The sequence below is a fragment of the Callithrix jacchus genome, chromosome 15 (assembly GCF_049354715.1).
Source record: "Callithrix jacchus isolate 240 chromosome 15, calJac240_pri, whole genome shotgun sequence".
Lineage (NCBI taxonomy): Eukaryota > Metazoa > Chordata > Mammalia > Primates > Cebidae > Callithrix > Callithrix jacchus.
In genome coordinates, this window is record NC_133516.1 from 80,455,554 (window position 1) to 80,710,519 (window position 254,966).

Below are 254,966 nucleotides of genomic sequence, written 5' to 3' on the forward strand. Positions count from 1 at the left end.
GTCTGGGTAATTCAGCACCAATGTTGGAGAGGTGAAACAGAACCTCTAGAAGCAAGGAGGGGGCACGTATAGTTTGATCGGGTATTACATATGCTTTCTCTAGAAGAGAAGAGAAGAAATCTGCAGCCTACTTTTATCTTTATAACCTATGTGTTTTAAGGAAAAAATATTGAGAAATGTGATTTTTCACAGCCAAAAGTAACAGCAGTGAAGTCAAGAGTAGTTAAGTTGTACTGTGGTAATATTTAGGAAGCAGCTACACACAAAATCAACCAAAGACCTCCATGCACATGTTATACAACTGTATCCCGTATGTTTTGTAAGAAACACCCAGAATCTCAACCTAAGGGGCAAAAAAAAAAGAAGTGAGGGAAAGAACACAATTTTTTCCAAATCTTTAACTTTATTTAAAGCAGATACAGATGATAACACCTTCCAAAGAGTAAAAGCAGTAACCCGAATGCTCTCCAATCACCCACACCATGAAGCCTGCACGTCATACACAGTGCAATCTCCCATCCGGAACTTAGCAGAAACCAAACTTTTGCTTCTTTGGAACAAATTTAGCTGAAAGATGAATAGCTAGAAAATAACCATAATGGTAAAGAATTTAATGAATCACCAAAAACTACATTTATTATCTAATTTTTTAAAAAGACATGTATCATTTAGCTTAAGCTTCATCAACTCTCTGGACAAAGAAAAAGATTCAGAGTTTTTACGTTCTTCAAATAGGATTTCCTCTGGGGAGATTTGCTTCGAGTACTGTGTGGGAATCCATTTCTCAGAGAGCCCAGAGCAAAGGGATCGCCTCAGCCTGCTCCATGGAGAAGTACCCTCATGGGAGACAGTACAGCTCTGGGTGGCAGAGCTATGGTGGGGAGACTACCTGGTTCATATCCCAGCATTTCCACTTATTAACTGTGTGACCTTTGGCAAGTTGCTTATCCTCTCTGTGCACCAGTTTTCTCAGTTATAAAGTAAGAATTTGAATGGTATCAATCACATGGATATAAAGCTCTTTTAAAGGGGACAAAATAAGTACTCACTAAATATTAGCTATTTAAGACAGGGTAAATTTATCTGACAAAAAAACTTGTACATGTGTATGTGTATCTTTGGGAAAAGAAGAAGACATCTTGTTTACCGTTTTTGGAGAGAGGCTGGGCCATGGATAATCACATAATTTGCTTTTATTACTTTAATCTGACTTGAAGAACCGTTTAAAAATAAAATTTGATAAGTCATATATTCATTATAGTAGGCTTATTTCACCTTTTTTCTGTCCAGAGAGAGTATCAGCGAGAAAGATTTTAAGGGGGAAAACATGAATTGGTGGGACTTAGTAAAGGGATAAAAAATTACCAGAATGTGGGCTACAGTTATTATAAAAATGATAGAGATGGAAACTAGAGCAAGTTTATTTTCTCTGTTAAGCTTGGAAGTAAGCTGGGCATGGTTATTCATGTCTGTAATCCCAACACTTTGGGAGCTCAAGGCAGGAGGATCCCTTGAGCCCAGGAGTTTTAGACCAGCCTGGACAACACAGGGAGACCCCATCTCTAGCAAAAAAAAAAAGCCAGGCATGGTGGTGCGTGCCTGTGGTCCCAGCTACTTGAGAGGCTAAGATGGGAGCATCACTGGGCCCCATGAGGTTGAGGCTGCAGTGAGCTGGGATTGTGCCACTGCACTCCATCCTGGGGGACACAGTGAGACCCTGTCTCAGAACAACAACAAAATAAACAAAAAACACTTGGAAGTGGAGTATACTCAAAAGTACAAAAATATCTAGAGAAAAACAATGTTCAGAAATTTGTACTATTACTGTGGCAGGGCAAGGAACAGAAAGCAAAGGCTCAAGTGAAGGGCCTGGTCAGAGTCCAGGCTCAAGCCAGGCACGGTGGCACGTGCCTATAATCCCAGCTGTTCGAGAGGCTGAGGTGGGAGGATGACAAGCCCAGGTGTTCAAGTCCGGTCTTGATGTTTTCCCTTAAGAGACAGGGCAATATAAGTAAGGCCTTGTTTCTTAAGGAAAAAAGCAATGAAAGAAAGAAGCTCAGTTTTCCAAATTAGTAGTGAGGACTCTAGAAACGATTTCCTTACTCCTGCCTCTGCCAGAGAGTTAGGAGGCAAATATCCCTCTGCTGGTTTACTAGTTGCCTGAGTCAGGCAACACAACTTTATGAAACACTGCTGTAGTTTGCTTTGTTTGACCTCTTCCAAATCCCATGTTGAAATCTGATCCTCAGTGTTGGAGGTGAAGCCTAATGGGAGGGGTCTGGGTCTTGGGGGCAGATCCGCGTGAATGATTTGGTGCTATTCTCAGGGGTGTGACTGAGTTCTCACTCTTAGTTCCTGAAGAACTGGTTGTTTAAAAAAAGCCTGGCACCTCGCTTGCACCTCTCTCTCACTTCCTCTCTGCCACGTGATTTCTGCACATACTGGCTGCCCTTTGCCTTTGCTGTGAATGGAAGCAGCCTGAGGCTTTCACCAGATGCCCAACTTTCTAGCCAGCAGAATTGAGAGCCAAATAAATCCTTTTCCTTTATAAATTACCCAGTCTTGGGGGTTCTTTTATAGCAACACAAACAGACTAAGACAGGCACCAACTATAGACTAGGCTCTTTGTCATTAAAAATGATAGTCTTGGGTGAGTGTGGTGGCTTATGCCTATAATCCCAGTACTTTGGGAGGCCGAGGCAGGAGGATCATTTGAGTTCGAGAGTTTGAAATCAGCCTGATCAACATGGCAAATCCTGTCTCTACTAAAAATACAAAAAACTAGCCAGGTGTGGTGGCACACATCTGTAATCCTAGATACTCGAGAGGCTGAGGCGGGAGAATTGCTTGAACCCAGGAAGCAGAGGTTGCAGTGAGTCAAGATCACAGCACTGCACTCCAGCCTGGGTGACAGAGCGAGACTCCATCTCGAAAAAATAATAATTATAATGGCCTTATTCCATTTATTACCAGTGCTTTCCCAGTCTCTACTCATGGCCACTTTTCTTGCCATGAGGAAGAAAGGGGAATATGGGTCTTTGATTTTCTGCAACCAAACATTTCCCCCTGCCACCATTTATAATAGAATTTCACTTTCACAGGTATGAAGGGGAAAACAAACAAAAAAAAAACTAAAGGAGCACCCCAGAGATGGCAATGAAAAAGGGATCAATTGGCATGTGATACTCCAACTGAAGGACATAGAAGATTATTTCGGACCCACCTCTAACCCCAGTGATGACACAAGAGGCATGACACCTGTGCAGCAGATTTTACACAGATTTGGGGGGGGCTTTTGTCTTCCATAAAAAGTATCATTCCCAAAATGACAAACTAGCAGATTCTTATTCTCATACGAATCATTTCTTGAAAATTTCAAAGTTTTTTCTGCATAAGGATTTAGATCGGCATTAAATCAGCCTCCTAAAACAGATATTTTTTGAAAGGCTGATTTAAGACATCTTCCACCAGTTTTCTTACTCAATTCCTTTGGCTTTCAGCTCCTCTTGGACGCGTTTCAGGTAAGAAGGATCAGGATAGCCATATCTGGAGAAAGAAAAATTCCTTTAGTGTCACCACAAATGGTTCTGATATGTGCAATAGATATTCAGCATTTAAGGATTTAATATAAAGTGTCGCAAACATGCACAAGTAATCCTGAAGGTGGATGACGTATCATGACTTTGAAGTTTGTACATGTGAGTCATTTAGCTGGCAAGTGAGTCTAGCTGTCTGGCCAACATCTGCCTTTCAACCTGGCTTCTACCCTGACAACTACTAAGCATTAATGTGATGTAGCTACTACATTTCGCATCAAAGGGCAAAGGGGTTTAGAATCCAAGATGAATGGTAAATGTGTTGATTTAATTTGAGGCTTCATGTCTGTGTTAATTCTGAAAATTTTTCAGTTTGGCCGGGCCCAGTGGCTCACGCCTATAATCGCAGCACTTTGGGAGGCTGAGGCAGGTGGATCATGAGGTCAAGAGATCGAGGCCATCCTGGTCAACAAGGTGAAACCCCGTCTCTACTAAAAATACAAAAATTAGCTGGGCATGGTGGTGCATGCCTGTAGTCCCAGCTACTCAGGAGGCTGAGGCAGGAGAATTGCTTGAACCCAGGAGGCAGAGGTTGTGGTGAGCCGAGATCCTGCCATTGCACTCCAGTCTGGGTAACAACAGCAAAACTCTGTCTCAAAAAAAAAAAAAAAATTCAGTTTATGGCAAGTAGTGACTCTCATAAAGATATAATAATATACTGTGTTTCATGGGGCATTGTAATCACATGCTAGTAGGATTTTCAAATTTAAAGTTTTGAAAAAGTCTCAGGGTGTATATATATATTTTTTCTTTAGTACCAAGGATCGGAGGAATACTATTTGGGTTTCATAAAGAACAACTGGATTTCCTATAACACAGTTTCTACTAATAGTCTCCTCAAAACTTAGACTTTTTCCTAGAATATTATTACCAAGTGATTTCAGGTTCTCTGTGGACTGGTGGAGGAACAGGGGAAAAAGAAAGGTGACCTTAAAAGAAAGCTAAGTAACATTCCTAGGAGCTAGTCTTCAAATGGACATGAAGCCTCAAATTAAATCAGCATATATACTATTCAACTTGGATTTTAAACCCCCCTGCCCTTTGGTGCAAAATTTAAATAACTCCATAATACTTTATAGTTGGCAGGGTGAAAATCAATGGGGACCAATCTTTCTGTCTTTGAAATTATCATCCCCAATTAGCATCTCTCAAAATACTTTACTATACCCAATATCACTGCTATAGATTCTCCTTATATCCACATCCAGAAATTGTCATATTTCATAATCCCTATACTCTGTTGAGCAGCTGTTACATCCCAGAAGGCTCTCACCTTTCTGGTCCTCCAAACTTGGATGTTTTGTGGTGAATATCATTCCAAGTGATGACATCTGAGATTCCTAATGCTCGAGAGTTCCCCACTGTAAAAATCAGCTTTTGCTCAAAGGCCCTACGAAGCAGTTCCAAAACCTTCCTCCCTTCCTTATTATCAGGCAAGTATGCAGTTCGATGTACTCCAGGGTAGATCTTTCCTGGGTTTGGGTGCTCCTTCTGTGTGAGAACAAGAAAATGTCATGTGAAAATAGCACGCTGTCTAACTTTTTCTGTATGTGTAGATGTGTTCATTTGTAGATAAAGCAAATCAAAAGCAAGAAAAGTATTGAAGTTTTGCTCATATTCCCAATAACTCATATTTCTCCTCTTTCCTTGAATTCATGCTGGGAACACTGTCCACCTTCCTCACCCCCGCGCCAACTCAAGATATAATCTCCACCCACCCTTTCTTGTCTTCAGAAACAGACAAAAAGCTATTTGAGTCATCAGCAAACTCTGTGACCTTTAACTATTTCAGTCCCTTGTGTATGACCGTGGAGATAATTCCTTGGGAAATCTACTGTCTGATAGGCAATAGGACAGTCTCTTTTGCTCTAGTAATCGTAACATAGTGGCAAGAAACCATGGAGCTCAGAAATACTTACTGTTTGTTTGCCTCCTTTCATGTTATAATTAATCTCAATGGTGCCGCAGGAATCATAACCTGGAAGTGACTCTCTTGAGACACGGACAACCATGCTTCCATCTGGCTGATTTCCTTTCTGAACACCATAGGAAGTCTGACATGTGGGACAGATTGGCTTATATTCCATGGCTTTGTCGATACAAGGAGTGCAGAATTCATGCTTGCACTTTGGTAGCACTTTTTTGTTACTAATGGTGTCCATACAGATGACACAGAAGCCATTTTCCTTCTTGTCCACTTCAAAGGCCTCAGAACTCACAGAGCCCTTGAGTGGCAGAGAAGCTGCTTTGGAATCATCACTATCAATGTCCATCGGTGTTACACGATCCTCATTCAGTTTCTCTCCAGACAATGAAGCCGTTCCTCCTCCTCTTAGAACATACTGCTTCACCTCTGCAAGGTGATTTGGCAAACCAATCAAAGTCATTGACTCCTTATTTAGCACAAAGTGTACATTTGGATGTCTTTTTCTAAAGTCATCAGCAAACTCGGTCTGATGTAAGTGCTTTCTCTCCTTGCCCAAAGACTTCAGTAAAAGAACTTCTCTCATCAGCTGACATGAGGCATGCTGAAAGGCATCGATGAAACTTGCATAAGCATGCACAGATAGATCTACCTGCTTGTCCTTGGGTTCAAACAGAATGCAGGTTTTTTGACCTTTCTCAAAAACCTTGATGCAAGTGTCATACCTTTTTTCGATCTCTGTTATCTCCTGTAGTAATTCAGCTTCTAAAAGCTTATAGCGAGCACTATCGACTTCAATTCCATTCGTCATCCAACTGGCAGTCAATAGTTTCACAGGTGCCTTGACAAGAACTTCAGAGATCTTTTGTTTGGCAGCTGAAATGTCATCTTGGGTCCCAAGGAGAGTTAATTCTCTTCCTTTCTCCTTTATAAGGAGCTTTGTAAACAGGTGATTCAATTTCTGTTTGATTTGATTTGCCTGCTTACTGTCTGCTAAAGAGACACATTCTTGCTTCAGAGGTTCTGTATTCTTCTGAAATTCACTAGCAAAAGACTCACGGGCTGCTTCTAGGTCATCTGATTGATCTGTGGTGAAATCTAAACAGACCATATTTGGAGAACTCTCCTGGATTTTAATGTTTACACCAAATTTTATCTTTATTGAGTTGATTTTATCGGGACAGATAAATTTGAAGTATTCAAAGTAAGGCAAGGGAACTTCAAAACAGTTGCTTTTTTCTTCTGCCTTGGTTTTGGGTTCGGAAGGAGAACTGCAGCTGTCCCTGTCCTGCTGACTGAGTGGCTTCCTCTCTGTCACTGTAGGGGAAAATTCCTGTTTCCACTCACTTTCCAGGAACTGCTCACTCAAAAATTGATGTATTTTTTCAATGTCTTGAAAGTCACCATATACCTTCTCAATTCCATTAGGACCTTCCATTTTTTTGACATTAGGGCACAGTGTGGTTATGTATGCCCTCTGCTCTTTGGAGAACAGGTTACAGTTCAGGTCAGCTGTTACAGTAAGAAAGATCTGAAATTTTAAAAGGAACAAGAACAAATAAAACCTCTCAGCATGCAGGCCTACAGTCTTTTCTTCAGAAGAATGCCTAGAGACTAGAGAAACAACCACTACATCTTCCCTAAGCAGGGGGCAACTTCTTTCAAATCCATTTAATTAATTAATTAATTTATTTATTTATTTAGTTTATTTTTTGAGTTTCGCTCGTGTTGCCAGGCTAGAGTGCAATGGCATGATCTCAGCTCACTGCAACTTTCACCTCCTGGCTTTAAGCAATTCTCCTGCCTCGGCTTCCTATGTATCTGGGATTACAGGCATGCGCCACCATACCTGTCTACTTTTTGTACTTTTAGTAGAGACGAATTTTCTCCATGTTGGTCAGGCTGTTCTCAAACTCCCAACCTCAGTTGATCCACTCACCTCGGCCTCCCAAAGTGCTGGGATTACAGGCGTGAGCCACTGCATCTGGCCTCAATCCTTTTTAGAGGATGCAGCATGCTACATCCCAGAGGTTCTAAGCCCTGTCTGGATATAATAATCACCTGGCGAGTTCAGGGAAAAACAAAACAGCCAAAGCCCAAGTGCATCCCTAGAGATTCTGATGTTAACTGTCTGCAGCGGGGCCTGGGCATGAGCATTTCTAAAAGCTCCATGGCCAAGATATCTGTGTTCTACAACTTCCACTATCTGTTTGATCTTGGGAACAGCAGTCGAGGGAAGGCATCTGTGCTTGCTGGGTAAGTTGTTGTGGCCCTGAAAAAAGTCTTTGAGCTTGGAAGGGAGCCATAAAAGTGAGGAAAGGGCTTTCTTATTACTGTTTTTTCTCTTCTTAACTCTTCCTTTTTTCTTTTTTCAACTAAACACCCACCTGCATGCAAAGTTGCTGGGCCCTTCTAAACCCTGGCCTTTAGATGCTCAAATATAAGACATGCCAGATTAAGATAAAAAGGACAGAGACAAATTGAGCGTAATATAAAAAATAAAATTTCTAATGTTTTGTTCCCCCTTAAGGACTTGGCATGTAAGATCCTTCCTCCAGATCTTCAAAATTTTTCCTTAATCCAGCCATTTCTCACACCTCCATTAGGACCACCCAGAGTCCACACCATTGTCATCTTTCACCTGGCGCACTGCAACCCCTCCTGACTGGGCTCTAACTTTCCATTCTAGCTCGTTCCTACTTTCAGATTTCCAACAGCAGCCAGAGTGACCCTTTAGAAATATAAACCAGATCGCCCTCTCTCCTGGCTCAAAACTATCTGATGAATCCCCTAACATTTTAAGTTAAAAAGCCAAAGTCCTTACCCTCAGCCCCAAAGGCCTGTATGTCTTCCAGGTAACTTGCCGAATCCTAGGACCTCTCTCCCTTGCTCCTCGCCCTCCCTGCCACTGGCTTCCTTCAAGTTTCTGGGCCTCAGAATGTTGGCTCTTGGGGCCTTTGCACCTGTGCTTATCTATAGGACACTTCCCCCTGAGAAATCTGCTTAGGTAGAGATGTCACCTCACTTGAGGTTTTTCCAGACATCCTATTTTAAATGGTGGTTCTGTCACTTCTGTCACTTATTCTTCTTATTCGTCTTCCTAGCAGGTATGACTGGCAGACGTTTCATTATATGTCTATTTGGTTACTAATATTGTCTGTTTCTCTCACTAGAAGGTGCTGTCCCTGGAAGCAGAGTCTGCCATGTTCCTGGCTGCCTCCCCAGCTCCTGTAACAGTGCCCGAAACACAGTAGGCAGTCGATATCTATTTTTGAATGAATCTTGTCTTCATTTAAGTTTCAGGCCAAATGTCACCTCCTCAGTCAAGTTGTCTCTGACTTCTGGTTAGAAGTAGCACTGGCCACGCACGGTAATTCATGACTGTAATCCCAGCACTTTGGAAGGCCAAAGTGGGCAGATTGCTTGAGCCCAGGAGGTCAGGGATGCAGTGGACCATGATTGTGCCACTGTACTCCAGCCTGGGTGACAAAGTGAGACTCTGTCTCGGGGGAAAAAAACAATAAGTAACACTACCCCCATCTTCCCCTTACTTGCCCTGGCCCTGTTTCTCTCCAAATAAATAAAATGGGGATTTTTTATTTTATTTTATTTTTTTTTGAATCAGAGTCGCACTGTTGCTCAGGCTGTAGTGCAGTGGGGCAATGTCAGCTCTTGAACCCTCCTGGGTTCAAGCAATTCTCCTGCCTCAGCCTCCCAAGTAGCTGGGACTACAGGTGTGTGCCACTACACCCAGCTAATATTTTTGTATTTTTAGTAGAGACAGAGTTTCACCATATTGGCCAGGATGAAATAAAATGGTTTTATTTACTTGCCTACTGTCTTTCTTTGCATGCCCTCCCCCTAACATAAGCTGCCTGAGAGCAGGGATCTTGTCTGTTGTCTTCATCTCTGTGTCCAGTGCCTAAAACAATGCCTGGCTCCCATGTATGTGCCCATGTGGGTGTTGGACCAATAACACATGAGGCTGGTGACTGGAGAGGAAGCGCAGGGACAGTCAGCTCCTTCTTTCAATACTCACCTTTTGGAGACAGGAATCCACAGCTTTAGAAGTCCGTCCTTCATTTTGATGTGTATCACCAGACAGTGTTTCTGCTTGTGACTGTGGCAGCGAAGAAATTTGGGGTCTTGTGTTCTTCTTTATTGAGTTTTCAGTGAGTACCAGCAAAATGGGCATAGGTTTGTCATCAACAAGCATTTGGTGCTCTCCTTTTTTCAATACTCTCTCCTTAGCTTCAGCGGAGACATTAAACACACACATATACACACATAAAAATTGAAGAGATTTCAAGTAATCCCCTCATTCCTGTGTCTGTATCCTGTCCCAGCACCTCCCAGTAAGGCTGCTACCTGCATCCTGGAGTGGTGGGTTGGCGATGGAGGAAGTGGAGGAACTATTCAGAGCTCAAAAGTGTGCCGACTAAGCTTGGCTTAATGACAATGGAACATTGTCCACTCATTAAAAGTCATGTTTCTGAATCCTATCTCCAGTCTCTCCTTTCCTCCCTCCCTCCCTCCCCCCCCTTCCTTTCCTTCTTTCCTTCCTTCCTTCCTGAGATGGAGTCCCACTCTGTCACCCAGGCTGGAGTGCAATGTTGTCATCTCATCTCACCGCAACCTCTGCCTCCTGATTTCAAGCAATTCTCCTGCCTCAGCCTCCGGAGTAGCTGTGGCTACAGGTGAGCACCACCACATCCAGCTAATTTTTGTATTATGAGTAGAGACAGAGTTTCGCCATATTGGCCAGGTTGGTCTGGAACTCCTGGCCTCAGGTGATCCACCAACCTTAGCCTCCCAAAGTGCTGAGATTACAGGCGTGAGCCACCCTACCTGGCCCAGCCTCCTATTTCAATACTCATTATACAGGAAAGTGACAACAGCAGGAATCAAGAGTGCAGACTCCGAATTTTATAAATACACGTGTTTGCTGACATTTGTAATAAAGGGCAAGAGGGAAATACACCAAATGGTCACACTGTTTATCTCCTGGTTTCTTTCTTTTTTTTTTTTTTTATTCTTTTCCCTTTTCTGTAGTGAGCATATATCACTTTTGTAATCCTCAAAAATACAAAATGGAACATCCTTTTGTTCATGGATGGAACAATGGGACCCATTATTTAAAACATAAAAGTGGAATCCCTGGCAAGTACTAGAGCCCCCCCAAAAAAAATATGAAATAAAATAAAAGTGGAATCCCTGAATGACAAGGACAGCGGCTGGCAGGCATCTGGGGGAAGGAAGATGCCAGCTGAGAAATTAAGTTAGGTTGAGGATATGGAAAGCATCCACACTAAGGCGCGATCAGCCAGACCCGCACCGGGCACACGTGAGGCCCTATCCTCCACCGAGCGTCCACAGTCTCAGTGAGTCTCTTGGCAGCGGGGCCCGTCCCTGTCCCCCACCGCACAGTGCCACCATACTTTCTCCCGCCCTCTCCCCTAGATCAGCTAGAACTGGGCCCGCCTGGAGACCCGGGCCTGGCCCCCAGAGACGGCTTTCGCAGCCCGGCCTCCCGCAGCTCACCTGCCCTTTCACTGAACTCCACCTGGAAGGTGCCCGGGGCGGCGTGTTCCCGGGGCCGAACGTTGCACTCCCCGCCGTCCGAGTGCCGCTGGCTCTGGAAGTAGCTCTCCAGCTTCCTTCGTACCCGGGGGCCGGACTCGGACACCCGCACGAGGAGCGGGGACGGCGGGCGCAGGTTGAAGGCCATGGTTCTGCACGTCGGGAGGGCGCGGGGGCTCCCGGACGCAGCTGGGCCCCGACTGAGGTAAAGGCGCCGCCCGCACCGCGGACTGGACGCAAAGTTTCAGTTTCGCTTCCCTGGAGGTCCCTCCCTGTTCCCGGCAGAGCCGCTTCCCCCTCCTCCCTGTGAAGTCCGCGCCGCGGCGAGTGAGCCGTCTGCCCGGTAAGTGGGTCCGGTGCCCCTGGCCCCTCGGGGTCCCCTCTCCTGCAGGCTCGGGGGCGGGGTGGGGGAGAAGGGAGCGCAGACCGGGGTCCCGGGGCCAGGCCTCCCTTGTGAGTAGACTATGCAAAGAAAGTAAGTTCCTCCTCTGGTTCTTATTCTTCGTAACTCTTACTGCTGTTATCACTGTTACTTGATGCTGAAAAGTAATTCACATTCTGAATCCAAGCTAAACTTACCCATTTTTGAAAATGTAAATGTGTTCATATGGTAATTGTGACCTGTTAACCATTCCCTCCCTCCAGCTCTACGCTTTAGACGCGCTCCTGGGCGCTTTTCTCCTCCATTCCTTGATTTAACCCACAGCACTGAATTGTTTCTTGCTGCCCAAAGAGCAGAGCAAGGCCCTGATGTCAAGGGCTGGTGAGGGGAGGCGGGCCTGTGAACCAAGAAGCAAAACCTCTTCAAGGTCTCCAACAGGAAGTTTCAAGCAGAATCTTAATAAGAGTGTGGGGGTGAAAGCACCCCAGGATTGGCGGGGAAAGCACCCCAGGCTCAGGGACCACTGTGGTCTGAAGCACAGAAGGGGCCTGGGGCCTGGGAGGAGAGGAGATGGGTGAGGGGATGAGGGACAGAGGGCCTTCCTAGGTGGCCACTGTCCAACAGAAACACAATGGGAGCCAGTATGTGCATTCTAACCTTTTTGCAGCCATATTTTTTAAAGGGTAAACAGATAAAATTAATTTTAATTATGTTATTTAACTTGATTTATCCAAAACTTAATCATTTCAGCATGTAATGAGATTTTTACATTCTTTTTATCATAGTGTGTCTTTGCAACCCAGTGTTTTTCTTACCCTTACATCACATCTCGATTCAGACTGGTCACATGTAGCCTCAGTAGCTTCATGAGGCTGATAGTATACCTTGGACAACACAGGTTTAGATGGGTGAAAGGCCTTGAAGAGCAGTGAAGACTAATTGTAGGGTTGTAAGCAGGGGAAGCAAGAGAATGACATGCCAGATTTGCATTTTACAAATGTGGTGCTGACGAGGGTGTGGAGGACACATTTAAAAACAGGGATGAGTGGCGGCAGACAGGCCTGAGATAAGGTTTTTGCACATGGCTGGTAAGACTGGAAACGGGTCAGTTGGTACTGTGAACAATTTGGCAGTACTGTCAGAATTACAACTGCATATACTTTTTGGTTCTGGAGTTCCACTTCTAGGAATTTGTCCCATTGATATATTAGCCCCTGTGTGAAGTGATCCGTGTACAAAGATGTTCTTTGCAGCCTTGTTTACAATAGCAAAAGATAGGGAACTCTTTGATGTCCACAAAGAGGGGGACTAGCAGTTTAATAATAGTATATCTACACAGCAGAATACAATGAGCAGTGGGAAAAATGAAGAAGCTCTCTATGTGCTAACATGAAAAGATCTCTAGGATGCATTAAGTGGGAAAGATAAGATGCAGAAGTGTGTGCATAAGCTGCTACCTTTTGTGTGAAAATGACTCTGGAAGAATACAGGAGAAGCACTGATTGACTCTGGACAGGGAATTTAGTGAGAGAGATAGGAGGAAACCTTTTACACTTTCTAAATTTGAATCGTCTACATGTAATACCTATTCAAACAATAAAATGTAAAATTAGGTACATTTAAATGTTTTCAAAGAGTATATTGCCACACCTCAGGCAAAAGGTGCTGAGACCCTGAAGTGAAGCAGTGTCAGTGGGTAAGGAAGGTAGGGGCATATTTGAAAGTGATTTAGGTTGTCAGGTCCCAGAGATGAGTTAGATATGAAACAAAAAAGACTTGGGAAAAGTTCCTAGATTTCTGATTTGAGTGCATAAATGGTATATCATGTACCGAGCTGCAGAATCCAGGAGATAAAGTATGGATTTGGTGGGGGTGGGATGGAGAATTGGGGACCAGGAGATAAGAGGTGCCCTTTTGCAGGTGTTTTTTGAGGGGACTGTGGGACCTTCAGGTGGAGTTGAAAAATGAGGTTCAGGAGAGCCATGGCCTAGAAATACAGATACAAGAGTCATATTTGCAGTTGGTGAGTTGAAGCCATGGGAGTGGATGAGATCAATCCTGGAGAGTATGTAGAATGAGATGAAAAATGTCTTAGACAGAATCCTGGGGCAAACAATTAAGGGGTGGATGGTGGAAGTGAACACAAGGAAAAAGCCTGTAAATGCAAAGTGAAGAGTAATAAAAGAACCAAGGGACGAAGGCATAGGAGAAGCCAAGAAAGCAGAATTTCAGGAATGAAAAAGTGAGATTCTATAGAAAGTGGTTCAGTAAAGATGGACAAAGATAGTCCACTGGTGTTAACCACATGGGGAATTCTGCTGAGCAGTTTCTCTCTGTTTTCTTGAGATAGGGTCTCATTCCTGTTGCCCAGGCTGGAGTGCAGTGGCGTGACCACAGCTCACTGCAGCCTGAACTTTCCACCAAGTGATCCTCCCACCTCAGCCTCCCAAGTAGCTGGGACTATAGGCATGTGCTAACATGCGCAGCTAACTTTCTGGATTTTTAGTAGAGATGAGGTCTTGCCATGTTGCTCAGGCTGGTCTCGAACTCCTGAGCTCAAGCAATCCTTCTGCCTCTGCCTCCCAAAGTGTTGGGATTACAGGTGTGAGCCACCATGGCTGGCCACTGGCAGTTTCAAAAGAGTGCTAGGGATGAGGCGGGGAACCAGGTTCTAGGAGGCTGAGTGGGCAGGCAGGCAGGAGGAGAGTCCACTACTCATTCCAGAAGTTTGGCTGCTTTTGAAGAGAAGGAGACACAGTAGGAAGCAGTGATGGAAAGCTGGCAAGGCTTTTGTGGTTATCGCCATTTTTAAAATGCAAGAGACGGAATGTTTGGGCACTATGCTCCTTGTTTGGCTATCCATAGGCCTGTAAAACCTGGCCTGAAAACAGAAACAGGTGCAGCATTTAAAGCAAAAGCCCATGGTCAAAGCAGATGAAGTCATCCTTCTTTTTTGAAAACAGCAGTGCCCTCTGGAGGCAGAAAATGCATCTCGTCTTTGCATTTTAGGATCGTACTGGATCTGCTGCTTTCCCTAGATGAGTAAGAATAGTATACTCTGATGCTTATCTTTCTGTTGCAAAGACATTAGAAATTATTTAGAGGCCTAAGGATAGCAACAAGTGTGGGCCACTTTTATCTTTGTGCATTTTCATCATTACTCTTCTAAAAATTCATAATATTTAATTCCTACCTAGTAGATGGAAACCCATTAAAAAGTATTTTTTTTCCTGGAGTTTCTAACTTTTAACCAGATTTGCCCCATCACTAGGTCAAGGATATTTATCACAAATTCAAAATACACACCCCTCACAGGCACAAGTGGAATTTCCTCTTTCTTCAAACCCTCGCCAGGGTGCTTCACTCACTCATAACCCCGGGTCTTCCTCACTGTGCTGTTCTCAGTCTCACCACTCTGTTATCATCCTATTTTTGTTCTTGTTGTTTTGGGGTTTGTTTTTGTTTTCTTTTTGTTTCTTTTGAGATGGAGTTTCCCTCTTGTTGCCCAGGCAACAAGAGTGCAATGGTGCCATCTTGGCTCACCGCAACCTCCGCCTCCCAGTTTCAAGCAATTCTCCTGCCTCAGCCTCCTGAGTAGTTAGGATTACAGGCATGCGCCACCACACCAGGGTAATTTTTTGTATTTTTAGTAGAGACAGGGTTTCTCCATATTGGTCAGGCTGGTCTTGAACTCCTGACCTCAAGTGATCGGCCCACCTCAGCCTCCCAAAGTGCTAGGATTACAGATGTGAGCTACCACGCCCGGCTCATCCTCTTCTGCTAAATATGTAAAATCTTACTGCATCCTTTAAGGCTGTGCTCTAGTCTCACCTCCTCCATAAAGCTTTCCCTATTCCAGGCCATAGAGCATTTTCCCTTCTCTGAACTGCCATTGTGATTTCAATTGGAACCTCTCTTGGACAGGATAAAAGGCAAGCAGTAACAACAACAGCAAAACAACGTGTACATGGTTATCAAGGAAATGAAGAACTGTCCAAGATCAGAGATCATGTTCAGTCCCCTGCCGTATATTCTTACCAAATTGCCTAAGATTCTGGCTAATGCCTATTGTACCAAATTGCCTAAGATTCTGGCTAATGCCTATTGCATCTTTTCTAATTCATTCCTAGAAGTGGACCACCATTATCTGGAAACTACAGTCTATGCTTTGAAGCGCAAAAGAGAATAAACACTTAAAGACTCTCCCGGGGACCTGAAGGATGGACTTTTCCATGGTAAAAAGCATAAATGTGTATACATCATGAACTTTGATCGGTACATGAATAATTATTTCTATAACAGCAATAAATCTGGGGTGTTCACTAACACCTGACATCCTCACCTGCTTTTAATAGCCCAATAAAGTTTTCTCCTTTCTCCCTTCTTGGGAAATGGGGAATCAAGAATATGCTAATCTAATCAATAGTGTCAACTTGAGGCTGGATAATTTTTCAGAATCATTTTAATTATCTTAGCTCATTCAGTGATTCTTCCTTTTCAGGTTGGGGTAACGAGAGTAATAGATTATGAATGAAAATAATAGAGAAAGGTACCTCACTTGCTAAACTTGAAAATTCCACATTAAGGCTTGTGCCATGACAAAGGCAATTGAAAGTGGATCCTTGCTGGTTGATGAGAGACAGAGCTAATGAGGCTCATGTCCCCAGATCTTCTGGGGAGATGAAGAAAACCCATGAGCCTTTGGAGATTGGAGTCTATCTGAGAGTTTGGGGTCATTTTGGTTTTTGACTTTTGAGTCTTTTAAGGTATTAATCTCTAACCCTTATCTCATTCTGAATTAGAATGAGATGCACTGACAGTGGCTGGTGCCTATAATCCCAGTTACTACGGAAGCTGAAGCCAGAAGGATGGATTACTTGAAGCCAGTAGTTCGAGACCAGCCTTGGCAACACAGCAAGACTCCTCTCATCTCTAAAAAAGTAAAAACAATTAGCTGGGCATGGTGGTGCATGCCTGTAGTCCCAGCTGTTCAGGAGGCTGAGGTGGGAGGATCACTTCAGCCCAGGAGTTCAAGGCTGCAGAGTGAGCTGTGATTGCACCACAGCTCTCCACCCTGGGTGACAGAGTGAGACCTTGTCTCAAAAAAAAATTAAATTAAAAAAAAAGAAATGCATCGGCCTCTAGGGAAATGGCATAGAGTCCATGTTTGCTGGCACATTTAGTATTTTAAGTGTTTCAAGCATACAGATTAAAAAAAAAAAAAAATGCTCCTTCCCCCTCCCTCCCAAACCCAGTGCTTTGAGCAGGATTTCTGTTGCACTGTGTTTACTGCAGTGTATCTGTTACCAGTAAGCTATAGTCATGCCACCTTTATTCCACTTCCATTTTTAAGAAAGCCATTCTCATTTTTCACAGGGTGCCGGAGCAGCAGCTTACAATGAAAAATCAGGTAGGATTACCTCATTCTCACTCTTGTTTCAGAAAGTCTGCTCAGATCTTTCCTCAGTGGAGAAAGGGGAATACAAAAAGAGAATATCTCCCCCACAAGTGCTCAGGTGCATCACTGCAGACCCTCGTGGGGACCCCCACACATGTTTCAGAGTTGGTGTGACACCAGCAGGCATTTCTCTCAGGGCCCACACCATTCCTCTCCTCTGCCCATAAATGTGAGACTCTTTTGAGGACAGCCTGCAACTGAAATTGGCCAGATGACCTGGCCAGCTGATTGTCTCCTTGCTCAACAAGGGCTATACGAGCTAAATAGTTCTTGCCTATTCCCAGGGGTGACCCGTTGGAGATTTTTCAACCAAAGCTTAGGCCAATAGAGCCTGACTACTCGATTGCAGCTTTGTTTGGGTAATTGAGGCCACAAGAGGTCTTTCTAGGAGACTCAGATTAGAAATGAAAGTTGAAGCAAAATAAAAGTAATTATCACATTTTATCTATTTGAGGATGCATTTTTTTTCACATTTTAACATCACTGAAATAAGGTGGTGTACCTTCTATCATTTGACGGTAGTCCCCAGTTTAGTTGGCATTGTTTTCCCTTTCTCAGAGGCATTGTAACAACAATGTCTTAGACATGAAATACAGTGTCCCAAGATGTGTCCTCCAGAAAGCAGAAGCTGAGATGGAATTAGGAGTGCAAAAAATTCACTGTGAAAGGTAAAGAGAAGAAATTGGCCTGGGCAGACTAGCCATCAGACTGTAATAAAAACCTGACAGTCTCTGCAAGCCTGAGATTGACCGTTAGAGATGTCCCATGCTGGGCATGAATGGCCTTTCTCAGCCACTTATGGAGGCTGCCCTGAGAATAGTATGACCTTGGCTGAATGCTGAGATGAACCCTGAGGGGCTCACAGCTGGAGGCTGTCAGCTAACTGTGTTTTCCACTTCGTAGCCAATTGCAGGGAGATCTGAGTAGCACATCTTCTTGTCTGCCACATACAGGAAATAATTTTTAGTCAATTAGTTTTAATTTCACCAAAATTGTGCCATGAAACTGGAATATCATGAAGAATTATTTACTATAGCAGACATTTTCAGTGCTCCACTCATTCACTGGTCCAATGTCTCTCCTACTTCTACCCACCAGGGAACTGCCTCAGTCAGTGACCAATAGAAGTTAAGTAGGCCAGGCATGGTGGCCTTTTTGGAGCCACCTAGGTGGGCAGATTGCTTGAAATCAGGAGTTTGAGACCAGCCTAAGCAATATGGTGAAACCCCTTCACTACAAAAAAAAAATAATAAATATATATATATATATATATATGGAAATTAGCTGGGATCGGTGGTGTGGGTGTAGTGCTGTGGGCCTGTAGTCCCAGCTACTCAGGAGGCTGAGGTGGGAGGATGGCTTGAGCCTAGAAGGCAGAGGAGGAGGAGGAGAAGGAGGAGGAGGAAGACAAATATCCCAGTTCCTGTGATTACTACCCCTCCAACTATATAACCCTGTGGCACAAGATCTGCACTGTTTCCCAGTGAAGTGAAGAGGAGGAGGAGGAGGAGGAGGAGGATAAATATCCCAGCTTCTGTAATTGCTACTCCTCCAGTGATATAACCCTGAGGCACAAGACCTGTACTGTTCCTAGTGGAGTTGAGTTCCATCTGCCTAGTTAGTTATACGTGCTTTTTTCATTTCGTTTGTCTTACTTTCCTACCCTGCTGTTCCCACCCAAGGCCCTAGGATCAACTCCCAAATAAACTACTTATATTCAAATCTTTGTCTCAGGGTCTGCTCTTAAGAAAATACAAACTTAGATGCTGACAAAAGCAAAAAAGTTATAAAACCTCCACATATTTTGGCTTATAATTAAGTCCCTTCCAACACTTGTGCCTTAAGCATGGGTCTTTTTTTTTTTTTAATGTGTTTATGTCACTGAATGAGGACATTCTTTTTTTTTTTTTTGGAGAAAAGGAAAGAAAAAAAGGGAGTGAAGGAGAGGAAGAAAAAGAGGGATAGAGAACGGAAATGTTGCTTTATTCTAAAAAATGGGTATTAATAATGGCCAATCAATATTTCATTTAAACCTATGAGTAGGTGTGATGTGGTATTGACAAGAATTTATATTTTGTGTATTTAAAGTGGAGAGCTCTATAAATATTTATTAAGTTTACTTGTTCTGGATCTGAGTTCGAGTCTGGATATCCTTATTAATTTTCTGTCTCATTGAGTCTAAGTTTCTATGTATCTGGGTGTTAGGATCATTAGCTCTTATTGTTGCATTGATCCTTTTACCACTATATCTTTGTTGCTTTCAAATCTATTTTATCAGATGCGAGAATTGCAACTCCTGCTTTTTATTTATTTATTTTTGCTCTCCATTTGGTTGGTAAATCTTTCTCCGTCCCTTTGTTTTGAGTCTTTGTGTATCCTTGCATGTGAAATGGGTCTGGATGTAGCATACCGTTGGGTTTTGGCTGCATCTTTTGATTGCGGGATTTAGTCGATTTAAATTTAGAATTACTGCCATTTGATGTTAACTGGCTGTTGTATCCATTCATTGATGTAAATTCTTCTTTACTTTTTGGTATATTTTTAGAAAGGCTAATACTGGTTGTTTCTTTCTATGTGTAATGCTTCTTTCAGAAGCTCTTGTAAAGCAGGCCTGGTGGTAATAAAATCTCTGAGTACTTGCTTGTTCATAAAAGATTTTATTTTTCCTTCAGTTGTGAAGCTTAGTTTGGCTGGATATGAAATTCTGGGCTGAAGGTTCTGTTCTTTGAGGATGTTGAATATTGGCCCCCACTCTCTTCTGGCTTGTAGAGTTTCTGCTGAGAGATCTGCTGTAAGTCTGATAGGCTTCCCTTTGTGAGTAACCTGACCTTTCTCTCTGGGTGCCCTTAGTATTTTCTCCTTTGTTTCAACCCTGGTGAATCTAACAATTATGTGCCTTGGGGTTGCTCTTCTGGAGGAATATCTTTGTGGTGTTCTCTGTATTACCTGGGGTTGAATATTGTCCTGCTTTGCTAGGTTAGGAAAATTTTCCTGAATAATATCCTGAAGAATAGTTTCCAGCTTGGATTCATTCTCTCCGTCGCATTCAGGTACACCTATCAAACATAAATTAGGTCTTTTCACATAGTCCCACATTTCTTGAAGACTTTGCTCATTCCTTTTTATCCTTTTTTCTCTAATCTTGTCTTCTCGTTTTATTTCATTAAGTTGGTCTTTGATCTCTGATATCCTTTCTTTTGCTTGATCAATTCGAGTGTTTAAACCTGTGCATACTTCTCGGAGTTCCCATATTGTATTCTTCAGTTCCATTAATTCACTTATATTCCTCTCTAAATTGTCTATTCTCATTAGGATTTGGTCAAACCTTTTTTCAAAGTTCTTAGTTTCTTTGCATTGGGCTACAACATGTTCTTTTAACTCACAGAAGTTTCTTATTATCCATCTTCTGAAGCCTGATTCTGTTAATGGGATGCACTCGTTCTCCATCAAGCCTGTTTCCTTGTTGATGAGGAACTGTGATCCTCTTTAGAGGGAGAGGCATTCTGATTTTGAGTATTCTCAGCCTTTTTACACTGGTTTCTTCCCATGATTGTAAATTTATCCACCTTCGTTTTTGTGATTACCAACTTTCAAATTAGGTCTCTGAGTGGACGTCCAAGTTGTTAATTCCCAGGGCTGAAATATGAGCAACCCACTGCACCGGCCAAAACAGCAGCGTTAAAACTGATGGTGCTTTTCTGCCTGGGAATCTCCAGTCTGGCTTCCTTCTTGAGTCCGTAATAGGCGACTCTGCCTTCCTGGAGCTCCAAACGTCGGTCAGAAGGGGAACCAGTCCCGTTTACTCTGCACCAAGAGCTGCTGCACTGAGGTGCCGGCAAAACCGCTGTGCCAGCCACAAGAGTCGTGCTGGCAACCCGTGGGGCTCCTCCACTGGGAATCTTCTGGTCCATGAGCGACAAAAATTTGTCTGAAAGTGTGGCGTCCTCTCGTTCTCTGCGCTTTCACTGGGAGTTGCAATCCCGAGATGTTAGCGATCAGCCATCTTGGATCGTTCTTCAAGCATGGGTCTTTTCAAGCTCACCACTTTCATATATATATTTAAAAATTCATGAGCCCTCATATACATAGTTTTCCTACCATCCTCAATGTATCATAGTAACTACCACTTATGGAGTACTTACTATGTGCTAAGCACAAGACTATGCACTTTATGGGTGACCTACTATTGAAAACTCTTAGATGTCCTTGGTCTGATTATATGTTTAGTTGAGAAGAAGAATCACGAAGGGTGCTAGATGAAGATCATCTCTCTTTGGCAAATAGGAAACACAGTCTCCTGGTATGAAGTGGAATTACAACCTTTTCAAAGGAACCCTGCTCTTTTTATTTATTTATTTATTATTATTTTTTTTAATCTTCTCTTCTTTTCCAGAGACAGATGCTCTTGAAGAAAACTATAGTTGGCACATTCCCATTAACCATGACCAATTCAAAATTCTAAAACCTAATGAGAGTCAGCTGTGTGAAGTCCTCCAGAGTAAGTTTGGCTGCATCTCTACCCTGGTGTCTCCAGTTCAGGAAGGCAACAGCAAATCTCTGCAAGTGTTTAAAAAAATGCTGGCTCCTGGGCTAGAGTTATCGGTCTGGAAAGATGACCTCACCAGACATGCTGTTGATGCTGTGGTGAATGCAGCCAATGAAGATCTTCTACATGGAGGAGGCCTGGCCCTGGCCCTGGTGACAGCTGGTGGACTTGAAATCCAAGAAGAGAGCAACGAGTTCATTGCCAGACATGGTAAAGTACCAACTGGTAAGATAGCTGTCACAAGAGCAGGGAGGCTTCCCTGCAAAGAGATCATCCATGCTGTTGGCCCTCGGTGGACGCTATGGGATACACAGGGATGTGTTGAAAAGCTGAAGAAGGCCATTGGAAGTATTCTGAATTATGTCATCTACGAAAATACTCACATTAAGACAGTAGCAATTCCAGCCCTGAGCTCTGGGATTTTTCAGTTTCCTCTGAATTTGTGTACGAATATTATTGTAGAGACTATCCGGGTTAATTTGCAAGGGATGCTGGTGATGAGTAATTTGAAAGAAATTCACCTAGTGAGCAATGAGGACCCTACTGTTGCTGCCTTTAAAGCTGCTTCAGAACACATCCTAGGGAAGAGTGAGCTGGGACAAGAAACCACTCCTTCTTTCAATACAATGGTTGTGAACAACCTCACCCTCGAGATTGTCCTGGGCCACATTGAACAGCAGACGGTAAGACTTTGTTTCTATTCTCTTGCACTGGCACAGGTGATCCCTGAGGATTAAATAATTTTTGAGTATACACAGTGCAACACCATGTAGAAACCATGTTGTTAGGGTTAAGAATATGAGCCAGGTGTAGTGGCATATGCCTGTAATCCAGCTGCTATTTGATCCCAGGAGTTGAAGGCCAGCCTGGGCAACATAGCCAGACCCCATCTCTTTAAAAATTTTTAATTTAAGTTTTTTTTTTTAATGCTGGTCATGGTAGCTCATGCCTGTAATAACCAGCACTTGGGGAGGCCAAGGCAGACATATTACTTGAGGTCAGGCATTTAAGACCAGCCTGAGGAACATAGCAAGACCATGTCTCTCAAAAAAAAAAATTATCAGGGCACGATGATGCACATCTGTAATCCCAGCTGCTTTGGGAGGCTAAGGTGGGAGGATCACTTGAGTCCATGAGTTCAAAGCTGCAGTGATTCCTGCCAGGACAACAGAGCAAGACTTTGACTTTGTCTCTTAAAAAAAAAAAAAAAAAGAATAAAAATATAACATTGAGGGCTAGGCCATCTGGATCTGAATACCAGCTTTGCTGTTTATTAAGTGGGCAACCCAGAGCAAGTTACTTTATCTTTTGGTCTTCAGTTTCCTCATTTGTACAATGAGGATAATTATAGTGCTTATGTCTTAAAGCTGCAATCAATACACATAAAATGCTTAGAGCAGTGCTTGGTATGTAGTATTTATCATCATTATTGCCATTGCTATTATCTTAGGCTCATGAGGAATTAGAACAATCTTTGATCCCAAGGAACCTAAAATCAATTATATTCTTTATTGTAAAAATATTCTTTATTTTAAAAAATCCTTCTGGGGAGGAAAACCATCTCAACGTTTCTGAAGCAACCTATCAATAGTAAACAAAAATAATACTTAAGAGTATTATGACAAGAGTGGACTGGAGTGCACTAAGAAAGATTGCTTCAGAAGGTATGAGTTTTGAATCTGATCTCAAGTTTTGATGGGTATGATTGGCAGGAGGGGAAGCTTTCTGGGTGGTCATAGTGACTTGATCAGAGAGATACAGAGGAATTACAGAAAACACTGAGCTTGACTGGAGTCAGGAGACACAGGTGGAGCTCTAAGTCATAGTCTGTGTGTTTATACACAGAATATAACTCTGCCAGGGGCTGTGGAGAATACAAGGTGCAACTAAGCATTTAGCTGGGGTCACTGGGCACAAAGGCAAGGATGCTGGCAGGGACGGGGAAGGAACCAGGGTAGCAGTGAACCTAGGTATTTCTGAGTTAGTGCAGCTCCCCTGCTAGACAGAGTACTTTGAAGATGGAGATCTTGGCTTATTCATCCCTATAGCCCCAAGGCCTGTTCTGGGCATGCATCTATGTGTTCAGCAAATTAATGATGAATAAGTGGAGCGGGCAGAAGGGAGAAGGCACCACAACAGAGGGGGAGAACGAATATAAGGCTATATTTTCTTTTCTTCTGGATCAGTGATGTCCCACTTAAGACTCCTGTGACTACAATCAAATAGACTTAGACACTGGAAAAAAAACACTTATTGCCTATAAGACAATTAGAAGAATGAGGGGAGTTCATAAAATTAAATATTTGAGAAGTCATTAGCATGCAAATTTAAAATTAAAATGAAAGCATCCTAGTTGAGTAACTTACCCCTTTAACTGAATTTTTAATATATATTTATTGCCAGCAACATTAGAAACATTACAATTTTTAAAGGCTGTCAGAGCCCCAAACTGCAAATGCTAACTGTGCTTTCAAAGTGAAGGATTCATTAACATCAGTGAAGAAGTACCTGAGTTGCCCTGAAAGGGAGCCAAAGTCAATAGAATGATTAGGGGAATTTTAGTACGAGGGAAGGAAGGACCCTATAGTTTTTAGCACAGCTCTGAGGGTTAACTAGAAGATGATATTATCTAAAGGTTAACTAGGGTTAACTACGAGATGATATTATCTAAAGGGTTAACTAGGAGATGATATTATCTAAAATATAGTTCATGTATGTATACAGTCTATTTCTGAAGAGAGAGATAAAGAACTTGGTTGCCCATAGGATGGGTGGGTGAGTAGGGGGTCTTGGGGACCTGACCAAGAAGGAGGCCTACTTTTTATTGAAGACCTTTTTGTCTCATTTGGAGTTTCTTTAACCATGTTAAGTTTCTTATGCCTTAAGCCATAAAAAACATTAGGAGGTGGAAATTTCCCAATAAGCTTTATTTCCTCTCTATTGAAAAGAGACAAAACAAATCACACACTAAAATATCAAAAAGTCATGGTGGTGGGGCAGAGATAAAACCATTTATCAACGGAGCTTTAAACAAATCACAGGGAATACTCAGAATTTAGACATCTGGAAAGTGTAATCCAGTAAGGGGCAAACAGATGTTTGCAATGGAAATTATATCATCCATATATTTACATAATTTCTGGTGCTCTACACATTCAGAGAAACTTCTCTAGTAACACACTATAAAAATGATCCCTGAAAGTATAGTCTTTATTTACATAATTTCTGAATAGGACCAACAGCTACATTCTGGCAGCCAAATAATTGCTCTTTAGAAATATGAGTTTCTATTCATTATTAAATGAATTTTTTTAGAATTTAGAATCTTCAAAGAGTATTTTGCAAAGCTCTTCACGGAAGTAAAGATGTAAATTAGTCATTTAAGAAGAAGGAATTTAACAATGAATCCTATCCTTTCTTCCCTTTTCAGGCAGAAGTAATTGTTAATTCTGTAAACCCACGTGATATTACAAGTGGACCTGTGGCAAAGTCAATTCTACAACAAGCAGGAGTTGAAATGCAATTGGAGTTCCTTGACACAAGAGCTAAACAGTCACAGTTGCAGTTGGTACTGGACACAAGAGGATTTAACTTGTCCTGTCGATATGTATACCATGTACTGTGGTATTCAGAATTTGAAAAACATTTTGTAAGTTTAAAATAAATGTGTCTTTCTGTAGCTCCATAGTCTATACAGTCCTTTTTTTTCTTTTTTACAAATTTCCATCATTTCATTACATTCATGAGATATTTTGTCAAGTGATACAGTTACCAATTTTTTTAGCACGCCTGTGAATACCTGAAATACTGAACAAGTACAGTAGCCACATGTTATCTTAAGAAATTTGATTTAGGTCCGGTGCAGTGGCTCACACCTATGAGTCCAGCACTTTGAGAGGCCAAGGTGGGAGAATCACTTGAGCCCAGGAGTTTGAGACCAGCCTGGACAACATAGCAAGACCTTCATCTCCACAAAAAAAAAAAAAAAAATTAGCCAGGTGTGGTGATGCATGCCTGTAGTCCCAGCTACTCAAGAGGTTGAAGTAGAAGGATCACTTGAGTCCAGGAGATTGAGTCTGCAGTGAGCTGTGATCACACCACTGCTCTCTAGCCTGAGTGACAGAGGGAGACTATCTCAAAAAACCAACAAACCAAACAACAAAGAAGTTTAATTTAAAATGTTATTTAACCTATATCTAAATTTTAAGTAAACGTACTACAGATAGACACTGAAACTAATACTCCCTCAGTCTGAACAAACACTGGTTCACATCAACATACCCAGTGACCTCGTAGGCCTTTTCCTAAGTAGGCAAGGGATTCAGCCTCTCATGTCCCTCATGTGTTGTATTCCCAGCTGGGGTTTCCCCTCCAGCATAATTCCAATTAAATCTATTACCTGGGGTCTCTTTCCACCCGTGCTTGTAGTGGAGCCTGGCTCTCTAGCCCACTCTCCACTGAGGAACATAAAATACGAGCATAAACAATAGGAGTAACCCACTCAGAGGATGAAAAGAGGGAAATTAATCCCCCACTCTACTTTTATCTTTTTTCTTCACCATTTCTGGTCCTCTCTTAACTCGAGAGCTCTCTAATCCCAAATTGGTCCTCTAGTCTCCCTCTATCCCTCAGTTTTCCAAAGTCCTTCCATGGCCAACATTCCTGTATTAGTTTTGATGTTAGCAGTTGGTAGGAGTTTAAATCTGCCAAAAATATTAGCATTTCTCCAAGAGAAATTACATGGTAGATCTTAATGACATTGAATAAGGGCTACTTTCTTATTTTAATCTCAAATCTTTTTTATGAAACTTCAAGAGTTCTTTATGTTGACTTGGAAGGGGCAGGTGAGTGGGGTAAAATGATGGTTGGCTCTCTGATCTGGGGAGATGGGCAAGGGTACACAAACTGGGCCACTTTGTGTACCCTTGCCCATAGCACAACATGGGCCACTCTATTGCTTCAGTTTCTCACCATTTAACCTTTTAGCTGTAGTGGCTCCTTGTGGAGTGGGATCTTTCCTGTCATCTGAGGAGGCAGGGCCATGAACCCTGAGGGAGAGTGGAGGTGGGCATTGTAAAATATGGGCAGGATCAAGGGGTAAGTGGAATCTTGTTCTTGACTCAAATGCTGATCTTAAATTTGTGTTTTCCTACAGAACTTAAGACATGCAATGAAGACGTGTTTGGAAAAATGCGTTGAGCAAAATATAACATCCATTTCCTTTCCTGCCCTTGGGACTGGACACATGGAAATAAAGAAGGAAACAGCAGCAGAGATTTTATTTGATGAAGTTTTAACATTTGCCAAAGACCATTTAAAACACCAGTTAACTGTAAAGTTTGTGATCTTACCAACAGACTTAGAGACATGTAAGGTAAGTTAATGTCTTAGAAATGTCCTACAGTTAATTTTTATTCATTCAACCACATCTGTTTAGTATCTACAGTGTAGGATGCAGGGCTAGGTGCTGTACAGTCTGGTGGTGTTCTAGCTTGGTGAAGTTTAATTTTTATATATTGTCTACCTCTGACCTAGTAAAACATCTCATTATAGAAGCCATGTTTACCCCACTACCTAGCTTCTGTCTTTTCCTTTATTGGCACCTATTCTTCCCTCTGCTTCTTAAAGGTAAGAAACCGGCCAGGCACTGTGGCTCGTGCCTGTAATCCCAGCACTTTGGGAGGCCGAGGCAGGTGGATCACATGGTCAGGAGTTCAAGATCAGCCTGGCCAAGATGGTGAAACCCCATCTACTAAAAACACAAAAATTAGCTGGGCATGATGGCAGGGGCCTGTAATCCCAGCTACTCCGGAGGCTGAGGCAGATAATTGCTTGAACCTAGGAGATGGAGGCTGTGGTGACCTGAGATCACTGTACTCCAGCCTAGGTGATGGTGCGAGACTGTCTCAAGAAAAGAGAAAAAGAGAGAAAAGGTAAGCAACCTTCTAGTTTCAGTGTGGGGTTCTCTGCTCCTCTCTCATCTCTCTCCCTTCAAGAACACAACTATTCTTACAACTTCTCTAAAGTCCTGTCTTCTTAGCCATCCCTCTCTCATTTCCACTTGGATCTCTGATCATTCATCTCAAATCCAGTTTATTTAAGACAAATTATCTGTCTTCTCTCCCCCACACTTTTTTTTTTTAAACAGATGAGGTCTTGCTTGTTGCCCAGGCTGGAGTGCAGTGGCACAATCATAGCTCACTGCAGCCTCGAATTCCTGGGCTCAAATGATCCCCCCATACCAGCCTCTTGAGTAGCAGGCACTACAGGCACATGCTACCATGCCTGGCTAATTTTTAAATTTTTTTGTAGAAAAGCAATCTCACTATGTTGCCCAGTCTGGTATCTTGAGTTCCTGGGCTCAAGTGATCTTCCCATCTCAGCCACCCAAAGCTCTGGGATAGTAGGTGTGAGCCACTATGCCTGGCCTGTCTTCTTTTCATTAAATCAATTTTCCCTCTAAAATCCCCATCAGTCTCAGCTTTGCCTCTTACTGGCTATATGACCATGGGCAAGTTAATTTACTTATCTATGCCTCAGTTTCCTCAACCTTAAAAGAGGGATATTAATTACTCTCTTATGGAGCTGTTGTGAAGATGAAATGAGTTAATACATGTAAAACACTTAGAATAGTACCTAGCACAGAGTAGACAGTTAGCTATTATTACATCAACTGTAATGAGCTGTAGTTCACTCAGCGCTGAATTATTACTAAATTCAGTAAATTGTTTTTCTTTTCTTTTCTTTCTTTCTTTTTTTTTTTTTTTGAGATGGATTCTGGCTCTGTCACCACGCTGGAGTGCAGTGGCACAATCTCAGCTCACTGCAACCTCCGCCTTCTGGGTTCATGCAATTCTCCTGCCTCAGTCTCCCGAGTCGCTGGGACTACAGATGCGTGACACCACGCCCAACTAATTTTTGTATTTTTAGTAGAGACAGGGTTTCACTATGTTGGCCAGGATGCTCGATCTCTTGACCTCGTCATCCGCCCACCTCAGCCATCCGGCCACCGCACCCGGCCTCTTTCCAATTTCTTTAACAGCAGCGGTATGCCTGGCTAGTTTTGCCATGTCTCCAGTACTGCCCTCAAATTCAAACTATTCTCTTTTAGCTCATCTGTAAATGACCTTGGAAGGAAATCAGCTGTGGTCTAACACGTTTGGGGGCCATGTGTTGGAGGGAAGTGTGTCTTATGCATCTGAGTGCACTTCATCTCAGCTTTTTGTATGGGTGGACAGAGCAAGATGAGTTTCTAACATATGAATAAACCATGATATATTCCACATAATTAGTATCTATTGCGGTGCTGTTCTGCCTTTAAAGTACCGACCATCTCTGCTTTATTCTCACTTAACTGGCATTTTCGAGAAAGATTTTAATGATGTTAGGGAAGAATAAAAAGGAAAGGAAATTAGATACAGCAGCCTAAAATAGGTTTTCAAGATATAGGTTTCTGATTCTGCCAACAGCAAAATCCAAGTTTTAGTGAGACTTTCCGGCACATGTCTGGATTTTGGATATAAAGGGCCTCGCTTGGTGCCTGGCAGAGGGTGGCTGCAAACACTAGTTCTCTGACTGCTCATATTCCCACCTCCTGGCCTGCTCTATGCGCATGGTTGCCATTTTCTCTCTCCCTGTAAGGAAATCATTTATACTTGTTCCAGCTTGCTCTTTCTTGGAGCAAGTGTAAAGGTTCTTATTCCTTCTGCTGCCCAATTAGACACAGGAGATTCGTAGCATTTGCTGATTTCTGTGGCTACTTTCAAGCTGTTGATACAACATCACTGAAAGCCGAGTTGGAAGAGATGTTCACAGCAGGCTTTCTTGAGTCATTGTATGCCAGCTCCAGTGTCCCACTGTGCCTCACCCACAGCTAACTGGTGAGATGGTGGTGCATAACCCAAGGAAATAGCTCACTTTCTGATAAAATGAGTCATCCTGTCCTTCAGATGAAGTTCATCAGTTTCCCCCATTCAGAGGATTATCTGTAAGCCCAGATAGGTGTTCTGATCACATCCCTGAACTATTTCTTTTTTTAATTTCCTTTTTTTGTTTTTTTTTTGTTTTTTTGAGACAGGATGTTGCTCTGTTGCCCAGGCTGGAGTGCAATGGTATGATCATAACTCCCTGCACCTCAACCTCTCAGGCTCAAGTGATCCTTCCATCTCAGCCTCCTGAGTAGCTGGGACTACAGGCATGCACCACCATGACTGGCTGATACTTTTATTTTTTGTGGAAGTGGGATCTCACTATGTTGCCCAGACTGGTTTCAAATCCTGGACTCAAGCTATACTCCCACCTCAGACTCCCAAAGTTCTGGGATTACAGGCATGAGCCACTGTGCCCAGCCCCTGAACTGTTTATGAAGTGCCATTTTCATACAAGAGGAATTAACCACATCTAGAAAAGAAGGTTCATTCTCTCCAACATAAAAACAAAAATGTGTATGGCAGTTTAAGAAAAATGGAAAGATCAACCACACTCTGAGCGCTCCCCCAGGTACTAATAATAAAAATAGTGCCATAGGGGGCCAGGCACAGTGGCACTTTGGGAGGCTGAGCTGGGTAGAACACCTGAGGTCAGGAGTTCGAGAGCAGCCTGGCCAACGTGGTGAAACCCCAGCTCTCTAAAAATACAAAACTAAGCTGGGCATCATGGTGTGTGCCTATAATCCCAGCTATCTGGGAGACTGAGGCAGGCAAATCACTTGAACCCAGGAGACGGAGGTTGCAGTGACCCAAGATTGTACCACTGCACTCCAGCCTGGGTCATCTCAAAAAAAAAAAAAAAAGGACCATGTATTGTGTCTATCAGGCACTGCGCTAAGGTGTCTCATTTCCTTCTCCCCTCAATCTTTTGATTAAGCCACTGTTGTCATCTCCGTTTCACAAATCTGAAAACAAAACCCAGAGGTTAATGTGCACACAGCTAGTCACATGGCCAAACCAAGAACCTTGGTGTCTGTCTGCCCCCAAAGCCTTGTTCTGAACCACTAAACAGAAACACAGAGAATGACACGTCTTTCAGTTTTGTAACTCAAATGAGGATTTTCTTACACAGTAATTTACATTAAAAGTAAATGTTGACCATTCCTGCAGGCTCTTTTCAGCATTAACGCTATATTATATCCACATGGAGGTATGATGTGTGTGCAGACATATGTGTACATCTTCTAATAAGCCTTGTAATAAGCATGTATTTTCTTCCTAAATAAGTCTTGCAATGAGATAAATGCATTTAATACACCGAACCTACCAAACATTACAGCTTAGCCTATCCTACTTTAAACATGTTCAGAATACTTAACATTTGCCTGTAGTTGGCCAAAATCATCTAACACAAGCCTATTTTGTAATAAAGTGTTGAATATCTCATGTAACTTATTGAATACAGTGTTTACTCTTGTGATCACATGGCTGACTGGGAGCTTGGCTTACTGCCGCTGCCCAGCATCACGAGAGAGCATCTTACTACGTATCACCAGCCTGGGAAATGCTCAAAATTAAAAATTCCAAGTACAGTTACCACTGAATGTGTATCACTTTTGCACCATCAATAAAGCCAAAACATCCTAAATCGAACCATCATAAGTCAGGACCATTTGGATGCCAATTGTACCTACTTTGAACAAGGAAGGCCAGGCGTTGTGGCTCATGCCTGTAATCCCAGCACTTTGGGAGGCCAAGGCGGATAGGTCTCCTGAGGTTGGGAGTTCTAGGCCAGACTGATCAACTTGGAGAAACCCCATCTCTACTAAAAATACAAAATCAGCCTGGCGTGGTGGTGTATGCCTGAAATCCCAGCTACTTGGAAGGCTGAGGAAGGAGACTCACTTGAACCTGGGAGGCAGAGGATGTGGTGAGCCAAGATTGCACCATTGTACTCCAACCTGGGCAACAAGAACAAAACCTTGTCTTAAAAAAAAAGCGGGGGAGGGACAAGGAAGACAGTGAACACCATGGCTCCAAAAGCTAAGTGAGATGTGTTATTTCAAATACACATTATGTTCATGGATCTGCATTGCAATATGCACAAATCTTTGTCTATAGTCTCTCATATAATAACAATTACAATAGCTACTATGTACTGAATATTTACTATATGCTAGGAACACTTTTAAGCACTCTATCAGAATTAACTCATATAAAACAGGTTATTATTCAATTTACAGACCAAGTTTGGTGTATATCCCATTTTTGAAATGGCTTTGTGTTTTATTAGTTACAAGAGCACCTACCAATAGTTTTCTTCTTCAGTGACATATCCACAGCTTTAGTTTAGTGCAAGCAGGGCATCAATATCTGTTGAATGAATGCATGGTTATATTTTGTCTTGGGATATATATTCTTCTTTATTTATACCAGATTTTGATTTCCTCTCAGTGGAATAGCTTGTTCTCTCAGTGTTCTCATAGATTGTGGTCCTTTTAGGACTTTCCTAAAAGCCGCTTTAGATTTGTGGTAGTAGGAATGGGACTGACAGAGTGAATGAAGTCAAGTGCTGTGGGTGCAGAGGGAGATTTTGATGATGATGGCTATCACCCCTGCCTATGACTCTTTGCTCCATTTTGCTTCTTATAGGTTTTCAGTGCTGAAATGGCAAAGAGGTCCAAGATGCTGAATTTGAACAGTGGTAAGTATGAAATTCACAGGCCAGTAAGTAGTGTTGGCCACCATTGGCTCATTCTATTCTTGATCATCTGAACTAATGGAGGGGAGAAGAAGAATAAATAAGCCAAATGTATTCCATTGTGGTCCCGCTTGGATACCTGCCTACTCTATACCATGACCATGATTCTATTCTTTCTTGGTCCAGTTTCATGTTATGAACACAGGGAGGTTGAGTTTCAGTGGATAATCCAAGGTGTGGGTGCTTCATTCATAAATAGATATCTATGATTTTTCCCAAGAAAAAGTTCTGGCTTCCATAAACTGGCATTCAGTCACTCTTTCTGCTCTGAACATCTAAATAGGGTTATTTATTGTAATTCCAGAAAACAGATCTCAGTAATACCAGATAAGTGGGTTAACTCAATGCTTCTCAAACCCGAGTAATCACTGGGATCATGATGGAAACTTTAAAACATAAACAAACAGAAAACCCCAAAATATGTATTTGTCCTAACTCTACAGATGCTAATTCAGGAACTCTGGATCTAGAACAAGCATATCTATTTTGAATACTCCCTAAACAATTTTGATGCCAAACAGTTTTTTTTTTTTTTTTTCCTTTTCTTTTTGAGACAAAGTCTGGCTCTGTCACTCTGGCTGGAGTACAGTGGCATGATCTCAGCTCACTGCAACCTCTGCCTCCCAGACTCAAGCCATCTTCCCACCTGAGTCTCCCAAGTAGCTGGGAGTACACGCACAGGCCACCACACCCAGCTAATTTATTTTATTTTTATTTTTTGGTAGAGAGGGTGTTTTGCCATGTTGCTCAGACTTGACTAAACTCAGGGGCTCTAGTGATCTGCCTGCCTCAAGGTCCCAAAATGCTGGGATTACAGGAATATAATGTCATTCTTTTAGTGGAGTTTGGGTGGACTGAGATGGAATGTTCAGTGGCCTAGTAGTGCTAGAAGTAAGAAGAGAGCATTAACAGTTCTGGCCTGGAACTGTGCCTTTTATGATCCTGTTTATTTATCTGTATAATGATGCTAATAACAGTCTGTTGTGAGGATAATAAAAGATTATGTATGTAAAAATGTTCTATAAGTTGAAAGCATTAAACAAATGCCAGGGAATAAATAATGACTAAGAAGATAGACAAACTCCCCAGGTAGCTCAGAGGAGAAAGAGATTCCTTTTGACTGGAAAAGATCAAGAATGGCTTCATGAATGAGATGGTTGTAAGCTGGACTTTAAGCATGGCAAAATTTCCAATGTCCAGAGATGGTAGGGTGGGGCACCCAAGCTAGAGAAAACCCACAGGAGCAAAGAAATCCAGTGCATGTTTGGGGAACCACAGGGAATTCACAGGGGGTACATAAGAGGAGTTTTAGGTGAGGATTAACATAGAAAAGGAATATGAAAAGGTCTGTATGTCATTAATCTGAATAATGAGGGCAAATGTCACCATTTAATTCAGTAATTCTTGAGGACATCTATAAAGGAATTATATAGCACAGGACAATAATTGACATAAAAATGACTAATGATGGGGCACAGTGGCTCAAGCCTGTAATCCCAGCACTTTGGGAGTCCAAGGCAGGTGGATAACTTGAGGTCAGGAGTTTGAAACCAGCCTGGGCAACATTGTAAAATCCCATCTCTACAAAAAATACAAAAATTAGCCAGGCATGGTGTTGCATGCCTGTAGTCCCAAGTACTTGGGAGGCTGAGGGGGGAGGATCACCTGAGCCCAGAGAGGTTAAGGCTGCAGTGAGTCATGATCATTCCATTGTACTCAAGCCTGGGTGACAGAGTGAGACTCTGTCTCAAAACAAACAAACAAATAAACAAAATGATTCATGATGATGATCTCAGATTTTGAAGGAAAGGTTAAACTATTTAGGAAAGGTGGAGTGCAGTGGCTCACACCTGTAATCCCAGCACTTTGGGAGGCTGGGGTGGGCAGATCACCTGAGGTCGGGAGTTTGAGACTAGCCTAACCAACGTGGATAAACCCCGTCTCTATTACAAATACAGAATTAGCTGGGCATGGTGGCGCGTGCCTGTAATCCCAGCTACACAAGAGGCTGAAGCAGGAGAATTGCTTGAACCTGGAAGGCACAGGTTGTGATGAGCTGAGAACGGGCAACAAGAGTGAAACTCCATCTTTAAAAAAAACGAAACAAAACAAAACAAAAAACTATTTAAGAAGGCAGAGAGATGGTACATTACCATTAGAAATATTAAACTCAGCCGGGCACAGTGGCTCATGCCTGTAATTCCAGCACTTTGGGAGGCCAAGGCGAGTAGATCACCTGAGGTCAGGAGTTTAAGACCAGTTTGGCCTACATGGCAAAACTCCATCTCTACTAAAAATACAAAAAAGAATTAAACAGGCATGGTGGTGCATGCCTATAACCCCAACTACTTGGGAGGCTGAGGCAGGAGAATTGCTTGAACCCAGGAGGTGGAGATTGCAGTGAGCTAAGATTGTACCACTATACCCCAGCTTGGGCAACAGAGAGACTTGGTCTCAAAAAAAAATTTTTTTTTTAAATAAAAAATTCAATGTATTTTGGTGCTCATAGTTAAAAATTCAATGTATTTCGGTGCTAGAAGACTTATCCTTTAGTGATTTGAACAATTTGCTTATCTAGAAGAATAGTATTCACTTTGCCAACACATATGCTAAAGTTAGAAAAATAATTGTTAGCCAGGCATGGTGACTCATGCCTATAGTCCCAGTGCTTTGGGGGGGCCAAGGTGGGTGTATTGCTTGAGGCCAGGAGGTCAAAACCAGCTTGGGCAACATAGCAGCACCCTGTCTCTAAAGCAAAATAATAATAAGAAGAATTTTCTCTTGGAAATAATGGATAAATGAAATATCACCATGCATTGTTCACATTTTCTCCTAAAAAATAATATAATCTCCCAGACAGAGCAAGGGTTTAAAAAAAAAGTATGCCTCCAATTAAAAACCTGGGTTACTTCTTTCTGTTGTCTAAAACCTTGGCTTTTATCTTTTTATCTTTACTCAGAGGAAGGCCATCCTCCCCATCTTACTTCTAGGTCTGTCCTTATACTTTTTGTAGCTCTTATACCACACAGCTGAAATCTCAGGAGAAAGATGCTAACTAATTTCCACTGCTGTCCAGAATTTTGACTCTTCAAGTTCTGTGTCTTTCAGAGAAGTTTGATTTTAAAACTAGTAGTAGCAAGAGGTTAAGGAAAATCCTATTCAGCAAGAAATAAGTTAACATACAGGGTGAGATCACAAAGTGAATTCATCTGTGAACTGACAAATGCAACATAGCAGAGGCAGGCGATGATAAAGCCAATCTGTTACAAGCTAAACTCTGTGTTCCCAAGGAGGCTGTAAATGATAGATGTAGATTTCCTTCATACCCAATGCAGCTTTCAGAGATAGGTACTTAGTTGAAGCTGCTACTGCTGACAATGGTGGCAATATCACAGGGGTAAAACACTGGCCATGGTGTTTTGTTCTGCACTGTTGTAAAACCCACTAGTCTTCCATGGTTGCTTATGATAGTCATTTCAGTCCCCCAGTCATCCAGAGAGAAGAAAAGAGAAAATGGACCTGAAGCTACATCTCCTGCCATCAATCTGATGGGATTCAACATAGAAGAAATGTGTGAGGCCCAAGCCTGGATCCAGAGAATTCTGAGTCTCCATCACAATCACATCATTGAGAATAACCATATTCTGTACCTTGGGAAAAAGGAGCATGATATTTTGTCTCAGCTTCAGAAAACTTCAAGGGTCACCATCACAGAAATGACCAGCCCAGAAAGCACAAAATTAGAGATTGCAGGAGCCCAGGCTGACCTCATTGAAGTGGTTATGAACATTGAAGATATGCTTTGTAAAGTACAGGAAGAAATGGCAAGGAAAAAGGAGCAAAGCCTTTGGAACTTCTTAGGTGAGTAACTTTCTATTAAGTTAGAAAGTAAACTCTCCCCATTACTCCTTCTTTCAGTGTGAGTGTGTACATGGATGTGGGTAAGAGACAAGGAGAGAGAAGGGAGCAAACATTTTGGTTCTGTGTTAGATCATAAACTTTTGTGAGCCACTTTTTGGGTCTCTTTTTAGCAATCAGGGTTATTTGTGAACACACACATAAACACAGTTTGATTTACTTGTAATAACTTTGATTGTCTAAGAGGCAATTACATGGAAGTTTGGTAAAACTCAAGCCCAACCAATGGTGAAAAATGTACATCTCTAATTCTTCAAATGCAGCACTCAGATGCCGACACATTCCATCTGATTGACTTATTTCTTTTATCGGGTTTTATTGCATTTATTTGTTACTGACAGCATTAGGAACCCTGAAATCACTTACCTCGAGCCCTCTCACCACTGAAATTATACATTGGTGATGGCAGGTACACTCAGGTATCTCCCATTCAGTGGCTAAACACATCAGAATACATGTGGGAATTTGGATCTGAAGAGATCCTTTTAACGGAGCCCTAGAGCTAACTAGGAAATTATACTATTGAAATGCCATCTGAGGATATAGAGATAGAGATAGATTTCATTCAACTAATGCAAATTGCACCCATCATCTGCCAAGCATTGTGTTAAGTGCAAGGACTACAGCAATAAACAAGATGGACATTGTTCCTGCTCAAAGTCTAATGGTGCTGTCACCTGACAGCACACAGGTGATGATCAAGGAGAGCAAAAGTGTTCTGGGAGCACTGTGGAGAGGCACCTAACCCAGACTCGGGAAGTCAGGGGAGGGTTTATCACCGGTGTCATAAATGGAGAACTGGATAATAGGTAGAAGTTAGTCAGACAACGAAAGAAAATTTCAAGACATAAGACTGTCACAGGGCCTGGATTATGCCAAACCTTATAAATCACATAAGAGTTCAGATATTTTCTTGAAACAAATAGGGAAACTTAAAGAATGTTAAGCAAAGTTAAGATCAGACTTGTGTTTTTAGAAATATCACTGGTTATAATGTGGAGAATGGATTTAGTAAGAGGTGCAAAAATTCAGAGACAAAATTTCAAAGGATGCCTTATTTTCACCATGTGTTTGTAAAAATAATGCAGGAATAAATGGTTAGAGTGAGAGTTTGTCATAAATGTTGTATCCACATTCCACAGAAAACACAGTGACAAAAAAATGGACGAAAAGAATACACAAGCATAAGAACCAAGATTATTTTTAAACATAAAGAATTAAGTATGTGTGTAGGTATTGAAACTGACACCAGTGTCAGCTCAGAACAGGAAACAAACATGAATCTCCTATAAAACTTGCGGCATTACTCCTGTGTGTGTGTGTGTGTGTGGCATTGCTTTAAATTAACTGAAATCATAAGGTGGGCCAATTCGCCCAGCTATTGACAATTTTCAGTCATGTAAGTCCCTTGTTCTGCCACAAGATGGCACTTTTGGTAGTTGATGACTAAGTATATTACTCCACAGAAACAGATTCAGGCAAACCTACCCTCTCTTAATCAGATTAAGATCTTAATTATGAGATGAGTTATCATTATAAGGAATATCAAATATCCATCAGAAAAATAATTTTATTTTTAAAATCAAAGTTACACATCGCCTTTCTTTTATGCCACCCTTTTAATCCTTCATGGTAGGTGATTCCAATCACAGAAGTTTGTGATCTTTGGGTCTCCAGTGCCCAGACCAATGCCTGGCATGTAGGAGAAGCTTGGCAAATGTTTGGTGAACTTTAAGTAAACTGAACTCTAATATTACACCTTATAAGTATGAGCTATTGCTCTCCAAAGTTAATTTACAGTCTTCCCTTTAAGTTTCCAGGCTTTGCAGCTCCTCTGCTGTGGGAGTTTTGTCCTTCCTACTTTCTCAGATTTACAACTTGGCTCTCTAGTGAGTTTCCTTTTATTCATCACCTGCTTTTTGTGGTTAAATCGAGCCCATTCAATTAGTTAATGAACCAGGGATTAGGTCATTTTAGCATACTTGGTCTTAAGTCAAACTAAAAATAAACCAAGAGAAAACAAGTCTTTTTTTGGTTTTCATTTGTCCACCTGTATATTTAGTCCAGTTAGGAGCTTCCTTGGACAAAAACAGGTTGCCTCTTGAAAAAAAGAATGGAAGGAATAAAGGAAGGAAGGAAGGAAAGAAGGGAAGGAAGGAAGGAAAGAAGAGAAGGAAGGAAGGGAAGGAAGGAAGGGAGAGAAGAAGGGCGGGAGGGAGGGAGGGAAATGGGAGAAGGAGAAAAGAGGAAGGGAGGTAAAACAAAACACTACAGACTCTTAATCTCCAAATTTTGCTCTTCTTCATTGGGTGGTATATGAGTGATGCATGTTCCAAGTATTTTGCCTTGTCCACTTGCAAAAACATTGATGAAATCCAGGTTTGTAATCTTAGCTCTTTACTCCCTAGGTGTGTGATATGGGGCAAGTTATTTGAACTTCAGTTTCTTTATTTGCAAAATTGTGTTAATTATTTCTTGGTGGTGCTGTAATGATCAAATAAGGAAGGATACTGAAATTTTTGAAGTGTTATACAAATGTCATATCATTTCCCATCATTCCTTAATTAATGTTTTTTAATGCCTGCCTCTTTTTGCTGATAGGCGTTGGGGCTAGAAATAAAAACATTTCCTATGAGCAACACAATTATTTCTCATCATTACAGCATTGATTGTGTAGAAACAAATATATATTAATGCTCCTTATACTCACAGCTCCTTAGCCTCATGATCCAGATCGTCCAAAGGCAAGTGTATTGCCCCTTTATTTTATCCTGACTGCTCATAGTATTAAAGCTCTCCTTGCATGTCTTAAACACATGAGGCATACAATTTAAACTGGCTAATCCCTTCCTCTAAATTTCTAGATTTTGTTTCATTAAATTTCTCTTTTCCTCTCTCAGAACATTGAAACAAAGTTCTTGTGTTACCCATTTTTAGGACAGTGGACTAATCAGCAGCAAAAAACCCAAGACAAAATGAAAGAAAATATCTTATTTCTGAAATCTCCTGTGCCTTTAACTCAAGAGTTTCTGGATCAGAAGAAGCAGTTTGAAAAATGTGGTTTGCAGGTTTTAAAGGTATACCTAACAAAGGGGAAGATTTGGCTCATCCTGTTATTAACCTGCATCTGTAGCCAAAAGAAAAGCTCACCTGCTGATGATGCTAAGCTGATTGCTGATGGACTTGGAATCCTAGGTCAATCTCTCTGGAAAGAGAGCAGGGCAGGGCAGGCACAAGGGGTATAATTGGAATCAGGTGGTAGAAATGACATCAGGACACACAGAAGGAAAAGATTCCAGATCCAGGAAGCCCATCTTTGAGCAAAATAAAAGAAGCAGAATAGCATTTATCACAATGTGTTAAAATTGTTTACCTATTTTCTATCTCACTAAACTATGAGCTTAAGAGGGCAGAAACTATATCTACATCAGCGAATTTTTGTTAAAGGAATTTATTAGGGATGGGGCAGGGAATTTTGAAGAGATAGAATCAAAATAGGAGAGGATTAGAGGGAGGATAGACTCTTTTGCAACTTTATATGAAAAACAAATTGCATGCAAAGTAATAGTACACACATAAGCTCCTTTATTTTTGAAGCAGTATAACAGGCAATTTAAAAAGCAGTTCTCTAGCCTCTTGTTCAGTCTTTCTTTACCATGGTTCTAGGTGGAGAAGATAGACAATAAAGTTCTTATGGCTGCCTTTCAACTAAAAAAGAAAATGATGGAAGGAAAACCCCACAGGCAACCTGTGAGCCACAGACTGTTTCAGCAAGTCCCACACCAGTTCTGCAAAGTGGTATGCAGAGTTGGTTTTCAAAGGACGTACTCGGTGCCCTGCGGTAAGTGTCAATGCCTCATCATTGGGGCTGCTCTGTGGGATTTGGTGAGCTGACATCAGTAGATGATTCCACTAATAGCATTTATTGCTGTGGGGAATGGATCGTTTGTGACTACAATTTAGAGGTCACAAATGATGACCCAGGCCACAAAGTATTTTAGAAAGGGTGGTATTTTTTACTTTTCCTTCTTACCTTTTGTTGCGGATGGATTCTACATTGATGAAAAGTGTAAGCAGTAAGAACTACAGTTCACCGTTTTTCTCATTTGTATGTTTCTGTGTCGTATCTGCAGAGAGCACCTTGGAACTTTTTTTTCTCTACTATCTCAACAAAATTATCACCACCAGCACTGAACCATCCTCATTCCTTAATTCAAAGGGCATTTTCCTAAGTTTAAAAAAGTTGGTCTTTTCTCTTTCATCCCCTTATTTCCTATATCCTGCTAGTGAATGAATTAGGTATCATTTGGCAGGTGAAGTGCATAATATCTGAACATCCTTTTCAGCCATAGGCGTTCTATGTGTAACTCCCATGTCTCTTTTCAGAAATACACTAAGATTGAATATATAATTCTTATATTGTCCCCTCTACTCCTCAGTCACTAATGAAGATTTCTGGCTTTAGGGCTCTTCAAAGGAGGAAAAGAGGTTTAGTTATACTTATGGATAGGTATTTAACAGGATGGCTTGATTTCGCTTGGTCCATTAAATATGTGGCTCTTGATCTTTATCTTTCAAAATATGTAGCCTGATCCTTGGCTGAGGAGTCAATTCCAGTAGCCTTGGTTTCTAGGATCCAAAGACTCTAGAAATCATCTTTTCTTTGTTCTGGAAGAACATAGGCAAAACTTGAGGTAAATATTGAACATACACAATTCCTGGGGATAAAAATAGAGAAATGAATCCCCACCAAGAAGCCTTTAGGGGCAACCCCCCAGGAAAGTGATGATCAGTATAGTCTCTTCATTAGCAAAGTCTTTTTTTTTTTTTTTTGAGACAGTGTTTCGCTCTTGTTGCCCAGGCTGGATTGCAATGGCGTGATCTCAGCTCACGGCAACCTCTGCCTCCTGGGTTCCAGAGATTCTCCTGCCTCAGCCTCCCAAGTAGCTGGGATTATAGGCATCAGATGAGCTACCACACTCAGCTAATTTTATATTTTTAATAGAGACAGGGTTTCACCATGTTGGTCAGGCTGGTCTCAAACTCCCTACCTTAGGTGATCTGCCCACCTCAGACTCCCAAAGTGCTGGGATTACAGATATGAGCCACACGCCCAGCCAGCAAAGTCTTAAAAAAGCTACAACTTCCATTTGCTCCTAAAGCTGGCTTCTCTGCATTCCCCACCCACTACTTCTACTTAAATTACTTTCATTAAGATCATCGCTGTGCTCCTATTTTCCAAATCTAGTGAGTATTCTCTTTTCAGTCCTGTGGCAGACCCTGCTACTTGCCTACCCAACATCTGTACACATCTTTCTTACCAAAACATCTAAGATACCCACTATCCTCCCAAGGAAGACAGTCCCAAGCTCTTACCAGACTCATCATCGGCCTCAAGTTCAGGCAGTTCTCCATTTTTTTTTTTTCTGAGATAGAGTCTTGCTGTGTCACCCAGGCTGGAGTGCAGTGGCATGATCTCAGCTGACTGCAACCTCCATCTCCCAGGTTCAAACAGTTCTCCTGCCTCAACCTCCCAAGTAGCTGGGTTACAGGTGTGCACCACTATGCGCAGCTAACTTTTGTATTTTTTTAGTAGAGACGAGGTTTTACCATGTTGACCAGGCTGGTCTCCAACTCCTGACTTCGTGATCCGCCCACCTTGGCCTCCCAAAGTGCTGGGATTATAGGCGTGAGTTAGCAAACCCCGCAGGCCGTTCTCTCTTAAAGCTTAAAGGCAAGATATTGCCCCCAACATACTGATCGTATAGTGATATGAAAAGGAGCAGGAAAACTGCAATGAAAACTCCCATGCTGAAAGGGGAGAAGCAAAACACACAACAGTCACTTGCTCACACCACTTATCTACATGCTGCTGCATGGGTATAAGGAGGACTCCCTATTCTGTGTTATAAAACCCTTATTTTGCACTCTGGGAAAATCTGCTTATATAATGTGGCCCTTGGCTATTTCCAGGCTCATTGCCTATCAGGGAGCCATGGATTGTCTCACAGGGTAGAATGTGCTCAGGCTGTTGCTCAGACTTGTGGTTTCTTCAAAAATATGCTTCCTTTAAAAATTAAGTGGGCATGAGGCCTAATTGCTTCTGGTTAACTTGATGTCTTTATAACCAAACCATAGATCTTGTCTCCATATAGTCTTCAGACTCAAGATTTTGGTCTTTTGCCTGATGTCTGTGTACTCTGCCCTCCTCCCTATCTCTTAGCTTAATAGCCACTGCCTTGAGGCAATTCATACATGACCCATAATGTGAGACTGTACCAATTGACTCATCTCTGTAGGCTGGTGAGAACTCTTAACAGAGGGTGATAGACAAGCCCAGGAGATACCAATCTTGCTACCACTGAAGCTGTTGTTATTTGGAGTACAAAAGCTCTTAGCTTTTTTAGCCCTACAATGTTCCAAATTATAGGACTCTCAATCAGTTTAAATGACCACAGACAGAGGAGAGGGAACTTCTGTTAACAAAGCTTTATTTTCTTTTTTCTATTTATGTTTGCATTCCAGCCAGTTCTGAATAAATCTCTTGCTTGTAGGACTTGGTTGAATGCAGCAAGAAAGCATCTACACATGTAGTTTCTTATTGGGTTGATTCATTTGTTCCACAGGTATTTATTAAGCACATTCTATGAATCAGGCCCTGTGCTAGGGGTACTAGAAATAGAGCGTAAACAAAAAACTAGAGTTCTTGCTCTTACAATTTATAATCTCATGAGTTTATCTGCTGCCCATTCTTTATCTTCTTTCTTTTTCCTCTACAATGTCCCCCTTGGTGATGGCACCTATTCCCATGGTCTCAACTCCTATCTCAATGATGCTGGCTTATGAATTTCTAACTCTAACTCCCTACCTCTCTTCTGACCTACAGGTTCATATATCTGACTCTGCTTTAGACATCTTTACCCAGATGTCCCATGGGTACCTCAAATTGATCTCTTTCCTTGGCCATGATTTTCCCTAAGAAATATGCCCTTTGTTTTCTGGTTCGCCCAGGTTTCCTAAGCCTGAAACATTATCATCCTCCATTTCTCCTTTTCCCTCACCCTTATATCCAGGCATTCACCCAGTCCTAGTGATTCAATCTCTTGAAGATCTCAGCCCACTTTTACTTTCTATTCCCACTGCCTTAGTTCATCTGCCTTTAGGCCTCAACTATTACCAGGGCCTTTCCTTGCTGCAAAACACACTCCTGCCTAATCTATCCTTTACCACCAGAATTATCACGCTAAAAATTACATTCTTGCTTAAATATCTGTATTCCCAGTTGCCTACAAGATGGAAACCCAAACTCCTTAGCAGAGAATATAAGGCCCTCGCTGCCACATTATTTCAGCAGTCATCACCCACTACATTCCTCAAGACTCCAGCCATTAACTTTTTAGAGTGCCCTAAACATGCTGTATGCTTTCATGCCTCTATACTGCTGTCTGTGGAGAGACTTCCCTCCTTGTCCTTTTCAGTGCTTACAAACCCCTATTCTTTCTTCAAGACAGTGCAAATGGCATCTCCTGGTTGGCACCTTTCCTGCAGGCCTGCAGGCCTAGTAAGTGGCTTCCTCTTCTGTGCTCCTGCATTCCTCCATTCCTTTGATATGACATCTATAACTTTAATAAGTAACAAAATCTATAGTCCTACAAAGCTCAGGCATAGAACGAATTTCCTTTGTGGCTCTATAACAGAACTTTACCCAGCTCTCATGTTCCCCACGTCCACAGATGTGGAGAATTTGAATCTCGACAGTTCAAGGTGAACTCAGTCATTTTAAGAGTTTTCATAGTCCCTTCAAGATTAAAAATCAGTTCTTGCAATGTTGCCCCTTTTCTCCTCTTTTCTCTTTGCTGGGAGAAGCATGGCGGGGAGAGTTGTCTGACTAGTGGCTCCCATTGCCCTCTGCTTGATAAAGCACTCAGGCTTTGGTCATCAGCTCTCTCCTGTGCCCTTTGCACTCAGGCAGTGTCTGCACATGCTGCTCTGTGACTTTTTCATGCTGAAGAAATTCCTTTCCAGGCCATGTCTGTGTTCCTTCTGCAGCACAGGAAATTTTTGAGCATGTGTATCCTCCAAGCTGAATGCAGACGAGGCTGGATGAGGAACTGTACCCACCAGAGTCAGGCCAGGGTCCTGTCTGCTCTGCGAGTCCCTCCAGTTGTTCTTCTCTGAGATTTCTTTTTTTTTTTTTTTTTAGATGGAGTTTCGCTCTTGTTACCCAGGCTGGAGTGCAATGGCACGATCTCGGCTCACCGCAACCTCCGCCTCCTGGGTTCAGGCAATTCTCCTGCCTCAGCCTCCTGAGTAGCTGGGATTACAGGCTCATGCCACCATGCCCAGCTAATTTTTTGTATTTTTAGTAGAGACGGGGTTTCACCATGTTGACCAGGATGGTCTCGATCTCTTGACCTCATGATCCACCCGCCTCGGCCTCCCAAAGTGCTGGGATTATAGGCGTGAGCCACCGCGCCCGGCCTCTCTGAGATTTCTATTGTTCTGCCCCATCTTGACTCCCAGGACTCTCAAGGGAGTTGGGAAAGTGAAGGCAGCCCTTTCTCAAGCTCCCCCAAGAGCTCTAGTCATATCACTTATACTTCTCTTCCTACTAGCTAGAAGAAAGAACTTTCATTTGTCCTGAAATGAGAGAAATGTTCTTAGAATATCTTATGTTACTCTCTGCTCTGTCATTTATGGTAAAAACCCCATGCTCTGAATTCTTCTGGTTTTTAGCTGTTAGTTCAAAAAGCCCTCTTCCTCTCAGAAAAGCTAACTCTGAGAGCCAGAATTTCAAGACCATATTCTCCTCTGTGAATTAATAATAATTATATTATTATATATATAAATATGCACTCATAAATACAAATGTATAGATACATACAGTTATATATTTATTTATTTATATTTATATTTATGTATAGACTTTGTTCTTGACTTTATCCTTTTTGACCTTAATAAGAAATAGCAAGGGGCTGGGTGTGGTGGCTCACACCTGTAATCCCAAGCACTTTGGGAGGCTGAGGCAGGTGGATCACGAGGTCAGGAGTTCATGACCAATCTGATCAGTATAGCGAAACCCTGCCTATACTAAAAATACAAAAAAATTACCCGGGTGTAGTGGTGTGCACCTGTAATCCCAGCTACTCAGGAGCCTGAGGCGGAGAATTGTGTGAACCCGGGAGGCAGAGGTTATAGTGAGCACCATTGCACTCCTGCCTGGACGACAGTGCAAGACTCTGTCTCAAAAAAAAAAAAAAAAAAAAGTAGCAAGTACTCAAGTCGAAGAACAAAGAACAAGAAGAAACTCCCTGGAAAGGTAATATTTTGAGATAAAAATATTTTCTTGCCACATAAGTTGTGCTATATTTTATCTGAGTTCCCTTTGTGAAATGTTGAGAACAGGGATCATATCTTACTCACTTTTGAATTTCCAGAGCTGCGCTGTTCAATATGGTAGCTGCTAGCCAAATGTGACTATTGAGCACTGGAAATGTGCCTGGTCTGAATCAAAAGATGCTGTAAATATAAAATACACACCTGATTTCAAAGACCTACAAAAGAAAAGAATGTAAAATATCTAATACTTTTTAAAATATGGATTACATGTTAAAATAACATCTTGAATGGCTTAAATAAAAATGTTAATTTCACCTGTTTTATTTTTATTTTTTTAACTGTTTAAAATGTGGTAGGCGAGCCATGGTGTCTCACGCCTGTAATCCCAGTACTTTCTGAGGCCAGGGAGCAGGGGCGTGGATCACTTGAGGTCAGGAGTTTGAGCCCAGCTTGTCCAACATGGAGAAACTGTCTCTACTAAAAATGTAAGATTAGCCAGGCATGGTGGCACATGCTTATAATCCCAGCTACTCAGGAGGCTGAGGCAGGAGAATTGCTTGAATCCGGGAAGTAGAGGTTGCAGTGAACCGAGATCATGCCATTGCACTCCAGCCTGGGCAACAAGAGCGAAACTCTGTCTCAAAAAATAAATAAATAAATAAATAAATATGTGGCTACTAGAGTAGCTGGGACTCTAGGTGAGTGCCACAGCACCTGACTAATTTTTTTATTTCTGGTAGAGATTGGGTCTCACTGTGTTGCCCAGGTTGGTCTCAAACTCCTGGCCTCCACCGACCCTCCTGCCTTGGTCTCTCAAAGCACTGGGATTACAGACATGAACCACTCAGCCTGGAAATTTTAAATGACATGTGCGACTTGTAATATGTTTTTATTGTTCAGTGCTGCTCTAGAGCCTAAAAGTGTTTGGTTAAGACCCACATAAAGAAAGAGAGGGAGAGGCTGGATGCGGTGCCTCACACCTGTAATCCCAGCACTTTGGGAGGCTGAGGTGGGTGGATCACCTGAGGTCAGGAGTTCAAGACCAGCCTGGCCAACAGGGTGAAACGCCATCTCTACTGAAAATACAAAAATTGGCCAGGCCTGGTGGCGTGTCGCTGTAGTCCCAGCTACTCAGGAGGCTGAGGCAGGAGATTCACTAGAACCAGGAGGCGGAGGCTGCAGTGAGCCAAGATCATGCTACTGCACTCCAGCCTGGGCAACAGAGCGAGACTCTGTCTCAAAAAAAAAAAGAAGAAGAAAGAGAGGGAGGAAATGAAAAGAAAAAAGGAAAGTAAGGAAAGATAATATGGCATCAAAGAAGATATAATTTTTTTTCCTCTAAGTGAGGTCAGAAAGGGCATTGAACAGGGATTACTTTGAGGTCCAGAATTTGGCCCTCAACCTCCTGAGTGTTTTTAATACTCCAAAGAAGATAATACAGATCACAGGCAATGTGTCAGCACGTGTGCTCATTTCTAGTGGTGGGAATAGGGCACATCCTCCTTAGTATCATAGTCTCCAGATGCCTGATGGGTGGAAAATATTCTGGTAAGCACGGACCTAGATAAAATGCACATGGAGATTCTTCATGAGGTATTGTGCCAATCCATGCAGAGTACACAATACCCTCCTGCTGACTAGAATGCCTCTGTCCTTCCAAATTCAGGAGTGCTTTTCCTAAACAATGAAGTATGCGCACTGACATTTTATATACTCCACATTCCCCTTGACATATTTTTTTCTTTTTCTTTTTTTTTTTGAGACAGGGTCTTGCTTTGTCACCCAGGCTGGAGTGCCATGGCCCAATCACAGATCACTACAGCCTCAACCTCCTAAGTTCAATTGATCTTCCCATCTCAGCCTCCTGAGTAGCTAGGATTAATTTTTGTATTTTTTGCAGAGATGGGGTTTTGCCATGTTGCCTAGGCTGGGCTCAAGCAATCCACCCACCTCGGCCTCCCAAAGTGCTGGGATTACAGGCATGTGCCACCAAGACTGGATTACATATTTTTCTTGTAATGCTGTTCATGAGGTTAGGAGGCACTCTCTTATTAGCTGCTATTTTTAAACCATCTTCTTGAGAGTTCCAGAAATATCCCTATGTGTAGTGTATAGAAGTCACATGATGTTCTAAGGGAAGCAGAACCTTCCTTCTATTATCCTCTGTCACTTACTTAGTCCATAATATTAACTTGAATCTAAGTTCTTTGAATCTCAGATCTTTTGTCTTTTAAGTGGAGTTACTATCCGTGTCACAGATAATTTAATCTAATCAATGTGCAATACTTGGAAAATCATTGACTTCTCTATGAACACTAACTGTATTTTTTTTTTCGGGATGGAGTTTTGCTCCATCTGGAGTGCAGTGGCATGATCGGCTCACTGCAACCTTCATTTCCTGAGTGCAAGCGATTATCCTGCCTCAGCCTCTTGAGTAGCTGGGATTACAGGTGCCCACTACCACGCCTGGCTAATTTTTTGTATTTTTAGCAGAGATGAGGTTTCATCATGTTGGCCGGGTTCCTGACCTCAGGTGATCCACCTACCGCGGCATCCCAAAGTGCAGGGATTACAGGCATAAGCTATCGCAGCCAGCCCTAATGGTATATTTGAATGTAAGTTAATATTATGTTGATGGTGTCAGTGATAATTTGTTTCAAGGAACAATTTTGATTGCCTTTGCTATAGAAACAGGGAGTCAGAACCAGTGGAAAGTGATTATTTGGAAGACTAAAGAGAGAATAGATATTAGTATCCAAATTGGCAATATCACTCACCAGATCATAATAATCTTTTAATTTTTTTCTTTCATCAGATCCAAAATATGGAGTTGGCATATACTTCACCAAGAACCTCAAAAGCCTGGCAGAGAAGGCCAAGAAAACCTCTACTGCAGATAAGCTGATCTGTGTATTCGAGGCTGAAGTACTTACAGGCTCCTTCTGCCAGGGACATCAGTTAAATATTGGTCCCCCACCACTGAGTCCTGGAGCTGTAGATGGTCATGACAGTGTGGTTGACAGTGTCTCCAGCCCTGAAACCTTTGTTATTTTTAGTAGCATGCAGGCTATACCCCAGTATTTGTGGACATGCACCAAGGGTTATGTACAGTCACAAGATTACTCCTCAGGACCAATGAGATCCTTTGCACAGTATCCTTGGAAGGGATTAACAAGTGGCAGCCCTGTCGATTAATCTCCACATCATTTTAACAGCTGATATGGCCTTACCTTAGGTGAACTAACCAAATAATGACCATCGATGGCTTACAGAGAGGCTTGAATATAGTCCATGGGTTATCTGTATGGACTGACTGGAATATTGAAAGGACTAGCCACATACTAGCATCTTAGTGCCTTTATCTGTCTTTATATCTTGGGATTGGGGTAAGTAGATACCAAATGAAACACTTTGAGGACCTTCTTTCCTCTTACAGATGTTCTTTAATCTCCTTTACTAGTGGAGATAAATATTTTGCATATAATGAAGAACTTTTTCTAGTATATAATCCAAGTCTTTTATTTTCTAAAATGATGATAGTATAAAACATTAGGATAACAGAATTATTTTAGATTTTCCAGAGAATATTATAAAGTGTTTTAGATATGAAAATAAATCACCTATATCTGATTAACTGGCTCTGAAAAAATATGTATAAAATGAAACAATTTGAAGTGGAAGGACATCAAATAGCTGATATTCTGTTTGGATTCAGCTATATCAAGCAATGCCACTCAAACACTATGAGGACATATTATCAGCTCACCAAATGTATATTGACCACCAGATGTACACTTTGTGAGTCCAGGGATATGATGCTGGGTAAGAAAAATGTCTTCACAAACCTTTTAGCCTGAATAATCAAAAAGGCAACCATGGACAATTTAACAAGTGTGATTAGATATAACAAAAACATTACTACAGACTCTATGGAAAAATTTAAGAGGGAGAAGGATAGATTAATCAGGGGCTTGAGGCAAGGTCTCCTAAAGCAAGTAAAATTCAAGCTGAGACTATAAGGGATGTAGAAAATCAGGAGCAGTCAGAAGAGTTGTTTAGGAGGAGAGAATAGCCCTTTTAAGGGCTGAATCCACTATAACTATGCCCAAAGTTGACTACAATGTTCTACTTGCAATGTAGAGGCCAGCTAATCTCACCATACATCTCTTGCCTACTTTCAAATTCATATTTTTCTGTACTTCCAAACTTTCCTGACCTCACATCCTCAACCTCTTGCATAGAACACTTCTATGATTGGGGAGGGATAGCTTTACCTTACCAGCATTCTTCCTCTTGAAAGAAGTATGTTTGTCATCTCATGTGATGCTGCCCTTGGATCTGAGCAAGAGGGGATCTGCCTTGGACCCCTGGATTGAGAGGCTCCTGCCTTAGGCTCCTTACTTAGGAGGGTCTTATTCTAGCACTCCTTCAGTTGTGCCCATGGCTCACAAGGTGAGGAGTCCACAAGGCCAAGAGATTGGATTCATCTGGAGCCAGCACTCCTTATTCCTTAATCACCCACTAGAAGTGTGGAGCCCTCAAATTTCCTGCTTGAACAGCTCTGAGTCTACTTTCAGGGCCTGATCGGATCTCTCTTGGATCCCTCCTCCTGAGGGCAGATTGTGCCAGAGTGTGCATCAAGAATAGCCAGTGGATAATCATTTGTAGGTATGAGGCTTGGACATGGGTGCTAAAGTGTCCCCACACACTTGCTTGAGGCCTGTGGTACAGAGCTGAGCTGAGAGTGAGAGGACAGATTTGAAAGATCTAGCTGGCCCAGCAAAGTGGCTCACTCCTATAATCCCAACACTTTGGGAGGCCAAGGTGAGAGGATCACTTGAGGTCAGGAGTTTAAGACCAGCCTGGGCAACACAGTGAGACCCTCATCTACACAGACACACACACACACGCATGCACACACACAATTACCTGAAGGATTGCTTGACCCCAGGCATTTGAGGCTGCAGTGAGCCATGATGGAGCAACTGCACTCCAGCCTGGGTGACAGAGCAAGACCCAGTTAAGAAGAGGAGGAGAGAAAGAAAGAGTGAAGGAAGATCTAGTTTATGCTTAATAAGAATTTTAAAAGAGAATGGAGGAGAGCCAATGTTCACAAGGATAAATAAGAAGAAATACTAAAGTAACAGCCAGATCTTAAAAGCAGCTAGAGAGAACAGCCAAATCATCTACAAAGGAAAGGCAGTTAGACTGATAGCCCATTTCTTTGGTTGGCAGAATAATATCCTCCCCACACTCTGCAAAAATGTTTACACCTTAATACCCTGAATTTATTAATATGTTACCTCACATGGCAAAAAGGACTCTGCAGAAGTAATTAAGGTTACCCTTCTGATGGGAAGATTATCTAATCTAATCACTAAAGGTGGGTCCAATCTAATCACTAAAGTCTTTAAAAGTAGAGAATGCCAGCAAATTGACACAAGAACAGAAAACCAAACACCGCATGTTTTCACTCATAAGTGATGTGGAACAATGAGAACACATGGACACAGGGAGGGGAACATCACACACCGAGGCCTGTTGGGGGATGGGGGGGCTAGGGGAGGGATAGCAGGGGGTGGGAGGATTGGGAAGGATAGCTTTAGGAGAAATACCTAGTGTAGATGACGGAGTGATGGATGCAGCAAACCACCATAGCACATGTATACCTATGTAACAAACCTGCACCTTCTGCACATGTACCCCAGAACTTAAAGTATAATAAACTGAAAAAAAAAAGTAGAGAATGCTTACTAGCTGGGTCAAAGATATGGCAGTATGGGAAGAATTTGATCCTGAGATGTAGGAGGCTGTGTGAAAGGATCAGAGAGGAGCTTATATGAGTAAAAGGTAGCCGCCAGTTGACATCCAGTGAGGAAACAGACCTCAGTCCCTTAACTGGTTGGAACTGAATTATTCCAATACTTGTATGAGCAAGGAAACAAACTCAAGAGGCTTCAGAAAGGAATAAAAGCCTGCTGACCAACACCTTGATTTTAGCCCAGTGAGATTCCTGACTTTTGACCTACCGAGCTTTGAAACAATAAATTTGTGCTCTTTTAATTCAATAAAGTCATGGTATTTATTTGTATTTTAATTCAATAAAGTCATGGCAGCCATAAAAAAATGAATATACTTTTCAGTAGCAACAATGAAAGTCTGAAGATTTCAGTATAGTATTTTCAAAGGGCTGAGAGAAGGCTGGGTGCAGTAACTCACACCTCTAATCCCAGCACTTTGGGAGGTCAAGGTGGGCGGATCACCTTACGTCGGGAGTTGGAGACCAGCCTGACCAACATTGAGAAACCCCGTCTCTACTAAAAATACAAAAAATTAGCCAGGCATGGTGGTGCATGCCTATAAATCCCAGCTACTCGGGAGGCTGAGGCAGGAGAACCATTTGAACCTGGAAGGCGGAGATTGCAGTGCACTCTATCCTGGGCAACAAAAGCAAAACTCCATCTAAAAAGAAAAGGCAGGGGGGCTGAGAGAAATTAACTGTCAGCCTAGAATTCTCCAATTAGCTGAACTTTTATTTTGCCATAATTTTTGAATAAAGACACTATCAGATTGTGTTAGTCCATTCTCACACTGCTATAAAAAACTACCTGACACTGGGTAATTTATAAAGAAAAGAGGTTTAATTGACTCACAGTTCCACAGGCTGTAAAGGAGGCATGGCCAGGGAGGCTTATAATTATTGCAAAAGAGTAAGGGGAAAGCAAGCATGTCTTCACATAGCACCGAGAGAGAGAGAGAGAGAGAGAGAGAGAGAGAGAGAGAGAGAGAGAGAGAGAGAGAGAGAGAGAGAGAGAGAGAGAGAGAGAGAGAAGGGAGAAGTAAGTGCTACACACTTTCCCTGAGAGAGAGAGGAGAGACAGAGAGAGAGAGAGAGAGAGAGAGAGAAGGGAGAAGTGCTACACACTTTCCCTGAGAGAGAGAGAGAGAGAGAGAGAGAGAGAGAGAGAGAGAGAGAGGAGAGACAGAGAGAGAGAGAGAGAGAGAGAGAGAGAGAGAGAGAGAGAGAGAGAGAGAGAGAGAAGGGAGAAGTGCTACACACTTTCCCTCCCCGAGCATTGGGGATTACAATTCAACATGAGATTTGGGTGCAGATACAGAGCCAAACTATATCACAGATCATCAAAAACCTGAGTTTACCAACAATGGGCTCTCACTTGTAGAACCTAAAATTTAAAAGATGTATTAATACTTCAGGATAAGGAAAGAAATCAAAGAAAAATCTAAGCTGCAAGAAGGCATTTTGAGCAAAGAAATGGTAAACGTGGACGCATCATGACAACCATTGTCTTTATTAAACAACAAATAGAAATATAAATGTCTAACTTTGGCTGGTCCAAGTGCAGTAGTGTTTACAACTAATTGATCACAACCAGTTACAGATTTCTTTGTTCCTTCTCCACGCCCACTGCTTCACTTGACCAGCCTTAAAAAAAAAAAAAAAAGAAGTGTCTAATTTTGGCAATAGGACTGAAATAAAATATTGAAAAGTGAACTATGTAAAATGATAGAGTGGTGACTACAGTTACAATGTTTCATATTGGGCCAGGTGCTATGGTAAGCACTTGTAGTCACAGCTACTGTGGAGGCTGGGGCAAGAGGATCCCTTGAGGTCAGGAGCTCAAGACTGTAGTGTGCTATAATTGCACCTGTGAATAGCCACTGCACTCCAGCCTAGACAACATGGCAAGACTTCATCTCTAAAGAAATAAGTAAGTCCTTGCAAGAGGAGATTGGAGATATTAAGTTTATTAAGCACATTGAAATTTAACAGCAGCCATTAAAATAAGATAAATAAAGCATGCAACTTCCAAGTAGTAGGCAAAAAAAATGGAGTTTAAAAAGTCAGGGCTGGGCATAGTAGTGTGTGCCTGTAGTCGCAGCTACACAGCAGGCTAAGGTGGGAGGATTGCATGAACCCAGGAGTTTGAGACTGCAGTGAGCCATGATTGTATTACTTCAGTCTAGCCTGGGTGACAGACAGATACCCCAACTCAAGAAAAAAAAAAGAAAAAGGAAAAGTAGGGAAAGAGGAAAAATGAAGCAAAAAAGAAAAGAAAGAAGGAAAGAAGAAAAAGAAAGAAACGGAAAGAAAGAGAGGGAAAGAAAGAAAAAGATTAACACAAAATAGTAGAAATAATTCCATTTATATGTGATCACAATATGTAAAATTTGAATTAAACTTGATAGTTAAGGCATGGATTGAGAGATTGTATTTTAAAAAACTAACTACATATTGTTTGTAGTAGACATAACAGAAATGATCATACTACAGAAAGATCGAAAATAAAAAGATGGAAAAAATGTAATTAGCAAAAACAAACCAAAAGAAAGCTTGTGTAACTATATTAAAATTGGACAAAATAGGCTGGATGCAGTGGCTCATGCCTTTAATCCCAGTACTTTGGGAGGTGGAGGAGAGCAGATCACTTGAGCCCAGGAGTTAAAGACCAGCCTTGGCAATAAAGTGAGTCCTGCTCTCTACAAAAAATACAAAAATTAGCCAGATGTGGTGGCATGCACCTGTAATCCCAGCTACTTGGGAGGCTGAGGCAAGAGGAACACTTGAGCCCAGAAGGTGGAGGCTGCAGTGAGCTGAAATCACACCACTGCACTCCAGCCTGGGCAACAAATTGAGATCATGTCTCCAAAAAATAAAATAAAATCAGACAAAACAGACATTAAGTTAAAAAGCGTTATTAGGGATAATAATGGCTACCTGATAATAACAAAAAGTTCAATTCATCAGGAATAGATATAATGCTAAGCCCGTATGCATTTAATAGCATAGACTCAAAGTACTTAAAACAAAACCTGACAGAATTATAGGCAAAGTGGATAAGTCCACTATCATAGCGATTTAACAGCTCTCTCAATAACTTGTAGATGACTCAGTTAAAAAAAAAAAACCATGTCACCCTTCTGACTACAAACAACAACAACAACAACAAAATAAACAAAATAAAACAAAACAAAAAAATGGTCGGGCGTGGTGGCTCACACCTGTAATCCAAGCACTTTGGAGGCCAAGGCGGGCAGATCACCTGAGGTCGGGAGTTCAAGACCAGCCTGACCAACATGGTGAAACCCTGTCTTTATTAAAAAAAAAAAAAATTAGGCTGGGTGCCATCATTCATACCTGTAATCCCAGCACTTTAGGAGGCCAAGGCAGGCAGATAACGAGGTCAGGAATTGGAGACCAGCCTGGCCAACATAGTGAAACTCTGTCTCTACTAAAGATGCAAAAAGCCAGGCGCGGTGGCTCACACCTATAATCCCAGCACTTTGGGAGGCCGAGGAGGGTGGATCATGAGGTCAAGAGATCGAGACCATCCTGGTCAACAAGGTGAAATCCTGTCTCTACTAAAAATACAAAAAATTAGCTGGGCATGGTGGTGCGCGCCTGTAGTCCCAGCTACTCGGGAGGCTGAGGCAGGAGACTTGCTTGAACCCAGGAGGCAGAGGTTGCAGTGAGCCAAGATTGTGCCATTGCACTCCAGTCTGGGTAACAACAGCGAAACTTCATCTCAAAAAAAAAAAAAGATGCAAAAAAGTAGCCAGGCGTGGTGTTGAGGGCCTGTAGTCCCAGCTACTAGGGAGGCTAAGGCAGAAGAATTGCTTGAACCCAGGAAGCAGAGGATGCGGTGAGCTGAGATTGGGCCACTGCATTCCAGCCTAGGCGACAGAATGAGATTCCATCTCAAAAAAAAAAAAAAAAAAAAGTGAGACTATAGAATTGAGCTAAACAATTTTTATTTAATTTATATGTATAGAATTTCCCACCCAACAATGAGCGAATACGTAGTCCTCTTAAATACGCACTTAACAGTTATATATATTGACCGTATTTCAAATTCAATTATTTTCTTTTCATTTATTTACCTTTTGCCAAAGACTCTAGGTAAGAAATCATTAAATTCAACAATTTTAAATACATTATCAGTTGGTCTATGTTCTCTGACCATCATCCATCATGCAATTAACATACAAATCAATTTTTAAATAGCTTAAAGTAAATGTGTTTGGAAATCAGATATATTCTTCAAAATAATACCCATGGGTCATAAAAACATAACAAAATAGAAAATATTTAGAATTGAATGATAGTGAAAATATTACTACCACAGCTTGTGACATAAAGCTAAAATAGTGCTTAAACTCTTTCTAAGCTTAAAGCTTATATTAGGAAAAATAAAGCAATAAATCAATGAGCTAGGCAGACATTTAACTTAAGGTAAGAAAAGAAAATCGGAACAAATTTGAAGAAAGAAAATATAAACAGAAAATAATGAAATAGAAACAATATCCAACAATAAAGTGAATAGCTGTTTTTTGATAAAGCTGAAAGAAACAGACAAACCTTTGGTAAGACTGATTACGAAAATATGAGAAAAGTACAAATAAAGAATGTTAGGAATAAAAAGAAGAATGTAACCAAGACATACTAGAGATCTAAAAGTAGTAACTAGAAACAGTTTTGTGCAAATACATCAAAAATTTGGACAAAATGTTGACTTAGAAAAATATAACTTACCAAAATTGATTGAATAACTAGAAATCCTGAATTTTCTAATATCTATTAAAGAAATTAAATTGGTAATTAAAAATTTACCTACCAAGCAAACAGGTAAATACAACAGGCTAAGATTATTTTGATTTTATTAGTGAATTCTACAACATATTCAAAGAACAGATTATTCCAATCTTAAATATAATCTTCTCGATAACAGAAATAGAGGGAACACTCCCCCAACAAATTTTTTAGAGCAAGTATAACCTCGATATCAAAAAACAGAAAACAGTATAAGATAGAAAAATTACAGACGAATTAAATTATGTAAATAGATGTACAAATTCTAAAGAAAATATTAACAATTAGAATTTGGTTCTGTGTAAATAAATCATGGTCAATGTGAGTTTATTCAGAAATGGAAGGATAATTTAACTTTCAAAAATCAATTAGTGTAACTGACCATATAAATATATTAAAGTTTGTGCTCATCTCAATATGTAGAGAAAAATCACCCGATAGACAGACAACTCATTAAAAGATAGCTACCAAAAACAAGTATTTCATGATTAAACATTAGAATGATTCCCTATGAAATCAGGAATGACAATAAATTCTTCTTATTACCACTCATCAGCAATCAATTAGAGGTCCTATCCAACATAATAAGAAAGAAAAGAAAAAGAGAGGAAGGGAGGAAGGGTGGAAAGAAGGAAGAAAGGAAGGGAAGAAGGGACAACTAAAAATGGAGAAATTAAAATGTCATTGATCATAGACAATATGATTGTTTATAGACAATTCAGGCCAGGCATGGTGGCTCACACCTGTAATCCCAGCACTTTGGGAGGCTGAGGTGGGTGAATCGCTGGAGGCCAGGAGTTGGAGACCAGTCTTGACCAACACTGTGAAACCCCATCTCTACTAAAAATACAAAAATTAGCTGGGCATGGTGGTTTGTGCCTGTTAATTCCAGCTACTCGGGAGGCTGAGACATGAGAATTGCTTGACCCCAGGAGGTGGAGGTTGCAGTGAGCCGAGATCATATCACTGCACTCCAGCCTGTGCGAGAAGACTCTGTCTCAAAAAAAAATAAATGAATAAATAAAATTCAAGAAAATCTGGATACAAATTAGTAGAATTAATAAGAGCATTCATCAGGGTTCTAAATATAAGTTTTACATAAATCAATTGCATTTCTTTATATATATATATATATTTTTTTTTAATTTTTAAAAAAAATAAGATGGGGTTTCACCAAGATGGCCAGGCTGGTTTTGAACTCCTAACCTCAGGTAATCCACCCTCTTTGGCCTCCCAAAGTGCTAGGATTACAAGCGTGAGCCACTACACCCGGCCAATCAATTTATTTCAGGAGTACTCTCAGGATATGGGAATAATGGAGACAGCACAGGGCACAGCTGCGGGGGCTTGGGGGGAATGTTGGCAAGAATATATTAATTGTCTCAGCTGAAGACTCACTTTAGTCTAATTGTAAGAGGAAACACTAGAGCACGAATTCTTTTTTTTTTTTTTGAGATGAAGTCTCACTCTATTGCCCAGGCTGGAGTGCAGTGGCATGATTTTGGCTCACTGCAACCTCTGCCTCCTGGGTTCAAGTGATTCTCCTGCCTCAGTCTCCTGAATAGCTGGGACTACCGGTGTGCTCCACCAGGCCTAGCTAATTTTTGTATTTTTAGTAGAGACAGGGTTTCACCATGTTGGCCAGGTTGGTCTCAAACTGCTGACTTCAATGACCCACCCACCTTGACCTCCCAAAGTGCTGGGATTACAGGCATGAGCCACCGTGCCGGTACTACAAATTCTATCATTAGAAGTAAGTAGCCCTCTGCAGGAGGGGCTGGTCTTTTGAACCCAGTTTTTGGCCTAGGTCGGCTATAGTTTTTGGCCTTGGTCTGCCCTCTCTGGGGGGTGGGAGCCTTCTAGCAAAGTGGCTCTTGTTAGGGCTAGGGCAATTCTTCAGAGAAATGGGGCAGTAGGGTTGCCAGCCCCATTCACAGCAGGCAGGGGAATGGGTGAACTAGTCTGATGAAGGAGATGTGAGGAAGAGTGACCAACTGTCCCCATTTTCTTGACTTCCCAGATTTTGCACTAAAATTCCCATATCCTGGAAAACCCTCCCAGGACACAAAAAATCCTGGTTTTCTGTGTTGGGTGTGGAGGTTGGTATGAAAAGTACAAAACTCATATGACAGCCAAAAAAATGGGGGCTGAAGGCAACACTGCTTTTAGTGTTTAATGGGTATAGCATACATTATTCACCTTAGGTCATCACTGTCATTTTCTTTCCTGCTTAATGATGTTGGCAACCATGATGTTCGCAGTGATTATCATCCACTGTTGCATCACTCTATGGAACTATGTAAAGGTACATTTCCTGACTCAAAAATGTACCTTAGCTGGGTGTGGTGGCTTATGCCTGTAATCCTAGGATTTGGGGAGGTTGAGGTGAGTGGACCCCTTGAAGCCAGGAGTTTGAGACCAGCTGGGCCAACATAGCAAAACTCTGTCCCTACTAAAAATACAAAAAACATTAGCCAGGTGTGGTGGATTACACCTGTAGTCCCAGCTACTCCGGAGGCTGAGGCAGGAGAATCACTCAAATCTGGGAGGTGGAGGCTGTGGTAAACTGAGATCATGCCACTGCACTCAAGTCTGGGCGATAGAGCAAGACTCCATCTCAAAAAAAAAAAAAGTGTTCCTTCCCTCTAGCTCTTAGGAAATTTGACTTGAAAAATGGAGTTTCAAATTGTCATCTTGATGTCTATTAATATTTTAATAAAATCAGGCCGGGCGCGGTGGCTTACGCCTATAATCCCAGCACTTTGGGAGGCCGAGGCGGGTGGATCACGAGGTCAAGAGATCGAGACCATCCTGGTCAACAAGGTGAAACCCCGTCTCTACTAAAAATACAAAAATTAGTTGGGCACGGTGGTGCGCGCCTGTAGTCCCAGCTACTCAGGAGGCTGAGGCAGGTGAATTGCTTGAACCCAGGTGGCGGATGTTGTGGTGAGCTGAGATCGAGCCATTGCACTCCAGCCTGGGTAACAAAGAGCGAAACTCCGTCTCAAGAAAAAAAAAGATTTTAACAAAATCACAAATCATAAAACAAAGGGTATCATATCTTGGCCAAATACAAACCAGACTTGGCTCATTTATATGATTTTGATGTAAACGATAATTTTGATGAATTCTATTCAGTCTCTAAATTTCTTACCAAAGAAAATGAAAGGATCTCATCTGTGAACCAGTGCTAAAAGAGAGCTATGATTTGCTTACTGAGAAATGGAGGCTTTGATAATGAAAGTTTTTGGTCATTTCAGTTTCCTCAAAAATGTACAGAAGCACTTAATAACATTTTTGACTTTATGTAAATGGGAGGAGATAGCTTCCTAAAACACATGCCTACAAGGTGGCCATCACTGAAGCTGGCCAGAGAAAAGATGTTAAAATGTTGGCTTGCCATAAAATATCTTTAAGTGTGGAACAAAACAGAACGGTCTGCTTCAATTTGGAAATATATTGAGGGTGAGAATGGAGATAAGGTTTATAGTAAAACAGAAATAAACCTGCTGGTTCTCCAAAACTGATAATCCTTGCAGAGGCCATAAAGAGCCTACAAAGGGATAAACTCACTGACTTGAGTTGTTCAATGTTATGTGTAGGTTGGGATAAAAATTCCAACAGAGAAAAATAGGCCAACTTTTTGAAATAAGATTGTTTCAGAACTTAAAAGTCTCCAGAAAAAGGCAAATTAAACAGAACTTTCTGGATTTCTTTACTACACCTGTAAACTTAATTGAAATCTAATTTCGATTTTATAAGCTCAATTTTTTTTTCAGAAGAGTTAGAAGTGCATAAACCATTTTCTTTTCTTTTGAGACAGAGTTGCACTCTTGTTGCCCAGTCTGGAGTGCAATGGTGCAATCTCGGCTCACTGAGACCTCTGCCTCTTGGATTCAAGCGATTCTCCTGCCTCAGCTTCCTGAGTAGCTGGGATTACAGGCATGTGCCACCACACCCAGCTAATTTTGTGTTTTTAGTAGAGACAGGGTTCTCCATGTTGGTCAGGCTGGTCTCAAAGTCCTGACCTCAGGTGATCCGCCTGCCTTGGCCTCCCAAAGTGCTGGGATTACAGGCATGAGCCACTGCGCCCGGCCCATAAACCATGTTCTCTGGGGGAAATGAGGCTTAATTGAGACATCCAATGTTCTTCAGAGTGTTTTAAAAATTTCACATATGGAGGCTGGGCGTGGTGGCTTTATGTCATTACTTTGACAACAGAAGCAGTGTAATTTAGGCAGAGGAGCAAAGCTGCAAGTCAAAATTAGTTTTATGTTTGACTGCATTCAGTTTATCATTACACAAAAGAAAAGAATAATGTTATAGGCCGGGCACAGTGGCTCACACCTGTAATCTCAGCATTTTCAGAGTCTGAGGCGGGTGGATTACCTGAGGTCAAGAGTTTGAGACCAGCCTGGCCAACATGAGAAAACCCCGTCTCTACTAAAAATACAAAAATCAGCCAGATGTGGTAGTACGCGCCTGTAATCCCAGCTACTCTGGAGGTTGAGGCAGGAGAATTGGCTTGAACCCAGGAGGCAGAGGTTGCAGTGAGCCAGGTTCACGCCACTGCACTCCAGCCTGGGTGACAGAGCAAGACTCCATCTCAAAAAAAAATCTCCTAAAAATTCCAAGTAGTTCAGAGAAGTATTAATGGAAAAGGAAACAGAATAAAAATATCTCAAGCTATCATGGGACAGAAAGAAATATGTCATCATTTTTAATTTAATATAGGTAATATCTGTTTCATTAGTTCCAGTGTATACATTATTATTATTATTATTTGAGACGGATCTCACTCTGTCACCTAGGCTGGAGTGCAATGGCACGCTCTTGGCTCACAGCAACCTCCACCTCCTGAGTTCAAGTGACTCTTTTGCCTTAGCCTCCTGAGTAGCTGGGACTACAGGTGCGCTCCACCATGCCAGGCTAATTTTTTTTTTAGTAGAGATGGGGTTTCACTGTGTTAGCCAGGATGGTCTTGATCTCCTGACCTCGTGATCCACCCACCTCAGCCTCCCAAAGTGCTGGGATTACAGGTGTAAGCCACTGTGCCCAGCCATTGTATACATTCTTTTAAAAATTCTTAAACTTACTTATCTCAAGAATTTAGGATGATATAGCATACAAAATTTAAATATGCAATAGAGCTAAATTGCTATACTAGAAGACAGAAAGAAATCTTATGAAAATATTGTATTTTTCTCACACATATTATTTGCTTAATTAGTCCTTCTATTTATTATTACTAGTTGCCATTTCTAACTAGCTCTATTGCTTTTTTTTCTTTTTAAGAGATAACATCTTGCTCTGTCACCCAGGTTGAAGTGCAGTGATGTGCTCTAACTCCTGGTTTCAAGTGATCCTCCCACTTCAGCCTCCTGAATAGCTGGGACTGCAGGTGTGACTCACCATGCCTGACTAATTTTTTCTGTGTGTAGAGATGGGATCTTGCTATGTTGCCTAGGCTGTTCTGGAACTCCTAAGCTCAAGTGATCCTCCCCTCTCAGCCTCCCAAAGTGCTGGGATTACAGGCATGAGCCACTGTTCCCAGCCTGCTATTTAATTGCACTTATGCAACAGAAAAGAAATACAACAGAATACATAATTGTAAGTAAATACCTATTTTTCATGTTTTTATATGATAGATTTTTTATATGTTAGTAATTTATATGTTAGATTGGCAAAAATTTAAAAAGTCAGATATTTCCAATTGTTAGCAAGTAAAGAGTATCTTATATACTGCTTATGGAGTCTAAATTGGTACATTGCCTAATCCAGCAATGTCTAATGTATTAGTTTTCTATTGTATAACAAATTTCCATAAACATAGTATTTTAAGACACATTTATTATCTCACAGTTTCTGTGGACCAGGAGTCCAGGCACAGTTTAGCTGTTTCCTTTGCTCAGGGTCTCACAAAACTGCTATCAAGATATAAGTCAGGCTGTCTTCTCATCTGGAGACTGACCTCTCTCAGGTTGCTGGCAGAATTCATTTGATTGTAGTTGTATGAGTGAGGGCCCTGGCTTCTTACTGATTGTCAGCTGGAGGCTGCACTCAAGTTCTAGAAGCAATCTGCAGTTCGCTGCCATGTGGTCTCCTCCATATGCGGTTCACACAACTTGACAGCTTGCTTCTTCAAGGCCAGCAGGCAAATCTCTAGCTCCAGTCTGGAAAGACAGTCTTATATCAAGAAACAGAATCATGGGAGTGACATCCTATCATCTTTGCCATATTCTGTTGGCTAGAAGTAAGTCAGAGGTCCCACCTACACTCAAAGGGTAGAGATTATATAGGCAACACCAGGGAGCAGAGATTATGGGGGCCATCTTAGATTTCTGCCTAATACATCTAATGATGTTAAAGATGCAATGTTTTAGGATCTAGCAGTTTCCCTGTACACAGTAGAGATGTTCAAGAATGTTCATAGCAGCATTGTTTGTGATAGCAAAAATATTGTTCTATAATTTAAAATTTCTCAAAATATAAAATTATATTGTCAGAGAGACATTAGCTTATAAAACACCACATATGTTATGATAACATCTTTTTAAAGTAGCATATATAGGAATTCCACTTCCAGCAGTGGCCTACTGGTGTTTTGAATCAACCCTTCCACTACAGAGAACAACTGAACAAAGTATAAACACGTTTAGGTACTGAAGAGCTACCAAGGAAGTGAGAATTTGTGAATGCAAGATCTGGAAGAAAAAGGAAGCCACAAGAGGTGAGCGTGATATTTGTCATCATTTTTCCAAAGCTGAGGTGACTGCCGACTCTGAAAGCAGTGGCTGAAAAAGTGAACAGAGCTTATGGCTGTCCCATGGGGCTCAGAAGTCACACCAAAGAGAAGAGGCCCTAATAAATACCCCAGACTTTTGGATGGGACCATGAAGAACTAGCTAGAAATAAAGATAAACTGGAAATAAATTAGCTTTCACAAAGACTGAAGTACAGCTCTGAATAATCAATCTTAGCTCCTGATTGGAAAAAGGTGATCTGTCTTCACTTTAGCTGTGGTCAGGCAAACTTGCCCTTAAGTCTCTCCTGGTGAACACACCTTCCCTTTCCCCAGCCCCCTTGCTCAAACTCAACTCTGGTCTTAGTAAACACATCAGCAGGAGACTGCTGATGCAGCAGAGAGAAGTCCAGGACAAATGAACGTTGCATAACCTAGGATTCAGTTTGTGTGGTCCTCTCTCCTCTTCCCTGGGACATTTATAAATGTATTAATCTACCCCATCTCTTTCTCCTTGCTTCATGGAGTGTGTTTTAAATCTATCTAATATTCCGTGACCCCTGCTAGGTTGGCTTTAGTTTTTCTTCTTTTGAAGCCACTATTCCATTTGGTCCCCCAAAGAATTCCATCAGATTTAACATTAACAATCATTTGCTCCAAGTTTTTGTTTGAGAGCACTTGAGAGTAAAATGAGTATTTGTGTTTCATGTAGTTTTTATTTTATTTTATTATTTTTTTTTAACAGAGTTTTGCTCTGTTGCCCAGGCTGGAGTGCAGTGGCTTGATCTCGGCTGACTGCAACCTCCTCCTCCCAGGTTCAAGTAATTCTCCTGTTTCAGCCTCCCGGGTAGCTTGTCTACAGGTGTGCGCCACCATGCCCAGCTAAATTTTGTATTTTTAGTAGAGACAGGTTTTCACCATGTTGGCCAGGATGGTCTCCATCTCTTGACTTCGTGATCCACCCGCCTCAGCCTTCCAAAGGGCTGGGATTATAGGCGTGAGTTACCTTGCCCGGCCCATGTAGTTTCTTAATTGTTATTATTTTTGGGACAGGGTCTCACTCCAGTTGTCCAGTGTAGTGGTGCTATATTGGCTCACTGCAGCCTCATGGTCAACCCCGGGCTTGGGTGATTCTCCTACCTCAGCCTCCCAAGTAGCTGGGTACAGGCGCCCGTCATTACCCTTGGCTAATTTTTGTACTTTTAATAGAGAGGGGATTTCGCCATGTTGCCCAGGCTAGTCTCAAACTCCTGGCCTCAAGTCATCCGCCCGCCTCGGCCTCGCAAAGTGCTGGGATTACAGGTGTGAGCCACCGTGCCTAGCCTTTAATGATTTTTGATACTACTCATACAGTATCAAGCAAAGGGGATGGGGGAGAACTAAAAAAGGAATGTCCAGAAGCTTCCTGCTTTCATGCTGCATGTGAACCCTTCAGACACGAGGCTCTGACGTATTACTGTTGTAATACACCCTCTGCCTTCAATTATTTCATCAAAGTGTATTAGGTACCTACTGTGTTAGAGGCTAGACATACAGAGGTGAGGATCGATCCGCCCTGGAAGAGCCTAGCAAAGACAGGTTTGTACACATAACTTTCTCCAACCTTTGCCAAGGCCTGCAGATCTCCTTTTTAGTGAGACCCTCTCCCCCATCCCCGACTCTTCACAGGCTGGGCGCTAGCAGCAAGGAGCGTCTGGCGAGAGAGCCTTATAAGACTACATTTCCCGGCAGCCTCTGCGGCAAGCGCTGGAGAGACGCGCGCAGGCGCTCGGGCCGGCCCCCGCACGCAGGCGCACTGCGAACGCCGGCTGAGCTGAGTCTTGCTTCTCGGTTCGCGGCGGCGGAGAGCGAGGCCTGGTGAGCACCGCCGAGGCGCGAGCCAGCTCTTCGAGGTTGTGCGCGGGAGCGGCACGGCGGGCGGGCCAGCGAGGGGGCTCACTTCATCGGTGGCACCGGGATCGGTTGCCGTGAGCCTGGTGAGTGTGGGGGCCTTGCGGCCCCGGCCCCTCCCCCTGCCGCCGGCGGGTCCGGGCAGTACTCGGCGGGACTTGGGAGAGGCCCAGGGGCTACGGCGGGCGCCAGCCGGGGCTCGTGCTCGGGTGCCTGGGTCCTGACGCTCGCGCCGCGTCCGTGCGTCACGGGCCCGACTGTCCTAACGGCGCTCGGCCGGCGGAGGAGAGGGTGGGGGTGGGGAGCGCTGTTGTGATCGCCATCGGGAACGCCGGTCGAGGCGGGGCAGGGCGGCGAGGCGCGGCGCGGCGGCGGGGCTGGAAGCGGCGCCGGGGACTGCGGGGCGCCGAGGCAGCGGGCGGAGAGGAGGCGAGCGCGGAGCCTGCGCCGCAACTGGGCGGCTGGAGGGAGGCGGGGGTGGGCCGCGCCGAGCGCCGTGACAGAGGCAGGAAGGAGCAGGGATGGCGTGTAAAAATTCTAACCCTGGCCGGAAGGGACCGTCTTGGGAATTCACAAGTTACAGCCGGGGTTAGAGCCGGCAGCCCGGAGGGAGGTGGGGGAAGCGGGGGATTGAGACGGCCGGCTGCAGTTTACAGATGTCATAACAACATGGGCCTGGAGCGGCTGACGGGGGTGTGGTAATTATAGGAATGACAGAACTTGGTCTGTACACCGCGTGTGAAGTGGCGGTGCGAGGGAAACAGCGAGGTATCGGATTAAGCTCACTACGGGAGGAGAATACTGAAGAATGGCTGAAGCCAAGAAGTTGTCATGAAGTAATGTTTTAGGATTGGGTCGTGTTCCACTTTTAAATGAAAGCGTTGAAAATACTTTATTTTTAAGGTTTCAACTCAGATCAAACGATGGCTGTTTGTATTTTAAAGAGATGGGGTCTCGCTGTGTTGCCCACGCTGTACTCCAACTCCTGGGCTCAAACTGTCCTGTCTCAGCCTCCTAAGTAGCTGGGACTTAGGTCTCGGGCAACCACACCTGCTCTGCAGAGTATTTTTTTCCTGAAACGTACTGTCAAGTAATGTTAACTTGAATTTCACTTTTTTTCCCCTTTAAATAAACGGTTGCTTAAAAGCCTCTCTCTGTTAGCAGTAGATGAGGTAGATGAGGTGATTTTCTCCCTCTTGTTGCTTCAAGCCTCTTTTTTTTTTTTTTTTTTTTTTAAAGAAATGGAGTCTTGCTGTGTTGGCCGGACTAATCTGGCCTCCAGGCATCTGCCCGAGTAGCTGGAACTACAGGCCGCTGCCACCAGCAAGGCTCATTCTTGACATTGTTTTTTTCTTAACTAGCTTTTGCGTTTGTAATATTTTGAAAGCAGTTCAGGAATTTTCCCTCCGCTTAAAAAAGTTATTTTCCCCTCCATTTTAAAGATTAAAGAGATGAAATTTATTTTTTCAAAGGAAAGTAATGAGTTCTGTTGTATTTTTACTGAAATAATTTATTCTTGGAAGGCACTGTTTTATGGATAGGAAGGCACTGTTTTATGGTAAGAGAAAGTAAAGGAATTAACATTTATTGAGTTCTTTTTCAGGTATTGTGTTAAATGCTTTACACATATTAAAAACATTTAAATCTGAAGTATCTTAATTTTTCTAGTTTACAGATGAAAGCATTGACAATCAAATGTTAAGTAACTTACCTAAGATCTTTCAGCTCTTGTTGAGAACAGCCTCAGAACTCAAAGTTACTGCCGTTTAAAAAAATTATTTCTCTCCTTTCGTTGTGCTTTCTTTATTTAATCCTTTCAATGAGTGAATACTTACAGAGTGATCCTATTCAAGACTTGGGGGATATGGTCGGGATCAAAACTCACTGTACTTGTTCTAAATACACTATGGAATTTATAGTGTAGCAGGGAAGACTAATAACAAATATTGGCTGCGTAACGTGTTATCAGTTATTATAGTTGAGCAGCAACTGTCACTCTACTAAATAGAATTCAAATGGAAGCAGACAACATGAGCCTTGAGGAGTTTAAAGTCATGTAGGGAAACAAAACATACATTTATAAAAACCTAAACTAAATGACAAAGGCATCACCTGAAATCAATATACTTGCATTATGTTACTTTTTTTTTTTTTTTTTTGGTTGGAGAGAGTCTCCCTCTGTTGCCCAGCCTGGAATGCACTGGCACGATCTCTGGTCGCTGTAACCTACGCCTCCCGGGTTCATGCAATTTTCCTCCCTCAGCCTCCGGAGTAGCTGGACTACAGATGCATGCCGGCACGCCTGGCAATTTTTTTGTATTTTAGTAGAGACAGGGTTTCACCGTGTTGTCCAGGCTAGTCTGGAACTCCTGAGCTCAGGCAATCCAGATGCCTCGGCCTCCCAGAGTGCTAGGATTACAGATGTGAGCCACTGCGCCCGGCCGAATTATGTTAACTTCATAATTCATAAGGTGGTCCTTTTAGAAGTTTCTTCACGGAACTGTGATTTAATCTTATCTGCATCTTATCTAGAACTGATACGTACCAAAAGGGGCCGTGAAAGACATCTTTTTTTCATTAATATCTAATGAAGAAATTTCTAATTTATCAATTCCTATAAAATACGGACCTTAGAGACAACTTCTTCCTAAGACCCCAGTATTAAGCTTTTTTTCTTTTCTTTTTTTAAACAAGTGACTGCTTTTATTAGGTTATTTTTGTTTTGTCAGCCATCTTGTTTTTCTTTATACTTTGTCAGGAGACTCAGAGCTGTGTTCAATTTTTATAATTTTCTTTAGTCTCAACTATGTTAAGAATTATATGTAATCTGGAATTGCTATCAGTTGTTTCCTGGATTTCTTTATTCTCTGGTGCTCTCCATGGTCCTTTTTTTACCTTTTCTCTTTACATTTGAGGATAGGATTATATCTTAATTCTTTTCATCCCCAGTGCTAAAAAAAAGCACAGTGTTTGTTGAATTAATGATAAAATAGAGTCTTAATGATTTATGATGTCTGTGCTTTGAAGTCTGCCAGGTTGTTTTTAGATGTATGAATACTGGGTATAAAATCAATTAAGACCTTTGATTGGTCTTGATAGTAAAGATCTTTATCTAGTGATAAAGATAATCCTGTTGCCTCCTTGTCTTGTTTTAAGGTATCTGCACTTTGCATGATGTTATGAATTTAGCCATAAATGGGAAGAGAACATTGGTAAACAGTTAAATTAGCTGATTTAGGCTGATTTCGCTCTTTTGCTGCAGTAAGCAGGAGATGGCCTCAGGCCAACTGGGGGCCAGATAGGGCCTGCAATAGAAAATTTTGAGGTTGTGCTTTGAGAGAGTAGGGATGAAAACTATGGGAATGTACATTTTCTTCTTCTTTTTAAAGATGTTAAAAACCTACAAAACAGAACATGAAAAAATGGTTCTGTCCAAGTACTGTAGACTAATTGGGACAGTTCTTGAAAGCAGGCAGTATTCCAGAATTTGGATAATGGGGATAATCTCCTTCATATAACAGAAATAATGCTGCCCTTCATATACAAAGATAAGTCTGCTTACTCATCATGATTGATTTTTCCAGCGTGAGGAAGGATATGTGCTGAGTTGTCCATGAGTCTCTGTATAATACTCTATGAGCAACAAGGCAGCTTTGGGTCAGAATAGGGTTTTGTAGCTAGGGAACAGAAAGACTGGCAGAAAGTGTTGATGGGTTAGGCTCTGCATTAGGTGCTTTCACTTAATTGTTCTTGCAAAACCATTTTGAGGAGGTGATTACGTGTGCAGGGTGATTGGGTAACTTGCCCTACTTCACAGAGTTAGTGGAGTTGGGATTCAAATAGGGCTGTTTGTACTGTGTTCACATTGATCATTAAAGATTGTTTTTTTTTTTTTGAGACGGAGTTTCGCTCATTACCCAGGCTGGAGTACAATGGCGCGATCTCGTCTCACCGCAACCTCCGCCTCCTGGGTTCAGGCAATTCTCCTGCCTCAGCATCCTGAGTAGCTGGGATTACAGGCACGCGCCACTATGCCCAGCTTTAGTAGAGACGGGGTTTCACCATGTTGACCAAGATGGTCTCGATCTTTTGACCTCGTGATCCACCCACCTCAGCCTCCCAAAGTGCTGGGATTACAGGCTTGAGCCACTGTGCCCGGCCAAAGATTGGTTTTATTAGCCGTTTTGTTTCGTTGACAGAACAAACTAGATGTAGTTTGTTTAACACCATGAAATAATACTGAAGATCTGATTTAACTGCTGTGAAATTTTGTTCAGATTTCTTGTTTTATCAGCATTAGAAAAATACAGTTTTAAAATTAGAATATCTGAAAAGCAGCTGTTCTCTGTCCCAGCATCTGCACTTTAGAAGCTACCATTTTCTTCTAGCTGTTTCCTCTTGTGTTTGCTTTCATATTTATAAATGCAGTAAGTTGCTTTTATTGCTATTTCTTGATATAGCAATTATAGATATTACTGGCTTTCTTCTAGGCAAGATGTTCCTTAGTGTTTCACATATAGATTCACCTCCACATGCACAAACTGCCGCTACCATCCTCTACAATTATTAGTTATCACAGGTGTTTATTAAGCCAATATTTAGTATTTACAGTATTATAACTATGTAAATGTTCACAGCTGACCCATGTAGAGTACTATGATATCATTTGTTCTTTCAATACACTATTGTTTTTCTAGAAAGTATTTTTTGTTGTTGTTTGCTTCATTTCCTGAGACAGCTAACCTGGGTCTCTTAATGCAATTAGGACTGGTTACTTTCTAGGCCTATTTCATAGTTTTTATCCTGGATCTTCTCTTTTTATCATCCTTAAAATTCTTTATCCTCTCCTATAGTGGTTCCCCTGTTTGCTGTTTCTTGTATTTTCTTTCCTGGCTTACTTATTTCCTTGGAGTACATTTTTTAGTAGCTTTCTGAGAAAGGATACATATAAAACAAAAACTTTCTGACATCTTACCTGACTGAAAAAAAAATATTCTTCCTTCACATTTACAATAATTTGGCTGGGTATAAAATTCTGAGTTGAAAGTAACGTTTACTTCAAGTTTGCAAGTCATAGTTCCATTGTTTTCTTTCTTCCAGTGTTACTGTTGAAATCTAAAGCCTATCTGATTATTCATTTGTATGTGACCTTCCCTTTCTGACCCCCAGTCTCTAGAAGCTTTTAGGATATTTTTAACCCTCAAAATTCCATGATGATATGTCTAGGTATGGGTCTTTTTTTGTTTAAGTGCATTCCATGGGCCTTTATAAGCTGGGAGTTCACGTCCTTTAGTTTTGGGAAGTTTTTGTTATTATTTGGACCTTAGGTAAAAAGACTTTTAGAATGAATTATGTTTCTCAGTTCTTGTCACGCTTATCAGATCATAGAAGTTCCTTTAAATTTTTCTCTTAAATTTCTGAGCCCTACTTATGTTACATCTTCCTATAATATTGCAGTTGGTACATTCCTTGTTTATATGAGAAACATTGTGAAATATGTAGTGGAGATATGTATGCTTAGTTTAGGTATTGTGTTATAGACCTTGCAAAGGTCTTTTTCTTTTTTATTCAACATTGATTTAGGGGCCTTTCTGTTTTGTTGTATGTACATATAGTTGTGTCTAATATAGAATTCAATAATGCATATCTACCCCATCTTACTTTTCATTCCCTAGGAATTTACCCCTGAGTTGCCTTTCTGCTGTCTCAAATACCCTGTGTTAAATATATTTGTACATCATTATGGACCTGTGTAGGAAGTTCTCTAGGATATGTATACTCAAGATTGTGATCCCCTGGGCATGGAATGGGAGAAGTCGTTTATGTGCCAACTTGAGTGCTTGAGAGTTCTTTGTCCATATCTTTGCCTTTAATTGGTTTTATCTAACTTACTTTTTTTTCTTTTTGTGATACCGAGTCTTGCTTAGTCACCCAGGTGAGTGCAGTGGTGGGATCTCAACTTCTGTCTTGCCTCCGGGGCTGAAGTCATTCTTCTGCCTCAGGCTCACGAGTAGCTGGGGTTACAGGGGGCCTGCCACCACACCCAGCTAATTTTTATATTTTTAGTAGAGACTGGGTTTCACCATGTTGACCAGGCTGATCATGAACTGACTTCAGGTGATCTGCCTGCTGTGGCCTCGCCTGGCCGATTTTTGTATTTTTAGTAGAGACTGGGTTTCACCATGTTAGCCAGGCTGGTCTTGAACTCCTGATCCACCTGCCTTGGCCTCCCAAAGTGCTGGGATTACAGGTGTGAGCCACCACGCCTGGCCATTTTCTATTTTTTGTCTATCTGATGAGTATAAAAGTAGAATCTCAGCTGGGTGCTGTGGTGTGTGCCTGTAATCTCAGCTCCTGAGGCTGAGGTAGGAGGATCCCTTAAGTTCCAGGGGTGGGGGAAGTAGTAACTTTTTGTTTCAGTTTACATTCTCTGATTACCAAAGCATTTGAGCATCTCTTGGATCCATTTAGTTTGTTCTTTTTGTTAATTGTTTTGTCCTTTGTCTTTACTTTGGGTTTCCTTTTTGATTTGCAGAATTTCCTTGTGGAGTTTAGATTTGAATAGTCTGTTGTATTAGACTTAGAAATACCTTCTCTACGTCTGTCCTCCTTTCTGTTAATTTTATCCATAGTCACTTTCATGGAACAGATAGTCAAAATTATTTTGATAATCTTTTCCTTATCAACTTTTTGTTCTGTCTTTTTGGAATTTGTATTTTTTGAGTATGGAAACTCTTATATTGTTCTAATGTTGTTTCCTCTACCCCCTATTTTCCATCCGTTAGTCTTTTTTCTTCAGTTTCTTCGGAGATTTCCTCAATGTTGTCTATCAACCCTTCTGTTGAATTTTAACTTCTATCCATATTTTAAATTTCATAGATCTCATTATAATTTTTTTTTTTTGAGATGGAGTCTCACTTTTGCCCAGGCTGGAGTGCAGTGGTGTGATCTTGGCTTACTGCAACCTCTGCCTCCCTGGTTCAAGTGATCTCCTGCCTCAGCCTCCTGGGATTACAGGTGCCCACCACCATGCCTGGCTAGTTTTTCTGTTTTTAGTAGATATGGGGTTTCACCATGTTGGCCAGGCTGGTCTTGAACCCCGACCTCAAGTCATGGCCCTCCTCAGCCTCCCAAAGTGCCAGGATTACAGGCGTGAGCCACTGTGTCCAGCATCTCATTCTTATTTTACAGTATATTTGTCGTTTCATAGATTCTGTATTCTTTCTGCGGATATTAATGATAGTTTAAAAAATTTTGTTATTGTTGTCTTTCTTTATAGAAGCTTTCCCGAGATGTCTGGTAGTCTTGTGGCTGTCCATTCATATTTAAGAGTGAAGTGCCAAAAACTGAATTGGAACTCTATGAGTGTGGCTTGTTAAAGGGTGGAGAGAGTAGCTGGTGGCCAATTTTTGGGGGTGGGGGTAGGACAGTATGTACTCATAGGTTTGTTTGTCTTGGGCTAGCCAGTTTCCCTAGTCTTCAGTATCTTGCCAGGAGAATGTATTTCTGGCTGCCATATTTTGAGAATTATTTTAGAATAGAAGCTTAGGTTTTTACTGTTGTGCTCATGTAATTCTGTTTTCAATAAGGCACCTCATTTGCACCCTCACCTGCATTGGAACACCCATTTGAAGGGATTACTGAAGGATGGTTGTCTGGTTGTGAAATCTGGGCACGTGATGGCTGTTTTGTAGACTTTCAACAAACCTGATTTTGAGCCCAACTCTTACTACACTTAAGGAGGGATAGTACCTGGGTAATCTGTCTGAAGCCTCCTGTTTGTGGGTAGGTAGTGTGAATCAGCCTGTTTCTTGTTGACTTCTTCCTTTGCAGGTTAGGCTTCAGAGTTTTCTACTTTGCTAGTGAAATATAATTTATTTTATGACTTCTTTTAGGTGTTGACATCATCTGTGATTCCGTTTTCTTTCTATGCTGTGGTTCTGGTTCATTTATTTGAAAAAATGTTTCTTTATAATTTTAGCATTCTACCATGTCCACCATTTTGTTTCTTTACATAAACTCTTTGCTTTCTGATCTGTTCATTCTTTCCACAGCATTTGAATGACCACTGTGTGCTTAGTATTGAAGATTAAAATTAAATTTCTGGCTTCAAGTTGTTAGTATGATTTGGGAAGAAAAGCTTATTCTGTATTTGCTGATTCTTAATTTGAAATTTGAAAACCCTTGTAAGTGTACACAAAACAGATATATTACAGTGGTTTTAAATTCAGTAGTGGATATGAATTGAATGAAGGCAAGTCTTTGCAATTACAGAGTTTAAAAAAATTTTTTTTTAATACCAAGGGAACGAACCCTTTATGTCATCTTCTGGAAAGATTTTTTTTTTAACCCACCCCCCACAAAAAAAATTCAACTTTTGCCGGGCGCGGTGGCTCAAGCCTGTAATCCCAGCACTTTGGGAGGCCAAGGCGGGTGGATCACGAGGTCAAGGGATCGAGACCATCCTGGTCAATTTGGTGAAACCCCGTCTCTACTAAAAATGCAAAAAATTAGCTGGGCATGGTGGCGCGTGCCTGTAATCCCAGTTACTCAGGAGGCTGAGGCAGGAGAATTGCCTGAACCCAGGAGGCGGAGGTTGCGGTGAGCCGAGATCGCGCCATTGCACTCCAGCCTGGATAACAAGAGCGAAACTCCGTCTCAAAAAAAGAAAAAAATTCAACTTTTAGATAAGAGATAATTTTTCTCCTTCATAAAGATCAGAACTTCTCATGAAATAACAGCATACAGAGTTGAAAAAATTCTAGTGAAAAATACAGAAATTCAGTGTCTTAAGTAGGTTGATAAGCTTTATCATAGTAAATATATGCTTTCAGCTCTACTTTTTGAAAGTTTTTCTTGTGTAATTAGTGTATTGATTATCATAGAAAATTTGGAAGATAAAATATTTCCATATATAAATTTAATATTCTGATTTTATTTTTATTTTTTGAGACAGAGTCTCACTCTGTCGCCCAGACTGGAATGCAGTGGCGTGATCTCAGCTCACTGCAACCTCCATTTCCTGGCTTCAAGAGGTTCTCCTGCCTCAGCCTCCCAAGTAGCTGGGATTACAGGTGCCTGCCACCACGCTTGGCTAATATTTGTATTTTTAGTAGAGATGGGGTTTCGCTGTGTTGGTCAGGCTGGTCTGGAATTCCTGACCTCAGATGATCTGCCTGCTCCGTCCTCCCAAAGTGCTGGGATTACAGGTGTGAACCACTGCATCTGGCTGTATTCTGATTTCTTAAGTTATCAAATATTTTTCGGAAGTATGGAGAATAATGTAGGTTGAGTCTTTGTTCTCAGCATTCTTTTTTTAATGTTAGTGTTCTCTTTCCTCAGTATATTGTGAAAATTTCCTTTAACCAAGCCCTCATATTGGAACTTTCAGGTTGTTCACAGTTTTTCACTAGCATAATCACACTGTAGTGAACATTCTTACACACACTGCTAGTTTTATTTCCTTTGTGTGCATTCCAAAAGTGCAACTATTGAATTCAGAGTTTGAATTTTCCAAATCCTTAACAAATATTTTCCTTTAAATGTTTTGATACTGAGAATGTCTTTGGAGAACTTCCCATCTTGGGAATCTATAGATACTGGGAGTTGGGGTCAGAATTTGGGCCGAAGGTTATGATAAACCTCTCACAGGAAAACGTTTGAAACTGGGCTGTGAAATAAAATATGTATTCCCATTGGATTATTGGTTAGAGCTGTGAGTCCAGAGATGAACACCTATGAATCATGTCTGCCACATTGACTTCTCACAGGAAAGCCTTTATTGCAGGATTTTTCAAACTTTGCTTTCATTGAACATGGAAATGCTGTTAATAAAAATAAAGCTACTCCTTAATTATCTTGTAGGAAAAGAATGGTAGGGTATTTCAAATTTTAATTTTCTTCTCTAATTTCTATTAAAATATTTTAGGCTGGGTGCAGTGGCCACACCTGTAATCCCAGCACTTTGGGAGGACAAGGCAGATGGATCATCTGAGGTCGGGAGTTTGAGACCAGCTTGACCAATGAGGAAAAAACCCATCCCTACTGAAAAAACAACAACAAAAATAGCTGAGTATGGTGGCATATGCCTGTAGTCCCAGCTACTTGGGAGGCTGAGGCAGGGGGATTGCTTGAACCCAGGAGGCGGAGGTTGTGGTGAACTGAGGTCACACCACTGCATTCCAGCCTGGGCAGCAAGAGCCAAACTCTGTTTCAAAAAAAAAAAAATCTTTTAAACAGACCTACTGCCATTTGACTAGAAGCTATTAATGTGAATAATTTATATTTTCAAAAGAACTGAACACTTTAGACTTATACTTCACTTATATTTAAATTCATAACCTTTTTTGTGGTCATACTTTCTTGTAGTTTTGGTTTTTAATTTTTTTTTTTTTGAGGCGGAGTTTCACTATTGTTACTCAGGCTGGAGTGCAATGGCGTGATCTCTGCTCACCGCAACCTCTGCCTCCTGGGTTCAGGCATTTCTCCTGCCTCAGCCTCCTGAGTAGCTGGGATTACAGGCACGCGCCACCATGCCCAGCTAATGCTTTGTATCTTTAATAGAGATGGGATTTCACCATGTTGACCAGGATGGTCTCGATCTCTTGACCTCGTAATCCACCTGCCGTGGCCTCCCAAAGTGCTGGGATTACAGGCTTGAGCCACCGCGCCCGGCCTGGTTTTTAATATTAAATGCATATAATATACTTTCTAATACAGTTATGCCTGATTTATATGATGGAATTAAGTATATTAGCATTTCAAGGTCTACAAAAAGTATTACAGATTTTAAGTATTCAGAACATTTGGAATGTGTTTGAGATTTACTGATTAGATGGGCTGACTCAGCACACTGAATATAAAACATCTTGAATATAATGAAAATATCAAAAGAGCTACACTCATTGTTTTGGGTTTGGATTGGTGGAGAGTGGAGACAGTATTGAATGAATCCAGATAAAGGGATCTTGCAGGACTAAGAAGTTTAGACTTGATCTAAAACGTGGTTAAAAGCATTGTAGTTCTTACCCATTGAAGTGTTATAGTGAAAAGCATATTGAGATTAATCTGAGGGATATGTGAAGGATGAATTGAAGAGCAGAATCTGAGGTTAAGAATGCTGGTTTAGAGCTGTTGCAGTTATCTAGGTGTCACTTGACACAGACTTGAACCAGGCTGGTGGCAGTTGGAATAGATAGGAACAGACAAAATAAAAAACTTTGGATAGAATAAGCAAAATTTGATAATTGAGTAATTGGATATGAAGGAGAAAGTGGGGGATCTCTTTTTGAAAGAATAGCGTGTTTCTATTTTACCACAAGTATTGCATCTTGTGTTTAAGTTTATTGCTTCTTTGCCTTTATTTATCTAGAAAACAAGAGGAAGATTAGGTATAATGGCTTTAATTTTGAAGGCTTCTGATTCTTGAGAGGGCACTTTGAAAAGCAATTGACAATAACTTACAATTTTTAATTAATAGTTTAGGTGATACTACCTAAACATATTTGCTTAGGATAAACTAATTTTCTCATGCAATTACTTGTTATTCCTCTTACTACAGACATAGAGATTTATTTCCTTTCTTTCCCATTAAAGCTATCTTCAGTTCAACTTCAGCCTTCATTTTCTTCTTTTTACAATAAAACTTTTGCTCTACTATAGTGATTTTCAACTGCGGATGCATATCAGAATTTACTTGGATCTTTTTTTTTTTTGACACATGCAGTGGTACAATCTTGGCTCACTGCAACTTCTGCCTCCCGGGTTCAAGTCTCAGCCTCTCAAGTAGTTTGAATCACAGGCGCGTGCCACCACACTGGCTAATTTTTGTGTTTTTATTAGAGACAGGGTTTTACATGTTGGCCAGACTGGTCTCAAACTCCTGATCTCCTGCCTTCCCCTCAAACACCAAGCAACCACTGGGTTTTGCTTCTGGTTTTACCTTGTCCAGATTGTCATATAATTGGAATCATAACCTTGTTTTTTTTCAAACAGCTCTATGTGACAAATAGAATTGAAAAGGGGTAATATACACCATGACCAAGTGTGTTTATTCGAAGAAATAGGATAATTTGGTATTAGGAAGTCTATTAATATAATTCACCGTATTTATACGTGAAAAAGAACAAAATAATGACCATTTCAATAACTCACAAGTGTAAACTAAAAAGAGCCAGACTGTTTGAAGTATGCTTTTACGTGTTGTTGTTCTTCACCTTATAAAATATCATTATCTTTATTGTACAGATGAGGAAACAGGCTCACAGAAGTCTGCTATCTTCTGTACATCATCGTTCTGCAAAGCAGATTTGAACATGGGACTTGTAGAAGGCTAGGCTTAATTTATTCAACTTGCTGCTTTTGACACTTTAATAAAAAAGCTGGTGAATGTTTAATTTTTGTGTAACATTTCTTTTAGATTTAAAAAAAATTCTGAAAACATTTCAAACTACAAAAATATTGTAAGAAGTGCAAGACTTCCTATATGCCTTTCATTGACATTTCTCAATTGTTCTTTTTATCTTTTACCCTATTTATCACTTATTCTTTCTTTATATATATGTATGCATGCTCCTAACACTGGCTTTAATTGCTTACCCTTGCAGTTCCACATTGAATACAGACCTCTAAGTTACTTCCTTAGAGGTCTAAGTTACTTCCTAATTTTAGACTTTTGGTCTTGGTAGACTCTACTATTGGTTTTTCCCTTTTTTTGACCTGAAACTGAAACTAACGAATCCTTTTTTGTTTTTGAGATGGGATTTTGCTCAGTGATACAATCTTGGCTCCTTGTAGCCTTGACCTCCCAGGCTCAAGTGATGCTCCCACCTTAGTCTCCCAAGTAGCTGGGACAACACAGGTGCTTGCCACCATGCCTGTCGAAATTTTTTGTGTAGACAAAGCCGCTACAAAACTCCTCTGCTCAAGTGATCCTCCCACCTTGGCCTCCCAGAGTGCTGGGAATACAGGTGTAAGCTCCCACACCCTACCTCAATTTTGAATTTGGGTCATCATTGCAACACTGCTATTATTGTGCCATATTGTGATATTTCATAGCTAAAATGCTGCCTGCTTCAGGAAACCAGCACTCTTCATGTCATTTTTCAGCACCTTTAAATATGATTTCCTTGCAATTATTCACAAGTTCTCATCCATATTACACCCACCTTTTCATCTGATAAAGTTTTTGCCACATTTCCACTGAGTAGATATATTAATCTATTCAGGCAGCCATGACAGAATACTGCAGACTGGGTGGCTTAAGCAGAAATTTATTTTCTCACAATTCTGAAAGCTAAAATTCAAGATTAGGGTGCCAGCAGGGTTCATTTCTGGGGACTCAAGTCTTGCTTGCAGACAGCTGCATTCTTGTCTCCTCATACAGCCTTTCTCTGTATCTCTCAGAGAAGTCTCTAGTGTCTCATTCTCTTAAAATGACACCAGTCTTGTCAGGGTAGGACTCTCATGACCTCATTTAAGTCTACCTCCTAAAAAGCACCATAACCAAATACAAGTCACACTGGTGGTTAGGGTATCAACATAATAGTTTTGGGGGATGATACCATTCAGTCTATCTCAGTAGATCACTGGGTGTATAATGAGACTTGCATTCATATCTTGTATTAAGTGTGTAATCCCGGCCAAGTCACTTAACTTCTGTGAGCCTTCTGATTCCTTACCTGTAAAAGGTGAGAATGATAATTTCTGCCATAAACGTTTGTTAACAGATCCAGATGAAATAGAAGATGTGCCAGCATGTTATAAATCAGTGATTCTCAACTCAGGTTGGCATCAAAATCATCTTCATATAAGTAATTATTTTTGCAGCTTTTAGCATAATAATGAGTTCTGCTGACCCACTCCCCAGTAAACCTTGGGTAAAACAACCGTAGAAAGGCCCTGAAATGGTCCTAGAACATAAACAGTAAGTGAATGAGAGAAGCAAAAACTGACAGAGAGAATTCAGTAATAAGAGTTGGAGACTTTAGTACCCCACTTTCGATAGAAGACGGAACAACTTGGTGGAAGGTCAAGAAGGTATCAGTGCAATAAACCCACTAGACCTAACAGACATGTATAGACCATACTACCAGCCAGCAATAGTCCAAAATATGTATTTTCAAATGGAAATATGTATATCCTGGAAATCTGTATTTTCCCGGATAGAAAATGATACATGTGCATTTTACTGGGCTACAAAACAAGTTAGATAGATTTAAAAGGGTTAAATTAATACAAAGCATGTTCTTTGACCATAATAATGGAAAGAAATTAGAAATCAATAGCAGGAAGAAATTTGAGAAACAAATATGTAAGTTAAAGAACATACTCCTAAATAACTGATGGGTCCACGGAGAAATCAAAAGGGAAATCAGAAAATACTTTGGGATAAATGAAAATGAAAGCGTTGTGTAGGAATACTTATGGATACAGCTAAATCAGTGCTTAAAGGGAAACTTAGTTTTGAATGCCCTTGTTAAAAAAGAGGAAAGATCTCAATTCAGTAACCTAACCTTCTACTTTAAGTGACAGAGGTAAGGAGAGCAGAGTAAACCTAAAGCAAGCAGAGGAAGCAAATAATAGAATGGAAAGTAATGACATAGAGAATAGGAAAATAATAACGAGCATTAAAGATAAACAGAATTGACACACTTTTAGCTAGATTGAGTAAAACTCAACGTTTCTCGAATTACCTGAGTGTAGTGGCTCATGCTTATAATCCCAGCACTTTGGGAGGCTGAGACAGGAGGATCACTTGAACCCAGAAGTTTGAGACCAGCCTGGGCAACATGGTGAGACCCCATCTTTACCCCCCACCCCCATCCCCACCAAAAAAAAAAAATAATAATCTGGGCATGTGCCTGTAGTCCCAGACACTTGGGAGGCTGAGGTGGGAGGATTGCTTGAGCCAGGAGGTTGGTGCTGCAGTGAGCCATGATTGTGCCACTGTACTCTCCAGCCCAGGTGACAGAGTGAGAAAGTGTCTGGGGGGGGGGAAGAAATGAAAGAGGGGACATTACTAGTGACCTTATAAAAATTAAAAAGATTGTAAAGAAATACTATTATCAGTTGTGTTTGGGTGTGGCGGCTCACTCCTATACTCCCAGCACTTGGGGAGGCAGAGGTGGGTAGAGCTTCTGAGACCAGGGGTTTGAGACCAGCCTGGCCAGCATGGTGAAACCCTGTCTACTTAAAATACAAAAGTTAGCCAGGTATGGTGTACATGCCTGTAATCCCAGCTACTCAGGAGGCTGAGGCAGGAGAATGGCTTGAACCCAGGAGACAGGGGTTGCAGTGAGCTGAGATTGTACCACTGCACTCCAGCTTGGTGATAGAGCAAGACTCCGTCTCAAAAAAAAAAAAAAAAAATAAGACAGTTGTATCCCAGTAAATTAAATGACTTAGATGAAGTGGACAAATTTTTAGAAAGACAAAAACTACCAAAGCTGACTCACTAAGGAATAGACAATCTGAATAGACTTATAGCATGTGAAGACATTGAATTTATAGTAACAGAACTACCTACAAAGCTCTTTGGGGTCTCTTTTTAAGGGCTTTAATGCTATTCTTTTGGACTCCACTGCTATGGGCTAATATCTCCCAAAGGCCTCACCTTCAAACACTAGCACATTGGGAGTTAGGATTTAACATATGAATTTTGGGTGAGACACATTCAGTCTAAAGCAGGTGCTAAGACCATTCCATAGAGAAAGAGGAGTCTTTTCAACAAATAGTGTTGGGACAACTGGATAGACACCTGCAAAAAAAATGATGTTAGAATCTTATATCATGCTACAAAGAAAAATTAAAATGGATCACAGACTTAAATGTAGCAAATGTAACAGATAAAACTCTTGGAAAGAAACACAAGGTTAAGGATTCTTGGATATGACACCAAAAGCATGAACAAGGGGGAAAAAACAGATTAATTTAGACTTCATCAAAATTAAAACTTTTGTGTTTGAAAGGACACCAAGAAGGTGAAAAGACAGTGGATAGAATATATTTGCAAAGCATATCTGATAAAGGACCTTTATCTAAAATGTATAGAGAACTCTTACAGCTCAGTGATAAAAGGACAAATAACTGAATTTAAAAATGGGCAAAGACTCTGAATAGAGTTTGTTTTAATGGGAGATATACAGTTACCAAATATATATGTGAAAAGATGCTCTTATCTCATTAGTCATCAGGGGATTGCAAACCAAAACCACAATGAGATGCCACTTCACACCCACTAGGATGGTTTCAGTGAAAGTTTTAATAGCAAAGTGCTTGCAAGGATGTGGAGATACTGCAAGCCTTATATGCTGCTGATAGGAATATAAAATGGTACAGCCACATGGAAAAAATAGTTGAGCAGTTTCTTAAGCAATTAAACATAGTTACCGTATGACCCAGCAATTCTATTCCTAGATACATACCCAAGAGAAATGAAAACATATCTGTGTAAAGCTTGACCACAAACGTTTGTAGAAGCATTATTCATAATAGCTGAAAGATGGAAACAGTCCAAATGTCCATTAGCTGATGAATGGATAAATATAATTGGGTATATACATAGAATGGAATATTATTTAGCCGTAAAAAGGAATGAAGTACTGATAAATGCTACAACATGGATGAACCTTGAAAACATGCTAAGTGAAAGAAGCCAGTCACAAAAGATTGCATATTATATGATTCTGTTTATGTGAAATGTCCAGAATAGGGATAATAGCTAAACAATACAGGATTTCTTTTTGAGGCGATTAAAATGTCCTAAAATTTACTGCGATGAAGGTTGTACAAGCTGTAAATACCCAAAAAACTGTTGAATTGCACATTTTAATAAAACTGTTAAAAATAAAGTAACCCTGTCAGGTGCAGTGGCTCATGCCTGAAATCTTAGCACTTTGGGAGGCCAAGATTGGAGAATCACTTGAAGCCAGGAGGAGTTCAAGACCAGCCTGGACAACATGATAAGAACCTGTCTCTACAAAAAATAAAAAAGTCCACCAGGCTTGGTGGCATGCACCTGTGGTCCCAGATACTCAGGAAACTGAAGTGGGATGCTTGAGCCCAGGAGTTTCGGGCTACAGTGAACTATGATTGCACTACTCTACTCCAGTCTCGGTGGACAGAGCAAGACTCGTCTAAAGAAAGGCAGGAGTGGGAGAGGGGAAGTAACCATTTCTAGTGTCTCTTTGGGATATGTCTGGGCTGTGCGTGTTTAAAAGTCTTAACTCCTAGAATAATAGAGCTCTTCCCAGTAAACTTATTTGTTCCCTCCTCTCTTTTATTGTAGAAATCATGACCGCCCCAGGAAAAGAGAACTTTCGCCTGAAGAGTTACAAGAACAAATCTCTGAATCCCGATGAGATGCGCAGAAGGAGGGAGGAAGAAGGACTGCAGTTACGCAAGCAGAAAAGAGAAGAGCAGGTAAATCCTGTACCTTTATTCATTTCTTTTAAAGAATTTAATGTTCCATTTTAAGCCTGAAACTACCTTCCTTTATTTTAACAATGGTGTGTGTGTATGCGTGCGTGTGCGTGTGTGTGTTTTCCCCTTCTCCCGAATACAAACAATGCTGTTTTGGAGTGGGAATAAGGAGGTACTGAAAAGTGGTATATACAAGAATGGGGAAGTCTCTCAGGTTCCATTTTCTCAGTATATGCACTGTTCAATATTTTCGCCTATTTGTTTTTAGTGTATTTTATTTTTCTAAAGGTGTAACTTTCTTCCTTAAGGTGTTTGTGTATGTTTGTTAATGAATTCACAAGTGACCAATAAAGTGTTGTTGTTCATTGTAAACTTAAACTTGGAAATTTAAAAATATATACGAAAAGAAAGGAGAATAAACCTCATAAACCAGTCCATTGGATTCAGTAATTGTTAACAATTTGCTAAACTTGCTTCATGTTTGTCTTTACATTTCTTTGCTATCTAACATTTAAAAGTAAAATTTCATTCATAGAATGTATTTTTATTCCAGATTAATTCTGTAGTATTCATAAAGACATTTAGAACATTAATTTTTTTTCAAACCTTCCATTGAAAATGCCGTTGACAAGCCGGGCATGGTGGCTTACGTCTGTAATCCGAGCACTTTGGGAGGCCGAGGCGGGTGGATCACCTGAGGTCGGGAGTTCGAGATCAGCCTGACCAACATGGAGAAACCCTATCTCTACTAAAAATGCAAAATTAGCCAGCCGTGGTGGCGCATGCCTGTAATCCCAGCTACTCGGAAGGCTAAGACAGGAGAAACACTTGAACCTGGAAGGCGGAGATTGTGGTGAGCCGGAAGAAAAAAATGCTGTTGACAAATGGTCTGTCATTTGGCAAAGAAAGGAAAAGACATAAGGCTTAAGTGACTTTTTTTTTTTGCTAAAGAAAGACTTTGGAGCCTGAAGGACCATTTGACCCTCACTGTAGAAATTCCATAAAGGCTGATGAATGTGTTAGAATTCTCATACTTGAGAAATAAGATAATCTATTACAAATATTTTGTAGTTATAGTGAAATATTCTCAAAACACATTTTAATGAAACACTACATTAGATAATCCATTTAGATGAAGTCCAAGAGTACATTACAACCTCAATATTTTATTTGTTAGAGTTGTAGATGTATGAATTAAGCACTTTATTGTTCTTATTGGTTAAGATACTTTGTAATATTGTAATAGACTTTATATTGCGTGCAGCAAATATGAGTTCTTGACCTTCTGCTTTATCATTTTTGAAATATATCCACTAAATTTCCTCTCTCTCTTTTTTTTTAACTGGAAATGGATCCTTTTGTTTCATTGAGCTTTTATATTAGCTTCTATTTTTGGGTGAATTTCCTTTTATTTTTTATTTTTTGTCTGAGATGGAGTCTCAATGTTGCCAGGCTGGAGTGCAGTGGCATGATCTTGGCTCACTACAACCTCTGCCCTCTGGGTTCAAGTGATTCTGCATCAGTCTCCCGAGTAGCTGGGAGTGCAGACGCGTGCCACCATGCCCAGCTGATTTTTGTATTTTTATAGAAATCGGGTTTCACCATGTTGGCCAGGATGATCTCAATCTCTTGTCCTTGTGATCTGCCTGCCTCAGCCTCCGAAAATGCTGGGATTATAGGAATTTCTTTTTCTTTCATTCTCAGAAATAATAACAGCATGGTTATATATTTATATTCGTATATTTAAATGGAATACATTTATGTGTACATGTGAACCCAGGTATAGGTCTGAATATAACCACCAGCCTTGGGATCATAGTTGGCATAAAACCATTTGAAGGTGTAGCGGTGGCACTCTTTGATTTACACAGTGTTCATTTTATTCTGTTTCTTCTTGGTGACTACTGATTTCACGTAATTAAACTTCATTATAAAATGTACATACTACCCAATGCAATCTACAAATTCAGTGCAATTTCTGTCCAGTTATCAATTAGGAATTAAGAAAAACAATTCTGGGATTCATAGGAACCAGAAAGGAGCCCCAATAGCCAAAGCCACCTGAAGTAAAATATAAAGCTGGAGGTATCACATTACCTGATGTCAAATTATACTACAAGGCTATAGTAATTGAAACAGCACAGTACTGGTGTAAAACTAGACATATAGATCAGTGGAACGGACTAGAGAATCCAGAAATCAAGCCCCATACTGTCAACCACCTGATCTTTGACAAAGTTGGCAAAAGTATACACTGGGAAGGATATCCTATTCAATGAATAGTGTTGGGAAAATTGGAGACCATATGCAAAAGAGTGAAACTATTCCTAACATATACAAAAATTAACTCAAGATGGATTAAATAATTAAATGTATAACCTGAAACTATAAAAATCCTAGAAGAAAACCTGGTAAAAACTCCTTCGGATATTTGTCTAAGCAAAGAATTTATGATTAAGTCCTCAAAAGGAAACAAAACCAAAAATAGATAAATGGGACTTAATTAAACTAAAAAGCTTCTGCACAGCGAGAGCAATAATGTATTTAACAGACAACCTACAGAATGGGAGAAAATATTTGTCAGCACGATCTGACAAAGTTCTAATGTCCAGAATATACAAGGAATTCAAACAACTCAACAAGAAACAAACAACTCCCTTAAAATGTGGGCAAAGGACATGAAAAGGATGTCGTTTCTCAAAAGAAGGCATGTAAGTGGTCATGGTAAAATGCTCAATATCACTAGTTATCAAAAAAATTAAAGTTAAAACTATAATGAGCCTAGGCATGGTGGCTCCCGTTTGTAATCCCAGCACTTTGGGAGGCTGAGCTGGGTCGATCATCTGAGATCAGGAGTTCGAGACCACCCTGGCCAACATAGTGAAATCCTGTCTACTAAAAATGCAAGAATTAACTGGGTGTGGTGATAGGGTAAAGAAGGTCACTTTCAGTATAAGACTATGTTCTTGGAAATTTTCCTGTGTCAATTCATTCAGAAGCTCCTTCTTTCCTCATCCTTTAGGTCAAATGTTGGACTTAACTAGGCTGGTTTTCTTCTTAATTTTCTCTTTTTCAAACTGTGCCCTTGTTTTCAGTCTGCTACCTCACGACAGCTTTCTGTTATGCCTCAATTAAGAAAAATTCCTGAGGCTTTCCAAGGCTCTGTGTGGTTTGTGGGCTTGCTTCTCAACAGTGTATCCCTACATAGGCCTTAGGTTTGATCTTTCTCTACTCTTAACTCACATGTCATTTCTCAATCTGTTTTCCGTTATCATAGATATGGCTGGGGGCTACACAGGTTGTTTTTGTTTCTTGTCCCTTTTATCATCGTGGGGATTTCTGAGACTAAAAGGATGGGAAGGCCTGATTCTACTGTTTCTGATCTGTCTCATTATATAAGGTTGATTATTATATTGATCAGTTTATAATTGTCGTGAAAATTTCATTGCCTTTGGGAAGAAAAAACTATATATGTTTTAATTCTGTTGTGAATAGAGCTGGACAGTTCTAGAATAGTATAGTGGATTAATTATGAAGTACTGATTGATAATAATTAACTGTTGAGTATTTGCTATGTCAGATACTATTCTAAGCGCTTAATGAATTAACCTCTCTAATCATCTCAACCAGAGTCTGAGGTAGCTTACTATTTTCTGATGTGTTATAGTTAAAGAATAATTGTGAATGTCTTTAAGTGTCTGATTATGGACAAGATAAAGCGTAGCATATATATATATAAACACTGAAATGGATAGAAAATAAATTCACAGCATTACTGGTCCTCAAGCTCAGCTAAGTGGTTATAGCAGTTTAGTGTAAATTACCATTGCCATAAAGAATAATAGCCTTTGTCACTGGAAAGAACTTTGTAATAATCTAGACCAGCAATGTTAAAATATGTTCTGTGGAGCTTTGAGGCTCCGAGTTGAGTCTCCTGCTGCTTCTGTTTCCCCATGAAAAGTTTGAAAATGATTAGGCTATTCTGTCCAATATGATAACCACTAGCCACAATTAGCTATAGAGCATTTAATATGTGGCTAATTCAAATTAAGATCTATATATAAGTGTAAAATTTACATTGGATGTTGAAGATTCCATATAAAAAAATGACATCTCAATTTTTTATGTTGAAATAGTATTCTGGACATGGCTTACATAAAATATATTATCAAAATTTTATCTTTTATTTCTTTTTTAAAATATGGCTACTAGAAATTTTAAAATGTTATTTATGGCTCTTATATTTCTGTAGAATGGTACAGAGACAGACCCATCGATTTTGTACCAAAATTTTGAATTTGAATGATTTGGCCAAGATTACATAGCAGATAAGTAGAACCAAGATCCTTTCACATATGAATTAGTGTTCTTTCCACAGGATCATGCAGCATTAGGTCCACCTGATAAAAGTTGTTTACTGGCATACTGTGATACAAACCTTGTGTTTGTTTTGCAGGGCAGGACTGGAAAAAAAGCATAGTTAAAATGTGATAGTCAAAGCATTGCTTTGCATGCTTAGCCACCTCTTATAACTACTAACTATTAAATGATATTAGTTATAGCTATTTGGATACTGTGGCACATCTGTTATTCTATATGACCTCTATTACCCTTTTTAAATTAGTTGATTTAATGTCATTCTAAAGATTTTCAAAGTTGTCTGTCATGCCAAGTCTTTTTCCATTAGTAGTTGCATAACTTGCGTGTTTTCTAACCTCCTACTGCATTATAAATTGTCTTTGACGAATTTAATATGCTAATCATTCTCATTCTTCCACTTTTATCAAACCAGTTTTTGTTTTTAGCTTCTTTTAGCTATTAGTATTAGTTGCATGTCTGTCAGTTTGCCCTTTGATTTCGCTTGTTGTTTAACCAACAACTGCTGCTACAGTTTTTATCACTGCGTTAATAACATTTAACATATCTTGAAACTTTTTGTATATTTTAAAAATATTTTCTGTTGCTAAATTTTTTTCAGCAGTTATGAATACTGTTGACATGACTTTGCTGTTCTAAGTCAAATATTGGATCAGCAGTTGTGTTTTTCGTGGCCTGTAGTACTTAGAGATCACTAACAGCATCCTGCCATACCAAACTGCCTGTGGGTAGCAATACTGCAGTACCAGTAGATGTAATGTTAGTGACTAGGTATGATTTTGGAATCATGTAAATGTTTTAAATAACTGTAAAACAAAATTAAAATGAGAAGAGAAATCTTCAGATTAAAAAGAAGCAAACAAATGATCTGGTTAGTCATGCTTGTGGCTAAGCCACACAGAGAAGAATTATTTTAGTATACCTTTAAACTATGGTAATTTGACTGATTTCCTCTGCTAGTTTATATCTTAAGGACAAAAGAGAAGTGTAAATAAATCTTCTCTTGCTTTTGGTAATCGTATAAAATTCGGTAGTTATGAAACTATATACATGTATTTGTATATGAATAAAGGAAATTCATATTTAATACTAGAAACCTGATACTTTAGTTTAAGAAAATAAGTAAATAAGAAAAGAAGTTAAGTAAGTTTGAATTGGTAATATCACTGGGAATTATAATGTATTTTCTTTAATAAAACAAAGAAAACACCAGTTGTGTTCTGAAAAGGCCTAGAAATAGTAAATTACTTTGTAGCAGTGAGCACTAGCATTCTGAGGTCTTTAGAATTTTCCTCTCAAAGTAACCATGTTCTTTGCAAAAATAGGGAATATTTTGGTTCTTGGTTAAAGATAGGGAATATTTTGTAAAGCAGAGAAGTTTTCTGAGACCACTGGAGTTTTGATGAAAAGACTCAGAGCCAACTTGAACTAGCTCTCATTGGGTAAAAATGGAGTATTTTGAGTATCAGAAAAGGTTATAAAGACTCCTGCTTCTGGCCAAATAGAATACTAGGACCGGGATATACCCTTCTACCTGAAGGATCCAGGAATAAACAGATAAAGTACATGGAAATAGCAGTTCAGCATACTAGGCATTAGGCAGTGGAAGATAGTGATCTCTAAAGATGGGAAACAAATGAGATAAATCCTGTGATTGAGTTTCTGGATTGCAAACAGCAAGGGGAGGAGCTAAGGCAGAGCCCACAACCTCACTGCGTTGAGGCAGAGCTGAGATTCTGTGAAAACCAAGCAAATAGAGTTCATAGGATGGAATATCAAAGAAGAGAGACCTGTATATTGAGTGAAGCCTGGAGATCTTCAAAGGCTTTGCTGAAGTATTTAGCAGAATGCTGATTAGCACATGTGTTTGAGGAAACTACTCAAAGTTAGAGAAAATATCATTTTAAAGCATTAGAGGGAACAGTGCTTGGTACTTACACAGGGCTGAAAATAATGCCTGCCCCACTAGCTAGACTGGAAAAACGCATGATTCATGAGCGATTAGGTAGAGCAATCAGGAGAGTCTTGCCTCAGTTGTGGAGATTAATTAGCTGTATACTTAGTACTGCTCCAGACTTACGAAAGCAAGGTTCGAAAGAATCAAGCAGTTTCCATATAACTTAGCTGTATACTGAAACAGAGCTCAAGAATATGTATAGGAATACAAAAATATCCAGTACATGAGGTAAAATTGGCATTGTCTAGCATCCAAATAAAGATCGTAACATATGCAAAGAAGCAGGAAAACGCAACCATAATGGGGAAAATGATCAATTGAAACTGACTCATAACTGGTAAAGATGTTAGAGTTAACAGATAATAAAATTTAAATGGTTATTATAACCATACCATATTCCATTTATTCAAAAAGTTAAGTTAGAGACATGGAAGATATAAAAAGGACTCTGCTAGGCATGGTGGTTCATTCCTGTAATCTTAGTGCTTTGGGAGGCTGAGATGGGAGGATCACTTGAGCCCAGGCTGAGCAACATCATGAAAAGAGAAGGTGGAAGAGAAAAAATATTTAAAGAAATAATGGCTGAAAACCTTTTATAATGAAGAACTATAAATCCACTGATCAAAGGAACTAAGTGATTCCCTATGGCATCACAAGAAACATGAAGAAAACTACATCATGGCACATCATAGCCAAACTGCTCAAACCCAATCTTTTTTTTTTTTTGAGACGGAGTTTTGCTCTTGTTACCCAGGCTGGAGTGCAATGGCACAATCTCGGCTCACCACAACTGCCGCCTCCTGGGTTCAGGCAGTTCTCCCGCCTCAGCCTCCTGAGTAGCTGGGATTACAGGCACGCGCCACCATGCCAAGCTAATTTTTCGTATTTTTAGTAGAGACGGGGTTTCACCATGTTGACCAGGACAGTCTCGATCTCTTGACCTCGTGATCCACCTGCCTTGGCCTCCCAAAGTGCTGGGGTTATAGGCTTGAACCACTGCACCCGGCCGCAAACCCAATCTTAAAAAGAAACTCCTTTGGGAGACTGAGGCAGGCGGATCACAAGGTCACAAGAGACAGACTATCCTGGCCAACATGGAGAAACCATATCTCTACTAAAAATACAAAAATTAGCCGGGCATGGTGGTGTGTGCTTGCAGTCCCACCTGCTTGGGAGGCTGAAGCAGGAGAATCGCTTGAACCCAAGAGGTGGAGGTTGTAATGAGATGAGATCACTCTGCTGTACTCCAGCCTGGTGACAGAGTGAGACTCCGTCTCAAAACAAAACAAAACAAAACAAAAAAAACAACAAAAAAAACCTCTTCTTAAAAACACCTAAAGACAGGTTGCATACAGAGGAACAGAGATAACAATGACATCAGAATGCTCATTGTAAACAATACAAGCCAGAAGATAGTGGAGAAATATCTTTAACGAAGGAAACTGTCAACTGAGAAATTTTGAAAGAATTCTTCACCACTGGACGTTGCAGTGAGACGGAAGTAAAATAATGTCCCAGATTACTTTGAAGCAAATCCCAGCTATCAAATTATTTTATCTGTAAATACTTCAGTATGTATCTCTACAGAATAAAGATTCTTTTTTGGAGACAGAGGCTTTCTCTCTTGTCCATGTTGGCTGGAGTGTAGTGGTGTGATCACAACTCACTGTAGCCTCAGCCTCCCAGGTTCAGTGATTCTCCCACCTCAACCTCCCTAGTAGCTGGGGCTGCAGGCACGTGCCACAACGCCTGGCTGATTAAAAAAAAATTTGTAGAGATGGGGTCTTACTGTGTTGCCCAGGCTGGTTTCAAACTCCTGGTCTCAAGCAATCCTCCTGCCTTCGCTTCCAAAGTGCTGGCATTACAGGAGTGAACCACTGTGCCCAGCCCCAGATAAAGATTTTTAAACTTAAAAATCATTGAAGAGCTGCGTCAGCTTTTCACCTCGAGTTTTAGCAGTCTTTGATGGTCCCTGCCTAGATCCATTACTTTCATAGGAGTTACAGTGATCATTCCATCTGCTTTTATTAGCTGGGTGGTCACTCAGAATAGTGTTATGATACTTTAAAAAAATTAACAGTTTCTTAATATTAAACATCTAGTCAGCATTCAAATTTTCTACATTGTCACATAATCTTATGTTGGTTTCTTAATCAGAAATGAGATACGAAGTCATACATTGGATTTGGTACTGTCTCTTAACTCTGTTTTAAAAATATCTTATTAATAATTGGTGAAAACATAAAATTTTTCCTCATCCATTTTTAAAGTGTGTAGTTCAGTAGTGTTAACAATATTCACATTGTTATACAACATGTATCTAGAATTTTTTCATCTTGCAGAATTGGAATTCTGTACCACATTGAGCAAGTATTCCTCATTTCTCTTTTCCCAGCTTCTGACAACTGACATTCTACTTTCTGTTTCCATGATTTTGATTTCTCTAGATAACTTGTATAAGTAGAATCATGCAATATTTGTCCTCTTGTAACTGACTGACTTCAGCATAATGACTTCAAGGTTCATATATATTGTAGCTCGTGATAGGATCTCTTTTTCTTTAAGGCAGAATAATACTCCATTGTATGTATTACCACATTTTCCTTATTAATCTGTTGATGGACATGTGGGAGTTGCTTCTACCTCCTGGCCCTTAGGAATAATGCTGCAATGAGCATGAGTGTGCAGATATCTCTTTTGATACTCTGTTTTGAATTCTTTTGCACATATACATGTAAGTGGGATGTCTAGATCATATGGTAATTTCATTTTTAATATTTTCAAGAGCTTCCCTACTGTTTTCCATAGTGACTACACATTTTATTTTACAGTAGTTTTGCTTTCCATTTGTCTAATGATAAATGGAAATTATCATTAGATGATGATATCAAGTGATGTTGAGCATCTTTTAAAATGCTTGTTGGCATTTGTATGTCTTCTTCGGAGAAATGTCTGTTCAGTTGTTTTGCCTATTTTTTAATTCAGTTACTTGACTGATTTTTACATTCTGGTTTTGTCAGCCTGATCTGTCATTATAAAGAGCCTGACAGCTTTTCACCTTAAGTTTTAGCAGTCTTTGATGGGCCCTGCCTAGATCCATTACTTTTATAGGAGTTACAGTGATCATTCCTTCTGCTTTTATTAGCTGGAAGGTTACTCAAAAGAAGACCTTTCCCTTAGATACACTTCACATAGGACAGAGAAATGCTTGATTCTCTTCCTATGTTTGTTTTCAGGATAATGAGTTGGTTTCTTAGCATCCTTCAAAGGGATGAAATAGTATGTGCTTTAACATCACTAAGAACGCACATAATTTAACATAGATAGGTTTAATAACAGGTTTATGGCATGGCTGACAGTCTGTGAAAACCATGACCATAATTAAGTTGTGAACACATTAATCTCACCCAGTGGTTTCCTAGTACACTTTTTTAGTACAGTTTTCTCTACTCCTTTCTTCTGATCTATTTTCTGTCACTGCTTACTAGTTAGTGTAAATGGAATTATGCAATATGTATTCTTTTTCTTTCTGGTTTCACACAGTTTAATCATTTCTATATTCACTTATTGTTTTATGTATGAATTGTTCATTTTATGGTTGAGCAGTATTCTATTGTATGGATAAACAACAGTTGGTTTATCCATTCACTTGTTGATAGAAATTTGGATTATTTCCAGTTTTTGGTGATTACAAATAAAATTGTTAAGAACACACATGGACAGCTTTTTGTGTGGACATAACTTCTTTTCCCTCAGATACGTATCTAGAAGTGATATGGCTGGGTTGTATAGCTGGTGTATACTTAAGAAGCTCTCAACTCTTTGCCAAAATGGGTTGTACTATTTTACCTTCCTGTGAGCAGTGTATGAGAGTTTGAGTTGTTCCACATCATCGTTAACATTTGCTATGTTCAGTCTTTCTATTTTAGCTATTCTGACAGGTATGCAGAAGTACTCCATGATGGTTTCAGTTTTCATTCACCTAATAAAGTTAGGAATATCTTTTCTTTTTAAAAAAAGTTTATTTTTTAATTGGCAAATAATAATTGTATATATTTATCATCTTTGTGGTGCGAACACTTAAATTCACTCTTTTAGCAATTTTATTTTAAAGAGCAAACATTTATTTCTTATGTGAGGTACATGTTAAGGGTTCATGTTTTGTTGCATATGGCTATCCAGTTGTTCAGGTGTCATTTATTGTAAAGATTATTTTCCCCCATTGAATTTCCTTGGAAACATTTACAGTTGACCATATCTCTATAGGTCTGCTTCTGGACCTCTACTTTGTTCTGTTGGTCTGTTTATCTTAACTACCACACTGGCTGATAACTGTAGCTTTAAGATTAGTTTCAAATCAGGTAGTGTTAGAGCTCCAACTTTTTCTTTTTTAAAATTGTTTTGGGCTGGGTGCAGTGGCTCATGCCAGCACTTTGGGAGGCCGAGGCGGGAGGATTGCTTAAGCCCAGGAGTTTGAGGCCAGCCTGGGTAAGGTGGTGAGACACCATTTCTACAAAACAACAACACAAAACCAATTAGCCACATGGTGGCATGCACCTATTGTCCCAGCTACTCAAGAGGCTGAAATGGGAGGATCACTTGAGTTCAGAAATTTGAGGTAGCAGTGAGCCATGACTGTGCCCCTGCACTACAGCCTGGGTGGCAAAGCGAGACCTCATCTCTTAAAAAAGGTAAAATACTGTTTTGTCTGTTGTACGTTCTTTGCATTTTTACATGAACTATAGAATTAGCTATCCAGTTTGTATATGAAAGCCTGCTGGGAATTTGATTAGGATTATGTTGAAGCTATAACTCAGTTTGGAGAATTGATACTCTTAACAATCTTGAGTCCTCTGACCCATGAGCCACAGTATCTCTCTTCATTTCTTCCTTCCTTTCTTCCCTCACTCCCTCCCTTCGTCCCTCCCTCCTTCCCTCCCTTCCTCCCTCCCTCCGAGGCGGAGTCTCTGTCACCCAGGCTGGAATGCAGTGGTGCAATCTTGGCTTACTGCAACTTCTGCCTCCCACTTTCAAATGATTCTCCTGCCTCAGCCTCCTGAGCAGCTGGGATTACAGGCGCCTGCCACCATGCCAGCTGACTTTTGTATTTTTAGTAGAGACGGGGTTTCACCATGTTGGCCAGGCTGGTGTGGAACTCCTGACCTTAGGTGAGCCTCCCCCCTCAGCCTCCCAAAGTGCTGGGATTACAGGTGTGAGCCACCACACCCAGCCATGTTTAAATTTTGTAATTGAAATTATATTGGTTGTGTTGAGCATCAGTGTACAGACATTTCAATTTATATACAATTCTTAACATACATAGTGAAAATCTTAAAAGCTATGTATTGTAATTCTTTTTAAAACAGTTATTCCAGTGACTTGCCAGTTTAAAATCTGGAGACAAATTTTTAAGAGGCTGTTCAAGTACCAGTATCTTAAAATGTTGATAAGTTACTACATACATCCTTACCAGTTCACGGTTTAATAGCATATACACTACATATTCAAATTTTCAATCTTTTGCAGTACATTAACAAAGTTATTAGGAAAACATCACTATCATGACTGAAGATTTTATGGAGTATGCACAGTTCTGATAGGGAGAGCCATGATCAAGGAGTGGTTTTCTTTTGCAAACAATTCTACTAAAAAACAACATAGGAATAGAAGTAATTTCAAGTATTCAAGACATTAAATGCAGGACTGTGATTCCATATTGCCATTTAGTATGCTTTGTATTATAGATTATAAAAACGAATCCCCCAAATATGGAATGTTAAACTGACACCCAAGACAATCAAAGCCTTCCGTAATTGAGTATCCCACACTATTTTCTGGTTATACCAAAATATAAACAACCAGCAAATGATTTCACCTCTTTAAAAAAGCATTTACACTTACTTACACTTCAGAAATGGGATGAAATAGGATTCCCTCCTCCTAAAAATGTATGTATAGCTACTAGGAAACATATTTATAAAATTGTTTATAAAAATATTCCTCTGGGCCAAGCATGGTGGCTCACACCTGTAATCTCAGCACTTTGGGAGGCGGTGGATCACCTGAGGTCACGAGTTCAAGACCAGCCTGGACAAGATGTTGAAGGCCTGTCTCTACTAAAAATACAAAAATTAGTTGGGCCTGGTGGTGGGTGCCTGTAATCCCAACTAGTTGGAAGGCTGAGGCAGGAGGGTCGCTTGAACCTGCGGGGTGGAGGTTGTAGTGAGCCGAGACCCTGCCATTGCACTCCAGCCTGGGCAACAAGAGGGAAACTCCCATCTAAAAAAAGCAAAAACAGCAAAGAAAATTTCTGTGGATAGTAGAAGAAGGGAGACAGGGATGACTAATAAGATACACTGGCTATTTCTCTGGCTTTCTCAGAGACTGGAGCCTCCTCAGTTTTGGTTTCTCTTGTTTTCTGTAGGTAAATCTTTAGTTTCTTGGTTAGCCACTTCTCTCCATTTTCTCTTTGCTCTCCTTCTCATTTTTCTTTTGTCTGAAGATTTATCTTTTCCTGCTGCCTTTTTTTTTGTCTTCCTTTCCACTTTTGTAGGAGCAGGGTTAACTGAGAACCACATCAGGTCTCCTCTTGGGCTCTTCCTTCACTACTCCTTCTGCTGAGCTTACCTTCCTTCCTTTTGGGTATCTTGGTGGTGGGGAGGAGCGAGAGCCTTTGTGAAGCTAGGCTGCCTGGCCACTGCTGTCTGGTCATCTCGTCTTACCCACTCTCTACCAGCTACTGAGAGCTGCTCTGGGGTTAGGTCATCTTTACATTCTCTCAGCAATTTGTAGTTTTTGGTGTATAGGTCTTACAGACTTATCTGTCAGATTTTTCCCTAAGTATTTCATTTTTGTGGATGCTATTGTAATTGTTATTCTTTTAGATTTCAGTTGTTCATTGTTAATAAATAGAAATGCAGTTTAATTTTGTTTATTGATCTTCTCCTAAAGCTTGCGGAACTCATTTGTTAGTTGTAGTTTCTTTCTTATAGATTCTATTGGATTTTTTACATAGGTAATCATGTCATCTACAGCTAACAGTTTCCTTATTTTCCATTCTTATCTGGATGCCTATTATTTCTTTAACTTGTTTGATTGTACTGACTAGAACTTACAGTGCAGTGTTGAATAAAAATAATAAAAGCAGACCTACCTGTTTTATTCCTGACCTTAGGTGAAAAGTAGTGGGTCTTTCATTACCTGTGATGTTAATTACAGCTTTGTCGTATACAGTCATGTACTACGTAACTATGATTCCATCAGCTATGGACTATATATATGACGTGGTCCCATAAGATAATAATGACCATATTTTTACTCTACCTTTTCTATGTTTCGATATGCAAATTTTTACCTTTGTGTTAAAATTGCCTCCAGTGTTCAGTACAGTAACATGCTGTACAAGTTTGTAGCCTAGAAGCAGAAGGCTATACCATGTCACCTGAGTGAGTAGTAGGCTATTCATCTAGGTTTGTGTAACTACAATCTTTGATGTTTACACAGTGATGAAATCGTCTAATGCATTTCTCAGACTCTTGTTATGTGATGCATGTATATGTTTTATGAGATTAAGGAAGTTCTCTCTCTTTTAAAAAAATTTAAAAAAAAATTTCGTTGAGCCCAAAGTGTCATATGAGGTTACGGAAGTTCTCTTCTGTTCCAACTTGAGTAGATATATAAATGTTCAGGAGTTTTTTTTTTTTTGAGACAAGGTTTTGCTCCTGTTGCCTAGGCTAGAGAGCAATGGTGCAATCTTAATTCACTGCAACCTCCACCTCCCGGATTTAAGTGATTCTCTTGGCTCAGCCTCCTGAGTAGCTAGGATTACAGGCGCCCCCTACCACGCCTGGCTGATTTTTGTATTTTTAGTAGAGATGGGGTTTAACCATGTTGGTAAGGCTGGTCTTGAACTCCTGACCTCAGGTGATCCACCTGCCTCGGCCTCCCAAAGTTCTGAGATTACTGGCATGAGCCACTGGACCTGTCCTAGTTTTTTATTTTACATTTAGATCTGTGATTTGTTTTGAGTTAATTTTTGTGAATGAAGGGTGTAAGATTTGTTGTTTAGATTTATTTTTTTTGCCTCTGTGTGTCCAGTTGTACCAGCACCAATTCTCCCCTTTGACCTTTTTTCATTTTTTTGATATACATTTTAATTGGCCAAAATTGTATTAATACAATTTATTAAACATGTTTTGAAATCGGTATATATTGTGGAATGGCTAAATCAAGCAGATTAGTATAGAGATCACCTAATATACTTAGCATTTTGTGTTAAGCACATTTAAAATCTACGGTCTTAGCAGGGTTTGTTTTTTGAGACAAGGTGTTACTCCGTCACCCAGACTACGGTGCAGTGGTGTGCTTGTGGCTCACTGTAGCCTGGAGCTTTCACCTTACCTCTCAAGTAGCTGGGACTACAGACCATTGCCACCATGCCCAGCTATTTTTTTTTTTTTAAGGCGAAGTTTCATTCTTGTTACCCAGGCTGGAGTGCAATGGCGCAATCTCTGCTCACCGCAACCTCCGCCTCCTGGGTTCAGGCAATTCTCCTGCCTCAGCCTCTTGAGTAGCTGGGATTACAGGCACGCGCCACCATGCCCAGCTAATTTTTTGTATTTTTAGTAGAGACGGGGTTTCACCATGTTGACCAGGATGGTCTCGATCTCTTGACCTCGTGATCCACCCGCCTCGGCCTCCCAAAGTGCTGGGATTATAGGCTTGAGCACCATGCCCGACCAATTTTTTTTTTTTTTTTTTTTTTTTTTGTAGAGGCAGAGTCTTGCTATGTTGCCCAGGTGAGTCTCGAACACCTGACCTTAAATGATCCTCTGTCCTTAGCCTTCCAAAGTGCTGGGATTACAGGTGTGAGCCACCACGCCTGGCTAATCTACTGTCTTAAAAGTTTTCAAATATACAATATACTGTTCTGAACTATAGTCACCTTGTTGTACAATAGATCTCTCAAACTTACTCTTCCTAACTGAAATTTTGTGTTCCTTCACCAACATCTCTCCAGCCCTTCCTGTCTCCAACCTTCCACACTTACTAACAACCCTTATACTCTCATTTGTGAGCTTGATTCCACATAAAATGTCTTTCTGTGTCTGTCTTATTTCCTTAACATAATGTCCTCCAGGTTCATGGATGTTGTTGCAAAAATAGGATTTCTTTCATTTTTTTTTTCTTCTTTTCTCGTCTCTGAGTACCAGATTTCTTTCATTTTTAAGATCATTGGTCTGTTGTGTATATCTACCACACTTTCTTGAGCCATTCATCTGTGATGGACACTTAGGTTATTTCCGTATCTTCACTATTGTGAATAATGTTACAGTGAACCTGGGGGTGCAGATCTCTTTGACATATTGACTTCCTTTCCCTTGGATATATGCCCAGAAATGGGATTGCTGGATCATATGGTAATCGTTTTTTTAATTTTTTGTGAAGCCTCCATACTATTTTTCATACTGGCTGTAATAAATTACGTTGCCACCATCAGTGTGCAAGGGTTTCCTTTTCTCAGCATCCTCACCAACGTGTTATCTTTCATCTTTTTGATAATTGTCATTCTAACAGGTATGAGGTGACACCTCATTATGGCTTCAATTTGTATTTCCCTGATGATGAGTGATGGTGAGCATTTTTTCATATATCTGTTAGCCATTTTATGTCCTCTTTTGAGAAATGTCTATTTAAGTTCTTTCCCCATTTTAAAATCAGAATGTTTTCTTACTATTGAATTATTTTTGAGTTCCTTAAATATTTTGGATATTAACCCCTTGTTTGATGTACGGCTTGCAGATATTTTCTTGCATTGCATAAATTCTCTCTTTACTGTTTTAATTCCTCTGCTGTGCTTTTTAGTTTGGTTTAACTCTGTTTGTCTATCTGCTTTTGTTGCCTATGCTTTTGGGGTCCTATCCAAGAAAATCATTGCCTAAACCAGTGTCAAGAAGCTTTTTCCCTATGTTTTACAGTTTCAGGGCTTATGTTTCAGTATTTAATGCATATTGAATTAATTTTTGCGTATGGTGTGGGATAAGCGTTCAGTTTCTTTATTCTGCACGTGGAGAGCCCCATTTATTGAAGAGACTATTCTTCCCTTATTGTGTGTTCTTGTCACCTTTTGAAAAAATCAATTGACCATAAATGCATGGATTTATTACTGGGCTCTTTATTCTGTTCCATTGCTCTATGTGCTTGTTTTCATGCCAAAACCTTGCCGTTTTGATTACTATAGTTTGTAGCATACAGTCGACCCTTGAACAACAAGGTCTTGAACTGCATGGGTCCACTTATATGCAGATTTTCTTCTCCCTTTGCCACTTCTGAGACAGCAAGACCAACCCCTCCTCTTCCCTCCTCCTCAGCTTACTCAACTTGAAGATGAGAAGATGAAGGCCTTTATGATGATCCACTTCCACTTAATGAATTGTAACTATATTTTCTCTTCCTTATGATTTTCTAAATAACATTTTCTTTTCTGCAGCTTACTTTATTGTAAGAATACAACATATAATACATATATCATGCAAATGTGTTAATTTAGTGTTTGTGTTATTGATAAGGCTTCCAGTCAATGGTAGCCTATTTGTAGTTAGGCTTTGGGGGAGTTAAAAGTTATATGCAGAGTTTCAACTGCATAGGGGATTGGCTCCCCAATCCCTGCGTTGTTTAAGGGGCAGTTGTATTTTGAAATCAGTTAGTGTGAATCCTCCAGCTTTGTTCTTTTTTTGCTCAAGATTGCTTTGGCTATTTAGGGTTTTTTTGTGGGTCCATATGAATTTTAGGATTTTAAAAAATTTCTGTAAGAAATTTCATTGGAATTTTAATAGAAGTTGTGTTGAATCTGTAGATAGCTTTGTTCAGTATGAATATTTTAATACTGTTCTTCTAATTCATGAACATAGAGTATCTTCATTTATTTCAGTTTTATGTAATTTTTAATGTACAGGTCTTTCACCTCTTTGGCTAAATTTACTCTTAAGTATTTTATTTTTGTAGCCATTGTAAATGGGATTGTTTTCTTAATTTCTTTTTCAGATAGTTTATTGTTAGTGTATGGAAATGTTATGCATTTTTATTTATTTATTTTATATCCTGCAACTGTCCTGAATCTGTGTATTATTGCTAGCAGTTTATTGGTGGAGTCTTTAGAGTTCTTTCTATGTAAGATCATGTCTTCTGCAGTCAGGGGCAATTACTTTTTTTTTTTTTTTTAATTTAGATGCCTTTTCTTTCTTTCTCTTGCCTAATTGCTCTAGCTAGGACTTTGAATACTTAACGAAGGTGGCAAGAGTGGGCATCCTTGTCTTGTTTCTGATCTTAGAAGTGAAGCTTTCAACTTTTCACCACTTAGTATTATGCTAGCTGTTGGCTTGTCAAATGAGGCTTTATTGTGAGGTAAATTCCTCCTATACGTGATTTGTTGAGAGTTTTAAAAAAAGGATGTCGAAATTTGTCTCATGCTTTTTCTGCATCTATTGAGATGATCATATGGTTTTTGTTCTTTATTCCATTAATGTGATTCACATTCATAGATTTGTGTATGTTGAACCATCCTTGTATCCGAAGGTAAATCCTACTTGTTCATACTGAATGATCCTTTTAATGTGGTGTTGAATTTTGTTGAAAGCCAGCGCTGTTTGTTGAAGAGACTACCTTTGCACTGTTGTATTTCATCTGTTTCTTTTGTCAAAGATCATTGTGCTAGATTTATGGGGTCTATTTCTGGGCACTATGTTCTGTTTTATTGATCTGTTTGTCTAGTCTTTTGCCAATACCACACTCTTCTTGCTTATAGTAGATCTTGAAGTTGGGTAGAGTCAGTCCTCTAACTTTGTTCTTTTCCTTCAATATTTTATTGGCTATTTTGGATCTTTTGCCTAACCATATAAATTTTAGAATCATTTTGGTGATAGAAAATAACTTGCTGGGATTGTAATTGCATTGAATCTATAGGTCTAGTTGGGAAGCACTGACATCTTGCCAATGTTGAGTCTTCCTATGTAGATAGGAATGATACCTCTCCAGTTATTTAGGTCTTTGATTTGGTTGAGAGTTTTGTAGTTTTCCTCATAGAAATCTCATATATATTTTGTTAGATTCATACCTAAGTGTTCCATTTTTTGGGAGTACTAATGTAAATGATCCTTTTTAAATTTCAAATTCCACTTGTTCATTGCTGGCATATAGGAACGCAGTTGAATTTTGTATATTAATCTTATATAGTGAGATTTTGCTGTAATTGCTTATTAGTTGATTTTTTCATTGATTCTTTTGAATTCTCCGTGCGAACAACTATGTCATCCCACGAAAAAAGACAGTTTTATTTCTTGTGTTCCCATCAACATGCCTTTTATTCCTTTTCTTGTCTTAGTGCATTCATTAGGAGTTGCAGTACAATGTTGAAACAGAGTGATGAGAGGAGATATTCTTGTCTTGCTCCTGATCTAGCAGAAAAGCTTCTAATTTCATACCATTTAAGTATGATGTTTTACATATATATATATATATATATATATATATATATATATATATAAAATATGAGAGACCATATAAGTATGAATGGGTGTTGACTTTTTTTCATTGGCCTTTTCTTCATCTATTGATATGGTCGTGTGATTTTTCTTCTTTAGTCTATTGATGTGATGGATTATATTAATGATTTTCAAATGTTGGACCAATATTATACACCTGGGATAAATCCCACTTGATTATGGTATATGATTCTTTTTATACATTGTTGGGTTGTTTTGCTAATATTTTCCTGAAGATTTTGTGTCTGTGTTCATAAAAAATGTTGATCTATAGGTTTCTTACAGTGTCTCTATCGAGTTTTGGTATACTCTGATGTTAGCCTTTACTGAGTGAATTAGGAAGTATTCCTTCTGCTTCTATCTTGTGTAGGAAATGATAGAGAATGGATATAATTTCTTTCTTAAATGTTTTTAAAACGTCACCAGTGAACCCATCTGGTCCTGGTTCTGTTTTGGAAGGTTAGTATTGTTTCATTTTCTTTAATATAGCCCTATTCATATTGCTTCTTGTGTGAGTTTTGGTACCTGGGGGACTTTCAAGGAAGTGGTTCATTTTATCTAAGTGATAAAATTTGTGGCAATAGAATTGTTCATAGTATTTACTTTTATTTTTTTGAGACAGAGTCTCACTGTCACCTAGGCTGGAGTATAGTGGTGCGATCTTGGCTCACTGCAACCTCTGCCTTCTGGGTACAGGCGTTTCTGGTGCCTCAGCCTCCCAGTTGCTAGGATTACAGGCGCCTACCACCACTCCTGGCTAATTTATATATTTTCGTGGACATGAGGTTTCACCATGTTGGCCGGGCTGGTCTTGAACTCCTGACCTCAAGTGACCTGCTCACCTTGGCCTCCCAAAGTGCTGGAATTACAGGTGTGAGCCCCACCACGTCTGGCCAGAATTTATTTTATTGTCCTTTTAATGTTCATGGGATTTGTAGTGATTTTCCCTCTTTGATTTCTGATAGTAGGAGTTTGTGTCCTGTGTGTGTGTTTTTTCTTTTTTTTTTTTTTTAATTAGTCTGCTTGGCTAGAGGCTTATGAGTTAATTGGTCTTTTCAAAGAACAAGCTTTTGTTTTTTTTGACTGATTTTTCTCTGTTGATTTCCTGTTTTCAGTTTTACTGATACCTGCTCTTATTTTTGTTCTTCTGCTAACTTTGGATTTAATTCACTGCTTCTTTTTTCTGGTTTTCTAAGGTGATTGAGTAGGAGATTTTAGATATTTTTGTCTTTGCTAATAAATGCATTCAATGCTATGAATTTCCCTCTAAGCACTGCTGTCACTTTATTTTGATAAATTGTGTCTTTGTTTTCATTTAGCTCAAAATATTTTAAAATTTCTCTTGAGATCTCTTTTTTGACCTATGTGTTATTTGAAGTGTGTTTTTTAATCTCCAAGCATATTTGGGGGATTTTTTAAAAAATTATCTTTCTGTTATTGTAATTTAATGTTATTGTGGCCTGAGAGGAGACATTTTAGGACTTGTTCTTTTGACCATGTTAAGGTTTGTTTTATGGCCCAGAATTTGGTCTATCTTGATGAATATCCGATGTGAGTGTACAAATGTGTGTTCTGTTGTTTCTTCTGTGACATAATCTGTGGATATTCATTATATCCAGTTGAGTGATGTTGAGTTCAATTATGTCCTTACTGGTTTTCTCTCTGCTTGATCTGTCCATTTCTGATAGAGAGGTGTTGAAGTGTCCATCTATAATAGCAAATTCATTTATTTCTCCTTGCAGTTCTGTCAGCTTTTGCCTGCAAAGACACTGTTGTTTGGCTTATACACGCTAAGCGTTGTTACACCTTTTTGGAGAATTGGCCTTTTTATCCTTATGCACTGCCCTTCTTTATTCTCGATAACATAACTTGCCTTATCTGCCTTGTTTGAAATTATTACAGTTACTCCACTTTCTTTTTTTGAGACAGAGTCTCGCTCTGTGGCCTAGGCTGGAGGGCAGGGGCAGAATCTTGGCTCACTGCACCCTCCACCTCCCAAGACATGCACCACCACAGCTGGCTAATTTTTGTATTTTTAGTACAGACAGGGTTTTGCTATGTTGGCCAGGCTGGTCTTGAACTCCTGGCCTCATGTGATCTTTCTGCCTTGGCCTTCCAAAGTGCTGGGATTATAGGTGTGAACCTCCATGCCCAGCCAACTCCCCTTTCATTTAATTAGGGTTAATATGGCATGTATTTCTCCATCTGTTTACTTTTAATCTGTGTTTTTATTTGTGGGTTTCTTGTAAACCACATCCAGTTGGTACTTGTTTTGTTGATCCACTTTGACAATCCCTTTTAGTCTTTTTGCCAAAATGCTGATTTATTTAGAATATTGAACTGAACATTTCAGTCAATTAAAATCAGTGAGGGCAAGTATAGGCATAACAGTTTGCATTTTGGAACATACTACATACTTTCAAGGAGTTTCAGGACTAAATTTAAAAGAGTAGAGTGATTATGTTGACAAATGCAAAGGCATTTTATAGCTGACCTATTCCATTTCCCTTACTCTTAACTCCTACCCCTTATTCTCATTCCTGCATTGTTTGCAGGCCCAGCTTCTACATGTCAGAACCTGCATTTCTTTATCTGAGGGCTTTCTGTGACCACTGAATCCAATTTTGCACCTGTGTACCAGGCTGCAGGTACTAGGAAGTTAACATTCCCAAGAACTTTGAACCAATAATGGAAGATGATGTATAAGTAATACTCCAGTTCCCTCATGCATGAATTGGATAACTCCAAGATGCATCTGACAGTCTCTTTTAATGGTTCACTTAAGACTATTGACAGTCAAAGTGATTGCAGAGATAGTTGAATTGGTATTTACCATATTTGTTACTGATTTCTATTTGTTACCCTTGTTTTTTATTTCTAGTTTTGTCATTCACTCTTTTTCTGCCTTTGTGGATTTAATTAAGCATTTAATATGATTTCCATTTTCTCTTCTTTCTTAGCATGTCAGTTGTACTTTCTTACTTTGCTTAGTGGTTGTCCTAGAATGTCCTAGATTGTAAATGTATATTTACAACTACCTCAAGTCTACTTTAAAATAACACTATATCTCTTTACAAGTAGTGTTTCTTTTAGTGAGATAATCCTGTTTCTCCCCTCCATTTCTTATATCTTCTTTGCTGTTACTCATTTAACTTATACAAAAATGTGTGTAATCTTATATATATACAAATTAACATACATAATCAAATGCATTGTTGCTATTTTAAACAAAATTTTACCCGCTAAATCAATTTTAAAAATACTTTTACATTCACTTATTCATTCTTTGATGTTCTTCCTTGTGTAGATCCAAGTTTCTGACCTATGTCATTTTTCTTTTTGCTAAAGAATTTCTTTTAACATTTCTTGCAAAGCAGATGTCTACTGATAATAAATTTCCTTAGTTTTTTAGTTTTCTGAAAAAAAATCTTTATTTTGTCTCCACTTTTAAAAGATGATTTTGTGAGGTTCAGGGTTCTAGGCTGGTGGTTTTCTCTCTCAACACTTTAAAGATTTCACTTCACTTTCTTCTGGCATGTATAGTTTCTAAGGAGAAGTTCAATATCATTCTTATCTTTATGTGTAAGTACAGTGTTTTTTAGCTTTTTAGGATTGTTTTTCCTTATTTCTGATTTTGTGTTTGAAAATGGTATCCCTAGGTGTAGTGAGATTTTATTTGGCCTTTTTCCAGCTTGGTGATCTCTGGGCTTCCTGTGGTTTTGTTCCCAGACCAAACTGAGGGTCGGGCTGCTGTTTCTCATAGCCCAATAACGAGATGCAGATGAACTGGGGAAGAGAGTTTTTATTTCTGTAACTGGTTACAGGGAGAAGGCCTAGAAATTACAGCCAGACCAACTCAAAATTACAAAGTTTTCCAGATATTAGATACCTTTTAAGCTATATGTCTACGCGTATGTGTGTATTCATCTAAAGATGTAACTGATTAACTTCTTTTAATCTGTAACTCAGGTCTGAGTCTTAAAGACTTTGCTCTGGAGTCTCAGTAAATTTACTTAATCCAGTTGCTGGGGTGATTACCCTTATCTTGTCTCTTGCTCATGGAAGTTTGGGGAGTTCTTTCAGACCTCCATTAAACTTGTTTGTGGAAGTCTGGGGAGTTTCTTTGTTATTCTTTAAGGCCCACGTAGGGCCTAGGCAAAACTCTTGGTGGGCTTTTGTTGCGTTCTAGCTTTTGTATAAGCTCACTGGCTTTTTTAGCTTTTAATATTTAACTTAACCCCTCAGTCAGTACTGAAACAGTTGTCATGGAGCCCTGTGTTAGTGAGACATGACCTGCTACAGTTTGGTGTCTGATATTAATTTGGGGGAAATTCTCAAGTCATTATTGTGTCAAATATTTCTTTTGTTCTTTCCTCCTGATATTTCCATTCCATGTTTGTTATACCGTTTGTAGTTGTCTCAGTTCGTAGATACACTATTCTATTTTTGTCAGTCCTTTTTCTGTTTTCTTTCTGTTTTAAAGGTTTCTAATGAGATTTCCTTAAGCTCAGAGATTATTTCTTTGGCTGTGTCTTGTTACTAATAATCCATCAAAAGCATTCTTCATTTCTCTTGTTTTTGATCTGTTGCATTTCTTTTTAGTTCTTTCTTAGAATTTCCATCTGTCTCCTTACATTGCCTGTCTGTTCTTGTATGCTGTCCACTTTATCCATTTAAAGCCCTTAGCATATTAATCGTACTTTTAAATTCTTGGTCTGATAATCCCAGCATCCCTGCCATAGTTGAATCTGGTTCTGAAACTTGCTCTCTTGCTTCAAACTGTGTTTTTAAATTGTTTAGTACGCCTTTTAATTTTTTCTGGATAGCTGGACATGTACTGGGTAAAAGAAACTGCTGTTAAATAGGCCTTTGGTAGGTGATTTTGTTATTAGAGTAATGCTGGCTTTCTAGAGTGAGATGGGAAGTACTATCTCTGCTTCTATCTTCTGGAAAAATATGATTATATGCTGATTAGCATTAAGTTAAATCTCAGAAGGAATCTTCTGTAGATCTTTCATGTTCTCTTTGTTGTACTCTGCCTTGTGAATTTTAGGTCTCTTGGCCTTCTCAGGTCTGAACTGTGTTTCCTCAGATTCAAGGAGCATCTAAACTCTGTTTAGGTTTACCTTGCCTGCAGTACAGCCGGGAACTGTCTGTGTAGTAATCTGAGTCAGTAATGGGGCTTATCTTGGGTTTTTCTAAGGGATTACTGCTCTGTGGTTTTTGTTGTCCAGTGGCTGAAACATTTTATGTATTTTGTCTGCTTTTAGTTGTCTAGGGTGAGACGGTAAGTTACTGTTACTCCATCATGGCTTGATGAATAAATGTGCTGCCCAGGACTCATAAGGATATAATGGAAATCACCTTAGTTGGTTGACTTTGGAGAGAAGTAGTCTCCTTTGGCTATACAAATTAATGGTACTGCATTAAAGGTAGTGCTTAAGCAGACATCCCATTTGTTGCCACTGGTTGCTGCTGGATAGGTTGGGAAGGTCAGAAGTCTTAGTTCACCGTCTTTGGGGATTAGGAGAGAAGTATTAAGTCATTTGAACATAGTTTTTATTTTCATTTTCCCTGATACATTGTTAGGACTGCCCTGATGTATACTTTAGATAAAGGGATGGGGAAAATGGCCAAGCATGACCCAGCTCTTTTTTCCAACCTTTTTTTTTTTTTTTTTTTTTAATGTCATGGAGTATCAGGCCTCTCCTAGTAAGTTTTACCTTATCAAGTGTTGTTTATAGCATATTGTGATAATTAATTGTATTTCATTATAAGACTATGGGGAAATCAGAAATAGTTACTCATCAGTAAAGGCTGACGGCTTTAGAATTTTAAGAATGATTTTCAAAGGCTCCACTTTTAATGTGGTGCCTAATATTTGAATGTTGAACTTCCTTGTGTTAGAATTTACATTTACATTACTACCAACCTTTTATATTTCAGTTATTCAAGCGGAGAAATGTTGCTACAGCAGAAGAAGAAACAGAAGAAGAAGTTATGTCAGATGGAGGCTTTCATGAGGCCCAGATCAATAACATGGAGATGGCACCAGTAAGTGAGATAATGAACTCTTTTTTAGTGTTTTTGTGTGAAGATATGAGATGTAGATCTCCTTTTGAGTTTTAAGAAAAGGTTAGATGGCTACAAAAAGTACTTGGCATTTCATTTTTAAAAAGAATATGCTTAATCTCATGGTTCATTAAGTGTTTATTATATTTTTAATAATGTGCAATTAAAATTAGATTATGTTATAAAAATTTATAAAGCTAATTATAAAATAAAATTATTCTTTAAAAGTTGAATAATAATTGATACTTTATTTATTTTATTTTATTTATTTATTATTTTTAGAGACAAGGTCTTGCTCTGTTGCCCAGGTTGGGGTGCACTGCTGCGATCATAAGTCACTGCAACCTTGAACTCTTGGGCTCAAGTGATCTTCCTGCCTTAGCCTCCCAAGTAGTTGGGACTACAGGCGTATGCCACTGTGCCTGGCAAATTTGTTAATTTTTTGTGGAGATGGGATTTCACTATGTTGTCCAGGTGAACTCCTGGCCTCAAGTGATCCTTCTGCCATGGCCTCCCAAAGCGCTGGAACTACATACTTGAGCCATCACACTCAGCCATAAGAGATACTTCACAGAAAATAATAATTTTTCATTCATTTATGAAATTGACCTGTTTATATGATTTAGAAACTTAATTCCACATTAGAACTGTTGGAATTTTCTGTTGTAAACCATTTTTGTTGCTTTTTTGAAGTTATGTGAAGACGTAAAAGTCATGCTTTATATGTATGGATTAGACCTATCTAGATTTCTAGAGTATTGTAATTATGTAATTTTAAAAATAGATCATGTGTGTATACACACACACAGGCACAGTTTTTTAAAAAAGAAAATTATCTCCGAAAAGGTAAAGGTACTATTGTTTTTAGTAACAAAAAAGTACAGTTAAAAAAAAGATGAAGAAAAATCTTTCTTCCGCTTAGGCACCCAGTATTTTTTTTTTTTTTTTGGAGACGGAGTTTTGCTCTTGTTACCCAGGCTGGAGTGCAATGGCGTGATCGGCTCACTGCAACCTTCGCCTCCTGGGTTCAGGCAATTCTCCTGCCTCAGCCTCCTAAGTAGCTGGGATTATAGGCACGCGCCACCATGCCCAGCTAATTTTTTGTATTTTTGGTAGAGACGGGGTTTCACCGTGTTGACCAGGATGGTCTCGATCTCTTGACCTTGTGATCCACCTGCCTCGTCCTCCCAAAGTGCTGGGATTACAGGTGTGAGCCACCGCGCCTGGCCCAGTATTTTTCTTTATTGGCAACTAGTATTATTAATTCTTATTTTTTTCTTAGAATTTTTGTATATTAAAATAAATGTTCTCTTCTTCCCCACCTTTTTTTTGGTAAATGGCGGCATAGTATTTTGTAGCTTTTTCTTTATTTCACTTCCTAGATCTCCAGTTTATATGAACCAGCTTTCTTTGAGAGTTGGGAGGGTAGTAGTATTTCCTTTGGAATGGATACAGACATAGCCAATGCCATCATTTTGTGATGAAAGCGTCTAAGCCCTTCGGAAAGCCAGATTTTGCAATTTAAAAAGGGATCATTAAGTGAATACAAAGTGTTTTATGTATTGTATTAGGGTTCTCCAGAGAAACAAAACCAACGGGAGAAAGAAATTCAATTTAAGAACGTGACTCATGTCTTTGGGAGCTGGCAAGTCTGAAATCTGTGGGACACACTGGTCCACTGTAAATTCAGGTTAAGAGTTGATGTTGCTGAATCCCTTTTCAGGAAACCTAGTCTTTGCTCTTATGGCTTGCAACTGATTGGATGAGGCCAACCTGCATTATGGGACATTATTTATGTCAGGCATACTGATTTAAATTCTAATCACATCTAAAAAATAACCCTCACAGCAACATCTAGACTGGTGTTTGATCAGATAACTGGATACCAGGATGCCATAATTGAGTCAAGTTGACACATAAAATTAACTGTCCTTGCCAGTTGGTATCCACATATCTCCTTACCCCATATACTTTGTTGCAAATAAAGGTAACAACAAAGCTGCACCTCGTCTAAGATTATAACTTTCTTTTGTACAGCAAAAAATGTATGGATGGTTCTTATGAGGGTTCAAGTCAGGGGTTTTCAACTTTTTACAGTGGTGTGAAGGCTGTATGTGTTCATTAGAAACCGTACTTTGAATACCCATGCAGTCATTCTGTTTCCCATTTTCGGTACAGTATTCAGTAAATTACATGATATAGTCAACGTTTTATTATAAAATAGGCTTTGTGTTAGATCATTTGTTCAACTGTAGGCTAATGTGTGTGTTCTGAGCACCTTTAAGGTAGACTATGCAGCCTCATGCAGTGGCTGAATCCTGTAATCCCAGCACTTCAGGAGGCTGAGGTCGGGAGTTCAAGACCAGCCTGACCAACATGGAGATACCCCGTCTCTACTAAAAATACAAAATTAGCTGGACTTGGTGGCACATGCCTGTAATCTCAGCTACTCGGGAAGCTGAGGGAGGAGAATTGCTTGAAAACCCAAGAAATGGAGGTCATGGTGAGCCGAAATTGCACCACTGTACTCCAGCCTGGGTGACAAGAGCTAGACTCTGTCTCCAAAAAAAAAGGGGGCTGGACAATGAAGTTTCGTAGGTTAGGTGTGTTAAGTGTATTTTTTTTAACTTACGATGTTTTCAACTTAAGATGGGTTTAGTGGGTCATAACCCCATTCACTATAAGTTGAGGCACATCTGTACTAACTCTTTCCACAGGAGAGGATGCAAAATCATTGGGGGATGTTCACTCCTTTCCTTGATAGCCAGTGACTTAAATATTATAATGTAAAGTTAAACAGTACTTAAACAGTATGATGTAAAGTGAGTACAGCTTGTTATAAGAGGATAAGAGATCCTTATAAGAGAGTGAAGGAAAAGATAATTTGCTTAGTGTGTGTGTGTGTGTGTGTGTGTGTGTGTGTGTGTGTATATGAATGTGTTTACGCAAACATATTCATAACAAACCATATAGAAACCTTTATTTAAAAATCAGTCTTGGAATTTTGAAAATTTTACTTTTCTGATTCTTGGGTAGAATGCTTCATATATTCCTCTATGAGAAAACTTAGGTGTTAGGTATTGCTTATCAGTCATCTGGCATTTAAATCTCAGTGCAGCTTTCTTCACAACTCATCTTGTTGACTGTTACCCTTTATGAGATAAGAACTTTGTTTCTTTGTGATAAATGATCCTGAGAAGAAAATTAACTGCTAATACTTGACTAACTGCTAATAATACTTGGCGTGAGTTATGGTGGGAAATGGAAACATTCTAATAAAGCAAGAAAGTAGTGGGAAACTGGAAAGTTTTAATAAAACAAGACAGAAATTTTAAATAAGTTTGAGAGTCAGCTGTTGAATTTGGCAGTGGCTAGATTTATACAGGACCACTCTATACTCATTCAATAAATATTGCAGAGCATTTGCTGTACACCAGCCCTTAGTGATAGAGTGGTAAGACAGACAAGGTCTTTGGCTTTCAAGGAGATTACGGTATACTGGAGGAACACAGAAAAGTATCTGGGAGTGTAATAAGGGCTGGGTATGTGATCAAAATAGGGCTATGTGATAAGAGATAGAGTGGCTCCTTTAGGCTTGGAGGGTCACGAAACCTAACATTTAATTTGGATAACAAAGAATAGCCAGCTGTGTGATGAGCAAGGAGAGGAAGAAGAATAAGTTCCTTGTCTTAGCATTTACTAGTAAGACTACTTTCTCACTATTGTGAGCTTATTAATGATATACAAAGAATTTGGCTTCATTATATTATAATCGTACACATTTCTACAGGTAAAGATTGTTCTACCTTTATGTAACTTCTGGAGAAGTGTGATTAACTTAGTAACTTGACCATGATATCTGTTATCTTTGTTTCCTTTGAATTAAAGTTTAATGTTTTATTATATGTTCTTTTTATTTGTGATCCCAGGGTGGTGTCATCACTTCTGACATGATTGAAATGATATTTTCCAAAAGCCCAGAGCAACAGCTTTCAGCAACACAGAAATTCAGGAAACTGCTTTCAAAAGGTGAGCTATGAATATGTTGAGTATTATTTTTCATTTCTCTACAAAATTACTTTTCCATAATCTGTTTTTCATACCATAGATAATTTGTTTTGGAGTATGTCAATAAAAGAATAAAAATGTAGACATATGTAATTATGAACCATGCCTAAATTTTAAGTTTTCTATTTATTTTTGGGATCTTACCAGGATTAGAAGGCAGAATTATTTTCATTTTTGGGTTATTTTATAAAAGACCTTATATTGAATAGTAGTCAGTATCTCATGTTAATTCAAATTGAGAGACTGACTTTTTTTTAATAGAATAACTTTAAAAATATTCCTTGAAAGAGCAATGATTATTGATTTTAATGTTAGCAATTTACCACTGAAAGTTAAGAATGGATTGGATTTACTAGTGGGCAGGGTAATTACCTTTTTTTTATTTTTTATTTTTTTGAGATGGATTCTTGCTCTGTCACCAGGCTGGAGTGCAGTGGCATGATCTCAGCTCACTGCAGCCTCCCCTGGTTCAAGTGATTCTCCTGCCTCAGCCTGCTGAATAGCTGGGATTCATGTGCCACTATGCCCAGCTAATTTTTGTATTTCTAGTAGAGACGGGGTTTCACCATATTAGGTAGGATGGTCTTGATTGCCTGAGCTTGTGATCTGCCTACCTCAGCCTTCTAAAGTGCTGATATTACAGGCATGAGCCACCCTGCTTGGCTGGTAATTGTGTTTTTTGATATAATTAGTGTAGAATGGAATCTGATATTTGTTACGGGCCTTGGCAAGTAAAAAGAATTCTGAACCCTATTAAAATGTTGATAGTAAATTCTTAAACACCCCAGTATTAAGTTATGGTCGTTTATAGAGTTATTAGTGATTTAAACAAAATTCAGTGGCTGGGCACGGTGGCTCATGGCTGTAATATCAGCACTTTGGGAGACTGAGGTGGGCAGATCATCTGATATCAGGAGTTTGAGACCAGCCTGGCCAACACGGTGAAACCTTGTCTCTACTAAAAATGCAAAAAATTAACTTGGTATGGTGTCGTGTGCCTGTAATCCTAGCTACTCAGGAGACTGAGGCAGGAGAATCGCTTGAACCTGGGAGGTGGAGGTTGCAATGAGTTGAGATTGTGCTATTGTACTCCAGCTTGGGCAATAGGAGAGAAACTCTGTCTTTAAAAAAAAAAAAATTAATATATCCCTTGAGGTTAAGTGGAAAAAAAACTACCATAATGACAAAAAAAATTGTTTTTTTGCAAATCGCTTATTAAATATTTGAAGGAAATGTATACCTCCTCACCCCTTAAAAAAGTCTTATCTCTTCCAGCATGCCAAGCCTAACGGTTTTCTTCTGTAATGTCCCTTTTTTTTTTTTGAGACGGAGTTTCGCTCTTGTTACCCAGGCTGGAGTGTGCAGTGGCGCAATCTCGGCTCACCGCAGCCTCCGCCTCCTGGGTTGAGGCAATTCTCCTGCCTCAGCCTCCTGAGTAGCTGGGATTACAGGGACTTGCCACCATACCCAGCTAATATTTTGTATTTTTAGTAGAGACGGGGTTTCACCATGTTGACCAGGATGGTCTCGATCTCTTGACCTCGTGATCCACCCGCCTCAGCCTCCCAAAGTGCTGGGATTACAGGCGTGAGCCTCCGCACCTGGCCTGTGCTTTTTATTTTTTAAGGGCTTTCACCATTCTGCTATATTCCTCATGTATTCTAGTTTGTCAGCATCCCTCTTAAAAATATAACTAGAATACAGTATTCCAGATGCGTTATTAATGTAGGCTATGGTGAGAAGTTAATTCTTTGCCCTAAAAGTGTCTATTTTGATAATGTAGTCTAAGATAGCTAGTTATTTTGATAGTTATGACATAGTAATTTTATTGAATTTTTTGCAAACTAAGCTCTCTAGTGCTTTTCTTCGTGAACTGTTGTTAGGTTTTGTGAAGTAATATAGATTTTTAAAAATTTAGATGCTGAATTTTGCTTTCTGTTTTGTTGTTGCTTATTTTGACTTAACTATTGTTATTTTTCTGTGTTATTTCTGTAACTCAATAATATTAGTTATTAATATTAGTTTATTATAATCATCAAATTTGTTTTTTGTGTTTACCTGAGTGGTTAATAGAAATGTTGAACCAGATAAATGACATGTCTTTAGAGTCCTCTCCAAATTAACATTGAACCGTTAGTCGCCTCTTTCAGTAGGGCCATTTACTTGGGTAAGAATCTCCCTAGTAGTATTGTAATCTAATTGCCATTTTTCTGGCATTGCCACATGTATATTGCCAGTAGCTTTGTCAGCCTCTGGCTGAAGTTATTAATCTGATTGTCTGTGACATTTCCTTCTTATTTGCCTTATAAGTTTTTATTGAGTAACTTCATTGATAGGATACTGTATTACCATCAATGAAAGTGAGATTAAGTTGGCAAGTCAATCTTAGTGAATTCTTGTTAGCTCCTACAGGTACAAAATTAAATTCTGCAGGCATACTGAGAATCTCGTAATGCAATTACTTGAGACAATTTACAAGAGACAAAAGCAGTTAGACTTAAAACCCGTGTACAGAAAACAGGCTAGAGGGAAATATACCAGAATACTGACAATGGTCTTTTGAGGGTTTTTTTGGTCCCCTGCTTTCTAGGTTTTCTAAAATAGTGAAGGCAGTAATTTTAATTTTTGAGAATTATTCTCATATTGAGGCATGCTTCATTTTGAAAACTTTCAGACTACCCCATCCTCAAAATGATAAACCTCGTTTGACATTTTGTTTGTTTTGGGTTGATTTCCAACATGAAAGATGGTAAATGGAGGGAGGGATGTTATGAAGTTTTGAGCTGTCAAATTCTTGCATTGAAATCAAAGGATTTTTTTTTTCTTTTCTTTTCTTTTATGGGGAAACAGAACCTAACCCTCCTATTGATGAAGTTATCAGCACACCAGGAGTAGTGGCCAGGTTTGTGGAGTTCCTCAAACGAAAAGAGAATTGTACACTGCAGGTGCGAATAATTTATATTTTGTCTCATAACTTAATTCCCTTTGAAAACTTTTATTTTATGCACAAATTTGTTACTAATTTTTATCTGTATGAAGAATTAAGTTTGTTTATAATGATATTCCTGACAACTACGTTGCAAGCTGCTTTTATAGCTTTGTTAACACGTAGGCCTTTGTTATACTCTATAATTCTTGTCATTTTTAATCATTTAAAATGTTTTTATTATTAGTGGTAATACCTACCTATTAGGGAAATGTTTATAGCAGAGGAGCCATTACAGCTAGGAATTTATGTGTGAGCTATATAAAATTTGATTTTGAGGGAGTTTTAGATGATACTTTGTGGCTTTCTCAGGATGGTGTAACATGGGCTATGTCAGAGTCTCACTAATTCCCAAATCTGTTCCTAATTAATTCTTCCTCCACCCCACAAAAATCTGATAAGAAGATAACATTGACAGGGATCTGTGTGCTTATTGCCGTGTCAGTTTAGGCTTTCAACACTGTACTATATAAGGGATTCCAAGAGGAATTTTTGTAACCTCTGGATTCAGAATTTTCTTTTTTTTGAGCCAGAGTCTTGCTCTGTTACCCAGGCTGGAGTGCAGTGGCAAGATCTCAGCTCACTGCAACCTCCACCTTTCAGGTTCAAGTGATTTCTGTGCCTCAGCCTCCGAAGTAGCTGGGACTACAGGTACACACCACCATGCTTGGCTAAATTTTTTTATATTTTTAGTAGAAACAGCGTTTTACCATGTTGGCTTGGCTAATCTCGAACTCCTGACCTCAAGTAATCCACTTCCCTTGACCTCCCAAAGTACTGGGATTAAAGGTGTGAGCCACTTCGCCTGGCCAAGGATTTAGTAATTTTCACAAGAAAAGGAACCAACAGTCAGCTGACTCTCATCCTGGAAGTTATCTAGAAATTCTAAATTATTTTTTTTTCCTGGATAAAGTTGGGTTTTTAGTAAACTGGTGATTTTTTTTTTAGTAGACTTCCCTGGAGTAACCAACTGAGTCAGTGCCTGTATTAGTAACAAATACCTGTAATCCCTAAATTCTCACCTGTAGGATCTAATCTCAAAGACTTGGGACCTGAGACTGTGGCCAAGTTGATCACAAAATGGGATTATTTTTCCAAGTAAATATTTGCCAAAAACTAGTTAATCATAAAAATACCCCCTGCCCCTTGTGTGCTGTTCTTTACTGTGAGGCTGGAGCCATGTAGGCACTGGGACATTTTTGTAAATGAAAGCTTCTGTCCCCAGGTTTGTTACTGTCCACACCATTATAGATTATTCATAAAACTTGATTTGCCTTGATGTTTTCTCTCCTTTCCTCCTATCCCTTCTTTCTCTTTGTTTTACACTCTGTTGCGGTGATGAGTTCCTTCCAGAGGAAAAACAAGAAATCCAGAAAAGGTAGAGTACTTCAATGTCCCATCAGTTTTTCTTCTCCAGTTTGACATTTACCAGTCCCCGTGCTCATTTGAATTAAGATTCTGTTTTGCTAGCTGCCTCCTGGATTGTCATTCTGGTCCCCATCTAAGGCCAGGATCATCAGACACCTGAAAAATAATCATGTTCACCCTGAGAGCAAGGGAAGAGAGAGAGACTTTTCTCAGAAAAAAAGGAAATCCAGACAACCAACACTGCAGAGAACAGAGCCTGATCCCCTAAGCAACCTGCCGAGAACCAGAGGGACCAAATGAGGAGCCTTACTGCAGTTTATCATTTCAAATGCTTTGTAGGAAGAGGGAGGTAGGGAAAATTATTTTGTTCGTGCTGAAAAAAGTGTTTATCCTGTCTCTGGGAATGAGAGTAGATGAGAGATAGTGAATTTACTCTTTGATCTGGCAGTCTTTATTAGGTGGTTGTAGAAGTCTAGTTCCTTTATGCATTAAAGACAGATGGTATAACCTTTCAGACCTGAAATGAAAAAGTCAGAGAAATGGATCTCTACCCATCTCTGCATTCCCTTGTGCTCCCTAAAAAGTACAGTACATTCTCAGACATGCCTCTTCTGGCTAACACATTCTACATCATTTTTTAATTCATTACTCTGTAATCCTGGAACTTGTATTTTAATATATCTGAAGATGAAAGCTTTCAGCAATCTCTAATTTGCTTCTATTTAAATTCCCAGATTCCACCCTGCACAAACTAATAATTAGGCCGAAATATTGCAAAATGATTCCCCTGGAAGTGATCACCTAATGATTTTCTGAGGTTGGTCTTACCTGTCCTAAGACTTTGAGAAATAACCAACCTGTTTGTTATCTAAGGGTCATCTCTAGCTTTTTTATGTGCACATTTAAGGACAGCATAGTGCTCTCTCTCCACTGTGACTAATGGGTACTTCTGACGACCTCAGAAGCAAGAGGGGCAAGTATATTGAGAGAGACCTTAAAGCCAGGAGACTCGATGCTCTGCCATGTTTTCAAATAATTAGATATGTTCTGGGAAGCTTGGAGGTTACTGATCCTCTGTCTTGTTGGAGAGCACTCAGATATAAGCTATCCCTAATACTCTTACCTGCTTATTAGAACTTGAATAGTGCACCTTTGCAATAGGGCTTTTGTCATTTCTCTTCCAGAAGGAGAGTCATACTATGTGGTGCCAAGAGGAAATTTGATGGCTCAGCTCACTAATAAATCTTGTGGACAGACTTAATTTCTTCATTCCATAAAGAACTTTGAATCCTAGTGAAGGGTCTTACTGTGTTCATTCTGGCTTCCCAAGTTAGTAACGTACCTCAGACTAGGGAGATAAAAGTGTCTGCTTTGAGCATTGCTACCCACGTACTGAAGGTGAACATGGGTGGAATCTAGGATTTTTGAAGCAAACAATGCTTTTTTAACTGAGCATTCTCAAGCTCAGTGACATCTAGGTCTCTGATAGACTTGAGCCCTTGTCATGAGACTGGTCTGGTTTATGGCATGGTCCATGAGCCTACTTTGTTAATTCTTTGAATCCAGGCCATGTCTTTGTACTGTCCTTTGCAGTGCTGAGATGTGGCATTCCCAAACTTTTTACAGAAGCTTATAAAAGTAGCTAGAAATAAATATATTGCTTTCTATTTCCAGATATGAGACAGATAGTCCTTGAAAAGTTGTGAATTTGAATTATATTGGCTTAGTTTCCCCTTTCCTGCCTTTCTTTTCCCCTCTAAGAGCTTAATGTGATAAACTGCAGTAAGCCTTCATCTTCCTGTGTCTTTTCCCATCTTCATTGATCTCTCTGCCTTTCCTGGAAAGTTGCTCAGATGACTCAGGCACTGTTCTCTGCAGAGTTTGCTGTCTGGGTTTATTTTTCTGATGTGAGCCTTTCTTTTCACTTGCTCTCCAGGTGAGCCTGGCATTTGCTAGGAACCAGAGTGGAACCGGCAAAGTGGCCAGCAACAGAGTCCTGATCCAAATGGAGAAAGGGAACCAGGCGTACCTCAACCTGGAGTGGGAAACTTGATAGGAGGTCAGAAGTACTTCAGCTTTGGATTCTCATTTTCCTTATTTAAGGAACTGAGCACCAGAAGGTAGAGACTAAGAAAGGGAAGAGAGAAAACATCAAACCTTCAGTGTGCAGATTTCAGTTGTTAGCCTTATTTAGTGAGTTCAGGACAGTGAAAAATAATGAGTGGAATTATAATTTATAAGTAGTTACAGCTGCATGATAGCTTGTTTCCTTGTATGATGCCATTCTTGGATATTAAGAATATAATAGTTTAAAACAATGAAAAGGAAGTGAAGGTTTTATTTGGTCACTGTTTGTTACTTCAGGCAATACCATTTCTTAGATTTTTTTTTTCAGGTTACTGATTTCCTCGTGAATAACAGGGTTGCTTACTTTAATTTTTTGCATAATGTGTTTACCATCGATTGTAGGCATTCCCATTTTACAACTATTTCATGTTAAATTCTAATCTAGCACCCAAGGCTGAAACATTTAGAAAAAAAACAAAAACAAAAATAGATGACGAATTTTATTGGAATACAGCTTTAAAGTACAGACTATGATGAAAGAGAAGTTATGTAAAGAACATCTAATTTAAAAATATATATACATAAATATGTTTAACAGTTACTTCTTCTATCATTAACAGAGGCCTATACTCAGGGAAATTCTGTTTTTTACTCCCCCCTCTCATGCATATATGGATACACGCATAAACATATATGCATATCATACATGTGTAGATGGGTGTAGAAAATTTCACAAATACAGCTTGATTAGCTTTCACAAAATGAAAACAGCCCAGTAATCAGCACCCTGTGTATGTGTTTATATTGCCTTATTAATGCATGAATATTTTCAGTGGCTTTCTGGTTATAGTTATTCATCTCTTTCTGTACCCAGTAATAGCAAAACTGTTTTTGATTTTCATTCCTGAATCACCTTTGCACTCAGAGGTTATCATTGTGTACTACTTAGTGATGAACATAACCGGCATGTTATTCTTTTGTTAAGATGTTCCAATTTCTCTCTCTCTTTTTTACCGTCTGTATTTAGGCTATTCACTTGTTTTTCATTTTCTTAGTTATTATCACTCAAATTGTTTTGCTTTTCTGTTTTATTAATTTGCGTAGCTTCTTGAATTCTCCCTCATTTCCCCTGAGACTTTGGTGCTAAACTCAAAATAGCAGTTTGAACGCTGGCACCAATTAGTATTCTAAGTAATTTTTTCTCACCAATAACTCTGTACTATATTCCTATGTACCTAGGTTATTATAATTTCTTTTGCATCAAAATCTCACTATAATCCTCTTTTTCTTTGTTATAGATGGCATGTATGCTGATCTTATTTTTTTCAGGTTACTTTTCCTTACAGTTTTCATTTCTTTGACTTGATATTTGCGTATCTGTTGTGTTTATTCAACTTTCAGCCTGCCTTGTGGTGGGACAGTTTGATTTTATACTTACATCATATGACTCTGGTTTACAAATTAATTTTCCTTGTCGTCAAAAGAAAACTACATTTTAGGTGAACTTGTTTTTTCTTTTTTAGTATAAATAATCTGGCATACTGTTATTTAAAATTTCTTGCACTAGATATCCAAACTACAAGCAATTGAAATATTTCTGTGCCAGCATTACGTATTAGAGAGGAAACTATGACTGGGCTTCATAATGTATTAGATTGAGTGGCTGGAACTTAGCCGTTCTCCTTACCTGTGTAACATTACTTGAATCATTAAATTGTTGGATTTTTTTCGGATAGTTTCCTCATTTGTACACGAGAAAAGCCAGATACCTTACCTCTCTGGGTTGTTGTAGGGATCATCTGCGAGTATGTGAATAGTGCCTTGAGTATATAAAGTATGGTACAGATGTCAAGTTGTAATTTAGGCGTACTGAAACAGTCTGAGTGTTGCTTTCATTAGGAATTTAATTATAGAGATGAATATGTGAAGAGTTTTTATTTCATGATATTTGGGGTTTAATCTGAAAATTCAGAATTTATGTCATAACAAAAAGCGACCAGATGTGGGCTCTTTAACAGAAGTGCTTCTCATCTGGGCCCCCCTGCTACTACTAAACCACCTTACCTCAATCATTATGTCACTTTAATAGTTTTCTTTGGAACATCCATTTATTATGTTTCTTCTGCTGTTAATTTTCTATCGTTATATATCTTTGAATGTGATTTGATCAGATTGCCCATTTCCTCTGACTTTGTCTATTCCCAAAGATTAATGAATTTAGTTTTCTACCTGTCAGCTGCCTTTTAGTTAATCTCAAAGCTTAGAGGAATCACAGGTCATTTAATTATGACTTGTTATTTTCTCTGATTTAAAGGACATACCATGGATTTTTTTTTTCTGTGTATGTGCTGTATTAAGTAGAAGACAGAAAGGTGGAAGAAACAACCTGAAATGTAATTAAAAACTCTTAACTAAATAGAAAAGAGTTAATTCTCAGATTTCTGAATATTAGTCTAAATAGTCAATTTAGTGTTAGAGATATATTTGAGTAGTATGCTCTATTTTTTGTTGGTCATAATTTTCTTTATGTCTTCTGTTTACCAGTGCTGTAATGCTGCATATCAACCTTTGGTCAATTTACCTTCGTTTTTTTCAATCCCTGTTAAGAATGCTCTTTTAAAAAGTCCTATCTCTGTACTTTGGTTTGGATTTCTCTCATTTATGGGAAGCTCTTATGCTTTGAAGTTGTCATTTCTTTTCATTATATGCTTAACTCCTTTGACCTGCTTAACATTTGATACCTTTTGCTTTTCTCACTGTGCCTGTACATTATGTTTTACACTAACATTTTCTCCCCATTTTACTTTGCCCATTCTACAGAAGTTTTAAAGTTTTTTTTATTAGATAGCATGCATGGTACAGGCCAAAAGGCACATAAGGCTTTCCACTGATAAGTGTTTTTTTCATCCTTGTTCCCTAGTTATCATGACCTTTCCCTGCAGCCAACAAGTATTTAGTTTCCTATAACTCCTTCTAGAGATAATCTGTGCAATTAGTAAGTTAATGCATGTATTCCTTGTAATACTTTTAGAAAATGTGGGGCCGGGTGCGGTGGCTCACACCTGTAATCCCAGCACTTTGGGAGGCCGAGGCGGGTGGATCACGAGGTCAAGAGATTGAGACCATCCTGGTCAACATGGTGAAACCCCGTCTCTACTAAAAATACAAAAAATTAGCTGGGCATGGTGGTGTGTGCCTGTAATCCCAGCTATTCGGGAGGCTGAGGCAGGAGAATTGCCTGAACCCAGGTGGCAGAGGTTGCGGTGAGCTGAGATCGTACCATTGCACTCCAGCCTGGGTATCAAGAGCAAAACTCCGTCTCAAAAAAAAAAAAAAAAAGAAAGAAAATATGGTATAATGTCATATTAATGTACACTGTTTGCATTTTGTTTTCGTTTATATCTTTGCAGATCATTCCATATCAACATTTGTAACACTGTCTCATTCTTTTTATGGTGTCATGTCCACTCTATCTTGAACTGAAATTTCAGACACCCTGAATATTCTTCTAGGTTGAGGTGTTTCTTCTGGAAATTCTTTTAAAATTAATATAGTACTCAACTGATAGGTTATGTGTAAATAATGATCTCAGAATCTTTTTTTACATGTTCAGAAAGAGTTACTGTTATAAGTAAAAAAGCTTTACATTCTCAAAAGATAATGAAAATTATTTTTATCTTTGTAGTTTGAATCAGCTTGGGTACTGACAAATATTGCTTCAGGAAATTCTCTACAGACCCGGATTGTGATTCAGGCAGGAGCTGTGCCCATCTTCATAGAGTTGCTCAGCTCAGAGTTTGAAGATGTCCAGGAACAGGTAAAAATGAAACAGAAAGAAGCAGGTGAAAGAATAACATTTTTCCCTTCAATCATATTCAGGGATTGAGTTTTACCAGTTGGCTTTGATAATCTATGGATTGTCACAAAGGAGTGTTCTAGAAATCTAGTCTTAACCAAATAGAAAATTTCTTAGTGAGTGTAGGCAGAATTTTTCTTAGACACATAAAATAATCTTCCCCTTCCAAACCTGACATTCTTTAAGCCCTGAGTATGTACTTTCTAAACCTTGTAAGCAGTTACTAGTAGAGGTTTTTGCTTGTAGAAATTTCCAGTGTTGAAAGTAGGCCAGGCACTGTGGCTCACACCTGTAATTCCACCACTTGGGAGGCTGAGGTGGGCAGATTGCTTGAGCCCAGGAACTCAACCACTCAGGGCAAAATGATGAAACCTCATTTCCACCGAAAAAAAAAATTAGGTGGGCATGGTGTTGCACACCTGTGGTCCTAGTTACTTGGGAGACTGAGGTGGGAGGTTCACTTGAATGAGCTCCAGGAGGCAGAGAGGCTGCAGTGAGCTGAGATCACAGCACCACACTCCAGCCTCGGTAACAGAAGGAGACCTAGCTCAAAAGAAAGTAGTAAGTTTTTATCACTTTTGTGCAGAAAATAGTTTGTTTCACTGTTTTATTTTGTAAGCCAGAAAAATACCTTTTTTTTTTAATGGAGTCTCTGTCACCCAGGCTGGAGTGCAGTGGCACGATCTTGGCTCACTGCAACCTCTGTCTCTCAGGTTTAAGCAATTCTTGTGCCTCAGCCTCTTCAGTAGCTGGGATTACAGGCATCTGCCACCACACCCGGCTAATTTTGTATTTTTAGTAAAGATGGGGTTTCACCGTGTTTTACTCGATACTGGGTGACAGAGCGAGACTCCGTCACCAAAAAAAAAAAAAAAAGAAAAGAAATTGGTTCTTTCCTTTAATAAACTGAATACCTTTAGTTTATTATACACTTTAGAATATTATTTATCTTCTTCCTCCAACCACACAACTGTTTCATTTGACTCCCTGATGAATGTGTTACTGTGATATACTGGCATCTGAAAGAATTAGAAGGGAGTACATAACTTTTATTAATGATTCTTTCACAGGCAGTCTGGGCTCTTGGCAACATTGCTGGAGATAGTACCATGTGCAGGGACTATGTCTTAGACTGCAATATCCTTCCCCCTCTTTTGCAGTAAGTTTCTTCTTCTTCCTTTTTGACAATAAAAACATAAGAGATTCCTCAGAAAGCAGTGCATCTCTGGAAATCATTTTGGATTTTCTGTTGTTATTTTTCATTCCAGACATTTTCTTGTTTAGATCATTTCCTCAGAAAAAAGGAAAAAACGAGGGGAAAAAAAGATCATTCCCTTAAGCACTCTATCTTTCTCTCATGTCAAAATTCTGAATTACTTGTATCAGAATTAATGAAGTTTTAATGTTCTGGGGAAAAGCTATCTGAAGACATCTCTTTATCAAAAGTACTATTACTTAGTATTTATATTATGTTTTCAGAGAATCAATGTCTATTATATAGTTTACCATTGTACCATCATGCTTATAGGTTATTTTCAAAGCAAAACCGCCTGACCATGACCCGGAATGCAGTATGGGCTTTGTCTAACCTCTGTAGAGGGAAAAGTCCACCTCCAGAATTTGCAAAGGTAAGGACTGTGCTTTTGGGACATTGGCAGAAAAAATGCAATTATAAGAGTATAGCAACCAATAGTAAGGTGAACAGAAAGATAATTTTTGTTAAAACTTAAAATGTTAGAATTTTATCTGTTTTTGGAGAAACAGGGTTTTTGTTTTTTTTTTTGGTTCCCTTTATTATTTGAAAAGCAAATTTAAAGCATAGCTTGAAGATGCACATTTATGTAGGGGCTGCAAATAAATAAAAGCATAGCATAAAGGGAGAATTTGTAAAGCTCATTGAAATGAGACTTCATACAATTAGTATACTGTATTAAGAGACTCTTCAGTTCTCCTAAAACAGTGGTTCTCAAAGTATAGTCTGGGAGTCCATGAGATTTTTTTTTTTTTTTTTTTTTTGCAGTAGGTTTTAGGGGAACAGATCAGGTGTTTGGGTACATGAGTAAGTTGTTTAGTGGTGATTTTTGAGATTTTGGTGCACCCATCACCCAAGCAGTGTACAGAGTACCCACTGTCTAGTCTTGTATTTCTCACCTACCTCTCATCCTTTACCCCAGAATCCCCAAAGTTTATTGTATCAATCTCATGCTTTTGTGCCCTCATAGCTTACATCCCACTTATGAATGAGAACATCTGATGTTTGGTTTTCCATTCCTGAGTTACTTTACTTAGAATAATGGTCTCCAGTTCCATCCAGGTTGCTGCAAATGCCGTTGTTTTGTTTCTGTTTATGGCTGAGCAGTATTCTATGGTATATATATCACAGTTTCTTTATCTACTTGTTGATTGATGGGCATTTGGGCTGTTTCCATAATTTTGCAATTGTGAATTGTGCTGCTGTAAATATGCGTGTGCAAGTATCTGTGCACGTTTGTAGCAGTGGAATTGCTGGATCAAATGGCAGATCTACTTTCAGTTCTTTAAGGAATCTCTGTACTATTTTCCATAGTGGTTATACTAATTTACATTCCCCTTTTCACCACATCCATGCCAACATTTATCGTGTTTTTGTTTTTTTGAGACAGGGTTTCGCTCTTGTTGCCCAGGCTGGAGTGCAGTTGTGCAGCACACTGCAACCTCCACCTCCCAGGATCAGGCGATTCTCCTGCCTCAGCCTCCTGAGTAGCTGGGATGATGGGCACACACCACCATGCCCGGCTGATTTTTGTATTTTTAGTAGAGATGGGGTTTCACCATGCTGGCCAGGCTGGTCTTGAACTCCTGACCTCAGGTGATCCACCCACCTCAGCCTCCCAAAGTGCTGGGATTACAGGCATGAGCCACCACATCCCGCCTGTTTTGATTTTTTGATTATAGCAATTCTTGCAGGAGTAAGATGGTATAACATTGTGGTTTCAATTTGCATTTCCCTGATAATTAGTGATGAGCGATGAGCATTTTTAAATGGTTTTTGGCTATTTGTATATCTTCTTTAGAGAATCGTCTGTGTCCTTAGCCCACTTTTTGATGGGATTGTTTTTTTCTTGCTGATTTGAGTTTCTTGTATATTTTGCATATTAGAAGAAACAGGATTTTTTTTTGGTAGTTGTTTTTAATTTGGAATCATTTTTCACTGAATTCATCTTAAAACCCTAGCATTTTTGGTCTAAAGTATCTAAAATACAGAATTTCTTAGCTTTCACATTTTTGAAAGTTTCTTTACCTCTTTAGTCCACAAAGAATGTGTTTTGACAAGGAATCTCACTCCAAGAATTGATGTATATAAAACTTTATGATCTGAAATTAATTTCCTTGGGCTCTGACTACAAATTAGTGCAAGACCACTGACAGCATTGTTAAAGATGGAACTGCCACTTAGGTACTTGTTGTTTCTTGAGAAGTGTAAATCACTCAAGAAGTCACCAAATTTATGCCTGGCTGCCTTCTTGAGTATCTCACCTCACTTCTGGCTTCTAGTCTGTTGGATTTCATAATCATCATTTTCCTTTTATAGGTTTCCCCATGTCTGAATGTGCTTTCCTGGTTGCTGTTTGTCAGTGACACTGATGTACTGGCTGATGCCTGCTGGGCCCTCTCATATCTATCAGATGGACCCAATGATAAAATTCAAGCAGTCATTGATGCGGGAGTATGTAGGAGACTTGTGGAGCTGCTGATGTAAGATATGTTTTAGAAAGTGTGTTCACTTTTTTTCCCTTGGTACTAGTTTTCTAGCTACTAATACTTAAATATTAATTGATTGTATATTATATTGGTTTATTGTGCTTTGGGCTACTATTTTTTGTTACTTGTTTATGTTGATGGCAGATCTGTTTGTCTTGTTTTATTGAGGCTTATAGAGAACCTCTTACTCCTCTGCTGTTAGCAGGCCTTTAGCAGAAATATTTGGAAAACTCTGATCTGTGTAGTTACAGTCTCATACTGGATGACCCGAGATCAACCACTGGACATCAGAAGATACACTGCCAATAAAATAGTCATTCCTTATCTTTCTGTCTCATTTAGAGCTTATTTAAGACAAGTATCAGAAACTGAATCTTACTTTGGTTTATCACCTTTGTGCTGCTTTTGATAATGCAGTAGAAGATTTACTCGTTAAATAAATAATTTGAGACTGTCTTAATCAAATTTTTAGATACGACAGAAGAAAAAAGTGATAACATAATGGAGAAATGGTACAACTACAAGCAACTGGAAATTTAATTAAAGTACAAAATAGATGCGAGGAGACATTGTCTCAAACATGACATTTGGAATAGATTAGATAGTTATAATATGTTAATACAAAATACAACATTATAGCTGGCTGCAGACTGAATGCAGAGCAGTATTGTAGTGCTAATGTGAATGAATGGCAGGCAGTATGATGCTGCAGGAGTCAGTACATCATTCAAAATCTGGGAAGTAAACCTTTGCATTCTTTATCCATTAGACTACTATATATTTTAGCCATTTCTTTTTAATAATCACATCTAAAATGTGAAGGAACTGGCAGTTTTTAGATGAGTGATCAGCCTTATTAAAGGGGCGGGAAAAGTAGGACCCTTAAAGAAAATCAAAAGTTTGTGTGTGTGTGTGTATGTATAGCTTTGTGGAGGGATTTTCAACCAGTAAGGGAGGGGTTTTCAACCAGTAAGGCAGCTTAGTAGGTTTAGTTGAAAGACCTTTATATTTGGAGTGTGACTCCTGACTTGCATTTTCAAGTTAGTTCGGCTGTTGATGTGTTGTTTTTAACCTCTGTGAAAATTAAGACAATTTATAAAACTTAAAACATGTTGCATAAATATTAACTATTGTTCTCCGTTATCTCAGCAACCATACAAGACCAAGTAAAGAGGAAATGAAACCTAAATTAAAGAATGAGAGGGAAAACTTGGAATCCAGGTGATGGAATACCTGGGAAAGATTCCTAGGAAAGATTGGTAGTTTTTTCCAAATGTACTAAAATAAAGGGAAAGACAGTAGGGGACATGATAAGAGTTCCCTTAATTACCCCCATAGGTACCTTTCTGCTCTAAAATTCTATCATAATTTTTTTTAATTTTGGTTCTAAGGAAATGAGACTAAGGATAGAACTGTTGGCTATAACATTACTTTTTATTTTTTCAGGCATAATGATTATAAAGTGGTTTCTCCTGCTTTGCGAGCTGTGGGAAACATTGTCACAGGGGATGATATTCAGACACAGGTATGAAGAAGTGATAATTGTTTCTTTGTTCCTTTAAAAAGAGTACTACATTGGCTGGGCATGGTGGCTCACACCTGTCATCTCAACACTCTGGGAGGCCGAGGCAAGTGGATCTTGAGGTCAGGAGATTATGATCATCCTGGCCAACATGGTAAAACCCTGTCTTTACTGAAATACAAAAAATTAGCTGGGTGTGGTGGTGCACGCCTGTAGTTCCAGCTACTTGGGAGGCTGAGGCAGGGGAACTGCTTGAACATGGGAAGTGGAGATTGCAGTGAGCCTAGATTGTGCCATTGCACTCCAGCCTGGTGACAGAGCGAGACTCCATCTCAAAAAAACAAAACAAAAAAACAGTACATTGAACTTCATGATCATATTTCTATTATAGTATTTAACTTCATATTATTAGGGAAATTTGATACTGTGTTTCACTAATGTTTAAAAATATTGAGCCAGTGCAGTGGCTCATGCCTGTAATCCCAGCACTTTGGGAGACAGAGGTGGGTAGATCGCCTGAGCCCAGGAGTTTGGCACCAACCTGGGCAACATGGCGAAACCCTGACTCTACTAAAAATAAAAGAAATAGCCAAGTTCAATGTACTGTTTTTTTGTTTTGTTTTTTTGAGATGGAGTCTCGCTCTGTCACCAGGCTGGAGTGCAATGGCACAATCTAGGCTCACTGCAAGCTACTGGGAGGCCGGAGAGTCTCTTGAACCCAGGAGGCAGAGGTTGCAGTGAGCTGAGATCGCACCACTGCACTCCAGCCTGGGTGACAGAGCAAGACTCTGGCTTAAAAAAAATAAAAACACAAAAACGTTGGTTTAGGCATCTACTCTCAGTACCTTCAGCATCTCTGACTTGACCTGTTGATTGTAGTAATTTGGGGTTCCCCTATGATAATGACTTTTCTTTTGGTGAGAAAGATTTGTTTGTCTTCACTATTTGAAATGGTTCTCACGAGCATTCGAAGCCTCTAGTAGCATCTTTTCTCTGCCTGCGTCATCTCAATATCACCTTCTGATAGCTTTCTCCTTCTGTACATGGTAAGTCTCCTGTGTAAGGAAGATTCTTCTCTTTCTAATGTCATTGTCTATTCCATTCAACTTCTGTATCAAGAGACACCATTTACAGTGCATTGTTATAGCCATATTTCTTCTTGAAATCTTAGCTGCATTGTGATGTTGAAGTCTTTTAGTTCTTCTTCCTCATTGACCATTTATTTCTCCCTCGGGAGCTCATTTTCCTCTTGTCTCCTTTAGTGGGCATCCTCCATAGGGCAATGCTTCAGCCTCATTCGTAGATCTTATTTATAATGTTGGTGATCACCCTTGTGTGCATGGATTGAGAATTGGGAATTGGGTTTTAGTCTTAGCTTTTTCTTCACTGGTTCTGACTTTCAGCAATACATTTAATGCCTTTTTTATCTCTAAAATTAAGGAGATCGGATTTGTTCTCTCAGATGTCTTCTAACTGTTAGGTATTTACTTTAAATTTATTCTGTACACAAGGAAACTCATTTCCCCCTGTGTAATCTGAACTTCTGTTTATGTTCCCTGTATCAGTGAATGGCACCAACAGTTCCCCTCGAAACCTGGACATCAACTTGATTTTTTCCTCTCCTCCACCTCTCTCATCAGTTACTAAGTCCTGCTGTTCTGTCTCTATTCATCTCTTGCAGTGCTTATTTCAGACATTTCAGAAGAGAAGAGGAGAAGAAAATAATATATATTTGACTATATTTGCATAAAATTTCTCTGGAAGGATATACAGGAAACTGAAAATATTGGTTGTTTTTGAGGAGAACTGATTGGCTGGGGTATGAGAAGGGGAGAGAGGCTTTTAACAACTATAGAGTCTTTATACCCTCTGAATTTTTGAACCCTAGAAGTATCTTTCCGTCCCTCATCCACCTCCATATGCTGTATGCTTTTTCCGTATTTGTTCCTTGAATTGGCTATGGCCACTATCGGCTCTGAGCTTTAACACATACTTTACTCCCTCTGCCTGGAACATATGCCTTCACTGCTACCCCTTGTTCTGACTGCCACCTCACACATAGCCACATTCTCTGCCCCTAGTATTTTCTCATTTTCAAGTCTTGGTATTAACATTGTTGGCTCCGAAAAGCCCTGTTTGACCCTAAACTCTTAGGTTAGGTACATTTTTTTTTTCATCCATCAGAGAGAGTACTATTTGCATTGTATTGTAACTAATTACAAGATTTTAAGATTCTAGAGGTGGATTATGTCAGTGTACATTTCTGTGCACTATAAATTAATAATTTCTGGATAATATATAGGGACTCAGAATATTTATTGAATGGAATGAAGTTCTGAATCTATACATCTAGTTCTGACCTGTCTCAAGTGTCAGTTCTGTATTGGCAGTAGCCTGTTACATGTTTCTGCTTGCATATCTCACATTTGTCTTTCAGTGTATCTTCCAGTTTGTCTTGTAGCATATCTTGCAATTTATCCCCCACAAGGCAAGTTCCAAGTTTTGATTTTTCCTATTTCAAGTAATAATATAACTATTCTATTAACCTACACCTGAAACCTTACAGTTATATTTGGTGTTTTCTTCCCTCATACTTTGTATAGCAAGTTGCCAGGTCTTCTTGATGCTTATTGTTACTAATCCCCATCAAATTACCTTCTTTTGATCCTTGTCATGCACAGAGGTTGTTGCTATACCCACTCATCCTGCTGGTCTACTAAGCAGTTACTCCTCTCAATTTATTCCTCCTAATAACAGATGAATCTTTCCTAAAATAATGTTATACACATTATTTTCCTCCTGGAAACAATAAGCTGCTTTAGTGCCTGTGAGATAAAGAACCTTGAAAGATTCAAAGGAATTTCTCCTTAAGATTTTAGTCTCATTCTTCTTTCTAGCCTGTTATTTTTGGGGCATAGAACTCTTTCTTAATAGCCTCATTATGGCCAGGTATGCTGGCTTATGCTTGTAATCCTAGGATTTTTGAGAGGCTGAGGTGAGAGAATTGCCTGAGCCCACTAGTTCCAAACCAGCCTGGGCAATGTAGCAAGATCCCATCCCTAAAAAAAATTTTGTTAGGTCAGCTGGGCATGATGACGTGTAACTGTAGCCCTAGCTACTCAACTCAGGAGGCTGAGGCAGGAGAATTGCTTCAGCCCAGGAGTTTGAGGTTGCAGTGAACTATCATTGTGCCACTGCACTCCAGCCTTAATGACAGAACAAGACCCTGTTTCTTGAAATAGCCTCAGTAGTCTGTTTTTAATGATGCTTTGTAACAGCTTGTCTCTGCATTTTTTCATATGTAGTTTATGTGCAGTATCAATCCTCTTTTTGCTAATGAAATCCTGTTGCCAATTTAATAGACAAAAAAGACTTGATTTTAATTTGCATTTCTTTCATTTCTTATGAGATAATTTTTTAATTAAAATTTTAGCTTCTCTTTTCAGTTTACACAATGAGTATAGTGACCCTCTCATTGTTCCAAATATTTTTCAAATTAGGTGGTATACATTTAAAATCTGTTATGATTTTTGACAGGAAACCATTTGTTTGGTGAAATTTTTATTTTCCCCCTATAATTTCTTTATGTTCGTATAGTCTTTTACCATCCCCACATCAACTCTTTTCTAATATTTTCTTCCTCTTTATGATTCTTTTAAAAAATATTTACTCTTAATTAGTTGCAAATTTATTTTGGTGACCTAGGGTTTGTATTAGTCTGTTATCTCATTGCTATAAAGAAATAGTAAGACTAGGTAGTTTTAAAGAAAAGAAGTTTAATTGGCTTATGGTTCTGCAGGCCATATAGGATGTATATAATAGCTTCTGCTAGGGGCCAGACTGTTAGAAGGAGAACTAAGAAACAGAAAGAAATAACTTCATTATCAACAAACTGGACGTCCGCTCAGAGACCCAGTCTGAAAGTCAACAGCTACAAAGACAGGTGGATAAATCCACAAAGATGGAAAGAAACCAACGCAAAAAGGATGAAAACACCCGAAACCAGAACGCCTCTCCTCCTACAAGGGATCACAACTCCTCACCAGCAAGGGAACAAGGCTGGTTGGAGAATGAATGTGATGAATTGAAAGAATCAGGCTTCAGAAGATGGATAATAAGAAACTTCTGTGAGCTAAAAGAACATGTTCGAACCCAATGCAAAGAAACCAAGAACCTTGAAAAAAGATTTGACGAAATACTAACGAGAATAAACAACTTAGGAATATAAATGAATTGATAGAGCTGGAAAACACAACACGAGAACTTCGCGAAGCATACGCAAGTTTCAACAGCCGAATTGACCAAGCAGAAGAAAGGATATCAGAGGTCGAAGATGAACTCAATGAAATAAAACGAGAAGGCAAGATTAGAGAAAAAAAGGGTAAAAAGGAATGAACAAAGTCTCCAAGAAATAGGGGACTATGTGAAAAGACCTAATCTACATTCGATAGGTGTAACCTGAATGTCACAGAGAGAATGAATCCAACCTGGAAAATACTCTTCAGGATATTATCCAGGAAAACTTCCCCAATCTAGCAAGGCAGGCTAATATTCAAGTCCAAGAAATACAGAGAACACCCACAAAGATTTTCCTCAAGAAGAGCAACCCCAAGGCACATAATCGTCAGATTCACCAGGGTTGAAATGAAGGAGAAAATGCTAAGGGCAGCCAGAGAGAAAGGTTGAGTTACCCACAAAGGCAAGCCCATCAGACTCACAGCAGATCTCCCACCAGCAACCCTACAAGCCAGAAGAGAGTGGGGGCCAATATTCTAGATCCTTAAAGAAAAGAACTTTCAACCCAGAATTTCATATCCAGCCAAACTAAGCTTCATAAGTGACGGAAAAATAAAACCCTTTGTGAACAGGCAAGTACTCAGAGATTTCATCACCACCAGGCCTGCTTTACAAGAACTCCTGAAAGAGGCACTAAACACAGAAAGGAACAACCAGTACCAGCCACTCCAAAACATACCAAATGGTAAAGAGCATCAACACAATGAAGAAACTGCATCAACCAATGGGCAAAACAGCCAGCTTAGCATCACAATGGCAGGATCAAATTCACATATAACAATATTAACCCTAAATGTAAATGGGCAGAATGCCCCAATCAAAAGGCACAGACTGGCAAATTGGATAAAAAGCCAAAACCCATTGGTGTGCTGTATCCAGGAAACCCATCTCACATGCAAGGATACACAAAGGCTCAAAATAAAGGGATGGAGGAAGATTTACCAAGCAAATGGAGAGCAAAAAAAAGCAGGAGTTGTAATTCTTGTCTCTGTTAAAATAGACTTTAAACCAACAAAGATCAGAAGAGACAAAGAAGGACATTAAATAATGGTAAAAGGATCAATGCAACAAGAAGAGCTAACGGTCCTAAATATATACGCACCCAATACAGGAGCACCCAGATACATAAGGCAAGTTCTTAATGACTTACAAGGAGACTTAGACTCCCACAAAATAATAGTGGGAGACTTTAACTCCCCATTGGCCATATTAGACAGATCAACGAGACAGAAAGTTAACAAGGATATCCAGGACTTGAACTCAGAACTGGACCAAGCAAACCTAATGGTGTTTACAGAACTCTCCACCCCAAATCCACAGAATATACATTCTTCTCAGCACCACATCGCACCTACTCTAAATTTGACCACATAATTGGAAGTAAATCACTCCTCAGCAAATGCAAAAGAACGGAAATCATAACAAACAGTCTCTCAGACTACAGTGCAATCAAGTTAGAACTCAGAACCACACAGCTTCATGGAAACTGAACTGGCTCTTGAATGTTGACTGGATAAACAATGAAATGAAAGCAGAAATAAAGATGTTCTTTGAAACCAACAAGAATGAAGACACAACATACCAGAATCTCTGGGACACATTTAAAGCAGTCTCTAGAGGAAAATACATAGCAATAAATGCCCACATGAGAAGCAAGGAGAGATCTGAAATCAACACCCTATCATCAAAATTTAAAGAGCTAGAGGAGCAAGATAAAAAAACTCAAAACCTAGCAGAAGACAAAAAGTAACTAAGAGCAGACCTGAAGGAGATAGACACACAAAAAACCCTTCAAAAAATCAATAAATCCAGGAGCTGGTTTTTCAAAAAGATCAACAAAATAGACAGACCACTAGCCAGATTAATAAAAAAGAGAGAATAATCAAATAGATGCAATAAAAAACGAAAAGAGATATCACTACAGATTCCACAGAAATACAAACCATCATCACAGATTATTACAAACAACTCTATGCACATAAACTAGTAAACCTGAAAGAAATGGATAAATTCCTGGATACTTGCCTCCTCCCAAGCCTAAACCAGGAATAAGTCAAAACCCTGAATAGACCAATAACCAGGGCTGAAGTTGAGGCAGCAATTAAGAGCCTACCACCCAAAAAAAAAAAACCCAGGTACAGACGGGTTCAGAGCCAAATTCTACCAGACATACAAAGAGGAGCTGGTACCATACTTCTGAAACTATTCCAAACCAATCCAGTAAGAGGGTATCCTTCCCAGATCATTTAGTGAGACCAATATCATCCTGATACCAAAACCCAGCAGAGACTCAACAAGAAAAGAAAACTTCAGGCCAATATTCATGATGAACATAGATGCAAAAATCTTCAATAAAATACTGCAAACCAATTGCAACAGCACATCAAAAAGCTTATCCACCATGATCAAGTAGGATTCATCCTGGGAATGCAAGGCTGATTCAACGCAAGTCTATAAACATAATTCACCACATAAACAGAACCAAAGACTAAAACCACATGATTATCTCAATTGATGCAGAGAAGGCCTTTGACAAAATTCAACACCTCTTTATGCTAAAAACCCTCAATAAACTAGGTATTGATGGAATGTATCTCAAAATAATAAAAGCTATTTACGACACTCCAACAACCAATATCATACTGAATGGGCAAAAACTTGAAGCATTCCCTTTGAAATCTGGCACTAGACAAGGATGCCCTCTCTCACCACTCCTATTAAATACAGTACTGGAAGTTCTAGCCAGAGCAATCAGGCAAGAAAGAGAAATAAAGGGTATTCAAATAGGAAAGGAGGAAGTCAAATTATCTCTTTTTGCAGACGACATGATTGTATATCTAGAAGAGCCCATCATCTTGGCCCAAAATCTTCTGAAACTGATAAGCAACTTCAGCAAAGTCTCAGGATACAAAATCAATGTGCAAAAATCACAGGCATTCCTATACACCAATAACAGACTTAAAGAGAACCAAATCAAGAACGAAATGCCATTCATAATTGCTACAAAGAGAGTAAAATACCTGGGAATACAACTAACAAGGAACGTAAGGGACCTCTTCAGGGAGAACTACAAACCACTACTCAACGAAATAAGAGAGGACACAAACAGGTGGAGAAACATTCCATGTTCATGGTTAGGAAGTATCAATATTGTGAAAATGGCCATACTGCCCAAAGTAATTCACAGATTCAATGCTATCCCCATCAAGCTACCAATGACCTTCTTCACAGAACTGGAAAAAACCACCATGAACTTCATAGGGAACCAAAAGAGAGCCCGCATAGCCAAGTCAGTTCTAAGCAAAAAGAACAAAGCGGGAGGCATCACAATACTGGACTTCAAACTATACTACAAGGCTACAGTAATCAAAACAGCATGGTACTAGTACCAAAGCAGAGATATAGATCAGTGGAACAGAACAGAGGCCTTGGAGGCAACACAGCACATCTACAATCATCTGATCTTTGACAAACCTGACAAAAACAAGCAATGGGGAAAGGATTCCCTGTTTAATAAATGGTGTTGGGAAAACTGGCTAGCCATGTGCAGAAAGCAGAAACTGGACCCCTTCCTGACACCTTACACCAAAATTAACTCCAGATGGATTAAAGACTTAAACATAAGACCTAACACCATAAAAACCCTGAAAGAAAATCTAGGCAAAACCATTCAGGACATAGGAGTAGGCAAGGACTTCATGACCAAAACACCAAAAGCATTGGCAACAAAAGCCAAAATAGACAAATGGGGCCTAATCAAACTCCGCAGCTTCTGTGCAGCAAAAGGAACAGTCATTAGAGTGAATCCGCAACCAACAGAATGGGAAAAAAATTTTGCAGTTTACCCATCTGACAAAGGGCTGATATCCAGAATCTGCAAAGAACTAAAACAGATTTACAAGAAAAAAGCAAGCCCATTCAAAAATGGCCAAAGGATATGAACAGACACTTTACAAAAGAAGCCATACATGAGGCCAAGAAACATGAAAAAAAGCTCATCATTGCTGGTCATTAGAAAAATGCAAATCAAAACTACATTGAGATACCATCTCATGCCAGTTAGAATGGCGATCATTAAAAAATCTGGAGACAGATGCTGGAGAGGATGTGGAGAAATACGAACACTTTTACATTGTTGGTGGGAGTGTAAATTAATTCAACCATTGTGGAAGACAGTGTGGCGATTCCTCAAGGACCTAGAAATAGAAATTCCATTTGACCCAGCAATCCCATTACTGGGTATATATCCAGAGGATTATAAATCGTTCTACTATAAGGACACATGCACACGAATGTTCATTGCAGCACTGTTTACAATAGCAAAGACCTGGAACCAACCCAAATGTCCATTGATGATAGACTTGACAGGGAAAATGTGGCACATATACACCATGGAATATTATGCAGCCATCAAAAACGATGAGTTTATATCCTTTGTAGGGACATGGATGATCCTGGAAACCATCATTCTCAGCAAACTGACACAAGAACAGAAAATCAAACACCGCATGTTCTCACTCATAGGTGGGTGTTGAACAACAGGAACACATGGACACAGGGAGGGGAGCATCACACACTGAGTTCTTTTGGGGGGAAATAGGGGATGGACAGTGGGGGGTTGGGAGTTGGGGAGACATGCATGGGGAGAAGTGCCAGATATAGGTGATTGGGAGGAAGGCAGCAAATCACACTGCCATGTGTGTACCTATGCAACAATCTTGCATGTTCTTTACATGTACCCCAAAACCTAAAATGCAATTAAAAAAATAGCTTCTGCTTCTGGGGAGGCCTCAAGAAACTTAAAAGTCATGGCAGAAGGTGAAGAGAAAGGCATGTCTTATGTGACCTGAGCTGGAGCAAGGAGTGGGGGAAGGTGCTACATGCTAGAACAGAACCAAGGGATGGTGCTAAACCATTTGTGAAGGATCCACCGCCATGATCCTGTCGCCTCCCACTGGGCCCCACCTTCAACCCTGGGGATTACAATTTGACATGTGATTTGGGTGGGGACACAAATCCAAACCATATCAAGGTTAAGAACTAATTTTGAAAAAAATGTTTTTCAGCTGTTTAGCTTTTTATTTTAGTTTCGTCAAAGCCACTAGTCATTGGAAGAAAGGATTAACTTTTATTACAAACTTTATAAATAGCTCCGTTTGTTTCCAGAATAGATCTCTGTTCTCTATATTTAGTGATTTTTCAAACCTGCTATACAGTATTTTAGTCAAACTTATTATTTTAGTTTCTAGTAGAGTAGGTCTCCTTCTCCATGTTTATTTGTGTTACCTCCCTCACTGTTATAAACTGATAGCTCGGGTCATACCTTTTTTATCCTTGTATCTTATAAAGCACCTGATATATTTCATTAAGTATGTATTGGTTCATTTACTGCCATGTAGTATGTTATCAGAGGACCTAAAAATCTGAGACTCCTGACTTTCTGGCTAGTTGATATATTTACCCATTCAGAAGACTTATGCTATTGGGATAGGAAGGTGAATGAGTAACCCTATTGTAATTGCTAATAATAACATTATTGTGTCTTAAGTGCAGTTTAGCAGTTGTGAATGTGTGCAATGAAACGGGATTGATAATCTTAGAAACTAATTCTTATTAACAGTGAATGTTTATTTTTTTACCTGTATAAAGTTACTTATTTATATAATTTCAAGGGGAGATGTTATGTTTTTGCCTAAATTTTTACTGAAATATGTTCCTTAGGTTAAACACTTACTTATATTTAGAACAATACAATAAGTAAAATATTCAAACTTTTTCTTTTAGGTAATTTTGAATTGCTCAGCTCTGCAGAGTTTATTACATTTGCTGAGTAGCCCAAAGGAATCTATCAAAAAGGAAGCATGTTGGACAATATCTAATATTACAGCTGGAAACAGGGCACAGATCCAGGTAATGTTACAGGACCTATCTTTCAGTATTTTTATTGAAAAGAAAGGTTTTTTTCAGTCACCTTTAAAAACATAATAGTGTTTTCGGCCGGGTGCAGTGACTCATGCCTGTCGTCTCAGCACTCTGGGATGCTGAGGCCAGGGGATCACTTGAGGTCAGGAGTTGAAGACCAGCCTGGTCAATATGGTGAAACCCTGTCTCTACTAAAAATACAAAAAGTAGCTGGGCGTGGTGGCAGGTGCCTATAGTCCCAGATACTCGGGAGGCTGAGGCAAGAGAATCACTTGACCCGGGAGGTTGCAGTGAGCTGTGATTGTGCCACTGCACTCCATCCTTGGTGACAGAGCTAGATCCCATCTCAAAACAAAAGAAAAAGAAACAAAGCTTATATTGTTTTCACTATTGCTTTGAAGACCACTAACTTCCAAGGTTGTCTTATTTCATAGTCAGCTTTTCACTTTATCCTAGCTTATAGATGTTAAGTCTTTTGAAATTTACACTTAAGCCTTTGTTTTTCTTGTGCCTTTAATATTTGACGTTTCACTAAGATCCAAGAAATAAGTGTCTTGTATTTTCGAAATGTTTTGATGGGCTTTATGCTGAACATATTGGCTTTACTCTTTCCAAGTAAAATAGTATTTTTCCGAGGGACCCATGTGGTATAGTGCCTCAAATTTCCATGAATTTTTGGACACCCATTTTTCTTTAAATAGTTACTTGGTTTTTACTTTTGTCTTTTTATTGGTGGGAGAGTAACTCAAGTGGAAGACAAGCAGTGGGTCACAGTGTTCAGCCTGGGCAATGATCAAGGATGGAACAATGGGTAGGAAAAGATATAACCAGACTTAGAGGACTTTTGAGATGAGTGGAAACATAGGGGTCATCTAATCCAAAATTTTCATTTACTGCAATGTGTGTCAGTATATTGAAGCATCCATTACATTGTATCCCACTAATATATACAATTATTATTTGTCAATAAAATTTGAATAAAAAGATGAAGTGGCTCATGGAATTAAAATGATTCGCTCGAGGGCACCTATGGTAAATGTCAGGACCAGGATTAGGTGTCTTTCCACTAATAACTTTGTCAAACTTTGTTGACTTTCTTTACTGGTTTAATTGAGTTTTTCACTAGAAAAGCATTTTGTCCCCAAAATGCTGAATTAGGAACTGAGATTTATAGCTGTAACAATTTGTAGCATTCATATCAGGTGATTTCATCTGTATTTGATTGCCTGTCATCAACAGGTTTTTTTATGCAGAACTTCTCAGTTTCTTAATGTAGGAAATAGTATAAACCTATGTTAGGTACTTGAGCCAGGGAGAAACAGGGAGAAAGTAATTTTGGGAAGGCTACTTTAGTATTAATACATGAATGGGATTGAGTGAAAGTACTCCATCCAACTATTAGCCTTATTTTGGTAATCTGGGAGGTGGTGGCTTAGAATAGGATGGCAATGGCAAGGGAAAGGAAAAAAGATAGACTCAGGATTTTAAAAATTGAGAATGTAAATTAATAGCCTTTGCAAACTAGAGATGCTTAAAAGGAAACTTGATGATGTGTTTGAGGTGACTAGCAGACCTTGTGTAAACTGCTGGCTACCCTGGGCTGATGCTCCAGTGAGAAGTGAAGCCTAGAGAGTTTCACACATGCAAGATTGCATGATTATGAGAGAGTGGAATAGCAGAGGAGCAGAAAATCGAACTTACAATTTGTTACTATGGGCAGAACAAAAGAGGACAGTAAAAGAGAAAAGAACTCAGAGAAAATAGATTATAAGATCACAAACTCCAGGGAGGATGATATCAGTGATACCAAGTACAGCCATAAAGATTAAGGATAGGCTGGGCACAGTGGCTCATGCCTGTAATCCCAGCACTTTGGGAGGCCAATGTCAGCAGACCACCTGAGATCAAGAGTTCAGGGCCAGGCTGGGGAAACCCCGTCTCTACTAAAAATACAAACAATAGCCACGAGTTGTGTGCACCTGTAGTCCCAGCTACTTGGGAGGCTGAGGCAGGAGAATTGCTTGACCCTTGGTGGCAGAAGCTGCAGTAAGCTGAGATCACACCACTGCATTCCAACCTGGGCAACAGAGTGAGACTCAAAAAAAAAAAAGGTTAGATATAATGATGTAACTCTTTCCAGTTTATTTTTGACAGGAGAAGGGGTGTTAATAGTGAAACTAGCTTAGAAGTTATAATCAATATCGTGAACATTTTTATAAATCGTACAGTTTACCTTTTCATTTAAATTTTTCATTAATTTTAGACTGTGATAGACGCCAACATTTTTCCAGCCCTCATTAGTATTTTACAAACTGCTGAATTTCGAACAAGAAAAGAAGCAGCTTGGGCCATCACAAATGCAACTTCTGGAGGATCAGCTGAACAGATCAAGTAAGTACCAATCAACAGCATCTTGTAAGGTTAAAGAAAAATTGTTATTGTGTCTCTCGCTTTATAACCTCCCCATATATTACCTAGAGTGAATGATTAGCCATCTTAGTGGGGAAAGGTGAGAGATGATCTTATTAAATAAGAATGTTTAGTTCCAGTCCTTAGGGAAATTGTCCTTGCTGTCATAATTATACTTAAATATATATTCTTTATATTTCTCTCATTTCTTTTTGCTGAAGATAATCCTGGGATATAAGAAGTAAGGCGTAGTTGAAGTTTGAGGCAATAGAAGTCCTTACAGAGCTTCAACCTACTCTGGAGCTACTTGGTCAGAAATATCTTGGGTAGTCTCAGTTACTTGTAGAACTTAGAGCCCAAGTTTAATAACTCACTGTTGCCCTTTCTAGTTTAGATGTCTTAATAGTAGAGTTGAACCAGAATTGAAAGAGTGATATGTCTTAGAGGAAAGGGCCAAATTTACTAGAGGTAGGTGTCTTCTAAAGTGCTATGGTATTTAGTTGTCAAAGGAAGAGATCTGTAGCAGCTTGAGACTTAAATGGCTCCCTTGGTAGCAGCTTAATTGAGATGGAGTCTTGCTCTGTCTCCCAGGCTGGAGTGCAGTGGGACGATCTCGGTTCACTACAACCTCTGCCTCCTGGGTTCAAGTGATTCTTCTGCGTCAGCCTCCCAAGTAGCTGGGATTACAGGCGTGCGCCACTCTGCCCAGCTAATTTTTGTATTTTTAATAGAGACAGTTTTGCCGCATTAGCCAGGCTGGTCTTGAATTCCTGAGCTCAGGTGATCCGCCCAGATTGGCCTCCCAAAGTGCTGGGATTACAGGTGTGAGCCATCTTGCCTGATGAGCAGTTTATAATCTTAATGTGTAGAGGAAAACAAATACGGATGGGAATCAGTTCTTCAAAGGAGCATCATCATATAATTAAATGCAAAATTCAGGATATCTAGTATTTCAGATAGGGGAAGAAAAGTAATGATGAATAGAAAAATGAAGCCTACACCCAGCCTGTCTTAACTTTTCTTTATAGAGAATCCAAAATTAGAGAAAGATGGTTTCAAATACATGCTAAAGCATTAACTCCTTACTCATATGTGGTATCAGACAACATAGCTACTTATATTGTTGCTTTGTGGACTAAATGTAGCCATTCACCAGATGCTAATTTTGAGTGTTTTGTTTGGAATTAAAAAATAAAAGTAGAGAAAATAAGAAGTCTGTGTATGTACCTGAAATAGTAAAATTGCAAACAGATTAAATGCAATAGCTATGTTGGTAAAGCTAAGTTCATCATGGTCAGGTTATGTAAGGGAGACTTCAGGTGATCTTCAGAAGCACATATGTCTTTGAGGTTTTTCTCCAACCTCCAAAATTCTAGTTCTAGGGTACTATGATTTTAAGTATGCTGTCATCAGATAGCAAAAATATGAAGTACTATAGAATAGTTATTTGAATAGCTGTATGTTCAAATTCATATTTATAATTATTGTTTATATTTTATAGTTTATATATTTTATTGAAATAAACCATAAACATACATATTTTATTATGCCATCTTTCATGAGAAAGTATTCAGGAGTATTTTGCTCTGTTAGAGAAGCATAGAATTGCTACTGTGCCTTTTTAAAATTCAGCATAGCTGTTTATAATAAAGTTTTCAATCTCCTAGCAGTTTCTTCTTACCCACATGAAGAGTTATCTTGAAAGAATGTCACAAAAATATTACAGTTCAAATTATTTTAAAAAACTGACTTTATCACTTATAAAAGACAGCTTATCTGGCTTTTGCTTATTCTTGCAGATACCATATTTGAATACAGGAAACAATTCGAGTATTTTAGGACATATCTTGGCCAGGCGCGATCACTCACGCCTCTATTCCAGCACTTTGAGGCTGAGGCAGGCAAATCACTTGAGGAGTTCAAGACCAGCCTAGCCAACATGGAGAAACCCTGTCTCTACAAAAATTAGCTCAGCGTGTTGGTATTCTCCTGTAGTTGCAGTTACTTGGAAGGCAGAGGTGGGAGAATCACTTGAACTGGGGAGCACAGGTTGATTGCAGTGAGCCAAGATCATGCCACTGCATTCCAGCCTGGGAGACAGTGTGAGAGACTGTCTCAAAAGATAAAAAAGAAGGCTGGTCACGGTGGCTCACACCTGTAATTCCAACACGTTGGGAGGGTGAGGTAGGTGAATCACCTGAGGTCAGGAGTTCGAGACCAGCCTGACCAACGTGGAGAAAACCCATTTCTACTAAAAATACAAAATTAGCCAGGTGTGGTGGCACATGCCTGTAGTCACAGCTACTTGGGAGACTAAGGCAGGAGAATTGCTTTAACTCGAGAGGCAGAGGTTCTGGTGAGCCAAGATCGTGACACTGCACTGCACTCCAGCCTGGGCAACAAGAGCGAAACTCCATCTCAAAAAAAAAAAAAGAATATTGTAGGAAATATCTAGAATTTTCAGTTGAATATAATCAAATGTTAACACATATATAACATGTGTTCTTAATGAGGGATAAGGATTATTAACTGAAAGATATGAAACTTACCATTTGTATAGGGATTTGGCAGTTTTGGAGGGGAGAATAGCATGAGGAAAAGTGAAAGAATGCAGTGTTTTTGGAGGTGGCAGTTCAGTCTTGCTATAGGTTGTTCTTTCACAAGGATGATTAAGTAATTGATTGGTGGACTTTGAATACTGGGATGAAAGCCTCAGTCTTGGGTATTGGGAAGACTTGGACTATCTAACCTCATGAGTGATATGAAGTAAAGCCTGTGTCTAGGTTCATTATTTCTCTGTATGGATGTTCAGTTGTTTTAGCACTGTTTGTTGAAAAGGTGAATCCCTTCTCCATTAAATTGCCTTTGCTCTTCTGTCAAAGATCAGTTGACTGTTTTCGTGTGGGTGTTTTCTAGGCCCTCTATTTTTTGTGTGTGCATGAATTTGCAGTTTATCTGAGAAACAACACACACACACACACACACACACACACACACACACACACACACACACAGTACAGTATAGGAAGTCCTCACTTAATGTCATTGATAGGTTCCAGGAAACTGTGACTTCAAGAGAAACGTGTATATCAAAACCAGTTTTACCATAGGCTAATTAATATAAATCAGTTGAGTTAATACTACGTGAATATTTCTGGTCAAGGAAACATCACCAGCCTTCAAAATATAGACCCAAACCTTCTAATGTTAAACATTGAAACAGATATGAGCTATACATACATGTAAGAAAGATTAATAAAAACAAGTACAATAATTATCCAGTTTTTGGTGAATCTGTAAATGATGGCAGTAGTAGTAGTGGTGGTGGGTTAAATAAAAGAATGCCTCTTTACAAAACAAAAGTTACTACGAGCATCTCCTACCATCCTACCACCACACAAGTAAAAAAGCAATAATAACATAAAAAATGATTCCCAGCACTGAATAATTTCATGAATGAAATAAAAATACAGTTGAGACCTTCAACAATGGATTAGATTAAGCAGAAGAATTACCATTGTCTTTTGAAATAACCCAGTTAGATATGAATGAATGAATAAAGTAATTAAAAAGAAGCCTAAATGGCGTGTAGTATGCCATCAGGAGAACAAACATTCAAGTATTGTGAATGTCTGGGCCCTCTTTTTTGTTCCATTTTTTTTTTTGTTTTTTCTTTCACCAATACTGCACTGTCTTGATTACTTTAGATTATAATAAGTTGATAATGTCAGTCCTCCAACTTTGTTCTTCAGTATTGACTATTCTGGGCCTTTTGCCTTTCCGTATAAACTTTAGAATCAGTTTGTTGGTATCCATTGAATACTTGCTGGGATTTTGTTTGGGTGTATCACATTGAATCTATAGATCAAGTTGGGAATAATTGCCATCTTAACAATATTGAATCTTCCTGTCCATGAGCATGGAATATTTCTCTATTTTTAAAGATCCGTTTTGATTTATTTTATCAGTTTGTAGTTTTCCTCATATACATCCTGTTGTACATATTTTATTAGATTTATACTTTTTTGATGCAAATGTAAATGAGATAATTGTCTTTTTAACTTCAAATTCCAGTTGTTCATTACTGGAATATATGTTATTAGCCTTGTATCATACAACCTTCCAAATAAGTACTTTGGGGTTTTCTATGTAGTGATGTCGTCTGAAAAGAAAGTCAGTTTTAATTTCTTCCTTCCTAAACTGTATACTTTTTATTCCCTTTTCTTATTGTATTATCTGGGTCTTCCAGTGCAGTGTTGAATAGGAGTGGTGCGAGAGTACATTCTTGCCTTATTCCCAGTCTTTTTTTCTCTTCTTGTTTTGAGACGGAGTTTTGCTCTTGTTGCCCAGGCTGGGGTACAATGGCACAATCTCAGCTCACCACAGCCTCTGCCTCCCGGGTTCAAGTGATTCTCCTGCCTCAGCCTCCCAAGGCATGCACCACCACTGCCTGGCTAATTTTGTATTTTTAGGAGAGCTGGGGTTTCACCATATTGGTCAGGCTGGTCTCAAACTTTCGACCTCGGGTGATCCACCTGCCTCAGCCTTCCAAAATGCTGGGATTACAGGTGTGAGCCATGGCACCTGGCACCTTATTCCCTGTCTTTCTCAATCACTAATTATAATGTTAACTCTATGTTTTGTTGAGATTCTTTATAAAAGAATCTCTTAACATAACTTAAGTAAGTTCTGTCTATTCTTGTTTGCTGAGGGGTGTGTGTGTGTGTGTGTTTGCTTTTCTTTTTTGAGATGGAGTTTTGCTTTTGTCACCCAGGCTGGAGTGCAATGGCCTGATCTTGGCTCACTGCAGCCTCTGCCTCCCGGGGTCAAGCAATTCTCCTGCTTCAGCCTCCCAAGTAGCTGGGATTATAGGCACCCACCATCACGTCTAGCTAATTTTTGTGTTTTTGATAGAGATGGGGTTTCACATGTTGTCCAGGCTAGTTTCGAACTCCTGAACTTAGGTGATCCGCCCACCTTGGCCGCCCAGAGTGCTGGGATTACAGGCATGAGCCACCATGTCTCGCCTGTTTGCTGAGTCTTTATCATGAATGGATATTGGATTTTGTTAAATGCTTTTTTGTATCTGTTGAAATGATTGTTAAGTTGATCATATTGATGAATTTTTTTTAATGTCCGATCTGTCTGGCATATTTGAAATAAATCCACTTGGTATATAATTCTTTTTATACATTCTTGGATAATGTTTTGTTGAGAATTTTTGCATTTATGTTCATGAGAGACAATAGTCTGTAAGTTTCCTTTCTTACAATGTCTTTATTTAATTTTGGTATTTGGGAAGTGCTGGCCTCATAGAATGAATTAGGAAGAATTTCCACTTTTTTTATTTTCTGAAGAGATGGTAGAAAACTAGTATTATTTTGTCTTTAAATATTTGCCAGAATTCACCAGTGAAACCCTCTCATCCTGGTGTTTTCTATTCTGGGAAGTTACTATTTATTCAATTTATTTAATACATGTAGGGCTATTCTCATCATCCATTTTCTCCATGTTTGAGATTTGATAGTTTGTATCTTTCAAGAAATTGTCCATTTTATCATCTGAATGATCAAATATGTGAGCATAAGAGTTGTTTGTAGTATTCCTTTATTATCCTTTTAATTTCCATGAGATCAAGTGATGGCTCTCTCCTGATATTAGTAATTTTGTCTTTTCTCCTTTTTTTCCTGTTTGGCTAGATATTTATTTTTATGTATTTTTGAATTCTTCCTCCCCCACACAAAAAAGCAACATGTGAGAGAGAAATAAATTAGCACTAGCAGTAAGTTTCACAATGACCTTAATCCATCCACAGAATGCAACTGGATTCATTATCCCTGCCCCTCTGCTCAACTTGAGAAACCAGAATAATAAAAAATGACCAATTTACTGTGAATATGATACAGCAATCATGTCTCAGTTCAAGTATGATTAATCTTGATTACATACGATTATACATTCTGCCTGAATTAAAGGAAAATTACCAGCTCTAGAATCCTCTGAGATTTGTTTATTCCTCCCACAACTTACTTTACTAAAATTCTAATCGTGTTTGAAAGATTTGGCCTATTGGGCTTGTGTTGGCTTTTAGCACCAAGAGTGTCGTGTTTGAGAGATGTGGCTATCTATGGAAACAAAGAGTGAAATTAATCAAAACTATACTATGGTGTTCAGTTGCTAGATTCAGAGTATTATTAGGTGAGGATTCTTATTTTCGGAATGCATAAATTGTGAAGGGAAAAGAACAGAGAAAGGTGCCAGAGAACTAGTTTGGGGTTTTTTGTTTTTTGAAAAGGTGTAGCTTATATGGTTGAAAGAGCGCCTTTTTTTTTTTTTTTAAGTCTCTGCAGTGAGTTTGAGGATAACTTGTTCACTAATTTCATTCGTTTAACAAAATTAAAAGTTTTGTTTGACTACATTTTTTTTTAAATTAATTTAGGTACCTAGTAGAACTGGGTTGTATCAAGCCACTCTGTGATCTCCTCACAGTCATGGACTCTAAGATTGTACAGGTTGCCCTAAATGGCTTGGAAAATATCCTGAGGCTTGGAGAACAAGAAGCCAAAAGGAATGGCACTGGCATTAACCCTTACTGTGCTTTGATTGAAGAAGCTTATGGTAAGACGCTTTGGTTGACGAAGTTTATGGCCAAGAATTAATTGGGTCATAGATAGAGTTCAGTAAAAACAATAATGCTATGCTAGGCACTGGATGAAAAGGGGACTTTTAGGGAAATTGCTGCTTCTGCAGACTGGATGTTGCTTGCATATGTATTTAAGATGTTAGTTAATAATACTAGCTTTCAGATGTAATCCCAGCAGTCATTTCTATGCTATTATAAAATAGCAAGATTATACAAATAATCTTTCTTCATCAAGAATGGAGCTATATGATAAAATGTAGTTTGAGAATGTAGAGTTATGGAATTTCCAATATTTATTGAAGTTTTCAATAAAGATTTTCCTTTATTCTTCATTTTAGGTCTGGATAAAATTGAGTTCCTACAGAGTCATGAAAACCAGGAGATCTACCAGAAGGCCTTTGATCTTATTGAGCATTACTTCGGGACCGAAGATGAAGACAGCAGCATTGCACCCCAGGTTGACCTTAACCAGCAGCAGTACATCTTCCAACAGTGTGAGGCTCCTATGGAAGGTTTCCAGCTTTGAAGCAATACTCTGCTTTCACGTTCCTGTGTCAGACCAGGATACCTAGTCAAGTCCTCTTGTGGAGCCCACAGTCCTCATGGAGCTAACTTCTCAAATGTTTTCCATAAAACTGTTTGCGCTCATTTGCTTGCCTTGCGCACCTGCTCTCTTACACACATCTGGAAAACTTACGGCTCTCTTTGGTGGAATACCCTTCTAATAAAAGGGTAACCAGAACGGCCCACTCTCTTATGGAAAAATCCCTAGGCTTTGGAGATCCGCACTTATATTAGAGTTATGGGAATATACACATATTAATGTGGCTCCCTTTTTCTGGTGGGGGAATTAAAGAGGACTCCTCCTCATTCCCTTTAACATGGGGAAAAAACTGACATTAAAAGATGAGACTAAATCTTTATCTTGAATTTTACACAACTACTTATGACAAGGGAGATGTTTAGACTTGTTGTGTATACTTCAGAGTACTTTTCCTGAGTTCTTCCACAGTGAACCCTTGGATTACCTGGTGGCTTTTTCTAGCCAGATTTGCATTAATCCTTACTGAGAATGGATGGTTTTCTTTATTGGCACCATTCTTCAGATATTAAACCATCCAATTCCTCACCTTCAGCCTTCAGTGAATGTGCTTTCTAGTTGTCAGGAATGCTGAAGAATTAACACTTTGACTCTAAAATGTGATACTGGTTTGCAGATTCCCTTAGAGCAGAAAGGAGAGGGGCACGTGTTAATTTGTGTCGCTTTTGCTTCTCTTTGGTCTTTGTGTCTTAGGATTTGGAAGTGATTCATTTCTATTGCTGGTATGAGGATTTCGAATACTTAGTAATCGAAAACCATATCCTATAATTTAATAAAAAGAACTAAGGAAAAAAAAACGCTCCAGTTTTCCCAAATGCAACCAGTGTGACTAGAGGCTGTGTTTCTATATTAAAACAAATGTTTCAGGCTTTGTGGTCCTGATCAAGGTCCTCGTTAAAAAATTGGAGTTCACCCTAGGTGCTTTTCCCTTCTGTGACTGGCAGATAACACATACTTTTGAAAGTAACTTAGGGATTTTTTTTCTTAGGTGCAGCTAGATTCTAATGTTTTCATGCTGCACACGATTCCTTTAATGTAGCATCCTTATCTGAAAAAAATAACCAACTTCTCAACATGACCTGCTTAACCTGAATAAGGACAGTGATCTTTTCTTACAACCTCATTGTTCCCTAATAATTTTATTTCATCTCCTGCTAGTACTGTGCCACTTCCCCTTACTCACCCCTGCAAAATAAAAACAGTATCCGCCTTCTGGCTCATTTAATGATGACTGCAATCTGTACCTACAAATGGCGCTTCCAGTATTGTGTTCAGTGATCCACATTTGTGCTTGGACTGGAATGAAAAAATATGCTTAATTGCCAAGAGAACTGCAAATGAGTTCAATGTGACTTCTCGGTGCTAGTTGGCCATCTTGACTCAATGTTGGGATACACTACCAGAGAAGATTTTTTTTGTTGATGTGCTGTTCAGAATGAATTCTGAAGGAAAAGTTGCTCACCTCTGTTTCAGAGCATATCCTTTTAAACCTTTTTAGACTTGTCCTCTTCTAGAATTCATTAAAACCCCAAAGTGTAAAAACTATTCGGAAGTTGCCCCTGACAAGCTATTATACATCTCTGGTAAATCCTGCTGAATGTAAGGGATATTCAGAGCTTTCATACCTCATCATGATGTTATTTAAGCAGCCAACTTATGTGACCTGATTTAAACTTTTAAAACACTTCAGAAAGAGTCAAAGACAAAGGACATCAGCCAAGAGTGTGACGCATTCTTCGCATCTAGTCTGTAGTAGTATCTGTGCTCTGGGATGGATACCGTCTGATGTCTGTTTGTTATTGATGGAGCAGCCACTGCAAAACTAGTCAACTTCCATCTATAACTTACTTTTTTTAGTGCTGCTTTGTGCTGAGAGAACATTTTAGTTTACTGCACTTGACTTGTAAAAGACTTTGATTCTTTGTAATTTTAGGGAAAAATTAGGTGGTTAATTTAAAGAAGAAATTTCAATGTTGCCTTTACATCACATTAAAATACAACTTCTTTCAGAAGGGTAATAGAAGCACTGATTCATAGTAAAAATCTTGTTTTTAGCTTTGACTTTTTTGTGGCTGTTTTTTTAAATTGTAAATTACTAGTAACATGTCATTTCTATAGGATGTTTTAAATTATGTGCCCTCCATTGGATAGTTAAAATATTCATTTTATAAACCAATTTGAGTGGGAAAAATATAAAGCACATAGTTGTCTCCCCACATCAGGAAGAGAGTGTGCATTAGGAATTTTTGCTAGTAGTTGGAGATGTTTCAGTGAATGAATTAAAACAAAGTCTATTTAACTGACGTGATCTATTTTGTGTCTATAACAGAGGAATTTATCTTGTCCTAGAAGTTCATGAACTGTAAGATCTAATTTTCTTTTTTTTTAACAAGAAAGTGATTTTTTTTCTTAAAGCATCAAAGTTGGAATTGGCTAAAAGTTAAATAGCATAATAACTCATATGTTGGAACGTGGTACTGAAGCAGCCTTTTTGGTGATAGAAATGACATTTTAAGGGGTAACTGTAAATCTTTTTAATTCTTTGTCTGTCGGATTTTGTTAACTTAGTTTAAATTCGTTGAATACCCTACCACTAAGGTGTTGCTCATTACAAAAGCATGTTAATTTCAATACAGGAAAACCCTTTTGGAGTTTTTTATATGGATTGGGGAAAGTGGCTTTGTTTTACCTTTACTTTTTTTTTTTTAACCCCATCCTCCAAACTTCCAATCTATATTCTTTGTAATGAGAACCTTGGTAAGGAGGGAAAAAAAAAAGCGTTAAGGAATTTTGGATGTAAAGGCATCTGGTATCTGATGGACCAGCAGGTAGATGTGGTTGGATTGAGAAATTCTGGGGAAGGTAGATGATAGATCAGAAGAAAGGAGAGATTTAGGAGACATAGTTCTCTGTGGAACACTTTCTTTCATGTTCCTGTCATTTACTAATCAAGACCCTTTTAAACGCTTATCTTTGTCAGTTCTGCTTTTGAAAACTCTATTGCCCTAGGATTGTTTCTTCCATATACCAGATGAAGCTGATTGGCTGTGGGTCATTTTCAGCATTATCATCCCAGAGAAAAAGATTGGCAATTATCTTATAAAAAATCTGAATTATTCCAGGTTGCTGCTGATTTTTGCCTAAGAAACAATATGTAAGTATATTTTATAAACCAAACTTTGTCAACTAAATCTTCTATTGTACATGTCTACCCACAGGTAACTTTGAATTTACTTCTCTAGTGCAAAATAAACATTTCATCTATTTAATCCCCCAACTTGAGATGTGTTATGAAAAGGTTTACCTGGAGTCAGGGGGTTTTTCTTTCTTGTAAGTTTTATGAAAAGTTTTATATCAATAGGCAAATCATAACTTTTTAGGGGTTGATGGTTTTTAAGTATATTGGAAATTGTGGTATCTAAGGATGATGTTCAGTGAAGAAAAGGGATCCACTTTTAGAAACCATCATTGTTTGCTTTCAACTTTCATAATGTATGCTAATTCCTGCATTCCAAAATGGGCTCATTTGCAGAGATAGGTATGCCTATATACGTGGAAGTCTCAAATCTGAATTTTTATCCATTTCAGTATGACCATTTCTTTCTGTTGTGAGGTGAACAGATTAAATATATATCTGCCAGGTTGGGAAATATTTTGGTCTACCTTTTCCTGTCATCAGAAGTTAAAGTAATTAAAAATATATTATTGAAGGTCAGATGTGACTGATGTAGTAGTAAGTTGGCTATCATAAAAAACATTCCATAAAATATTTTACTGCCAGGACAGGTTATAACAATAGATACCAGGACATCATAATATGTGATAAAGCAAATATTGATATGCTGATTCAAAATACCAGATTACTACTGGACATAAAATACTTGTAGAAACTTGGGGTGAGAAGGAGGAAAAGTAGATGAAGTTCCATTCTGTTTTAACTAAGAGTAAACGAAGTCCCAGTGTTTTTCCCCATAGGTCAAATTAAGGTAACTTGTCTTTATTTGATCATGTGTTGTACACCAGATACCTGGCTAAGGGCTTTCCTTTTTTCTCATGTAATCTTCCAAATACTCTTTGACAATTATCACTATATTATAGATGACAAAGCAGAGACTTAAGAGAAATTACTTTGCCACAAGGTTACAACCCTTAGATGGCTGTCCAAGGGAGAGGAAGAGCCCTGTAAATTCTGTCTTGAAGAAAACAGTGGCCACACAGTAGATTGGTGCCCAGGAACTCCCAGAACTGGACTTGGCAGCCACAGCTGGGCCGCCTTTTTTATTGGACCATTCTTCATGACTCTTCCTCACCATCAGTACCCTTGAAATGATGAAATTAGGGTTAAGTTGCTTTTAGGTTACACAGACTGGAGTGTAGACCCTCTCAGGCCAAACATCTTTCCCCTTCTGTGGTGCTAACATTATGTATGACCAGAGAAGTGTGGTAACAGGTTTTTTTTTTTTAATGTGCAAATTAGTCAAAACAAAATGACTAAACACATGGATCCATTCAAATGCACAATGTTGAAGGTATTGACAATGAAGGAAAGGCTTTGAAGAATGACTGCCTTAGAAAGCAGTGCCATGGATGTGAATTTAACACAGTCTACTTCTTCCTAAAGACTATCATCCCAAGGAAGGTCAAAAATTAAAATCAGCTTTTAATATACTGGTTGTTGAGTATTTCTGCTTTACCTTAAGTCATTCTGACCACATCCTGCTTCAAAGTGTTCTGACACTTTGATTTGGAATGGCTCTAATGATTCTTTGTACTTGAATGTGGTCTGTCAGGCCATGGGTGAGTGCCTTGCACATAGTAGACATTCAATAAATATTAAATCAAGGAATATACATGCATCTTTGTGATGTTAGTAAAAGGCGCTTGATTAAAAAAATTCAAAGGAATTCCTTTAGGGCGTTAACTTGAAACCAGAATTAAGCAAGTGTCTCAACGTGTAAGTTTTATAAGCAGTTCCTTTTCAGAAGACATGATTTGACCTGAAGTTTACAAAATCAAACATTGTCATAGCATAGGTCTTGTGTTTAAAAACAAACCATCTGCTTAGAAAAGCAGATGGGTATATTTTACAGTAGAGATAAAAATTTATTATATCCAACCAGTGTGGAAGCTGGTGGTTGCCTTAGGTTATTAAACAGGTATTTTTCCTTTTTACATATTGTAGTATCACATACTTTTTTTTAGCCATTTCTCTAAGTGACAGATGAATAGAAACAAAGGTGGTTTATTTCTTCACTCCATGACTGCTTCTCTTCTATTTTGTTGGAAAGATTCCACTGACTAAGTATTTCTTCTGAAAACAAAAAACATTTGAGGCAAAACATAGCCTTAGTTCCTGCAGACTTCATTGTTTTATCTATTGTACAAAATTACTGGGTTTACGGCCAGACGTGGTGGCTCGTGCCTGTTATCTCAGCACTTTGGGATGCCAAGACAGGTGGACCACTTGAGGTCAGGAGTTCAAGACCAGCCTGGCCAACATGGTGACACCCTGTCTCTACTAAAAATAAAAATTAGCAGGCCATTATCTATGCTTGCAATCCCAGCTACTCAAGAGCCTGAGGCAGGAGATTGAATCTGGGAGATGGAAGTTGCAGTGAGTTGAGGTTGTGCCACTGTACTCCAGCCTGGGTGACAGAGCAAGACTCCGTCTCAAAAAGAAAAAGAAAAAAATTACTGGGTTTACAAGTTTATTAAAGATAGCTTGAATGATTGTTGCTCCATTTCATTTGCATTTTGAAGAAGTCATTGTTTTCTCTAATTTTAATATACAGTCCTTTCTGTGGTTGTTTTTTAGCAGAAAGTAAAATTACTCATTTAATTCTTTATTTATATTCACTTAACCAGAGGAAGACCAATGGAGTCCACTGGGTGTCCACAATAAAGATCATTGCTTTACCCCGACTTGGGCCTGGCATTATTAAGATAGTGATGGGTAAGGAGAAAACAGAAACCCAAAAGACCATAGTGAATGGTGAGAGAACCGGATCAAGTTTGAGAGAGACCTGAGCAGGCTGAGGTATAAACTATCATAGAGTGTGGAATGTTCCAAGATTAAGTTATGATTATGAGGAGTGTCCTCTTGGGAAGTCAAAAGTACTAGTTTGCTGGGGACCTTCCCAGTTTACATTTGGAGGTCACCTGTGAATTATTTTACTGCCCTCTTTCACTTTTAAAAATGTCCCAGTTTGGATAATGTTTTGTGGCTACTCCGTATTTAGCCCAACTAGATTTTCATACATTGGCTAGTGGTCTTAAGCAACTAGGTATATATATAGTTGTATTAATGCTTGATATTGAGGACTGGATTTGGTAGTCAAGAATTGCTATGAAGGAAGTTAAGACATTCTTTAATGTGGGTATCACTCCCAGGCTATGGTTTGATGCCACACATGTACAAAAAAATTGTTTTTAAATAAAAAATTGCCCCATTTGTGGCAACACATGGGTTTAGGTAGTTAAAATACTGAGGGGCAAGGGAAACAACTTTATAGTTAAGAGACTTTCATTTCTAAGATGTTTATGGGAAATTTAAAGAAACCCAGTTGATTTCTATACAGAGGAAACTTTCCAAAGCACCTATTTGGTAAAGTTAAGGGCAGCAGAAATAGAAACTGTTAATGAGACCATGTAAGAAATTTTGTTTGGCTAACCTGGGCAACATAGTGAAACTGGGAACAGTGGCAGGCTCCTGTGGGAGGCTGAGGTGGGAGGATCACCTCAGCCCTGGTAAGAGGCTGCAGTGAGCCGAGATTGCACCATTACACTCCAACCTGGGCGACCAGCAAAACTCAAAAATGAAGAACCCAAAATGTAGATCTCTATTCTGCCACTTTGGATTTACTTGTATCAGTATTCCATGCTCCTGCACTGCAGTGTCACTAAAGTTTCTGCGCCTCCCAAGCAAGCAAACTTGACATTCTTAGTGCTAATTTCCTAGGGACTACAATGTTAGGACTACATGTTAATATCAGAACATGAATGAACAATAGAACATAACTAGTTATAGTCATAGCCTTGAATGGCCTTTGAAATAACAATCCACAGCTTCCCACACTAGCCAGTAGGGTCTGGGACAAACCCTGCTCAGCTAACGCATTCAACCAAGAACGCAGTCGCATTTGCATTTGAAGGGCGGGGCGAAAGGGACCGGAAATAGCGACGACTCCTTTTGCGCAGGGACAGATGGCCTTCTTCCATTGGTCATCTCAGCTCGGTAGCCGTAGGAGGGACTTCCTTTGTACAGACGCCAGGTTTCTTTTCCGGCTTTGTTGGAGACCGATGCGGCTGTGCAAACCTGCTGGTACGTGCAAAAGTAGCCGACAGGCTAGCGCTTCCAGTTTGGATGCTTTTGTAGGTTTTCTTTTAGCTTCTGAAATCCGCTAAAAGCGGCATTTCATTCATCTTCAAGTACCTAGTCTGACTGGTAGGGTTGCTCAGCGTTCTGAAACGTTTTGGAGCAGGGGAGGGCGGCGGCGGTGAAAGAATGCTTTCTCTAAAGGGTCTCCCTCACGCTGCCCGTGCTTTGAAGGCTTTATACATTAACGGAATGGCGAACATTTGTGTCCTACTTGCTGACAGCGCACATGATCCTTCTAACAGTATTTCTCAAGTACTTAACAAAAAGATGAAAAACTGAAGTCCAAGCCGTGCTGCTGATTCAGTATATCACACAGTTTAAAGACTGTCCATAAATTTTAAGCTTTCAGAATCGTACATTTTAAAATCAAATGTGTTTATCTTCATTTTGCTGGGCAGAAAGCCAAAGTACTGGACTGCCTGGTTCAGGGCTGGACACCTAGTACACCTGCTAACTTGGAGCTCCAGAGACATGGCAACGAAGGAGTCAGGAGATGCCCAAGCACAGTTGGCCCCCTCCTCATCTGCCAGTCAGAGCAAGGAAGTGCCTGAAAACCCAAACTATGCTCTCAAATGTACTCTCGTGGGGCACACGGAAGCAGTATCATCAGTTAAGTTTAGTCCTAATGGAGAATGGCTAGCAAGTTCTTCTGCTGATAGGCTAATCATAATTTGGGGAGCATATGATGGAAAATACGAGAAAACACTCTATGGTCATAATCTGGAAATATCGGATGTTGCCTGGTCATCAGATTCCAGTCGTCTTGTTTCTGCCTCAGATGATAAAACTCTAAAGTTATGGGATGCGAGATCTGGAAAATGTTTGAAAACACTGGAGGGGCACAGTAATTATGTCTTTTGTTGTAACTTCAATCCGCCATCCAACCTTATCATCTCAGGATCTTTTGATGAGACTGTAAAAATATGGGAGGTAAAAACGGGAAACTGCCTCAAGACTTTATCTGCTCATTCTGACCCAGTTTCTGCTGTTCATTTTAATTGTAGTGGGTCCTTGATAGTGTCAGGTAGCTATGATGGCCTCTGTAGAATCTGGGATGCTGCATCAGGCCAGTGTTTAAAAACGCTCGTTGATGACGGTAACCCTCCTGTCTCTTTTGTAAAATTTTCTCCAAATGGTAAATATATTCTCACTGCAACTTTGGACAATACTCTTAAACTATGGGATTATACCAGAGGCAGATGCCTGAAAACATACACTGGTCATAAGAATGAGAAATATTGCATATTTGCCAATTTTTCAGTTACTGGTGGAAAGTGGATTGTGTCTGGTTCTGAGGATAACCTGGTTTACATTTGGAACCTTCAGACCAAAGAGATTGTACAGAAATTACAAGGCCATACAGATGTCGTGATCTCAGCAGCTTGTCATCCTACAGAAAACCTCATTGCATCAGCAGCATTAGAAAATGACAAAACAATTAAACTGTGGATGAGTAACCACTAATCCCTTTGGAAATCAAGTAGTATAGCTAAGTTGGCCAAGAAACTTAGTTAAAAAGATGGTTTCTTTTATTTTGGCAGTTTTTGTATTTTTAAAATTGTCAGTTGTTAAATTTTGAGATTCATACCCTACATTTAGAAAATGAGATAGTGGAAAAAGCACATCTGGAACTCAGCTTCTGACTTCGTCTTTCTTTAGAAACTTTTTTTTTTTTTGTAATTTTTATAGATTTACATCCATTTAACTTTTATTACAGGGATATATTGCATAGTGGTGAAATCTGGGCTTAGTATACCCTCACCCAAATAGTATATGTTGTACCCAGTAAATTCTTCCCCACGTCTCACCCCCTCCCACCTTTGAAGTCTTCAGTGTCTGATTCTGCTGTCCAAATCCATGTGGACATATTATTTATCTCCCACTTACGAGAGCATGTGGTTTTTTAACTTTCTGTATTATTTCACTTAATGGCCTCCAGGTCCATCCATGTTGCAAAAGACATGATTTCATTCTTTTTTTATGGCTGAGTAGTATTCTGTGGTGTGTATGTATGTATATGTGTATATGTATATATAAGTATATACACCACATTTTCTTTATCCAGTCATCTGTTGATGGGCAGTTTGGTTCCGTAACTTTGCTAATATGGATAGTATTGAGATAAACAGGTGATTTTAAAATATAATTTCCTTTGGGTAGATACCTACTAGTGGGATTGCTGGATTGGATGGTAGTTTTTAGTTAAGAAATCTCCATACTGTTTTCCATAAAGGTTATACAAATTTACATTCCTCCCAACAGTGTATAAGCTGTGCCTTTACTCTGCATCCTTGCCATGACTCTTTCAGACAGGAGTCTCTGTGGCCCAGGCTGGAGTGCAGTGGTGCAAACTTGGCTTACTGCAACCTCTGCCTCCTGGGTTCAAGCAATTCTCATATCTCAACCTCCTGAGTAGCTAGGGTTACAGATATGTCACCATGCCTGGCTAATGTGTGTGTTTTTAGTAGAGACAGGGTTTCACCATGTTTCCCAGACTGGTCTTGATCTCCTGGCCTCAAATCATCCACCTGCCTCAACGTTTCAGTGCTGGGAGTACTGGCATGAGCTACTGCACCCAGCCATTTTTTGACTTTAATAATAGCCATTCTGACTGGTTTAAGATAGCATCTTACTGTGGTTATAATTTGCATTCCTCTGATTACTGATGTTGAACTTTTTTGTGTGTTGGCCACTTGTATGTCTTCTTTGAAAACTGACTTATAATCTTGAGGCCTATTATTTCATTTATCTGTCACTGGGCAATTTCCCATTCCTCTCAGTGACTATCCTAGAAAATCAGTGTATTTGAGAAATATTTAGAAGTAAAGTTGACGGATCAGGATGACTGATTAAAAGAGGGGAGCAAGGGAATTTGGAATAATTCCAGGGTTTCTGGTTTGGGAGATCAGATGAACAAGTGCATAAGCCAGAGATGGTGGTGGAAGATTGGAGATACGTGCCAGATGCCACCTGCACACTTTTGGTAATATCCTATGTGATGGGACATGAAATGGTCCACAGAATAAAAACTGGAAAAATAAGTCAAAGTTAGGTTCATTCTAAGCGTCCAAAAATTTTAAGTTCAAGAAAAAAACTAAAACCAAAACATAAATGGTGTTTCTCAAGAAACTTTCACTAACTTGTTAGATTGTGCTTGCTTGTGATTTTCAGGCAAGCTAAATGTCTGATGAAGACTGCTCCTCTTTGTTATGTGTCTGACCTACTTATTCCTGCCCCTGCTTCAAACTTAGTTCAGAAATCACCACTGATGGAACCATCCACTGCCTGCCTGCCTGCCTCTAAACACAGTTGACAACTGAGTTAGGTTTTCCTGTTCCTATTATTTACCAATTTGTATTGAAATGCTTTCATGGGCTGTGTTTCCAGATTATAAGCTCTGTGGAATCAGGAAGTATGTCTCTGTATTCTTGTATTATTTGGTTTTTGTACAGTAAAGGGACTCAAGTATTATGTTTGATGAATGACAGTGAAGGATACAGCTTCATTAGTTGCTTGGTTTGATAAATTTTAATAATAAATTCCCAAAATTATCATTATGTTGATTAAAAATAAGTGTCTAACCATAACCTTATATATTAACTTTATTCAACAGCACTTACAGGAAATACGAAGTAGAAAGAGATTTCTGCCCACTTTACCTATGGAAACATGTTAAACATGCCAAAAAAAACTAGAAATTAAGCAGCAAATAGTACAATAACTGAAAGCAACAAGGACAAAACTGTCTTCTTTTGTAGTTTATGGTACCTTATAGTAGTGCTCATTAAGTTTTGTTTGCTTGATACATTCTGAGGAATATGAGATATCAGAGTTACTAGTAGGGTATGAGTGCTATAAGGCTGGTATGTGAGGGTACTGGGAGAAGTAGGATTAGTTAGGGACAGGTCTGGAATTCGGGCTAAGAAAATGATATTGAACCCATAAAGAGATAGTCACTATATATTACTGAATAGGAGAATGACACAAATGAGAAACGACTGTGTAAATTCCTGTTGCATAGTAACTTTTATGAGCTTTAATGAAACATTTGTAATAAAATGTAAAATAAAAATGTTTCAGTAAACTTGGCCTGGCACCATGGCTGAGGGCTGATGCCTGTAATCCCAGCACTTTGGGAGGCCAAAGGAGGTGGATCACCTGAGGTCAGTTCGACCAGCCTGGCCAACACGGTGAAACCCCTATCTCTACGAAAAATACAAAAATTAGCTGGGTGTGGTGGTGTACACCTGTAATGCCAGTTACTGAGGAGGCTGAGGCACGAGAATTGCTTGAACCCGGGAGATAGAGGTTGCAGTGAGCCAAGATCATGCCAGTGTACTCTAGTCTGGGCGAGAGAGCAAGACTTTGTCCCCCTCAAAAAAAAAAGGTTTCATTAAACTAAAGCTCATAAATATTACTATGTTTATAATATAAATCTCCATGATACAACATATTTTTGTTGCATTGCTCTATGAAGAGGATTACTTATTTTTAAAAGAAGTTCTACATTAAAATTTATCCATATTTAAAATATTGGCATAGGTGTCGCAAAATAATCAAGAAAAACTAATCTAAAATGTACAAGAGACTATGCTTTTTAACATTAAGTTTGCAAGTGTCAAAGAACTTGATACATATAAAGAAGCTAAAGCCAATTACTCTGAAATATATGGACAGACACCATGAACACCCTCAGATAGATTACCAAGCCATAGGTGGTATGTTACATTTTACTGAGTATTTTATTTGGGAAGAAAGTGCCCAAACAGCCATGGATATTACTTTACTTTTTAATCTCCCATAACTCTCTGAGAACCAGTATGTTGGCATGGCTATATAGCAGTAGTCACTCCTTATCCTCAGGGGATATATTCCAAGACCCCTCAGTGGATGCCTGAAACTGGATAGTGCCCAACCCTGCGTATACTGTTTTTGGTATACATACATACCTATGATAAAGTTTATTTTATAAATTAGGCACAGCAAAATGCACTTTGATGCAACTAGTATTTTTTTTTAAAATGGAGTCTTGCTCTGCAGCCCAGGCTGGAGTGCAGTTGTGCGATCTTGGCTTACTGCAACTTCTGTCTCCTGAGTTCTGGTTTAAGCAATTCTCCTACCTCAGCCTCCCAAGTAGCTGGGATTACAGGTGTGTGCCACCACACCCAGCTAATTTTTGTATTTTTTTTTTTTTAAGTAGAGATGGGGTTTCACCAGGTTGGCCAGGCTGGTCTTGAATTCCTGACCTGTAATCCCAGCACTTTTGGAGGCTGAAGCAGGTGGATCATAAAGTCAGGAGTTCAAGACCAGGCTGGCCAACACAGTAAAACCCCGTCTCTACTAAAAATACAAAAATTAGCTGGGCATGACGATGCACGCCTGTAGTCTCAGCTACTTGGGAGGCTGAGGCAGGAGAATTGCTTGAACCCAGGAGGTGGAGGTTGCAGTAAGCCAAAATTGTGCCACTGCACTCCAGCCTGGGCAACAGAGCAAGACTCTGTCTCAAAAAAAAATTACAGAATGTGGTCTGGCTGCTTGTCAGGGCTCGCTGTTAGGGGGCAGCCTCCCCACCAGTACCAGGGCATTTGAGTAGGCTGGCTCTCCAAGCTGCATCTGGGCCATATACTCAACTGGCCTTCCTTATCTCTTCAGAAATGAGTTCGCCTGTGGAGAGGTTACTTTGGTAATGGAAAGAGAAGTAAGATAGAGTACCTGCTTCTCTAAAGATGAGTTGGTATTCAAGTTGAAGTAAGTTGTTTCATTTTTCTCCAAAAGGCTGAGAGGCTACAGTTTAGTTGGATCAAAACAGTAAGACATAATCATTCTTTAAGAAAATTTATTTCTGCTATAGCAGAAATACAGAAATGGCAAAGGTTTGGGCAAACCATACTTTATGAAATGGCTCCTCATACCACATCCTTTTTAATACAGGCTTGTTGCAACGTAATTCCTGGATTTTCAAAATTCAGCCAACACGGAGACCTCTGCTACTCTGTTTTGGCATTCATAGCTGTTTCTTCTCTCAGACGAGCTTTCTTTGCTAAGTTCATGCTTGTTAAAGTCTCATGTCTTTGGGCAGCCTAAAGCAAAACAGATTTGAACAGGTGATTTGTATGATGGTCAGGGGAGGGTGTCTGCCTTGCACTGACAACAGCAGGTTAATAGGGCAGTAGAGGCATGGAGTCCTCTGCTGCTTGGACACTGGGCGTGGTAGTCTCCTCCACGTGCTTCAACTTCCTTGGACGAACCCTGCTTCTGAGAACAGCAGCTCATCCGTACAAGCCAAAGAGAGAAGTACCACACCTCTCCTTTTTCTTCCATTCTGGCCCCTTTAAATCTTTATCCTCTCCTTTTCTCTTATACTTTCTTCTCATTCCACCCCACTTCTCTTTTATACTAAATACCTCCTCATTGTCATTTCTATCCCATTTTGATTCTTTCACTTTTCTTTGTTGCTACCATTTCTCCTTACCTAACTTGTCTGCATACTCAGACCCTTCTAGTTCCTCACTTTTCTTTTACCAAAAACATTCAGCTTTGGGAATCCCAGACTTTACCAAAATACTACCATTGATGATTTCCAGGAGTACCTGTACTACAATTCCATCATCTGAGTGAGGGAGGCAACTATTCTCTTCCCTCGTTTCTCTCCATGTAAACTGTACATTTCTATGAAGCTTACGTATGGCCAGTTTCAAAACTTTTATACCAAATAAGTGAAACTAGCACACTGAGCTCGTATTTTCTTCTGTGTATTTCATATGTAAAAGAATTAGGTATGTGGAGGGGGAGGAGAAAGGAAAGTTGATGAGAGCAAATACACAATGGCTAATTATTCTCTTCCAAATCATTAAGTTCAAAAGTTCTCCATTCCAGTAGCATTTAGGGAAATGGAAATTTCATAAAATGTAAAATATTACAATTCTATGGTATAGAACAGGAAAATAACTCTCTAAAGTACATAAACCCCTGGATGATCCTAGAAGAGATTCCAGGTGAATAATTTGCTTCTGGAGTATTTAAACTCAGCTAGGACAATCGAGTATATAAAAGCAATGCAAATTTCTCAGAATTCTAGAAGCTCACAGTCCTGTCCACGTTTCTGCTGGTTTCAATCTGAACTACGCATGAGAGGTCAAAGAGGAAGACAAGACAAATGAAGTGGGATGGGTACAGTTTTCAAGAGAACTTCACCCAGGTCAGCACATTTGCCCCTTCGTACTCCCACGAGGTCAGCCTAAAATGGTATTTCCATTTAACTGCAAGACTAAAGAGAGCCAAAAGTATATTTCCTCACTCTGGAATTACTGAGCATAAGAAAGTCAGTTAAGAGTGGGTTTGTAGAATGACCTTTTCAGTATCTTTAAATAATTATAAGACATCTTTTTCCACATGGAATCTGTGATATACAGAATTAAGCTTGGAATTAAAAGAAGAATTTGACCAAAGCTGCTGCATATACAAATAACTATAGCTTAATAGCAAGATAGTATAAGTTTGACAACCTGCAAACTTGGTCTAAATTTTTATCTTGCCACTTGTTAGCTGTGTGAATTTGGGAAAACTATTTACCTCTTAAGGTTACTGGGGTGATTAAATGAGCTTAACAGTACCTGTTACATAATAAGCACTCAATAAATGGGAGCAATTGTATTATTACCCAAATTGGGTCTACGTTCACATTGTGGCTCTGCCATTAGGGAGATGTGTGGCCTTGGGCAAGTTACTAAAGCTTTCTAAGCTATAGTTTTCCTCATCTACAAATGAAGTCCTAATAAGATCTATCTTACAGTGTTTTTGTGAGGTTCAGATGAGATACCAGCTAGAAAGTACCTGGAATGCAGTGAGTGTTCAATTAGTGATAGCTATTAATTAAATTCTGTGCTAAAGATTTCTGGACTTGCATTCCTATGTACTGCTTAGGAGCTGTGGTCTTTAGACATAAGGCCCTGTTTGGCTGAGCTTCAAATAAAGCTAAGAAGGTTCACCATGATGAAGGCAGTTATGGTGAAGATAAATATACTTCGGTACTGACACCACTCTATAAATATGCAATGGGTCATTAAATATGCCAGTGTCATATTTCTTAATTTACATTATGATATGTCATAAGAAATACTTTTTAAATTTACGTTACACAAAATGAGTGTAGTCCTTCTTCATCACGCCAAAGTTAGGATTTGCTATTTTATCCCCAAACGTGATATCCCAGGCTTGTTCCTAGTGTCTTATTTTCTTGCTTATCTTTTCTCATGTAATGTAGAAAGTAGCCTCCTCTTCTCAGAGGGTAAATACAAGGGTCAATTCCTGATTTCTTCTAGGTTCTTGGTGGAGAACATACACAGTGGATAGAGAAGAAACCCCCTTCTCACCTTCTTGCCTTCAATAATCATCAAGATGCATCCTGCCACTGTCAGGGCAATCATTATATAGCTAACCTTCACTCGGACCTTGTTCTTTGCAGCATCAAGCATCTCAAACCTAGAGATCATGAGAGAAAGTTATTAACTTTTCCCTTTCTGAAGTTGCGCAGGATAAAAAGTTCTGTGTATGAATTCAAAGTGTAATAGTGTCTATAAATATAAATAGGGAGACCTAGAGATCTCAGGACTTTGGGGAGGATGAGGCATTTTTCATAACTCATTTATATATAAAACACAGCAAGATGGTATACACTTAAGTACAAAAGTAAGAAGAAAACAAAGTGAAGTCAAGAACGAAGAAAAAACGGCAAGGTATATTAAACTACATTTGCTAAGGTGGACCCCAGTTTTGGCTCTCAGGTTTCCAAGCAGCCTATAAATGCTAAAAGTCAAACCAGTAGCTGTTTCTCCCTGCGGTTCTTAAGAAGACATTATGTGATCTAGTCATAGTCTGAAAACATCTTGACAACAGATACTACAATGAGCTTCATTATGTTTCAACATAAAGCACAATTTAAAAAGATAAATATTGGAGAAAGTTAACTAATGTGCTTCATATACCCAGCTTTTTGCTCTGTCTTGAACCTGGAATAGATTTGAGAATATCTAAAATCGTAGGAAGATTCTTTAAGCAATGCTCCTTATTATTTATCTTTTTAAAGTAATGTTTCTAAAATTGAGTGACAGTGAACTTGAGATTGTGGTCTTTGGCAAGTGCCCACGTGCACTAACCTATGCACTCAATACAGATCCATGTGCCTTAACAAAAAGTTGATGACTGGTTCATCATTCTTGTGTGAAAGCTAAGAGGCTTAACATAAAAGAGTCTAAAGAGAAGGCCAATCTACTTTGGTGACTTTGCAGGTAGGCAGTGGGTCACGGTTCTATTTATTTACTTTATTTAAAGAGATGGGGTCTCAGTATGTCGCCCAGGCTGGACTCAAAATCTTAGACTCAAGAGATGCTCCTGCCTCAGCCTCCTGAGTAGCTGGGACTATAGGCATGCATTGCCACACCTGGTGGTCATGATTGTTACCTGGATGTCTGGCAGAACCTTGTCCTTACGGGGCCCAGGATAAAGAAACTCTGGCCTTCTCAGCAGAGGTGTAATGACGAAGTGATTATCTCTAGCTGATTGGAATGAAGTGCTTTCTTTCCTCTGAGATATTTAACATACATTAATTTTAAAATTGGGGAGTACTTTAAGAATGCTTGGAAGGAGGCAAAGGGTCTGGGTGTTGCAGGTAGAACGAGGTGGATGCTGAAGGCATGTACGATGTGTGATGTAAGAGCTGGAATCTGTGAGGCAGCATGTGGATGGGGGTTCTTCAGGTACTTAAGCTGGGCCTGCAGGCTGGCAGGAACCCAAGACAACTGCTAAGGACCGTTGAATTGGTCAGTTAGCAGCATCTGAGATTCCACTAACCACAAACTGACTTCCCATGTTGACGGTATTCTATGGGATTTGAAGTGCCATGATCCTCATGAAAAGTAATCCATCCCATAGGGAGTAATAGGAATGGGCAAGTTAAGCAGTGCCTGTTCAGAACTACCAGTACAAGGATAAATGGCTGCCCAGGCCCAGAAAAGACCCTTCTAGAGTGACTCATGAGGCCATATTTTGGGCCTGAGGGGATCTTGGAACCAACTACTAGGCAGACTGAGGAAGGTGTTCTACAGCAAAGCCTATGTAGCATCTGTTAGGGCCATGGATATATGCCAGAGTATTTTCTGCTGGTATAGTCAGGAAGAATTAGGGCATAGGCAAGAACTTTATGCCATTGTTATTTCCAGTATTCTCTTATTTCCCAGAAGAATACATGATTTGAGCTAAGAAAAACTAGGGCTTTCCTGCTGAAATAATTCTAGCTAATGTGGTCTTAATTTGGCAGAAGCAGAAAAGCTCTATTAAAGCTATTGTAAAGAAAAAGTAAACTCTATATATTTCCCTGAGAAAGAAATCTTGAATGAGCTCAGATCTTTTTCAATCATGACTTGAAACTGAAGACCAGAAGATCCAGGAATAGTTTCTTGCTGACAGGGAACTTCGAGGAGCTTTGTCTAAAGTCCCTGTCCCTGAATAGGATGATGCCTCACAGGGGAGATATCTATTTCTCAGAATCTCTCTTTAGCCAGGATGCCAGTCAGTTGGGGTCTCTAACATGAGGCTAGGGCACGGGTTCTCAACCAGGGAATCCCCCCGTCCTGCGCCCACTGTGCCACTTGGACATTTGGCAGTGTCTGGAGACATTTCTGGTTGTCAGCACTGAGGCAATGCTACAGGCATCTAGGGGGCAGAAGCCAGGGATGCTGCTAAACATCTTCCAACAAATAGAACAGCCCCTGCCATAAAGCATTTTCGAGCCCCAAATATCAACAGTACTGTGTTGAGAAACTGGGTTGGAAGAACCTGCACTCATCATCTACAAACTCTGAAAAAGTTCCAAGATCCCAGCCAAGATCCCTTCCCTTAGGGTTAAGAAAGCTGATGACAGGAAGCACTCTTTCCTGGATTCCAGAAAGAGAGTGTTGCATTTAAATATTGTTATGCCTAAGGTGTGAGTATGTAAGTGGATTTTGGGGAATCTACTTATTGTCAGTGGTACTTAATTTATATATCTAGATTAAAAACAAACTTAAAAAAGTCACACTTCTGTAGCTAGGAGATGAATCAAATACTCAACTGACTTCAGAGTACCTGACAGTTTTTCACTATGTAACATATCAAAGATAAGACACAGGTTTTCTAGCATTGTTTTTATTCCAAGTACTTACCAAAGATAAAACTTCTGGAAAAGTGAAAAAAGTTGAAAACTTTTAAACAGCTGGAACTCAGAGGCACTGCTTTTCCCTTAAAACAGATCAGTGAGAAATGAAAGCTGCTTATAATACTAAATTCGGCACTCACGAAATAGTCTCTGGGATTTCATCTTCCTTTTTGAAGCGACCTGACCATATCAGGACCTTTTTCTCCCATTTCGTAGGTTTGTGTAAAGGCACTCCGTGGGTGTAAATGCCTATGAGAAAAACCAGAAAGAAATCTTACTTGTTTGAGATTATAACTCTCAAACAACAGAAAAATGCTATTAATGCTATTAGTACTTTTTAACTAGTCACTAAACAGAAACATGAGAAATTTCAAGTTGATTACAGCTTTATTTGGATGGAATTTCTTAGGATGCCTCATTTTCCAAATAAGATTCTAAAATTTCATGGGGACTGAGGTAAAATAAAAGCATTATATCCTAATATAAGTCTTACCCATTGAAAACTGAAAGAACATCAAGAACAAAAATATGAAGTAAGGGTGAACCAAGATGGGAACAGTGAGGAGCTTGTCTGACTTCAGTAGACTAAGAAAAAGTTTGTATGGTACTATCATATTTTAACGGACCTTGAATGCCAGGTTAAGGGGATTAGACTTGATTAGGGAACTATGGTACATTTTGAATCAGGAAGAAATTAATGTTTTATGAAGGTTTATCTGTACAATGTATAGAGAGAGAAAAGGGGGACAGAGTAGAGTGTGAAAAAAGTCCAAAAGGGAGACTGTAATACAAGGGTGAGGGGATATAGTCTGAACCAGAGTTGTAGCAGTGGGAAGAGAGATGAAGACAGTCTGGGGATCACTGAAAGAATTTGGAGACTGGTTAAGACAAAGAGGAAGGAGTCACGAAGAACCTTAAACTTGGATGACTAAAATAACAGCAGTACTTTAAAGACAGGAAAAGACCCCGTTGAGGAAGGAAAGAACATGAATACTACTAAATCCGTGCAAAAAGAGAGCCAGTAAGGGTGATAAGAAGACCATGCTTATATTTTACCTAATGCATAATATCTTAATTTGGTTCATCTTTGGAGTTCTTTAAAACATAATTTCTGGATTACTATTTACTTTGGTGCATCCACACTCCTAGAGAGAGCTCTAGTCCAAACCTAGAGGCAAGAAGGAGATGAAAATGACAAATGCTGAAAATGAAGAAATCACTGTGCAAGTGCACATGACCAATATAAGCACAACACGGGAGGTCTGATGTAGAAACATGAGCCTCCATCAGGCCTCCCATGCTGTACTCATACTGGTCATGTGCACATGCACAATGTGAACACAGTGTGTTCTCCCTACATGAGAGGGTAGGATGTAAGAAACTCTCTCTTTCAGGTTCTTTAGATTCCAAGTTTTCCTACTCTTTGGGAGGTACCTACTCCATATATAGAAAAAATAAAAACTTACGGGATGGAGCTTTGGGACTTTCCTGTGATTTGGTGCAAAATCCATTTATTCTCTTCAGATCAGAGCTTCTGGTAAGCCTTAGAGATGAGAAAACATCTCTTTCCCATAACCTAAAACAGTTTCCTAAAAAAGAGAGAAAAATGTTTCAAAGAGAGAGAGAAAATGTGATGTTTTCTCAAAATGAGAAATGCCTGCAAGTATGTTTTACTTATGAAAATTGGTTCATCTAGGAAATGAATTTACTATATATAAGATACATAATACTATATTTAAAGTGCTGTGCTTGATGCTGGTTTAAAATATAAATGTTTTATTGATTAGGAAATTAAGAATTTACAACATAAAAATGTTATCAGCTGTAAATTCTATACAAGTACTTCTCACATGTGTCTTATCACAGTGGCTCTTGGGGGCTGTTTAGGTAAAGATTAGTAACCTCCCAAAAGTGATAAACTATGTCACCGAGTTGCCAATACTATGCTGATAAACTGGTTAAGGGGCTGCAGGGGTCAGCAAGTGACTCTAGAAAGCCTTACTCCTTCCAAGCCACAAGTCCCTAATTAGAAACCAGTTTTAGATGTAGTTTTGAATTATATATAATTTTAAAACTATAAGAATATATGTAGTTTATTTTGAAAATTTAAACTCATCGGCTAATTTTTGTATTTTTAGTAGAGACAGGGTTTCTACATATTGTATTTTTAGTAGAGACGGGGTTTCTACATATTGGTCAGGCTGGTCTCGAACTCCTGACTTCAGGTGATTCACCCACCTCCGCCTCCCAAAGTGCTGGGGTTACAGGTGTGAGCCACTGCACCCAGCTGAGAATTAGTATTTTTATGTATGGTTAAACCTTGGTGTCTAGCCATATTTTATTTATGTCATAATGCAATGTAATTTGGAGACCAGATTCCAAGAGTTTCTTTTCAGTTCTAACAGGTATTTTAGATCATGATCTCAACAGTATTCTGTCAAAATGGCACACATCTTTTGTACAAAGAACTTGAAATGTAAACACTGTGTTTGTGCTGTAGGAGTTGTGTATTTCAAAAACTGAAATCTCAGAAAATGTTATATTTTTGTTTGGGAAAAAAAACTTGAACTCAAAGCACAGATAGAGAGTAGTATTAAAAACCTCTATATACCCATCACCCATTTTCAACTATGATCACTATATGCCTAATAAATACCATTTAACCTCTATAAAAACTTTGGAAGACAACATAGGCAATACTATTCTGGACATAGGAATGGGCAAAGATGTCATGATGAAGATGCCAAAAGCAACTGCAACAAAAGCAAAAATGGACAAATGGGATCTAATAAATTCAACTTTATCTGTGCAGAAACTAAATGGCTTCTGCACAGCATAAGAAACTATCAGCAGAGTAAACAGACAACCTAGAGAATGAGACACAATTTTTTGCAAACTATGCATCTGACAAAGGTCTAATATCCCGCTCTCTAAGGAACTTAAAATTTACAAAAAAAAAAAACCACCAGCCCATTAAAAAATGGGCAAAGGACATGAGCAGCCACTTTTCAAAAGAAGACATATATGCAGCCAGCAAGCATATGGAAAAAAAAGTAATATCACCAATCATTAGAGAAATGCAAATCAAAACCATAACAAGATACCATCTCACAACCAGTCAGAATGGCTATTACTTATTTATTTTTTTAGATATATATTATTTTAATGAGACCATACTTTAAACATTTTACAGATGAAATTATAATCACCTAAGCTTTAAAAAAAATAAAATTAGGCACAAATACACTTATTTATAATTGCACTGGCAAATAGTTCTTATAAGATATTTAAATCTTTGTCAAGTTGGAACCTCTATTTGTGGTTACCTGCCACATGATCTCTTTCATAACAGGCCTCATTTATTTCATTTTCTAGGACTGTAATTCCAGAAAGCTTTACCTGGGTTTGGTAAAAACAACGTTAGTGCCACCTACTGGAAAGGAAATAAATTAATTGCTTTTACCTTATTTCCTCATTTAAAATGTGGATAATGCAGTGTTTCTCGTACTAAAGCTGATTTGAGCATTAAATGGAAAAACAAATATGGGAGCATCTGGTAAGATGCTTGAAACACAGAAGGCTCTCAGTTAAGTTTAATGTTTTTTGAAACATTATGTAAAACATTACCTTTCATAAAACACTTCTAGAACACTTTTCAATTTTATCCCTAATGTGGTCGGGATTTCTGACAAAGGTAATTAATTATACAGTTAAATGGCATGGGAAAAGTCTATGAAACTCTTCAATAGATTTTCATAGCACTCAGGATTAAGACACAATTATTAAATGCTGTGATCCTCAAACTTTAGTGTGTATCAGAATCTGAGGAATGACTTGTTACAACACAAATCATGAGGCTGCCTACTTCCAGTTTCTGCATCCACAGTTCTGGAATAGAAGCTGGGAATTCACATTTCTAACAAGTTCCTAGGTGATGCTGCTACTGCTAGTTCCAGACTATACTTTGAGAACCTAGGAGTTTCTCTCCCCCAAGTTGTGGTTAAATATACATAACACAAAATTTGCCATTTTAATTATTTTTAAGTGCATAATTCAGTGGCGTTAAGCACATTTATATTGCTGTGCAACTATTACTACTATCCATCTCCAGGACTTTTTCATCTCCCCAGAGAACCACTGGTTTAATGTGACCTACAAGGCTCCATCTCACACAGTGCTGTCCCATTCCTCCTTTGGCAAGCACTTACAAAAGGAACAGGCAGCAAGCTAGGACTCTGCTCTCTAAACAGAAAAAGAATCAATAATAATTTCCCAAGACAGCTGTTCTTCCCCATCCCTCCTAATTAGAACAAAGGCAGTTTAGGAGAACAGAAGACAAACCTCCTCTCAGTTAGCTCAGTTTGGGAAATTCTAGATGCTAACATGTACACCTACTACAGTCACATCAGTGTTATGTTGGAGATATTAATTCATTCAAAAAAGTACTTGCTATATGCCAGGCATTGTTTAGGCAATATACAAAAAAAGATAAAAATCTGTGCCAATAGAACTTGCATTCTACTGGGGAGAAAGTTATACATATGTTAGATACTAAGTGCCAGAAAGAAAGAAACAAAAAATGGTACATGAAGTATGTGTTTAGAATGGGCTGTGTATGAATTTTCATGTAGGATAGTTAGGAATTCCTCTGTGAGAATGTCACTCTTGAAGGGAAGCAAGGGAGTGAGCTGTGCAGCTATCTAGTGGAAGAATATTCAAAACAGAGAAAACTATAAATGCAAAGACCCTAACAGGGTTCTAGAGCCCATAAAAAGGAGGCCAGTACGGCCAGAACTAAATGAATAGCAGGAAGACAAGCAGAATTTGACGCCAGAGAGGTACTTGAGGTAGACATGGGGGGTAAGGACTTGGAGACATAAGAGGTTCACCTACATCAGACTATATCTCCCAACTTTTCCTTACTACAACTTCATATTGTATGCTAGTAACTTTACCTCCCTACAGTATAAATGCTGATTAAAACATATACAAATATTATCCTTTATAGATATTAGAATAGACTAATGTAAAAAATATTTTTTTAAAAGGCGAAGTCTTGCTTAAAAAATATTTTTAAAGATGTTATTTTTACATGCTTTCACTACATAGTGAAACCCCATCTCTACGAAAAATACAAAAATTAGCTGGACGCAGTGGCATGTGCCTGTGGTCCCAGCTACTCAAGAGGCTGAGGCACTGGATGGCTTGGGCCCTGGAGGTGGAGGTTACAGAGAACTGAGATCGTGCCACTGCACTCCAGTCTGAGTGATAGAGCCAGACCTTCTTTCAAAAATTAAATTAAATTAAAAAATTTAAAAAGTTATCACTAAAAAAATGTCTGAAGTATTTGATGTGGTCTTGGCTTTTATTTTGCAATTATAACAACGAAAGCATAAACAAGTTTTAATATCATTACTAAGACCTTCATTTTGTATCTCAAAGAGACATAATATATTGACCAGACATCCAAGCTAGAAATTTTCCATCCTCTGGTGGATCACAATTAAAAACATACAAACAAAAAAGAAAAACAGCCTGTTAACCCTCTAGCTGCACTTGCAGCTTGTCCCTGGCTGACCAGTTCTGTATCTCCAGGGTCTTAGCAGGAAGTTAAGTTGAAGCCTTACAGCTGTCTCTAAGGCTCTGGTTGTCAAATGGCTAATCTTAAGAGTAAAGGCTCAACTTTTTTATCTACCAAAATTGCCTGGAGGAACTGTGAAACAGATTACTGGACCCCACTGATATAGTAGGTATGGACTGAGCCTGAGAATGCAGTTCTAATGATTGCCCAGGTAATGTTGACACTGCTGGTATGGGGGACCCATAATTTGAAAACCAGTGCCTTAGAAGTATTATTGCTAGCTGGAGGCTATAGTGGTCAGCTGGGGTGATGCTGGTTGAAGTACCAGCTTCTCTCCTGGTAGTCCCCTCCTTTCCATAAATATCTTTTCCAACCCCATGATAGACAGTGGAGAAAGGTAGGGATGCTTTTTCTTTCTTAGAATCTCTCAAGGTCCTCTTGGAAAAAACCATTGGTGATGTGACTGGAGATACAACCATATCTGGGAATCAGAGAATCAATGTTACAACCAACTTCCCAGAGTGGCTATCTGAAACTCTCTAGGCCGTAGCTGTTGACCTGGGCTTTGTGACCGAAACAGACTCCCTATATCCATCCATTTTCTCATTCTTCCCTGCAGGCTTGGAGAAATACCAGTCTTCTTTCATTCTTAAGTAGTGAGGCTTTCCATCTGTGATCCCTCTCCTGAGGGATGTTGTACCAAAGTTATCCTTATTTTCCACTGCCTTTTTCCTGCCAAATGTTATCTACCTCATCTTTAAAATCAAAACTAAAAAACTGATTTTCTTTTTTAAGAGACAGGGTCTCACTTGTCAGCCAGGCTAAAGTGCAGTGGAGCGATCATAGCTCACTGTAACTCTGAACTGGGCTCAAGCCATCCTCTTGTCTCATCTTCTGCAGTAGTTGGGGCTACAGGCGGATGACACCATGTCTGGCTAATTTAAAAAATTTGTTTTGTAGAGATGGGGTCTTATTATGTAAAAAACTTTGTACCACCAAGTTGATATACACCACGTTGTTATGTAAAACTTTTTGTAAAACAAACTTTAAATTATAAAAGTAACACTTGCTCATTACAGAAAATTTGGAAATTAAAAAAAAGATGTGAAGAAAAATAAAAGCACTCAATCACACCACTTGGGGATAACAACTTGGTGCATTAATATTTCTTTTCAGAATGTTTCCTATACTTATATACAATATATACATTTTTCATAATCAGATAATACTGTATCTTGCTATGTCATAAATACTTTCCAAGATATTAATACTATTAATAGCTGTATAACACCCAACACACAGCTATAACTACAATTTAATAATGCACTAAACTTGTTTTCAATTTTTCACTATTATAAGTGGTGTTTCAATTAACAGTTCTCTACATACATCTTTGATGGTATTTCTGATTATTTTCTTAGAACAAAATCCTAGAAGTGAAGGGTAAAAGGGTGTGAACCTCTTTAAGATTCTATCTACATCTATATCTATATCCATCCATCCATCCATCCATCCATCCATCCATCCATCCATACTATTTTCCAGAAAGGCTGAATCAATTTATACTTCTACCAGTAGTTGATGAGAATTCTGTCTCATTACACTACAGTAACACTAAAGGTCCCCTATCTTGGAAAAAGCACTCACTTGTTCTCAACAGGTCCTATTAATAAAACTGTAATTTCCTTTTTATCAGAGGTCAAATGATTGAATAAATGGCATGTATCTACTACTTCACTTCATCACCCACACTTTATTTTGCCACGATGTTTCCTTCTCCAATCATTTTACTAAAATTACCAACATTAGGGACCTCTTTCTAGTCATATGAATACTTTTGTTCAGATTCTCATCATTAGCCCTTCTGACTCTACTCTTCCCATTTTTGTGGTCGTTTGACTCTACTGATCTCATTCTTCAAGGACTCCATCCCTCCTTTACACTGTGCCACCATATTCTCACTTCATCTCCAACCTCTATGACCTATCTTCTTTAATGTCTTCTTTCTCAGTTCCTATTATTTACACCAATGTCATGCCTCCAAGTCCTTGCTTCTATTCTGTGGAAGGACTCCTCCATTCTGTTTTAATAATCAACTCCACTCCAACTGCTCCCATTATCTTTATCTCCATAACTTCACTCTTCCTTTGCCCTCAGGTCTTCAACCTCTCACCACCTATAACTCAGTGCCACCTGAACCTACTCAATAATGCACCATCTTCTCTGCCAAACTAGCATAAATCTTTGATGGCATTTCTGATTATTTTTCCAACTTTCTTATTTCTGACAATGGGGCAACACTTCCGTATTCTTCAACATTAAAAAATCCTTAAGTCCTTCCTTACTCAGTATCTCCAAACTCATCCTTTCTTCAAGACACTTCCTAAATATAATCCTTTATTTCCATCATTGCCTCACACATCTGTTACTTTTTTTTTTTTTTTTTTAAGACGGAGTTTCGCTCTTGTTACCCAGGCTGGAGTGCAATGGCGCGATCTCGGCTCACCGCAACCTCCGCCTCCTGGGTTCAGGCAATTCTCCTGCCTCAGCCTCCTGAGTAGCTGGGATTACAGGCTCACGCCACCATGCCCAGCTAATTTTTTTTTTTTTTTTTTTTTTTTTAGTAGAGACGGGGTTTCACCATGTTGACCAGGATGGTCTCGATCTTTTGACCTCGTGATCCACCTGCCTCGGCCTCCCAAAGTGCTGGGATTACAGGCGTGAGCCACCGCGCCCGGCCAACAACTTTTTAATAATGTGGTGCCATTGAACAAAAGATCCCTGGTACCTAGAAAAGAGTCAAAATGCAAGCCCTCTGATTTCTCAACCTCTACTATGCCAAGGCTCTGCGGGTTGCCCCAAGAAAAGAATTAAGCTTTCATTACCTAAGTCCAAAACAGTCACCTTACAAATGTCTACCACCAAAACAAACTGCAGATCCTGCAATGATACACGTTTCTCCAAGAAATTCAAATCAATTAATTGTATAGGTGTTTAAAAGTAAGGTATCCTCCATTTTAAGAAAACAATTACTATTATTCTCTAAGACCTAAATCCTTGGCCTAATTGGACATTTAATGAGTGGGAAACTTCAGACTGGAGGTTTTCTGAGAGCAGGGATAAACTCGAGAGAAGAAGGGGCAGGGAGAAGAGGGAAGACTCAATTAGAGCAATGGATGGGGGAGGTTAAGGTAGAAAGCTGAATGAATGGGTAATGGGGAGGTCTAGAGTTGGCAAGTGCCTTACAGACTGACCTCAGGGCAGGCTGAGGACGGGGATGTGGAGAAGGGAAGGCACATGGGCCGTTAAGTTGGTGGGAGCTGAGTGGATGGAGATCCCGGGATGAGGGTAACTCAAGGGCAGTCTCCAGTGTCTACCAGCAGCTGCTCACCTAGTTCTCTCCCAGTATTGCCACTAAAGAGGCAGGATTCCGAGCAACCGAGAAAGTGCGTCATGGAAAGGAGCCACTCCGGGGCCTGGAAAGGCTACCTGACCGCAGCGGCCGGGTCAGCTCCCCTCCCTCCCAAGGCCCGACCAGCTCACCCGCTACCAGGCGTAGACCGCGGAGGCTCCCCATGGCCGCCTACTCCGCCAACGAGCACAGAACTTCGCTAGGAGCGGTGGCGCTGATGAGCTCAATGTCACCCAGCGGTGGAGTGGGAAGGACGCAGGCGGCGCCAGGGGACGAGGCGCGAGAGACGCGGTGGGCGGGCCTGCGCCAGGGCAGGGCGTGCGGGACGTGCGCTAAGCGCCGGAAACTGGCGGTGCCATCCTAGTGTCCCTAGCGCCGCGTTCTGAGTCAGCCTCGTGAATGGTTCTGTGGAGTGTGGTGCCGTGGGCCCTTGCCTTAGCGGTTATGCATCCACGGAAGTAGCTTTGTGAAATAGAAGGGAAATGTGCAACTTTCCTGAGCTGTAAACTCCCAGAATACACCAGATAAACCAGTATTCCAGTATGCTGTTCTTCCAGTGTGTTCAATGAACATATGCTTTTTTAAATTAGTCAACATATGATTGGATTCAGTGCTCACTGGCCTTATCTCGTTGGCTTCTGAGCATCCCTCAGGCTAATCTAAGAAATTAACGTGTATATTTTCCATTTGTTTTCTATTTACCTATTTTCTAAAATACATTTGATCATCTCCATCCTAAACACCTCACTCTATTCATACTCACCCACACTGCCAGAAATGCCGTTTTTTCTTGACGTTTATTAGTGGTCTCAAATTCTTAACAAAGACCCCTCTGAAAGGGATTAGAAAAGCCTCACTTCCCTAGATTTCTTTCAACGACCCCTTCGTAGGGGAACGACCAGGAAGTTGTTTCCCTTTTGTAAAAAGATGGAATTGGAGTAAACAGTCCTTTCAGGTTCTTTGATCCAAGTTCTTTGACAATCTTTGATCCATGAATCTGGCCCAGTCCCAAGAGGACATGTTAAAGGGGTTAGGACAGTAGGGTGACAAGTTTAGACGTGAATGCGGACCACGTTAAAGTCAAGCCTTGCACTCAGCTTTGCTAAGGATTCCCCGGTACTGTATTTTTTTTTTTTGTCAGGCGGCTCCGCGGTCACCTTTGCTCCGCGGTGATTGGCCTGCAGCGGGGTCCTCGTGTTTGTCCAATATGGCGGCGCCCAGTGGCGGTGTGAACTGTGAGGAGTTCGCCGAGTTCCAGGTGATGGGGTTTTCCTCCTGTGGCAGGCATGTCCCTCCTTTTGTCCCCAGATCCTATTCCCTGCTCTGCGAGGGATTATGAACCAGTTTCGGAAAAAGCGGGCAATTCAAACCTCTTTTCTCGAGCCATTGGAGGTCATGGGGGGCGCGGGTTTGGCCTTAGGGAGCGAGGCTGCTCCGTAGGAGGAGGGAGGAGAGGGTCATAGTTCTTCCCGCGGCTCGCAGGCCTTGACTGCGAAACTCTAAGTAATCCGCTGTGGTAAAGCTCGGGATCCATGGATAAGAATAGTAACAATCTTGTAGCAATTACCTGAACTCAGTTTTCAGCTTCTGCCATTCCTCTCCTACTTTTCTAAGTTGAGTTTTTATGGGAGAAAAAAAGGTGAAGGAGAGCTAGTTGATAAAACAAACGTTTGGTACGATTTACTATTTTTGTGGGACAGAACGTTTGGAAGCTTGGAGGGAGGATTCTAGTACTTGATCTGGTGCCATTGCCCATTAGAGAAGATGTAATATTTAAAATAAAGTTTCTGCTTTTCTATGTCCAAATACCAGAGATCTAGGGCTAATTATTAACCCGTGAATTCAAGAATAGGAATCTGGGTTTTGACCAAGTTGCCATTAAAGTTATCTGTTGTAATTCAGTCATAAATGTGCTTCTGTTAAGTTACAAAGTTGAATTCAAAAATCATGATCTTAAATATGTGTTGCATTATTAACTAACCAAAGATACTGAAAAATTGTGTCGTTAACCTATCTGTATTAAGATTTGTATTCCGAACAGTGTGAAGGTAGTGGTATTCTTGAATACTGCCTCAGCCTCCCTGTAGGTAAACTACTAGCACCTGTCACCACACCCAAGTAATTTTTTAAGAGAAATTTTGTAGAGACAGGGTCTCACCAAATAATCCTCCTGCCTCATCCTCCCAAAGCGTTGGGATTACAGGCGTGAGCCACCTCACCCAGCCTAAAGTGTTTAAAATTTTTGCAATTTTTATTCTTTCCTTATAAAAATTAGATTTAGTACTTCTGGAAAATATCCTATTTCCAAATTGAAATAAAATCCAGAAAAGAGTGCTTAAAATTGAGTGTCTAGAATCCAATTTTAGCGTGCATTCAACAAGAATTTATTGAATACTGTATTAGTCTGCTTGGGCTGCCATAACAAAATACCACAGACTGGGTGGCTTAAACAATAGAGATGTATTTTTTCACTGTTCTGGAGACTTGAAGTCCAAGATCGAGTTGCCATCAGTTTCTAGGCTATGCAGTTTGAATTAAGGGGGGAAAAAAGTGCCATCAGAATTAGTTATGGTAAGGCCTCTCTTCCAGGCTTGTAAATGGCTGTTTTCTCACCATGTCTTCTCTGTGTCATTATCTCTTCTTTGTGCCTATACGTAGAGGGAGAGGGATCTCTGGGATCTCTTCCCCTTCTTCTTCTTCTTCTTCTTCTTCTTTTTTGTTTTTGAGTCGGAGTCTTTTTTTTTGAGACGGAGTTTCGCTCTTGTTACCCAGGTTGGAGTGCAATGGCGTGATCTCGGCTCACCGCAACCTCCGTCTCCTGGGTTCAGGCAATTCTCCTGCCTCAGCCTCCTGAGTAGCTGGGATTACAGGCACGTGCCACCATGCCCAGCTAATTTTTTGTATTTTTAGTAGAGACGGGGTTTCACCATGTTGACCAGATGGTCTCAATCTCTTGACCTTGTGATCCACCCGCCTCAGCCTCCCAATGAGTCAGAGTCTTGCTCTGTCCCCCAGGCTGGAGTGCAATGGCATGATCTTGGCTCACTGCAAATGAAGTCAAGCGATTTTCCTGCCTCAGCCTCCCAAGTAGCTGGGATTACAGGTTCTCACAACCATGTCTAGTTAATTTTTGTACTTTTAGTAGAGATGGAATTTCACCATGTCGACCAGGCTGGTTTCAAACTCCAACCTCTGGTGATCCGCCTGCCTCAGCCTCCCAAAATGCTGGGATTACAGGCATGAACAGTGGCCTGGGCCTATCTCTTCCTGTTCTTATTGGGACATCAGTTCTATTGGATTAGGGCCCACCCTTATGACCTCCATTCAACCTTAATTACATACTTCAAAGCCCTATCTCCAGATATAGTCATATTGGGGATTAGGGATTCATGAATTTTGGGGACACACAATTCAACCCATGACAGATACCTACTAGCCACCTGGCACTTGGGGAAACCCAGTGGATAGAGTATAAAACAAGGAATGTAATTAAGTATAAAATGTAGAAAATACTTTTTTTCTACATTGTTTAAAATGTAGAAAATACTTTTTTTCTACATTGTATAAAATGTAGAAAATACTTTTTTTCTACATTTTATAAAATGTAGAAAATACTTTTTTTCTACATTTTATAAAATGTAGAAAATATTTTTAAAAATGAATAAAATGCTAGGTTTAGAGAGAAACAAATCAAGAGATATAGTTGAGTTGGGCCTTTGGTAGGCAGGTACTAGGGGTATTCTAGGCAGAGGCAATAGGATAATAGATAAAAAGTTTTATGTATTTAAGGGAAATAGAAAATCAGTATTGCTAGAATATGTTATTTACCTAGGGGCACATTGGGATTACACAAGATTGCAACCAGATTTGTGGAAGGCCTTGTGTGTCGTGTGAGTTAGGGAGTCCTTTATGGGCCAAGGAGTGAGATGATCAAAGAGGTGCTTTAGGAAGATTCATTACTACTGCCAGTGTCTTTGTTCAGGCTCCTATCATTTTTGGAACCAGCTTTGCAGCAGGCCTTCCTGTCTTCCAGCACTATTTTCTCTCCTGTATTCCCCCTTCAATCTAATCTCCATTCCCATATGCTATTACATTCTGAATTTTATAATCTAAGCTATGCTTTTAAGTTTTAGGTTCATATGATTGATCTAAACTTCTGAACATGGCATATAAGACCTTCTAATCCAATCCCAAATTGCCTCTTGTCATATTTCTTACCATTGTCCTCATACATGTCTCTTTCTTCCTACCCAACCCCCCAGCACTTCAGCATGCATTTTTAAGTATTAGTATTTCTGTTAGGAATGTTCATTGATACACAATTGATTTTGAATCACATTGTAATTAGGTATAGACTAAATAGGTCATTTTCTAGCATCAATGATGGTTCCTTTTATACTTACGGGCTGCTTTCTATTTCTGTCCTTGGGGATGCTGGGTGTTAGAGGACTCTGGCAGTTGTACACAAGTTTGTGTTTCTGGCTTGGGGGAAACACAAGGGGAGCTTTGTTGTAAAAATAGAGTTTGAGGAACCAGGTCTGTCTGAAAAGAGCATCATGCAAAAGGGACCTTGGCGTCAAGTACCAGTGACGGTACTTCTGGGTACCATCAGGCAGAGGGAGAGGAGAGCAAAGGTTGAGAGAGTTCCATATCATTCTTTGGAGTACGTTGTATTTTAGTTATATGGTAGCCCTTTTCCTACTCCTCACCCCATATACCCTAAAAAATGTATAGAATAATAAAACAACTTTACCTGAGGATGAATCTTAGAATAGACTGTAGTATAATTGTAGGGATAATAGAAAGTTTTCTCTATTCCTTCCCACTACTAAATGTAGGCACTCCTTCAATACCTATATTGCCTTCCAAGAGGATAAGATTTTTTACTCCACAAATTAGAGAGAAGACTTAAAATACATTCCAAGAAAAAATGCCTGAATAATTTCAGAGTCAGCCTACAATGAGAGATTCATGATATATCAAGTCTCTTCTTGTTTTGAGGAGGATGAGAGCTAAAAGAAGCTAGGGGTACTACAGAATTTATAAAGTTATCTTCAGCTATGATTTAATTTTTAGAAGCTCATGAAGGTCCTACATAAGATATAGCCTTCAGGGAACCATTGAACTGTCTGTATTTCTGTGTTATTTCTGTGGACATGTGTTGTGGTTTATTGTGTATGATGTCTATTCTGTTCAGGGGTGTCTTCTGTATATTTTTTCGGTGAATTTGTATGGACAGGAGTGTATGCTGTTGAGGCTAGGCATCAGGTAGGTAGCAGTAATTCCTTATGAATGATCCACATAATTCAATGGCAGCATTTTTGTGCCTGTATTCACCTTCATTTGCTCTCAATCTGTGAGGGCAGCCTGACCTTTTGCCTAGAACCTCCTGGAGTTGCCTTAAGAGCTTTGGCACTTTTCCCCTGTAGAGAAATGTGAGCCTATTGAGATGGTTTATAGTTCTTTTCCTTCTTCCTTTTCAATTTTGAAAGAAATCCCTTCTTGTCTCATTATACCACAAAAACACCGAGGGTCCACTATGTTGGGCAGGACATTCACTGTCCTCAACAGGTCCTATAAATAAAATTCTAATCACCTTTTCATAGCTCAAATGATTGAATAAATGACATGCATCTACTACTTCATCACCCATAATTTTTTTTGCTACGATGTTTCTTTCCCCAATCATTTCACCTCCCTTTTTTTCCTTCTCTTTAGCTTTTCTGATATCTCTTCTCATCTGTGACATTTAAGAGCAGCATACAGTTTTCAGCAATCCCTGTACAAGTACATTATCAGTTTAGGGATTGTCATTATATTTTCTAGAATACAGCACTGTCCAATAGGACTTTCTGTGATGGTGGAAATGTTCTGCATTTACATTATCTCCATATGGTAGGTACTAGCAACAGGTGGCTCTTGAATACTTGAAATGTGACTAGTGCAATTAAATTGCATTTAATTTTAATTTAAATAATCTCATGTGGCTGGTATCTGCCATGCTGAAAGCCAAGCTGTAGATCATATGTTGGTCATTCTCTAGTACACAGAAAAATCAATAGTCATGCTCCACATAATGACATTTCACTCAGTGACTGACTGTGTATACAGTGGTGGTCCCATAAGATTATAACATATTTTTACTGTACCTTTTCTATGTGTAGATATATTTAGATACACAGGTACCACTGTGTTACAGTTGCCCTCAGTATTCAGTTCACTAACCTGCTGTATAGGTTTGTAGCCTGAGAGCAATCGTCTATATTATATAGCCTAAGTGTATAGTAGGCTATGTCATCTAGGTTTGTGTAAGTACACTCTATGATGTTCGCATAACAGAGTCACCCAGGGACACATTTTTCAGAATGTATCTGTATCATTAAGCAATACATGACTATTTGATCCACATTTGTAGGTTCCATTGATAAGACAGTATAACTGATGGACTCATTACCTAGTTAATGTGGATAAATTCCCATTGCTATGTAAGGAACTTAGTAGTATGTCCGGATTGTTTTATTGGAGAGGAATTGGGCTAAAGTGATTAAGGTATAGCCATTGTTTAAACTCAAAACTGGTTAAAGTTCAGAGTCAATAAAAATCCCAGGGAATGTCAAACAACATAATCTTTCACCTGGATTGCTGCATCAGTCATCTAACTGATCTCTTGACATCTACTCTAGTTCCTTTCCAGTCCATTTTCCATGCTGTAACCTAAGAAATCATTTTAGAACACAGATCTGATCATATAACCTTAATCATAACAGAAAACACATCTGTGGGTCTCAGGAAAGACTAAAATCGTATCATATATATGACCTCAAATAATGGACCTCATGTTATACCATGTTTTATCTTTCCCTGGGTACTTAAGCCACACTAACTTTTCAGTCCATTAAACACTCTAGTTAAATGGCTCTTTAAGGTCACCCATGATTTCCATCCTGCTAAGTTTAAAAGTTTAATTTCTGTTCATATAATCATTTATTTATTCATTTAATTTTTTTTTTGAGATATAGTCACTGACGCTGGAGGGCAGTGGCACATCATAGCTCACTGTCACATTGAACTCCTGAGCTCAAGTGATCCTTCTGCCTCAGCTTCCCAAGTAGCTAGGACTGCAGGCATGTGCCACCACCATGCATGGCTAAATTTTTTACTCTTATAGAGACAGAGTCTTGCTCTGTTGCCCAGGCTGGTCTTGAACTCCTAGCCATAAGCAGTCCTCCTGCCCTCAGCCTCCCAAGGGGCTGGCATTACAGATGTGAGCTTCTGTACCCAGCCTCATATAATTGTTGAGTTAGTAACATTCAACACAAATGCCATTCCCTCCTTTAAACCTTTCTTCTGACTTGAGTAACATCACAGAATTGTTCCTCTACTTTTAGTTGCTAGAATTCCTTAATCATCGGCCCCTTAGCTTTCTGCAGTCTCCTTCCGTAATCTCGTCTAGTTTCATGGCTTTCAAGAACATCAGTTTATTAATATAACTCCACCCCGATCAGTGTCAGACTGGTATATTCAACTTTCTGTTCCATTCTTCTACTCAGATATCTGATAGGCATCTCAGATGTAACAAGTCCAAAATAGAATGTTCTTTTTTTTAATTTTCAAAATTTTAGATTTGGGGGTACATATGCAGGTTTCTTACATGCGTATTTTGTGTAATGTTGAGATACAGCCTTCTAATTTGCCCATCACACAAACTGTGACCATTGTACCCAGCAGGTAATTTTTCAACCCTCACCTTCCTTCTTCCCCCTGTCCTTTAGAGTCCTCCGTGTCTATTCTTTCCATGTTTTATGTCTATATATGCCCATTGTTTAGTTACCACTTATAAGCAAGAACATTTGGTATTTGATTTTTTGCTTTGAGTTATTTCACTTAATGATCTACAACTCCATCGATGTTGCTGCAAAGGACATGATTTCATTCTTTTTTCTTTCTTTTTTTTTTTAAGGTGGAGTTTTGCTCTTGTTGCCCAGGCTGGAATGCAATGGTGCAGTCTCAGCTTGGTCAAACCTGCCTTCCAGGTTTGAGCTATTCTGCCTCAGCCTCCTGAGTAGTTGGGATTACAGGCACCTGCCATCATGCCCAGCTAATTTTTTGTATTTTTAGTAGAGATGGGGCTTCACCATGTTGTCCATGCTGGTCTCAAACTCCTGACCTCAGGTGATCCACCCACCCTGGCCTCCCAAAGTGCTAGGTTTGCAGGCATGAGCCACTGCGCCTGAACGATTTGATTCTTTTCTATGGTTGCATGGTATTCCATATATATGTGTGTATACCTACACCCACCACATTTTCTTTATCCAATCAACTGTTGGTGGACACTTAGCTTGCTACTGTGAATAGTGCTGCGATCAACATGTGAGTACAGGTGTCTTTTTTATATAATGATTTCTTTTCCTCTGGGTAAGGAAAGAAAGGAGTTGGTTTCATTTGACCCAGTAGTGGGACTGCTACCATTGTAGTTCTATTGTTGATTCGCTGAGAAATCTTCCTAAGTTCCATAGAGGTTGTATTAATTTGCATTTCTGTCAACAGTATATAAGCATTCCCTTTTCTCTGCATGCACACCAATATCTGTTGCCACAACGGAACTTAAAAAAAAGGTATTCTACAAAATTTTAAACATAACACAAAAGGAGAGACAGTACCACAAGCACCCAGGTACCCATCCCCCAACTCTAACAACCAATTCATGGCCATTCTTGTTTCATCTGTACACTACTAACACTTACCCTACCCTAATCAGATTATCTTGAAGTACATCCCAAATACTATACCCTTCTTTCTGTAAAATTTCTGTCTGTATCTCCAAAAGATGACTTTCTAAACTAGTACATTAGTTTGGAATTTACCACTTAAGGACATTACATATATCCTCCACTATGTTTAGTGGTTGTCCAGTAAATAGTTGAGATTATTCCTTAAGAATTCCAGTTTACAGGGAATACTATTAAAAAAAAATAGAAAGATACAGGAAGAGAAGATAATGAACTTGGTTTTAGACTTGGTATTTGCTTGTGTTTTATTATTCTGAATTATGAACCTCTATAGACCATTTTACTTTTAATTGAGATATAGAAAAGGCTATTAAACTCACTAATTAAAAATAAATGGAATGATAGAATCTAGACTATAGACTTAGATTGAATGGACTAAGTGGTTTACAGTTGGAAACATACATTAGATGGTCATTCATGGAAATGTTCATTAATGAGAATTAATGAGAAAGTGGCCAAATGAGTTGCGGTGCTTGAACAGGATAGAATACTTATGCAACTATTTAAAGTATCTTCAGGGTTGGGTGCGGTGGCTCATGCCTGTAGTCCCAGCACTTTCGGAGGCTGAGGCGGGAGGATTGCTTTAGTCCAGGAGTTCAAGACCAGCCTGGGCAATGTGGCAAAACCCTCCCTCTATAAAAAATATACAAAAAATTAGCCGGGTATAGTCGCACATGCCTGTGGTCCCAGCTATTTGAGGGGCTGAGGTGAGAGGATCACCTGAGCCCTGAAGGCGGAGATTGCAGTGAGCTGAGATCATGCCACTGTACTCCAGCCTCAGCAACAGAGTAAGACACTGTCTCAAAAAAAACATCTTCAAGATATTTCTGGCAACAAGAGCAGAATGCTTGGCTGGGCATGGTGGCTCACGCCTATAATCCCAGCACTTTGGGAGGCCAAGGTGGGCAGATCACATCAGGAGATGGAGACCATCCTGGCCAACATGGTGAAATCCCATCTCTAAAAAAAAAAAATTTTTTTTTAAAAAGCGGAGTGCTCATAATATAATGTCATAAATCCAGATTTTAAAATGTTACATAGTACCTCAGTTTTATAAAAACATTCATAGGTATGTGTAGAAAAAATACCAAGGGGACATATTAAAATGTTGATAATGGTTAACTATGGATGTTTTTTTTTTTTTTTTTTGAGACGGAGTTTTGCTCTTGTGACCCAGGCTGGAGTGCAATGGCGCAATCTCGGCTCACCGCAACCTCCGCCTCCTGGGTTCAGGCAATTCTCCTGCCTCAGCCTCCCGAGAAGCTGGGATTACAGGCATGCGCCACCATGCCCAGCTAATTTTTTGTATCTTTAGTAGAGATGGGGTCTCACCATGTTGACCAAGATGGTCTCGATCTCTTGACCTCATGATCCACCCGCCTCGGCCTCCCAAAGTGCTGGGATTACAGGCGGGAGCCACCGCGCCCAGCCTTTTTATTTAAAGTTTTTAATAACTTTTCTAAAATGAAAGTAATAATCATAATAAGAATTTTTGTTTTAACAAATGCACAAGGAAAGAAAGTTGGATTCAGTTATGGATTTAAGTTTGACAAAGGTAAATAGGTTAGTGTATTGAGGGAGAATCAAACGTTGCTTTTGGTACATATTAATATTGAATGTTAACTTGGATGTTTTCAATAACACATATATTCCTAGTATTATATAATTCTGTTCTATTTTTGTTCATTCATTTTTTTTTTTTAAGAGACAGTGTCTTCTTATCGCCCAGGCAGGAGTACAGTGATGTGATCATAGCTCACTGCAGCTGTGAACTCCTGGGCTCAGTGATCTTCCTGCCCCAGCCTCCCAGGTAGCTAGGATTGTAGGCATGAGTCGCCATGGCCGGCTAATTAAAAAAATTTTTTTTTTGTAGAGACAGGGTCTCACTATGTCATTTGGGTTGGTCTCGAATTTCTGGGTTCAAGCGATACTCCTGCCTGAGCCTCCTAAAGTGTTGGGATTACAAATGTGAGCCACTGCATCCAGCCATTTTCTTGATGATTTTTAAGTGGCTGTGGTTTTTTTGTTGTTGTTGTTCTTGTTTGGATATTTTGTAAATTTGAGAAACAGAAAAGAAAGAGAAAGGTATGCTGCCAGAAACTTCTCCCAGAGTTTAACTGAAGATGGAATGTAGCTGATGTGAGCCTTTCTCTTGTAACAAGTGAGAAGAAGTACACTGATCACATGGGAGGAGGGGCTATACTGTGTAGGTAGTTACCACCAGTCTTTTTAAGTTCCCTGCCCTTTTGATATTATTTTTCTGTTGGTTGTTTTTTTGAGAGTTGGAGGCTTTCTGAGGGAAGGGGGTCCTTGGAAGATATGAGCTAGGGTTATTAAGAAAAAGTAGAAACTAAAGTTCACTAGTATACTTTATTGGCTGTATGCTGGAGATGGAAGGAGCATACACTGTTTGCTAAACACCATGCCAGGAAACGGGATTTCAACATGAGTAAAACAGTCTTAACCCTTAAGACAATCACTTTTGAGCCAAGGAGGCAGAGTTGGTGCCCACTTTTAGGATTACTATTACTTAACCTACCTATTATCCTTGTAATAAACATTTTCTTATGGTTGCACTATATTTGGCTTGGTTTCCTCATTCTTGACTTACAGAGTTGTAAAAAGATCCAAGAGCTTTACTTTTTACTTAAATACTTATTTTTTATCACTAACTTTCCATTCAGATTATATTTTTTTGTTTTATATACTTATAGGAATTACTCAAGGTGATGAGGACAATTGATGACAGAATAGTACATGAATTAAACACTACGGTTCCAACAGCTTCCTTTGCAGGGAAAATTGATGCCAGCCAAACCTGTAAACAACTTTATGAGTCTGTAAGTGTATTTTTTGAGTCTCTCTTTTCCTTCTGTTATGCCTTTCTTTGCAGGCTAAATAAGAAATCAGTTATCTTGCAACTCAGCTGTGACTAAAGGAATGACATCTTCATGTTTCTTTGCTTATACCTGATGGTGTATATAATTTTTATGTATTTTCTACACACTAAAGAAAATGTGGGATCTTACGCTTGTGAAATCTTACCAAATCTGTCAAGAAATGGTTCTAAAGAATGGGAGCAGTTGTTTTGCAGCTTTTAACTTAATTAAGGAGACCTTATGCACAAAGGATTGAAAGGGGGAGAGTGAAACAGTAAAGCAAAACAGTAGCAAGAGCAAGGACTGTGAGTACATTAGTTCTAAAAAGCCAGACAGCTGGTATAAGGAAGAATTAAAACCCTTCACACCTTTAAATCTTTTTCTCACTCCTCAGGAAGAGGAATAGAAGCATTTGGCAACTGGGAGAGAGGGAAAGCCATGGATCAGTTGTCCCTTCCTGAGGCTTTGGTTTCTCAAGTATATTTTTTTCATTGCCTCCCTTTTTCTTTTTTAGTTTCCAAAAGCAGAAGGAAATAATGCTGCAGGAAAATATTTTTTGTGGTTTATTTACTTATATTATTTCATTAATTTGGAAGCTAAAGTTTAAAGCTCTACCACAAGGTTACCGTTTGGATTCATAGTCATAAAGAAGGCATACTTAAAACCTAAACTGCCTTTCTCAGATCAGTTTTAGACAAGCTTATCCATGACAGGTAAATTCAGAGGCACTAACTACTGACATTTTTGTTCTGTGTTAAAGTATGTTACTTTAAATGAGCGGGTAAGTCTTGTGGCTTGAGAAAATTATAAGGTTGTGGACTTTAACGAGTGGAATTCAGTATTGCAAGTAGGTAGCATGGGACCAGTCCTAATTTGCTATGAGGCTGTTTGACAGTTCACTTTCTTCTCTCTGAAGAACTAGTATTTATGGTCACTTTGGTGATACCCCACCCTCACTTCACTACTCATATAATCTCCGTAATCTATAAAGTTATTTCCATTTACAATCTTCCTATTAACCTACATGTTTGTAGTGTAGTGATTAACAATATAGATTTTAGATCTAGATTAATCTCACATCTGCTACCTACTAGCTGGGTGACCTTAAATATGTTATGTAACCTCTGCCTCAGTTTTGTTTTGTTTTGTGTTTTTGAGATAGCCTATCACTTTGTTGCCCAGACTGGAGTACAGTGGCAGGATCTTGGCTCACTGTAACTTCTACCTCCCAGGTTCAAATGAGTCTCCCACCTCAGTCTCCCTAGAAGCTGGGACAACAGGCACGTGCTAACATACTTCGTTAATTTTTTGTGTATTTTTTGGTAGAGACGGGGTTTTCGCCATGTTGGCCAGTCTGGTTTCAAACTCCTGACCTCAAGTGATCCGCCTGCCTTGGCCTCCCAATTTGCTGGGATTACAGGCATGAACCAACGTGCCTGGCCGTCTGCCTCAGTTTTAATATTTGTAAACCTTGGCCTCCCAATTTGCTGGGATTACAGACGTGAGCCAACATGCCTGGCCGTCTGCCTCAGTTTTAATATTTGTAAAATAGTATAATAATAGTACTTCATAGGGTTGTTGGAGGTTTGAATTATAAAGTGCTTACAGTACTGTTTTGCATACAAATATTGCTGGCCAGTTGCAGTGGCTCATGCCTGTAATCCCAACACTTTGGGAGGCTGAGGGAAGATCACTTGAGTCCAGGAGTTCAAGACCAGCCTGGGTGACATGGCAAAACCATGTCTCCACAAAAAATACAAAAGTTAGCTGGGCGTAGTGGCGTGCACCTATGGTCCCAGTTACTCAGGAGGCTAAGGCAGGAGGATTGCATGAGCCCAGGAGGCAGAGGTTGCAGTGAGCCATGATCACACCACTGCAGTCCAGCCTCAATCACAGAGCAAAACCCGGTCTCAAAAATGTTTGCTGCTACTGCTATAAGTTTTATTTCTTTTTTTTTTTTGAGACAGAGTTTCACTCTTGTTACCCAGGCTGGAGTGCAATGGCGCAATCTCAGCTCACTGGAACCTCTGCCTCCTGGGTTCAGGCAATTCTCCTGCCTCAGCCTCCTGAGTAGCTAGGATTACAGGCTCACACCACCATATCCAGCTAATTTTTTGTATTTGTAGTAGAGACGGGGTTTCACCATGTTGACCAGGATGGTCTCGATCTCTTGACCTCGTGATCCACCCGCCTCGGCCTCCCAAAGTGCTGGGATTACAGGCGTGAGCCACTGCTCCCAGCCTAATTTTTTCTTTTTAACAGGCCCAATGAGAGTCACAAGTTATTATTTTTTTTAATTTTTATTTTTTTGAGAGGGAGTCCCATTCCATCACCCAGGCTGGAGTGCAGTGACGCAATCTCAGCTCACTGCAACCTCCGACTCCTGGGTTCAAGTGATTCTCTTGCCTCAGTCTCCTGAGCAGCTGGGATTACAGGTGACTACCACAACACCTGGGTAATTTTTTTGTATTTTTAGTAGAGACAGGGTTTCACTATGTTGGCCAGGCTGGTCTCAAACTCCTGACTTCAGGTGATCTGCCTGCTTCGGCCTCCCAAAGTGCTGGGATTAGGTGTGAGGCACCGTGCCTGGCCCGCAAGTTACTTTTTATCTCCTTATTGAGTCAGAATAACCTTGCTTACTAAATTTGGAACCCTTCTGTTTTGGAAATCCTGTGTGTGTGTTTGGGTTTTTCTCTGTATCTATATCCTGGAAAGATTCAGCAGCGTGTATATCAGGCAAAGCTTAGTTTTTTAAGTAGCTTTGTGCCAGGGGTTGAGCCCACAACAGAGTGCCCATGCCAATAAGTACCACTGAGTTCCCTTATGTATTGTGTCAGTCAAGAAGTAGAACTCTATGAAATGTCCAAGTTGCTTATATTCATCCTGACTTTAATCCCTGACGCAGCTTCCTTTTACAGCTGAAGGAGGGATATTTGCATTTTCAAATAACACTTCTAGGGTATGATCAGTAACGTTATTATGAAACACTCGTTTTAGGGATTTCAAATCTCAAAAGTATACTCAAGGTAAAACTTAATTTCAGTGAGATCTTATTAGAGCATGTTCTCTTCAATCTTTGAAATTTTTGTTGCTTCACATTCTTTATTCCCATGGTAAATATAAAAATCTATACTGAACAACAAAGTCTATGTACTTGACACAGTGCTTTACAAATGCAGATTTGGGGGTATTATCAAAATTTGGATACGATTATGGAAGTGTGTTTGAAACATAACCATGATACTTTATGAATCAAGATGGGAAATAGATGAGAACTGTCTTTATTAATTTATTACATTAAGGTGGAGGTTATCAAAGAGTTCTGTGAGACATCCTTAATTTCAATCAGCACACACAATTAATGCAACCACTAATCTGTGCTTCATATATAAGTTTTTCTTACCAATACTTAATAATCTTGAAAAGGGCTCTGTCTTGAATAGGTAAATGTAGCATTCTTTGTTCTTTTTTGTAACGAAATCTTCTGTACATGACTTAGTTTATAATTTCTTTCACTTGTTGACAATGTGAGACAGAAAAACATGTGAAAGGACAAAGAAAGAGAGGAAGAATTAGCCGTAAGTGGCCAGGTGCGTGTGGTTGGATGTTGGCTAGAAGAACACATGGAGAGAATCACGGGGAAAGTCAGTGGTGTAGGGTAGAGGAAACAAGTGAGAAGCCCAGCGCAGGGAATGCAGAAAGATAGCCGAGGGCAACACTGGCAGCATAGTGAGGAGCAGGACAGCCCCAGACCTCATACCTCCACCCTCAGAGATGCTGCCGCTTATGTTTTTAGATGATGTTGCTGATTCAGCACAATCTTCTCTTTCATGGATTCAGTCATCAGAAAATGTTTTAGAAAGTATTAAATTTCTGTAGTCTCAAGGACTTTTTTAAAAAACACAAAAATGTGATAAATTGATGCACTTTTTGTTTCTCATTTCATTCCTTTGTTCTTTTAGTTGATGGCAGCTCATGCCAGTAGAGACAGAGTCATAAAAAATTGTATAGCCCAGACGTCAGAAGTAGTAAAAAACCTCCGAGAAGAGAGAGAAAAGAATTTGGATGATTTAACGTTATTAAAGCAACTTAGAAAAGAGCAGACAAAGGTAAGTTGAACAGAATTAACATTTCTCAGGCAAAGTTTTTCCAACTAGGCTTCAAAGTAAAATTTTTAATATGAAAATTTTGGCATATAATATGGCTATTACTTAAAAAAAAATGACCAGATTAGTGCTTCATTTTTAGTGGGCTTTATATTATTACGTTTAGATATTAATAGGTAAACTAATGTGCACTTCTTGAAAAAATGCAGCATAGCAGCTTTGGCTAAAATAAGCACATAGTCATAATTCATTTTCATTTCTTTATTTGTTTCTTTCCCACTATTAAAGACAAGGGATCACTACTGGCAAACTACCACATCAGAAATTCTGGGGAAATCACATCTGTACAGTATCTACCTTTTGAGACTTAACTTGAGAAGAAACATCTCTAATATATTTATATTTTGAAAATACCTCCAGTTTCATTCTGTAGAAATCTGCTGAAATGTAATACAGACTATTTAACTTCAGAATATTACCCTCGTTAGCCATAAAAATATAGTATGATTTAAATATAACCAGGTGCACTTGTACCTCATTATAATTCATTTCCCTACTGTGTAAAAGTTGCTAAGGATCTTTGGCTTTTTCGTGGACATGGCCTTTTCCCATTTCCTGCCCCCCATCCCTGCAGTGTTTTTACTTTTAAGAAAATAGCAAGTGCCTACCTAGGGATGTGTCAGAGGAAGCCTGTGTTCCCAAGTCAACTATAATGTAGATAGGGTGTAGACTTCAGATTACAGTCAATGCAGCAGAACTGTTTCTTTACAGCCCTTATATATGGTGTGTCAAGGAAACAATAGAAAAATACAGCATATTTTATTATTTGGGATTTATTGCTGCCTTTCTTTTGAGGGGACTCTTAGGGGGTAACTTTTTATTTTGTATAATTTCAAACTTACAGAAAAGTTGTAAGAATAGTACAAGGAACTCCATGTGCCCTTTACCTATATTTATTTGTTGTTTATATGTTGCCCACCTGCTTTACAGTTCATTCTCTTCACCGTCCCTCCCTCCTTCTGTTTATTCTTCCCTGCCTTCCTCCTTCTCCCTCTCTCCCCACACACCTGTATGCATAAATACATTTTTTCCACGAACCATTTTAAGAGTGTGTTGTACACATTGTACCACGTTACCCTTAAACTCATTAGTTAATAAGAACAGGGACTTTTCTTATAGGACCAGTGTACAGTTATTAAAATTATGGTGTTTTTTGTTTGTTTTTGGGACAGGATCTCACTCTGTCACCTAGGCTGGAGTGCAGTGGTGTAGTCTTGGCTCACTGCAACCTCGGCTTCTGGGTTTCAAGCAATCCTCCCATCTCAGCCTCCTAAGTAGCTGGGACTCTTGGTGCAAACTACCACGCCCAGCTAATTTTTTGTATTTTTTGTCTCACCATGTCACCCAGACTGGTCTCAAACTCCTGAGCTGAAAGTGATCTGCCCTCCTTGGCCTTCCAAAGTGTTAGGATTATAGGTGAGAGCCATTGCACCTGGCTTCATGTTTGTATTTTAAGATGGCATAATCGGTGACTTAGATCCTTGTGTGATTGAGTCATGCTTTTCATACTGAACAGTCATGAAGTTTGCCCTTTGTTTAGTAGATGTAACCAGACTTTGAAAAGGGGACCTTGTCATCTCTTGAAAATCTTTAGTAGAAAAGAAAAAAAACCCTTTCCCTGCAGCTGGCTGCACACAAGGCGAGTAGGCCAGGCTGCTGCACTTTCTCAATCATTCCACCAATTCAGGATGTCTCACTGGCTCCAGGACTCAGCCACTGTCTTTGCTGCTCTCTTTGTTCATGACTACTGTGTCAGGTCTGTATTCCATACCTGCTCATGAAACAGGCACTGGTGGATACCATGGACAGTGACCTTACCCAGTAATGCTCATTTTACCCTCCCCTTGCTGTTCATGAAGGCATATAGATATTTTATATAAAACTGGTGAAAGTCTATTAATTTTGGAGTTTGTATTTCAACTCTCTTGAAGGTGTTGACAAAGGAAACTCCAGGGCAAGTCTGTTAAATCAGAAACTGAAAAGTCACAGTTTGCAAATCAAATCAAACAGAATAGAGTGACTCTTAGTAGAGAGCAAAGTTCAAAACTAAACCACTGAGTGTTTGGGAGTGATGTGTCATACAATTTGCTCAGCCCTCAGATCTGCCCTTATGCCTTTAGGGCCCAGATAGAATCACCAGGATGACCTATGCAAGGAAGGGTTTAGAAACCAATCAGTGAGTTGCATGAGGTTTGCTTTATAGCTTGGTAACATATAGGGCTGAGGGTAACCATGGGGTAGTACATAAGCAAATAAGGAAACGTGAATTTTTTTTTTTCAATTTTCAAGTTTGCTGTGAAGATTTTGGAATCAGAGACAGCTCTTGGAGATGTTACAGCTCTACCTCTTCATTTTCTATCTGAGGAAAAAGACTCAGAGATACTAACTGACATCCCCAAAGCCACAAGCTAGTAAGTGGTAGAACTGGGACTTTAACTCATCTCTTCTAACCCTGAATTCAGTCAGTTTCTTTAAGTTGTGACTAACAGTCAAATACTTTAGTGAGCATATTTTATTTCTAGACAGAGATGCCAATAAAAAAATCCCCACTACTTTACCTGAATCTTTAACTCAAAAAAAAGCACCTTCCTTGCTGGACTTCTGTAACTGCTATCACATATTAGTGGCCTTCGAAGGAGTTTACCTGTTGAAGACCTAGAGTCTCAAAGACAACTGTCTCAAAGGTGACTGTTGGTAGCACTAATACAATTGTATTAGCAGTTGTTGGCTATAATATTTGCAATGTTGCAGAGTTTTAAAAAATAATCCAAAGGCAGATAGCTCTAAGGAAATAAATCCCATCTACCGTGGTGGCTTTGTAACCTTGTATATTAATTGTTCTGAAAAGTTGGATTTTGAGTCTGTAAAATGGAGTCGATACCTAGTAACTTCTTATTTTGGCAGGGAGGGGGCGGGGAGGATTCAATTATATAATGTAAGTAAGAGCTAGCATATTGGCTGGTACAAAGAAGCAATTTCTTTATGTTTTTGAAATCTCTGGGACCTCATATTTGTTGCATTAATCCTCTTTATCATATCATCAGCCATTGTTTTCTAGCTTTTTGTTTCACTGCTGCTTAAGGGCAGAGTGCTGTGGCAGGGGAAGACTCTCTGTCTCAGTGTCAGTGTATTCTCTTTTGGACTGTTCTAAATGTTCCAAGATTTTCATATATATTGTGAAATTCTACTCCCATGATATGTAAGTACTGCTTCTTTTTTTTGAGACTGAGTTTCGTTCTTGTTGCCCAGGCTGGGGTGCAATGGTGTGATCTTGGTTCACTGCAATCTCCACCTCATGGGTTTAAGCGATTCTCCTGCCTCAGCCTCCCAAGTAGCTGGGATTACAGGCATTTGCCACCCCCTGGCTAATTTTTTTGTATTTTTAGTAGAGATGGGGTTTCTCCATGTTGGTCAGGCTGGTCTCAAACTCCTGACCTCAGGTAATCTGCCCCCCTCAGCCCCCCAAAGTGCTGGGATTACAGGTGTGAGCCACTGCGCCTGGCCAAGTACTGCTTCTTGAGCTTCTCTCTGGAACTACCCAGGATAAGTCTGAACGCTTTTCTACATGGTGTCCCTTTAAATATTCGAGAGTGGTTTTGAAGACTATCTTAGTCACTTTCATACTGTTCTTCAACTGAAATGATTTCTTTGGTAGTCATTCCAGGCTTTGTTAGAGAAATGGAGCTTTAATGATTTTCGTCTGTATGGGTGATTAAAATGGGAAACTGAGATTGCGTTGATGGGCTTCTTCAGGCTTGTTGCTACTGCACAGCACAGAACTAATTGTCAGAAATTGTAGTCCTCCTTGTTCCACAGTTCTAGCCATAAGTACAGGCCTACACTTTGACACCAGTTCCGAATCTAGGAAGGGAGTTTGCAAGGAGCATTGGATCTGTACCAAGTTCCATTCTTATCAGTGTTGCCACACATTTCTCAAACCTCCTGCCTGAACTGCACTGCTAATTGGGCAGGGTCTTTGGCCTGGGTGTCAGATTCGTGCTTGCCCAGAATCTATTGAGCTCTCTGGCATTTTGTTTCCAGATTTGGTCTGGGTTCTTGACTTTGGCCTGAGGAAATCATCCTGGTGTTAACCTCTTAGGTGGCATCAACCTATAGTTCATGCTTTTTTCTCCTCCTTTTCCTGAATATTTCAAGTCTTCTGCCTGGAACTAGCCAGCTTTTTTCCCTTCAAGTCCTCTAACAAAATATTACTGGGAGTATCATGAGTCCTGCTATCAGGGCCTGGCAATGGAATTGGCTACTTTTCTGTTGGAGTAATTAAGTTGGCAGTTATAAAGAAAGCTAAAAAGACTTGGCATTTTTAGCCTGAGACCTCTGACTGTAGGGTTAAGGTATGAGTAAACGCATGCCTTTCTAGATCACTTGGGACATGTATATTCTCTTTCCTCCCTGTTTTCCTTCCTGAGGTTTTTTTTTTTCTTAATTCTCTATTCAGATCAGGTTTACACTTCCTTGTTTTTATTTTCCTCTGTGCTATCTTTGCAGGTCTGTAGTTGTCTGATCAGTCTCTAAAACTGTAATCATTGGGTTTAGGGACATGAGAGTGTGCATTCCCTATGAGTCTTGCCAAATTGCCCTCCATAGAAGTTGTATCAATTTCTGCTCTTACCAAGAATATATGTATCTTTTCCTATACCTTCATTAATGTTAGATTTTATCAGACTTACTCATTTTTTTCATATTGTGGCTTAATTTGCATTTCTTTATACATGAGAAAGATTGGCATTTTGTTATGTTTGTTGGCCTTTTGTGTGTCTTCTGTGAACTGATTGGTCTTGGGAGTTTTTTTAAAGCTCTCAAGGTGATTAGAATATGCAGCAAAGTTTGAGATTAACAATTGATTAGATAAGGGGAAAGTTGACTGTGTCAAAGAAGGTTTCAAACTGCCATTAACAGACAAAAATACTAGAGCAGCCCCAGGTTTTGTTGGGTAAACATGAGTATGGTTTTAGCTCTTTAAATTTTATAACTTCAATTTTTTTTTTTGCAGTTGAAATGGATGCAGTCAGAACTGAATGTTGAAGAAGTGGTAAATGACAGGAGCTGGAAGGTATAAAATAACATTGGTGTTTGGAAAGAAGTAGGAGGGAGATTGAACTAGCAAAGGGAAGCCAAGGGAGAGGGAATAAAGAGTGCCGTGAGGCTCTAAGGAGAGAAGGGATCATTCATTTATATTTACAATTGTGGCTTGTAACCTTTTGGGGGGGGTTGAAGGGGGAGGGGGAGCAGGATGCAGTTAGCATCAAGTTAGAGCCATTTTATAACAATTAGCTTTACAGGGCGGGGCTTGGTGGCTCATGCCTGTAATCCCAGCACTTTGGGAGGCTGAGGTTGGTGGATCACCTGAAGTCAAAAGTTTAAGACCAGCCTGGCCAACATGGTGAAACACTGTGTGTACTAAAAATACAAAAATTAGTCAGGCATGGTGGCATGTGCATGTAATCTCAGCTACTCAGGAGGTTGAGGCAGGAGAATTGAGATTGCAGTAGCTGAGATTGTGCCACTGAGCTCCAGCCTGGGCAACAGAGTGAGACTCCATCTTGGGGGAAAAGAAAAAAGCTTTATAAGCATATGGTAGAATTGAATTAGCTGCCATCATAACAGCATTAGAGACATTCTCTACATCTCCTAACACTAATTACAGGCATATTTTAGAGTTACTACTCGGAGTCTTCAAGGAGGTTATTTGTTAAAATTAGCCTTTTTGAGCTCAGTTACTTTCTATACTTTTTTTTGTCATTAGATACCCTATACCGTTGCTTGTCTTCTACCTTATCTAATCCTAAACGTGTTATTATATGTAGCTTTACTGGTATCTGATAATAAGGGTTTTTATTGCTCATAGACTTATAAGCTGTTTATTATCATTGCATTGTTATTGTTAGGAACTAGATTAGAGGACCAGATCCTAGAAACTTACATATAGTTAAATTCGTAAAACTCTGACTTTTCATTTTCTGAAAAACTATATCCATTTACCCTCTCTTAAACTCTAAAGGATTTACAAAAGGGAAAAATCTTTTAAATCTGAGAAAATGTACTGAAAATTCTGTTTTATCATTTGAATTAACTAATGGAAAGTTGTTAAACTGTACGTTTATAAGAGAGGTTAACTGAACCAAAACCAGAATGTACTAACTTGCTGAGACATGAATAAATTGCAAAATACAAATTGACTTCCTTTGCTTTTCACATTTCTCTATCTTATCCTCTTTGCCAAGGTTTCCTATTCCTGCCCTTAGCACCAATATGATAAAGGTGTCTGTCACTTGAGAAGATTTGGCAGTATATTCCTATTTATATTCTCTGGAGAAATAATGTTTACTGTTGGGATTGGATGGGGAAGGGGTACAATGAAACATCTGGCTTGAAAAACCAAGTGCAGAAGTTTATGATATATGTAAAATGTAGTGGGAAGAGTGAACTCCTTTGGATTTAGTATTAGTCTTAAAGAAAATATGGTCTACCCACTTCATAGAAGATGAGGTCCCTACTTGTTTTAAATAGAAGAAAATGTAGGTATGGTGCTCTGGTGCAATGGCCCAGCACAAGTGGATAGAAAATCACTTGGGAAAAGGATTTGGAGAGGCTCATCCAAATTGTATATATCACCCCAACCAGTGTGTCAAGGCCGCTAAACTGAAGCTTCCCTCTTGTCTGATTGGGAATTTCAGGGAAATGTCAGGGCTGGAAATGAGTGAGATAAATTATAAGGCAAAAGGGCCAGAAAGAGTCTGTATAATTTCTACATGTTTTCTTTTAATTGTGAGATGCTTTTGCCAAAGATTATGTGACATGTGGAATTTAATGAATATTAATAAAATGAACGTTTAAGTATCTACCACTCAAGCAATTGAATAATAGGCTGGGTACAGTGGCTCACACCTGTAATCCCAGCACTTTGGGAGGGGAGGCCAAGGTGGATGGATCACCTGAGGTCAGAGTTTGAAACCAGCCTAACCAACAGGGTGAAACCCCGTCTCTACTAAAAATACAAAAATTAGCTGGGCGTGTTGGTGGGGGCCTGTAGTCCCAGCTGCTTGGGAGACCGAGACAGGAGAATTGCTTGAACCCGGGAGGCAGAAGTTGCAGTGAGCCAAGATTGTGCCATTGTGCTCCAGCCTGGGTGACAATAGCTAAACTCTGTCTCAGAAAAAAAAGAAATTGAATAATAACAGTACCTCACAAGCTCTGCGTTTAGATTTTTATTTTATTTTTATAATAATCAATGAGAGCCAACATAGGTAGTTTTTTCTTTTTAATCTGAAAAATGATTTGTTTTTTTACATTAATTACATATGGGGGTAAATTCTGAGAAGAAATTCTTTTCAATTTCAGAATTTTTTTTTTTGAGACGGAGTCTTGCCCTGTCTCCCAGGCTGGAGTGTAATGGCGCAATCTCTGCTCACTGCAACCTCCACCTCCCAGGTTCAAGCAATTCTCCTGCCTCAGCCTCCTGAGTAGGTGGGACTACAGGCGCATGCCACCACACCCAGCTAATTTATTGTATCTTTAGTAGAGACAGGGTTTCACCAGGTTGGCCAGGCTGGTCTTGAGCTCCTGACCTTGTGATCTGCCTGCCTCAGCCTCCCAAAGTGCTGGAATTACAAATGTGAGCCACCTTGCCTGGCCCTCAGAATTTTTTTAATTGGACACTTAAAATTTTTGACATGTGATTTAAAAAAATTTTTTAAACATAAATATATAGTAACAATTCTACCTTCTACCCCTCTCCTTCAGCCACCTCTTTCTTTCCCTTCCCTCTGAAAGGATGGTATATTCTTTCAGATAGTCACACCTTTTCTAATTTTATGTGCGTATATATTTTTCTACCTTTGTTACACAAGTGAAAGTGTACTATTCACACTTTGGTTTTTTCCCTTAATATATCTTGGACATCTTTTAAATCAGAACATAAATTATTTTTAATCTTGCATGTATTCTATTGAATAACTGTACCAAATTCTTACTTAACATAATTCCATGTAGACATTTAGTTATTGAGCATTCTCTAAATATTTAAACTTATTTTAGATATTTTTGTCTAGTTGTTTAAAAAATGTCCAGAATATGAAATTGAAATGTTAATTAGTAGCAAAATTAGCCGGCTCTTGATTTTTTTCCCTAAGTAATTTAAGTTTTATTAAAATATTAGAATTATCTTATAAATGGATGTCAAGGCCTTCTGTGCATTCGGCACCTCATAAAGTCAGTTTGAATTGGTGAGGAAACTCTTCTGTTTCCTAAATCTGTTGACTTAGGACAAAAGTGATAGCCTTTTGAAGCATACCAAGTTGAATTTAATTCCATGCCTGATTTATACAGGATAACTCAGTGACTTTTGTTTCTGTTTGAATATTTTAGGTGTTTAATGAACGCTGCCGAATTCACTTCAAGCCTCCAAAGAATGAATAAAGAGAAATACTTTGTTTTCTTTAAAGGACTGGGTCATCTCATAAGAGCTAAGCATGGCAGGTGTCAACAGGGCGGGCTTCCTAGGATGATTTCTGAGCCAACAGTCCAAGACCTTTTGTTCATTTCAGCCCCACTTAGCCAAGACCTCAAATATAAATAATTCTGATAATTATGGAGAAATCAACTGCTATTTTATACTGATTCTTTAAAAAAAAAAAGTTTTATAACTATTAAAATAATTTTCTGACTCAGTGTATATATTTATTTGATTGTTTTCTATGTTGAGACAGTTCTCTTTTTATTTATTGAATTTTTAGTTTTTATTCTTTTTAATATCCTTTCTGTCAGGTTGTAACACAGTTCTCATAAGAGAATTTGCATGCACTTTCAATATCTGATTTGTATTGTACGTTTTTATTTTTACAAATTTATTGGCATGGATATGGACCTTTTTGGTCATTGATGAGTTTATCCCTTGATTTATTTATTGTACTTTTTTATTTTTATAAATTTATTGGCATGGATATGGACCTTTTTGGTCATTGATGAGTCTATCCCTTGATTTGTCTTTGTGGGTTGATTACAAAAGGGCAGTACTATAAGCTGGATACTGTCCAAAGAAGTTTTCTTTTAGTAGCTTAACCGATCTTGTCTTCAGATGTAAAAACTAATTTTTGGTGGAATTCTTTCCTGGACAGTATTTCCATGGTCATGGAAGAAGGAAAGCAGAAATTCAGGAAAGGGAAAAGCAGAGAACGGCTTGCATGAAAGCAGACAAGTAAGAAACCTGCTGTAATTGCAGGATTTAGGCCTTGCAAAAAAAATGCTCTCTAGTATGGAATGGTTATGTTATTTTTTATCAGTGCTTAACAGGTTACCACAAACAGTGTCTTACAGTTCTGTAGGCCAAATGGGCAGATTTTACTGGACTGTTTTCTGTTTAGGGTCTGAAAGCTGAAATAAGCTGAACGCCAGGCTGGGCTTTGGTCTGGAGTCTACTGGGGAAGAGTCTTAGAGATCTGCTAAGCTCATTGAGTTGGCAGATCCTTGCATCGCAGGCCTAAGGTCCCTATTTTGTTGCTGGCTGACAGGTGCCACTCTCAGCTCCAGGAAGCTTCCCACATTTCTTGACACATGGCTCCTTCCATTTTTAAGGCGGCAGTGTTGCATTCAGTTCTCATACTTGGAATCTCTCTGACTTCCCTTTCTGCTACAAACCAGACAAAATAATTTTAAAGGGCTTGTGTTATTAGATTAGGCCTATCACGTCGTTTTGCTTAACTCAAAATCAACTGATCATAATTACATCTGCACATCTCTTGCCAGGTTATATAATAACCACAAACACCAAGTCCCATATTCATGGTCAGAAGGACATCTTGGGGAGCCAATTTAGGATTTTGCCTACCACAGTGATTTAAACAAGCCACCTGGCTGTGGCCCAGTTAGATTAGTCAGCTAGGTCTCTGGTAGGCCTGTATACATTGACCCCTATCAGATTATGCATTTGGAAGTGAGCAATAGAGATAGTGGGCATCAAGTGCCCACTATTCTTTCAGCAAAACTTTTTTGAGCACTTACTGTGGGTCAGACACTTTTGTGGAGATTATAATCTAGCCTCAACAAAAATTTCCTAGAGGTCCACAGTAAAAAATGCCTTATTTAAAGTTGAGTAAGTAATTTTTGGGTGGATGAGTGAGTTGAAAGGATGGATGCAAGAATAAAAAGACAACTCCCTGATGCTGCTGCTCAGGAAGGAATCCAGATCCTTGGAAAGGATTCGTTAACAGCCTTTCCAGAATTTCACGTCTGCCAAAATACCGTCTAGCTAATCCAATTATGCTAGTGGAGTGCCTGAATCATTCCAGTGTAACAGTTACGAAAAATGTGCAATTATGGCAGAGTGGAGTGACAGTATAAATGAATAGGTTTAGTGTGATGAATGGCATTTAAAGCCTCAGTTAATGAAGGAAGATGACATTGCTTTTGAAAGTTGATTTGCCTACTAAAAAGTGCCCTGTGTGTAATTACTGCCTTAGAACAATGTGTTGATTTGCGTTTGCTGCCTCAAAGGTAGGATTCAGCAACCCACACACACAGAGAAGAAATAGAAGGCGCAAAAAGTTCACAGACGAGTTTGGCCTTTCCTTAGCAGAACAGAAGACAGCCATATAAAGAAACACCTTTGACATTTGCAAGTTCTTTTAACAAATATTTGAATGCCTTCCTAGGCACTATTAACCACTATTGTTACATCACTGAGTAAAACCAAAATACCTGGTTTCAAAGAGCTTACATTTGGTGAAGGGAGACAGTAGTAAGATATGGTATGTTAAACTATGATAGAGTTCTATGACAAAAATAGGGAAGAAAATCATGAACAGGGTGGAGAGTGGGTTGCAAATAGCTGCTTTCAGCTGACTGAAAATATAATGCCCTTGTCTTTGCTTTATCTTGAGATTGAAATGTACCAAATAAGTGCAGTAATAAAAAGGGAGTTTCCTAACATGTCATTCTTTTATAAGCTGTGCTCTGGGATAGGTGTGGTGGCTCACGTCTGTAATCCCAGTACTTTGGGAAGCTGAGGCAAGAGGATCAAGAGCCCAGGAGTTGTGAGACCAGTCTGGGCAACATAGACCCAGTCTCTTAAAAAATTGAAAATGGTGCTTGTCTGTAGTCCCAGCTACTCATGAGGCTGAGATGGGAAGATCTCTTGAGCCCAGGAGGTTTAGGCTCTGGTGAGCTATGATTGTGCCACTGCCTTCCAGCCTGGGTGGCAGAGCAAGATCCTGTTTTAAAGGTTGTACACTGAAGATAGCAGTTTGGAAAATGTAATGATATGTACCCAGTGCTGCTATAGTAGTACCTGCTAATGTGCCAATGTCCAGGAATGATAAACTTGTAATCTTGTAAGGTGGGAGATTAATCAAATGTGTGAGCCCTTTTCAAATCAAGAAAAATGAATATTCTACCTAGAGTTAGGTACTCTAATCAAATATATTAAAGATTACTTAGGTTACTCATGATTTCTGTGTGTATTTAGCCTTGTAGAATATCCTGGATGAATTTGATTTGATGCTTAAAAAAGAATATTATTGAGCATAAACATTGAGGAATAAAGAAGATAGAAAGTGATTTGATTGGGGTAGCATTTCCAGAACAAGCCTAATTTTATCCCACAGAATTATATTGGGAAGGAAATTCAAAATGTTAATAAGAGGTTTAGACAAACATGGCTTCCAGCTTCTGAATGCAATGGCCAGCTGGGGGCACCCCTGTCCAAGGGAAGAGGACATGGCTGAGGTGCATTTGTGGATTTCCTGGTGCATTAAGAAGGGATAGGTAATCCACTGGCACTTTAAGATAATTGCTGTGATTGAATGATTTTCCCACTTCAGTTTTAAAAATCAGCAAGCCAAATTTCTCCTGCTTAAAAGTCCCCAGTGGCTGGCTGGGCACAGTGTCTCATGCCTGTAATCCTAGCACTTTGGAGAGCCAAGGCAGGCAGATCTCTTGAGGTTAGGAATTCAAGACCAGCCAGGCCAACGTGGTAAAACTCTGTCTCTGCTAACAATACAAAAATTAGCTGCGTATGTTGGCACACTCCTGTAATCCAAACCCAGGAGGCAGAAGTTGCAGTGAGCCAAGATTGCACCACTGCACTCTGGCCTGGATGACAGAGTGAGACTCCATCTCTAAATAAATACATGCATACATACATAAATAAATAAACCCCAGTGACTTCTCAGTGCCTTGAAAACAGATACAAATTACTTTATTTTTTATTTTTTTTTGAGACGGAGTTTCGCTCTTGTTACCCAGGCTGGACTGCAATGGTGCGATCTTAGCTCACTGCAACCTCCACCTCCTGGGTTCAGGCAATTCTCCTTCCTTAGCCTCCTGAGTAGCTGGGATTACACGCACGCGCCACCATGCCCAGATAATATTTTGTATTTTTAGTAGAGACGGGGTTTCACCATGTTGACCAGGATGGTCTCGATCTCTTGACCTCATGATCCACCCACCTCGGCCTCCCAAAGTGCTGGGATTACAGGCGTGAGCCACCGCGCCTGGCCCCGACAGGTACAAATTTCTTAAAGTGGCTTAGGAAGTCCATGCTCTGTTTCCTGCTCACATCCAACCTCACTGTATGCTATGGTACATCTGTTCCCCGCTAAACTTCTTTGTGCTCTCAGAAAAGACCCAGTATCACCTCTGAACATCTGTGCATTCTCTCTCTTCCCTGGCCAACTCCTATCCATGCTTCAGGTCTCAGCTATCATTTCCTTCATCAAGGCTTTCCTGACCCCTCAAATACAGGTTATGTGTCCCTTTCATGCACATCCACAACACCTCTATCATGCTCTTTATCGCACTTAAAATTCCTTGCTCACCTCTTTTCCTCCACCTGTTTCTGAGGGCTGGCACTGTGCTTCTCAGTGCCTGAGCTGGATGAGACACTGCTGGTTTCCTACCGTATATCCATGTTTCTCTTCCCTACCAATAGAATCCTGATTTTGTTTAGGGTAGCATTGTGCCCAGCTTCCCCTGCAGCTCCAAGTAGTAGCCAGACAATCCTGGCCAATGAGATAGGCTAGGGCATTTCTGAGAAACGTTTATACTGTGAAGAGGACTGTCTTTTCCTCCTTTCTACCTGGGATGTAGTTAGGGTGGCTAGAAGTGACAAGGGTTAGAACTATTTGCCTATGTGGTGACAAACATGAAAAATCAAGTTAAGGATGGCTGAACAGAAAGAAGGAGAAGGAATTGTGGGTTGCCATTCTAGCCCTGGGCTACTTGCCTTCAAACTTATTTTTATATGAAGGTGGTGAGATGTGATATGTTATTATCTGTTCATTTGGGGATGTAAATGGGTGGTTAACCTATTTGGTTAAACCTCTGTATCTGGGATGCTATTACATACAGCCAAATGTAGCCCATAAGTGATACACTGTTCAAATATTTGTTCAATTAATGAATATTATAATAATCACTCATTTGCTGAATGCTTACCACAAATTAGGCTCCATTCTAAGTACTTTACATGATTGCCTCATTTGGGAGAAGAACCTTTGAAGGTTCTAATAGGAAAATTCTGGAGAATACTAAGCCCCACATGAAGAAATAGGCGGAATTGTGTGGAAGAATTTGGGACAAATCTATCTTGTTTCTCTAAAAGGAAGCAGCATTAATAGCTAGCCCAACCAGGACCTGTCCATTACTTGGTTCCTAAGGTTGGGGGCGAGATTTCTTTAACATACTGCAACATGTTAGTGGGGTACAGTGGCTCACATCTATAATCCCAACACTTTGGGAGGCCAAGACAGGCAGATTGCTTGAGCTCAGGAATTTAAGGCCAGCCTGGGCAGCATTGTAAAACCCCATCTCTAGCAAAAATACAAAAAAATTAGCCAAGCATGGTGGTATGTGCCTCTGGTCCCAGCTACTCTGAAGGCTGAGATGGGAGGCTTGCTTGAGCCCAGGAGGTGGAGGTTGCAATGAGGTGAGATCACACCACTGAACTCTAGCCTGGGCAATCAAGTGAGACCCCCCCCCACCATCTCAATAATAATAATAATAATAATAATAATAAAATATTTCAGCATGTGAATGAAGTTCCCGCCTTGCTCAATTGTTCAGCCCACACTAAATCTCTTCCCCTAAATAATCACTTCCTACTTCTCCAAGGACAAAATATGCTGGTCAGTTTATTTACATATCTTTGTCTATATATCTATCTGTCATATCTATTTATCTAATCTACCTTTCTGCTTCCCTATAATCTATCTACTTATCCATCCATTCATCCATATGTCATGTGGATCAGACACCTGCCACATCAGAGCCCTTTCTAAGGAAGACTGACCCACAGCTCCTACTGAGAGAACACCCCTAGATGACCCATTTTACACTAGGTTGATTAGACTAGGGTTGGGCAGCTGACCAAGAACTGCCAAACCTTAAGTTGACCAGTGTCCTATGACATGTCTTGGGGCAAAAAGAGGATCTGGGCAATCAAAATCTTCACAGCTTTGAACTGAGAAATACTGAGAGAATTAGGTAGTGAGAAGTGGGCAGTGAGGCCTGAAGGAGAGAAGTGATGAGCCACAACAAGGGCCGTGGAAGCGCAATGTTCTGAGAAAGCAGAAGCTGTTAGGATGTACACTGTGAGGCAGAGTTGAGTTATACAGAGTAGAAGAAAGAACACCAGTTGAAGCTGGCAGAAAAGTAAACGCAAAGAGAGATACAGACAGCTGCTTGGGGAATAGCTGAGACCTAATTATGGAGCCCAAGAGCAAAAACCCATTACCACGGCTTCTCCGGTTCTTAGGGCTGCCTGGATTCTGGTTCTGGCTGTGAGACCCAGTTCTGTGTGGGCCCCTTTCCTCTATGAGGCCTGGCATTTTTAGATTTCTAAGCAAATGCACACCTTTTTTTTTTTTTTTTTAATTGTCTCACTCTGTCGCCCAGGCTGGGGTGCAATGGCACGGTCTTGGTTCACTGCAACCTCCACCTCCCGGGTTCAAGTGATTCTCCTGCCTCAGCCTCCTGAGTAGCTGGGATTACAGGTGCTTGCCAGGATATCCGCTAATTTTTGTATATTTTGGTAGAGATTGTATTTTACCATGTCGGCCAGGCTGATCTCAACCTCCTGACCTCATGATCCTCCCACCTCAGCCTCCCAAAGTGTTGGGATTACAGATGTGAGCCACTGCGCCCAGCCAGCAAATGCAAATCTTTATTAAAAAATCCCTGTTACATAAAATAAATTCTCTTGACCCAAAATAGCCTATCTAAAACATTCCCAGTGAGCCAGTGTCTAAGCAGTATCTCCCTGTTTAAATAATCCACTGACATTAGCACATTATTTTCCTTATGAAATACTTCTTACATTGTTCAGAGCATCAGGAATGGGCTTGGATAGCTCCTTGGGTGAAATTTGTCACTGCGTCTGAACTTCAAGTCCAGCAAGGTAAGCCTCTGAGGCTCCAGGGCCCAGGATGAGTCTCTGGTACTCTCCAAATGAGAAACTAGGCAGATAATGATTGATTCTCTCCCTCAGGTAGGGGAGCAAATCTGTTTCCCATAGAGAACAGAATAAGCCCTGTCCACAGCCCTGGGCACAGTCATACCCTCTGAATCTTCACTTGGCCCAATACCAGTGGCCACAGACTGTGCCAAAAATACAGTCTATGACAGAAAATTCTAGGTGTGCCTGCAGACAACTGGGGTTGAGTCTCTCACCTCTGAAAGGCAAGCGTACATTCTCTCAGTTTTTCCCTTTGGGGTCAGGAAAAATAATATTTGTAATAGAGTACAATTTCTTGTTTCCATATTCCATTTCAAACTTGGTGGGGAAAATATTTCAGAGATGTAATTTTTCCTTTGGTTGGAAAGGTGCTGCTGAGGAAAGACTGGTCTTTTCTTGGAGGGGGGAAATCTGTTCCTTTAACAGCTGTTCATGGCTAAGAAACTTCTACTCTTTCCATCAGCAGTTTATCCAGTTGCAGGTCTATCTTTTTCTCATTACCCTGAGAATCCCAACAATTCTTGGAAAATAAGTCTAATTCAAACACCACTTCCTAATCCTTTAAAATAAACTGTTCCCTCTTTTTTTAAAGTCATCTTCTGTGTTAAAGTTATTGTTAAATTATTCAAATTTTTCACTTTTAACCAATTTGTAATTTATTATGATATATATGAAATTCATATCCAATTTTTTTTATTATATTCCAAAATAAAAGGCAATATTTCAACAGCATTTAGTAAATTAAAAACTATTTTTACATTGCTTTTATTCCATCTGGGTTAAACAAATTTGGCTCACATTTTTTTTTTCCCTTTGGGGAAATGTCTTGTTCTGTCGCCCAGACTGGAGTGCAGTGGCACAATCTTGGCTCACTGCAACCTCTGCCTCCCAGGTTCAAGCGATTTTCCTGCCTCAGCCTCCTGAGTAGCTGGGATTACAGACACATGCCACCACACCCATCTAATTTTTGTACTTTTGGTAGAGATGGGGTTTTGCCATGCTGGCCAGGCTGGTCTCTAATTCCTGACCTCAATTGATCTGCCCACCTCAGCCTCCCAAAGTGTTGGGATGACAGGTGTGAGCCACCGCGCCCGGCCTCTCACATTTTCTGACATTTTTTTTTGTTCCCAATATGTTGTTACCAGTATATTTTAACTTACTGCCAGACAGTGGAATATTTTGTAATGCATTTTATATTTTAAGATATATTTTTAATTCCATTAGAGCTACTATTTCCATTAAACCTTTTCCCTTTATATCACAGTAGCACTCAACCCTGGCTGATATCAGAATCACTTGGACTGTTTCCCAGAGATTCTTTTTTAATTGATGTGCAGTGGTGCCCTACCTTGGATTTTTTGGTGTTAATTTATACATTAAGAGACTCTAATATGCAGGCAAGATCAAGAATCACTGCACAAATTACTTGATATTTTTTCCTATTCATTTTTATTTATTGTTATGTTCTCTGTAACATGAAGTGTACCTAACCAGGAACAGGATATGTTTATTTGTTCAAGTCTTTCATTTTGGATAGTGAATTGTTGTAGAGTCACGTTACTGAACAATGGGGACACAATCTGAGAAATATGTCATTAGACAATTTTGTCATTGTGCAAGCATCATAGATTGTATTTACACAAACCTAGATTATACAGCCTACCACACAGCTAGGCTAAAAGGTATAGCCTAGTAGCTCCCAGGCTACTAACCTGTGTAGCATGTCACCATGCTGAATACAGTTCAGTAGGAAATTATAACACAATGGTATTTGTGTGTCTATGTAAATATAGAATGGGCACTCTGGGAGGCCAAGGTAGGAGCATCACTTGAGTCCAGGAGTTCGAGACCAGCCTGGGCAATATAGTGAAATCCTGTCTCTATAAAAAGAAAGAAAGAAAAATAAAGTAAGGAAGAAATAAATAAGTCAGCAAGGCATGGTGGCATGTGCCTGTAGTCCAAGGTATTTGGAAGGCTGAAGCAGAAGGATCTCTTGAGCCCAGGAGTTTGAGGTTGCAGTGAGCTACCATCATGCCACTGCACTCCAGCCTGAGTGCTAGAGTAAGACTCTATCTCCAAACAAACAAACAAACAAAAACACATAGAAAGGTACAGTAAAAATCAGTATAAAAGATTTTTAAATGGTGTAATAAATGGAGCTTGCAGGACTGGAAGCTGCTCTGGGTGAGTCAGTGACTGAGTGGTGAGTGAATGTGAAGGCCTAGGACTCACTGTGCACTACTGTAGACTTTGTAAACACTGTACACTTAGGCTACACTAGATTTGTTTAAAATTTTTTTTCTACAATAATACATTAGCCTTAGCTTACTGTAATTTTTTACTTTATAAACTTTTAAGTTTTTAAAATGTTTAGACTCATAATAACAGCTTAAAACATAAACATTGCACAGCTGTAAAAAAATATTTTTCCTTTATATCCTTATTCTGGAAGCTTTTTTCTATTTTTAATTTTTTAATTTTTATTAAAAACGAAAATACAACCCAGAGATTAGCCTAGGCCTACACAAGGTCAGGATGACCAATTTTATTTTATTTTTTGAGATGGAGTTTCACTCTTGTTGCCCAGGCTGGAGTGCAATGGCATGATCTTGGCTCACTATAACCTCGGCCTCCTGGGTTCAAGTGATTCTTCTGCCTCAGCCTCCCAAAAAGCTGGGATTACAGGCGCACGCCACCACGCCCGGCTAATTTTGTATTTTTAGTAGAAATAGGGTTTCTCCATGTTGATCAGGCTGGTCTCAAACTCCTGACCTCAGGTGATCTGCCCGCCTTGGCCTCCCAAAGTGCTGGGATTACAGGTGTGAGCCACCGCACCCAGCAGAATATTATAATTTTCACCCTCCACATCTTATGCCACTGGAAGGTCTTCAGAGACAATAACACACATGGAGTTATCTCCTATGATAACAATACCTTCTTCTAGACTATCCCCTGAAGGACCTACCAAAGCCTGTTTTAGAGTTAACTTAAAAAAAAATAAACACAAGGAGTACTCTCTAAAATAATGATAAAAAGTATAGTACAGTAAATACATAAGCCAATAACATAGTTGTTTATTATCACTATCAAGTGTTATATACTGTACATAGTTGTATGGACTATACTTTTATATGACTGGCAGCAAGGTAGGTTTGTTAACATCAGAGTCACCAAAAACATGTGAGTAATGCATTACATTAAGTCTTTACCATGGCTATGATGTCACTAGGTGATAGGAATTTTTTAGCTGCATTATAGTTTTATGGGATCCCGTTGTATATGTGGTCTGTCCTTGGCCAAAACATCATTATGGCAGTGCCTGAGTGTAATTCCCTTTTCATAGGTTTTGTATGTCCCTTATTAGATTAATTTTTAAACCTGTGATGTATTTAGACTTTCCACCCCAAAATCAGGTTAAGGTAAATCTAATCACCCTAATTATGGAGTTTCATATATTTTTGATTAACTGCTCTGTGTGTACAGCTACCGATGTGTGCGTGTCTATATTTTTGCATTGCCCAGAAAAAGATTCTTATTACCGGGCCAGTAGAGTTGTCTCCAGTTGTTCTCGGTACCTAAGAGTTCTGGAGTACTAAACTAGTCAGCCAGTGGAGATCTTTTAGTTCACTTATTGACTGTTTATATGCCAGAAGCTGAAGGCAGATGAACAGGATAGCTTTTTTTATTCTGAGGCATTAAGAGTCAGTAGTGGTTATTTAAAAACCACTAGTGTTTCAACTCTCTCTGATGCATCTGCTTCGGGGTCAGAATAGCTGAGGGAAGAAATTCTGAGCTTGTGTTAGTAGAGTGCCCTAGAGGCCAATCCTGGGATCACATCCTCACTCCTCTACTAACTAGTCACATGACCTTGCACAAGTAACTTCCCCTCTCTATACTCAGTCTTCTGTAAAGAGGGGATAGCAGTAATATTTATCTCATGAGATTGTTATACAAATTAAATAGGTTTTATTTGTAAAGTCTTTGGAACACTACCTAGAGTGTGGTAAGCGTTTAATTCATATTAGCCATTATTGTTATTTGGGACAGGATTGGCAAATGGCACTAACGGGGTGATGAGCAGAGTGCAGAGCCCAGAGGGAGACTTTAGAGCAGGGATGTCCACTCTTTTGGCTTCTCTGGCCACATTGAAAGAATTGTCTTGGGCCCCACATAAAATACACTAACTCGAATGATAACTGATGAGCTAAAAAAACACTCAAAATGGTTTTGTTGTTGTTGTTGTTTGTTTGTTTTGAGACAGAGTCTTGCTCTGTCACCTGGAGTACAGTGGCACAATCTTGGCTCACTGCAACCTCCGCCTCCCGGGTTCAAGTGATTCTCCTGCCTCAGTCTCCTGAGTAGCTGGGACTATAGGCGCGTGCCACCATGCCCAGCTAATTTTTGTATTTTTAGTAGAGACGGGGTTTCTCCATGTTGGCCAGGCTGGTCTCGATCTCCTGACCTCGTGATCCACCCGCCTCAGCCTCCCAAAGTGCTGAGATTACAGGCATGAGCCACCTTGCCCGACCCCCAAAAAAACCTCATAAAGTTTTAAGAAAGTTTATAAATTTGTGTTGGCTGCATTCAAAGCTGTCCTGGGTGTCTGTGGGTCGCAGGTTGGACAAACTGGCACTAAAACATCTTCTTTCTTTCTTTCTTATGAGACAGGATCTTGCTCTCTCACCCAGGCTGGAGTGCAGGGGTGCAATCATAGCTCACTGCAGCCTCGAACCCCTGTGCTCAGGCAACCCCCCTGCCTCACTCAGCCTCCCAAGTAGCTACAGGTGCACACCACCACACCTGACTAGAGCATTTTAAAAACAAGTTTTCTCTTCATGTTGCCTCTCTCATTCTCTCCTATTCCTTTACTTTCCCCTTCACTTCCTCTTCCCCTCTCCTTCCCTAACTATTCAGCCCCAAATCCATTAAGTAGGGCCAAGGAAAGCAGATACTGGTTTTGGATGGTCCAAAACTAGATGTTGGAGTTGGCTTCTCCATGGGTAGGTGCCCACCCAGCATGGTGGAGCATAGCTGGCATGGAGAAGGCAGGTACTTAGGTAGAGGTACTTAGGCTGTGATCCAGGACAGGGTGTAAGAGCCTGAATTGGGGAGCAGATGATGGGGTGAGGAGAGTGGAGGTGGGAGTCACACAGGTGGAGGACAAGGATGGAAGACTTTACAAATATGTAGAAATTAAACAGCATACTCCTAAATAACCAAATGGTCAAAGAAGAAATCAAGAAGAAAATAAAAAGGGAAATGAGAAAGTACTTTGAGATGAATGAAAATAAACAACATATCAAAACTTGTGGAATGTAACTAAAGCAATGTTTAGAGGGATATTTATAGCTGTCAACACTTATGCCAAAAAAAGAAAATATCAAATCAATAGCCTAACCTTTTGCCTTGAGACACAGGGAATAGAAGATCAAAGTCAATCCAAAGCAAGCAGAGGGAATTTCTACTCTAAAAATCAGAGTAGAAATTAATAAAAGCGAGACTAAAAAAACACTACAGAATATCATGGGAATGGAATTGGTTTTTTGAAAAGATGAACAAAGTTAACAAAGCTATCGGTAGACTAAGAGCAAAGAGAGAGAACACTCAAATTACTAGAATCCGAAATGAAGGGGGCGACATTACAGAAATGAAGGGATTATAAAGAAATGCTATGAACAATTGTGTGCCAAAAATAGACGACATAGATAAAATGAACAAATTCCTAGAATGACACATACTACCAAAACTGATTCAAGAAAAAATAGTCAACCTAAATAGACCTATAAGTTTGGATATTGAATTAGTAACAACAAAATCTTCCCACAGAGAAAAGCCCGGGCCCAGATGGATTTACTGCTGAATTCTACTAAAGGTTTAAAGAAGGCTGGGTGCCGTGACTTATGCCTATAATACCAGCACATTAGAAGGTGAGGGTGGGCAGATCACCTGAGGTTAGGAGTTTGAGACCAGACTGGCCAACATGGTGAACTGAAAAACTATAAAAATTAGCCCAGGTTGGTAGCAGGTGCCTATACTCCCAGCTACTCAGGAGGTTGAGGCAGAATTGGTTGAACCCAGGAGATGGAGGTTGCAGTGAGCCAAGATCAGCTACTGCACTCCAGCCTGGGCAACAGAGTGAGACCCTTCTCAAAAACAAAACAAAACAAAAACAAAAAGGTTTAAAGAAGAATTAATACCAATTCACCAATTGTACCAAAACCAGACAAAGGTGTCACAAGAAAACTATAGACAGGCTGGGCATGGTGGTTTATGCCTGTAATCCCAAAGCTTTGGGAGGCCAACGAGGGTGGATCACCTGAGGTCAAGAGTTCGAGACCAGGCTGGCCAAAATAGCGAAACCCCGTCTCTACTGAAAATACAAAAGTTAGCTGGGCATGGTGGTACATGCCTATAGTCCCAGCTACTTGGGACGTTGAGGCAGGAGAATCACCTGAACCAGGGAGGCAGAGGTTGCAGTGAGCCAAGATTGAGCCACTGCACTCTAGCCTGGGTTACAGAGTGAGACTTCATCTTAACAACAAGAACAAGAAAAGTATAGACCAATATCTCTTATGAATATGAATGCAAAAATCTTCAGCAAAATTCTAGCAAACTGATTGTAGCATGTCTAAAAATAATTGTATACCATGATCATTGGGATTTATTTCAGAAATGTAAAGTTGGTTTCATATCCGAAAATCAATATAATACACTGTATCAATAGAATAAAAAACAAAACCACATTGTTTCAATAGATGCAGAAAAAGCATTTAATAAAATCCAATGCCCTTTCATAATGAAAATAATCAGCTAGAAGGAAACTTGCTTTTTTCTTTTTTTGAAATAGGGTCTGACTTTGTCACCCAGGCTGGAGTGCAGTCGTATGTTCTTGGTTCACTGCAGCCTCAACCTCTGGGTTCAACCGATTCTCCTGCCTCAGCTCCCCAGGTAGCTGGAACTACTGGTATACATGATCACGCTTGGATAATTTTTGTATTTTTTGTAGAAACAAGGTTTCACCATGTTACCTAGGCTGGTCTCTAACTCCTGAGCTCAAATGATCTACCTGCCTCGTCCCCCCAAGGTGGTAGGGTTACAGGGGTGAGCCACCATGCCCAGCCTTGAAGTAAACTTTCTTAACTTAATAAAAGGCATTTATGAAAACTGCACAGCTAACTTTATACTAAATGATAAAAAATTATGTTTTCCCCCTAAGATCAGGAACAAGACAAGGATGTAAAATGGTATGACCACTTCAGAAAAGAGTCTGCAAGTTTTTCAAACAATTAAACATAGAGTTACCATATGAACCAGCAATTCTACTCCTAGGTATATACCCAAGGGAAATGAAAAGATATGTACACACAAAACCTGTACATAAATATTTATAGTAACAGTGTGTTCCTGATAGGCAAAAGGTAAAAGCAACATATCTATCAACTGATTAATTAATAAAGTGTGATATATTGATAACATGGAATCCATAAAAAGGAATAAAATACTGAGACATGCTACAACACTGATGAATCTTGAAAACATTATGCTAAGTGAAAAAAGCCAGTTACAAAAGACCACATATTATATAATTCCACATATATGAATGTCCAGACCAGGCAAATCTAGACAGAAAGTAAATTAGTCGTTGCTTAGGGATTGAGTTATGTGTGGAGGATGATGGGGAAGGAACAGCTAACAGGTATGAAACTTCTTTTTGAGGTAATGAAAATGTTCTAAAATTGTGTGAGGTTTGTACACATTTGTGAATGTAATCTAAAACCATTAAATTACACACTTTAGATGGGTAAATTGTATGGTATGTAATTTATGTCTCAATAAAGATATAAAATAAGAGGCAAATGGCAATTAAATGGAACACATGATTTTGGATTGGATTTTTTTTTGAGATAGAGTCTTGCTCTGTCACCCAGTCGCCAGGCTGGAGTGCAATGGCGCGATCTCCGCTCACTGTAACCTTCACCTCCTGGGTTCAAGCAATTCTCCTGCCTCAGCCTCCTGAGTAGCTGGGACTTCAGGTGTGCACCACCACGCCCGGCTAATTTTTGTATTTTTTAGTAAAGATGGGGTTTCACCATGTTGGCCAGGATGGTCTTGATCTCTTGACCTCATGATCCACCTGCATTGGCCTCCCAAAGTGCTGGGATTACAGGCGTGAGTCACCGCGCCTGGCCTGGATCTTATTTTTGAGATGGGGTCTTGCTATGTAGCCCAGGCTGGTACACAGTAGCTATTCGTGGACATGATCATTGCACACCATAGCCTTGAACTGCTGGCCTCTAGAGGTCACCTGCCTCTGCCACCTGAGTAAGCTAGAACTACAGTTGCTTGCCACCTCACATGACTTGAATTTTCTTGTAATAAATGACATTATTGGGACATCTAGAGTAATTTGAATGGTGTCTGGGGATTAGATGCTACCAGTGGATCAATGTTAATTTCCTGATTAATTTTATTTTTAATTTTTATTTTTTTAGAGACACGGTTTCTCTCTGTCACCCAGGCTGGAGTGAGTAACATGAGTATAATTCACTTTAGCCTTTCCTGGGTTTAAGCCATCCCCCCTACTTCAGCCTCCCAAATAGCTAGGACTACAGGTACATGCCACGACACCCAGCTAATTTTTAAATTTTTTTTTAGACAAATGGTTTCATTGTGTTGCCCAGATTGGTCTTGAATTCCTGTCCTCAAACAATCTTGCTGCCTTGGCCTACCAAAGTGCTGGGATTATAGGTGTGAGCCATCATGACGTGCCAATTTCCTGATTTTGATGGTTGTATTTTGGCTTTGCAGGAGAGTATCCTTGTTTGTAGGAAATGCACACTGAAGTATTTGTTGGTGATAGGACATCATGGTAAGTAACTTAGTCTTAAATGTCCAGGAAAAAAAAGTGTTTTTTTTTTTTTGCAACTTTTCTCTATGTCTAAGATTGTTTCAAAATAAAAATATAGGCCGAGTGTGGTGGCTCACACCTGTAATCCCAGCACTTTGAGAGGCTGAGGTGGGCGGATCACTTGAGGTCAGGAATTGGAAACCAGCCTGGCCAACATGGCAAACCCCTGTCTCTACTAAAAATACGAAAATTAGCAGGGCGTGATGGCAGGCACCTGTAGTCCCAGCTACTCAGGAGGCTGACGCAGGAGAATCGCTAGAACCTGGGAGGCGGAGGTTGGAATGAGCTGAGATCACGCCATCACACTCCAACCGGTGGGACAGAGCAAGACTTCATCTTTAAAAAAACTATACACACACACACACACACACACACACACGTACACACATACTTTGTAAAATGCTTGATTTAATTTTGAAGTATGAGGGTAGAAATGGAATGTTGGGTTCTCAGCAACCACAAGGAACAAGAGGCTGGTGAACTGACAGTCCACAATCCAGCCTGCCTGTGGTGGAGGTAAGGGTGGTGCTATCCTTTAGCCAGTTGCATTAGGCTTGTCTAGTTTTTCTAAGATTTCCAATGACACCAATTTATATGGAATTTATACTCTAAAGCAGTAACATGGATTTTGAGAAAGAAAAAATAATTTTTACTTAATACAATAAATAAGAAATAATTGAAGAAATATATTTTTTTAAATAATGCATCTTTATTGACGGTTACATTTCTCAGCAGGGATCATGACTCGGTAGAAGGAATCAGAGCACTCCGGGAACGTGCTGCTAAAAGCCAGTCAGCTCGTCATCCTTGCTTTTGTCAGTCTGGTATCCAGAAAGCACCAAATTCTCATTTTGTCCGGGAAGACTTTTGAATACTTTCAAGTGCATATAACGGTTATCACCTGCTTGTACCTGAAAAGTATTAAAAAAAGAGAAAGCAAAAAGGAGATTCGTTCAAATAGGTCTATGTCAAGTGAGAGATCCACAGGTCTATAAAGACTTCCATCCAAAAAGCTGCTGGGGAACAGTATTGCTAGGCCTAGCCCACCATTCTTAGATTCTTTGTTTTCATAAATCCACCACCTTATTTTAGGAGAGAAAAAGTAGACTAGGCCAGGCGTGGTGACTCATGCTATAACACCAGCACTTTGGGAGGCCAAGGCAAACAGATCACAAGGTCAGCAGTTCGTGACCAGCCTGGCCAGCATTGTGAAACCCCGCCTCTACTAAAAATACAAAAGTAGGCGGGCGCTTGGTGGTGTGTGTCTGTAATACCAGCTACTCCAGAGGCTGAGATCTCGCCACTGCACTCCAGCCTGAGTGACAGAGTGAGAGTCTGTCTCAAAAAAAAAAAAAAAAAAAGTAGACTAATGGCATGGCAAGAGGCATAGGTCCTAGGTTTATTCATTTTTAATTTCATTTTTATTTTAGTATAATCTGGGCACAGAGGACAGCATTTTATTTTCAAAAATGCATAGAACAAGAAAACAAGTGACAGCCTATGTTTTTGGTGATGCTGTTTTCTGACTCCCAACTTGGGACACTTTGTTTGCCATACAATCTGATAAGGGAGAAGAAAATCAGAATTGCCCTAGAAAATTTGGGATGCAGGGTTCCCATTCCCATATCAGAACCTACTTTATAAATGCCCACTGATAGGATTGAGCAGAGCCCAGGGGGCAGCCACCCTCCCTTCTAAAGTGAAGGGATCAGCCTGGCATTGTGGCTCACACCTGTAATCCCAGCTACTTGGGAGGCTGAGGCAGGAGAATCATTTGAATCTGGGAGGTGGAGGTTGCGAGCTGAGATCGTGCCACTGCACTCCAGCCTGAGTGACAAGAGTGAAACTTCTTCTCAAAGAAAAAAAAAGCCAAGGGGTTTTGCTAGGAAGTCATTGATATGAAGGTTGAAGCAGAGGCAGGAGTCTGGATGTGAATCTGAGACCTAGAAAATTATGGTAAGAATATTCTGTCTTGTAAAAATATTTATTGTGCATCTGATGTCACTTTCTATCCTAATTTTAACAAATGCCATATATCAAATGTTTACTGTGAGCCAGACACCGTGATGAGCATTTTATATATATGATTATATTAAGTTAGTATTATAGGCCTGAAGAAAGGTAGAAGAAGGAAAATTTTATAGATGTGGAAGCAGAATAAAGACAGATTTAGTGATTTGTCATAAATCTCTCAGCTAATAAGTGGCACAGCCAATATTCCAACCCAGATCTGTTAGGCTCTAATATCTACATTCTTTTCACTTTACAGTCTAACCTTTTTTGGGGTTACACTGTGATGGGGGAATGAGGCCTCACTCTGTTGCCCAGACTGTAGTGCAGTGATGTGATCATAGCTCACTGTAGGCTGAAACTCCTCAGTCCAAGTGATCCTCATACCTCAGCTTCCCAAGTAGCTAGGACTGCTGGTGTGCATCACCACGCCTCGGTAATTAAACATTTTTTTTGTAGAGACAGGGTCTTACTGTGTTCCCCAGGCTGATCTCAAACTCTTGGCTTTAAGCTATCCTCTCACCTTGGCTTTACAAAGTGCTGGGATTACAGACGTGAGCCACCACACCAGGACAGTGTAACCATTTAAAAGTTCTTATTTTGTACTTTATATTAAAGACAATGCAGCCAGTAGTTAAGCTCAGTCCATCTGGGTGCAAATCCTGACTCTGCTCTTACAGTTCTGTGAACTTTGTTAGTTTCTTCACCACCTGGGAGCTCAATTTTATCATCAGTAACCCAAGAGAAGTGATTGTATTTATCTCATAGATTTGTTGTGAAGATTAACTGAGATAACACATGCCCTGCTCTTAGAATAGCACATGGAGAATTGTAAGTGCTCAGTAAATTTCCAGCTTATTTCTTCCTCACAACACCCTGCAAAGTAGGTTATTACCCTCATTGTGCAGGTTAGGGAATGAAGGCTCAGAGAGAAGGAGGAGCTTCCATCACACAGATTTTGACCCATAGAACAAATTGAACAAGGGTTCAAAACCAGGACACTCTGACACCTAAGCCTGTGGTCCTTCCATTTCCACCACCTGCCTCTTGATAGGTACTTGAGATTCATAGAGAAGGTCATGTCACTGGCAAGACCTTAAATCTCAAGTGGCTCAGAGCAAAGGGATCAACAGTCAGACTGCGAGGAAGTAAGAGGGGAACTTGGATCCGTGGCTGAGATCCACTAGGAAAAATTTGATAGCAGAAGGAAGAAAAGATGAGAGAGAGAGAGGGAAGAGAGAGAGAGAGAGAGAGAGGAGACTGATTAAGAGAGGACAAAAGGAAGGTCAAGGGAAGAAATTTTCAAGATAGTTATCTGATGAACTGTTGAAGAAAGGTGTGAACTGGTAACATGTGAAATGTATGTACTTGAATTAACCGTAATTTATTAAAATAAATACCTAATGTTGATAGAATGTTTCCTATCTTGGCTCATAATCATTTTTAACTGGAAAACCTTTTTCCAGAATGGAGAAAGCAGATTGAGAATGGAGGAAATGGTGCCATTGTTTTCTGAGGATACAGCAGGGGCTCTTTCACCTGTGTCTCCCCAGGACCTGGTCTTTACTTGGAGCTCATGTTTGGCAGAACAGGGCTGATCCATGTACATAACTCAGTACTGAAACTTTCTTATTCTGAGCTGACTAGCTCTCCTTACTTAATTTTTTTGCTGAGACCATCTTTTAAAATTTTTATATTTTAATTGAATTGTTTGTTAAAGAGAAGCCACACTGTGCCCTGGCCAAATAGCTAAGATTAAGTAAATATTCTTGAATATTTGTTTTTATTTTTAAAATTGGAATTATCATCTTAATACATAAGGAAAAAATGCTTCTCCAATATTCATGGTTGACTTGCTAAATTGGTTTCCTCTTGATAACTTCAATTAGAACTGGATCAGTGCAGCCCGGCGCGGTGGCTCAAGCCATTGCACTCCAGCCTGGGCAACAAGAGCGAAACTCCGTCTCAAAAAAAAAAAAGAACTGGATCAGTGCATCATGTAATTTTTTGACAGAGCTATACAATTAATTTTTAAACTATTTTAAATACTCCACTGCTTTAAACTATACCTAAAGTGCCACAAGTTAAATCTACTAATTTGTGTTACAAAAATAGTATTTACATTATATTAATCAAAATGCTTATTTAAAGGGCAAAAATGGTTTAAATTATTTTCCCAGCTAATAGTTTGAGTCATTACTGTAATCTATTTAATTTAGACATGTAGGATTATACAGCTTTGAGGTGGAACCAGCTTCAAGATACCATCTGTCCCAGTCCCACACCTTTGGGCAGATGAGGCGTGATCCTCCCTCCTTACCTAAGAAGCAGCACAGCCACACATCCAGCATGCCCTGAACTGTTATGAAATCTTTTTCTATACAATTTCTGGAAATCAAGAATCAATGTAATAAAGCTTTCTGAATTCACAAGAAAGAAAATGGTATCACATCATCTACCAAATTTGAGAGTCTACCATTTGAAAGGTATCATGCTGGGCATCTTAGTTTAGGACAACGGTAAGGAAGGAATTATATGGTAGGGAAATCAGGGAACATTTTACATAAAATGAGAAATACATCTTTTGTGCTAAAGTAGGTGCTGAACTCTAACCTTAATGTAGTAATTTGTTCCAGCAACGACTTGAGTTTTATACTCCACAGCTTCCAATTTTTCGTATTTCTCATTTGTTTCTTCTTCAAGCTGTGGTTTAACCTAAAGAAAAGAGGAAAAAAATAATCAAAGCTATATTAGACTCCATTTATGCAATTTATACATCTGGAAACCTCATCCTCCTAAAAGTCTTCAAAGATGGTAATGAGATCTATGAACTATTTTTATTATTTCAATAGAAAACACCCATTTTAATATAATTACATAGGTTAAAATGTTAAATTGTGTTGCTTTTGGCTGAATTTACATCAACTCAGTGTGGTAATGTAATATAGGAACATTTTGACAGCTAAAACTCTAAGAGTTATATACATTTTTGATTAACAAAAATCAGGAAAGCAATAATTACTACCTGATTAAAACATTATTTTAAAATAATTTCAGACTTAAAAGTTGTAAAATTAGTATAATGAGTTCTCTTATATCATTTACAGTTCCCCTAATTTTGCCATTTTGTATAACAGTAAAATCACCAAAATCAGGAAATTAACATGGCATAATACTATTAAGTAGTCTCTAAACCTTGTTAGAATTTTGCCAATTATCCTGAAAATGTCCTTTTTTCTGCGCCAAGATCTCATTTAGGATCCTACATTGCATTTAGCTGTTATTTCTCCTACAATCTGGGTTCATTCCTTTGTTGTTCATGACCTTGGCATTTTTGAAAAATACTGGCCTGTTAATTGGTAGAATGTCCCTCAGTTTAGGTTTGTGTGATCTCCTCTTAGGTTAGCATCATACATTTTTGTAACAATACACAAAAGTGATGTTGTGCTTTAGTGCATCCTATCAGGAGCTGCAGTTCATTACTGGTGATGTTAGTTTTGATCACTTAGGATGTCTGCCAGGTTTCTCCACTGTAAAGTTACTTTTTTTTCCCCCTTTGTAATTATTAAGTGCCTTGTGAGGAGACATTCAGACTACGCAGCAGTCCTGTTTCTTGTCATACTTTCATTCATGAATTTTAGCACCATTGATGGTTCCTGCCTACGACAATGATTAATTGTGGTGTTGGCCAAATGGTAATTTAAAAAATAATTTCTTGTACATTTATTATTTGGAATTTTACTCTAAGGAAGAGCTATTCCCTCTTTCCTTTTTATGTAGTTCATTACTTATTTAATTAAATTAATTGATTAATTTTTTGAGATGGAGTTTTGCTCTCGTTGCCCAGGCTGGAGTGCAATGGGTGATCTCAGTGCATCGCAACCTCCGCCTCCCAGTTTCAAGTTATTCTCCTGGCCCAACCTCCTGAGTGTCTGGGATTACAGGCATGCACCACCACACCGGGCTAATTTTGTATTTTTAGTAGAGATGGGTTTTCTCCATGTTCTCCAGACTGGTGTGATCTTGAACTCCCAGTCTCAGCTGATCTGCCCACCTCAGCCTCCCAAAGTGCTGGGATTACAGGCATGAGCCACAGTGCCCAGTCTATTTATTTTTTTGAGAGGCAGTCTCCCTCTGTTGCTCAGGCTGGAGTGCAGTGGTGCAATCTTTGCTCATTGCAACCTCCGTTTCCTGGGTTCAAGCAATTCTCCTACGTTAGCCTCCTGAGTAGCTGGGATTACAGGTGTGCACCACCTTGCCTGACTAATTTTTGTATTTTTAGTAGAGATAGGGTTTCACCATGTTGGTCAGGCTGCTCTTGAACTTTTGACCTCGTGATCTGCCTGCCTAAGCCTCCCAAAGTCCTGGGATTACAGGGGTGAGCCACTTCGCCCTGCCTTATTTTATATTAATACGACTCATGGATAATTCTTTTACTCTGTGAATTACAATTCATTACTCTTTATTTTGTTATTCAAATGTCCTGGATTTGGCCCTTGGGAGCTCCTTCACCTGATGCCTGTGTCCTTTCAATAATCCCCCATATTTTATAAACTCTTCCTTATTCTCTGACTCTACAGAGGTAGAATCAGATGTTCCAGGTTTATCTTGAATTATCCTTGCCTCCTCACTGGAATCAACTATTTCTTCAATAGTTGAAATTGTCATTGCTTCTAGGCCCATTCAGTAGAAAGGGCTACAAAATAATATGTCTGTGTACTCACACACATGTGCATTCATCTTTATCTACTCGTATGTGTGTGCATATATAAACACATTTATGTGTGTGTCATTATATATATACATTATACATATATGTAGGGGTGCATGTGTGTGTGTGCGTGTGTGTGTGTGTGTGTGTATGTATATATATATATATATATATATATATATATATATATATATATTCCTCTGATTAAAATCAAACACGATGCCGGGTGCAGTGGCTCATGCCTATAATCCCAGCACTTTGAGAAGCCAAGGTGAGTGGATCACCTGAGGTCAGGAGTTTGAGAACAGCCTGACCAACACGATGAAACCCCATCTGAATGAAAAATACAAAATTAGCTGTGCATGGTGGCACATGCCTGGAATCCCAGCTACTCAGGAGGCTGAGGCAGGAGAATTGCTTGAACCTGGGAGGCGGAGGTTGCAGTGAGCCGAGATCACGCCATTGTACTCCAGCCTGGGCAACAAGAGTGAAACTTTGTCTCAAAAAAAAAAAAAAAAAAATCAAATACCACAGAACTCATTTAATCTTTCCCCTTTCCTTATTGTAACTCCTTTCTCAAACACTGAGGAAGAAGCCTGGTTCTTATTACTTGCAATGTATTTGCCTATTTGTTCAGTTCTAGCATATATATAAAATACTTTTAGAATTGCTGACTTATACCTCTGTGGGAAAAAAAACACTAACTACAGTGCAATATTTGGATATAATTCTCATAAAGACCCTGTGATTGCATGGGCTTACCTGGATAATCCAGGATAATGTCTCCATCTCCAGACCCTTAACTTAATCACAGTCTTTTCTGCTGTGTAAAGGAACCTAGTCACAGGTTCCAGGGATTAGGACATGGACATCTTTGGAGGGCCATCATTCTGTCTACCACAGAGGGGTATAGGCTTAAATGCCAGCATTCCTGAACCAAGCATGAGAAGGGAGACAGAGTCCCAAATTCAGTTTGTAAACGTTCACTGAACCCATCAGCTTTCCGTACAGTACTTCATTCCGACTCTCAGCTGTGCCTGATATGCGAGAGTCTACCATGACATGCTAAGTTCCAGGGTGTACCCAGGATGGTATGCAGATGAGTTGTTTGTGTGGTGTCCTGACCGACAAAAATCATGTTCTGTGTGTTGGCCAGGAATGGTATTCAGCAATCAGGTTTATGACTAAGGGGAGTGTGTGTGTGTGTGTGTGTGTGTGTGTGTGTATTTGTTGTAAGATGTGACTCGTGGACATTTGTTGTCTGAATATGTTTTGAAGGAAGAAGAAAGTATGGGACTAGGCATTGAGGATGCAAGAAATGAAGTCACCTGGCTAAGAGAGGAAGGGCTGGCTGAGGAGAGAACCGAGTCTAGGGAAGAATGAGATCCAGCAAGAGATAGGATCAACTGGGGCATTTTCTTACCAGAAGCCTGCGATCCCCTGACAGGGGTCCTCAATCCCTGGGCTGCAGACCAGCACTCATCCCTGGCCTGTTAGGAATCGGGCTGCCCAGTAGAAGGGGAGCAGTGAGCCAGTGAGCATTAAGGCCTGGGCTCTGCCTCCTATTAGATCAGCGGTGGCGTCAGATTCTCATAGAAGCTCGAACACAACTGTGAACTGTGCATGCAAGGGATTGAGGTTGCATGCTCCTTATGAGAATATCATGCCTGATGATCTGAGGTGGAACAGTTTCATACCAAAACCATCCCCTTCACCCCATCTGTGGAAAAATTACCTTCCACGAAGCTGTTCCCTGGTGCCAAAAATGTTCTACTAAGAAAAGTAGGCACTGAGACATCCTGCTGGAGGGACCATGGGGGATGGGAGAGATTGAGCAACTGAAGAGAGATTCACGTTTGTGGGGTTTCTAGAAAAAGACCAACAAATATGACTGAAAAGATATTCTGGCAGCCCTGGGTCCTGTCCGAGTTGTTCAGCATTAATTCATAGGTTTATAATGGGTGAATTTTCTGTGGCACCTCGCTTTGGCAAAGTTGTTTTATCCTGGATGGATATGCAATGGCAGTGGGCGTGATCTTTAACTGAGAATTAGAATGCCAAGAGCTCCCAGGGTCAAGGAAATCATCATTAGTGGAGGTATTTGAAGCTATCCTCTGGTCCTGGGGTCCAGGCTGGATGAGAGACTGAGTGGGCCTGGGCATGTTCTCATGAAGATGGCAAGGTAGGTGCCTGGAGGATTCTGGTGTGGCTGAATGGCAGGTTCTTTGGGTGTGGGACAGTGGGAGAGGTGACTAAGGAGGAGGCTGTGGTTAGAGAGGGGAATGCAAATTTGTGGATGGCATGCTAAGTTCCAGGGTGTACCCAGGATGGTATGCAAATGACATGTTTGTGTGGTGTCCTGACCGACAAAAATCATGTTCTGTGTGTAGATCAGGAATGGTATTCAGCAATCAGGTTTATGACTAAGGGGAACATTTGTGTGTGTGTGTGTTGTGTGCATGCACATTGCTTGTATAGTAGCCCTTCTAAAAATAATTAAATAACATTTCTTTCCTTCTCATAAACATGCTCAGAATTCTCATCAAATGCTTATTAACATATTATATAAGATAATGGATCAGCAATGATGATCCAGAGGCTTTTGCTATTGGGTCATTCATTTATTTGGTTCTTCATGATAGAGATTGTGGCTTTTCATGAATGGGGCTGCGTATGGCTCTGTCTTTCTTTATGTGTTCCTCTTAGCTCCCTCCATTCTATTTTATGAATTTCCACAGGGGCAGGCACTATTTTATGTCTTCGCAACCCCCATAGCAATTCACACAGTTCTCCCTAATCAATGTTTTCTAAATGAAAAGACCACAGTTGTTTTCCATCCTGACAACTTGTCTCCCCTATAGGAAAGATGAGTATAGCAATGACCTCAGCTAATACAGAGAATCTTGGAAAAAGGTTTTCTTCCGAGTATACTTTAGTACATAATGCCACAATGGCATGTTCAGTCTCTGTTATCTTCAGAATGCAAAGCCTTCAAACACATTCAAGTTTTCTCAATCGCTGTCCCCTCTGTTTGCCTTTCTTTTGTTCTGCCCTCATCCAGTATCCCTCTTTCACGGTGGTATCAAATTCTTTGGTCATGCAGTTAACATTTGACTTTGATACTCTTCCCTTTTCTGTGTGATGATCTTTTCCTTCCTTCTTTCTCTGCTTCTAATGGGGTTCTTCAGCTGGCCTTCCGCTAAAGCTTTCTGAGAAGGCCAAGGAAAGCTGATAAACTTCAGCTCCTCTAAGAATACTTGCACTTTAACAGATGACTTTTTTAAAAAAAGAAATACATTTAAAAAATCAAAGGAATAAAGCCAGCAAATAAGTGACAGGTAGTGGAGATTGACCTTGAATTACCAGCACCACCCTGTCCCTGCATGGGGACCTAGCTCTGTAATTTTGGAGAAGGAACTGACTCAAGTTTCTCACCTATAAAGTGGTTATAATAATACCTACCTCTTGGGGCTGTTTATCGGGGTATAAATGATGTAATTGATGTGAAAGTGCTTCTTAAACTATAAAGTTTTCCAACTCTTCCTCTGCCTTCTAACACTGGCCTGGGAATTGTGCCCTAAGGCTCACTCCTGCAAGAGAGGGCAGATAAGCAATAACTGGGGCTTAAAAACCCACACAGGAGGGTGGGAGCTGAACTGCCACACAGTAATTATTCACCTGAAGGGAAGGAGGCTTCACCAGCAACCTCTAACATCTTTTCTGGTCTAAAAGCTATGATTGTAAAAAAGTACTCTGGAGGGGCGAGGTGGCTCACGCCTGTAATCCCAGCACTTTGGGAGGCTCAGGCGGGTGGATAATGAGGTCAGAAGATGGAGACCAACCCGGCTAACACAGTGAAACCCCATCTCTACTAAAAATACAAAAAATTAGCAAGGCATGGTGATACATGCCTGTAGTCCCAGCTACTCAGGAGGCTGAGGCAGGAAGATCACTTGAACCCAGGAGGAAGAGGTTGCACTTAGCCGAGATTTTGCCACTGTACTCCAGCCTGGGTGACAGAGAGAGACTCCGTCTCACACACTCAAAAAAAAAATACTCACTTGAATATTTTTTCTATTATGTTCCAGATATCTCAGTTTTCCCGACTACCCTGTAAAACTCTTAGAGGCCAGGGGCCATATCTTACAGCCCTTATGTAGCTTCCATAATAATTAGCATAATGTTAGACACTTAAGAGACTTACAAGAAATGCACCTACCGTGAAATGATTCATTGGTATTCATTTCCTATATTTATTTATTTATTTATTTTGAGACAGAGTATTGCTTTGTTGGCCAGGCTGGAGTGCAGTGACGTGGTCACGGCTCACTGCATCCTCAACTTCCTGGGTGCAAGTGGTCCTTCTGCCTAAGCCTCCCAAGTAGCTGGGACTACAGGCGTGTACCACTGGCTATTTTTTTGTATTTTGTGTTTGGGTAGAGATGGGATTTTGTCATGATGCCCTTAAACTCCCCAGATCAAGCAATCTGTCCGCCTCAGCCTCCTAAAATGCCTAGGTTACAGCCATGAGCCACCGCACCCAGCTCTCTAATGACTTCAAAATTTTTTAATTTTTTGAGATGGAGTCTCGCTCTGTCATCCAGGCTAAAGTGCAGTGGCACGATCTTGGCTCACTGCAACTTCTGCCTCCCAGGCTCAAGCGATTCTCCTGCCTTAGCCTCCCAAGTAGCTGGGATTACAGGTGCCTGCCACCATGTCCAGCTAATTTTTGTATTATTAGTAGAGACAGGTTTTGCCATGTTGGCCAGGCTGATTTCTAACTCCTGACCTCACGTGATCCACCCGCCTTGGCTTCCTATGTTGACTTACATGTGAGGCTGGTGCTTCTACAGAGAAGACAAACTTACCACACTCTCTCCACTCACTTCTACAGAGAAGACAAACTTACCACACTCTCTCCACTCAGCGTATTTCCCTTTCCTAACTAATTTCCTCTGTGTTCTGCCACTGTGTGGTGGAGAGGGCAGGCCGTCAAACACTGAGGGTGAGTTAACTTCTTAACTAGGTGACTCTTAATCTCTTTGAATCTTGGTTTCATCATCTATAAGATAGACATAATACTTCCCTGCCTGTCCCAGGGGCTATGAAGATCAAATGAGACTTTGAATGGAGGTCAGATCAAGTTTTTAAAACTGCAAAGCCTCTTTCTGGGGCGAGGGAGCTGTTGTTAATACTTATCTCTCATTCCACCTCTCTGATGAAGTTGGAGTTCAAGGGAAGCAGCCCACATCTACACACACTTTCAAATTAATTTTATAATTTAAGATGAGACTCACAGATAGGTGTTTTTTTTTTTAGGCACTTCAGTAACTAAGAACAAATCATACAGATAGGTGTTATTAACAACGCAAGGCCTTCTGGTAGCTTCTTATTTTAAAAATAAATAGTTCTTGCTAATCAAGTGATAGGCTTTTAAAAATCATTAAAAATTTCTGCACTCTCTCTATTTCAAATTTATTTTTCTGTATCTTCCTACAGCTCTGATTCTTAGAGAGTCTCAGGGGGGCTTTTTTAGGGTCGGAGATGATTTTAGCCACAAATCTGAAGTAAACAATTGTGTTGCCTCACCTATGCACATTTCTTTTTCATTTTCAAGTCCTTTTTATGCACATTATCTCAGTCCTTTCAGCTCTGAAATTGATGGTGTTACCTTCATTTTTCAAATGAAATAGCCAGGTTTTATTTTTGGCAACCTGACTTTTAAAGCCCCGTCTCTTACTGGCCTCATAGGATGCCATATATCTCTGGTCCTGCAGGCAAGTGAGGTCATGGAGAGCAGCAGCAGCAGCAGCAATTGGGAGCCTGGTAGAAATGCAGAATCTCAGACCTACCCCAGGCCCCCTGAATCAGGTTTATCAAGACTTGCAAGTGATTCATGTGCACCTTCAAGTTTGAGAACATTGATCTGATAGGGGAATTCACATGAAGGAATTACTGACTTAATATCATCTTCTCCCAGAAAGAAAAATCTTCAGGATATTTATTCATTAAAAGAAAAAAAGAACTCTTGAAATAGAAATAATTAGTCCCTAAGAATGAGTGATGGGATTCTAGGCATCTGGCCCCTTAGAGAGCTTTCTAGTTTCCCGAATATACAAGAGCCCAACTCTTATAATCACACAAAAAGCTGATCTTGTTTGCCAAGCTGTCATAGAATGATGTTTCAGAGAGAAAAAACAAGAATAATACTATTAAGTAGTCTCTACACCTTCTTAGAATTTTGCCAATTATCCTGAAAATGTCCTTTTTTCTGACACAAGAAAATATGGCAACAAACTAAAAAGCTAAAATAATAATTTGTACATGTTTTTCTTTCACAAAATATGCAAATAAATGTTTACTATATAGATGATATCTAATCAAACAGCACTTAGAAAAATATATCAGGACTGGGTGTGGTGGCTCATACCTGTAATCACAATATTTTGGGAAGCTTAGGTGAGCAGATGGCTTGAGCCCGGGAATTCAAGACCAGTCTAGGCAACAAAATAAAACTCCATCTCCAAAAACAAAACAAAACTAATCCCCAAAATCAGCCAAGTGTAGTGGCATGTGTCTGTAATCCAGCTACTCATGAGGCTGAGTGGGGAGGATTGCTTGAGCTCGAGAAGTTGAGGTTACAGCGAGCTGTGATCACACTATTGCACTCCAGCCTGGATGACAGAGTGAGACCCCGTCTCTTAAAAACAAAGCAAAACAAAACAGAAGGAAATAAAAATGTATCAATCTGCTAACAACATTGAGTTCTATTTTTCCATATATAATTTGGCAGCCTATGATACTTTGGAGTCACTAGAGACTGTCACTTCTCTTCTCCATTTGTTTAATCATCCTTTAACTATGAAAAGACTAAAACAGTGTCTATTTAAGCAAACGTGTATGAAGTTTGTAAGTAGATTGCCTTTACAATGTTATTCTTCATTCAATCGATTTTTAAAAAATTCCCCGCAGTGGGTTCCAAGTCTACTTAATCAAATTATTAACAACCTTAGTCTTCAATTACACGTTGGCTTCACTTGGTGAGATTAGAAAAGTTTCATCAGAAACTGAATTAGTAATCCTAGAATCATATCTTGTAAGAGCTTTAAAGATGATACAATACAAATTATTCTTTTACAAATGGAGAAAATGAAGCTCAGAGAAGAAATGTGATTTGCTCAAGGTCACACTCACAGTTTGGGGGTTATTTGAGGTTTCATCTGAAAAGAAGAAACAACTTTATTTCATCATAGTTGAAAAGAAACCTGAACAAAGCCATACACATCCTGAAGTTCTGGTTTTCATGTTCAACCACATCCTTTCCACAGTGACAACCTATGAATCAAGATTTCAGCTCAGACTTTTTCCTGAATGGAATCAACTCACCTTATCAACAATCTCCTGAATTTCTGGAGTGGCGGGTTTGGCCTCAGATAAGCCTCCGGGTATCATTTTGACTGACTGCTTCTTTGCTAGGCAGAATGTTGGAACCAAAGTGAACAGGGAAGCATGGAGACTTGGGTTTTAAAAGAGGTGTTCATTAGCTCCGCCTATAAAATGCTTTATTTTCCACAGAGAGCAAAGAGGCATGGGGAAAATGAGTATGCCTCCAAGCAAATCTTCTTGCTTCCTGGACAGAATATGCTACGTGGAATTTGGAGGAAAGAGGGTTGATGGATGAACAAATGGGCAAGTACAGGAGTCAAGTCCTAACAAGATGAAACGCCCCTGCCTTCTCTTTGACAATGGTTCCATCCTGTTGCATCATCTGAACTATGAAATCTGAAGCCACAACCAGAATTTCCAAATGTTTTAAAACTTGTAGCACAATTTTTTAAAAGCAATACTTACTAATAATGTCAGAGTAGTTTAGAATTTCCTTGACTTTAGAAATAGAGCAAAAGGTTCTATCTGGAGGACATTGGTTGGATATGTGTTCTTTACTCTTATTTAAATATCTAGAAATGCTTAACATACAGAAAAACACAAAGAAGAAAATGACAAATGTCTGTATTCCTGTCACTCAGAGTTAAAACTTTGAACCTTTTTGTCATATTTACTTGCTGTCTTTTATTTTGGTAGTTATTTTTAAGAAATAAAATATTTCAGTTATGGAGGAAGCCCTGTACCCCACGCAACCTTGCTCTCCAGAGGGCAAATTGCACTGTGAGTTGATATCCTTCCAGGCCATTTTTATACTTTACTTGTTGTGTCTTTAAAATTTCTCTTAAATTGTATGCTAAACATATTCTATTTATGGTTTTTTTTCTATTCAACATGTTTTTGAGCCTTTTCATGTTGATACACAGATAGATAATCTACAGATAAATCAATCCAGTTCATTTCCTTTAACTGTGATATGCGATTCTGTGCTAGACCTAGCTATTTATTGTACCTGTCTAATTGGTCTTCGCTAGCTCATATTTTACATACTCATTTCCCTATTGATGACGATTTTGGTTGTTTCTCGTGTTTCATTCTTATAAACAATGTTGCATGTTTTCCCCTTTTGTATGTGAGGGCTTCTGCAGGCAACTTATCTAGAAGCAAAATTGCCATGTTGTGTGAATATTTATGTATATAATTTTATTCAATTTTGGGAATATATAATACATACACAGGATAAAAATGTTTGGAAGGAACCAGGCTTTACAATGTAAGGAATTATTCACTCACTTAATTCCCCAGACACCCTTCTCCTCTCCAGAGTCAACTGTTGGGACCAGCTTTTTGTGTATTCTTCAGAGATATTCTTTACACATAGAAATATAAAAATAATTGGCTACACACACATACATACACATACATGTATATAGGTTTTCTTCTATACAAATGCTATTCTACATAAACGATTATACTATTTGTTTTATTCCTAACACTATATTTTAGAGATTGTTCTATATCATGATACAGAGATTTGTTTCTTTTGTTTTTTCTGAGACAGAGTCTTGCTCTGTTACCCAGGCTGTAGTGTAGTGGTGTGATCTTGGCTCACTGCAACCTCTGCATCCTGGGTTCAGGCAATTCTCCTGCCTCAGCTTCCCAGGTAGCTGGGATTACAGGCACCTGCCACCAAGCCCGGCTAATTTTTGTATATTTTTAAGTAGACACGGGCTTTCACCATATTGCCCAAGCTGGTCTCAAGCTCCTGACCTTAGGTGATCCGCCCCCCTTGTCCTCCCAAAGTGCAGGATTACAGGTGTGAGCCACTGCGCCCAGCCGCTTGTTTCTTCGTAATGATGTTTGACAGGCACTTGGCAAATTCTTGAAGCTGGGTGAGTGTCTTATAGGCTAAACTGAGGGGCGTTACATAGGTATCTCTCCACTGAATGCCTTTACCCTGTGGTTTAAGAAGAACAGTGAACGTGGCTGACAAGGTGCTCCTTTAATAAGCCACAGGTCGTCTGAAGACTTTGGTTCAGCTTTCATAGGCCACTGGTTCTATTCATCTTCATGTGACCTCCCCAAGTCAAGTCCTTTCATATTCAGGCCCCTGACTTTTTTCAAGCCTGCAGCCCATTTTTAGTTCTTCACTTACATCCTAGTCAGGCTATCCTTACTGAATCTCCCCGGTGGTAGGGGATATGGTAAACAGCAAGTCTACTGTTCTCTTTCTAGGGTCTGTGCTCTGTACTCTCAGCTCTTTCCTACTGATTCTCAATAATTTATTTTAAAAGTAAAAATTTCCCCAGAGCAAATATTGCTTTTGTCTTTTGTATTCCTCCTATAATAATCCTAGTTCTTATCAAGGGTAGTATGGATGCCTTTGGTTGACAGAGGAAGAATTGCATGCAAGGAAGTGCAAAAGAGAAAAGCACAACAATTCCTATCCCTGTGTTCATTGTTTACTTAAGTTAATCATACAGTTGATTAAATACACATTTATATTAAAGGTACCTTTAAGATTGCTTTTTGGATTCTTTTGGTATGAATTATGCAGGTTGTGTTTATGGAGCTAGAAATCTTCACTTGTTTCATATTTCTTGTCTGTCAGTTCATCTGCCACAGGATTTATCTTTTATGTGAGTTTTCTCTTTTGTGGGCTGGTTTATGGGGCTTCACTATGGAGTGGTTGCCCCTACTGGGCCCTAGGAGGTGCACGAGCCCCAGCCCAGTTCTTACTTTACTGTCGGCTTAGAGCTCTTGAACCATAAAGATACTGAGAATTTGGGCTCGTCTGCAGCTTTACTTACACACCTGGGGCTCTGAACTTCCCCAGCTAATTGCTCTTCTACCCATTGCCAGGAGTGGATGTGGGGATGCATTCACTTATCACGCAACCCACTGTTCCCACTGCTAGCTGTTTCCCCAGGGGAAATGAAGTATATCTGCACAAAGACTGGCATACAAATGCTCACAGCTGCATTATTCATAATGGCTCAAAACTGATGGAAACCCAAATGTCCATCAACTGGTGAAAGGCAAGAATAGTTGTGGTAGAGCCACAGTATAGAATACTACTCAACAATAAAAAGGAACAAAATAGTGATATATTAAATCACAGGTAAACCTAAAAATCAAGTCAAAGTGAGAAGTGAAAGAAACACTTTCAAACAAACACAGAAGACCATGGACTATATTATTTCATTTAGATGAGACCTTAGAAGAGGCAAAATTATCGTGACAAAAAGGAGATCAGAAGTTGCTTGAGGCTGAGGAGAGGGATGGAATGGACTGTAAAGAGGCACACTAAAACGTCTTAGGGAGATGGAATTGTTCCATATGTGGATTGTGATAGTGGCTACACAACAGTATACGATTACCAAACTTCATCAGATTGTGCACTTAAAGTGGGTGGACTTTATCTATGTAAGTTACACCCCCAAAAAGCTAGAATAAAAAAGCACTGCCTTTTGAATGCCTTCTTCATGTGTCTCTTGGTCTTGCTGTTATACTTCTTCCTCTAATGTTTTTCATTAGAGTCTTAACTACCACTGCATCAACACAGTGCCTTAAAAACAGCTGTGAAGACTCCATTTGAAGTGCGTGCTCAGGAGAGGACGTAGTTATTCCTCCTGGCTATCCTTGTGGTGAAGAGTGAAAGCAGGAGGCACGGTTGACTGAGGACAGGTCATGAAAAACAGGTGAAAGATCTTACACTTTAGTTGCCAGGTTATGGAGGTCAGGTTTATTGCTGAAGACCAAGCTATAGGGAAGCCATTTGTTCTTTAGGAAGATAAAACTGGAAGCAATGTGTAGACTGCTATATTAGGAAAACACCAACTAACTGCCTGTCTTTTCCTACTATACCCTCAACACTCAACATGGACTGGCCATCATAATTTGTGGAAACTGAGTCCCCATACCACCAGTGCTGTCTGGCTTCCTGGCTCGAGAACAGCAGAGTTTCTGTTCCATATTGATAGGGACCCATGACGGGACCCCTCCTGTGACGCCAAGCCTGCAAAAAACTGACTGGACTTGCTAAAAGCTTGGCATGGGTGGATTTATTATTTTTGAGGATCGGGGAGGAGCACACTAAGTTCATGTGCCTAAATCAATATGGAGGAAAACAGAATGATAAGAAGAGAATCAAGAGAGTGAAACCTTAGAGCTCAGCCAAACTTGGGGAGGCTTAGAATTTCCTTTCTCCAAACTGGAGGATGAGGTAATTCTACCTAAATCTTTGTTGCTGGGGGGTTCCTAGTTCTTGTTTGGGTTACACATATTTTAGGATTCCAGGTGAGATTTTTTCCTTTTTGAAAACTGAAGCATAATTTATGCATCGTAAAATGCACAAATTTTAAGTGCACAGCTACATAATATGTGCCTCAATTTTTTACAATTGTTGTATATATCTGTGATAAGCCATAGAACATTCCATCTTCCCAGAAAGTTCTCTCCCATCACTACGATGTGCTCAACCACTCGATTTCCCTGTTTTAAAATTTCATATAAGTAGACGCATGATGTCGGTGCTCTTTTGTTTCATTTGCTTTGCATAGTTTTTGATATTCATCCACATGTCAGGTTGTCAGATTTATCAGCAGTTTGTTTTTTATTTCTGTGTAGCGTTCCAGTGTAAGAACATGCTATGTTTGTTTCTTCAATCTCCTGCTGATAGGCATTTGGATTGATTCTGGGTTTTGGCTATTAATAAAATCTGCTATCAACAAGTCATTTCTATTGGATATATACCTAGGAGTGGAAATTTTGGGATATGGGAAAAGTGTTGAACTCTCTTAGAAACTACCATTTTCCAATGTGGTTGTATCATTTTACACTCTATCAGCAATTCATAGGAGTTCTAGCTGCTCCATTCTCTCTAACACTTGATGTTGTCAGTATTTTTAATTTTAACTACTTATTTTACGCATTCTTGTGGATATATGGTATATCTTCCAGTGGTTTTAATTTGCATTTTCCTGAAGAGCAATAATTTTTAGCACCTTTTCATGTGTTTATTGACCATTTGGATTTTTAAAAATAAAATCCCTACTCAATTATTTTGCCACCTTTTCCATGTTGAAAAAGTTTTTTTATATATTCTGGATATGAGTTCTTTGTCAGATTATATATATTTCAGATTATATATTACATATATATATTACATATATTTTTCTCAGTCTGTAGCTTACCTAATATTTTCTCTGTCTATTTTACCTTTTTAATTTCATAATGAGTGTTTTCTGATCAACAGAAATTTCTAATTATGATGATGTTAATTTCTTTCTTTCATGGTTATTGCCTCTGATATGTTTTTAAAGCATTTGCCTGCCTTAGGGTTCAAGAACATATTTTCTATATTTTTTCTTCGATACTTTATGGTTTTACATTTTAGCTTTTACATTTAAATGTATTACCCATCTCAGATTTATTTCTCTATGGTGTATATGGTGAGAGATAGGGACTGGGGGATTCAGGTTTCTTTTGTCTTTCCTTACAGATAGCTACTTGCTGCAAAACAACAAACTGTGGCAACTTGCGGCAAAAAAACACAACACTTACTGGAAAACAGCAGCAGCAATCCTTTCTTTAACACTGAATTTTTTCAAAGCCTTTGTTGAAAATATTTATTTTATACAAATATTTATTTTCAACGAAGGCATACGCAGTTAGTATTATCAAGTGCCTTTCCCTTCCAAGGCCTGACAAGCCAAGAGAAAGGGGAAACAGGCAGTAACTTTCAGGTATCTTTCCAGGATGTCTAGATTCAGAGAAAGGCATGTGGAAGCATATGGTATGTGGTTGTTACGTTTGTCTTTCCTTGCCCTTAAGAACAATATTCCTGTTGTGTACAGATGCCCCTTGATTTATGATGGGTTATATCCTAATAAACTCATAGTAAGTAAAAAAAAGTCATAAGTCAAATATGCATTTAATGCCCCCAATAAGACCAAATAAGTAAAAAAATTGGAAGTTAAACCATTGCAAGTCCAGATGTTCCTGAACTTAAAATGAGGTTATGTCCTGATAAACCCATGTAAGTCAAAAACGTAAGTAAAAAATGCATTTAATACCCTAACAAACAGATCTTAAAGTTGAAAAAGCTCAAGGTGAACCACTGTCAGTTGGGAACTATCTCTTCCTCCTCCCCCTCCTCCTCCTTCTCCTCCTCTTTCTTCTTTTTCTTAAAAGACACATTTATTCAGCATGATGATCAGACTATTATATTTGGCAATCAACATCATGGGTACAACAATAAATAAATTAATAAATTCACATTAAAACCCTTTGTTGGAATGCTTTACACTTTCTGCAGAACAGAAACTAAAATAATCTGTTATACAATTAGTCACAAATACAGTCCTCGAGTTTCTTTTTTTGCCCACATACATGAGTATTGTCTGGAATATGCCTTCTTTGTAGCAGCTAGGCCCTGCCACCGCTATGTCTGGCTACGTTCACAAATCTGTAACCTGTAAGCATCCTGTCACTTCTCTGGCTCTTCTCTCCTCTTAAGCTTTGTTTTCTGGCAGGAATTGAAAACTTCCGCCATTGCCATAGCTATTGCTGTTGCTGGAACTTCCATAGTCACTGTGGTTTTGTGGTTTGGCAAAGTATTGGTCTCCACCACCATAGGGGTCAGATATTCTGCCTCCAAAGTTTCCTCCCTTCTTGAGTCCAAATTTTAAGGTTGATTATTGTTTTTTCAAAAATCACTGTAGCTTCCACCACCACCCAAATTGCTTCCACTCTCACTGCCAAAGTCACCTCCACCGCCTCCATTGTTACAGCTGTCACGGCTGTCACTCCCATCACAGCCACTGCCCTGGTTTCCAGAACCCTGTCCACCACTTCCATAGCCTCTACTTCCTCCAGAGTAACCAGGGCCACCTCCTCCACAACCACTATCATTACCAAATCCATTGCAGCTATCCTTATTGTCCCCATATGCGCTACCACAACAGCTGCCACCAAAGGCACCACAAGCACTGAAGTTTCCTCTGTGACCAAAGTTGTCATTCCCACCAAAACCACCTCCACGTACCACAAAAGTTTTCAGAACCACTGCAACCTCTTTGGCTGGATAGAAAACTGGCCATCTCTTGGTACTACAGGGCTCTCTTTACTTCACAGTGGTGACCATTCACAGTATGATATTTCTGAAGGACAGTCTTATCTATGGATCCATGATTGCAAAAACAAAGTCCCTCTTTTGGCCAAGGTTACAAAAGCAAAGCCCCTCTTTTTGCCATTGTCTTGGTCAGTCATGAGTTCAATCACTTCAATTCTTCCCATATTCTTCAAAATAATCTCTTAGGTGATGTTCTTCAGTGTCTTCTTTAATGCTACCAACAAATGCCTTTTTCAGAGTTAAATGGGCACCTAGTCTCTGAGAATCTTCTCTTAAGACTGCTCTCTTTGGCTCACAACCCTTCCATCCTCCTTGTGTGGCCTTGTGTTCATGGCTGGATCCACCTCCTCCACAGGGGCATATGTGACAAACCCAAAGCCCCTGGAGTGCTTGGTGCTGGGATCTCTCATTACTGCACAGTTGGTGAGTGTTCCCATTGCTCAGAACAGCTCTTCAGAATCTCGTCAGTTGTTTCAAAGCTTAACTCTCAGATGAAGAGTGTCTGCAGCTGTTTGGGTTCTTTAGGAGACTCTGACTTAGATATGATAGCAGTGGGAAGAGAGACCTTAATGATGCTTCCTCGGCAGTGCCCATTGGCAGAAAGGAGTTAGCTAATGGATGAGTCTGTGTATATAATTCTTCTGATGGTAAAGGCATTAAGTTCCAGGCATAATGAATTTATGAATTGCTGAAGCCAAAACCATCAGGCTCTCAGATTTCTACCCTTTCCCCCATCCCCATAGGTGCATCTGTCTTTTTCTAATTTTCCTATCTCATCTATTAAAATGGACTCTTCATGAGTCTAAAGGATATGAAAAAATAAAAATAAGATATAAAAACTCAGAAAAGATTCTGCAAATCTTTCACAAAATGATACACATAAAAAACTCTTATGGATATTTATATTTTGACTGAGTAAGTGCTTTGAGTTGAAGAAATAGAATGGTGAAATTTTATGCCTGATGTGAGCAAATACACTTTGGGAAGTAAGGGGGTTTATAGCATCTATGAATCACATCAATTAGATGATTGTCTCTCAATTTACATGTAAAGCTGGAGCTTCATTGATTTAAAAACTTGTTCTGATTTGTTAAACCACACGAGTCTATTTTGCTTCCATACTGCTCTAGGAACCTGCCTGTATCCATTTCAACAGCCTAAAGTTGGCAAGGATGACAGTTCAGAAGGTGATGCACAAGGGAGCAGGACGTTTTATAATATTCAAAAAATAATGTTGGATTACACAATTCTACAAAAGTGTTGAGAACTTAACAAAACTGTACCTAAACCCAGCTGTTTATATTTACTTACATGTTCTCTAGATTATAAACTGTTTTTTAAATAGACATTTAGCACTTTGTGGGGGCCAGGGTGGCAGGATCGCTTGAAGCCAGGAGTTTGAGACCAACCTGGGCAACTCAGTGAAACCCTGTCTCTACAAAAAACAAAGAAAGCAAGCCGGTCATGGTGGTGTATACCTGTAAGTCCCAGCTCCCCAGGAGGCTGAGGAGGAAGGATCATCTGAGCCCAAGAGTTCAAGGTTACAGTGAGCTATGATCATGCCACTGCACTGCAGCCTGGGCAACAGAGTGAGACCCTGTCTCAAATACATACACATATGTACACATATATATAGTTTAGAGATTGGTGTCTACATGAAATTTTCTTTAACAATTATCCTTAATTGAGCTGATAGTTATCTCTCAAAAAGTATAATGTACATGTGGATTTACATCTCTTAGCTAATTATATACTAATTATTGGGATCATGGTATTCTAGCCACTTGGAGTTTCCTGGCTATCCTTGACTTCTCCGGCTATAGAAAATTTCTAAAAGTAAAGGAAAATATTTTCTACTGCAAAAAGTAACAAAAATTGTAGCCAAGACAAGGCAAATTAAAAAAAAATCATTCTGGCCACAGAGGGCTCTGGCTTTCCATTGGGGCTGGTTGTCAGTAACAGCCAGGGAGTGAGGCCATAAAGAGAGCCCCAAAAGGTGAGTTCTGAGCCTCCATGAGTTAGAGGATAGTACTTTGCAGTGAGTTAGGGATGGAGATGTTTCGGGGAAAGGAAGGCTGGGATTGGAATGTGAGGGGACTGTTTAACCCCTATTTGCTTCTACGGTCCTGGACTTGGCTAACTTCAGTAAGGCTTATGCAGATGCACTGAGAATGAAGATGGGCCTAACATAGCTAAAGCCAACAAGGCCGGGGCTGTGCTGCCCTAGGGCTCTCCCCTGGGTGCCAGGACACAGAGGGTGAGGGGTGGGAGTGAAACAGGAAAAGTTCCCTTGTCCCCCTCACAGGGCGTGTGACAGGGGGAGGGCTCACTTCTTCAGTGCCCCCCTGCTCAAACTTCTGGGGGGATCCTGCAGACGGGTAGGTTGTGGGGTTCGGAGCCACGGCAGCATCTTGGGGTGAATGCTTACAGCTCCTGAAGCCCCAATGGGCGTGTGTTACAGAGTGCTCTTTTAGTTTTGCCGTCTGTAGGTGGCTTGTGTCCATCTGCTCTGTTAGACTCTCTGCCTTATCATAAGAACAGAGGGTGTTCTGTATCCTGGGGTTTCTGCCTTCATGTAGCAGAAGAATTGGATCACATGTGGGCTTGGAGAATGAGTGCAAGGATTTTTATTGAGTGGTAGGTAGCTCTCAGCAAGGTGGATGGGGAGGCCTGCAGGGTCCTGGAGTGGGAAGGTGGTTTTCGCCTGCAACGGGGCCGCTCAGCAGCTGGGCTCTTCTCCAACCACACCAGCCAAACTCTGCACTCCACCAGTCTTTGGCCTGCTGAAGTCTGCCAGTGCCTGTGGGTGTGGTTTTATGCCGGTGCATTCCTCTCCAGCATCTGCCGGTGACTATTGGTGTGCTCTTACACCGATGTGTTTCTCTCAACTTCCAGCTGCTTGTGTCCTGAGCCACTGGTGTGTCCTCTTGATGTCCAGCTGCTTGCGTGTGTGCCCGCTAGGATCTTGGGGTTTTTATAGGCACAGGATAGGGGAATGGCAGGCCAAGGTGGTCTTGTGAAATGCAACATTTGGACATGAAGACAGAAATGCCTGTCCTCACTGAGGTCTGTGGGCACAGATCTATGGGGAGAAGCCCCAGCCAAGGACCACTCCATTTCCTTCCCAGCTCTGTCCCGCTGTTGTGTGAGGAGCATAGTTTGCAGAGCTGTCAGAACAACAAGCTATCAAACATCATTTCAGAGTGAAATTTTCAGCTACCCACAGCTTTTCTCACTTTAAAGTGAGTGTAGCAGTAATCATTTCCCTCCCTCCTCTTCAGGGCAAAGGGACCAGTGGTCTCAACAACCCCAGTGGCTTTTGGGTCCTCTCAGAAGTATGTGCTCAGAGGTCATTCAAAGCTTTGTTCAGTAGCCTGGTCTGTGAGGTGAACTGCATTTCTACCCTTAGGAGAGAAAAAAGTTGTAGAGGCCTACCCACCCTGGATACTCATCAAATGAACCAGCAATACTGGAGTTGCCTCAGTTTTTATGATGAATAGTAAATTCCAGGGTGGAGTAATATTGCACAATCAATGTTGCTGTGCCTGTCCTTACAGAGAAAATTCTGCCCTGCCAGAAATAAAAACTGGAATCATAGGCTCTCCCAGCATGACTTTGTATCAGTTTACACCCTAGGAAAACTGAGCCCAAAGACTCATACATAAACATAGAGCCATGCTCTCACAGGCTTCTTGATAAATGTTAATTTATGAGTTTGGGTTTGGCATGGATTAATTATTCTGCTAGGTTCAATTTAACAGTGCTCACTTCTTCAGTGCCCTGCTGCTCAAACCTCTATGGGGGTCATGCAGACGGGTAGGCTGTGGGGCTCCGATCCCACAGCAGCATCTAGTGGTGATGTTGATCTGGGAACCACCTATACCAGAATCAGCTAGGATGCCTGTTCAATGCAGATTCTGGAATCCCATTCCTAGATTAATTACATTACAAACTCTTGAGGGTGGGCCCTAGTATCTGCATTTCAAAAGAGCTCCCTATCTGATTCTCATATGCATTAAATTTAGAAGCCTAGTAACTCACAATTTTGGTGTCCTAAGTTTATAGAGGCAGGAGGGAGATGAAAAGGTGGAAATCTGGAAGAGTTGTCCACTGCTAGGTGGAAGCCATTTTTACAAAGTGAAAACAGCTGAAGGAAAGAGCTAAAGCAGATGTTGGCAACACATGCTTTTCATATTGAGGTGAGTGCAGGTGGATTCTGTGTTCCTATTGCAGCACACCTAGTATATGCTACATGGGGACCTGTAATGTGTCAGTCCTGCAAAGTTTTGTCCTAGCCCAATGGCCTACCCCAAATCCTAGCTGAGGATGCTATGTCTAGGCAGGTGGAGCTCTTCAATCAACAGGGACAGGTGGTGGTTACAGCTTCACCACTTTTTGGGAGTGTCATTACCTTCCATGTCATTTCCACTTGGATCCTTCTAGTGTTCCTTTTCCCCTGTACTGACACAGCCACCTGGGAGAGAAGGGGAGCGGGACAGAAGGGAAGGAGGAGAGAAGGGAAGGGAGAATTAAACTTTATTTTATTTATTTTTTATATTTTGAGACAGAGTCTCGCTCTGTCGCCCAGGCTGGAGTGCAGTGGCGTGATCTCAGCTCACTGTAACCTCTGCCTCCCAGGTTCACGCGATTCTCCTGCCTCAGCCTCCTGAGTAGCTAGGATTACAGGCATGTGCCACAATGTCTGGGTAATTTTTTTTTTTGTATTTTTAGTAGAGATGGGGTTTCAGCATGTTGGCCAGACAGGTTTCAAACTCCTGACCTCAAGTGATCCACCCACCTCGGTCTCCCAAAGTGCTGGGATTACAGGTGTGAGCCATCGCGCCCCCTGAGAATTAAACTTTAAAACTTACCTTTTTTTGTATCTGTTGATATTTAGATATACTACATTCTTGTAGAGGGCCTTTTAAAGACTGAAATAGCATATTAGCAACCCAAACCTTACATTAGACTAAACAAATGAGGTCTTGGCATAATACTTCTGAGATGTCAGCAATCTACAACTTAAAAGCTCATTGCATAGAAACCAAGGGGGAATATTGTCAGGAAGTACTCAAACACACTGGCAGTTATGACATCTTTCAAATTCACCTTTCCTTGCTGTTTTCACAGCTATTACTCCCACAAAGCTTTCATCACCCTCTTACTGGCTTATTATTGACACTCCCTGGTTGGATCCTACCCTTCTAGTTTAGCCTGAAAACCAAGTTCTTTCTCATACACTTAAAAAATATTGCTTCCTCTTGAGAAAGAAATTCCATTTGATCCAGCAATCCCATTAATGGGTATATATCCAAATGATTATAAATCGTTCTATTATAAGGACACATGCACATGAATGTTCATTGCAGCACTGTTTACAACAGCAAAGACCTGGGACCAACCCAAATGTCCATTGATAATAGACTGGACAGGGAAAATGTGGCACATATACACCATGGAATAATATGCAGCTACAAAAAATTATCTGGGCATGGTGATGGTGATCATAAAAATGATGAGTTCGTGTCCTTTGTAGGGACATGGATGATCCTGGAAACCATCATTCTCAGCAAACTGACACAAGAACAGAAAATCAAACACCGCATGTTCTCACTCATAGGTGGGTGTTTAACAATGAGAACACATGGACACAGGGAGGGGAGTATCACACACTGCGGTCTGTGGGTGGGAAATAGGGCAGGGACAGCGGGCGGTGGGGAGTTGGGGAGAGTTACCATGGGAAGAAATGCCAGATATAGGTGATGGGGAGGAAGGCAACAAACTACATTGCCATGTATGTACCTATGCAACAATCTTGCATGTTCTTCACATATACCACAAAACCTAAAATGCAATAAAAAATATATTTTAAAAATATTGCTTCCTAACTTGGGGACTTCTTGTCATCTATCAAATTCATTTAAAAATTTAAGACTAGCCTCCAAGTACTCACGGGTCTTCTTGAACCAGATTCTCTCTCAGAGTTTCTCTCTAGCTGGTCTTCTTAGATCCTCTTGCACCACTTCCTCATTCTCGTTCTTGCTCCTGTCTCCTTGTTCATACACTGCCCCTAGACAAAGATACCATTCCTCTTTCTTTCTTTTCTTCTTTCTTTCTTCTTTTTCTTTCTTTCTCTCTTTCTTTTCTTTTCTTTTTTGAGACAGATTCTTGCTCTGCCACCCAGGCTGGAGTGCAATGGCATGATCTTGGCTCACTGCAACCTCTGCCTCCGGGGTTCAAGTAATTCTCCTGCCTCAGCCTCCCAAGTAACTGGGATTACAGGCACACGCCACCATGCCCAGCTAATTTTTTGTATTTCAGTAGACATGGGGTTTCACTGTGTTGCCCAGGCTGGTCTCAAACTCCTGAGCTCAGACAATCCACCCACCTTGGCCTCCCGAAGTGCTGGGTTTACAGGTGTGAGCTACCACGCCCAGCCAAGGATGTCATTCCTTGTACTGTCCATTAGTCTACATGCAGTACTTCTTTCAAAAACCACACCACCCAAAGCCTTCTGTGGTTTCCTTTAGTTCTTGGTTTGCACTACATATTCCTGTTATCTCAGTTATTACACGTGTATTTTCTGTTTATCTTCTTGCTGATCTGATTATAATCTCTTCCATGGCAGAAACTGTTGTCTTGACTCTTAGCCATCACATCTCCTAGATTATGAAACACAGCAGCTGCCCAGCAAGTATGCGACAAATTCATAGATCTCACCACTTTCTCACTGGGAGAAGAGGCCAACCAGCCAACATGGACTTCCGGAGTCCTTGAAGGTCATTGGATAAACATGTCTTGGTCGAGTTTTCCATTTTGCTGTTGAGGAAACTAAGGATCAGTTTGGGTTACAGTGCTTGTTAATCAGAAGACCGAGACTAGACTTTGCTGCCTGTTTAAATGGTCTTCCTTTAAGAATATAAAGTAGGCCAGGCACAGTGGCTCATGCCTGTTATCCCAGCATTTTGGGAGACTAAGGTGGACAAACCACAAGGTCAGGAGTTCAAGACTAGCATGGCCAACATAGTGAAACCCCATCTCTACTAAAAATACAAAAAGTATCCAGGCATGGTAGCACATGCCTGTAGTCCCAGCTACTCGGGAGTCTGAGGCAGGAGAATTGCTTGAACTCTGGAGTTGGAGGTTGCAGTGAGATAAGATTACATCACTGCATTCCAGCTTGGGCCACAGAGTGAGACTATGTCTTAAAAAAAAAAAAAAGAATCCAGAGTAGAGAAAATACAACAGGGCAGCCAGGAGTTCAAGGTTATATTCCCTGATGACCGCATCATCAGGGACTATAACCGCAGGGCTCCAGTTTGCACTACATATTCCTGTTATCTGCACGGCTATGTAACCCAGGGCAGGTGACTTCATCTTTCTGAGCATCTGGTTCCTTGTCTGTAAAATGGAGATAATAGTAACTACCTCACAGTGTTGTGAGAATTCAATGGAAAATATATGTAGAAAATTTAACTCTGTGTCTGGTATATGTGCAGTGGTCCTAAATGGAAACATCGTACTTATGCTTCCAGATATCTTAGAAACTACAGCACACATCCTTACATTTTGTGTCCCCAACTGCATTGTAAAGGGTCTAGAAATATGAAGAAAGTAAAACAGGATAGAAGGATGCATTTGGATTTTTGGGTTAATTTCTCAAAATTTGAAATAGAATAGATAAAAGTCTCATCACCATAACCAAGCCAGGTTGGATACCTAAGTAGTTTTTTCTTCTTTCCTTCCATAATGTAAAATGTGGCACTTAGTAGAGATGTTGGGGGGTCTCTCAGTTACAGGCTCTCCTTTCGACTGACCCCTTCACCTTCTCTGCACATTGTCATCCTTTCACGGTCCATGCCTTGGTCTTCTCATTTCAGCAGTCAGAAAGATGGGTATTATCCTCCACTCTTCCCTCATGCTTAGCCCTCTCATCCAGGACTTTCCAGCTCTTGTCAGTTACATCGAGTGTCTTCACTTCTGTCCATCTGGCCTGCATTACCCCGGCTCAGGCCATGATTATTTCACCACTGAAGAACAGCAATAGCTTTCCCTGGCCTCTTCCTTCAAGTATGCTTCTCTTTGATTCATTCTTCACACAACATCCAAATATTTCTTCTAGAAAGCAAAGCTGCTTGTACTGTTTCCTTAATTAAAGCCCTCCAATAGCTTTCCATTATCCTTAGAGTGTACTTCTCACTCTTTAGCACAGCCCTCTCTGACCTGGCTCCGGTCAGCTTCTTCGAAGGTGCCTTATTCCTTTTGCCTCTTTGGAAACACTTCCTTTTGCTTCCATTTGCCAGCCTGACTTCTATTGATCCTTCATGCCTGTTATGCTTTGAACTGTGTTCCCCACTAAATTCATATCCCAGTACTCACAGTGTGACTGTATTTGAATACAGTGTCATTAAAGAGGTAATTAGGTTCACATGAGATCATTAGGGTGCTCTATAGTTCAATATGACTTGTTTCCTTATAAAAGGAGAAAATTAGGGCACAAAAACACAGAAGGAAGAGCATGTGAAGACATAGGGAGCAGATGGGACAATGAGCCAGGGATCAAGACCTCAGCAGAAATCTACCCTGCAACACCTTGATCTCAGACATTTAGCCTCTACAGGGAGAAAATAAATCTCTGTTGTTTAAGCCACCCAGTCCATGTGGTACCTTGTAATGCAGCCCTAGAAGATTAACACAAGGCCTTAGATGAGATGTTCCCTGGGACACATCCTCCCATCCACAACATCCTTGTGCCTGCACTGTGTACTCCTGTTGCACGTTTTAATTAGAGCTCTTACCACAGTCTACTGGAATTGCTGGTTTGGTGTTTTGGAGTGTTCTTTTTGTCTTGGCTTGTACCTCTAGCTAAACCATAAACATCATACGCAGGGACTATGTCTGTTTTGTTCACAATTGTATCCTCAGTACCTAACATAGTGTCACACACATTCCAGGCATTCAATAAATAGTTGAATTAATGAATGAATGAACACATTGGAGAGAGTTAAAATCCTGGAGATTAAACTGATGTTAACCCCAAGTCTGCTAGGCCTAGAGATCCAAGATAAAATTTTGAGGCTTTCCCTGCAGATCGAGTGTCAGAGATCAGAATTAAAAGAATATTAACCAGTTACAGTCCTCAGCCCAAATCACAGAAACACCTCTCTTCTGCTACTGTGGTTACACAGCCACCCCCAAACGAAACAGAGGACAGCAGAGGCATGGCATCATCGATCAATGTAAACCACTTTAAGACTCCAAGTGAAGGTAAAGATAATTGAATAAGACATAAGACTTTAGGAGGCTGAGGTGGGTGAATCACGAGGTCAAGAGTTCGAGACCATCCTGGTCAACATGGTGAAACCCCGTCTCTACTAAAAATACAAAAAATTAGCTGGGCATGGTGGCGCGTGCCTGTGATCCCAGCTTCTCAGGAGGCTGAGGCAGGAGAATTGCCTGAACCCAGGAGGCAGAGGTTGCAGTGAGCCGAGATTGCGCCATTGCACACCAGCCTGGGTAACAAGAGTGAAACTCCGTCTCAAAAAAGAAGAAGAAGAAAAAAAAAGACATAAGAAAAGAAAGTAATTATCAGAGAAGGCTGGCACAGATTTGGCCGTGACAAGGGAGCTCTTCTTTATCACTTTCATAATTTTTCACTAGTTATGCCTAAGACCAGTGCTGTTCCTACTTCTGATACCATTCTTCTACCTTATTTGCCTGCAAGCCTCTGTGAGAAGGTGGGCCTGTCAGATTTCTCCTGAAATAAATGAGACAGAGCAGAGCCTAAAGAGAGAAGGTGGGGTCAGCAGTTACAAAGTCTAGGACAAGTAGTTAGACCAGATTTTTACCCAACAGGTTCTTCATGACCCAACCTGTGGGCCAGGACATTCATCATCTATATGACATATCGAGGTTACTTCCGGGTTCTGTAGTCATTTGTGGGGAGACAGTATAATTATAGTACAGTCTTCTCTTTGGATCAGTAATTAGTATACACTTGACTGGAAAAATACTTTTATTAAGCACATTCATATCTGAGAATTAAAAAAAATAAGAGTACATTTTCCATGGGACAGACAGGAAATTTAATTAGTATAAATGATTTCCTTGGTGAGAAAGAAAACCCAACCAGAGACTGAGATAATCTCAGGGAATGTTTCTTTTCTTCATTATTCTCGTTGACGATCCTTGCTCGTTTTTTTTTTTTTAAGCCATTTTTTGAAGTACATATATACAGTGTACAAATCATACATCAATAAATGCTTTTAGTTTTAAAAATAGTATTTCTCTGATTATAAAAATAACACGTATGGCCAGGCTTGGTGGCTCACGCCTGAAATCCCAGCACTTTGGGAGGCTGAGGTGGGTGGATCAAGAGGTCAGGAGTTTGACTAGCCTGGCCAACATGGTGAAACCCCGTCTCCATTAAAAATTCAAAAATTAGCTGGGCTTGGTGGTGTAATCCCAGCTACTCGGGAGGCTGAGCCTGAAGCATTGCTTGAACTGGGACCCAAGAGGTGGAGGGTGCAGTGAACCGAGATCGCGCCACTGCATTCCCCCCTGGGCCACAGAGCGAGACTCCACCTCAAAAACAAAAAAACCAAACCAAACCAAAACCAAAACAAAACAAAAAACACGTGCATTGTGGAAATGTAACCGCCCAATGGGTTCACCTTGCCCACGGTCTAGACAGAGCCCCGTCAAGACAGGGAAGTTGTAATGGAGAAAGAGTAATTCACATTGAGTCAGCTGCGCGGGAGACCAGAGTTTGATTATTACTCAAGCCAGTCTCCCTGAGCGTTTGGAGATCAGAGTTTTTAAAGATAATATGGTGGTTAGGGGCCTGGGAAGTGGGGAGTGCTGATTGGTCAGGTTAGAGATGGGATCATATGGGGTGGAAGTGAGTTTTTCTTGCTGTTTTCTGTTCCTGGCTGGGATGGCAGAACTGGTTGAGCCAGATTGTCGGCTGGGTGGTGTCAGCTGATCCATGGAGTGCTGGGTCTGCAAAATATTTCAAGCCCTGATCTTGGATTTTACAATAATATTATCCCTAGGAACAATCTGGGGAGATTCAGACTCTTAGAACCAGAGACTACATGACCCCTAAACTATACTTTCCAATCTTGTAGTTAATTTGTTAGTCCTACGAAGACAGACGGTCCCCAGACAAGGAGAGGGTCTTTTCAGAAAGGGCTGTTATCAGTTTTGTTTAGAGTCAAACCATGAACTGAATTCCTTGTGAAAGTTAACTCAGCCTATGCTTAAGAATGAACAAGGACAGCTTGAAGGTTAGAAGCAAGGTAGAGTCGGTTAAGTCTGATTTCTTTCACTGTCATAATTTTCTCAGTTATAATTTTGTAAAGGCAGTTTCAGAAATATTTGAATATATGAAAAGAAAATAATTATTACCAATAATCCCACTTGCAATTTCACCACTGAAAGATATCTTTCAAAATTCTGGTGAGAAATTTTGCAGCCTTTTTCTAAAGCCTATATTTAAGTATGGACATTATAAAATGTAATTGCACAGTTCATATTGCCTTTATTGTTTTTATTGTGAATATTATCACGTATTCTTCCTCAATGTGACATCTCACAGTTGCATAAAATTTCATCAAGTGATCTTACTCTAATATGGAAACACAGGGCCACAGTGGAAAGAAGTACTCAGCTGAGGAAAATGGGGTTAGAAGTAGAAATTGTATTTGCCAATTAATTTCAGTAGATGGGGTGATGATGATAGATATTAAATTGTGCAAGCAAGTCATCTAAGAACCTATATAAATACTGAAAATAAACATGTGGCTGGATAATATTTCAGGCATTTACCTGCATTTTTATTTTTCTTAAACTTCTCCCTTGCCTTTCCCGCATTAAAGCTAGTGGTCAGTCTGTCCTCATTGCCACAAGAGAGTGGTGTTGTGTGTTAGAAAGCAAGTCTGGCCGGGTGTGGTGGCTCACACCTGTAATCTCAGCACTTTGGGAGGCCAAGGCTGGTGGATCACTTGAGGTCAGGAGTTCAAAACCTGTCTGGCCAACATAGTGAAACCCCATCTCTACTAAAAACCAAAAAAACAATTAGCTGGGCATGGTGGCGGACACCTGTAATCCCAGCTACTTGGGAGGCTGAGGTAGGAGAATTGTTTGAACCCGGTAGGTGGAGGTTGTAGTGAGCCAAGATTGCACCACTGCACTCCAGCCTGGGCAACAGAGCAAGACTCCATCTCAAAAAACAAACAAAACTCCCCAACTTTCTGACTTCTGGTTTTAAGACATGAAATTCTAGAATGGGGAGAGTGTAGAAAAGATGTCTGCGTGAAATGGAAGGAAGACTTGAGAATGGTGTCCCAGCTAAGTGGAAGGAAATGAATGCACAGAGAACTCTGAGGCCTCCAGCAAAGGAGGGTGGTGGTAAAACTCCAAAGGTGAAGTAGCTTCCAGCTGTGTCCAGGCAGATGATTCCTCAGCTGTCCCAAAGGTGTTAATAGTTCCCACCGACTTCACACAGGAAAGATGCTGAGACCAAATGCTGCACAGCTACTGGCTTACTGAGGGCGCTCAATGTGCATGGCCCCAGGGCTTCTCCTCTTTTCTGATGAAGCTTCTTAACTTGGAAAGACTTATTTATGGAGATGGGGCATTTTACAATTGGGGTCTCCTTCTAGGAGTTGCTTTAAGGCTGCTTGTCACCGGGTATGGGTCTAAAAGCCGCTAACTTCTTTCTCTTCTCTACCATTTACAGGCATTTTTGCATAAATGTAAATATCCAGCATTCTATTCTTGTAGCTATCAGAACCAATTATGTGGCTGCCAAGCTGATCAGATCTTGGTGGAAAGATGGGTGTTCTCACAGGTGAATGGGGGAGAACGAATGCCTGGATTCCTGTTTTGGTTCATACTTCAGATTCTGACTGTGTGGAAGAAAGGACTAAGAGAAGGACAAGGAGAGCTCTTACCTGGAATTCACTGTTCCATGAAGTAAGTCTATCTTAGCCATCCTCACTTACAGCAGAGTTAGTGGAAAACTAACTTTTGTTTCTTACGTAGAAAAGAGAAGTGAGGTTTTTTGGGGGGCTTTCCAGTTGGGAATTTTTAAGTCTAAACAGCCCCATATGATTTTTTCTACCTTATTTGAAATTTCCATTTATACTTAGGTTTAATTCTGTACTTTGAATTCATTTACACAGATCTATGTGTGTGCCAATACCAAACTTTCATTATGGAGATTATTTATTTATTGAGACAGAGTCTTGCTCTGTCGCCCAAGCTGGAGTACAATGGCACAATCTCGGCTCACTGCAACCTCCACCTCCAGGATTCAAGTAATTCCCCTGCCTCAGCCTCCTGAGTAGCTGGGACTACAGGAGCCTGCCACCATGCCTGGCTAATTTTTTGTATTTTTAGTAGAGATGGGGTTGGTCTTAAACTCCTGACCTCAGGTGATCCACCGGTCTTGGTTCCCAAAGTGCTGGGATTACAGGTGTGAGCCACTGCGCCTGGGTGGAGATGTTATAATATTCATGTCTAGTGCTACCTTTTCCTTATAGTTCTTTTTTTTTTTTTAATCTACCTACCTGAACACTGACCTTATAGTTCTTTTTCACTTTTTTTTTAAAAAGCTGTTCTTGCATTTTATTTTTTCACATGAACTTTAGTATCAACTTGTCTAGTTTCAAAAAATCCTCTTGGTATATTTACTTTGTAAATCAACGGGAAGAGCAGACATCTTTTGATGTCTATTCAAGATCCTATTCAAGAACATCTTTCCATTCATGCAAGTCTAGTTTTTGGTATTTTAGGGGTGTTTCCAAATTTTCTTCATATTGATTTTGCAAATTTATTATTAAATTTATTCCTTATAATTTACCTTTTTTTGTTGTTATTGTCAATAGGACTTTCTCCTCTATTTTGTTTTCTGACTGGTTACTGTTAGTGTATCTAAAGACTATTGATTTCTGTTATGTTAGTTTTATATTTTGCTAACTTTAGAATTTTTAAATTGCTTGGTTAGTTTGACTTTGTTTCTCTAAGATTTTAGAGACACATTATTATGTCATCTGTAAAATGCTAGCTTTAGGACTGAGGTGTATATATTTTATTACATTAACAAAAAATCCATTAATTCCTACGTTCTTGAGTGCTTTTTTGACATCAGAAATAGACTTACAGTTTGGTCAAAATTTTTTCAGCATTGATGGTGATCATCATATGGTTTTTCTACTTAGATCTATTGATATGGTGAATTACAGTAATTGATTTTCTAATAATGGACCATTTTTGTGTTCCTGTAATATATCCCATTGGACATGCTGTATTACTTTCTTAATGTGGCATAAGATCCTGTTTATTAACACTTTAGGATTTTTACGTAAGGTATATAAGTGATATTTTTCTGTCATTTTCTTTGTGCCACATTTGTTAGATTTAGAAATCAATGTTATGAATTTAGATGTTTTCTCTTCTCTAGAACAATTTATCTTATATTGGGACCATCTGGTCTTGAAAGATAGAACAGAATTTTCCTTTGGAACTGAGTGTGGTGCTTTTTTGTGAGTAGCTCATTGATAATTTCATTTCTTATGTGGATATTGCTCTGTTTAAGGTCTTTAAGTCAATTTTGATAAACTGGATTTTAGTAGGAAATTCTCCATTTAATCAAACTTTTCAAATATATGTGCATAATGATATATGAAATAGTCACTTAAGATCTATGAAAACCTTCTGTTTCAATGGTTATTTCCCTTTTGTCATTTATTATTTTGTTAGATTTGTCACTTTTGTTAGTTTTTCAGAGATGAAGGATTTTGATTAGTTTGTTAATTTTTTTTTGTTATTTTCTTCCTCGTTAATTTTGGCTTTTAGGTTTATTATTTCTTTTCTTTTGTTTTCTTTTGGCTACCTTTTCTTCCTCTTAACTTTCTGAGTTATGACTTCAGTTCACCTACTTTCATTCTTTAACTTATATTGCTACAAAGGTTTAAGACTATAAATTCTCCTCAGATCACTTTTAAATGGATCCCATGTATTCAAATTTAGGTTTGCAGTCCAAAATTTTTTTGCAAATTCAGTAATCTCAGGGAAAACGATTTATATTTTTCCTTCCATCCAAAAGTTGTTGAATAAAACATTTCTTACTTTCAAGGTGGAATGGCCTTTGTGTTTTTTGATTTGTCCATTAATGACTAACTTTTATTGTACTATGATTATCTTAAATCTCCTGTAATATCTCCACCTTCCCACCTTTGTTTTCCTCTTTGATTTATTGCAGAAACCAATTTGCTTGTTTTATATGATGTTTCATATTCTGAATTTGGCTAGAATGAATGACGTCATTTAACTTTTTTTAGTACTCCATATATCTGTAAATTGCTATTTATACTTCCAGGCTTGATTAAATTTAGGTTTAATGTTTTAGGCAATGATATTTCATGGGGATGCTATATACTTGACAGCAATATATTATAAAACATGTAATATTGCACTTGAGTGATGCAGATATTATTCAGGGCTTTGGGTGGGTTGGCCTGATCCTCCCTAAAAAGTTCACCTTCACCCTTTTATGAAATGGTTTGTCATCAATGTTGTAACTTTGACCCATTATTTTATTAGGTGTAGCAGAATGGTGATTTTTCTAGTCCTTTCATTACTTTTGCTATTTGTGTTCGTTGTATTTATTTTTTGACAGTTTTATTGTGGTATAATTGATATATAATATGTATATTTAAGGCATACAATTTAATTAGTTTTGACATACTTACACATCTAGATAGGTTATTATGTAGTCTGTTACTAAATAATATATATCAAATAACTGAATTTTTATATAAAGAAGAATTTTCCATCATCAATGATTTGATTACACTGAAATATAGTTCAAATAGAAAAAGAAAGGCTAAATGCTTACTTCTTTCTCTTAATTTATCAATGAACAAGTAATAAGTTACTTCCCTGGAAACCTCCAATGGTGAGAATTAAGGTTTTTTTAAAATTACTTTTTTGGGGGGGCAGGGGGCGGTTTGGAAGAGTGGTATGTATTATGAACTAATGAATTTTTATACATTTAAAAATTTTGAGACAACCTACAGAATGAGAGAAAAATTTTGCAAACTATGCATCTGACAAAGGTGTCATATCCAGCATCTATAAGGAACTTAAGCAAATCTACGAGAATAAAACCAAACAACTTCATTAAAAAGTGGGCAAAGGATATGAACAGACACTTTTCAAGAGACATATATGAGGTCAAAAAGCATATATAAAATAAAAAGCTCAACATCGCTGATTATTAGAGAAACGCAAATCAAAACCACCACAAGATACCATCTCACACCAATAAGAATGGCTATTATTAAAAAGTCAAAAATTAACAGATACAGGCAAAACTGTGGAAAAAAAGGAATGCTTATCCACTGTTGGTGGGAGTGTAAATTAATTCAGCTATTGTGGAAAACAGTGTGGTGATTCCACAAGTACCTAAAAACAGAACTACCATTTGACTCAGCAATTCCATTGCTGACTATATCCCCAAAGGAATAGAAATCACTCTGTCATAAAGACGCTTGCATGTGTACATTTGTTGCAGCACTCTTCACAATAACAGACACATGGAATCAACCTAAATGCTCATCAGTGGTAGACTGGGTAAGGAAAATATGGTACATATACACCACGGAATATTGTGCAGCCATAAAAAAGAACAAGATCGTGTCCTTTGCAGGAACATGGATAGAGCTGGAGACCATTATCGTTAGCAAAGACATGCAGGAACAGAAAACCAAATACCAGATGTTCTTACTTATAAGTGGGAGCTAAATAATGAGAACACATGGATACATAGAGGGAAACAATAGAAACTGAGGCCTACTAAAGGGTGGAGGGTGGAAGGAGGAAGAAGAGCAGGAAAAATAACTAATGGGTACTAGGCTTAGTACCTGGGTGACGAAATAAATGGAACACCAAACCTCTGTGACACAAGTTTACCTATATAACACACCTGCACATGTACTCCTGAACTGAAAACTTAAAAAAATTTTTAATCAATTACAATCATATTCATCTATTGATGTTCATATTGTCCCATCTTAGGCTTATAACCCCCCGGGTTGGCTCTTAGATCTTTTTGATATAATTACAGTGGACTTTGACAGCCTACTTGTTTTTTGGCACAATATCATATCATAGATTCAACTTGTGTATTTCCTACCACAGCCACAGAATCAATCATTTCTCTAAGAAGTCCTGGTTCCTTTTCATAGGGAACAGGATATAGAACTATGGGCTATTTTTATAATCTCAAAAAAACTTTCTGAAATTATATATTGGTTCAGTTACTAATGATGTACATTAATGACATCCATTGTAAGGATAATGCTTTTTATATAAATTGTCTAAGCTAATACTGTTTAGTTTTGGCTTTTTTGTATCAGAGCTAAATAACAATTTATGGTGATTTCAAGTAACATTATTCTATTTTGTCTACAATCTTTCCTCATATGATCTATGTTTACTTACCACAAAAACTACTAAGAAAGGGCGCTGGGACCAATTAACAAGGAGGCCTGAGGACTCAGGCTCACTCTTTAGGTGGCCAGAAACTTGAGCAAATAACCAGGTCTTTCTTTGTTTCTGACTCTTTGTCTACATAGGCAGGGGTAAAGGCAACGACCTGTCTCTGTGAATAGTTGGCTGCTGGGTACGTACCTTGGTTATTTGATGTTAACAACCTGCCGGTCTTAGAGAAGCAAAAGCAGCCAAGAGAGGACTATAAGAGGGACCAGATAAATTAGAGACATGTGTTCACTTCCATCTCTCAGAACTAGAAAAAGGAAGGGGGTATGAGTGAAAAAACAGGCCCTGGCCATTTCTCACTTAAGTCTCTTCAACCAAAGTTTGTTTGGTGATGGGGAGGAGAAAATATGGAGGACAGTAAAACTATTAGAGTTTTACTTTCCCCCACAATGTTCAATAAACTGGATCTATTTGGTAACCATAATGGAAGCAGTCAAATTTTTGTGCATCAATATAAGAACTAGAGATTCTGGAATGAAGACGTATGTGGGATTTTTTTCTTTTTGAGTCGGAGCTCACTCTGTTGCTCAGGGTGGAGTGCAGTGGTGTGATCTCGGCTTACTGCCACCTCCACCTCCCAGGTTCAAGCAATTCTTCTGCCTCAGCCTCATTAGTAGCTGGGATTACAGACACCTGCCACCAAAGCCCGGCTGCTTTTTCTGAAACGTTTTTAGTAGAGACGGGGTTTCACCATGTTGGCCAGGCTGGTCTCAAACTCCTGACCTCAGGTGATCCACCTGCCTGGCCTCCCAAAATGCTGGGATTATAGGCATGAGCCACTGCACCTGGCCTAGATGGGATTTCTTTAAGCGAGGCATGGGCAATCTCTCCAACCCTCTCACCTCAGGTTTTTACTGCAATTCAGTTATGCTCCACCAGGTGGTAGCAGATATCTTGGCTTTGTCATCTACACTATGATCAAATTATAATTTCCTGTATGAATCCCATTGTAGATTTTAACTATATATTTTCAAATAAAAATTTAAAACATTAAATATTTTAATTAAAATGTTTAATTATTAAGTATTATTTTAGTACTTAATATTTAATATATTTATATTAAGTGTTATTTTAATATAAATAGAAATCAGTATTGACCAGTCATTTTTTTTTTTTTTTTCTTTTGAGACGGAGTTTCCCTCTTGTTACCCAGGCTGGAGTGCAATGGCGCGATCTCGGCTCACCGCAATCTCCGCCTCCTGGGTTCAGGCAATTCTCCTGCCTCAGCCTCCTGAGTAGCTGGGATTATGGCCAGCTAATTTTTTGTATTTTTAGTAGAGACGGGGTTTCGCCATGTTGACCAGGATGGTCTCGATCTCTTGACCTCGTGATCCACCCGCCTTGGCCTCCCAAAGTGCTGGGATTACAGGCGTGAGCCACCGCGCCCGGCCGACCAGTCATATTTTTTAAGTCAAAAAGTCAAACTACATAAAAGTGTTTTTTACGTAGTATTCTATCTCTGCTAATCATTTTCTTGTCTCTGGGCTTACTAGAATGATATACTGCTTAATTTTTTTCTCTGATGTCCTCTTGTATGTCAGGAAAACTAACGATATTACCTCAATTTCATCTAAAAATCAGTTAAAATTCACATTTCCCAAGTTTTTCTCTAATTTAAATGTTATAATTACATAAGTAGGAAATGGCTGGCACAGGTCTGGGACCTTAGTAAAACTTAGAAGCACAAATTTCTTGCAGTTTCCTCCTGCTACTCGTTGTAGGCTGTTGGGGTTGAGGAATAATTTTTGTGCCTGCCTTCTTTTACTTGGCAATAATTTTCTATTTATCATATTCAGAGTTTCACTTTTGTCCCTTCTGTTGGCAAAAATCAAGAAATGAAAATCTTTGACCTGCTGAGACAAAAAATCCCC

General features: G+C 39.7%; 7 protein-coding genes and 1 pseudogene across 19 annotated transcripts; 4 read left to right on the forward strand and 4 right to left on the reverse strand.

Annotated features, from left to right (window-relative positions):
* Positions 1–383: 383 nt before the first annotated feature.
* On the reverse strand, positions 384–11,302 carry DTX3L (deltex E3 ubiquitin ligase 3L). Of its 4 annotated transcripts, XM_078351993.1 has the most exons (6): positions 11,062–11,302; positions 9,560–9,771; positions 5,516–7,051; positions 4,870–5,087; positions 3,481–3,546; positions 384–582 (listed from the first exon to the last, which is right to left on the reverse strand). In XM_078351993.1, the coding sequence occupies exons 1-6, from the start codon at positions 11,246–11,248 to the stop codon at positions 564–566; spliced, it is 2,238 nt and encodes a 745-aa protein (XP_078208119.1). In that variant the 5' UTR covers positions 11,249–11,302; the 3' UTR covers positions 384–563. The 4 variants fall into 4 exon arrangements, 3 of the variants coding, with proteins under 3 accessions (XP_078208119.1, XP_002758781.1, XP_035129930.1); XR_013527596.1 differs by lacking the exon at positions 4,870–5,087; XM_002758735.6 differs by lacking the exon at positions 384–582 and having other exon boundaries at positions 3,257–3,546.
* Positions 11,303–11,383: 81 nt separating this feature from the next.
* PARP9 (poly(ADP-ribose) polymerase family member 9) lies at positions 11,384–49,062 on the forward strand. 4 transcript variants are annotated; one of them, XM_078351991.1, is made up of 12 exons: positions 11,384–11,575; positions 15,613–15,717; positions 16,285–16,422; positions 16,859–16,892; positions 21,334–22,169; positions 24,917–25,135; positions 26,642–26,860; positions 32,067–32,118; positions 35,656–36,036; positions 39,031–39,170; positions 39,760–39,934; positions 48,248–49,062. In XM_078351991.1, the coding sequence occupies exons 3-12, from the start codon at positions 16,351–16,353 to the stop codon at positions 48,625–48,627; spliced, it is 2,508 nt and encodes an 835-aa protein (XP_078208117.1). In that variant the 5' UTR covers positions 11,384–11,575; positions 15,613–15,717; positions 16,285–16,350; the 3' UTR covers positions 48,628–49,062. The 4 variants fall into 4 exon arrangements, with proteins under 4 accessions (XP_078208117.1, XP_008980588.1, XP_078208118.1 ...); XM_008982340.5 differs by having other exon boundaries at positions 11,384–11,443; XM_078351992.1 differs by lacking the exon at positions 16,285–16,422.
* Positions 24,530–24,697, reverse strand: LOC118148251 (small nucleolar RNA U3; annotated as a pseudogene).
* A 15,536-nt stretch (positions 49,063–64,598) lies between the features above and the next one.
* Positions 64,599–149,795, forward strand: KPNA1 (karyopherin subunit alpha 1). 2 transcript variants are annotated; one of them, XM_035274040.3, is made up of 14 exons: positions 64,599–64,759; positions 81,961–82,094; positions 106,914–107,021; positions 110,969–111,068; positions 113,958–114,052; positions 121,214–121,345; positions 122,455–122,543; positions 122,913–123,012; positions 124,956–125,119; positions 126,572–126,650; positions 136,728–136,853; positions 139,129–139,256; positions 145,714–145,892; positions 146,256–149,795. In XM_035274040.3, exons 2-14 carry the CDS (start codon positions 81,966–81,968, stop codon positions 146,441–146,443), a joined length of 1,617 nt encoding a protein of 538 aa, XP_035129931.1. In that variant the 5' UTR covers positions 64,599–64,759; positions 81,961–81,965; the 3' UTR covers positions 146,444–149,795. The 2 variants fall into 2 exon arrangements, with proteins under 2 accessions (XP_035129931.1, XP_054102019.1); XM_054246044.2 differs by lacking the exon at positions 64,599–64,759 and adding an exon at positions 64,961–65,102.
* A 4,002-nt stretch (positions 149,796–153,797) lies between these two features.
* WDR5B (WD repeat domain 5B) lies at positions 153,798–157,480 on the forward strand. Its single transcript, XM_054246045.2, has one exon. The coding sequence runs from the start codon at positions 154,368–154,370 to the stop codon at positions 155,358–155,360; it is 993 nt and encodes a 330-aa protein (XP_054102020.1). The 5' UTR covers positions 153,798–154,367; the 3' UTR covers positions 155,361–157,480.
* On the reverse strand, positions 157,402–174,326 carry FAM162A (family with sequence similarity 162 member A). 2 transcript variants are annotated; one of them, XM_002758738.6, is made up of 5 exons: positions 174,212–174,326; positions 166,554–166,676; positions 165,228–165,336; positions 162,269–162,377; positions 157,402–159,976 (listed from the first exon to the last, which is right to left on the reverse strand). In XM_002758738.6, the coding sequence occupies exons 1-5, from the start codon at positions 174,243–174,245 to the stop codon at positions 159,884–159,886; spliced, it is 468 nt and encodes a 155-aa protein (XP_002758784.1). In that variant the 5' UTR covers positions 174,246–174,326; the 3' UTR covers positions 157,402–159,883. The 2 variants fall into 2 exon arrangements, with proteins under 2 accessions (XP_002758784.1, XP_035129933.1); XM_035274042.3 differs by having other exon boundaries at positions 174,060–174,326.
* A 954-nt stretch (positions 174,327–175,280) lies between these two features.
* MIX23 (mitochondrial matrix import factor 23) lies at positions 175,281–201,376 on the forward strand. Of its 5 annotated transcripts, none has more exons than XR_013527598.1 (6): positions 175,281–175,364; positions 185,584–185,709; positions 189,711–189,857; positions 192,204–192,325; positions 194,926–194,985; positions 198,300–200,858. XR_013527598.1 is itself a non-coding variant. In XM_078351994.1 (5 exons), the coding sequence occupies exons 2-5, from the start codon at positions 185,599–185,601 to the stop codon at positions 198,348–198,350; spliced, it is 369 nt and encodes a 122-aa protein (XP_078208120.1). In that variant the 5' UTR covers positions 175,281–175,364; positions 185,584–185,598; the 3' UTR covers positions 198,351–201,376. The 5 variants fall into 5 exon arrangements, 3 of the variants coding, with proteins under 3 accessions (XP_078208120.1, XP_002758785.1, XP_035129934.1); XR_013527597.1 differs by having other exon boundaries at positions 175,281–175,338; XM_078351994.1 differs by lacking the exon at positions 192,204–192,325 and having other exon boundaries at positions 198,300–201,376.
* Positions 201,377–214,973: 13,597 nt separating this feature from the next.
* CSTA (cystatin A) lies at positions 214,974–228,510 on the reverse strand. The gene is made up of 3 exons (XM_002758740.7): positions 228,396–228,510; positions 218,912–219,013; positions 214,974–215,199 (listed from the first exon to the last, which is right to left on the reverse strand). Exons 1-3 carry the CDS (start codon positions 228,459–228,461, stop codon positions 215,071–215,073), a joined length of 297 nt encoding a protein of 98 aa, XP_002758786.1. The 5' UTR covers positions 228,462–228,510; the 3' UTR covers positions 214,974–215,070.
* Between the last annotated feature and the right edge of the window lie 26,456 nt (positions 228,511–254,966).

What these genes read in the sequence shown, in the direction of transcription:
- WDR5B (XM_054246045.2), top strand. Translation starts at nt 154,368, where the DNA reads ATGGCAACGAAGGAGTCAGGAGATGCCCAAGCACAGTTGGCCCCCTCC.
- FAM162A (XM_035274042.3), bottom strand. Translation starts at nt 174,123, where the DNA reads ATGACGCACTTTCTCGGTTGCTCGGAATCCTGCCTCTTTAGTGGCAAT. An exon ending in AAGTCCCAAAGCTCCATCCC is followed by an intron (nt 165,337 to 166,553) that starts GTAAGTTTTTAT and finishes TTTTTCTCATAG; the next exon opens with GCATTTACACCCACGGAGTG. An exon ending in TGATTATTGAAGGCAAGAAG is followed by an intron (nt 159,977 to 162,268) that starts GTGAGAAGGGGG and finishes GTTTTGCTTTAG; the next exon opens with GCTGCCCAAAGACATGAGAC.
- DTX3L (XM_078351993.1), bottom strand. Translation starts at nt 11,248, where the DNA reads ATGGCCTTCAACCTGCGCCCGCCGTCCCCGCTCCTCGTGCGGGTGTCC. An exon ending in GGAGTTCAGTGAAAGGGCAG is followed by an intron (nt 9,772 to 11,061) that starts GTGAGCTGCGGG and finishes TCTCCGCTGAAG; the next exon opens with CTAAGGAGAGAGTATTGAAA. An exon ending in TGAAAGGAGGCAAACAAACA is followed by an intron (nt 5,088 to 5,515) that starts GTAAGTATTTCT and finishes GTTCTCACACAG; the next exon opens with AAGGAGCACCCAAACCCAGG.
- KPNA1 (XM_035274040.3), top strand. Translation starts at nt 81,966, where the DNA reads ATGACCGCCCCAGGAAAAGAGAACTTTCGCCTGAAGAGTTACAAGAAC. An exon ending in TTGAAGATGTCCAGGAACAG is followed by an intron (nt 121,346 to 122,454) that starts GTAAAAATGAAA and finishes ATTCTTTCACAG; the next exon opens with GCAGTCTGGGCTCTTGGCAA. An exon ending in CACCTCCAGAATTTGCAAAG is followed by an intron (nt 123,013 to 124,955) that starts GTAAGGACTGTG and finishes TTCCTTTTATAG; the next exon opens with GTTTCCCCATGTCTGAATGT.
- CSTA (XM_002758740.7), bottom strand. Translation starts at nt 228,461, where the DNA reads ATGATACCCGGAGGCTTATCTGAGGCCAAACCCGCCACTCCAGAAATT. An exon ending in TTCAGGAGATTGTTGATAAG is followed by an intron (nt 219,014 to 228,395) that starts GTGAGTTGATTC and finishes TCTTTTCTTTAG; the next exon opens with GTTAAACCACAGCTTGAAGA. An exon ending in GAACAAATTACTACATTAAG is followed by an intron (nt 215,200 to 218,911) that starts GTTAGAGTTCAG and finishes AATACTTTTCAG; the next exon opens with GTACAAGCAGGTGATAACCG.
- PARP9 (XM_078351991.1), top strand. Translation starts at nt 16,351, where the DNA reads ATGGATTACTTGAAGCCAGTAGTTCGAGACCAGCCTTGGCAACACAGC. An exon ending in GATGCTGAATTTGAACAGTG is followed by an intron (nt 32,119 to 35,655) that starts GTAAGTATGAAA and finishes TAGTCATTTCAG; the next exon opens with TCCCCCAGTCATCCAGAGAG. An exon ending in GTGGTTTGCAGGTTTTAAAG is followed by an intron (nt 39,171 to 39,759) that starts GTATACCTAACA and finishes CCATGGTTCTAG; the next exon opens with GTGGAGAAGATAGACAATAA.
- MIX23 (XM_002758739.7), top strand. Translation starts at nt 175,288, where the DNA reads ATGGCGGCGCCCAGTGGCGGTGTGAACTGTGAGGAGTTCGCCGAGTTC. An exon ending in GTAAACAACTTTATGAGTCT is followed by an intron (nt 185,710 to 189,710) that starts GTAAGTGTATTT and finishes TTGTTCTTTTAG; the next exon opens with TTGATGGCAGCTCATGCCAG. An exon ending in TTAGAAAAGAGCAGACAAAG is followed by an intron (nt 189,858 to 194,925) that starts GTAAGTTGAACA and finishes TTTTTTTTGCAG; the next exon opens with TTGAAATGGATGCAGTCAGA.